We start from the raw sequence: 288358 nt of genomic DNA, 5'->3' as shown, positions 1-288358 counted from the left end.
CATCTTAGATGCTAAGTAGGGTTTTGATTTGGTTATCACCTCAACTATCCTCACCTACTTGCAATTGTCTATTTCCTTAAAAATTGTGACATCTCCACCACACTCAAGTTGAAAGGGTTATCTTTTCTTATCTTTTCAATGTAAAACCATTTTGTATGTACTATTGTAGATGCAACACCTACCATAGATTTCACATGATATATGTTGGCTTGAATTAACTAATTTGATATATGTTGTTGATTCAAATTTTCAAGAGATGTAATGTAGTTCAGTAGTATTTTGTTTGTGCTAGAAGGATTCATCATTTTAGCATAAATATGTAACTCTAAGTTATTCACCCCTAAAACCTTCTAAATTGGAAACAATTACATATTGTGATGGTAAGAGTAGGGGATAGAGTTGTAGCTTAAAACCTGCTAGCTGAAGACTTTAATCAACACGATGGGAAAAACTTGGGGGTTCATAAATCTGATGCTTTCTTTTGTTGTTAATTATTTTTCTCTTTAATGGAATATGTCAATGAGTTATGTATTATTAAGAAGGCTATAGTTTGGAATGATTTGGAATAAATGTGATTATAGGATTATAATTAATAGTGAGAACTATCCTCACCTTGTGAGAAAACTATGATATGCTTATATATTTGAGACTACATTGAAACATTGGTCTTGTGAATGATTTATCTAATAAAGCGATATTCTTAGTTCAATCAACCCTTTGTGTTGTTGTGAGGAAGCTGAAAGGAGTGGAGATTTAGTATATGAATCTTTATACTAACTTCCTGATTTCTAAACTCATAATCTTCTGAAGTAAACCAAGTACAAACATTTAACTATCTAGACTTGTAAGTTCTTTTCCATTCTTTTTTTTTTAAATATCCATTTATCTGATGCATAAAGTATGTAGCTACCTTCTGAAGGTTCCTTACTTTAGTTGTTTCTCCCTCTTTAGCATGTTGTATGTAGCAAGTAGAATCAGTCTGAATATAGAAAACATAAGCAGCTACAATTGAGAGTTGGTGTATTGTTGATGTAATTAGATGACTTGTAAGAGAAGGAGATGTTGTTTGCAGTCCTACAATTGAATTGTTATATCTATTGCATTTATAAATAGAAAATGAAAGCTTACCTTCAGTCAAAAACTAGTAGCTAGGTTAATGCATTAAAACTTATGAAGTATTTTTTTCTTTAATAAAAATTTGGTTGTATTTGTAACCACTATAGAATCAAGTTCATACTGAAACCTTTGTATTAGCCACAAGGAATGTAACCTACAGATTTAAAATACTTTGTTGTAGAATAAACCACTGAATTTAGGTGATAAATGAATAATGTCTGCCACCTTATGGAAGGGTGTTATGTGGCATTTGGGAGGGTGGAGATGGATGAATTATGTTCTTTCTTTTCTCAACCTATTAGGTTTTGAAGATAGGATTCATTACATTTTGTCTCTCTTTAGATACACTGACAAATTCAGTGCTTGGCCAAACCATTTATTTATTGCATTTAAGTATGTTGTTTTGACATGTAGCATATGTGTGTGACTATTCTTACTTTCATATTGCATATGTGTAGATATGTTTTAGTTAAAAGAAATGTACATGTGGGTAGATATTTTATAGTTCTTCTTTCACTACATATGGGTAGATGTGTAGTGTTCTTTTCTTTTCCCTGCCACATTCTGTGATTAGGCTACTAGGCACATGGTTGTATGTAATATGTTTCATGGCTGCACCAGATCCATCTTATTCTGGGAAGCTAGGATTCTTGTGCAATGGTCAAGGCATTCTTCATGTCAGAAAGGATCCTAGGGGAGTAAACACTTTATGGTTGGCGAGGTAAAAGCATTGTGCCACACTCCTGTCTCAAATAGCAGATGGATGACATTCGATGACTTTGGGGACTAGATACATTGAAGGATACATGTCAAGTTTCAGTAACCTTTCTCATGATTTTGTACCTTCATCTTGGGTGATGATGTATGGTGACATTCAATTGATGTAGTCTTTGATAATCAGATAATGTAATCATTAAGATGGTGATGTACTATTGTTCATGTTTATGATGGGCATGCAATTTATAGGCAAATGTAAATCAAACATGGTTTTTAGATTGTATTGTTTCAGTTCACAAATGAATTGTACTTATTATATTTAATTAATGGATAAAAAATGATTTTTTGACTTTTCAACTCTTGATATATTTGGTTTATTTTTTTCATTTTTTGTTCTTATGTGATGTGGAATATTTTGGCTAGGGCATGGTTCTTACTAAAGATCTTTGATAGTTTCTTTCTACACTGCTTGGTTGCCTTACAACTTCTCAATAGTTAAGTTCACTAAATTTACCTTCAACTTTGCATCCAAAATTCTAACTTACAACCCTCATAAATTAGGTCTAAAACCCTCCTTAAATAGTTGTTAGATGAAGCTTTTAGATCATGATCAATAATCTAGATTCATCCCTTTTGTCACTTAGTCCTTCTAAGTTTTTGATTGGTTGATCACCTCACATAGTGATTGATGATCCTTAATTACATGCTTAGTTGATCCCTTGATTATCTCCTTGATCATAAAAACATGCTTCCAGTTTGATAAAAATGGTTTACATCAATATTTGTTCTATTTCAAGAATTTATACAAAATAGTGTTACTCGACACTAATAACTAACACTAATAACTAATGCTCGGTGCATATTGATTCTTCATGTTGTCCCTCGGATTCAACTATACTTTGCTTCTACTATTTTTCTCATATTTTACTAGATTATTCACCCTTTGTATCACTCGGGTCATTTTTCCTTTTGAATAACTTGACAATCACTAGAGTACTCAACAACACTTGGATTGCTCACTAATAACTACTACTTCAAAACAACTGATTATTAACATACTTTACATAGCATTACTCAACACGTATAGAATAAATTGGTCACAGTGGTGACTGAATAACTCTATCTTGTAAATGACTAAGTTTTTTGCACTATATGATAATAATAGATTGCCTTTGGGGTCAACAAAATGATTCCTAATTTAACCCATTTACAATTCACTAATACAGGAATGGTTCCTATAATATTTGTTTGAGAATGATAAACTTCAAGAAATACATCCATAGAAACTACCTCTAGTGATCAGATTAAATATTACAAAGTATTTCCAAACATGAATTCACAATATAGAAGTGCAATTCAAACAACTCCATTATATAATATCTAGTCTTTAGAAGTGAAACCAAATGAACAATAATCTACAACAGTAAAAAAAATTTTGAAATGAAATCTAAACTTTCCAACTAACCAAACCTACTATACTAAAAAAACCACTACATTCATTATCCTCTAACTAGGAGTAGTGACGGTTTATAAGGAATATCCCTTATTTAAAATTCAAAAATCTACATATCTGGATATTCAAGATCAACAACTAAAAAGAAAATAGAATTAAAATACTTGTTATAAACAAAGAAGTAGAGAAAGGTGGATGGAAGAATGAAAGCAAGTGTTTGAAACAAGTATTAACATGTCCTACTGACTAATCATTTTGAACTGAAGAATGTACATTTTTTCTTTCACTTGATTGGAATGATTACTCTACTTTTGATAAATGCACATCAGTTAACTAAGACTCCAAATTCTATTGGACACGGTATTCACAAATCATTTCCCTTAAATCTTTGATCATTTTATAAATAATAAAACATAAAGCAAGCATAATAATGACACAAATTTATAAGATTATCAATAATACATTAGAAAAATATACATTATCATTTGAATGACAACATTAATCTATTAGTTGAAATTAAACTTAAAGTATCACTAATCTATGTAAAAGTGTATATTATCCCATTAATTATACATATTTATCACTAAAGAAGATTTTTATGGAGTAGTCAAAAAACAAATAAAAGATGCATTTTTCAACCTTCATGAGAAGGGATCCCAAAGGTTCTGGTCCTTGGTTGTTAGGGGTGGGGCGCATCTATTAGACCCCTCCTCATATGTACTTATTTAAATATGAATTTATTGTTAAATCCTTTATAGGAGATTTGAATGGATATATGAGCACGACAAGGTAACGTTATGAGAAATTGTCATGGTTATTGCTTGAAACCATGTAGAGAACATTATGATAATTTTGACTATCTTATGTATAATTATTTGATGACTATTGCAATAATATAATATAATACTTACCCTCTTATAAATCATTGGAATTAGGAAGACAAGGATTTTTAACTCATTAGAAGTTCCCTTAAGTAGCTTAATTTTAAATATTATAAGTACATTACAATGTGTTAAGGTTGTTAGGGTTGTACAAGAGGTTATGCTTTTGTATTGGGATGAGTTATTCAATTACTCAAAATTATGGTAACATTGCATGTGTTTTCTAAGATACATCTACATAACTAGGTGATATAAAGTTATGAACTTAGATGATTATGATCGTGGGTATGCATTAAGGTTTTATGATTTATGTGTCCTAATGGAAATTTAGACCAGTTGATAAATTCATATTTGATACTCTATGATTCGAGACATACTACATTGTTTGACTATTTAAACATTGATTTGTACTAACGATGCTATGAGGTATTTCACCTTATGATGATGATGTTTATTTATGGTACCTTGATGATTAGGTTATATGCATTCAAATAGTTTAGTTATCTCTATTGATGATGTTCTAGATATATGGGTCCATTATGATGATTATTTTAGTATTTTAATTCGAATTGATGAATATGTTATGGTATTTTGATTATGCAATCACTTATGTTTATCAGGTTCAAAAATGGAAAAGTTATTACAATGAGAATGTAGAATGTTTAGTCAATTTATTATGCAATTTGATTTATATATACATGTGATTTTATCGAGCTATTGATATTAAAATTGAGTGTGCAGGAAAGTTACCATGGAAATTATTAGAGAATCAGTGACCAACCATATATGCAAACTGTAAAGCCAAGGTTGAATCTAATGAAGAGATTCAAACATTGTTATTAAGTGAATTAATTCCAAATTGTAATCTGTATGTATGTATTAGGTGATTTCACTATGTCAATGTTGTGTAATGTGATTTTACAATGTCACTTGGCACTTCTCATGCATATGTGTAATGACATGTCTACTAAGGTTGGCAATGTAACCCTAAACCTAAAACCCCCTTAACTTAAGATATTTGTAAAGTCCCACCAATTAGCTTATTTGGATTCAAATTTTTCTAGTCACTTCTAGAGGCCAAAAATTGGTCCTAGGGGAAAATTCTAATGAAATCTAAGTACCTAAGTGTTAGGGGTATGGGTTAGGGACATTTATAACACTACTAGAACCACCCCCTAGTTGCCTTGGTGGCCCTTTTAATATATCATTTCCCACATTTTGCAAAAATTGAGTGAGTCTTGACTTTTTCCCCAAACCCACACTCCTTTCCAATCTTGCATTTATGATAGGAGACAAAGGAAAACCAAAGGACTTAGAGAAAGTTATGAATTTATTACTAGTTGGTGGGTGATTTTGGAGGCCTTTCTAGAGGTCCTTTATGGAGTTAGAGGGTGTTCACCCACTCTCAACTTTTAGGGACATTAGGGTTTTGGATTAAAGGAAGAAAAAGGGATTGGATTAAAGGAAGAAAAAGGGATTGGATTCTTGTCAAACATCGCTATACTATAACACTTATAAGGGTTGGTCTCCACCATTGGCATTGAATTTTCATTCTTGTTGCAAATAGATTAGTATGTAATTTTATTGACTTGCATATGTGCTCAATGTATTTTTTGTTGTTGTAATGTAAGGAGATGTGATTTTGGTTTTGATTTCTTGTTTATTGTGTTCATCTTTTGATTTTAGATGAGGGACTTTTGTGAAGGGTGTAATGGCATTGCTCACCCTTAGTCAAGGGAAGAAGTGGCCAAGTATGGGGGAAGGGGTTAGTTGGACTCCACAAAAGTGTAGAGTCCCTTCTCATGGAGAGAAGAGGGGGAAAATGCAAGGTGTATGATCCCTTGCATGTTAATGTTATTGACTTTACTTTTGGGGAGATAAGAAGGAGAAAGTATAGAAAATTTAATGTGAATTCTATCCTTGGAAATGACATGTTTATTGTATTTTTAACATTTAGAAATCTCCTACATGGTAGTCCACCTTCACCCCGTTGTTATGGGGTCAATGTGAATCCCATTATGCAAGCCTTGGATGGGTGTTCTTGTTGTGTTTTGGTTGTGAAAGTTGAATTGGTTGTCACCCATCGTTTACTAGTTCTCCTAGCTCAATGGGTGGTCTCCTTGAGACCTAGGGTGGGAGGTGAACTTTCCATGGTTAGTTATATGTGTATTTGCAGATTTTGGATAGGTCCTTATGATGGAGAAATCTTGGATTTGGAGCATTGAAGGTGTTCTTGGTTTATTGTGTTGGAGACTTCTCCTTTGTAATACTATCTATTGTATTTTGTAATCATGATAAAGATGGATTATAAATTGACAAAGATCTAATAAATACATCATATGATATAAATCTCATAATTTGATAATGGACAATGTGACAATGTTTTTTGGATTCAACTCAATTTTTGTATCTTATAATGCAAGGATTTTAGCATAGTAGTAAAGGGATGTGTTCCTTAAATTATCTCTTGTAACCTGAACCTCAATAATAATACAAAAGAGATTTGATTTTGTGAATTCATGGCATTGTAGGAAGAAAGCAAAGTGAAATGTATTTAAATTTCCCTAAGTTCTTGATTTGGCTTAATGTTTCATATTAGATATACCTCCTATAGTTGCATCTTAAATTTGTTTAATAAATATAATGGTAAGCAATGAATTTTTAAAAAAACAAGATTCAACACATGATTATTACCCATAATCACCCCCTCAACTATTGGAAATTCCTTATTATCAGTACTAAGGAAGTTTTGAAGGATACCCACAAAAAAAACCTCTTATCATTTGGAATACGTCACTACAAATTCTTCCTAAATGTATGGGGAAATTTTTAATTTCCCCATACCAATTTCATTGTGATAGTCAATATAATAACAATATATAATTTTCCACTTGGGCTTACACCCCCTTATAGGCAATATTATATTAAAAATCCTTTATCCTTTTTATAAATTAATTTTGGAGAAGGATGAGTGCACCCCACACCACCCATCCCCTCCCCCTTCATGAATTTCCATGCAAGACTAGTGGTGCTTTAAATGAACCAAAAATAAATAAAAATTCCTAACAACATCCTATACTATCCACCCTCCTAACTCCCACCTACCCATCCCCTCTAGCATATCCTTCTCTCGAATGTACTCCTTCCATGCATGGGAATCATGTTTTCACCCTGCCATGTGTCTACATCCTCCTTAAATGTTGACTAGGGCTCAGGAAAGTTGGGGGGACCATAAATAGACCCTCTTTAAATATCTTTTTTTCATGGTGTGAATCTTGAGGAAGGATCTAACCACCTAGGTCCTCCCTTTCTTTCATCTAATCACTCAGAATCTCTTTTATGTGCCAAAATGGTTGTATCTCTAGTTATGCACCTAATTTCTAGGTTCTGGGGCCTATTTTGGGATCCCAAAATAATCTTGAAGGTTCTAGGCCTTGGTTGGCAAGGATGTAGTGATCTCCTACTAAGCCAATTAGGGACACAATGCATCCCTTCTTGGGCCCTAATTTGGTTCCACTTCCTAGGTCCCATGTCTGGATTACTCGGGGATGTTAACTTTAGGTGGATTGGCCTACAAGAGAGTTAATTCTGAGCCCTTTATAAAACCATGAATTTTCTCCATTTTTCATCTTGTCTCTAACATGTACAAACATAAAATCTCTCAAGTTATTAAGCACACTTCAAGCATTCAAGGCATCCAAGAAATCTCTCCACTAAAGACAAAGGATTCATCCATTCAATCCATTGAAAGGGTTTATGCAAGATCTAGCAATTCCAACATTCAAGATCTCCCTTCATACATTCAAGATCCTTTTTTGTCGATTATACATTCATCCTTTTAAGATCTAAATTCATTCCTAAGGAAGATTTCAATCACATTCATTCATCAAGGTTTTGATTTACTTTAATTTCCTTTCCTAAGTTTTTGAAGTTGAGTCAAGGCTATTGCATTTACATAGTTGATTGCATTCTAAATCCAAGATTGTAGTCATATATTTACATTGCTTCATGTTATATTTATCACTACTACTTACTCTCATTCCATTTCTATTTCAATTCAAGGTTAATTCTTGGGTTTGACTAAGGAAAACCCACCACCCCCACCCGAACAACAACAACAACAAAAAAACCCTTTAATTTTTAAGTTGTGGATCTCAAAATGACAAGCATGTTGAATATTTTGATACCTTTTTTTGTCATTCTATAGAAGTGAAAAATTAGAATCAGGGTTGGTTACATTTGATCAAGTTTAGGGAGGTCACTCTCATGTAGATCAAGACTGTAGAGATCACTGCAATGAGGAAATTGACCCTACTTGGTTGCTGAATGATTTATGGGTTTTGTATATCTCGCATTTTTTGGTCTAGGTTAAGAGAATTGACAATTTTGGAGCTTGTTTGACTGGCCATTTATAGATTTGTATCTTGTAAGGTAGATCATTTTCCCCTTGTCCATTTCTATACACTTTATCATCTTACTATCTCTTTAAGTTTCAACTTCATATTCCATATCTACTTTCTTAAACCCTCTTAAGGTGGAGGTGAGAGAGAAGTAAATCCAAGTTATTCACTCATTTTACAATAGGCTATTCATTGACCTTCCCTTTTGTGTCAATCGAAACTAATTAAAGGGGTGGATCTTGGTCTTCACCCTTTATGCCCCAAAATTAAGGCAAAAACACATTGACAATTTTTTTCTTAAGTAATAACTAGGTTTAAACACATGCTAACATTATACTTACGTGGAGGTGACAACAAAGAAAATATGAGTTTAAGTCTCAAGGTCATTTAGCTTAGTTTGCTAGAGTTTTTGGGTTACAATTTAAACATCGGTTAGGGTAAGGGTAGTGAGGTGTAGTTCAAACACCCAAATGGGTTAACCCTCATTAGTAGTTTACTAGAGCATACTTGACTATATTAATTGGGTTACAATTTAAACATCGGTTAGGGTAAGGGTAGTGAGGTGTAGTTCAAACACCCAAATGGGTTAACCCTCATTAGTAGTTTACTAGAACATACTGGACTATATTAAATTTCATAACATTTGATGGAACCACAATCATGCATACATAAGGTTGTATTTTATGTCATAAACTTGTTGCAACATACTAGGTTAATCCACTAGATGCCTAGTTCTGCACTTAAGAGGTGACCTATCAATTTGTAAGAATTTGGTATAACTCTGATACCATGTAAGAATTTTCCTAAGGCAATAATTCAATGCCAAGATCAAGAAGCTCAGTAGATAGCACAAGAGGGGAAAATGATGTTCAAATGAGAATGGATATCAGATGATTGGATATCAGATAATTGGATGAATACAACATAGAAGTGCCTTGTATATAAAGGTAACTGATATGATTAGGAGTTAGTAAAGAGATAAGAATACCAACTAAGCACATGTCCACCAAGAGTGGATTATCCTCCATTGTGCATAAATGTACTTGCAACAATGAGAGGATAAGAATGCAAAGGTGTATCTTGTAAAGAGATGTAGTAGACAACATGCACTCAATTGGACTACAAACTACTATGTTGTCAACATGACAACTCATGTGAATATGCAAACTCCTAGGTGTCTACATGAAAACTAATATGCTAATGCATTAACCTAAGTAAACTTAAGTAAAGTGTAATTAGTAAATACTTAATTACACCAACACCCCCCCCTAAGTGCAACTTAGGAGAATGTACTTAAGCTCACAAAAACTAGATAATAATGCAAGATGGGTCCCAGATACTAGGCCATGTTAGGTACCCATGTACAATATGCAAGTGCAAATGATATGAAATGCAATCTCTCATAAATTAGAGAAAGAGGGAAAAACACATGGGGAGAACCCTCCCCCAAAAAGAGAGAAGATAAATAAAGTAAGATGCATGTATGGATGGAGTAATCAAGACCCCCTTATTATGACATACATCATGCATACACAATAGAGAATCCCTCCATAAGAAGGAAATAATCAGAAATGAAATCCCCCCCATAGTGAATGATGTCCTACAAGAATGATGAGTGCTTGAAGACAAAAGAGAATCCAATGCCTACAAAAAACATTTCTCCCTTTAGGAAGAAGATACACCATATACAAATTCAAGAAGGCTTCCCATTGTGGATAGGAGATGGAAGGGAAATCCATATGAAGTATGTTATCTCTGAAGTCTGAAGATGTGTCACCATGTCCTTGAATAATGAAGATTTCATGAACCAATCAAGATCAAGTTCAATAGAAGAAGGTGAAAGAAAAGGAACCAATGTCAATTTCTCCATATAGGAATGTGGATCAAACTCCAAAGACCAAGATGCCTCCTCAAAAGAAGAAGTAGGAAGAGAAACAAAGAAGCACCCCTCCGCCCCCCCAATGTAGAATCTATACCCATGAAATATGCTCCTGGATCAATTTAGAAGTTGCACCATGAAAACTAATGATATTTCTCCCTTGATGAATAAATGGTGGCATGGGTGTACAAAAGAATCCTCCCCAATCAATAGGAAGAACTCTCATTATCTAATTTGTCTTAGCAAACAACATAGGAATCTGCAACACATGAGTATGATCAACCATGCAATCTAACATCTCAAGTAAAGTTTGAGATTCATGTCAAACAATGTCCAAAGACTCAAATGTCTTCTCTAAAGTGAAAGAGACCTCCTGCAAATGTTGTAAGAAAGTATCCACAATCATGTCAAACTTGAAAGAAAGATCAAGTGGAGAATCATGAGGGTTAGAGTGTTCCCTCACAGCAATTGAAGAAGGGCTATCCTCAATAAAGAGAAGATGTATATCATCAATAGTGTCTCCCATATCCTCAATGTAGGACTCCACAAAAAAACCTGCAATGTCTTTCAAGAAGTCATCCCAAGGAATTGGGTTTGGAAGACAATGAATATCTTGCTGCAATGAATCATGTGAATCCATGACTATGTGAATACAAGTATCATCAAGAGCAACAATAGATGCAATATCAATAGGAGAATTAGTAGCTACAATTAGAGGTAAAATATCTTTTGGGAATGGAGGAACATGTGGATCTCCATACACCTCCCAAAGATAGACCCAAAATTATAAAAGTTAGTTGACTTCATGTCATCAAGTGAATCCATAACCTCCATATCCATATGTAGAAAGAGTGCATGACAAATTACTCTAATAGTGTCACCATTGTATGAAAGTCCTTTCACATATGGTAATGCATTATGCTCACAAAGATAACTGAGAACTAATTCACTCCATTTCTGTAAGGTCCCAACCAAGTAAGGACTAGAAGGATCATTAATTTGTCTACAATATAATTTGATTAGAAGTAAATATTAATTTTTTCATTAGAGAACATTATATGGCTTATGCAATAACATGATTAGGGAGGATCCTTATGTGACTTGCTATGAGTAGTATTATTTAAATAAGATTGACTTATCATTTGTAACTATTTAAATAAGATTGACTTATCATTTGTAACCATCTGAATATTAGGTGCAAATGTATATGTGATACTTTGTATAGTAGAATCTTGCTTATTTAATTAATGTGCAAATTTAGACTCAACTTATGATAAATTATAGATTTTATTCTTACAATTGACATTGATTACAAATAGAAATGGTTGAACCTCTTTACATATGACATGATAGTTTATGAGACTGGTAGCATTATACCTAATTCACACTATGATGAAATATCTAATTTATGTTAACACCTTGATTAGCTAACGTGAATTACCTTATGGGTAAATACCTTATATTGTTCATCTTACCTCATCATCATAATTAGATATTTTTTGTAATTGAAATTATGGCCAATTGAATTAAATAGATATTTTGTTGTGGTGAATACATTCTACATAAGGTGACTATGAAAATGGAAATCAATTTTGGGTTATGAGATTATTATTTTGAAGTAAATTATGTATCATTTAATTCAAAATAAAGAAGTATAGAAATGAATAGAATATAGATAACACAATGAATACTAGTGATACTCGTTATGTTATTGTAAGAGATGTTATGATTGGAATCCTATAACTAGTGGGAGTAAGTACTTATGCTTGATGAATTTGATTAATGTATGTGTAAGGTGTAAGGTGTTTTGATACATATGCTGTGAATTATTAATGTGGTTATTATTCTTGAAAAGTTTGTAATTAGAGAGTTAAAGTAGAAAGAATGATACTTATTTGTTAATGAATTTCATATGCAAATGATTTTGAAGAAATGATATTGGAATATGATATTGATCTAATGGGTTGATCTATGGTTAATTCAGGTATATGTATTAATGTTTATAGTCTTATATTTATATGTTTGAGTTACTGATGTTAAATTTGAATTTGTGCAGTGGATGATTATGAAGGCCTAATTGGATGATTATGAAGACCTTTGAGAAAACTATGCCAACTCTTGTACAACAATCAAAATCGACCTCTATGCAAACTTTTTGTAAAATCGGATATGAACTAAATTTGGACTTTGGAGGGGCTAAAATGGATCCTAGAGTGCATTCTAGGTTAAAATAACCTAACCCACTTATACTACCTAAGATTGGGGGTTAGTTTAGGGTCAAATCATGGTTAAAACTTACATTATGACACCTCAAAAGGGCCCCACTTCAAAGGTGACGAAAATGAATAGTGGGAGAGAATGGGTTATGACACATTGATAAGAAACCCATGTGCCTTCATTAAAGGGAGGGGGTTTTGGAAGAAGAGAAATGTAATGCCCCGCTCGAGAACCCAAGAGAAAAAAACCTAATATGTTACAATGTTTACTAAACTATTTTTTAAAAAAAGTTTAAACAACATCAAGATAACATTTATGCAGAAGAAATAAGATCATACACATCAAATACACATTAGCAATTACAGATACAATTTCAATTCCTCAAGGGTTCCTTTATGTTGAGTCACATTTAATACTTTTAAATTAAATTAGTTTAAGTTACAAGTACAATGTCTCATGAACATAAAGAAATAACATATTCGTAATCGCATAAGCAAATGCATAAGTATAAAGAATACAATGAAAGTACATCCATTACATAACATCCACTGCACATGCCGCAGGGTATGTGAGAATAGATACAATACATGAAAACATATATACATCATCTAAAAAGAAGTCTCTGAGATAAGAAATAATAATGATGAAGGTACATCTTCTGCAACGAACATCCAACAGTTGGCAATGTAAGGGGAACCCAAATGGTAAGAAGACACTGCCTCCCGACCGCGTGGTTACCTAGTCAGGCTTCCACTCCCACCGTGCAGGGAAGATAGTGAATGATCCTCATACAGCTTAATCAAACATAAAACATTCCTAGGAAAGGAATCCCTAATAGCCAAAACTACCTCAAAGGTAACACATGCTACTCAAGAAGATAAGATAATCCAAAAATAAGAACACTTGATCCAATACCGTTACCACATAACCAAACATCATACACGAACCAAGTATAAACCTAATACCAAGATCATAAGATAAAGTCAACAAAAGATAATCACCTCAAGTCAAAAACCACATATAAAGAGTACATAATCCATGAATCACTAATCATCATCAATGAAAGTAATAACCACAATAAACACATCCAACAATAAGTACACCACCAAAGGTACACATAATCTATAGAGGAGACTCAAGCTACATACTAGGGAGTGTCATCACATGGCTACTTGATTACCCTGGATTGATCTCTTAATAGACCTCGGACCCTCAAGCATTGAGTTACCCTAGACTGGTTACTCTGAACCCCAAACCCTCAACATGACACATGTGGAAACCAAAAAGCCCTCTCAAGAAGATGAGGCAATCATCCCATTTCCATCCTTAGTCTATACAAGCACTCAAGGCATGGGTGGATCAAATATCTCTAACTTATCTTTTTAGTGTGTTTCCCCCCAAACAATTTTTAATTACTAGATTATCACTTATTACATAACTTGCATTAGGCTACCCCGACACTGACCACTTTGGGTCCTAGACCCCTATTGCAAGCCACTCCCAAGTCACGTACCTAGACAACCTCTCCTAAGCACATAAAAACACAGTTGTGTCCCATACCACAACACCCATAATGATCAAACTTAGTTCCTTAACAGGCAACCTGAAAATAGGATGGTTCTCCCATCCAAGTACACATAAAAGGTCCACAAGGTAAATCTCATAAATATAATCTCAATATGAATCACAAAACACATCATGACATCCAGCCATATAAATAGTATAAAATAAATCTCACAAAAACCTCTGGTGTACTCTCTAGACTTGTCGACATCTAATCAACACCAAAATCCAAAGCATAGACAATACAAGAAAAACAATACAGTTCCATCAATATATTTCTGAATTAATAAAAGGTTCCAGTTTGCAATAAGATTCCAATTTTGTTACAATACAATTTTTCGAATAAATACGAACTATAGTTTTACCCTTACAATTAAACTCATTCTCGTTCTTATAATTAAAATCATAACATGACTTAAAAGTAATAGTAATTATTTATTAAAATAATAATAATTGATTATTAAAAGAGAATACTCCCAATTCCACGAATAATCAAATTTTACATAATATAATTAATATTATTTAATTGATAGTTATCATTAATCTGAATTATTCCAATTTTATTAAGCCAATATCATAATTTTAAAAATAACTCCAAATATATATGTATGTATGTATGTACACACACACACACACACACACACAACTTAAGTAAATTTCATTTATTTAAGCTAATTAATAAAATAAAAATAATCTTACTATTTTATTAAATATTTATTAAAACAATAAATATTAATAAATTCATTTAAATAATAACATTCATTAATCAAATTACTAAATAATAATAAAACTTGTTAATAAAATATTATTCAATATTAATTAAAATTAACATATTAAAATTCATTAATAAATAATAGCTAACTTTATGTAAAATTATTATTAAATATTAATAAATATTAATAAACTTTAATAATAATTAAAGAAAAACAAACTTTATAAAAGAAACAAACGTATCATTTTATAAAAAGGCCGCTGATATAATAAAGGTAAGTGGGTACTTTTTTTTAACAATATTTTCATATTTAAAAATTGACATATATTAAGTAATATTAATATTTATTAAATCTCATATATTAATACTAATTAATTAATACATATATTATTAATTGAAAACTATATTTAAACCTCATCATATTAAAACTTATAAATCAAAATGCAAGCGTTTTTCTTGAAAATTGCTGCATGAACTAATTAAGCCACACGTGAACAGTCACCAAGATTTAGAAAGAGGTAAGTGGGGTTTGTTTTGATATATATATATATATAATTTATTTTTAATTAAAGACATGCTGTTTTATAATTTTAAATTGTATTTATTACAAAAACTTTTTAAAAAAATTTTCTAATGTATGTTTTATTTTCATTTAAATATCAATAATAATATTTTAAATAATAATAATAATTTTTCTTTACTCTATTATGATTATTGTATGATTTTCTTCTTTTTCTATTCATAAATATTTTTGTATTATATTTATTTTGTTTTTATTTCTTATTCTCGTGTGTGTGTGTGTGTGTGTGTGTGTGTGTGTGTGTGTGTGTGTGTGTGTATATAATTTATTTTTGGTTCTTTCTATAGATATCAGTCTGGTAATTTTCCAACAAGCGTAGATTTCATTATTAATCTTTTCTTCATAAGGTTGTACAATAAATATGTACATGAATATATGTAGATACATATATAAATGATGCATCTAAGATGTAAATTAAATCTATGTAAAAATTTTCAATCAAACCCTAAACGACCTATGCTATGTTCTTCTTCTATATCTTTCTCCTCAAAACAATTAACACTCAAATTCCATTCATATAGATCTGGAGAAAATAATAACTAGAGTGACAAACATGATTCAAGCACCCAATCAAACATGGAGCAAACGGATCTTTTCCAACTGAAAATACATTCTTGAAATTTCAAAACCCTACCTCGTACTGATGCTAAACTCTGACAGCTAGATGAAAATTCCTAAGAAAAATCCTTCAAGCCACAAAAAAATTTCCTTCTTTTCCAAACCCTCCTTTAATTGCTCTCAAAAACCTATGTGTGCAATAATGAACTGAAACCCTCTAATATAGAATCTAATTACCTTTTAGGGTTTCTATCTCCACAAATTCTAAAATTATAATTATTTTATTTAATTAATTCTTTCATGCACAATTAATTTTCTTTTATTTAATTTATTAACTTTTTAAATCTCATGCGCACTTTAAAATATCTTTATTAAGTTCACATATATTATCTTTTAATTAATTTCTTATATTATAGTCTCATGTAGCCATCATGCAAACTTGAATCCTATCCATAATTTAATATCTTTCAACTTCTTAATTTATTTTCAAAACTTAATTGATAAAATATTTATCAACTTAAATAATAATAATATTTAGCATTTATTTAAAAATGAACTCTAAATATATTATTATTAAATTAAATAAATATTATCATGTTCTAAAATTTAAACTTATAACTTTTATCTTCGAATTCCATTCTTTTTATTTAATTAATTTTTCAATTAATTAAATATAATTAAATATTAAAATGTCATTATAATTTTCATTAAATTAAATCATTAATTTAATCTTTTAATTAGACTTAATGAATAGAAAATTCATCAAAGCCTCATAAAACAACATATGCACAATAGACTCATGGATTAAGAAGGGTAGACAATCTGTTACGAGTCCTCCTTGCAGGACAAGTATTATAGGCTATGGCTGGGATTGGACCTGATCATTATCTTCCCATTCTCACCATTTGAGTATTTTTAATAGGGCATGCTCATCCTGACAATTCAGGGAAGTCGATGCCCGGTACCTACATCCTACATAAAAGATGAGCATGTACATGTATATAATTATATATCTAAACTAAATAGGCAATGACAGGGAGTGGTTCATCATGTAGATCCCGACTAGTAGGTGACGACGACTCCCTCCGTTAACCACATCAAACATGTCAGACAGAAAGATAAAATAAACACATGCACCATACACATGCAAGTATGGGGTAAGTATAAAAATCACAAATCTAAGATCAAATGCTCAGTTATAATAATGCATCTCTATCAATACAACATAATCATCATTAAAGACATCTCATTAACATTGTTACGAAAGAAACCACATTTACTAACTGAAATCATCAAAATATCATTAACAACACATGAATGAAATCAACTAAGCAATAATAGCTGATACATTTGTAATCAAAGTCATGAAATAAAATCATAGTATTATAAATCCAATATCTCTAAAAGTAATCAATGCATATAATTGACCTAAAAGAATTTGACAATGAGAACTGGGGGCAGGCACTACAAGAAAGAAGATTTTTTGAAGGATTGACCATTCACCATTGTGGGAGATGAAAAGGGGAAGTTATAGATAGAATAGGAGAATGGAGAAGGGGAGAGATGATGGTAGAACCACTATGAGGAGAAGAAGAAGGTCAAGAGGGAACTTGAGAGAGAGATGAGTCTTTCTATCCCTTTCTTTGTAGTATTTCTCTTTGAGTCGGATTCATGTAAGTCTGAAATGTGTAACAAGCGTAGCTTTAAATATTGTTCTTGTATTAGGAACTCACTCATATGATAACATCTATGATCCTTAGATGTAGTGAGTTCTTGCTCGGGGTATGGATAGGGCACAAGAGGCCTCATGATGCCATTAATTGGTAGGGTGGAAAACGAGCATTGTTTGAATATTTGTAGTTTTCTTTGCAACTTATAAAAGTTAAGTCTTGTTATTTGATTCAAGCTTGTGTATATGACTCTATGCAAAAGAGAAGTTTGTGATCTTACATTTGTGATGTATGAAAGGTTTCCTATTTGAATACAAGAAAACAAAACAAAAAACAAAATAGTTATGTGTCTTATTAAGATTTATATTTGAAAGACTTTAAAATGGAAACCTAAATGTAATGCTCTTTCAAGTTGAGATAATTTAGTTAATCAAAGTTTTGTTTCCTTATAGTGCAGACTTGAAATTTGTAGTAGAAAATAGTGCTTTCCTTTAAAAGAATCTATGTTTTATTTTGGGTATGAAATTATGGGGATGACAATTTCTTATAGCTTTGTGTTGTCAAGGTAATTAAATCTTCCTCATCCATGATGTACTAATCAATGCAACCCCCTCCTAAATAGATTTTTGGCACTTTATACTAAGTGTGTGTACAATTGTCACTTGCCAAAATGAACCAAAGTGGACTTCTAATTAGATGGTTACAACAGCAAATATGAAGCTATATATGACTCAACAAGATAAGACACAAGACCTCTCAAGGACCTACTTAATTACAAGTGCCAAAATAGACCAAAAATGACCAAATGCTGAAAGTACTATGTCTACTCAAAATTACTCCAAACTCATATCATATCTAGAAAGTAGACAAAAAATTATGCACTTTCAAAAAAAAATAACACTCAAATATGTGTCCATATGAGCCCAAACGAAGCCTCTGAAGTTGTTAAAATCAAGTTGGAAAATTTTCATAAAAAAATAGGGATAGAGATCACAAACAACTTGCACCAATGTGTAGATCACAAAATTTTACCCCAAAACGAAAAAAAAAATTGCTTGAAAAAAGGAGTTTGTATTAGAGAGATATCATTGTTTGAAAATCACCTCTACAATTATTTTTCTTGAATTGCCACCATCAAACTTCCAAAAATTAAATGACTCTAAATTTCACCTCAGATGTCTGATTTTGATGAAACAAAAGTCTATTTGGGGTTTTTTGTCTTTTTGAATGTGATGCCAATATCTGATTTGTACCAGCAAGCTCCAATCTTGACCTGCAAAAAAATCTCTCCAATGGCTATGCAATGAAACTCCTATGACTCTAATACCATGTAAGAATTTTCCTAAGGCAATAATTCAATGCCAAGATCAAGAAACTTAGTAGATAGCACAAGAGAGACAAATGATGATCAAATGAGAATGGATATCAGATGATTGGATTTCAAATAATTGGATGAATACAACATAGAAGTGCCTTGTATATAAAGACAACTGATATGACTAGGAGTTAGCAAAGAGATAAGCATACCAACTCAGCACATATCCACCAAGCTTGGATTATCCTCCATTGTGCATAAATATACGTACAACAATGAGAGGATAAGAATGCAAAGGTGTATCTTGTAAAGAGATGATGTAGACAACATGTGCTTAATTGGAGTACAAACTACTATGTTGTCAACATGACAACCCATGTGAATATGCAAAATCCTAGGTTTCTACATGACAACTAATATGCTAATGCATTAACCTAAGTAAACTTAAGTAAAGTATAATTAGTAGATACTTAATTACACCAATAAATATATTAATATTGAACTCCAATTAATTTTTTTTTGTAAAAAAAAACCTATAATAATTCAAATAACATTTAGTATTATGCATTTAATCAAAGGTGACATTAAAATCAACTCCTGACCTCAATCCCCTAACAACTATTGATTTTTCTATACAAGACCCCCTTCTATAACCCTTCAACCTTAACATAATAATTTGATCTAGAAAAGAAACCATAATTAAATACATAATATTTCTATGAAACATTACTAAAATACTATCCTTAATCAAATAATATAATTTCCACAAATATTGTATCATAAAATAAAAATCTAAACAGATCTACTTAAATATTCACAATTTCTACCTATTTACACCTATAGATCTAATAGCTATCTATAATATACATACTATTAAATTTAATCTTTGTATAAATAAATTATTTACTAACTAATTCTATCTACAACAAACTTAGTTTTACATAGTAACAAAACAAAAAAAAAAGTAAACACTAACAAAAATTTAAACTTTAGTTAACTAACTTACTCCATAAACTTACTAAAATTTTCCCCTCATTAACTATCTAATAAACATGATGCTTAGTATCTAACATTAATAAATTAAGTTCTCATTAACAAGAGCTCTTTGCGAGCTAGAATCCTTGCCTTTTGGGGTTGATAGTGAGGGTTGTAGCTATCAACATGTGTTCAGAAAGGAAATCATCTAGGAATGTGTAAGTGGAAGCCTAGTGGTTGAAGATGACACTGATATAACATGATTTTAACATAGTTGTTGCAAGTGCACAAAGATGTCTTTCTTCTTGTGCCCCTTTAAAGTGCACTATTTGTGTTATTATGGATGACATAAAAAAAAATTAAAAAAATTGATTGGTATTATTATGGATGATATAAAAATGAATTATTAGGACTATTCATATTATAGTTAGACAAATGCATTTAGGAATATTGCAATTGTGAGTTTGTGAGTAGAGAATGTAGTTTGTACTCTAGTAAGAAGAAGAAAATGAAAAATGAAAAAGAAAAAATAAAATATTAAGTTGAATAATTTATTTGTAAAAGTTTAATAATAATTGAGAATTTTATATATATTTCAATTTTATTTTTTTAATTTACAATTATTTGCATAGGAAAAATATAATATTTTTTACATTATTTCTAAGTTTTAATATTTATAATTTAATTTTAAAATAATAATAAAATAATTTTTTTATTTCTATTAAATCTAAAATAATTAATTTGAAAATAAAAAATTAATAGAAATAATTCTTTAATTTTATAATTAAAATTATCTTTATTTAGTGAATTAAATTGTATTCATACTTATATTAATTTTCAATTTTAAAAAATATGCTAATAATATATTTCACATTAGTTTAAAGTCAATGTGCAAATAGAAACAGGCTACACATATTGATATAGTATAAAAGGAAACTAAATAAAAAATTAAATTTATAAGTTATTGAAGAAAATCATATATATATATGGAAGAAATGGTGTCACTTATCTTGTTTGTATAGTTCCCCAACCGATGGTCTAATCAAGTTAACATGCACCCAAGGAAAAATTTAGTGGATATTTAAGATGTGTTACTTTAATGATAAAATTATATTGTTATAAATGTAATCTTCGACATGTTTCCCGCCACATATGGTTAAACTTTTTCGACACATTGCCCCAAATGATTAAACTTATAGACACATGTTTAAGGCATTCTCACAAGCATTTACTACTATCTTATCACTAGCCAATTTTTAGCGATGGACCAATCAAAATTAAGAAATTTCAAAGTGATAAATGATTTAAAAAATATTGTCGCCAAAACCTTTAACTCCAAAAATAGATTTGTGGCATAGAAATTAATTTCACGAGACCGCCAAGACTAATAACTAACATATCCCAAATATAAAAGAAAACAAGAGCTTTGAAAGAGCTAGAGTCCCTTCCTTATGAGGAAAGAGAAGATTGTTTTTTTCTTTGTTAAAGTAGGCAAATCCAAATTCGAGAAGGAGCATTAGTTTTCCATTGGAAGCTTTATCTTATAACAGAGTTCCACTCTATTTATTATTTTCGGGGCTACTTTATGGACTTGGTTTTCATGATAAGGAAAATAGAGAAATCTTTATGGTATTGGCTAATCTCTAGAAAAAATGCAGTAAAGACAAAACAAAGTCAAACCATTTTTTTTTTCCAAATTCATGAAAATGTGGTGATTTTTTTCTAAATACTTGGTTGTTTACAACTACAAACTATAGATCATGAAGATCAAATACTGAAATTTTCAAAAAATTCTATAATGTTTTTGATTTTTTGAAATTTGGTCAACTATACAGTTTATAGGGAAGTTGAAAAAAGGAATGTTTTTTTTTTCTACTTTTTCATTTCATTTTTGAAGATCGTATTTTTCACTTAAAAAATTATACCTTACAATAAAATTATCATTTTTTAAAATTTGATATATAAATAGTTATAAAATAAATAAAAATGTTAAAAAGAGTAAATAAATAAAATTGAAATGATTTTTTTTTTTTTTATAATTTATTAGATTGCACTAAATATTAATGTGTACTTTATATAAGGTTAAATTTAAGATATTAAATTTATTAACGTATTTTATATACTAGATTAATTGTAAGTAAATACAAAAGACACTTGTTACTATAATAGTACAAATAAAAAATAAAATGAAAAATGACATAATAACTAGATCTTTATAGTTTTCAAGAGTACTTTATTTTATAAATCTTTCTAGATTTCTGTAAGAAATGATAATATTGAGCAAGGAACGAGAAACAATCCAAGTAAGTTAAGTGTGAATAATGTTACCATAAGATAAGCAAAATCCAAGAGCATACACCAAGATGGTTCAAAAATGGAGACAAGGATTTATAAGGGGAAAGCAAAGAAAACCCCTTGTGAGAATTATGAATGAAGGAAAATGCCTAGAGAAGAGAGAGAGAGAGTGTGTGTTGGAGCAAAAGTAGCTCAATACAATAACATCAAGTGCTAAGAGTGAAGAAGAAAGAAGGAGGAGCATCTCTTATATAGAGATGAGAAAGGAGTTGCATTTGTAACTCCCATTTCTATGAATGCCACATTCATAATAGGTGTGTGCAAAGTGTCACAATCCTCTTAAGGAGGATAAACTAAATAAAGAAATAAACAAGAGTTGTCCTTACATGTGGAATAAAGGACAAACAATGACATGTCCTCCACATGTGTACTAGAGGACAAACTACATTTAGGGACCCTTGGAATATCCCAATTAATATATCCAAGGAAAGATTAACCTTTCTAACACCCCCCCTTAATCTTTACTTGGGGAGTTTACATCAACGGATTGTAAGCCCAAATTTTTACAATGGAACTGAAATCTCTCTTTAGAAAGTGGTTTGGTTAAAATATCAGCCACTTGATCTTCTCCTTTACAATAAAGAAGAATAATTTGCTTGTCTTCAACTTGTTCTCGAATGAAGTGATGTTGAAGTGAAATGTGTTTGGTTCGTGCATGATAAACTGGATTCTTTGCCAAGGCAATAGCACTTTGATTGTCACAATGTATAGGTGTAGGTGATTGTTGAGGTAGACCCAAATCATCAAAAAGTCTTCTAATCCATAAGGCTTCCTTAGCTGCATTGGTACAACCTTTCTATTTAGCTTCAGTTGAGCAAAGGGAAATAGAGTTTTCTTTTTTGCTTTTCCAAGAAATTGCACCTGAACCAACAAAGAAACAATAACCACAAGTGGACTTCCCATCATTGGGATCTCCACCTAGATCGGAGTCAGTATAGCCATGTAAAATAAATTCAGAATTTGCATCATAAAATAATCCCACATTAATAGTTCCTTTAATGTACCTTAAGATGCGTTTAGCAACTTTAAAATGAGTTTGTTGAGGTTTAGACATAAATCGAGAAACTAAGCCAACACTATAAGCAATATCAGGTCTAGTAAGAGTTAAATAATTTAAACTTCCTACCAACTGTCAATACAAAGTTTCATCAACAAAAGGAGTATTCATATCATTCATTAATTTAGTTCCTAATTCACATGGAATTGAAACATGGTTAGAGTCATTCATCTTAATTTTTTCTAAAAGATCATAAGCATACTTGCTTTGAGAAAGAAAGATACCTTTAGGAGTTTGGAAAATTTGCATACCTAAGAAGTAATGTAAGATACCTAAATCAGTCATCTGAAATTTCTGTTTAAGTTGGAATTTGATATCAAAAATCAAAGCGTCTGAACTAGAAGTGAGTATTAGATCATCTACATAAATAATAACAATAATAATTTCATCGTTAGTATGTTTAATATACAAATTTGGATCATTCTGACTTCTAGCAAAACCTTGAGAAATAAAGAAAGAATTAATTTTAGAATACCATTCTCTAGGTGATTGTTTAAGACCATAAATAGATTTGTTCAATTTGCAAACCAGATTTTCATTACCTTTCTTAACAAATCCAAGAGGTTGAGCCATATAGATTTCTTCATGTAAATCACCATTTAAGAAGGCACTTTTAACATCCATTTGATGAATGGGCCAATTCATTTTAGATGCTAAAGAAAGAACTAATTTGATAGTAGGCATTTTAGCAACAGGAGCAAAAGTTTCATTATAGTCTAATCCTTCAATTTGTGAAAAACCTCTAGCAACTAGTCTAGCCTTAAATTTACTAATTTCATTATTAGTATTCAATTTATTTTTGTATAACCATTTACATGAAACTATATTCTTGCCATAAGGTAATTTGACTAAGTCACAAGTATGATTAGCAATTAAAGAATCATATTCCTCTTGCATGGCTTTCTGCCAATGAGGGTGAGAGTTAGCTTGATCAAAAGACTTAGGATCGTTAGAATTCATAATAGTAGTCATCAAAGAATAATTACAATAATTAATCCTTCTATGTTTAATTCCACCAGATCTAGAAATGTAATCATCACCTTCATTGATTAAGTTTTGAGCCCATTTAGGTTTACATTTAGTTGTAATGGAATTATCACTAGAGGAAGAATCATTAGCAATAAAGGCATCATTAGTATCTACTTGAATATCATGAGTTGTAGGAGCAAAAATAATAGGTGGTACTTGATTTGAAGGGTTAAGAGGAGGAGTAGGGTTAAGAGAAGGAGGTTGGTCCTCCACCAGCACAATTTTAGTGCCACTGAATTCTGCATCATGTGTAGTAGAGCAATCATGGACTCCATTTTCTGCACTACAAACATCTCTAGCAACTTGAACTTTGTTAGTAGTGGAATCATAAACACGATAACCTTTAGTGTTTTCATCATAACCAACAAACATATAAGGAGATGACTTAGCATCTAATTTATGCCTTTTCTGTTTAGGAGTATGAACATAAGAAATAGAACCAAAAATCCGTAAATGATGTAAATTAGGTTTCCTACCAGACCAAGCCTCTTCTGGAGTGATAACCTTGAGAGCTTTGGTAGGAGTCCGATTAAGAATATAACTTGCACAAAACATGGCTTCAGCCCAAAATTTATAATGCAGATTCTTAGCATGCAACATGCTTCTAGCCATTTCAACAATGGTCCGATGTTTTCTTTCTGCCACACCATTTTGTTGTGGTGTATAAGGAATAGTAAGCTCGTGTTTAATTCCACATGATTTCAAATAAGAATGAAAAACATTATTCACATATTCCTTTCCATTATCAGTTCTAAGAATTTTAAGTTTAAAACCAGATTGCCGTTCAACATATAACTGAAATTCAATAAATATATCAAGAACTTGATCCTTTCTATGCAAAAAATAGATCCAAGTTCATCTAGAAAAATCATCAACAAAGGTAAGTGCATACCGAGAACCTTGGATGGAGTTATTCTCCATGGGGCCCAAAAGATCACTATGGACAAGATGCAACTTATGAGTTGCCCACCATGATTTTCCACTTGGAAAGGGCTCCCTATGCATCTTACCACTCATACAACCTGTACAGGCAATCTTGGAAGGAATAATGTGAGGCAAGCCATCAACCATATTATGCTTTTGCATGAAAGTAATATAATCAGAATTTAAATGGTCAAGTCTTTCATGCCATATATTGAAATCAATAGAAGTATGTAGTGAATATCATGAAGTAGAAAATTCATGGAATTTAAACAAATTGTCATTATCCATTTTAGCATGAGCAATCACTTTTAGAGTTTTAGGATCTATGATATAACATGTATCTTTGTAGAATTCAACTTTATAGTCTTGACATAACTGTGAAACAGAAAGCAGATTAGTTTTCAAGTCAGGTACATATAATACATCATGCAATTTACCATTAGGAATAGTAACATCACCTAATCCTTCAACTTTACAAGTCTGATTATTAGCTAACTGAATAGGAATGTTAGCAATATCAGGTTGTAAAGAATCAAAAATTTCTTTATGAGAAGTTACATGTTGTGATGCACCACTGTCAACAATCCATTCTAAAGGTCTACAAAGATTAAAGCTACAAGTAAAAGCATGACGAGGATTAAAACCAGTAGAGTTACCTTTTTTATGATTTGAGTTTTGATTATTGTTACTATTATTAATAGGTTTTTTATCATTTTGCTTTTTAAAATAGTTATTGACAATATGACCATCTTTGCCACAATAAGAACAATGAGGTTTGGAATTGGAATGATTCTTTTGAGTATTAATATTACGAGTGTTATTATGATGATTGTTAGTATTGTTATATTTCGCATGAAATTTATTGTTGGAATTATTTGAATTAGTATTATATTGTTTGTTGTGATTATTATTATTATTAGAACGAAAATTATTATTTGAATTTCTAGACACAAATGCATGTTTAGTTGATTTAAGGGTACCAAACTGAATTAGCTTAGCTTCTTCCTGTCTTAATAAAGTTTGAAAAATAACATAAGTTAACTGAGAAGTTAAAGTAGGAATAGCAAGTTGTGCATGAATATTAGTTATAAACTGTTGAAATTGTCTAGGAAGACACTTTTTAAGAATAAGATGAATTAAACGAATGTCCTCTAATTGAACACCTAAGGTAATAAATTTGACTTTTGAGAGAGTCAAATTTTAACAGAAATTCATCCATACTTTTAAAATCTGCATACCTGAGATCTTCAAGTTGATCCTGCAATTTTATTTTGCGGTATTCATCTCCACTGTCATACTTGGTTTGCAAGATGGACCATGCATCATGAGCTTTAGAACAGTGAGCAATTAACACATATAAATCTGGAATAATGGAAATACCAATTAACCCTAAAGCTTCTTCATTTTTAGATTTCCAAGTATCTTTCTCGTCTTGGGTAGCTGTTGAACCAGGTTCAAGAGAAGGATCAGTGGCTATTTCGAAGAGGTGTTTAAAACAAAAAATAAATGAGATATGAGTTTTCCAAGAATGATAATTAGAATAATTAAGTTTTATTTCTAGAATTAAGGTTGACATGATTACAAAAAAAAATCCTTTTTTTAAAAAAAATTCCTTAATTTGAAAATCAAATTTAAAAAAATGGTCTTTTTATATATATTTTTAAAAAATTAGAGTAAAAAATTATAAAATGAAAAAATTTGTATTGATTTGGTTTTTTTTTTTTTTTTAAATGAACAATTCTTTTTTTTTTTTTTTTTTTTTTTTTTTGTACATAAACTTTTTTTTTTAAATAAATCTTTTTTTAAGGTTCCTAAAAAAAATTAAACAAGATTTTAAAGGAAATGTCGGTGAAAGAGTGGAGTTTTTTTTTTTTTAAAAGGCGGTTCAAAGAAGATAAGGATAAGGGCGGAGCGGATGGCGTGGCTGCGCAGGCGGCGGGTGACTTAGGGTTTAGGTTGGGTCGTGCAGACTGCTAACGGCCCGACGTCCGAAGTGATGGGTGGAAGGTGGCGGCGGGAGCGGTGGTCTGACTTTCCCGTGCGCGGCGGAATGGTTTGAAAGCAGTTGCAAAAAAAATGACTGAGTTTCCCGTGCACGGCAGTGGGCGCAGGGGCTGAGCGTAGGTGGCGTGCGATGGTGATGATCTTATGGTTAGCATTGCGCACGGCGGTGCTGATGCGGCAGTGCTGAGGGCGCGCGGGTCTGAGAAGGCACGCGGGTGGCGCGTCTGCCCACAAATATTTGAAATAAAAAGACTCGCGCTACGTGCGATAAGATATATAAATGAATTTAAGTTTTTGTGTTGCAAATGGATAAAAAATATTTCAAAAAAAAATTTAAACACACCAATATAGATTATAGTATGAAAAAAAAAAACAATATAGTAAAAAAAAAAAAAATTTAAAAGAGTAAGAAAATTATATACTTATTGAAAACTTAATTCAAGTAATACTTCTTGTTTTGGCGGCATGCCTTCCAAAACAAGAAAAAAAAATTGAGATTTTATAAGAAAACCCTTTGGCGGCAAGCCTTCCAAAGAGGGTTAGTAAAAAAATTAATATGAAACCTGCATACACAAGATATGTTAAAATGAGCTAAAACCACAACACAAACTTCTTCTCTCAATAACGTCTCCAAATTTTTGATGTCACTCTGATACATTTTGACTAAATTGTTTGCAAAATATTTTTTAGATTTGTTGTCAATCGATGATGTTGATTCTCATCATTGAGTTTAATTATTTTGGCAAATCCTCATCCGCTTATAACTTCACAAATCTATCGACCATGATATCCTAGTTTCTCAACTTGTCACATGATGTGCATCTATAGTCTAGCGATAAGAAAATGTGAAAATAGAAATAGGATCGAGAGAAAAAAGGGGCTAGAGGCTACAATACACCTTGGGATTTTGTTTCCAATGTGTGTAGACGTAATCTAAGAGTTGGATAAGGAGTATGAATATTGCAAAAATTGGAGGCCATAGAGTTCAATGATCAAAAGGATAAACATTTGAGAGTGGATTTGAAGGAAAGGCTTAGCCCTTTGTTTTTGTTTGGTGTGACAAATTGTGTTACTCAGATGCAAATGCCCCGTTTAGAATGAATAGATAGAAGTATAGTATGGATTGGTGTTGGGGCAGCCGAAGGAACAAATAAGGATTTTGGCAGTGCAATGATTTTGACAACTTAGGCACCTTCCCATTTTGTCTACTTGGGATAAAAATAGGTCATCTTGTGAAAGAACCTTAAAAAAGGATTTTTTAAAAATATTATAGGGACTGGCTAGAGATGGGCTCGGAATGTGCTAGGGTCTATGGTCTATACATTGATTGTGAGAGATGAACTTGATTCTACAAGTTTCAGGGAGATTTCTTGGAATTTGGCAAGGCAAGCAAGTGGGCACTTTGATAGTTGGTTGTCCCCAAATTTTATGTTACCTATGATATGTATGTGGAAATAGAACATTAGAACATTCTAGATATTGATTTTTCTCAAATTTTTGTATCAAAATAATAATTTTTACCCATGGCAAAAATAAGATTGGCCAATCATAAATTAGAAATTACTATGTTAAAATTAATTTATAAATAAATTGATTTATAAACATTAGAAATAGACTAAGAACTATTATAAAAATTAATTATGACCATCACTGAAAACATTAGTTCTCTGCCTATAGATAGGCAAGGACTAATAATACATGGTAAAAACTTTTTAATTAAATAATAGCATAACCATCCCTCATTCCAACCCATACCTATATCCTACTTTCCAAACCTATACCCCTAATACCTTGTTACCTAGGCATGCCCACCTAAAATAATGTGCAACAAGTGGGGTTACATTCTCAAGGTAATTCATGCCTAATAAAGCCCATGTTAGTGTTGATCCAAGTGAAAGTATAGATGAGGGAGAGTGGGGAAGGTTTTGGGAGGTTGTTGGGGTCCCAAGGGATACCACTTGCAAAGTGGTGAAGACATTAATTTTTTAAAAAGTTTTCAGACTTAAATTTGCCCATACCTACGTGAGCTTTAGGAGAATGATGAAGTGGGTGGGGTATGGGCCCCTCATGGGGTCTCATCTCAACTTGCTCATTTTTTTAATAATTTTTTTATGGGTTTTATTTTGAAGGGACTATTTTAAACCTAATATGATATTTCTACCAAAAGAATTTTAATATTATATATATATATATATATATATATATATATATATATATATATATATATATATATATATATATATATATATATATATATATATATATATATTGGAGAGCATCAATGAGAATATTTTTGTGGAAAGGTTTAAAATTTTCTCTATATAGATGCACATTTGGGTTTTCTTTTTTTGTCAATATGTTTTTTTTTCTTGCTAAAGGGGTTTAATAATATTGGTCTTTTACTTTTTCTTATAGATTGAGGGGGTGACTTAATGTAGTCTTTAAATTTTTCAATAGGGATTCTATTTCTATTCTTAAACCATTGGATCTTCTAGGTGAGATTATAGTGCATAAAAGTTGAATGTATGAATTTGAAGATTGAATCTTTAACAAGAACTTATAGGAAAACTTATTAAAACTAGATTTAAATTTCCTCATGAAATACTATGATGCCATAAATATAAATTCCTTATTACTTTCATTATTCAATATTGTGACATTGCTATCAGGATTTAACTGTGTGATTTTGAGTCAAACTCATTGACCCATGTTTCATGATTTGTGATTCAACATGAATCCATCTCTCATGAGAATTAATGGAACACTTAGCACTCATTAGATCTAGGTGATGCTCACAAGGGTGAAGCACTGAGACTTCTTGGGAGGTCACCCATCCCAGTACTACTCAAGCATAAGCACACTTAGGCTGGAGTACTGGGATGGGTGACCTCCCGAGAAGTCTCAATGCTTCACATATATGAGCATCACCTAGATCCAAGGAGTGCTAAGTGTTCCATTTATTCTCATGAGAGATGGATTCATGTTGAATCACTACTCATGAAATATGGATCAATGAGTTTGACTCAAAATCACAAAGTTAAATCCTAATAGCAATATCACAATTTGACTTGCTATGGAAATTATCCCCTTCTTATCAATTATTCAATATTTCAAGTGATAATTCATGGAATACTAACCTATGCTAACTATGTTATTTTAATGCATTTGAAGAAATGAATTAAATTGAGAACAACAAAAACATTGCCATATAATAAACATTATTTTCGTACTACCACTTTATTTCCATTATCAAATTTGAGATTCACATCATATGATCTATTTTATAGATCTACATCAAGATACAATTCATCTTCAGCATGGATATAAAATATAATAGAGGATGTCACAATGGAGAAGTCTTCAATCACAATGACTTAAGAACACCTTCAATACTCCAATTTCAAGATTTCTCCATCATAAGGACCTATCCAAAATCTGAAAATATATATATAACTAACCTTGGAGAGCTCACCTCCATCCTAGGACTCAAAGAGACCACCCACCGAGCTAGGAGAATTGATAACCAATAGGTGACATCCAATCCATATCACACAATATATAGCACAACAAAAAGACACCCATCCAAGGCTTGCACAATGGGATTCACCTCAAACCCGTAACAAAGGGGTGAAGGTGGACTACCATGTAAGAGATTGCAAAATGTAAAACATACAATAACCATGTCTTTCCAAGGCTAGAATTCACACAAACTTTCCATACTTTCTCTTCCTTATCTCCCCCAAATAAAAATCAATAAAATTGGCATGCAAGAGCCCATACACCCTACATTTCTTCCCTCTTCTATCCATGAGAAGAGACTCTGCACTTTCGTAGAGTCCAACTAACCCTTTCCCTCCATACTTGGCCACTTCTTCCCTATCCAATGGTGAGTAATGTCATTACACCCTTCACAAAACTCCCTCATTCCAATCAAAAGATGAACATAATAAGCATGAAATCAAAACCCAAAATCGCATTTCCTTACATCGCAACAACGCAAATACATTGATCACATATCCAAGAGAATGAAATAACATACTAATCTATTTGAAACAAGAACAAAAACTTCCATGGAAATGGTGGAGACCAACCTTCACAAGTGTTATGGTATAATGATGTTTGAGAAGAGTGTAATCCTTCCTTTTTCTTCCTTCAATCCAAAACCCTAATGTCTCTGTTAGTAACCAATATAAGCATGGTTTTAAAACTTGGAGTTTGTGTTTTTGAACCACTTTGAACCTTAGTTCAAAGTAGTTTGAAATGGTTCAATGGTTCAGATAATCCATTCTACAGGTTCAATACAATCAAAGTAAAACTTCAAGTTTAGAGTTTTTGAACCACTTCGAACTGAAGTTCAAAGTAGTTCAAAGTGGTTTGATAGTTCAAGGCAATTTGAAATGCAGAATGGCTAGCTCAGGAAAGTTCAGAATTTTGCCAGAATTCATAATTCAGTTTCACTCAGCCCAACAATTCAAAAGATGCAAAAGTGCATATATAGATGAAGACTTGGTTTGATGGATTCAACTACAAGACTTCCAAAGTGCAAAAACTATTATATGCAGTATCAGCCTTCATAGGAAGTTTCATGGATTCAGAATTCAGTTTGGGTGTTTGGTGTTACTATTGTCAGATTATAAACGTGGTGGTATTTAATTAAAGATGATCCATTCATAGAAAGGGAAAAGATGAAAGGCAATCGGACTTCATTTTGGGATTTAACTCTAAATATGAAGAGAAGCTTGCCTTTTGGATCAAGTTTAGCAAGTCGGATTTTTTGACAATCATATAGACCCTCAAATAGAGATCTATAACTTTTGACTCGTGCATTATTTTCAAAATCTCCTTGGTGAGAATTTGGAGAACTAGGATCTGGATAACATATCCAAAATTAAGAAAGATCCAACAATGGGATAAATAGTTATGCATCCCGCACCGAGACCCATTGTTTTTGACTGAGTTATTTCGAATCCGCCCAGAATCAAAAGTATTTTCATATTGGAATAATATAATAATGTGCCACTTGTCCAAGTCTCATTTAATATGTCAAATTATTCTTATAAATCATTTACATCAATGTTTTATAAGGTTATCAAAACATAAATGAGAGAAAAAAAGATGTGAACGGGAGCAACCACAAAGAGAGCCAATTTCAAGATTCAGTTAGGAAACTGAAAAGCCACAAGAAAGAACAGGTTAAATATGCCAACATCAAAGACAACAAGAGGGGAATTCTTCCTTCTTCCAGACTGTAGACTTTGGGCTCCAGGCAGGGAGGGGATTTTGTAAAATCTTTTCATTTTCTTGAGAGACAGTGAGAGGCAGAGCATGGGCAAATTTTCTTTCTTTTCAGAACTATGTGTCTCAGATCAAGATTAAATTTTGGTGTTTGATGTAATATTGTGGAGACAATTTCTATTTTATTTGAATAATGGTTAGATTGTAATGTGTGAAAGAGGCTTTGTAATCTTGACAGTCAAGGAAGGGAGGCTGGAGGTTAAACACATTGGTTATGATGTATTTTTCCTTCCACTGAATTCAAACTTTGAGTCATTTTCAGTTTTCTCTGAAGTTACAGTCTGATATCATTGTTTCTTTATTATGTCATCCTTCAAAGCTCTGATTTTAATTCCCTCAAGAAGATGAAAAATATAGTTTCATTTTCATTACACAATGCAGTTTTCAGCAAATGAACTTTGTGTCACCTGTTGTTCTTTGCTTTCTTTCTATGCAGTAGTATAGGTTTTCACATCTATGTTGTATTTATGGGTAGATGTTTGATATCCTTTTATGCTTTCTGGTAAAAGCATTCACATTTAATTCATTGAATATTTCATACGGGGAGTTGTACCCGACAAAATTCAGAGGAAGGTTATCAACCCAATGATAATCTATCCAACTGTTGGTGTCGATTAGTCCTTTCACTTGGGTATTCAGGGTCAGATTTGCATGTACTTTCTTGAAGGACAATCTGTTCACTAACAATCTCTAAAAGTAGAGAGTGGGTGAACACCCTCTAACTACTCAAAGGGCCTCTAAAAAGGTCTCCAAATTCTACCCACCCACCAACATTAAATTCAGAATTGACCTTTGAGTCTTTTGGCTTTCCCTTATCCCCTATCATAAATGTAAGATTGGAAAGGAGTGTGGATTTGGGTAAAGGTCAAGAGTTCACTCAATTCTCTCAACATGTGGTAAATGGGATATTACAAGGACCACCAAGGCCACCAGGGGGTTCGAATATTGTCATAAATGTTCCTAACCAATACCCCTAACACTTGGGTACTTTGATTTTGTTAAAATTGGTCCCTAGGACTACTTTTTCAGTCTCTAGAAGTGACTAGAAATTTTGAATTCTAATAACCTAATTGGTGGGACCTTATAAGTCTCTTGAAAAAAGGGGTTTAATTAGGTTCCTAATAACTTGGTTAGGTTTAGTATTACTTTTCCAACCTTAGTAGACATGGCATTTACACATACACATGACAAGTGTCAAGTGACACAATAAAATCACATACACAACATCTAGCATGCCACTAATTACATAAGAAATCACCTAATACATACATACAGATTACAATCACGAATCAAATCACTTAACAAAAATGTTCAAATATTTTCATTAGATTCAACCTTGGTTTCACATTTTGCACATATGGTTGGTTACTAATTCTTTAATAATTTCCATGGTAATTTTTCTTCACACTCAATTCAAACATCAGTAGCTCAATAAAAACACATGTATATATACAAATCAAATTGCACAATCAATTGACTAAACATTCTACATTCTCATTTTGATACACTTTTCCATTTATGCACCTGATAATCATAATTGATTGCATGATTAAAATAATATAACATATTCCTCAATTTGAATTAAAATATTGAAATAATCATCATAATATAGGTATATACCTAAATATCATAAATAGAGCATATTGAACTATCTAAATGCATATAGCCTTATCATTAAGGTACCATAAATAACATCATCATCATGAGGTGAAACCTCATAGCATCATTAGTACAAATCAATGTTCGATAATGTAGTAAGTCTTAAATCACAAAGTATCAAACCATAAATGTATCAACTAATCTCAATTTTCATAAGGACACCTAAACCATAAAAACCTTAATTCATATCCATCATCATAATCATCTAAGTCCATAACTTCCTACCACCTAGTTATGCAGATGTATCTTAGAGACTACACACAATGTTTACGATTTAAACCATAATTTTGAGTAGCCAAATAACCCATCCCAACATAGAAGTATATCCTCTTGTGCACTATACCCTAACAACCTTAACACATCATAATGTAATTATAATATTGAAAATTAAACTACTTAAGGGCATTTCTAGTGAGTTGATAATATTTGTCTTCAAGATTATAATGATTCACAAGAGGGTAAGTATTAAATTATATTATTGCAATAATCATCAAATCATTATATGTAAGATAGTAAGAATTATCATAATGTCCTCTACATGGTTTCAAGAAATAACAATGGCAATTTCTCATAATGTCACATTGTTGTGCTTATATATCCATTGAAATCCCCTATAAAGGATTTAACAAGAAATTCACATTTAAATAAGTGCATATGAGGAGGGGTCTTACAAATCTGTTAAACTAGATAATTCAATTTTACCCCCACACAATTTTGGTAAACCCAACTTTTTATACACTTTTCTTATTAGAGTTAGATTCTTTGCATTGGGTTTTTACCTTTGTTTTGGTAAACTAGACCTATGACATTTCCTTTCTTTAATTTTGGAGTTGGATTTCTTCTTGGTGTATCTAGATCTACTTGTTTGCATTAGTGGTATACAGATCTCTTTTTGTATTCGTTTTCATATAGCATTTCATATATTTGCATTTTGAAAATACAAAAAAAAATGAATCAAGTTTATTTTTAGATTGCATTTCTTTTCAATGGGGTTGTTATCATTATTTTGAAGTTTCATTCATGATATTCAAGATGTTCCATTTTATGCATATGATGAAAATTTATTTTTTCCTTGCATTGATTCACATTCCCCTCCTACGGGTTATTTGTTCAACAATGATGTTGATCAACCTTTAGTGATTCATCATGTTCCTAACCTTGATAGTAGTGCTATTTAGGATGAGGCCTTAGATGGGAATGTTTAATATTCTCTTCCTCGTGAGGTTTCTTTCAGTCATAATTATCTCTCCTGTAATGTTTGTTTTATTGCTTCTTTATATGATCTTACTATTTGGAATGAACCCTTAGATAAGAATATGGATTACTCCCTTCTTTATATGATTTTATTATTTCTCATATTGATTAAAATATTTTATATGCATTTCTTTTAATATCCCTTCCATACATGAGGCCTTTATGAGTTTTTTCTATTCTTCTACTACAAGTACTCACCTTAGCCATAGAAGACCACACCCTTGATCTTTCTTCTTGTTCCTTTCAAGACACATCTCAAATCAATTTAGGTCTTGTTGAAAATAATAATCACTATGACCTTATTTTCACTAGTTCAATCTTAGATTGTAAAGATCCTACTCATGTTGACACTATAAGTGGCCTCTCAACTATTCAAGATTGGAAACCCTTATATTTCACACCAACACCATACATTATTGACTTTGTATTTCATGAGTATGTACATATTTTATGTAGTGCAAGGTAGGTATATCCCCAAAGGAGATGACCTAGCCTGAGAAAATAACCACACAGCAGAAGAATAAATAATAACAAAAATATTTAGATCCAAAACAATGTCAATTCTCATAATAGAATCATAATATTTACACCTAACATGCTCAGTTATAAGGCCTTCTAGGTTATGGCCAAATACATCACCAATGATAATGAAAGTTCTGAAATACCTCACAAGATCCAAACACTAACTAGTCTAGACCTACAAGCTAGTAGAAAACTCCAAAAAGAATCTAAAATTGTTCTCTCAAGCCACTAAGAAACCTTCTGGTTTCTCAAGCCCACACTTAGCTACTACCTTTGCTAAACTTTGCTCCTCTCAGCTACTCAACATTGAACTGAATAATGACTCAAGACACCACAAGACCCTCTAATTATATTAAACCAAGCCATAGGTCAACTTAGAAAGTTACATTAAATAAATCCCTGAGCCACAAGTCATCTTGGCAACGAACATTTAATACATGAAATAACTAAATACTTAGGACAAGACCCAAGTTTACAATGCATAACTAACTTGTAAGATAAAATAAAAGTATATTCCCTTAGGCATAGGTCCATGTGCCATCCAACGATCCAATCCAAGAGTACATATGCCAACTCCCATAGATCGAAGCTCACAAAAATAATCTCCAAAGTCTATCGAGGAAATCAGAAACATGCTACCAATAGCCACCAAAATGGCTATAACTCTAAAAATATTACTCCAAACTTTATGTGCACTTAGGACAAGATTCCCCAATATGTCTTGAGCACATCCCCAACTGGGTAAACCATAGGTCTACAAATTGGAGCCCAATGTTGCTGCATACAGGATTTCTAACTACCTTGGGACGCTCTTGCATCAATATTGAATGTTTCTCTTTATATTTTTCTCTAATTAAACCTAAGATACGTTCTTTTATGTTTTATTATTATTTTTGATTCATTGTATATGTCATGTTCCCTATGATTTTCAATGTTGAATTGTATCTTTTTTATGATCATTTTACTTGATACAATCTACATCGCTATTATGTTGCTCCTAGCTATGTGACATTGTTGGCCTATCTTTAGGAGACTCATTGTCCTACTTTGTAAGTAACATAATAGGCATTTCCCTTGTGTCTTCACTTGGGGAAGAAAGGGACCTATTTTCTCTTTCTTTTTATATATATCATAGGATTCATCATCTCTCATTGTTGACTTATTTTCCTTTTATATAATAACATATTTTTTTGCATTAATTTGTTCTGATCACTTGCGTAGTAATAGCCCAAGTGCAATCTTATGTTTTCTTGAATATGTCTAGTGTCAACTGAAGCCACTTAGGGAGACATATAGTATCCTTCCTCTCTTGTTCAATGCATCCAATATCCTTGTTAGTTATCCAATGAGTCATCATATTTTAAAATCTTTCCTTAAATTTTTTGCCGATCCAGCTGCCAAAGTCCTTCTTCTGTCATTCCATGTATTTGTTATCATTTGAAGTGTTATACAAAGTTCTCAAACACTTCTCGTCATTGTCTCTTCATTTGAACCACTTTGAACCTCGATTCGAAGTAGTTCAAAGTAGTTCAATCAAAGGAATGTACACTAATGATTTTCTTGCTGGAAACGCATGCCAAAATAGCGAGGTGTTCTTTTGAATCACTTTGAATCACTTTGAACCTTGGTTCAAAGTAGTTCAAAGTTGTTCAATGATAAAGGCTTCTTGGTGAAAATGCATCATATTGTAAAAATGGGCCATCATTTCACAAGGCATTGATTGTTGTGTCAGAGAGTATTAATTAAAAATGGTGTTTTAATTCCCAATGCAAAGAATCATCATTATGATTAAAATTGGGAAAATCTTTCACTAAAAAGGGGATTGGATGTCATAATGAGGCTAATCATTATTGATACAGCCACAAAGGGAGCTATTAAATAAGATGGTTACGTCAGAAGGCCTTTGAACATGTGAACTTTATGTAAGTGATTTGTCATGAATGCCTCATAATGAGGTTGTACTTTCACACATAAGTACTCTTTCCTTCTTAAAATGAGCTTAGCTTTCCCTTTTTGTTTTTCATGTGAAGAATTAAGAAAATAAAGAAGAAGTTGTTAAGGAGGAAAGGAAGCAAAACTATTGTTTTTTCAGTAGATTACAGGTGAGAAACATAGAAATTCTTATTTTGTTCTGCAATCTCTATGTTTTCCAAGATAATTAGTTTGAAGCCTTGTTGTATTTGATTTGAAGATGAAATCTATGTTACATTTCTTTGGTAACATTTCAAGTTTAGAATGTAAAAGGCATGTCATATGTGATACCAACCTAGAGGGTGTTAAGTTGGAGAAATTGCAAGAAAATTTTCTTGAGCATGCTGATGAATCAAATGGGTGTATGGAAATTCTGACCAGTGGTCTAGTTGAAGCCACAACTTTTCCCCCAGCCCTTTTGAGTCCCGAATTACTTCAAATTTGTATTGATCATTACGATGTAAGGAGTAAAACTATTGTAAACAAGGATTGTGAACCAGTGTTATCAATTTCAAGGGAAACCATTGCCTTTGTACTGTGTCTACTAAAAAATACATTTGTCGCATTCTCTCCCATTTAAGCCCTAGCTGAATACCGAGAAACTCCAAACCAATACCGTAGTATTCTAGCTAGAAAATAGACTGAAACTAACTATGGTGGAGGTTCTAGGTTACCTAAGATAGTCACCAAGGACCATCTTAAGCCTCATATTCATGACCTGGTAGTGTTGTTGCATCGAGTCAAGGGTTCGGCTAGTGTTTTCCTCTTTCAAGAATGGATGTATCGTTATGTAGAAATCATTTTGAAAGGAGAACAATGGATGGAATGGGTTGAAATTATCGCTAATTCATTGAGGACACAACTAAAACATGCCAAAGAGTCTAGGGAAAGTTTCTACATGGCCTCATACTTGACATATTGCATTGCCTACATTAGTGATCTTTCTCCTCTCCCTCATGAAGTCTGGAATGAAGAAATAATGGTTTATCAATATTGCCCCTTGCTGCAAAAAGACAAAGTGCTGGAGAATTTTAGAAAGGTTCATGATGTATTTATTGAAAACATGCATGTATCTTTAAAGAAAGCAACCATGCCCAGATTGTCTTCTGAAGCTCAGAGATTGGTTCAACAATATAGAAGCTATTTCGTACAATTTCCCAAGTTCACCTATTTGAGAAAAGGTGGATTTGAAGATGAACCAATAAAGCTTCCATGATATGCATTGGATTATTTTGTTTTAGTTGCAGATAGTTATTCTCTTTTATTAAAGATAACATACCACAAGAGAATTGGGAGACGTTTTTCCCTATCAAACTAGGTTCCTTGGTTTGCAACAGTATGATTAATGCTTCTGTTATAGGAAGTAATTTTCTTGGGTTTAGTTTTGGTTCTTACCATAGCAGAAAAAATTTCGATAGCAAAGGCTCTGCAGTTCAAATTCTTGGTCTTAAAGGTCACCCATCAACAACTCCACAATTAGAAGATTTATGGTAGGACTGTAAAGATGAGGAAGAAGTATTTAGAAGGGATTATTCAAGATTGACATTGCAACAAAACAATTCCCTAAAACTGAAATTTCAAATAGAAGGGATAATTGAGGATGGCTTAGACATGATTGAACCAAGATGGGAAGAATCCAATGAATTGAAATCACTGGAAGTAGACTGGAATCAAGATGAGGAAGAGGATATAAATCTAAGGGCTAGATTTATCTCACTTACACAGATGATTGGCTAAATAAACAGAGCAAGAAAGTTGTCAATGAACCCTCTTCAAGGGTAGTTTCTTTTTCTAAACCATCGACATCTAACACCCAACTTTCGTCTCCTATTGCAGGTAGTGTATTGGCTCAAGGTAAGCAAAAGAGGACACCAATCCATATACAAAATACGACTACTAAAACTAGGTCTAAAGCTAAATTTGAGGCCCTTAAGTAGCATGAGGTTCAAAAAGAAAGGATGTCAATTTAGGGACAAGATTCAAATAATGGTCTCAACCTCTCGAATGGTGCCAATGGTGATGTACAGTTCATCAAAGCCCCCAAAGTAGATCAGCCAAGGTTCATGACTCCCACTAGAGATGCTTAGGAAATCTCTATAATCCCTACTATCATATCCTGGCTATCTAATACAATCAGTAAGAAAAAAGTTGGCAGCTGGTTTCAACACCTGTAAAGGATATTGGAACCAAGTATGTTGCTTGAGGTTCAAAAGTTAAGAAATTGAAAACGGATGCCTATCTAAATAAAGATCTAGTGACTAGAAAGATAATGGCTGAAGTAGCCACTTATAAGCAGAAGATAGAGTCTAGGGAGATTGATAGTGAGGGTTTCAAAGTAACTTCAGTTGAACTGGGAACCATTAATAGGAGCACGAACAATCACATTTTCAAGTTTTCTACCAACCATATGTTAACTTAGTCTAAAAAATATAGTAGGGAGAAGAAGAACTTAAAGGTTTAATGATGACTATGGCTACTTATATTGATTCTTTGATGAATCTTGGAGCTCTGCCAGTTGTTCAAGCCCCTTAATCCTTCGACTTGAACTCTGCAGATAGTTGCTATCAGATGCTATGAAAGATTGGGTGGATGTTATCATCAAGGAGGGTAATAAGTTTATTCTATAATTCACCACTGTATATGCTAAAGAAGAAATGCTTTTGGGAGAAATTAAAACTCTGATTCCAGGATGGGAAACTAAGTAGAGCCGATGCTAGGTAGTTGTATTCCAGGTAACTAAAGTTAAGAAATTTGGAGTACTGAAGTTTTTGAATGAAAATTCAATGAACAATGTAGATCCCTACATGTTATTCATCATGAAAAACAACATGAGTTGGAAAGAATCATTTTATAAGAAAGTAATCAAAGAAATGCAAGCCATCGAGAGAAAAATTGTTGGGATGCATGAGAAACTCCTTAAAGACATGAATATAGTAAACCCTACAGGGATTTTGTAGTTTGATGATGGGAACATGGATTCTGAAACATTGACTAAAAGTTTAAATGAAGCCATTGAGATGATCAGGGATAATGAATTGCCTATTGCTAATGATTTCACTATGCTGGTGAATATTGAATCCATGCTATGCCTTAACAAAAATCTCATGCCATGTCAAAGCTTGAAAAATCAAGGAGTTCATATGGCAAAAGGACACATGTAGGGCTAGGCTGTTGAGTCTGAAGAATCTGCATTCCCATGCAATGCAAGAGTTTAGGAACACCTTCAGAAGCTGGAAGTTGGTGCGACAGACCGTGGGTGAAGAAGAGAAAACCAGCGATGAGCCTTGAACAAGATAGTCATTTTTTAGTTACATTTTGACAGTTGTTACTATAACTATTTTCTTGTTCATAACTATTCCTCATTTAAACTGAAATAGCTAGGTTTTGATGGAGGCCTTTTGGATTTGTAATGAAACTATAAATATTGGGGCATTGAACTAATTAGGGGTTAGAAAATAGATAGCTAAAAATTCTAATAGATAGATACTTTAAAAAAATGATTGAAAGATAGCATATATATGTTTTTTCTTTTTGAATGATTGTGTGCATAAAGGAAGTTTTATATATATATATATCATCTTGGATTTGGCTTGGAAACTTGGCATTTGAGGTGTTTAAATCATTGTTACTTTGTGAGCTCTAATTTATTGATTCAAGATATCTGTTGTTGTTCCTACTATAAGTTCATTTTAATTAGGATTCTTGAGTGGTTGATATCAAGTTGTGGTATTATTCATTTCTTTGAATAGATGTTCTATGGAGGCAGAGTTTGATAAATCTCCTCTTTATTGTTTGAATGAATTCTTACCTCACTACCTAGGAGTATGTGAGAGAACCTTATGTGCTTTCTGGTAAAAGTGCGAAGATAATCTTTGAATTCATTGAAAATTCTATAAGAGAGCTACACTTTTAAAATACAGAGAGAAAACCAAATAATATAAAGTTTTCTCAACTATTGTAAACATTTTTGTGTTTTCCAATACCTTGGGCATAGAGTGATTTTATTAAATAATTGAAAAGACAATCTGTTCACCAACAATCCTTTATGATTTTTCATTTCCTTGTAATTTAATGTTGTCTCTTGCGTACATTTATTGCATTGCATAGAAATTGTCATCTTGGATTCAATCTTATGCTTGTAAGTAAATCTTTATGACTTTATTTCTCTCTTCTCTCAAGGATCTATTACCTCTATGTTGTTACTTTCATGAAAACTAAGTAGACATAATGTGGTACCATTTCATCCCTTTATTTCATTTCTCTATAGATTTGTATTGTTTAATGAAACATTCATGTCTATGGGTATGCATTTCTTTGTTACATGCATGAATGTGTATTTTTCCCTAGAAAATATATTTTCATACCTCGGATTTTAATACTTCGCATTTAATGATAATCTATAGTTTACTTCATTTGTGGTATGTTTCCTAGAATCTTATGTTATTTAGAATCAATTATCCTATGATATTTCTTTCTTTCATCTTCTATATGTGTAGCATTATTCTACAATACTTTTTGGATATGGGGTGTTTGTGTTTTGTGCATGGCTATTGGGTTTTTCTCTTGCGACTGATCCTTATATCTTCCAAGATTTTGTTATATAATCTACCATAGACTTCATTTTCTTGTCTCATGCTTGGGGGGAAAGATGCTTTGTTCATTATTTTTCTCTTATTTTCTAAGGATCTACTTTCCTTATGATGCAACACATACTAGATGTACCCCCAATGAAGGTGATCTAGCCACCAACAATGATCACATAGCAGAAATACAACACAAGATACAAAAATTTCCTCAGCCTATGCTAACTATTTTGATATGCATCAAGTACCTTGTTCGGCTAAGGCTTGGGTGAAAGTTTTAACACCTAAAATTAATATTTTCTTTTGGATTCTTTTGTAGGATAAGATCTTGACTTTAGACAATTTACAGAAGAAAGGTTTCATCATTATTAATAGCTGTGCTCTCTACAAGAATGATTGTGAATCGGCCAACCATATTACTTTACATTGCCCTTTTACCAAAATGCTATGGGATAAGGTGTGTAACTTGTTGAATATGGTTTGGGTCTTTCCAGCCACTATTCAAATGTTCTTTTCTAGTTGGAAATCCCCTTTCGAGAATTTTTTGATTTTAAGACTGTGGAATTTTATTCTTCACCATCTTTGTTGGGACATTTGGAAGGAGCGCAATTACAAGGTCTTTAGGGGTGTTGAATCCAGTGCAGATCAATTTTTTTGCAAAATAAAGGCTCTAATTATGGAGAATATCAAAGCTATAGTTTTTGGACAGCAACCTTTCAATGATTGGGAAGATAGGGTGATCCAAAATTGGAACCTTGGGGGCTTGTGTAAGGACAAGCAGGACCCTAATCTAAGGGAAAATGCTAGCTAGGATAGCCCACCGGTGGATTGGTTCAAGGTAAATTTTGATCAGGCCTCTAAAGGGAACTTGGGTATTGTTAGTTGTGGAGTTGTTATTAGGAACTCTCATGGTGAGAAAGTGGGATGTATGGCTATTCCTATTGGGTGTCAAATTAATCATGTGGCTGAAGCTTGTGTTGCACTTCATGGTCTTATTTATGCTAAGAGTCTGAATTTGAAGAAGGTTTTGGTGGAAGGAGACTCTCTCAATATCATTAATTGTCTTGACAATATTACTAAACTTTCATGGAATATTAGTAATATTATTCTCCAAGCTAGTAATATTATCAAATCTTTTGATATATGTATTGGAACCCATAAATTTAGGGAAGCTAACTATGTTGCTGATTGGGTTGCTAACGTGGCATGCTTAAGTGAGCAAAAAGTTATTTGGGATAATAATGATCCATTACCTACTGATGGTCACCAATTTATTGATTATGATAAATTGAGGTGTAGGCAAAAATGTTTTAATAATGATTTTGTCATAGATTTGTAATTATGTGTTGATCACAATCGGGTTATGGTGGGTGATGATTTTTCAAATGTCGAGCTTTATTTCACACGGATTATGGGTTGTCATTTCCAATATTTCCTTCGATTGTGGATTTCATTTTGGTGACAGTGTGTATAGGGTTTTATAGAGAAAGCTCTCTAATGACATTGCAGGGAAGAATATGAGAGGTCAAAGGAAGAGAGTGGAACCCACAAGCTGCAAGGAATGGATGAAGAAAGAGGAGGTCTGGGATATTCTTAGGCACGGTAATTTTACTAGATTTATGGAAAGGCTTAAAGGTAACAATCCTGCCATAACATAGCAATTCATCAAAACTTGGTGGGATGGCTCTATTTTTGTTGGAAACTAGAGAATGGAGGTGACTAAAGAGGTAATTGTGGAAGCCACAGGGTTGGATATGGATGGCATTAACTTCTATCATGACAAGAAGTTGTCAAGCAGGGCTATTGATGAATTTGTGCAGTCAAAAAAAGAGTGAAGCCGACTAGTGAAAATTGGTAACTCATATTACAACCTTGCCTCTATTTCTCAACCTTGGAGATTTGTTTTGTTTGTTATTATGGAATACCTTACTCTGGATGGCCGATTTACAAAGCTCTATGGTTATCATTTTATTTTAGTTAATCACTTTAGGCATGATGTTAGGATCAATTTCCCCTTTTACTTGAGGCAATCTTTGAGTTTCTCTATCCAAGCTATACAAAATGATCTGAATGGGGAACATGTGTGTCATGAGGGTCTTATGGTTCTCATAATGAATGTTTTGAAATCAAAAAAGGCTGATAAACCTACGGGCAGTTTGAAGGTGGTGGAGTATGAGATGGAGGGCAGTCTCCTAGAGAAAGGTTATGATTTGAAAATTGAAGATGATGCAGAGGGGGGTAATAAGAATTTGAAAGGGGGTATTAGGAGTAGTCTTCAGAAGAAGAAGAAGATTGTTGGAGGGAGTGACTCTGATTGCGAAAGTGATTTTGTTGAGGAAATGGTGAGAGATTATAAGAAGAAGAGGAGCAGAGGTAAGGGTAAGGGCATTAAGGGTAATAATGATGATATGGCTTTGTCTCCATCAGATGATGAACTTCTTGCCCACAGAATGGAGAGGAAGTGAAAATCTTTGAGATTGCAGGAGGAGAAGATCTAGAATACTATAAAGAATGTGGAGCTCGAAAGAGAGGACCATGGGGATTAGGAGAAAAATCCATATTTTGATAGGGCCAAGGGGGAGATTGGCTCTACCATTGGCATGTTAGGAAATCCTGGGTCCATTCTGAAGGAGATTGGCATTCTGAAACAACAAATGTAGTTAATTGGGATGGAGGTTGAGCAAGTATGCAAACTGGCTAGAGGGGAGTGCACTTTGGATCAACATATTGACTGGCTTTTTGAGGTAATTGGTAATATTGAAGGGGTTAAAAACCTTATGTGCAAGATTCCACAGATTGACGCTAACAACAAGGTGTTGGAGAAGGCCAATAGTGATAATCAGAAGAAGGTGACCAGACTGGAGACCAAGTTGAACAATATTGAAAAGATGATCAAGCAAATGGAAAATAATAATAGTAATTCCTTAAAAGCCATGGCTGATAAAATGAACTATCTCCTAAAAAAGCTTGAGCAAGAAAAAGGACAGGATTCCCCTTCTGTGGTTGACAACCTGGGTCCTAACAAATGAACTTGGGCTCATTCTAAGAAGAATGAGGATATGAACAAGATGGAAGAGGTGAAGGCCACTGCGAAGAATATGCATTTCTGGTAGACCAGGCTACTAACCTGATAAAGATTATATAGTTATTCGGGTGTTGGTATTTTGCTATCTTTTTTCTATTCTTTTCAACTTTGTTTCTGGTTGGCCTCATGTATCTATGTTTCTCTTTACTCCGTTAGGAAGTCTGTTTCATTTTGATATGTTCTTTAAACTCTGTTGCTATCTTTAGGATTTTCTTTCATGACTCTCATTATTTTGTAAAAGGTTTTGGGTCCTTTAAAACCTATTTTTACTTAATCAAAACTAATTACATACAATGTGCTAGGTTGTAAGGCCTTTCTAGTTATAGATAAGTAAAAAATAAGTAATAGTTCTACAAGATCTTGCAAAGTCTAATAAACCCTAAGTAGCCTAGATTTGTAACATAGTAGCAATCTAGTAGAAACCCCAAGAAAGATCTAAACTTTTCCTTACAAGGTACCAAGCAATCTTCTTATTTCCTAAGCTCACACTCATCTTCTATCTCTACTCTTAATTCACAATTCTAGATTCCTTCTTGAATATTTTCTCCTCAATGCATCCAATTCATATGCCTACAACATTACCTGAACCCTTATTTTATACTTGTACGACCACAAGTTGGCATGATACAAATAGAATCATCTAGAATGTAAATAAATTAAATATGCCAAATTAATCTTAGAAAAATCATTAAATGCACATATGATAAATAATGAAGACCCCAAATAGGTCCATACAGATCCCAAGATCGATACATGTCACAATCACATGTTATAGGCATTGAATGAACCAAGTCGATTGAACAAACCTCTTAAGAACATCATTTAGTGAACCAAGCCACTAACATCAGTAGAAGCCACCAAGAAAGCCAAGAATTGTCAAGAAAGCATGTACACTAAACTCCTACAAGCATCATTGAGCCCTTCAATCACCAAGATCCTCGAGAAAAACAACAACTAGGAACTACACCAATAGTGATTGAGCATCACCTTCTTTCAACCAAGTTCTCCAACTCCAAATTAAAACCCAATCCAACATGCAGGATTGGCAACTCTCGTAGGATGCTCCTACATTAGACACCCCAGGTGAAAAATGGTGTTCTTAGTAGCTATAAGAACATCTTTTGGGATTTAGCATTGAAACACCAAACAGGTTCTTCACATATATGTCCTCCAAGTCATCAACTTGTACATTCTTTCCTTTGTTCCACTTATGTAAATCTTTTTCAACAATAGGAAACTTCTTACCTTCGGCTTATGTGGAAATCATTTATTATGTGACATTGCTCTTTCTTTATGAAGAATTGTGTCTTATTATGATATTTCTATCAAGATTTAATTTTTAGTTTTTTAGTCAAACTCATTGACCCATGTTTCATGAGTAGTGATTCACACGAATCCATCTCTCATGAGAATAAAAGGAACACTTAGCACTTATTGGATCTAGGTGATTCTCACAAAGGTGAAGCACCAAGACTTCCCAGGAGGTCATCCATTCTAGTACTACTCCAACTTGAGCAAACTTAACTATGGAGTTTCCTATATGGTTAAACCCTTTCTTCTTGAAGTCTTGATGCTTCACCTCTGTGAGCATCACCTAGATCCAATGAGTATTAAGAGTTCCATTTATTCTCAGGAGAAATGGATTTGCGTGAATCACTACTCATGAAACATGGGTCAATGAGTTTGAGCCAAAAACTACACAGTTAAGTCTCGATATCATAATTTGACTTGTGGAAAATATCTCCTACTTACCAATTGTGTCTTAATTATGGAATTTCTCTTTCATAAGAGGTGTATGTCCTAATTCATCACCTCTTCTTTATCAATCAAAGCTATGTTCATTACATGCACTTTTTCTTTCTTGGAGATTGTCATTCTTTACCCAAGGATGCATATTCCACCTATGTTGGGGGGTTGAATAGGTACATTATTTTTCTTCTTCCCCTCTTATTGGAGATGTTATCTTGGTCAAGCAACCCTCTTAATAAGACATCTAGTCATTAATGTTTCTCCCTTTTGAGGATCCTATTTCCATAAGAAATATATCATTTTCATGATTGATTATGTTCTTAGAATGTAAGGGTTAAGTCCTTTTGCTAAAAATATAGTCTACATTGTTTCTTAAAGGATATCTCCCTATTTTGTGAAGTAAGTATTCTCTTTCTGTTCCTTCTCATATCTAGTATCTCAACATGATAAGGAGGGGGCATACATGCTCCCTTCTTGTACATAGTTTTTGCTCAAAATCATGGGGTAGAAAATACGAATTGCAAATAAGTCATATAGTACTTTAGCCTTAGATGTTTGTTATACTTTCTAAGTTATTCTCAAATATATGTATTGTTACTTCAGCTCTTTTTCACACACAAGCACATGTTAAATCTCATTTATGGGTAACATATCCAAACATACATGTTAAATCTTATATATTGGTAATGCACACAAACTTGCTAAATCTTATATCTAGATAACGCATTCAAGCACAACATGCCAAGTACCACACACAGGTAACACATTTTAATAGGATCATGCCATGGTGTGGCACCATTTAGGATACCAAAACCTATTTTGGTCAAATCTCATTTCTTTATCAAAACTCATTTTTTTCAGAAACTAAGAATACCCTATTATAGATCTTAGATTCAATATCATCATTATATAAATTTATGAGTATTTTGATTAGTTATAATTTCAAAATGTTATAAATCGATATTTAAACATTTCAAAAGATGGTCCCTCAAAAAAGGAAAAAAAAAAGTAAATCATATCAAAAAAAATTTAAAATTATATTTATCTGTAGAGGAGAGAATCCTCTTCACGAATATGTAATTTGTTTTCAAGAAGGTGTAGATTTGATATGGAAGTTTTGATGAGAGGAAAAATTTGTTGGATTTTGATAAGGTCAAGGTTGAGTACTTATAACAAAGAAAATATACATTAAAAAAAAAAAAACTTTTTTTTTCCCTAGCTATACATGTCATCTATAAGGTATTTTCAAATCAGAACAAAAAATGATGATTAGCATATACTTGTTTGAAGGGAATTGCACCCTATATTTTTTACAGTTTAAGAAGGGACTTCAAAAAAATTTAAAATGAATAAATTCTTACTCAAAAAATTTATAAAAATTATAGGCATAAAATTCATCCAATTCTTCATTTCATCAATTTATATCATCTTCAAATTCTAAACAAAAATACCATTTTTTTTGTCATTAATGATGAACTATCACATTCTGATGTCATGTTTCTTTATAAAAGGTGACATATGTTTGTACTTTTACCCTTCATTGATATATGAGTGGAACTCTAATGGGTTTACTAGTGTGTTACCACCATGTTAGATGATTCACTGTCATCTTTTCAAAAAAGCTCTTATGTTGATTCACAGCATGGTGGGAATTGTACTAGGTGGGGCAATCACTCTTCTCTCCTCTCTTTTTCTTTCATACTATTAGAGATAGATACTGAAGCTATGTTTTTACTGATATTGTTATTGCATTTCTTATGTCATCATTTATGCTCTTGAAACAAATTTCCAAATATGATATTACTGGGTGAGATATTTTTTCAATTAAGGTCACTTTCACTAATTGATTTGGGTTTGTTTTAGTACTAACCCCTTGTATTGTCATTTTCTTTTTGTCTTTTGTTTCTTTTTGTTTTTCTTTTGCACCCTTATGTATATGTCTGGATGTGGAGTTGTGACCCTTGGTCTTGGGGGCTTATTCCCTTTGACTAAGTGATGTTCTATCTCATTGTGATTCATCAAATTCTTCTCTTCTTAATTTGTCTAATTTACCGTGAGTATGGGTTGGGGTAGACTCTTGCTAAAGTGGGGGCTAAATATACCATCTAAAATTGGAAAAAGCTCAATTTAATGATGATTTAGTACTAATTTAATGTGATTTCATCATTCATTTTCATTCCTCCATTTTCTTCTCCTTTCTCCTAGGTGGAATTGGGGTAAGACATAATAGATCCTCTTTAAAGCTCTTATTTTCATGGTGTTAGGATTGAGGAAGGATCTAACCACCTAGGTCCTCTCTTTCTTTCATCCCATTACTCAAAATCTATTTACCACACCATAAGGACTATATCTTGAGTTTTGTACCTAATTTTTGGGATTGGGATCTTGTTTCAAGATCCCAAAGGAATCTCAAAGGTTCTGGGCCCTAGTTGGTAGGGATGTAGTGTGTCCTTGCCAACCAAGGATACAATGCACTCCTATCAAGCCAATCATAGATGCAATGTGTCCCTACTTGGACCCTATTTTGGGTCCTCTTCTCAATTCTCATGTCTGGATTGTTCTAGGGTGTTATCTTTAAGGTGGGTCAGCCTATGAGAGTTAATTTCGAACCCTTTATAAACCCATCCATTCCCTCCATTTTGCATCTCTTCTCTCACATGTGCATGCAACCTAGCTCTCAAGTAATCAAGCACACTTCAAGAATTCAAGGCAACTAAGTAATCTCTCTATTAAAGATCAAGGATTCATGCATTCAATCCATTTTAGGAGTTTATGTAGGATCTATCTCTTTCAACATTCAAAATCATTTGTTGTATCTTCTACATTCATCCTCTCAAGATCTGCATTCATCTACATTCAATCCTAAGGTGGATTTGAAGCACATTCATTCATCAAGGTTTTGATTTACTTTTATTTATTTTTCTAAGGTTTTTGAAGTTGATTCAAGGCTATTGCATTTTAATACTTGATTACATTCAAAATCCAAGAGCATAATCATAGATTTACATTGCTTCATACTAGATCTATCACTACTACTTGCTAGCATTACATTTCTATTTCTATTCAAGGTTGATTCCTAAATTGGGTTTTGACCAAGGAAAAATCTTCCCCCCCCCAAAAAAAAAAAAAAAAACAAACAAAAACCCTTTATTTTGAAGGTTTCATATCTCAAAAGGATGAACAGGTTGCAGATTTTGATCCCCTTTTTCATAATTTGGTGCAATTGCAAAATCAGGATCATGTATAATTGATCAAAGCCACAAAGGCCACCCTCCCAAAGATCAAGGTTGTAGAGGTCACCATTGTGAGAGAATCATCCCTACCAAATCATTATATAATTTTTTGGTTTAAATCTTTCATTTTTTTGATCTAGTTTGCAAGAATCAAGAATATTGGAGCTTGTTTGACAACTCATTTACAAGTTTGTATCTTGCAAGGTATCTCATTTTCCCCTCATCCATTTCTATACACTTTATCATCTTACTCTCTCTTTATATTTTAGCTTCATATTCCATATCTATTTTCTTAAAACCTCTCAAGGTGGAGGTGAGAGCGAAGTAAATCTAAGTTATTACTTCCTTTTGCATTAGGTTGTGCATTGACCTTCCCTATTGTGTCAATCAAATCTAATTAAATGGGTGGATCTTGGTCTTCCCCCTTATAAATGTGTTGCAGTGGTTGATTCCATTTTACCCCTACACACGCTCCTCAATAAATTCAAAGCTTCCTTGATTCTTATCTATATTTTCTTCACTCTTTTTGTCTACATACCTCTGGTGAATTGTATATGAATGCTACTAATACATGAGTTAATTTTCCCACTTGTGCTTTTGTTTGACGTGGTTTCTAAATCTCTTCTTTGACATTCAAGAATCCATATTTGTAGTGCCCTATCATTAGAGAAGTGTGGACATCATACCTAGATGTATTGAACCTCAACAATTTTTTTGAATTCTTGTCTAGTTTGTTTCTTGGCTTTGATTTTGGGAATCCCAAAGTACTGGAAACTCTCTCATCCTTCACAAACCCAATATCATGGTAAACATAAATTGACAAGCTTGAAATATTTTGATAGTGAATCACACAATAGTTCATTCTAATCAAGATTTCTCCAAATTCTTTTTACTGATCCTTCTTTGTGGGGGTTCTCCATTATGTTATATTGTTCTCATGTAGCATATGAAAAATTATTTAATTTTTATTTGAGAATATTTTCATTTAAAATTGTATTTATAGTTACTCCATTGAATTCTTTAGGTTTGTGAAATTGATTTATCAATGCCTGTAGCTTAGTTTAAAAAACAACTAAATAGTTGACATTCTAATATTGAGGAAACATAACTGACATGGATTCAAGTAGTTTCTCAGGATGGAATCTAGCTCTAATTTGTGAGAAAAATGATAGGAAATCTCTTTCATAGAAGCAATTACAAACTTAACAATCTTGCTAAACCCTTCCCTAATTACTCTTGCTAGTCACTTCTTGGGGCACTTTCCTTATTCCTCAAGATCAACCATGAAAAAGTAGTGCATTGGTGTCTCAACTCCCATGTACACTAGCACATAACTCCCCACTTTTATTAATCTGTAAAAAGTTATCAAGATCATCCAAATCTATGAGTGTTTGCCACTTAGAAGAAATTTCCTCAGATATTGTCATTTGAGATGAATAGAGATTATTAAGGGTCATGCATGTCATTTAATGTAGCTTAGCATAATATTTAATATCCATAGCACTTTTTTGGGATTTCTTCATAATATTCCTCATTTCCTCTAGCATGGGGACAAGATTTGCTAAAGTTGCAAGTGTCTCTATATTACTCAACCTCTGAAGTAGGTCGAGAAATTTTGGTTCATCTAAATTGTCATGATTTGTGTGCATTAGTTCAATAAAAAATGGATATTCTAAAAAAAAAACCCAATGCAATTGGTCCATCCAAAGAGATCCATTTCATATCTTTATCCTTAAAAGTTTGTTCTTGTTAGTTATTCCATCAACATAGTGTTAAACTTTCATAAATCATTGAGGACTTCAACAAAAGTGTGAGTAGAACTCTTTGATTAAATCTTTCATTTTTTCAATAGAGCATGCTTACTCACAATTTTAAAAGCTAGATTCATTTTGTGGGTCATGTAATGAATAATAGTAATGTAGAGAGCACAAAAAGTTTTCATCTTTGCACAAAGAACATTCATATGACCTTGTATTATTGAAGCTCAATCTGCTCCAACAGACAACCTTTTGGCAACCATCATGTCATCCATACCTCCATATTTGATTAAAGATATCTTTGACTATTTGAAATAAATTTTTGATTACCATACTATCATTCATTTTAGTAACAAATAGTAGATGATATTGGTGGGCATGATTATGCATAACATAAACATGCATGCATACTCATGAAGTGTTATCTACTTTCATAACTTCATCTTTAGATAATTCAATAAATTTTGACTCTCTTATTTTTTTCTTTACATCTTTTTCAACCTCAACAAGACAACTTGCCCATTCCCATCAACAATCTTCTGAGCAGTGATTGTTTGGATAGTTTAAAACTTCCAAAAAGTGTAATAAAGTACTCATTGATGGGTAGTCTATCATAGCACATCCTCTTCTCAAAATATATAAAACAACACTTCATTGAAGACTGATTCTGAGTTGGTCTACTTGCATTGATTTTCCAAAAAATATCTTCAACAGAACCTTTAACTTCAGCAGGATTCATCTGTAATTTCTTGTGAAAATAAATTCCTTTGGTATTCCAAACATGTTGACATTCTTCCCTTGTTTTCTATCTTATTACTATTTTTTCAACTCCATCTATGATTTTTTTCCGTAAACTTTGCCCATTTTATTTTATGTGGTGTAAATATTTAGTTACAACCTGTTTTTCTTGTTATGTTTCCAAGAGCAAATCTTACAACTGGATTCTATTGCAGGCCCACCTTCAATTGGATTCTCCACTAGTTCAATGAATGGATACATCAACACCCTATTAATTTGCAAATTCCTCAACAAATCCCACTCTCGATCCTTTTTCATTCTTTTTACCCAAGTTGATCATATCATATTGGCTAACTTGGGTTTCTACCAAAAAATATTGTTCAAGTAAATCATGATACTAGATATTAAGTTTGATGCCTTTTCTAATAGATGCAATGTAGGCTGTGAATCTTGTACTTGTGACAATGTACCTTCTTGACTTTCACCACAATCTTTACCAGCACCAAAGTACAAAGACAAGGTTCTACAATTTTCATGCCTCTCTTGGGATTCCTTACATTCAAGTCATACCTTTCTTCATGTTTGACATTTCAATGAAATAAAGGATGCAAGAAAATATCAATTTGTTGAAGAAGTAATAATAAACTATGTCATTCATTAGCCCTATGATCAATAAATATGAATGAACTCAACATTGAAAACAAAAAGACATATATTCATAATAATATTGTCACACTTCACAAAAATGATCACTTACCTTTAGGTTACTAGCAGACACCAATGCAATCAATGATAATGGTTGTTCCTGGCTTGAAACTCCAATATTGTTCTAAATTGACAACTTAGAACCAACCAAAATTCATAGAGATATATCTAATTTTTGAAAGTAACTGTACCAATCCTTATTTGGAAAATTTGGCAATAATTTTATATGGTATACAAATATTTGGAATCTTGCTTAACTATAACACATCTTAAAGAATTTTGTAGACAATTATAAGTCATCAATTTAATTGGCAATCATAATAGACTCAGCCAAAATTGGGTGAATTCAGGCATGCTTCTGCAAAATTCCAAGCGATATGGGTCATCCTTTCCAATAAATCTTTATATGGCTATTAGTGAATCATGGTCATCTATTAAGACTACCACACAAAGTGCAGGTATAGATATTGAATATATTGTGTGTATAATATAAATTCTATTGGTGAAATCTTAATAGAGATAAAACTAATTACATAAAATGATGGGTGATTGAGTTGTGCATTTGAATATTATTTATAAAGTTTGGGTAACATAGCCACCCCCAATCAGTACAATATATTTTCCATTTTTAGGGCCAACATAAAATAGTTACCAATAAATTTATTCATGGTACTAGACCTTCAATGTCATCTTTTGCAACACTTTCCTTTTGTGTGGTCAATAGTAAGACAATCTCTCACTAGGGAAATGATCACACTCGTCTTTCTCTTTCTTCCTCTCTCTTTCAAGCAATGTCTCTCTTATCCAATATTTGGATTTTATTGAAGACTTGCGTCACTTAGGAGTTTGGTGTTTCTTTGTATCCTTGGATTTGATAAGATTATTCTTATGCATTGATATACTTTATTGTGAGAATGAATTTCTCTCATACTCCTACTAAAGTTGGGGCTAAATTTGTCATCCTAAAAAGTTAGCTCTCGTATTTGGATGCTCTAGACTTGATTTTTTGTTGATTTTGAAGTATGAATGTCCATTATGCTTGATTGTAGCAGCCTGTATTTTTTTCCCCTGTTCATATTCATCATGCTTAACATCCTCATAAATTTTGATCCCAATTTCCTTAGGACAACAACTTGTCCCATGGGTTTTGGACCCAAATTTTGTCTAAGGGCTTGATGGTGAGGTTCACTTTCAAGATTTTGATTTGATTTGTGATTAGCCTGGATCAAAATTGCATCTTGAAATGGAGAGACTTTAGTATAAAAGAGCATTCTCTCCCCTCATTTGGTATAATGTAAGAACATGCAAGCATTTAGGAAAGTGCAAGCTATCAATCAAGAAAATCAAGATGTACAATTGAGGATCCAAACTCAAGATTTCAAGACAAGCATCCAATTCAAGATCTTTAAGTCTCCATTTCTTCAACATCCATGAAATCAATAGAAGTATTTTTTAATTGATTCAAGATTCTCTCCCATAATATCCATGTAGAGGAATTCTCAATCAAGCAAGAAGATTCATCCATCGATCCTTCTCTCCTCTTCATCACATATGGCTATCAAGCATATCTACATTCTAGATCTAAGAGTGACAATCATAGTTCTTACATTTGTAAAGGCAACCTTAATTCTATATCTCATTTCAAGTTCAATTATTTGGATTCCAAGCACATTCAAGTATCTTTATGGATTTGATATATTATTGTTGTTTAGTGTGGAGCCCGATCAATCCCCAAGTGGGAGATTGTTAGTTTATGATGACTGATCAAGGAAGTATTGTACATACTTCATAATTCTTTGGGGTTCAGGCCCTATTTTATCGAGAATTTTGGGTCGACATGTTGTAATTAATTATAACCCTAAAGTGGAAAAAATACTCATATAAAAGGGCTTAGGGTTAGGTATCTCTCATGATGTGTGATGCGAAAATTACTTCTTGTGGCAGTATTAAGTTATAAGGGATTACAAATTGTAATCAAGTTGTAATCACTGGATCGTAATAATATTGGACTTGTTTGGTGAACGCAACCCAAGGATCAGGTGAACCACATTAAATCTTGGTGTCTTGTGTTCTATTTTTTGTGATTTATTAGTTTTTGATATTGTTTATACTTGCATGTAATTGTTATTTCTATTTGTGGTTAATCCTAACAATTATTGCATCCATTTATGAGTATTTCATACACAAGGTGAATCAACAATTTATCATTTTACATTATTTTCTTTATTCAATTTCTATCATATTTAAAGGTTGATTCCTAAGAACATGTATGACCAAGGACAACCCTTTTCTCTACCTTTTTTCCATTTATATATATGTGGGCACAGGTTGCAAAGCTATGATTTTAGATTTGGACAGTAAATATGGAGTTATAAAATATGGGAAAGATTCATTAGAAATCACATGGTACATGTCACCATTTGCAACTTGTACCAAGAAAGTCAATTTGTTCCCAAAATGTTGACTTGTCCTTCCCAATTTTCAAGAAATTTTAAGAGCAAAAAGTTGTGAGTCCTTGTTTTCCAAATCTGCATACAATTAGTTTTGAGACTCCGAGAAATTTGGATTTAAAGTACAAATCCTTTCATCTTATTTTTAGGTGTACTTATTCTCTCTTCTTTTCCATTGTACTTACTTTGTTAGATCAAATTTTTCATTTCATTTCCAAATCATTACAACAATTTAAAAAATATAAAAAAATCCACATGAGATAAATCTTGCATTAGCACACTTTCTACTTTTGGTTATGCAAATCAGATTTTATTTGTGGGGGTTTGGTATGCCAATGTATTTATGAATTGGGATGTCATATGATTGTAGCATTGCTTCCCATTTCACATTATAAAAACATATATTGCAAACTACGATGATCAACATAACGTTCAATATGGTGTCCAACGACAAAATGACCACCTATTGAAAGTGTGAACCACTGCAACACGCCCTAATGATGTCTCAATTAATTGAAGTCATAGAACTAGAGATTTCATGTAACATAAGTATTTTTTATGTTCGTCTAGAGATACATATGTGCATACGGCACAATCTCATATCAAGTATTGCTAGATGGTAGCACTAGTGAGACACTGTTTAAAAGGTTGGAGCATCCTCACACACTACTCGCTCCACTCAAAAATATTCTCTTAATGTTTAAGAGAAGCAATAGAGTGTGTTATCTTAGAGAATCCCTTAGAAAAATTGTGATAATAACTAGATAATCACATTAAATTAATGACCTTTGTAATACTAGTGAATGTTATCCACTCAATATTTTCCCTTACGTTTAGTGGATATACTAACATGTCATTGCCAAATATAATGTGACTCAAATACTAGACCTTTGTATGAAGAAATGAATATTTAGCAATGTTAGCATACTAGTGGCTCCTCAAACACTAGTACCTATTGTAAATGGCCTTCATGTTCCTCATTTGCTTGAGAAGAAATGAATGACACAGAAAAAAATCAATGAAAATTTATTCAAAAATGTATGAAACATCATATTTATCAAACTCATGAACATTGTATGTGCATTCATCAACACAAAAGGTACCATTGTGAAATTATAGGCATATGAGAACCAATGATCCTCAGTTGATGGAAACCAAACTTTAGATCTATCTACAAGAACACATTTGCTCCCCTCATCTAGTCAAACAAGTCTTCTATCGTGGGAATGTGGGAATAGTTCTTGATTATTAATTTATTCAACTATTTATTGTTTATTCCTTCACAAAATGATAAGTTCACCCCACAGTGAGATTATAGGATTAATGTGGCCCTTCTCAAAGAGTTCCCTTAGGTTATCTTAAAATTCATTAAGATCATATGTAGTCATCTTGTAAGGTGTCAAAGATACTGGTTATACACAATACCAAATTTAAGTGAAAGTTGACCTCACAATGAGTAGCAATCTTTGTTTCTCTATAGAAAATAAACATGCAAAATCACAATGATTAAGGTGTTCATCTTAAGATGCATTTGTCACATCTTTTGACCTATCACTGATATTGATGATGCACATCTCACATCGCTTATAAATTCTTTGTTTAATCTACATAGAACAAATCATACATAAATAGATTGGTCTATGCATCCCTAATATTAGAGTTATTGCACTCTTCATCCAAGTACTAAATCATCTTGTGATGATAATTAATCCTAGTCTAGTGAGCCTCTAGCTAATCCATGCCAAAGGCAATATCATATGACCCCAAAGGCATAACCCAAAGATCTACAATTGTGGGGATATGACCAAAGACCCATAGAAAATCTTTAACCACTATATACACAAGCACCTTGGTCCTCAAGGCGAGCTCTATTTCTCGTCAGCTCTACTTATCACCTATCATCTTACCTAGATGGCACCAACATGCAATATTACATAATATCATGAGAAATAACTGAATTTAAGGTGCTATAATAAAACAAGACACTAATAGCTACTTTGATCACCCAAACATGCAGCCTCAATGATGATATAATGATTATCCTAACAATTCTTGATCATTGCAAAGACTTTGAGGGGAATTGCAATTTGTCTCAATTATCTACTCACGTGTACCCACATGGTGTCCTAACTAGAAACCCATAGGCACTACCTATCAAAATATCCAACACCTGGACAAACATAACATGGACCTCTCAAATGGGCTGGGCCTATACTAATTGAGTCCAAAACTAGGATGGACCAACCTAGTTGAAATCATTGTATCTAGATTGTTGAGAACAAGGAGGTTATTTTTACTACCACTAAGGTCTATGATCCCTAAAAGATCGATATGGATATCATAGTTAAGTACAGCTACCACGTGATCCCTACTAGGATTTAGTCTAATGTCCCTATTATTAAAATGCTCTCTAAGATCATTGCAATTATGATATTTCTCTGGTGACTCCTAGTTCTACCATGAACATATACAATAAGGACCTTCTTCACAACCACCCTAAGGTTTTTTTTTGAGCCGATCATACATACAGGGACTAAAATACTAGGGCAACCCCCACAAACTAGTTAATAATATCTTTGCCTAGATGTCACTAGCGTGCAATACTATATAATAGAAAGAGCAACAAATGAATTTAAGGCACTAAAATAAAACAACATGCTCACAAATACTTTGATCAACCATACATGGTAACCATCCTAATAGTTCTTGATCATTGCAAAGACTTTGTGGGGACTTTTCTTATGTGGCCAAATATATGCTCAGATGTACCTACATAGCGTCCTAATCTTAAACCTCGTGGGTATTACATTTCTAGAAGCCCAACGCCTCAACAAACATAGCATGAACATCTCATATGGGCCTATACTAGTTGAGTCCAAAACTAGGATGGACCAACTCAATTGAAACACGTGTAACCAAATTGTTGAGCATTAAGAGATTATTCCCATAACCACTAAGGTTTATGATCCCTACAAAATTCCTATTTCTATCATAGTTAGGTGTAGCTACCAAGTGATCCCTACTAGGATTTAGTCAAATGTCCCTATATAGTGAGATGGTTTCTAAGATCACTGCAATTATGATATTGATCTAGTGTCTCCTAGTCTTCCCATAAACCTCTATAATAAGGACGTCTCCACAACAACCCAAAGGTTCTATGAATCGACCATATACACAGGTCCTAAATACTAGGGTAACCCCTAAGAACTAGTTGACAATAAATTTCTTGTATGTATAATCTACTTACTAATGAAGCTCTAGAAATTGAGTCTCACAATGGGTCATAGAAAGATCCTATTGCAACAAGTCATGAAACTCATACATCTCTATTGAAGCCACTCTAATTGTATCAATCTTTAAGGCACTCCACAAAAGCACTCAAGAAAGGGTATCTAAAGTGATATGATGTTTTCATTTGTCCTATCACCACTAGGTAGAAGCATGCCCTCTACAAATGTATTGCGAATCAAGCTCTTAGACTAGTCTCGTATGGACACAAACTAAAAACAATGATCTAGTCTAAACAATCCAAGCTCAACTTCTAGACTGCTAGTAGAGCTAATGGTCAGAGGTTAAATATGTAATAACTCATGAATCAAATTGTTGTCTCTCGAAGGGTTATTAGTGTGTATACAATCTTTTGTGGTGGCTAAATGTGATGAGATCAAGGAATGTGGGCCAACTCATCAATCACCTCTATTGGTATCCCACTAGGATCCAACTACACCCACAAGAACTAGATACATGTTCTCCAACTATAGATGTGTCATTGTGGTGCACTCCTAATATCATGGTAGCAACCAATTTTGGATCCCCCTCATCAAGCATTGCAAGGCTTATAAGATTTATGGGCCACATTCATGTTGAGTATGATCTTAGAAACTCCAAAACTAGTAAGGCTCTAGTCACTCCTTGTAAGAAGCTCAAATTTCACCCCAAAGTTTCCAATGTTGCTAAAATTGAACTTTGATATAAATACTAAAAGATTTGTTCTCTGACTAAGTGTTTTATGATTGGTTGTTTCAAGAGCCCATCAAACCTTGACATAAGAAATGCTATATGAATATATGTATATTTGGCTTAACACAAAGATAGCCTACCAATTATATTAGATTGCAAATCTCTTCAAAACTAGACATTGTAACATATGTCTCACGTTAATACAAAGGCATTAAATTTTTTGTTTTCGACTTTAGTGCTATCTATCATCTTGGCATGTACCTCTCTATGGTGGTCACAATTTTTGGAAACATAAGCACATCATCCTTCAACTAGGTATGCATTTTTATATTACATTACGGTTTTGTGTTTAATGTTGGGTATTTCTTTGAGACGAGCGCACACTCCTCTATTATTACCATTACCCTTTAAACTTTACCTTCCCCCTTCTCCACACAATGCACACTTCTATTGGCTAAGTTTTGACTTAAAATGTATCATTCATGCATCTCTCACTTCGAATTCAGACTTTTTTATGCACCTCTTTAGAGTAGCATTCACCATCTCATTGGTAAACATCTTTCACATTTAAATATATTTTCCTCCATTTTCAAACATACATTGTACTAAGATTAAATTTTTGACTTTTCAAAAAGAGACATCTTTAATTGAGGAGTGCGCCCTCTAATTAGGCAACATTATAAATTTCAACACTACTATTTTTATTTGATCTTTCCCTCATTAGTTGTGCTGGAAAGCCTCTCCTTTCATTGGCCGAGCAGATAGATAAAATCATGACAAAGGTACTGGTATAGCCACAAAAGGATACATCTTAAGAATTTGACTAAAGGATGGCTCAATAAGAAAGCTTTGTCTATGTACAATACATATCTCTCAACCTCATTTTATATACAATGTATTTAAGATAAGCAATGACAAAAACTATAAGAATTCAATTTTATGGTATCTCGCAATACAAAACAGAACTTTTCTAATGTCCTTGCGTGAAATTATCTTTAGCCCCTCTCAAATTTTACTTTTATCTCTAGATAATTCAAAATAACATGCACCCATTTCCTTACAATGGTTGCACATCGACTTTTTATCTTGGCTGTAGTTTGTGCCTCTAATTTCTCTTTAGATGGACTACATTCAATTTGTCCAGACGTATGATCATTTTTCCCTTTTGTTCTTATTCATGTTTTGAACTAGCACAAGAAGATGACGTCCTTGCCCCTATAACATACTGTCAAAGGAATGTAAACACAAAATTTGATGCTCATGAATTAATAATTATTATAAACAAATACAAATACCAAGGATAATCTATCATTTTTTTTCCTTCTGCAATACAAATTACTTTAAGGTTGAACCAAAGGAAAATTCAATTAACAGCAAGATAACAATGCACTGCGAAAACATGAAAAGTACAAACTTCACGACAATTTTTGCAGGTTATTTTCCATTTGTTTTAAATGAACCTGGAATTATTTAGTAAGCCCTGTAGTAGCAATATGAAGACTATTAAGTGAACTCTGAGATCAGGAAGGATTTCACTCATTACAAACTCCATATAAAATTAATGGAACAAAAACATATTACTTAGGAATATAAAGATTGAAGGGAGTAAATGTTAGCAACTATAACAAAAAGGTGCCAACATCCAAAATAGAAACATAGTATTCTAACAGCAGAGCAACATAAACGGTAAAATTTATAATTACCAAGCAAACACAAACATCTAAATTCCTGCAAACCATTGGATAACATGACCTTGACTTGCCAGCTAACTTAATTACTTGGCACAAAATGAATTACAAGAAAATTATGTCCCGTTCTTTGCATGCCCATGTAAATTATGTTTATAAACGCTTTATATGTCATGTGCATGACTGACAATTGCTAATAACTTAAACTACATTTAAAACGAGCATTTCAAAAGGCAATCAGTATGACAAAAACTGAAGTGACAATAACTACTAACACCTTCCTCAATTCTAGTTATTGAAGAACCAAATTCTAGTCTTCTACTTAATTTCAAGAACTAACTTCATAAACCTAGCCATGACTCCTGGCACAGCTTGAAGAGTAGATGTTTCCACTCCCACATAATAATGATATCATATGACCAAATATTGGCCATTACTTCCGAATAGATGATAGAATCAACTTCAAAGTTTTCCCTATTCAGGCATCAATCTCTTGAAAGACGTCATTGATGATTGTAGCTGCAGAAGATATTCTGATTATCTGCATGGTGCTCTATCATATACTCGCATTTGGAAATAGGAAGAGACGCGTTTCGAAATACAAAGAGACCCACATTTGGAAAAATGAAGAGACTTTCAATTATGATATAAAGAGTCTCTCAATTCTAGATATATATCACTGCTTTGTGTGATGAGTATTATATTCAGTTAGAAGCATTGTACTCAAACCTCTATTACTTAATAAAAGAGATTTTTGGGTATGGCTGGGTATTTCCCCTCAAGTTGGAGGGTTTTCCCAAGATAAATCGCTGTATCTTTCTCTGTCTTAGTGTTCTTTATTGCTGTTTATCTTTATTTCTGGGCATAACATTAACATGGTTTCGAAGCAAGATGGATAGCAGCAAATAAGGGAGTTTCTTTTGTTCATTTTTGAACCCGGTTCGATAGATTCATACTCTTTGTGATGATTTTGTTGGGCTTGAACTTTGAAAGTATTTCTATCTTCCGCTCTTGTCATTCTATGTTTGCATTGATTCACCTTCTCTCCTGTTGTGTTCATGCATTCAAAGAATTATTTTTTCAGCGTCTGTGTGCTGCAGTGGCACAGAAAACATCTTTGATTAGCTGGCAGAATTTATTGTCATTTTAGTAAAAATGGAGTGTCGCCAGTTCATTTACTGGAGTCGTTGCTTCATTCTTGACTGCTGCGGATTCATTTATATCATTGGTTCTTCAATATGGTCGGTTCTTTGATTGTGTCCTTTCTAATAACTACTGTTGCCTAATTCTTATTATCAAGCTGTTGTAGATTGCTCTTCAGTTTTGGCCTTTTGTGTTATACAGTGATGTCTCATTATCATCATGTGGTTTCTCAGCACCACATTGTTGTTGAGATCATTTGATTGAAAAAAAGTTCAAGGGAGTTAGGCTTATGTTTCTGTCTTTGTTTTTCTGATATTCTCTTTTTCTAAGAATGCAAGTGCTGAGTGATAATCACAATTTTTGGCATGATCGAATTAGATGATCTGCGCATAATCATCGAGCTGTGTTATTTGCAATCAGTTTACTTCATTTGAGATGGTTAGATTGTTGTAATAAATTAGCAGGCTTATTGGTTGATTAAACTTGAAGACTTCAATAATAAGCAAGTGTTATATTTGTTTTAAAGATATCTGTTAACGTGAGTATCTTGGCATCTGACCTGTCATCAGTTTTTCTGTATTGTAACACTTGTGCCCCTTTGTGTTACCGGGAAAAAGTCTATTTAGACAATTTTTAAGCATCAATTGGAGAGCCCTGTGGGTGTTGATGTTTCTATGATTCTTTAGGCAGAATATCATGGGATTACTGTGCATCGATAGAATGTAGTGTTGAGATTTTTCTCTGTAGCGGGAAGAACTCTGCATTTGGAGATCATCTATGCTGTGGTGTGTATAGCATTATGATGATCATTCAAAGGTGTTCTTGCAAAGTCTCGTGGCCTGCATCTGTGTTACAATTGAGAGACTAGAAAATTAAAGAGAAGTACTTAAGATCGTGAATTCTTACGTGATTATTCTTTCATACATTAGAATAAGTGAATTATGTATGCTTCTAGCATTTGTATTTCTCTTCATGTTTAGTTGATTCTATGAACTATTACTAATCTCTCTAAATGTTTCCAAGATAAATCGATGAGCATACTGAGAAATTGTAGTCAAGGGGAGAAAGAATTTGATGCATTCTGTGAGAAAGTCATGCTGTCCCTGTTCAGGAGGAGCCTCGGCTGAGAGGGAGCCTCAGCATTCAGATGATTTTTTATGTCATTTAATGGGTTCTTCTCCATGAGGGAGAAGTTCAAGATGCAATCTCTTGTTAATGAGTTATGCTTTGTGACGGAGAAGTTCAAGCCGCAGTCCCTTGTTAATGAATTCTTCTCTGTGAGGGAGAAGTTCAAGGTGCAGTCCCTTGTTAATGAGCTCTTCTCTATGAGTGAGAAGTTTGAGGTGCAATACATTGTCAATGCATTATTTTCTGCAAGAGAAGTTTGAGGTGAAAGTCTTTGTTTTGCACTCTAGAGTAGCCATGGTGGATCCACCCTTTGGGAGTGGCCATGGTGGAAGTCATGTGTAAGACTGCATGACCTAGTCTTTTGGTTCTTCACCCTCTGCAACTAGCCATGGTGAATGTCATGCTGAAATGACTATATCATGTTGAGAAAATCTGTGATAAAGTTTTTTTGTTGACATACATGGGTGTAACCATTGTGTTAGTCATGATGACTTGAAATCTGCAAATGATATATCATTTGCTAAGAGGGAGTGTTGATGTTTGTAGCTGCATGAGATATCCTGATTATCTCTTCGGTACTCTTTCATATAACTGCATTTGGAAATATGAAGATACACATGTTTGAGAGTATGAAGAGACATGTTTCGAAATATGAAAAGACGCATTTGGAAAATGAAGACTTTTGGTTATGACATGAAGAGTTTCTCAATTCTAGATATATATCATTGCTTTGTGTGATGAGTATTGTTTTTAGTTAGAAGCATTGTACTTAGACCTCTATTGATTAAGAAAAGAGATATATATTTTTTGGTATGGCTGTGTTTTTCCCCTCTAGTTGGAGGATTTTCCCATGATAAATTGTTGTCTTTCTGTGTCTTAGTGTTCTTTATATATATATATATATAATTTATCAACATTGGCCAATATACAATTGATATTATTAATCAATAATAATATTAATATATAATTAATCAAATAATGTTACTATTATCAAACAAATAATATATCAGTTGAAAATAGTAACTGAATCATCAATAATATTAACGTGTATTAGCAAGCAACCAATGGTCACGTTGTTGAGACACATCTAGTCGATGAAAGGAGTATATTGAGGAATAGAGAATGCGGTGACAGGAACATGGAGTAAGAGGGATAAAATAATAAAGACATCAATCGGTATGAGGAAGGGAATAAAATATAGAGAAGGAAGGTAGTTTCTTGGAGATCTGTTGGGTGTGCTTAGCATTCTAGCTACAAATAAAGATTACCATATGTGCCTTATGAGATAAAAGGAAATTTGTTTGCAAAACACAGACTTCTAAAGGGACTACGAATTATCATCCTCTCTAAAACAACACTCAGAGGCACAACTTACATGGTTGGTGACAGACCCTGTGCTATTGGTAACTCAGCATAAAGTTGAATACCCCTGCACCTATATATACATATATAGATAGATAGATAGATAGCATTCAAACATTACCAATAAATCCTATATGGAAAAAGAAGGCAATGAGATGATCACAGTCAATGTTTGCGAAGGTATAGTCAATAAAACCAATATACACATCATCAGTTGACATTTGCTCTTCGGTCTGAGTACCGAGAGAACAACGATAAGTATCGGGGGCAGATGTCGGAAATAGGTAATCACAGTACTAAGACACACCTTGCAAAGTATTATAGACAGTGGAGAAGAGATGTGAATAAGAAGTAAATATCAAAATAGTCATTGGTTGTGATCAAAAGATCAATATACAAATGTTGACATTTGATAACTGCAGTCAGATAAACCTACGAGACAATTCTATTTTAGCTATACCTACATATTTATTACATATGAAATATAATATATGTACTCATTATATATGAGATACAGATTTATATATCTAAGTATTATTATGTTGGAGAAATTATTATAATAAGACTAAAGAAAAATATATAATGGCATGTGTGTGTGTGTGTTTATGTGTCATTATATTAATTAAAAAATATATCCATGTCTCATCCACATTATAAATAAGAGAGATTGCTGCCTTTGAAAAACACATACTAAAGTGACAATGCTAATACATTAGCAATGATCCTCATTCTTCAACATGGTATCAGAGGCAAACTGCAAATGCATAAGTGAATAATAGAACATTGAATATATTAAGGAGTAGATACAAAATATTAAATATGCATCACAGAGCCTAGACCAAAGGAATACTTCAGAGAGAGGAAAAAAAAATAAAAATAGCAATCACCCAAAAAATGAATATAAATTAGAAGAAAACGCTATAACTAGATCACCAAGAGTTCACCGTAAGAAAAAACAAAGGAAATACACAGTATCCAAGCCAGCAGAATACAAGCAATCAGCATTCAAGGGAATATATAAGATTAGAAATATTTATTGCAACATATATTGGCCTGATAATATCAAAGCATACATTGGGCATCCCATCAAGGACATGGGCCATACAAACTCATCGAGGAGGTCAATAAAATACAACTTGGCACATCAGACCAATCTTTAATCACAACAATGGATATATTATAATATTAGTAACAAAGGCCACCGCAGATCAAGGAAAGTATATTAGACATTTTCAAACAAACTAACAGGGGTCCAACCATAGTATCAAACCCACTAGACAAAACTAATGACATGAACTAGACACGTTAGTAAGGCAAATAAATATATTGGCATGCGCACACGAGCAAATCATTCCCTTCGAACGTGAGGTCAAGGTACTGACCGACAGCAAGGGTCGTGCACCAAACTCTAAAGGGGACAAATTATTATCGAAGAATAGAGATTAATGGCAAGTAAATTTTGTTGTCAGTAAAAACTATATTATAACCGATGGGATGAGTTAGTATCCGAAAGGTTGCATGACAGTCGAGTCACCCCTCCAGGAAGTATATGTACATCGTTCAAATGGATTTATGAATCATCATTGTAATTGGAGTTGCATATCTGCTTATATGAATAACGTATCTTGTTTTGTGTTACATTCTAATATCTTAATGTGATAAACATCTCTTTACCCTGTACGGGTAAACATTTGGCATCGTTGCCAATCGAACCTGGTACAAAAGAGGTGTTAAGAATATTAATGCCGAATTTGCTCAATAAAGATAGGAATAAAATAAAAGACAAGGATGATATATACATAGCACAGGAAGCATTAATTCTAATGCGACTAGCAGAGCGAAGGTAGAAGTTTCAACAGCTCGCCGACAGGCACCAAAGTGGTGAAGGAGCACAGACCAACAGGGTGCATTTACCTAGCAAACTGAGGAGTGCCAAGGACTTGCTTGAGGAAACACGATAGAGATTGAATTTGGTAGAAGAGACAAGGGAGGAATTTCTAAACTTGTATACGCCAAGGGTAGAGAATCCAAATGAAAGAGAAAGAACCCGCACAGCTCGAGATGCCAAAAGAACACGAGGGTGGGGTGAACTCTTCATTCCCGATACACCTGATGAATAAATTCAAGTCGAGAATCGAACAAATTTGCTTGTAGAAGATCTCTTCACTCCCACAAGGTAATGTGGTTGTCCAAAGTAGCGCAGTTGTGCATAACAACGCGAGTACTCAGAACAGCGTGGGTGCTCAGAATAGCGCAGGTGCGCAACAAGTAACACAAATATAGAAGTTAACAATGGTAGGACCAAAAGAAAAACTACCGAAATTTAATGGTGATGGAATAGTCAATCCAATTCGACATTGTAAAACATGTGAAACAATCTGGGCTGCGAATGGCGTAACAAACCAAGATGACTGGGTCTGACAGTTTCTAGCTACTCTGTGGGGTGTAGCGATCGATCAGTTTTCAAACACCAATCTGAAGAAGTTAACTAAATGGTCAAACATCAAGAAAGAATTTATAGCAGAGCTCCAACTACTTCGAGATGATAATGAGATAGTACCAAAAATCTACAGTACCAAACAAGGAAAGAATAAAATAGTCCGCGTATATGCAAAGAGGCTAAAGGAGCTAGTAGGAAAAATGGAAAGCCAACTAGCGGATGGGTTGAAGAAAAGATGGTTCGTCGAAGGGCTACGACCAACACTCCAGAAGAAGATGAAAATTGTTCCTCCAGCATCGTACATCGATGCATATAACTACACGATTGACTTGGAGAGCAAACAGAAAACGGGCAAAAAGAAGAAAGAGAGATCATTGGACTCAGAAGATTCATCCTCTAAAAGCAGCAACAACGAGGAATCAAGTAAAAAGGTTCAAGCACTACAGAAGGACATGCTACATATGATGAAAGAGTTCAAAAACATGAAAAAGAATCCTAGCCAAGCAAAAGAAAGGGAACTATGGTGTACGAATTGCAAGGAGGAGGGCCACACAAAGGGCTCCTATCCTAAGAACCAGTTTTGCGATATCTGCCAAATTGCGGGACATTCCAGCAAGGAATGCTCATTTAATATGAAAACGAAGGGACACCAACAAGTATTACTAACGCAGGAAGTGTCCACCTCGGGAGCGCAAATGAATACAAACAATAATGCGGCAACCTCAGGGTACCAAAACAACAACTGACGCGAAGGAGGCGGCAACAACAATAACAATGGTCATAGCTAGATACAATATGATCCAAACGAACGACCAATGATACAATGTCGTGCGTGCAACCTCTGGGGCCACTTTGCCAGAGACTGTACTACGAAGGGAACATTGCAGCTGTTGTGCAGATGGTGTGGTCCTGAAGACCATGAGGATTCAAAATGCCCTAAACCCAAGGTGAACCTATTAACAATAGAAACATGTGAGAAGGAAATATTAGCAATCACTCGCGTGCAAGTGAAGATCTGGAAGAGAAGAAATGAATGCAACAAGTGCGAGCAGAAATAGAAAAGAGATGGAGATTGAAATATCACAAACAAAGGATACTGTCAGCACCTCAATGAGGAACCAAGTAGAACAAAGTATCATACAATAGGTAATGCAAGCTGAGGTTCCCATAAAGCTGAACAACCTTCTTGCAATGCCTTAGTTACAGACTACAATCCTAAACAAGACACCATCCCCGAAGACGAGGGAAGAGCTAGGAAAAGACACAAGGTGGAAGCGAAACAACCACGGTAGACCCAATGCTACTTGTGCTCAACACAGGAAGACATCCTGCAACAGTGGAGATGGGTATTCTTGGAACTATCCTCACGAACACCATCGTAGATGGAGGGTTAAGAGTAAATGTATTGCCAGAAGAAACATGGAAGAAGTTGGGGCAACCTATGCTATGGCCACCTACATTCCAACTACTCACTGCCGATCAACACAAAATCAAACCCTTAGGAACTCTGATGGCACAACCTATAACAATTGGGACACAACCACTCTTACTCGACTTCGTGGTCATTTTGTTGAAAAGAAAAGGATACAACGCCATTCTTGGACAGGGCTAGCTAGTACACGTGAAAGTAAAATACAAGTGGAAAAAGAACACTTTGTCTATGGAAGGAGGTTGTAGAGTTGTAATTGACCTACATACACATATGATAGGAGAGGAGGCGGCATCTCAAATTCCAAAGGCGAAGGAGATGACAAAGGGAATAAACGAAGGGAACCCAACGAAGAAAGAATCCCAAGACTAGAAGGAGGGTCCAACAATTACGACTTGGATTCGATGAACGGTCTACTCCATTGCCAAATGGAGGAAAATGAGCTCTTTCTGAGCTGTTACATATTAGGGGTCGAGGAAGGAAATAAGGGAGAGGAAAATGAATTTCTAACAGAATACAAAGAAGTAAAAGGAGAGGTGCAGATAAATGAAACACTTGCACATACATTTAGTGAGGAGAAGCCTATTAAATATGAAGAACCCACGGTGAGGATGGTGAACCTAGGGGATGAGGCTAATCCGAAAAACATATTTGTGGGAGATGACTAGAATCTAGTTCTAAAAGTAGCAGCATTTAAGATATTTATGGAATATAATGATGTTTTTGTGAGGACGTACAAAGACTTGAAAGGGGTACCGCTAGAATTGTGCATTCACTACATCCCATTGATAGGAGCAGTACCCGTACGAAAGCAACCATACCGCATGAACAAAAAATATGCCGCACAGGTCACAAATGAGATTAACTGAATACTAGGAGCAAGGATTATTTTTTGGGTACAAACGAGTGAGTGGGTATCCCCAATTGTGATATCTCTGAAAAAGGATACCACTCAAATAAGGATGTGTAGATTTTCGACGCTTGAATGCTGTAACAATTAAGGATCCGTTTCCGATATCGTTTACTGACAGTATTTTTGAAGAAGTTGCAGGGCATGTAATCTATTCATTCATTGATGGATTTTTCGGATACAACCAGACATCCATTGCAGAAGAAGCTAGGCTCTAAACAATCTTAGTAGTAAAAGATGGGGTATACGCCTACAACAGAATGTCGTTCAGTCTGTGTAATGCCTCGGCAACATTTCAAAGAATTATCCTGCACATCTTCGACAAGATATCAGTCGGAAACTTCAAAACATTCCTGGACGATTGGTTAGTTTTCAGTGCAGAGGACAAGCATCTAACTGCACTCAGGGAATGCATGGAAAGATGTAGATGAGCACAACTAGCACTAAACCCCAAGAAGTGTAGATTTATGGTACCTCGAGGGAAACTATTGGGACACATCGTATGCGACGCAAGATTAAAAATATATCTTGACAAGTTTGTGTAATTCTGGAAATGCCACCTTCAACAGACGTGAGTGAAGTAAAATCATTCTTGGGACACATAGGGTACTATTAAAGGTTTATTAAGAACTTTTCCATAATATCTTACCTGCTCAACAAACTAATCTGCAAGGGAGAGCCATACAAATGAGAAACAGGGCAGGATGAAGCCTTTGATGGATTGAAAACACAATTAGCTACAACACCTATCCTAGCTTATCCGAACTAGGACAAGGAGTTCCATATACATATCGACACATCAAACTATGCAATCGGAGCAACGTTGGCACAGACAGGTGATCACGGATTGGACTATCCAGTGTACTTCGCAAGTAGACTATTGTCTAAGGCAGAAATGAATTATAGTAAAACAGAGTGGGAGGCTCTTGAATTGTGTACGTTGTGCAAAAGTTTAGACACTACTTACTGGCAACTCCATTCATGTTCTACGTGGATCATCAAGCCTTGCTATATCTCGTAAACAAACCAATCATCCAAGGATGGATAAGCATATGGCTACTTTTGTTACAGGAGTTTACATTTAAAATTGTGGTACGGCCCAGGAAAAGCCACGTAAGTGTGGATCATCTATCTAGGATCAAATCGGGAGAACCTCCAGAGGGAGTCAATGATGACTTTCCCAACACACAACTATTCCAAATTGCCATGCTACCATCCCAGTATGCGAGTATTAGGGAATATCTTTCAATAGTGCAATTTCCTAGGGAAATCCCGCCAAGTGAGAGGAGGAAATTGGTGCTAAGAAGTCGAACGTTCCAATTGATCAATGGGTTGCTATATAAGATGGGCCCCAACCAGATTTTACAATGATGTGTTCAGGAGGAAGAAGATGACAAAGAGGTGGAAGTGATTACAGCAACACCATTACTATTTCCACGACCTGCACTTTCGGCGACAACACATTTGGTTCTGGTGAGTATGCATAGTGCACACATCCTAGGATTTGGACAATTCAGGCAGCCACTGATGATGATCTCGGTCACAGTAGCGGCTCAGCCAGCTACAGAGACCCCGACCATTCCAAAGGCCATGGCCATAGTTGGGACAAAGTGACATCCATCACCAACGACAGACTTACCAGAGGAGGTGATGGAGTTACTGACATAGGAGATTCTTGAGAGCTCAAGAACACCACAGGTTAGACTGAAGGTAGTGGGATCAAGTGCAATGGTAACGATAGATGATGCATTATTGGCCACCAATGAGGATACTGCAGCGAGGACTTGAGTGAGTAGGACTTGAGTGGGTATTTGGATAGGAGATTCAGCATCATACCAGTAGTACCGACACTTGTCACTATCTCACCCATGAGAGAAGTACCTGAGGTGACAAATCTTCCAGCCCCAGCAAAGAGTCGTCTTACAATCGCAGTGGAGCCACCTCTGACAGGGAGTACCACAGAGAGGATGTTCGAAGCAGTAGAGGCAACGATGACCATGGAGCACACCACACCATTGGACCCCTTGACAACTATAGAGGAGGATATCGAGACGTACTTAGCTGATGTGTTTACTCAAGGTCGTCAAGTAGTAGTCTCAGCATAGAGACATGCTTTGGAGGTTGTGGTATGGGAGTTAGAGAAGGTCTTGGCATTTATGCGGGTTGGTTGTCCTAGCGGCCTTCTCAATATGTTTTGAGGTGAGAGGATGGTTGAGCATAAAGACCCCAAAGATGCAACAGGAGTGGAATACTCAAGAGCATGTGGTGGAGAGCAAAGTTGAGCATCTAACACGAGGGATAGTATAGGTATATCGGGAGGCGTATTATGCTCTGTGCAGGAGTGAGGTGGATCAAGTAGTAGCAGTAAGGGTTTGGGAGGAGACATCTACCAAACTAGCCACAATGGAAGCGAGTTTGGCCACCCAACAGGCAGCTTGGGAGAAAGAGTGAGCAACACTCATTGCTGAGAAGGTAGCAGTTGTATCTCAATTGGGGGATGTGAAGAAAGAGTCAAATGCAAAGGAAGTGGAGCTCCGAAATATAGCCAACATGATGAAGAGAGCACTAGAACTCCAAATGCAAGCCAAACTGAATTTGGATGCTCGGATACAGCAGATGCACGAGTTGCGGCACAGCTAAACGAGCTTAGGGCACAAAGAACGTCTACCACACCAGCTCTACCAGGGACGCATCCCTCTTCTTAGTTTGTTTTGAGTCTTAATGTAATTAGTAGTTAGTTGTCTCTATTTTGTCGTCCGGAGATGACTTTTCTTTTTTGGGGGGATGATGTTGTCGGTAAAAACTATATTATAGCTAACCGGATGAGTTAGTATCTAAAAGGTTGAGTGATTGTTGAGTCACCCCTTCGGGAAGTATATGTACTGATGCAGGAGCATCCTGGGTTTCTTTGTAATCCTGCATATTAGTTCATTCTGCCTAGTTCCCAATTGGGCCGACTTTGCTCACATTTAATTTTTGGTATAGTTAATTATATTTGATGAGGGCCGACTTGTGGTTTCTCTATGTTCTAGAATTATCCGTAAGCCATTTTGGCAAGTATAAGTAGGGTGTTTAGGTTTAGGGTTAGGGCAGATTTTTGGGAAGAGTTCAAAAGAAAAAGAGATATGTGGATTTAAAAAGCTGATTTGGAGATCTGGAAGTTGTACATTTGTAATTGGCCATAACCCAGAAGGCCTTACAGCTAGGCATGTATGCTGAATATTTGATGAATCAATAAATATATCCTTGTTCTCTCTTTCCTTGGTGTTGTTCCTCGTGTTTTCTTCCGTTGTGTTAACTCTTGCAGGGTGGCTTGGATAGCTGGGTGTGCCTTTGGCCCTAGTTATTCATCCTTTGCCTGTATCAGTTGGTATTAGAGCTCGAAGTCCATCCTTGTGGAGATTGGATCGTGTAAAACCTTGATTTGGATCTGGTTGTAGGGTGGCAGATCTGTGGATTTGACCTATAACTTGCAGAGGGTTATGATCTTGCAGGAACCTGATTTGTAAAGATAGTTCGTGGTAGAGGAAATAATGTTGATAACGCTATATTGGATCAGTTAAGACAAATTGCAGCCAGATTAGATGCTGTGGAGACAGCCCAGAGGAGAGGAGCACATCTTGAAGATGTAAGTGATGATGAAGCAGCAGCACCAAACCATGATCTAGAACCTGAAGATCGAGATGAGGAAAGATTGTTGTGATTATTGTCTAGGGCAAATTCAAAGCCTGTTGTAGAAGTTGTTCCTTATGATGGCAAATTGGATACAAATACTGTGCTGGATTGGATCTCTGATATGGAGAAGTTCTTTGAGTATGAAAAAACTCTTGATAACAGAAAGGTGAAGATTGCAGTCACTAGGCTGAAAGGTCATGCATCATTATGGTGGGAGCACTTGCAAACTGATAGACAAAGGAGAGGAAAGGAGAAGATAAGAACTTGGCCAAAGATGGTGAACAAGGTAAAGAACAAATTCCTTCCTGCTGATTACCAAGTTAGCTTATTGAGAAAGATGCAAAATTTGAAACAAAGGGACATGACTGTGAAAGAATATACCGAGGAATTCTATAGATTGGACATCAGATCTGGACATGTGGATGATGATGTTGAGAAGATTGTAAGGTACATTAATGGATTGAGATCTGGAATTCAAGATGAGATAAGTTTTGTGAAGTTGGAAAGTGTGGAAGAAGCATACCAATATGCCTTGAAGGCTGAGGAGATCTTGACAAAGAAGCATGAACAAAGACAAAGAGGTAGAGGTGGTAGATTCCAAAGAGGTAGAGGTAGATCTTATGGAGAAAGTAGTAGATTTGACAATTCTATGCAAGATAACGTCAAATCTGAATAGAAGAGTGATGATAAAGGCAAGACCGAATGGAAAGGTGGTAATTCTTACCAAGGAGGCACTAATTCTTACCGAGGAAGAGGTAATTCCTATTCTAGAAGTGGATTTCATGGTAATTGTTTTAGATGTGGCAAAGAAGAGCATAGATCTTTTGAATGTAGATCCTCTGAAAGTGGACAGAATAATAGAAATGCTGTGATTCAAGAAGACATTGAAAGTTCACCAAGTGGACTTGAGGTTGGAGAAAATCTGATGGTGAGAAGAACCTTATGTAATAAAAGTGATGAGGAACCTGTTTTAAGGAGAAGTCTTTTCAAGACAAGATGTAAGATGGCTGGAAAATGCTGCAAAGTGATCATTGACAGTGGGAGTTCTACAAATCTAGCATCAGAAGAGCTGGTTACCAAGTTGTAGTTAGAGAGGCCGAAACATTCCAAACCTTATCATGTTTCATCGATCAAAGATGAGCATAAGATATTGGTAAGTGAGCAATGCCTTGTGAAATTTAAAATTGGACATTATGTTGATGAAGTTTTGTGTGATATTATGCCCATGGATTGTTGTCATATTTTGTTAGGTAGACCTTGGCAATATGATAGACATGTTGTACATGATGGAAGATTGAATCAATATACTCTTTGGGTGAATGGGAAGAAACAAACATTGTTTCCTTTGATTGAAGTTCCAGATGAGGTTAATTGTACTACTGTAAAGATTTGTATGGTTAATGGGAAACAATTTGAAAAGGAAGTGAAGAAGAATCAAGTTTGTTTTGCCATAATTTCAAGAAATCCAAGTTTTGTCAATGAAGGCCAAGTGCAAGAAAATAATGCTAACCGAGTGCCAGATAGTGGTGACCGAGTGACAAATGGTAGTATTGACCAAGTTCCAGAAGAAATTGCAGAATTGCTCACTGAATATAAAGACATTATTGTTGATGATCTTCCTGATGGATTAACTCCAGTAAGAAGTATAAGTCATTGTATGGATTTGATTCCTGGAGCAAGTTTGCCAAACAAAGCACCATATAGATTGACACCTACAGAGAATGAAGAACTTAACAGACAAGTGCATGAGTTGTTGCAGAAAGGTTTGATCAGAGAAAGCTTGAGTCCATGTGCTGTACCTGCTGTATTAGCACCTAAAAAGAATGGAGAATGGAGAATGTGTACTGATTCCAGAGCCATTAACAAGATAACAGTGAAATATAGGTTTCCTATGCCAAGGATGGATGACATAATGGATTGTTTAAGTGGAGCAAAGTATTTTACCAAGATTGATTTGAAGAGTGGCTATCATCAAATCAGAATCAGAGAAGGTGATGAATGGAAGACTGCTTTCAAGACAAAAGATGGTTTGTATGAATGGTTGGTTATGCCTTTTGGTTTGACTAATGCACCTAGTACTTTCATGAGGTTAATGAATGAAGTTCTGAAAAGAATTTTGGGAAACTTTATTCTGATATTCAGTAAGACTAAGGTAGAACATCTTGAGCATATTAGACAAGTATTGCAGAGGTTGAAAGAGAAAAAGTTGCTGATTAATCTGAAAAAGTGTTCTTTTATGCAAGAGGAGATTGTGTATCTGGGATTTGTGATTTCAGTTGATAGTTTGAAGATGGATCCTGAGAAGGTTAAAGCAATTTTGGAATGGCCTACACCTGAGAATGTGAGTGAGGTAAGATCATTTCATGGTTTAGCTAGTTTTTATAGAAAGTTTATAAAGAATTTCAGTGCTATTTGCAATGCTATGACTGAGACAATGAGGGGAGATAAAAAAGAATTCAAGTGGACACATGGAGCTGATAAGAGTTTTGAGACTATGAAACAAAAGGTTGCAGAATTACCAGTATTGGCTTTGCCTGATTTCAACAAAGTATTTCAAGTTGAATGTGATGCAAGTGGTAATGCAATAGGAGCTGTATTAAGTCAAGAAGGTAAGCCTGTTGCTTTCTTTAGTGAAAAGTTGAATGACGCTAGAAGGAAATATTCTGTGTATGATCAAGAGTTTTATGCTATTGTTCAAGCATTGAAGAAGTGGAGACATTATTTGATGCCTAAGGAGTTTGTGTTATATACTGATCATAAAGCTTTACAATACTTGGGAAGTCAACATAAATTGAATCAAAGACATATGAAGTGGGTTGAACATTTGCAGAGTTTTACATTTGTGATTAAGCATAAGAGTGGAGTTACTAACAAAGTTGTTGATGCATTGAGTAGAAGACGTTCTTTGTTGACTGAAATGAAGGTTGAAGTTCTTGGTTTTGATGAGATGAAAGAGTTATACAATGCTAATCCTGATTTTTCTGAGGCATGGAGAGAGTGCAGAGCACCAAATCTGACAGATCACATAAGTAAGTATGATGAGTATTTCATTCAAGAAGGTATGTTGTTCAAAGGCATTCAGTTGTGTATTCCTAGAAGTTCTATGTGGTTGAATCTAATTAAGGAAAAGCATAGTGGTGAATTAGCTAGACATTTTGGAATTGATAAGACATTGGGTTTGCTGAAAGAAAAATATTATTGGCCACAGATGTATAAGGATGTTCAAAAATTTGTAAAGAGTTGTGCAGTTTGTCAAGTTGCAAAAGGAGTGAGTCAAAATACTGGTTTGTATACACCTATTATTGTTCCTGAGAAACCTTGGATTGACATTAGTATGGATTTTGTTCTTGGATTGCCTAAGACAATGAAAGGGTATGATTCCATATTTGTGGTAGTGGACAGATTTTCTAAGATGGTTCATTTTATACCATGTAAGAAGACATCAGATGCTGAGCATGTTGCTGAACTTTTTTTTAAAGAGATTGTGAGATTGCATGGATTACCAAGAAGTATTATTTCTGACAGAGACAGTAAGCTTGTTGGATATTTTTGGAAGACTTTGTGGAAGAAGATGGGTACTGAGTTGAAGTTTAGTTCTACATTCCATCCACAAACAGATGGACAGACAGAGGTTGTGAATAGAAGCTTGGGTAATTTGCTAAGATGTTTGGATGTTTGGTTGGGAATAAGCCAAGTAATTGGGAGATGGTATTGGCACAAGCTGAATTTGCATATAACAATTCTGTGAATAGGAGTACCAGGAAGACACCTTTTGAGACTGTTACTGGAATGCATCCTAGAGGCATATCAGATTTGAGAGATGTTGTTGGTGAAGAAAAGAGAAGCGTTGCAGGAGAAGAATTTGCTAATTTTATGGAGTCTTTGCATAAGGAAGTGAAGTTGAGATTGGAACAAAGTAATTAGAAGTATAAAGAGAATGTTGATCAGTCTAGAAGACACCATGATTTTCAGGTTGGTGATGAGGTGATGGTTCATCTAAAGAAAGGAAGATTCTTAGCTAGAACATACAGTAAACTGAAGATGAAGAAATTTGGACCTTGTAAGATCTTGAAGAAGTTTGATAGTGGTAATGCTTATGAAGTTGAGTTACCTAATGACATAGATATATCTCTTATATTCAATATTGCTGATTTGTATAAGTATCATGAGTCAGAGGATGAAATTGTTGTACCTGATGATTATCCTAAGAAGCAAATCGAAGAGGTTGAACAGATATTGGATCAAAGAGTTGGTAAGAGCACAGGAGGAAAAGATTACTATGAATATTTGGTGAAGTGGAAGAATAGAGCAGTTGAAGATGCTACATGGATTTCTCATTCTGAGTTGGATTCAACTCAGGGTGTGACACTTGCGTGATTCAGGAGAATCATTTTTTTCCCAACCCTGGTTGTCTGATGCAAGAGCATCCTAAGTTTCTTTGTAATCCTGCACATTAGTTCATTCTACCTGGTTCCCAATTGGGCCGACTTTGCTCACATTTAATTTTTGGTATAGTTAATTATATTTGATGAGGGCCGACTTGCGGCTTCTCTATGTTCTAGAATTATCCGTAAGCCATTTTGGCAAGTATAAGTAGGGTGTTTAGGTTTAGGGTTAGGGCAGATTTTTGGAGAGAGTTCAAAAGAAAAAGAGATATGTGGATTTAAAAAGCTGATTTGGATAGCTGGAAGTTGTACATTTGTAATTGGCCGTAACCCAAAAGGCCTTACAACTAGGCATGTATGTTGAATATTTGATGAATCAATAAATATATCCTTGTTCTCTCTTTCCTTGGTGTTGTTCCTCGTGTTTTCTTCCGTTGTGTTAACTCTTGCAGGGTGGCTTGGATAGCTGGGTGTGCCTTTGGCCCTTGTTATTCATTTTTTTGCCTACATCATGTACATTGTCCGAATGGATTTATGAATCATCATTGTAATTGGAGTTGCATGTCTTCTTATATGAATAACATATCTTGTTCTGTGTTACATTCTAATATCTTAATGCGATAAACATTTGTTTACCTTGTACGGTAAACATATGTTAAAAGTGGACAAAGGCCTGTGGAAGGTAGAGGTATTAGGTACCGAGTCAATAAAGGTAGGTGATAAAGGTAGAGATGTGCCTTTTAATTGGAATAAAAGTATACATGGAAATAAAGAATATCTATGGGAGAATCATAATATAATTTGTATTGGATATTCTATAGAAGGAAGATATAAGGAAAGAAATTAATCATGTATCTATGAGCTTGGATGTTGGAGCATTAACCTATCACTAGCGCTAAAGTGGATCAAGTATCGTCTGAATGGTATCATCATTTCACTACAAGATATAAGTATTTTCTGATTATTATATCTTGAGAACTACCTTTATTTACGTATGTAGTTAATCTCTTAATTGTATTTCTATACGTACTATAAGAGCTATTTGCCTTGATCTTTTCCTTTCTCTCCGGGGATGTTCTTGCAAGAAAATGAAGATTGATATCAGATTCAAAGGAAGTCTGACACTTCATCGGAGGCAACATTGGATGAGAAGCTCAAAAACTTGATATTCAAAGGGAGTCTGAAAATCCATGTGTGACTACATGATTTTGATGGGCCTACCCCATGTGTGCATCATGAGCAAGTGACACCTTCCAAATGATTATCACTTGTATTTGTAGAAGTTAATGAAAGGTGGCGAACTTTCAATAACTTAATCTTCTATTATGATGGACATTTTATGATGTCTAAGCATATCAAGAAAGATTATAACTTGCATGGTGGATTAAGTTTCTTAAATAGACCATGGCCTTCTATTTTAATGGGCATCTTATGATGTCTAAGAAGATCATGATAGATGATAACTTGCATGATGGGTTAAGTTCCTTAAACAAACCATGGCCTTCTGTTGTGATTGACATCTTATGATGTCTAAGCAAATCATGATAGATGATAACTTGCATGGTGGATTAATATCCTTAAACAGACCATGGCCCTATATTTTGATGGACATCTTACGATGTCTGTGACAAATCATGATAGATTATATCTTGCATGGTGGATTAAGTTCCTTGAGCAAAACATAAATGTTTCTATGGTAAATATTATTCAGGATACATTATCTATGGGCATTTTTTGAGTACTTGGTGAATATCATGTAACTTGATATTTTGAGCCCATTACTCTTGATATCATGAGATGATATCTAAAAGGTGGATATCTTCTTATCAAAGATATTCCTAAAATTTGTCATTCCTAATATTACATTGAGGTAATATCTATTCATATGTTTATCCCCCCTAGCTAAGAGGGGGTGTTGATGTTTTCTAGCTTCAATCAGATAAACCTATGAGACAATTCTACTATAACATATATATACATATTTGTTTTATATATATATATATATATGAGATATAAATTTATAGAAGTATTATTATGTTAGAGAAATTAATACAATAAGAATAAAGAAATATATATATATAAAGAGTATATGTTAATGAATAGACATGTCCCATGAAGGGACATGTCTGTTCATGTCTCATCCACAATATAAAAAACACATAACAAACTGGGAGTGCTAATACATTTGCAACGATCCTCATTCCTCAACAACAAATATAAGATCAATATAAGGGATACTCTTCAAAATGAAGAGAAGAAAGAATAAGACTAAGTGGGAAAAGTATTGACTCACAAATATTATATCTGACTTCTACTATGGGCCAATATAATGTCATGTGTATATATATAGTGATAATAATAAGATTAGGATTATATATTATATACCATACACACACACACACATATATATCCAAGAGGAAACCATTATTAAATGGTTGATGAATATATGTTCAAGCAAATATTTATATATTGAAAATATATTTAATCCTATTACTATTTTGCTAAGAAGGAAAGATTGAAATGCTACCAAGGAGGGGCTTGTATAAATCCAAGCGATGGATCTTTGTCCCAAGCTAAGTCGGGGATCAGTGACACTGAGCGCCTCGAGGGCATTGTACCAAGAAAGGCATAAAGGCGTGATCTATAAACTTTGATGGAGTTTAATTGCAATTTGGTGTCTAGGCAACTTGGATCATATCCACTCTGTACGTCTATGAGCTGAATTAGTTATCAGGTTGGATATGAGTGCTAACGAACATACAGATAACTCAAAACTATAAGATGAACAGCCAATCCTATCGAGGAACATTACAGTTAAATTAAGGTCCCAACAAGGAACATTACAAGTGGTAGAGAATGCAGTGGCAGAAACATGGGGTAAGAGGAATAAAATAATAATGGCATCGCTTAGTATGAGGGAGAGAATAAAAATAGACAGGAGGAAGATGGTTTCTTGGAGAGCTGTCAGGTATGCTTAGCATCATAGCTGCAAATAAAGATGACCATATCTTCCCTATGAGATAAAAGAAATTCTATCTGCAGAACATAGACTTTTAAGGGGACTGTGAATTATTGTCCTCTGTAAAACAGCCCAGAGAAAGAGAGCCTACAGGGCTGGTGACAGACCTTTATGCTATTGGTAATTCAACATATCAGCTTAATACCCGTGCAGAAATAGATATATATAGATAGCTTAGGAATGTTACCATTAAAGCCTATGTGGACAAAGAAGGCCATGTGATGATCATAATTGATGTTTGTGGACGTATGGTCAGCAATACGAATATACACATCATCGTTTGACATTTGGTCTTCGGTCTGAGTATGAGCAAACAACAATGAGTATTGGGGGGAGACGTAGGAGGAATAGTTAAAATATAGAAGGGAATCCAACTTTATATACATCATTTGTTCTGTATGAAGAAAACGGTTATCACAATATTGACACATCCTGCTGCAAAGTATTATAGACAGTGGAGAAAAGGTATGAATAAGAAGTGAATATCAAAATATAGTCATTGGTTCTGATCAAAAGATCAATATACAGATATAAGATAAATATAAGGGGTGCTCTTCAAAAGGAAGAGAAGATAGTATAAGACTGTAAGTGTGGAAAGTATTGACTTGAAAATATTATATCAAACTTCTATTATGGGCCAATATGATGTCACATATGTATATATATACTGATAATAATAAAATCAGGATTATATACCATATATAGATAGATAGATATTTACTTGAACATTTTAAGTATATTCATCAATTATTTAATAATAATGGTTTCCTCTCCAAAATATATATATATATATATATATATATATATATTCAAGTAACATTTATAGATTGAAAATATATTCAATCTTATAACTATGTGGCTAAGAAGGGGAGACTTAAATGTCATCAAGGAGGGGCTTGTATAAATCCAAGCAATGGATCTTTGTCCCAAGATAGGGTTTAGATCATCAACCTTGAGCGCCTTGAGGGCATCGTACCAAGAAAGGCTTAAGGGTGTGATCTGTAGACTTTGATGGAATCTATTGCAAGTTGGTGTCTAGGCAACTTGGATAACATCCACTCCTTCCATGTTTGAGTTGAATTAGTAATAAGGTTGGACATGAGTGTTAACTGTTAACGAAAATAAATATAACTTAAATCTATAAGATGAACAGCTAATTCTATCAGTGAGTATTGCAATCCAAACCCAAATAGAGAAATGTAGGTTAAATAAAGGTCGGTCCCAACAAGGGACATTACAAAAGATCACAAGCAAAAAAAATTCAAAAAATTGATCAACGGTTTTAAGTTTTAACCAGTTTGATTTTAAGTCAACATTGAATACTTCATTTTCTCTGATGATGTTATTAATGTGTGCACCCAATTAGAACTCTGTATCTGTAGTATTTGAACTTTATATGCTATCAGGTTTAGCTTTTCCCAGTTCAAAAAGATTGCCCAGTGACAAGGAATTCCTAATAACATTTCACTTATCGTATATCCAATATGAAATCATGAACACTTTAATCTTCCTTCAAGCAGTCTAAATGCAAACAATTAAAATGGTGCAATGGTCAAAAATATTCTAAACTGAAACAGTTGTAACCGTGTTTCATGGCTCACAACAAAACATTTTACTTGGTGTTGGATAATTTCTATTTTCCAAAATCAACAATCCTGTCTAAGGTAGCCAGAAATGAATACATGCCATCAGTAACCAGTCATAATGTTAAGGAAATGTACCTTTATTGCAAAACTTATCAAATACAAGTCTAGGCAAGTTCCTAACCATTTTCTGTTTTCTAAAAACCAGCCAACTAAACAAGAAGATGACAAAGACATATTCAATGCGGGCAAATGCATAAGACATTGAAATTATCCAAATGTGACCAAATCATATAAAGAATATACAGAAGTGGGTCTAATTGTGTAATTCAACACATTCTGATTATTATGAAAATGAAAGCTGCTGACAATGATCACACGCTAGAATCCAAAACTTGGCAGTATTAGTGAAAAATAACTTTTGTTATTAAACAGCTGGAAAGTACGCACATACGTAAGAACATTATGATGTTTGTAAGTTGTAGTGAAAAGCAAATCAGATGGGCCAACAGAAGTAAAAACATTAAAATCAAACAGAACTTGAGCAAGAGATTCCAGTGAACAACTTATGAAAAAGTTCCCAGAAAGGGATTCCTACCAGGATATTTATTTGAGATAGAAGCAAGTGAACATCCATCAAGTCAACTTACATTTACAATGTTACACTGCTTTTTTTTCTTCTATCAGTATGTGCACAAAGCTATTCTAAAACATGCACTGCTTTGAAATTCATTGCATGTGTCATGAACCTATTAGCGTTTGCCTCTTAAATTCTGTTGAACATTCTCCTCAACCCTTGTAAATGCATCTGTGAGTATATCAATGCTCCAGTCCTTGACATCATCCTATCAAAATATGGAATAATTAGGACAACTCGGAAATGAATAAAATAAGAAAGGATATATCAATTTTCGCACAAAACCAATGCTACTCTGAAAATTCAATCAGTTTTTCTCTCCTTTTTAAAGATTAATATTATATTAAACTAGAAAGCAAGGTAACCATCATTTGGCTGATACAATAAAAGCTCAACATGGAAAGAGATCAAAGATGTTGGCTGTAATCTCATTTTAAATATTTCTGATTCTTGCCCTAAAATAAGTATCCTTACTCAAAATGATAATGGCTTTGTAAAAATTATGAATATATTATAATATTCAGATCCATAAATCATGACATAATTCTGAAAATCAATTATATCTTGGATTCTTTGGAAAAGCTTTCAAATCTGCATCCCTATCTCACCATTGACAATAGCAAGGAATTTTACCGGTAATTTGCCAAGAGAGTGTTTTATCTTAGCCCAGAAATCAATGATGACAAACAGCAAAAATAAAGAGCCAAAACTAAAACAATAAACACCAGAAATATCCTAGGAAAACCCTTCTAGAATGAAGGGAAAAACTCAGCCACACAACAAAAATATCATTTTATTGATCATAAAAGTTCAAGTGTACAATGCCTATAACTTGATCTGATATATATAACTCAAGGAGAGACTCTTTACATCCCAAACAAAGGTCTCTCCAAATTCCCAAAACGTGACTCTTCATTATTACAATTACAACTCTACAAATTTCCATGACTCAATGCATGTTGAATGACACATCATTACATTTAATATTACAAATTAAATATAAATGTCCTTTTCAGCTTAAGGTAACAATAACAGTAATAACATCCATATTTCCAGAGATAAAGTTTTACATCCCAAAATTTTGACCTAATTAAATTTAAGTTATAGCCATTGAGATGATTAATCAAAAGCCATCATTTCCTCCGATCATGTGAAAAGGGATGTTATAGTTAACCATTTATTTCATGCGAACTTGATTGTTTAAAGTTATTATGTAAAATTGCTTAATGAAGATGGTAGTTAAACGTTGCTTGTCATATATTTGCTAATGGTAGTTAGTCATTGCTTGTCATATATTTGATGATGGTAGTTAGCAGTTGCTTGTTATGTTTACTAGATCATGGTAGTTAGTCATTGTTAAAATTATCTATGTTACATTTTGGTATTGATTTACAATGGGAAGAACTTGTTATTATTGTGGAAATGTTGCGCAGGTGGTTGCAGATGTAGACGAAGGGGAGAAAGTATTGCTAAACGGGATTTAAAGAATGGGGCACTACTTTAGTCCATTAGTCTGATCATCAAGTATGGCCTCTCACTACCTTGGCAAGAATCTAGCGACTTCATAACAAGGTACATACAGTGGACATGCATGAGCTACTCGGGCAACATATAAAACATTTATATATCTAATCTTAATCAAATTCGTGATCAAAACCACTACCTTTGTTGTTCTATGTTGGCATCTTCATTTTCTTCATCATCACATATATATATGCGCACATATTTATAAAGGTATGATGCCACCATGATATTAAATCTCCAAGCTTATATATATATATATATATATATATATATATAGAGAGAGAGAGAGAGAGAGGATATGAGGTTAAGATAAATCATAATCCTCCGAATTACGTACATATATAGATATACGTATTTTAATAGGTACAACATTGGACATAATAATAGTGTGATGACATCATTTCGAAAATTATATATATATATAGAGAGAGAGAGAGAGATAAGTATAGATAATTGTTTTATTAACTCCTTAAAGGAGCTCTTTGATATTTTTCAAATTTATAAATCTCTATGAAAGACGTAGAGTACATTTGACGCCCATTTCTTTTTAAATCGATGAACTCAAGAAACTGAGGATCTTGTTTTAAAACTGCCACCTTGGGCTGCAGCTCATGATATATTAAACTACTTTCATTGCCAAGGACAACATTCAACTTTTCTTTCCTCTCGGCTCTCTTTGATACATTAAAAAGATCAAGTTTCATTTATCTCACGAGATTTTGTGTATCAGATTTCTAGCATTAGTCTCTACAATTCAGACGGCTTGAGCCACGCGGTCAAGACTTCCTGAGTCTCACTAATCATCGATCAGGTTATGCTAATATCACTTACCTTCTTTCTTCTTATCAGAAATCGATGCCAATAATTATTATGATAGATTGAAACCTGTCATTGTTCCTCTATCAAATATGTTTCAATGTTACAAGTGAAGTATAGGTACTTGCCTCATGTCTAACGATCTTCTCTATTTTTTTTCTTCACAATCAAATGTCAACTATTTAGCATTAGATAAGAGTTGGAATGCACATAACGTGACTCTCATAATGAGCAGTTCTATACACATCTGTGCAACATCTTTTTGCAAATTCTAGATCACAAGAACGACTTAATGCTAGAGTTGTTTTATCTTTTGTTTTCAGCTCAGAGTCAGCAATGTACTGCTAATGTAGGAATTTCATGCTCAGCAGAATGATCGATCACCAAGGAGTCACCCTAGTCAGAAGGACCAATGAAAGAGGGTGAAGAGATGCAGGAGATCCCTACAAAAGGAAGAACAGAAATCAGAACTAACATACATGATAACATATATAATTAATCTCTAAGAACTTCCAAGTAAGCTCATGTTGTCCAATTCATGATGTTGTGCTTGCCTTATATAAATCACATGATGTCGGTGGTGTCAGTTAATCAGGCATGCCCGCCTATTACTGAGCGGACATTCTAAACATCGATATTACTCGGATGGATGGACTAATAGTGCCCCAAGCCTAACCCAGGGGTAGGGAGGGTCTTTCTTATTAAAAGATTGTGTAGGAAAATGATAAGGTCCATGGTTGGGAGGTTAAGCCTAAGCTAATGCTTCTCCTCTTATCCGAAAGTCGAGGCTTGCACAACATTATAAGACATCTCAATCAGATTATGTATGTTCCTCTTCAAACCTTTATCATGCATTCCTTTTTCTTGTAATTATTAAATATCATAGAATTGATTGTAATGATTTAGTTTCTTTTGTAACGCTATTGAAATCAGTTATCTAGTTGATCGTTATTTTAGTTATTTTCACATGAAATGGATATAAGATGTTCACTTCAATAATATGGTTATGAGTATTGCATTCCTAACTACTTTATTTCAAAATATAGTTCTTCTTTTCAAGGCTAGAAAATTTGTATGTTACATAAAGATCTCTATTACAGCTACCATCTTCAACACTCCCTCTTAGCCAAAAAGAGATCTTTAGCTGAACAATCAACAAGACTACAACCAAAATGTCAATGATAAAATCTCATCACATAGATCCTATAAGATTCATGAAAACCTGTACCAATTACTCATATTCGTGGAATCACTCAACATGAAATATTGTAACAATTACTCAATTTCATGGAATCACTCAACATGAAAGCCTGTAACAATTACTCATATTCATGGATCACTCAATGTGAAAGCCTGTAAAAATTACTCATATTCATGGAATCACTCAATGTGAAAGCCTATAACAATTATTCATATTCATGATATCACTCAACATGAAAACCTGTAACTATTAGAGTAAAGTGTTAATTTAATTTCATTTATTAAATTACCTTTACTCCCTTCTTAAGATTTCACTTTATGCACTTTGCATTTTCATTTAATAATTAATTAGTAATTATTAAATGTCATTTTACCTCTTAAAGTTTCCCTTTTAGGTTTTCCGATCTCCTTCTATAAGGATTGATCTTTTGTAATTATCTCTTACTCTTTCAATCTAATAATATAATTTGCATATTCTCAAAGCAAAACCCTTGCCTCGTCTTTGTCTTTCCTTCTCTGTGACAGGTTCTTGCATGCAGATGTTCTTCGGGTTTTGTAAGTTTGTATTGCTCAAATCCTTCATGGTATCAGAGCCTGATCTATTGTAGCTTGTTCTTATTTAGAGAAAACGAAGAACGAGGGTTTGACAAAACGGATGTGGCTTTTTTCAAGCATTTTCTATGAAAATAGGGGGCTCTCTATTTTTTGGAGCACTTTGAGGCCAAATAGACCTCAGGGTTGGATTTAGAAGGCATCAACACCCCCATTTTCATATAAGATTTGTCAATTTTGGACAATGTTGACTAGGGAGGCAAAAAAAACTGCATGCTAGGGTCGTACAGCCTCTGGCACGCACTCCAAGGCAGAGAAGTTAGCAAAAGTCGCAAAAAAATTAAAAAGTGATGTTTTTTACCACTGCAGTTAAACTAACCACAGCGAACACCATTGTGGTCTGTTAACCGCAACGAAACCCTAGCGGTCAATACACCACTACAACTCCATCACCACTGGCAACGCACTTCACTGCCCGCGCTACACCAGTGCGCCACCTAAACACCACCACCGCTCCACTAGCAGTTGGTTTCATTTTATTTTATTTTTAATTTCTAGCCTTCTGGAGGCCCTGGAACTTGAACATATAGAGGTATTTTTTCGATCTGAAAGAAACATCAGAAAGATGATTAAGAGATGGAGATGATGATGAAAGTATTTTTTGGATTTTTTCTAGTTTCGTACCTGTTTTTTCGTTTGAAGTCAAATGATGTTTTCTATTTTTTCGGGGGAGTAACTTGCTCGTTATAGCTTCAATTTTTGATCCAAAAGAAGCGTCAAAAAGAGCTTCTCGAGCACTTTCCAAAATCTCTTTCATTTCACCAATGTTTATACCAAGTATTTATGATACTCAATTGAAATTTTTTTGCTCTATTCTTGTATACGCCTTCCTTCTACAAGTTGGGGTTCCATTTTTTGCATTGTGGGGGGTGTTTTATCATTATTTTTTGTTACAATATCAATATGTTAGAAAACTTCAAAACACTTTTTTAAAACAATGGCCGAGACCTCTTTTTGTCTAGTACTTCTAAACCCACGCAACTATCACACATGGAAATCTCATATGCAACGGCTTCCCTGTTCAAAGGGTTTGTGGTCTTGTTTAGATACAGTGCAGACAATATTTCAAAGTCAGTATCAGACTTTGCAGCACAGAAATAAGATGGATGAAGTCATGTGTCTGATTTCTTTGAGTGTTTCGGACAGCTTATAGTTTCATCTTGATGAGTGTTCCACTTCTCAAGAAATGTGGGACAAGTTCAAGGACTTGTTTGGTACCATCAACGAGTTCAGAACACTTCAGATTGAGGCAAAGCTTACTTCTCTTGTATTAGATGTTTTTCCCTCTATTGAGGACTTTTTCATGAGGTTCAAACAGCAGAGAACTTTGTTACAGGAATGTGGGAAAGAGAAGACAGATAAGGAGTGCATCTATATCTGAATCTATCAAAGCTTCGAGGAAACTTTCAAATTTTCTCTTCTACCTTCCATTCCACCATGGATGCCTTGGGTCCCAGATTTAAATTGCCCACTTTTGAGGTCTTTTGTGACCGATTGACTAGATAGCAGTCCAAGCTTACACAATTGGATACTATCACAGGTTCAAAGACACTGGCATTGGTTGCTCAAACATCTACAGGGAAGTCGAGGCAAAAACGAAAGCCCAAGACAGATTCAACAAGTAGTAAGAGTTCCTCCAAGCCTACTCCTAAATCAAATGCTCGGAAACCCACTCCAAAGGGTAAATCTTCTAAGTCTGATGAGTCTTCCTCCAAGACTAAGAAGTACACAAGTGATCCTTGCAATTTTTGTAGCAAGGAAGGACATATAGTTTCTAGGTGTTGGAAATGTCTTGAGGCTTTAGAGGAGGCCATGCAACAACATAGTATTGCTTCTTCAAAGCCACCACCTCCTCCTTCAGGGAAAGGACATGCTCTTTCTGCACGAGCATTGTCTTCTACAGCTACTTGGATTCTCGATTCAGGTGCTTCCCACCATATGACACACTCACCTGATTGTGTAAAGTGCCTTGACAAATTTGATGTTTTATCCCTGTTTTTTGCCTTGGTAATTTTGTCAAACACTTTCCCTACAATCTGGGTTTGCTGATGTTTGCTTGTTTTGTTTTGGTTTTTGATGCCAATGATGTTTTGGTAAATACAAATGATTGCAAAGTAACTGCTTGAAATGCTAATGATATGCAACTTCTTTTTATTTCTTTTTAATGCAAATACATGAAATTCTGATATGAAAAGTACTTCTACAGCCAAGAGGTATTTTCACAAATACTCGGCATGCATCCCATGAATGAATATGCAATGAGGCATTTTATCGAACATTTGGCATACAAATTGAACAGCTAATTTTAACTAATTTCCTTAAATGACTGAATGTTTAGCACAAATACTTGGCAAGACAATAAATTCTTATCAAAATGAACCTCCTTTCACAATTGTAAAACAAGGAGAGAACCTGGAATAGTATTGAAGATGTTTACGGCTGAGTAGTCTCCCTTGAGTTTGGAAAGCCACCAACAGTACTAGCTGTCCCTAGATTTGCTTCTACACACTCTGTCTTCTAGTTTGAACTGTGCATTACTTCCTTTTACTGTTGTATCTCTACTGCTGAACTAAACTAGTACCGACCTGTACATTCTTGTTATCCACTATGAGGCTGGAAACTTCTGCTATGTACAGCTGCACCAAACTGAGTCACCCTTCACCTCTTCAACCTGTTATAATCATTTTTAGGAAGTGACGTTATATGCCCACGATAAAATCACATCAACCCAGCTACACTGCGATTTTGATGTAGCAATTTTTGTGATTATTTATGGGGCCAAAAATGCCTTCCCAAGCCTAGCTGTACAGCCTTAAACTCCTACAAAAAGACTTCAAATTGATGCCACCAATGAACATGGATTTCCTCCAAACTTTCGAACTACTCTTCCTTGATTCACTTCACCAAATTTGAACCCCTTTCCTGGTCCAAAAATTTTGAACTCAACTCTGCCCTTCACCTCACAAAAATGATGTCAAATCTTTGATGCCCAATCTGAGACAAACCCTACAAAAATTAACTCCGAATGAAGCTCAAATGAATTGGCTGAATACCAATTCCATTCCTCCAACTAGGGTTGATATCTCACAGCCGAAATTGGCACCTTAGAGTCTTCAAACCCTCAGGCAAACCCGCAAGCACTAAAGCTCTCAGCACAATAGATGATTATGCAACTCAAGATGTCTCAAATGCCCCCCCCCCAAAAGCTCCTTATAAAGAATTCATAAGTAACTTCAAGAAACTTCTAGAATAATCTATTACTTTATTCTTTTAAGTGACCTTTTGATATTTTATTACTTTAGTCACTTTAATATTAAATTAATTAAATATAAGATTACTTTTTAATATTTTATTTTTAATAACCTTATAAGTAATTAATCTAATATATTTTTCCCCTTTATTTCTTCCCTTTTTAGCCTCCGGGGAAAATTAAAGGCTAAAAAAAAAACCAAGTAGCTGGTGCCTGTCAAAAAGGGGACATTACAATTTGGTTACCTCAATTGCTCAAAGTGTTACTACACAGATAACAGTTGGTGACTCTACACAACTTTCAATCACAGGTTCAGGAACTATCTCTTTAGAGGGTGGTTCACTATAGGATGTTCTCTTGGTTCTAGCTATTTCTACGAACCTCGTGTATCTTTCAGATTTGTCATTTTGGCTTTGGCAAGACAATTGAGTTCTCGCCACATGATGTGGTTATTTGAGACCTCCATGATCCTGAGCAAATTGTTGCTACTAAGAGTTTTGATCTTCAGTCTCACTTAGATCAGTTTGATGGTTTTGAGATCTCTGATTCTACAAATGTTTCTCTTATTGCTCATGCAGACACAATGAGCAAGCTTTAGCATGACCGTTTTGGCTATGTCAACTACAGATATCTACAAAAAATGAGTACACAGGAGCTAGTGATTGGGCTACCTTAGATCTCTTGTACTAACGGTATTTGTTAAGGTTGTGCACTTGGCAAACATCACACAGATCCATTTCCGTCAGGTAGATCCACACATGCTAAGGCACCATTAGAGTTGATATACAATAATCTTATGTCATTCCCACTCCATCTTTTTCAAGTGCTCAATATGTGCTTACCTTTATAGATGACTTCTCTAGATGCACACGGGTGTACTTTTTGAAGTACAAGTCTGATGTCTTTGATTCATTTCAAATCTTTAAGACATTTGTGGAGAAGCAATCTGGTCTTTATTGATGTCAGTTTTATACCACTACATAACATATAGGAATTGCATACTTGATACGGAATATCAAACGCTCACCCCTCTCTTGAAAAGTAAATGCTCATGAAGAACATGAGAAAAACTCCAAAGTTCCTTACACCTATGGATACTAACTCAGTTACATTAATGTGATTTGGTGGTTAATCACGTAGGTGGGCTTATGTTGGTCTTTTAAAGATGTCAAACTTTTACTATGATGATGATGAAATCTAGATTTGCAATGTATTCTAGGGCCAAATGATGTTGATGGTGATGATAATGGAGGGTATGTCTACCAATGATGCTTCCCCTTTTCTTTCTTCTTGAATGAACTCCAACTAGTAAACTATTTGCTCCTTTACTTCTATGAATGGAAAGATTGGCAAATGGTCAGGGATCAAATTTGATGAAAGTTTACCAGCGGCTCTACCTCCATAAATGCAATGATTTAAGGGAAAAGGGGACTAGATTACCACGCAAGGCTTCCTAACAAGCCACTAGGATGCTAGTGGCTTAGTTTATAGATCCCCATCAAACATCCACTAATATCACCATACAACTATCCATCTATTATTACTCTTCCTTATAAAATTTCTTGAAATAAAATCTACTTTAACAACTTCAATGGAATTTAACTCTAACTATCGGAAGTAGAAACCATGCAATAACACCAAGTGTTCTTAATCACCATGCAAGTCACAACAATGATAAGAGAAGCAATTTTGGTATTATCTTAAGCGACAATTTTCATCAACTTTTTTAACTTTAACTATTAGAAGTAGAAACCATGCAATAACACCAAGTGTTCTTAATCACAATGCAAGACACAACAATGACAAGAGAAGCAATTTTGGTGTTATCTTAAGCAACAATTTTCTTCCTTGTCTTTCCTGGTATTCGTTCCCTTCGGGTTCTTGCTTGTACTAACATCTACCATCCTAAACACTTATTTCTGCCCCTTCGTTCTAAATGATATGGACTACACTTATCAATCTCCAAACTTCTTTCTATCGATGGAATCTAGCTTATTTCTGCCTCTCCAAATCCTACCTCTGCACTTATCAATCTCCAAACTTCAATCCTAGGGGTAGGACTATCACTTATTTTTGCTTTTTCATTACCTTGAGATGGACTACACTTATATCTCCCAACTTCAGCCTATCAATGGAAATGATGAAGTGGTGGATGAGTAGTGCAAAAAGAAGATAAGGGAAACAAACCAAGCAAGAACAAGGAATAAAATCTGCCTTTTAAACCAATTTTCACCTCTAAAAATGAATGAGAATCTTACCTTGAATCTGCCTTCTACCAATAATCAAGCCCTTTCAAATTCAGATTTGATCTTAGAAATCTCATTCTACCTCCAAAATGTGATGCCCTACCAAATGAATTGCTTGCAAAAATCTGCCCCTTTCTTCAAATTTTGGCCTCCTTGCCAAAATCGTCCAACTTGAGGTAAATCGCTGCCCTAGGGCAGAAAAATCTGCTCCAAATCAGAATTTCGACCTCCTAAAATTGTCCACAATTGCAAAAAATCAGATCTCAAATCACCTTGCCTCTTCACCAAATAAAATCGCCATAGCTGGAGGAAAAATTCGCTGCCTTTGGAGGAAAATTCAAACCCCAAAATCGCTGCCAATTGTGCAAAAATCAGACCTCCACACAAAATCACCTTAGGGCAAAAATTGCCCAAGGAAGAAAAAAATCACTGCCACGGAGAAAAAATCAGACATCCAAAAATCGCTGCCAAGGATAAATTTGCCCCTTTGGAAGAAAATCGCTCAAGCTCTAGCAAAGGAAGTGGAAAGATTGAGGAAATAAGAGGGGAGAAGCCCCTTCTTATATCCTCTAGTTGATCTCCAAAGTGAGCTGACCTGCCTGGAGGGAAACAAAAAACTTAAGTTAGACCCCCCAAAATGGCCCAATTTTAAATAAAACATGAAAAATAACTATGCCCTATAGCAAAATTGGCCTTTTTAATTGTCAGTTTGACCCAGAATTGCAAAATAGAAACAAGGCAAGCCTAGGAGATGTCAAAATTTTCCTTTAACAACATTTTGAGAATTAAAATATCATTAAAATTGAATCTAGCAAGCCAAAATCAATTTTCAATTCCAAATTACCAATTACTTTTTACATTTCTAAAATCTTCTGGGTAAAATTTCAACCAAATTAATGAGAATTTGCAACTTAATCCAATTTCAACTTTGGAATACAATTTCAAATTTTTAACAAAATAAATCCTTTTCCTGGCAATCCATATCCAAACTCTAAATTCAATTTCACTATCATAATTTCTTTTCACCGAAAAAATTTCAAGACTTTCCAAAATGACTAAATCTATATTTCATTTTGAAAATACCCAAGCTTATACAATTATATCAAATTTTCAAAATCCGTCCAAGTCCATAGTTTGCAAATTTGTGCTGCCAGATATTATTTTAATGATCGAAAAAATGTTGTTGTTGAATCCTGCTAGGCTTAAGGACAAAATTACATGTTTCGAAAAATCAAGTTTTGCACCAGGTGAAAACAAACTAAATCACCTCCTGGACCGAAGGCATCCAAGGTATAAAATTACCAATTCGAAAACCTCTGGACAACTCCAACTTTTACTAAGGAAAATGAAAAAATTCCAACATCTGCAAAAATTGCCAAGGCTTGCCCGAAAAAGGGGGTCCCTGAAAATTTTGGGGCGAAGGTGTGAAAACCTCTCAACGGTCTTTAAGTCAAGCGTATATGCACTGACAATGGGGGGGGGGGAATATGTGAATCAATCTTTTAGAGATTTTTGCACTGAGCATGGTTTACAGCATCAGTTCACAATTCCCCATACTCCTCAACAGAATGGGGTTGCAGACAGAAAGAACAGGACATTACAGGAGATGGCCAATTGTATGATACAGTCTCGAGCTATGAGTTCTTCATTTTGGGCTGACGCTATCAATTGTGCCAATCATATTCAAAATTGGATGCCTCACAAGACATTGCGACACTTGGACTCCTAAGGACGCTTGGACTCATGTCAAGCCCGATGTTTCTGCATTCCCTATTTGTTGCAGTGAGGCTTGGGCATTTATTCTAGATGCTCATCAGAAAGCCATGGAGAGGAAGAGTCAACCACTCATCTTTGTTGGCTACTGTGAGGATGTGAAGGAGTACAGGTTGTTTGATCCTAATTCCAGAGACGTCTTGTTTCTGCAAGATGTTCAATTTGATGAGCTTTATCCTCAGATAGAGCCTCCATCACCAGCTTCTTCCTGACTACCCAGTACTTCCTCTACTCCACAGGATTATGCATCCTCTAAGATCTTGATATTGCTCCCCCTTCACCACCTCCACCAATTGTTCAACGAGTGCCCAAGTGGGCCCATGCTACTGTTGATGTAGCAGGACCTATGGCAAGTGATCCTCCAAATTCTCATCACACTCATGCTCAGATTTCCAATACTGGACTCTTGAGTCATGCCATTTCAGATGATCCAAAGAGTTTTCATAGGCAACAGGACACTTAGAGTGGGATAGGCCTATGGATGAGGAGTACTCTTCTTTGATGAAGAACCACATATGGGATCTTTGTCCTCTTCTGAAACGAAGAAAGTTGGTTTGGTACCGGTGGCTTTACCATACCAAGTATATTGCAGATGATTCTATTGACAAGTACAAGGCATGTCTTGTTGCAAAGGGCTTTTCACAGGTTGAGAGTATTGATTAATCTGAGACCTTTGCTCCCATTGTCAAGATGAATTCTATTCACCTTGTACTCTCTCTTGCAGCTTCACAAGGATGGGTTGTTTTTCAAATGGACATAAAGAGTGCCTTTTTGCATGGAGACCTTCACGAGGAGATCTATATGGAGCAATCTCATGGTTTTGTCTTGATATTTTCTTTGTGGTTGGACTTGTCTCTTAATCCTCCCATGATCCACATGAGATTCATTGGCAAGCTTCCAAACCTTTCTTGAGGTACATTAGGGGTACTACATGTTATGGCATTCACTACACATCAAGGGATCCTCACACTGTAGATTACACAGACTCGGATTGGGCAAGCGATATTGATGATCACAAATCTACTTCTCGATTTGTCTTCTATCTTGGTTCTGGTGCTATCACATGGTTTTGCAAGAAGCCGCATGCTCACGCATTATCATCTACAAAGGCATAGTATAGGGCAGTTGTGCAAGCTAGTCAAGAGGTTGTGTAGCTTCAATAGTTGATGACAGAGTTTGGATTTCCTCCTAATAGTCCCACCTTTCTGTGGTGTGACAATCAAAGTGCTATACACATTTCCCGCAACCCAGTTGAGCATCAGCGGACCAAACACATTGAGCTTTACATGCACTTCATCAGGCATCTGATTCAGGATGGCTCTCTGAGCTTGGAGCACATTCCCACTACTGAGCAGGTTGCAAACATCTTCACTAAACCTTTTGCATCCCTGCGGTATCTTCAGCTGCATTTTATGCTTGGGGTGAAAGAAGTTGTCCTTTGGGGGTCTTAGCTATCTCTCTTTGGAGTAGGGTTTTTCCCACATTTTTTTCCCTATTTCTCTGTTTCATAGAGATTTGATTGGGTACCTCATCAACCCTTGTTACTAGGACCCAAGTTTGCTTTCAGCATTGTAGTTTCCTTGTTTTTTCAGCATTGTTTGTAGTTGCATTGTTACTTATCATAAGGGGGTGTTGAAGTAGAGCGTTAATTTAATTTCATTTATTAAATTACCTTTACTCTCTTCTTAAGATTTCACTTTATGCACTTTGCATTTCCATTTAATAATTAATTAGTAATTATTAAATGTTATTTTACCTCTTAGGGTTTCCCTTTTAGATTTTTCAATCTCCTTCTATAAGAATTGATCTTTTGTAATTATATCTTATTCTTTCAGTCTAATAATATAATTTGCATATTCTCAAAGCAAAACCCTTGCCTCTTCTTTGTCATTTCTTCTCTGTGACAAGTTTTTGCATGCAGGTATTCTTCAGGTTTTGTGGATTTGTATTGCTCAAATCCTTCAGTGACAATTACTCGTATTCATGGAATCACTCAACATGAAAATCTGGTAACAATTACTCATATTCATGGAATCACTTAACATGAAATGGTTTGTAAGACTGCAAGCTAAGCCTTTAATCATGGACTCTCTCGGCGTGAACTGTCATGGAATCTCTCAACATGACATCCAACTCCCATCACAAAATCTCTCAATTTGATGACATCATGATGTTCACTATCGCATAGTAAAAGAGTTATCATAGCTAATTCTTACAATCTTATTTTTTATTTCACATGAATAGATATAGACATAACAAAACAAGACTTAGTTCCATTCAAGTCTCAAATTCTACAAATATCACAAGCATTAAAAGCATACATAAAAATGATGGGATTCCATAAGCACTCCCTCTTAATTATGAAGCCTTGCCGCCTCCTGAAGCTGAAACATCCCCCTCATAAATATTACTTTTCTTGTCGCCTTTTGCAACGAAGAGAAAATAGTAAATCAATCAAGAATTATTTTGATTAATGCAATAAGATTGAGATATTGTCCTCCCTTTATCTCAAAGAAATGTCACCATGTCATTACTTTTCTTGTTGCATCCTACAACCTCAGAAAACACTATTCCTAATGTTATGATAAAACTAAAATATCACAGAATACTTATCTCTTAAAATCCAAAATCAATTGTCACAATACAAGACTTGTTAAATCATCACTGGTTATAACAACAAACAGGAACTCCAGAGGTCCTCTGTGAATAGAGACCAACTATTCCAGTTACTATAATTGTGTTCGCTAATTTTGATCCGCTTCAACTCTGCATGCATATTATAATTTTTTCCATTCTGCATTAGATCGACTTCCAAATCACAGCAAAGATGCTCTAGAATGATGACCACTAGATATGTAATTGTTGAAGTTAGACAAGACAATTCAAATGCAAAAATAAGTCAACCATCTCCAAATGTTTCAGACAAGACATAGACAAGAAACTCTAATACTTGCGCTTATGGCTCAAAGACTATCGAACCCAATTATGTCGCACAACAAAGTCATATTTTCTGTAGAAAAATTGCCATTATATCCCGTTCTTTCCTTGTCAGTGGCAAAAAATCAATGACCATTAAAAGATGATGGTTACTAAAAAGATTCAAAGCCATGACAACAAGGGAGAAGGGAGAGACTAATGAAATCGACGATGGAGAGGAATGAACCGACATCACACATAATTGACACTTAAAACGCAAGTAAATGCCAACCACGATCCCACATCATCACAAAAAACATACGCATGATGCCAAAGAGCCATAAGCAAATGTAATAAAGAATCTACATTAAGAAAGCTACTCTTGATCATAGCCAAAAATAAAATATAGTCAGATGGTAGCTACAAAAAAAATGGTTGGAGACAATGATGGTAAAATCAAATAATCAAATCAAACACGAGAACAATATAAGCACTAGACCAAAACTGAAACTAAGTTCTCCCAATTGACTCAATTCCTAGAACTTATTCTAGTGTAACCGCAAGAGAATTTGGAGTGATAAACGCTACATCCCCTGGTTGGAGATTCTCATTGGCAGCAAGGCGGAAGACAAGTTTGGACAACCAAGACTTCATGATAGCTTCTACTGATATTTAATCACTTCACAAAACAGTTAATACCCCTGAATTGGAGGCTCTTGCGGTTATTTCAGTCAAAACTAAACTTGGGCGAATAACCTTACTAAGGAAAAAAATACACACAGTGACCAAAAATGTGTATCCAAAAGCATCCACACAAATAAGTAATTTTAGCCAAGCACATAGATTAACAAAACTTGCACATTACAACTTGGTACAAACAGACTAGGAAGAAGCAAATACAACAATATCTAAATAGGCATCAACCGGTAACCCAAGAAGATCCAAAGACCATAAACAATAAGCTGAGATATAAATATAATATTTTGAAAAGAGAGACGAGGACACAAATAACCAGAGCAAACAAATAGCACGAACAAGAGAAACTCTTATAATATCTGAAATCTGACCAACATTGCTTATGATCCCTTCTTCATCATGGATTAACCTAGCTCTGATACCATGTTAAATCTAAGCCCAGAAATCAATGATGACAAACAGCAAAAATATAAAAGCCAAAACTATAACAACAAAACACCAGAAACATCCTGAGAAAACCCTTCTAGAATGAAGGGAACAACCCAGCCACAACAAAAATATCATTTTATTGATCATAAAAGTTCAAGTGTACAATGCCTATCACTTGATGTGATATATATAACTCAAGGAGAGACTTTTCACATCCCAATCGAAGGTCTCTCCAAATTTCCAAAACGTGACTATTATAATTACAATTATAAGTCTACAATTTTCCATGTCTCAACACATTTTGAATGACACGTCATTACATTTAATATGACAAATTAAATATAAGTGTCCTTTTCAGCTGAAGGTAACAATAATGGTAATAACATCCATATTTCCAGAGATCAAGATCTCTATCACAGCTACCATCTTCAACAGAGTGTTCAAGGGTTTCCATCCTTAAAACTTAGTACACCTTGGAGGGATTTTGTCCTCCTTGATCAAGATTTGTATTTTTGTCCAAACTTGATAAGAGCAATAACGGTTTTCCTCCTTAACCTCTCCTGAATTTGGGAGGGTTATCGTCCACCCTATTTGCAAATCAATTCCTCAAAGATTGATTGCTTGACGGATTGATTGCTTGAATCACCATGAGCTGCCTCATCATTTTCATAGCAAATAAACCATCTAGAATATGACTGTTGTGAAATTTATAAAACTGTAAATAGCGTCCACCCTATTTGCAAATCAATTCCTCAAAGATTGATTGCTTGACGGATTGATTGCTTGAATCACCATGAGCTGCCTCATCATTTTCATAGCAAATAAACCATCTAGAATATGACTGTTGTGAAATTTATAAAACTGTAAATAGCGCAGGCTAGTTACATTTTCACTGTTTTAAACACTATCAGTAAAAACTTGAAGCATGCTAGGATAATCATAGACATAATGCTAGTAAAAACTTCTGTTGGATTATATCCAGGTTTAGCCCTTATGAGGTATCATGCCAATGTCATCCCCCATCAAGTTTAAGAATACAGCACTTGTAGAAACCAGATTGCTAATTTTTCGGATCATAGCCCTTAAAAGTGTAATATGGGCAATGTAAATAAGAAGGCACAAATATCTCAGCGCTTCCTAAAATATTACAGATTTTAAAGAATTTAAATTAAATTAAATTAAGAGAGACAGATTGATTGATGTATTTCTGAGTGCTCAATTGATTTTTCCTTATTGATATTTTTTGCCGAATTGATGAGCAAATGCTTGAATGGTGCTTCAATTATCCTCTTCCCAAAAACTTATCTCCCATTTATATAGCTTGTTGATGATAGAGTCACAACCCTCCATATTACTGCCCTTTAAAAGAGTAAAAAGCTTCATCCTTAAGCATTGTCTTGAACACTTGATTTATTTTTAACTTAAAGGCCTTTAGGAATTGCTGCCAATGATACTCTTAATTTAATTTTACTTAAATGCTTTTATATTTTTAATATTTTAGGAACCGCCGGGACCTTTGTGCCTCCTTATTTACATTGCCCATATTACACCTTTAAAGGCTACGATCTGGAAAAAAGTTGCAATCTGGTTTCTATAAGTACTAAGATCTTAAACTTGATGGGGATGAAATTGGTATGATACCTCATAAGGCCTAATAATCCAACAAAAGGAAACTATCAAACCCACTGACATGACTAATGTCTATGAGTATCCTAGCATGCTTCAAGTTTTTACTGATAGTGTTTAAAACGGTGAAAATGCAACTAGCCTGCACTATTTACAGTTTTATAAATTTCACAGCAGTCATATTCTAGTTGGTTTATCTGCTATGAAAATGATGAGGCACCTTATGGTGATTCAAATTTGGAAGAACTCAGCAGACGTCAAAGAGGATCATCATGATTATAAGGACAATCGAGCAGACATTAAACATTTCAATAAATCAGGATTAATGACTTCTCGAGAATTGTGCCCAATTTTTCAAATACAAGTTTGACACTTTGCAATGTAATTATGCGAGGAGATTTAAAAAAATAAGCAATTATAGACAAAAATGAAGAAATCAATTATCTCCAATAAAATTTAAAATTATATTGATATTGTGCCCAATTTTTGAAACATGGGCAGTCTGATTTGCCTCAGCTTCCAGTTCAGAATTAATCGAGATTTTATCCCAATTTCTATTTCTTTGGCCAAATATAATTACCATCATTGGATATTGTTGGCCTAGCATGTAACTATCCAAGCAGTTTTCTTAAGAGTTGTAGCCCTAGAGCTCCCCACTTGAGTAGGTTATCCTTTGAGTTGAGGACCATGAGTTGCCTACTCCCAAAATGAATTCAGCAATCCACCTTTTAGCATTCTCTGAAAATAGGAAGTGAGAAACTTAAATATTGGATGAGGTTTGGTCATAATTTGTATAGAATGTTCAATGGAGTATCAACAATTACTGAAAAGCCATCATGGGATCTAATAATGTCCACAAAAGAAAGAACTGAACTAAGAGGCCTTGAACTAAAAGCTATCTTTGAATGCTAACTGTAGGGGAGTAATGGAAGTGCCATGTGACAATTTTCATTCTTCCTCCATCGTATGTTCAATGTCCATTCTTGCTTCTTTCAATCTTTCCTTCTTTGTACGAGGGTCAGGATACATGGTTTTTTTATGCGTACAACCTTGTTATTCCCAAAACTTCCTCTTCAATACATGTGATATCTATCAAGTTTACTACTTTCTCTTTTGGACTGTTTGTTTCCTCACGGCTGCTTGGACCACATCACTTGTGCAACATGCTTTTGCCCCCTTGCCTGCTCTAACAGTCACGTGCAAAGTGGTATTGTTCATTGCATCTACGGCATTGTATCATGGGCCACCCCTTCATGTCATACTAGATGTAGCTTCTTCCTGTGCTACTATTGCTATTGTTACCTCGTCGATTATTGCTGTATCTGCTAGGTGAGGCGTGTTTTTTGCTCAAGGCAATGTGTGTAGTGGGAGGAGTTACTTGTTCTCCAGCAAAGGGCACATGAGTGCCCCTTGCCTTTAGGTTGTATGTGCACTACTTAATGAAGTGTCCCAATACTTGGCAAATGTAGCATAATGACTTTTTTGGACAGTTCACCTTGGCATGCCCTTTACTTTTACTTTTTGTACACCATAGTTCTTTGCCCTCCTTTGTCGTTTTTTTCTTGCCTACATTTTTTCATCATCTGCATCATATCCTTTTGAAGTGCCTAGATGGTCCAAGACTCCCCCTCACTATTTCTATTCATACTATCATCATCGCTCGTTTTTCTCCTCTCTGGATGTCTTATTTTCGCTCTCAATATCCATTGTTGGGGTACAAGTCTCTGTGTAGGAAGATGGGAGTACCACCTTCATTTTGTTTAAAATACGAAGCAAGTCCTTCGATAAACCACGTTTTCTTTAAGCCATCTACTAGCTAGTTTTCTAATTTACCAATGAGATTCTTTGACCTAGGATGGTAGGCCCACATGGTCTCATTTTTCTCTTGCTTTGTATTGTAAATTTCTGCTACTACTTCATCATCATCCCAAAGTAATCTGAATTTTACCTAAAATGCTAGTTTCAAACTATCCCAAGTTCTCTTGCAGCCATCTAGCAAGTCTCTGTACCAATCAATTGCAATAATGCATAAGGTGGCAAGGAAGGCGATCAACCAGTAGTCTTGGTCATCTTGGCCATTAGCCTCCCATATGGTTACACATGTTTTAGAGGGGCAGATCAAGACTTCTGGTCCCTCCCCACTAAATTTGGGAAGATTCTTCTTCTCTAAAGTGTTTACCATTCTTCTCATATGGTCGGCATTGTGCACATTATTAGACCCACATGGGTCAGTACCTGCTCTGCATCCCTATGCTTCTCTTGCACTTTTGGCTATGCGGGTGTCTTCTATCCTTCCACCTTTTATGTTTGCACCTGGTTAGCTTCTCCATTATACCAGAGCTCTCTTCTCCCTAGAGTTTTTAGTTTTGTTCCCCTTTCTTCACTCCTCTAGAATAGCCAAATTTACGATGCCCCACAGGGTACTTGCAAATAAGTCTTCTACTTCTCCTTCAAGATTCATTTGATATTATCATCCTCCGAATATACAAATGTTTCAGTTGGTATGGAGTCACCCTCCAATTGTCATCCTCCGTCACCTCGTGTACCATGAAAATACCTAAAAGTGGTTCTTTTCATGCAATCTCTTCCCACTTCTCTCTTATGGGTTGTGCTTTTTCCTCAATATTCATACACCTCTACTAGCTACTATGTGGGGATCATAGAGGTTGCTCAACTATCTCTACAACCATTGTCGCCTCACTATTTTTGATCTGCAAAGACCGTCTTATGGCAGCTTCTTCCATCACCTCTTATACCATGAAAATACCTAAGAGTGGTACTTCTCATGCAATCTGTTCCCACTCCTCTCTTATAGGTTGTGTTTTTTCCTCAATATTTATACATCTCTGCTAGCTACTATGTGGGGATCATAGGCATTGCTGAACTATCTCTACAACCATTGTCGCCTCTCACTTTGTTCTTGATCTGCAAAGACCGTCTTATGGCAGCTTCTTCCTATGCTTCTATCTCTTCCTTGGTACATCGCCTTTTCTCCTACTTTGGCAGGGCATTAAAAATTTGAGTTCTCAAAGGTACAACGTTTACTTGTGCCATGGAGTTCACCATGGTGCAATATTTGTTGGCAACATTTCGCCTATCTTATTGCACGTTGTTCTACTTGAACCAAGTTTTGTGTCAACAACCTTGGGATACTTCCAAGAAGATCATAAACCGCTAGTCACAAGGAGACTTTGTCACATAGAGTTCCTTCAAGGACCGCTCTCAAGTGGACTTCCTTGTGCACATACTAATCGACCAACACTTCCCATATACACACTACGTCTTGCATTAATGGGTCTTCCCTTGTTACTTCCTCTTCTTCAATATCATTGTCAATTACAATTAACTAAGTGTTCAAAAATCCAACCCATTACTCTTCCATCGTGCCTTTTAACATTTTTTCTCCAAATTCAAATAGGCAACAGTGCCAAAATGTTTACTCCCTTTGGAGTGAGGCATTTATATGCATATAGTAAAAGAACTAATTATAGAATAGCTTGAAGGATACAAGTAAAATGGAAATCATATGCATAGCATTGGCATAAAATGACCAACTTTGTTTCTAGCAATGTCAATACAACTGTGACTCTCCCTTGGTGCCATTTGGCAATATATAGAAGTGCCTGATGTTGGTGGAGTACACTAACCATTCTCAACTACCTAGAACTACCCTGTTACATCCCAATTTTCGACTAAATTTAAAAATGTCCATATAACCGTTGATGCTTCACACGAAGTCAATCGACAAGTAAAATTTAGTTATGTGAAATGGTAAGATGGTTAATCGTTATAAATTTCATATGAGACAACATGTTATTAATTATTATGGTGCTATTATAATTTATATTGTTATCTTGAAATCTTAGAAAGTTGATTATTCATCTTGGGAAGTGAAATGGTGGTTAGCCATTATGAAGGTTATGAATAAAACTTGTTATGATAATTTTGATTTTGTTGAGGATTATGATATAATCACGGAAAATTTCCTTTCCTTGCAAGAGCACATTGAAGGGGAAAAGCATTGTCAAAAAGGAATTGGGCACAAGGGCACCACCTATCACTGGGCAAAACAGTATGAGTCTTGAACCACCATGACTAAGGGTAAAGGGCTAGGCAAGCAAGAGTGTATGTTGGACAACCATTAGCTAACCAGTTAAATCATATATCACTTAGTTATTAAAGAAATCACTAAGCATAAGCATAAATTGAAATATAATTTAAATTGTTACCTTTGATAGTTATGGAGTCTCCTGAGTATATTGACACCATGTTATTATGACGTCCATACTTGCATATACATGTATATGTCTATGTGCATTTATCAATATGATGATATAGAATAAATATATAATTAAAATACATGCACATGTGCGTAAACATGTACGTACATTTAGAGATGACACAATACCATAATAGTACCCTTATATTTTATATTAATATTTTATTTGATTCCAAAATCATGAGCATTGCCACCTTTTATCGACATTGGTTTTTAAAATTTGAACTTATAGTATTCTTGTAGCTACAAATCGAGCTCCTTGCAACCGTAGTGGGAGACTATATTTCCATTTCCCGCGGCTGAGAGAGCTCTCTCACGTGTTTTCTCTCTCTCCATTGCATACGATTCTCTTAAACCAAATTCTTCTTTGTTCTCGTCTGACATCAAAAGCATATCACCAAAACAAAAATGCAATACTGAGCCACCCGAGTGGAGCTATATCTTGCATAGTGGTTGCTACCACACCGGCACCTAGTCTTGTTTCTCTCTGTATCCAAGTCATGTATTTTCTCAAATTATTCGTATTATATGTAGTGCCTTACGATTCAAGAAAGCTCCCTTATAAAAATGCAGTGTTCGCATTGAGCATGATTAGCATCTGAGAAGCTTCAGCTTGCTCCTTATTCCCTTTTCATTTTATGACCAAGTTTCTTTTCATAGGCATCAGGTGCATGTCATAAGGATGAAATGCTATAATTCTAGGGAAAGGAATGCCCAACCGATGCAATCATATAATACTTTATGTAGTGTAAAATCTGTCTTGAAATATCCTCTATTTTTCTCTATTGCTTGATATGTACCAGTTGTGAATGTTTTCAGAATGGTTTCACAAACATTTCTGATTTAAAAGAATCTCATGATTATTAGCAGTCTCCTAGGATGCACCCAAGGCTGGTAGAGCCAAGTATAAATGGGTGAAGAGGAGAGGATTCCTACACAAGAAAAGAAAACTATTTTTCAATGTCTTAATTATATGAACATTTAAAGGATGAAATTGCTTAAGTCCAAGTCAGCTCATGGTAGTCCAATGTTTAGATCTTGAAGCTTAGTCGAGCACTGGGATTGATACTCTAGTACCGGGATGCTCAATGGCTAAACAAGGTGTTCCATGTAAATTATTGGGTAGGGAAGGCCTTTTCCAGATGAGATTGTGTGGGGATAATTAAGGGTCCACGGTTAGGAAGTTAAGCCCCTGACAATGCTTCTCCTCTCCACCAGATGCCAAGCCTTGCGCAAGATAGAGATACGATTTGCATTCAATATCTTCTGGTAACAGGTATTTTACTTTTAGGATATTTATAATTACAAGTTGAAGATATGTTAGATTAAAACAGTTATTTCCTTCAATGAAATTAGGTTTTCCTCAATGAAATTGATTAACAGTTAGATCAATCGATCTTCCGAATTGAACATGAAATATATTTGTATGCTTGAGATAGACCTACGTGATGAATGTTATAACTGTCCTTCTTTTATGTGATTAATGAAAAAGAATGTATCTTTTAACTATATGTTATTGCCATAAATAGCAATAGGAAAGAAAAGGGATAATACAGTGGTATTTGATGCCTTAAATGGTATTAATCATTATGATGCACTGGTATTTGATGCCCTAAATGGTATTTGACATTATGATACATTGATTTAACTATTTGGGTATATGTGGACTAATCTGGGTTTTGCAAATGCTGCCCTAGGCGGATTCCAGTTTTAGAATTTAGGGTATGTAGAACTTAAATTCATTATTTAAAATTATTTGATGATGCCTTCAATTGCTAGTTAAGATATTCATTTGAATTGTTTGCAACCGTTAATCTCTTTCACATGAACATAACTGCCATAACTGTTCTCTCATGAATGTGAAGTTGTAAATGTATTTCTACAATATGCTAGTTGTTAGCTAAGGCTTGGAAAAAGGGGATGTTTCATACCCCAAGTCTAATTAACATTATTTTGCCATTTTAATGAAACATAAACCAAAGTATTATTTTCGCTAACTATATGTGAAACATCAATTGCAAATGTGTTTTTTTTAATCATCAATGCCCATATATGTACAGATTTCTTAATCACACATTCACCCCTCTTATGTTTCAGGCAATTTGAATTTTGCACCCTTTTTGTTTGATGTGCATCCCACTGATGATCTTATGAATCTCCTGTGTGATACTCATGTCTCCTACCTTAGAAATAATCCATTTTATATATTTAATTTTTTGGGTGGTCATTGTGTCTTTGCGTGGTTGACTTTTTTGTGTTTCGTCTACTCTCTTTGTTTGTCTCCAACCTACATTCGACCTTCCTTGGCATCATGTTTTATATTTTTCTATTTTGCATGGTTTAGGCTCAGCACGCCTCTCTGCTTCCTCTAGGGAAAGCTTGTGTGGGTCGCATTCTTCCTACTCAAGTTGCACTTCAACCCGAGCTCATGCCTTTTTTGGCTTGGCTTATTGCTTTCCCTAGGCTTTTGGTTCTATGTTTGGTTTTTAGTCAGTCAGGTTGTTGTGTTTGGTTTTCATTTTCTAGTCTTCTACAGAATCGGGTGTCTATCTCTCTTGTGTGTGGTGTTCTCCACGCATGCTGCTCTTTGCTCCCCACCAACTCGTTCCCTCCTTGCCTGGTCTAAGTGAGGTCTAAGTTGTTTGCTTCTACTACTGTCCTTCTTGGCTGCAGACTTTCTACATCAGTTTTCTTGGCTATGGATGCTTGTTTATTTTGAACTTACAAAGGAGTCTTCCCCTAGCAACTCCCAGCCAACTTCAACCTCTACACCTCTTACTTACTAGTGCATGGTTGAGCGTTTGGTCAAGTTGGAGTTGGAGAATCAACTTCTGAATGATATTGTACACTCTCTTTCTCTAAGATGCTCGAAGGACTTAAAATTGGGTTGAAACCAATGTACAATAGGTTAAAAAGGTCTCTACCAAACTATCAAATGAATTCTCTAAGACTGTAGACCCTTCTCAACACCAACATGACACGAGTTTCAGAAATACAAGACATCAAAGAGAAACAATTTAAACCTGACAACAAGCAACATTTGCTAAAAACTTAAACCAAGCAATAGCTTAAGCCATGAACCTCCATCTGCAAGAGCACCAACTTTGCTTCTCTGTACAGTGTAGACGAGTTGGTGCAAGCTAAGATAGCAGAAGAGTGAGACAAGCGAGCATGCGAGCTCAAACTGCGGGTCTAAGGCCTTCCTCCTTTCTCTTTCAACCTACTCCTAGCTAGCTACTCTTTCCTTAGCAATCAACTAGTCACACTAGGCAGGTCTTGGATTGGTGACACCACCCTTTTCCTCTAATTTTTATCATTGGTTGACCATCTTCGGGTTCTTAGGCCAAGGAGGAAATTCTTCCCTCTTCCTACTAAGATTTTCCTTAACGAAAACCTCACCAAATCACAGGTATTTGAGTTGAAGCTCTCCTTAAGGCTTCTTGCAGAGGCTAGGACATAGTGAGAAATTGATTGTTATCAAGAACCTTAGGGTTGTTATTCGAGATTTCTTCCCTCGACTTGGGAATCGAGCTCAACTACCAGGGCCAAAAGACGATCACAAGGGCAACTGGAGATGAGAGATCATCGCGATTGCTCCTTGCATGTCGACTACTGGAATGGTAATGGTACTTTGTGGTACATGTTGGATTTTCATGGTGCTATGGGTTACGTTGACATACTTATGGTTACTAAGACTCACGAGAGCCCCATTTGTCCTCTCCCTAGTGTCAAAAGGTTTCATTGGGTTTCTACCTTCATGAACAAGGTCAGGAGCTCTGGTAGGATAAGGGGTTCTAGTGGTGTTGCCTATTTGGCTAGGGACTACATTTTGGGTGCAACTTTTGTAGTTTACTATAACAGTTCAGCCAAATTTATGTGGATTTGCATTGACCAGTTGGCCACACATTCCAAGGACATCTACATTGCAATTTGCTACTTTTTGCCTGCTTCCTTGTCCTATGCTATTCACAGTGTGCAACAAGGGAGCCCCTACAAAGTTTTACATGATTGCATTGCTCAATTCTCATTTGTGGGTAACACATCATTTGTCGAGGACTTTAATGCCTGGACCAGAGATCACCGGGCCCCCCTCCATGACCGGGTGACAGATTCAATTTGTACCTTTGAGTCAAATGTGTCCACCCTAGGCTTGCAATTTTCTACAGATGACTCTGGCAGGCTCTTCACTAGGTACGCTTATCATCTGATCTAATCGTGTGAGTCATCGAACCTAGTGATCCTGAATAGTCTCTCTTGCTTTCTTGGTTCCAATTTGATCACTTGTAGGCCTCACTATCAAGGTGCAAGCATTGTGGACTACCCCCACTCTTTTACCTCCTTCATTCCCTCCATTAGCTGCTTCATCATCACCCGCTTCCCTCTGGCTGACCACACTTGTCGAAGATTGTAGCTGCAATAGAGATCTTTATCTTTGATATTATAAAATAGAATATGTTTGTTATGATTGTTATGGCCATCTTCAATTGAAAGAGACATTTGTGACAATATTTAAAGATAATGTTATGCAAAAGGATGTGGCATACATCACGTGAAGAGGCATGTATATGGAAATATGAAGTGTTGAATGTTTGGAAATATAAAGGGTCTACTATCAAAAATTTGAAGAGACCTTCGTGTGTAATCTAAAGAGTCTCATTTCAATCTATTTATGGGATTGCTCATTTTATTGTAAGCAATCAAGTGAAAGCTTTGTACTCAAACATTTTATTAACAATAAAAAGAGATAATTTGCTGGTGTGGTTGGGTTTTTCCCTTCAAGTGGAAGAGTTTTCCGAGGATAAATGTATTGAGTTTTTTATGTATTATTTATGCTCTTTTTGCTGGTTATCTTTATTTCTCAACAAAAAATTATGCTCTTACCATTAGAACTTCTCCCTCTTCTCCCCTCCCTCCCCCGTCAGAGAAACCCCCCACCCGTACATCCATTCTCTTCAATGTTGGTGACCAAGACCCCTTCAACCTTCACCTTAGACAGCACCTCCCCCTATATCCCTTCACCACCACTAGGTGTGCCTTCGTGTTTGATCACCTTGTCACTGTTATTTGGGAGTTTGTCCTCCTTGCCTTCCCTCACCACACCACTTCTTTATCTTACCATCCCAAACGCAAGAGCACCTCTCCCATGAACCAATGGTACAAGAATTGCAAGTCCTTCCACAACTTTGTATGAACTCCCTCCTCCATCCATATACCTTCTTTCACCCAATTGAAACTCTCTAGCTGCCCCTTTCTCCACCACAAAAAGCATGTTTACTGCACAAGGCAAACAAATGTTTATCACATCAAGATCTTCGAATGTAACACAGAACAGAGACTTTATTCATATGAGCAATATGCAATTCCAACTACAACGATTATAATGATAATGATGATCCAACAGTCCATTCGGACGATGTACATATACTTTCTCGAAGGGGTGACTCAACCGTCACGCGCCCTTTCAGATACCAATTCTACCCGTCAGCTATAATACTTTTTACTAACAACAAAGCACATGTTCATCATGATGTGGTACAGATCCCTTAACACTTTGCTCTTGTAGGCTCACAAGGTTTTTTGGTGCACCATCTCCCTCTCTCCTCCACCTTAGAGCATAGCTCTTTGGTCCTGCACACTTCCACCCTCTACGACATCCCCAGCTAGCCTCCCCTTCCTTCTCACCCCCGCACCCCACTATCATCTCTTCACCTTCTCCAATATTAGCACCGTCAAATACATGAACTGTAGTAGGACAACGAGCAAGGAAGGGTTCCCAACAGAACTCTTCAAGCATGACATCACAATTTTGGACCCCTACCTCACTGAGCTCTTCAAAAAAGTGGTGTGTACTGCTCTCCCCCCTTATTAGTCGTGGCATATAATTCATCTGATCCACAAGGCTAGTTCGGCTTCAAATCCCAACTACAAGAACATTATGGTTGGGCACACTTTCTCTAAATTGTACACTAAAGTGTTGAACACTATTATTTCTCAGGAGTTAGATTGGCGTCACCTTCAAGCAAAGGAACAAGCTGGTTTCCAAACTGATTTTTAGACCATGGACCCTATTTGGCAATCTGGGCTATCATTGAGGAGGTTCAACGTCACTCTGGAAAGGTCTATTTCTGCTTTGTGGACTTTTGCAAAGCGATTGATTTTGTTTCCATGGAAGCTCTTTTTCAAGGGTCTACGGACATGGTCATTTCAGCGATTCTCCTAACAGTCATCATGAGACTTTATGAGAGTGTTGTTGGTCGCTTCACGACTCTACAAGGTTTTTCCAACTTTCTCCATAACACCATTGGGGTGAAGCAAGGTTGCCCTCTTTCCTACCTTGTTTGGTATCTACATTGACGAGCTAGAGGCTTTCCTTCGAGAGCACTCACTTCTAGATGATGGTTGTTCTTTACACCAAGCCTTGATCTCCATTTTACTCTTTGTGGATAACATAGTCCTCATGGCAACCTCCTTGGAAGTCCTGCAATGGCTCTTAGATAGTCTTGCTTTGTTTTGTGACTCACAACAACTGGTGTTTAATCTAGGTAATACTTAGGTGATGATCTTCAATAGTTTGAAGATATCTCATCTCCAATTCCTTTTACAAGGCATCAAGGTTGAGGTTTCTTCTTCTTACACATATTTGGGGTACAAGATTTCTTTCCCTCATTTCAATATGGAGCCTACCATGCAATCCTACATCAACAGGGGGTACAGTTCCCTTGCTCTCCTTGAAAAGTAGTGCTTCTAGCATCACTTCTAGGACACCACATCCAGGATGACTCTCATCAACACCTTGATCAAGCCAACTATGTTATAGGGTTTTTTGGTTTGGGACCCTCTCTCTTAGAGTCAGACTGGACATCGGTTGAGAGGGTCCTGACCCTTATTCTCAAGTGAATCATCAGATGCAAAGATGCAATCAGTCCACTCTTCACAATATCATCTTAACTGAGTTTGAGGCACATCCTTTCAAGCTTGGAGTCATCTTCGACTGGTGTAGTTCCTCCATCATTTTTGGTGCTTTGTGAACTCAGCTGAGGGGCATCATAAATTTTCTTACCTGGCCTATCACTCTTTGGAGGCAATTGCAATTGCGGGCATTGACACCATTAGTTGGGCCCATTTTTTGTTTGCTCAAGCCTCTACTCTTCTAAGTTTGTTGGGGATTGAGATTGACCACCTTCCTCCTTTCCAATACTCTTTGGACACCCTCACTCATCTCTTCCCTTCTCGACAAGAGTTGAATATGCATGTCAGGATGGGCATTTACAGGCTATTATCTATATGACATGGATTAACCCCCGACAAAGTCTCTATCCAAGTATGGCCTTTTATGCGGAGTCATTTATTAATATACAGGATGGGGTTGTTTTGGGCTCTTTGTACCTTTTCCAATGTTGGACACATGCCCTAGTTCGCATCTCTTTGGGCTCTTTTAGGGAAGTCTCACATCAGCTTTATATCCAAACGAACCAATAGATTGATAGAGAGGATTGGATCTGCCAACTTTGTGACATGGGGGTGATTGAGATAAAAACACACTTCTTAATTCGTTGCCCCATCTATTATGAGATCAAAGGGAGATTTTATTGTCTTTTTACAGGCAATGAGGCTTTCGAGCAACTCCTTGTAGCTTGAATTTCATTCGAGATAGTGCACACATCAGCTCATCACTTCCTTCTTCACATTAGTCTCTCTGGCTCAGGGTACGAAGTGGATGCTTGGTCCCCCTCTCTAGGCATACTGTCTATGAGATCTCACAGGTGTTACACGCAACAACCCTCCAACTCTAGTGGCAACCTAAGACGACCTTGGGCCTCTTCTTGTCCTAGGTTGTATCCTTCTATTATGCATTCCTTGCCGTCTGCACAGACCAGCTAGTTTGTTGTTGGCTTATGTTTCGGCTTCTTGTTTGGGTTTTGTTCTATTATTTTCCCCAAGCGCCATTTGGTGTTCTTATTGCTAGTTGTTATATTGTATGTTGGCAATCCCTTAGACCCTTTTTATGGTCTTTTGTTGGATATATATATATATATATATATATATATATATATATATATATATATATATATATATATATATCTTACCTCCCTTCCAAAATGTGTCATCTTTTCCATATGGCTCTTTGATAGGTATTTTTGCACCATTTTTTTCTTCTGTGGGTTCTACTTCTTAGACCTGTACATACTGGCTGCTTAGTTCTTTTACCTTCACATGCAAATTTGTAATTGCTTTGCATTAAAATTTTAACATAGAAATTGGGGGAATTGATTGGTCTAAAGAAACAAATGTCGCCCTTATTGAAATCATGTAAGTAATCTTGTAATTTTGTTTCTGACAAAGCCAATTGATACAACATCTAAATTGTTGCTATGGTGAATGACTGAATTGTTGCTATGGTGAATGAACTTATTAAAATCACTCCTCATTAGTCCACAAGCTCAACTAAATAATTTAAACAAACTTTTCTCTTCTTCCCTTGTGTCTTTTGATCTTCTTCACTTATTGATTTATATCTTTTGTCTTTCTTAAGCAATGCATCTTTTGGGAGAGCTTAACCTTTTATGAGGGGTCAAATGTTCTCATACATGTCCCTTCATTTGCTTTGACTTTTAATTAAGTTGATCGTTGTATTTTATTTTATTGAGTTATTTATATATTTTTAAATGTGTTTTTGTGTCATTTGTCTTGTAATTGTCAACTGTATATTATATTATATTAAAATTATAATATGATATGATTTTTAGGCAAGAGCCTACAACACAGCAATAAATTATAGCCTCTCATCTAGGAGATCTTGGGTTCGAGTTTACTTGAGCTTAAGACAATAATAATTAATCTCAACAAATAATAATAGATAATCTAGGCTCGACCCATTACCTATCAACACAACGGTAGCCTCTCATCTAGGAGATAGTGGGTTCAAGTGTACTCAAGCTTAACACGTAATAATAATTAATCTCAACAAATACTAATAAATAATCTAGGCCTCGGCCCATTACCTATGAAAAATATATATATTATATGATTTTTGTTTATTATTAAAAATTAATAATTTATTTAATCTATATTTTAAGATTATCAAATGTTCTATTATTTAATTCTTATTTATTACTAAATCCTACTTCAAACAGGGATGTTACAACAATGAGTGACTACATTAGGATATAATGAAGAGGATTAGAAGCAAGATACACAATGTGTCAAAGTTCTTGCCTAAAGCTTATACTGTTTGAAGAGGTGTAAAATTATAAAGTTTGAGAAGAAAATGAAACAATATACAAGTAAAGTGTATACAAAATGTTTACATAGCACAAGAGAAAGGGTGCCACACATTTCATCACTCAAAGGGGAAGATAAGTCATGGAATTGCTACATCGTTTCATCCCCAACTCAGTATGAAACATATGCTTGCTTGTTACGAAGAGGGATGAAAGCAAGAAAGAAATAAAGAAAGGAACCAACTGCGCTTTTAAGATATCGCTTGAATTCGGTGGAGTTAGCTGATGTATTACATGAATAAATAAACTAATTGTTAAAATACTTATATATTGTATGCTATAATTAAAATTGATTTTAAAAAAGATTAAAAAATGTAAGATAAGAGATATTTATTTTTCAATTTATGGTTACAAAACTAAGCATTTATGTTCATTAAAATTCTAATATTAATTTTGATATTAATATAAAATATAATTTAATTATCAAGTCATAAATTTTATATCATAAAACCTAATATAGTACTATTATATACTTTTATTTGGACATGTCGCAAGACAATTGAAAAGACTTTTATATTAAAATAAAATAAGGACAAAGAACATTGTCATTAATGCACAATAAATGTGCAACTTTTCATGTCTAAAACAAGATTTCTATTACATGTTTAAAAATCTCTATTTTTTTGTGGGAGAAAATTGATTTTTAAGCTTACCAAAATTACCAATCAAGTTGAAGAAAATAGGATTTATATAATCATGTAAAATCAAAAATTATTATAAACTATAGTAGTTGCATTAATTCTTTGATTTGATTGGTTAATTTGATTGTAAAATTGGACTAAGTGATTGCGATAGTATCCTGCCTTTGGCAAGAACTAATGAGGCCATGAGTGATTTATGTCCGGATAAAATGAAGAGAATTCACAATATTAAAGACGCTTCAAAAAAAATAGTGAAGGTAAGAGAAGGGGAATTCAGAATACTTGATCCAACAAATCGAGCAGATCAAAATGAGTTTACACTAGACTAAATAAATTTTATGCAAATAAAAAGTTTTTTCAATTTAAAAATGCCAAATTTCCAACAGTGTTGTTTTGGTTAAACCAAATACTCTTTCTAATCATCATCCTTTTGAAGTTAAAATTATTCAAAGAAAGAAAAGGGCTTAACAAACAAAGAGAATGGGAATTTCAAGTTGAACTCTCCCCATAAGAATAATAATTATTTTTATAATGCCAAAATGGTTAAAACCTAAGAATTATATTTAGACTCATATAATAAGTCTTCCTGTAACTTCTAATTGGAATGTGTACTCTTCTTGCTTGGCAAAAATAAATTAGACCTGCAGGAAAGGCAAGACAATCATTATAAAGAATATGTTGAAGTTGATGAAAGATCAACCCCACAGCTTCCAAAAATCACCTGCATGCAAACACCTGTCAATGAAAGAGAGAAGCAAAGGCTATGGAGGCTAGAATTCCCAGATCCACAAATGAGACATTCTTGATGAGCAAAAAGAGAAATTGTTATTATCAAAAGTGAACGAATAAATTACAAAGAAATCAATCCTTATAAAAGGAGATCAAAACTTTAACGAGAAAACTAACCTAGGTTGCATTATAATAATTAATTATTATATGCTCAAATTTTAGCTTAAGTAAACTAGAGATAATAAGTGACTTAATAATTAAATCAATATGATTTAATTAATAAGAAAAACTTTATTACTCTAACCCCCCTGCTTAAGATAAAATTAGGGAGTAGCTAAAAACCTAGAAACTACTACTGAAGGAAAATTTGGGTCCCGGTAACAAAGCTCGATGAGGTACCCAAGCACAACCAAATTTTTGAAAAGAGGAGAAATAGAGAACACCACATGGGAAAAAACCCTACTCCAAAAAGAGATGGAAATAATGTTAAAAAGCACTAGTGAAAGACTAAAGAAGCCTCCAAACTAGGAATGTCCCAAAAGATAGGAACAAAAAATGATCATGAAGAACATCACTAAAGCATTAAGCTGCAAATGCTAACAAACTGCTAATCTGAAGAACCTCCACTATATAGAACATGACCAGGTAGAGAAGACTAGGTCTGAAGAGCTAATCAATCGAAGATGGAAGGTATCTTCATTGCCTCCAAAAACAAGAATGAAAGAATGTCTATATGGTAAATGATCCATCTCATTGAAATGCATAGGTATCCAGCCACTGTGCAATCGTCTGATACATAAGATGAAATATTGAATACAACACTCACTCCATCGAACCAAAAAAGCAATAGAACCAACATAATCCCCCTATAATGCTAAGACGTAACAAATGAACATTGAAACTAAATGCGATATCTCCTGTAGAAAAAAGAACTAGGAACATCAAGAGTGCAAAAAAAGTACAGACACCTATAATGGCACACATCATGAGGCTAATGTCGTGGAAGAAACACTCAATTGACAAAGGAAGATGGCGAATATGGCCAACATGAAACCCCCCAAGGCACTTTATAATGTAGTGCGAGTACAACAAAACACAAAGATATGCAAGATCTTGAAATGCAATAGAGTGGCACTTTATCTCAGTGCGTTTGCAAAAATACTATAAAAGGATGTCAACAAAGATCAAAAGAGACATAAGGCTAATACAATAAATAGTCAACCCATAAAAAATATCTGAAGCAACTAAATCGATCTCTGGACCTAAAACAACCAAGATATCGACCAAAATGCAAAAAAACAAAAAAATAAATGGAAAGTGCCTAGAGCAGAATTTGGAAAATAGAATGTCTCAAGATATGTCTCCTGGAGTGCAAAATAGAACTCTTGACTGCGACAAAAAAAACAGCCATCAAAAAAGCACCAAACTGATAATGACCTGCACTACCGAAATGAGCTTGGAATCAACTTTCCAACGATATCTCGTTTGCGAAAAACGGAGTTCGAATGAGCAAGTTAAGACCAAAAAACTGCAGGTAGGTCAAAAAGCATTGGAAGGGCAAAAAAATACTACCTCAGGATCTATGCCCGCCAGTACCAGAAATTACCTCGAGATTCACGTCAAACCATATTAATTTACATACCAAATTGTCTCGATTTGCATGCAAAAATCTTGATTTTTGTACTAAAAAATCTCAATTTGTATGCAAGAAAACTCAATTTGTGTGCCAAAATTCTTGATTTATATGCTGAAAAATCTCAATTTTCATGCAAAAAAATCTCAATTTGCATGCCAAAAATTAGAAAATCGTCACCTCAAGAAACGTGCCATATCTAGGGGCAATATTTTGCCTCAAATTCCAACTGTGTCCATATTGGACAAATTTTATATGAAAATAGGGGTTTTTTTTCGCTCTAAGCTCAACGGTGAGGTCCATTTGAGCTCAAAGTGCACCAGAAAAAGGTGACCCCCCAGATTCAATACAAAAAAAACTTTGAAAAATGAAACCCTGTGGAAAAAAAAATACAAATCTAAAAGTCAAGCCAAACCTCTCATAAATAGAACAAGGGCATGAAGATATGGAGCTCTAATACCATGTTGAAGTTGATGAAAGATCAACCCCACAACTCCCACCTATCACATGCATACAAACACCTGTCACAGAAAGAGAGAAGCAAAAGCTATGGAGATTGGAATTCCTAGATCCATAAATGCGACATTCTTGATGAGCAAAAAGAGAAATTGTTAGTATCAAAAGTGAATGAATAAATTACAAAGAGATCAATCCTTGTAAAAGGAGATCAAAACCCTAACAAGAAAAACTAACCTAGGTTGCATGATAATAATTAATTATTATATGCCCAAAGTTTAGCTTAAGTAAACTAGAGATAATAAGTGACTTAATAATTAAATCAATATGATTTAATTAATAAGAAAAACTTTATTACTCTAACAAAATAGAACTAGAAAATTGGAACAACAATTGAGCATAGCTGATTTTTGAATCTTACAAGACAATCCTAGTAAAATAAAACCCAATGGCTTTCCAACAATAAATAACAGCAAAGGGAGCATTGTAATGTCTCTAAGATGCCCAGAAATCCCTTGACACCCCAGGACACACAGCAAAGTTATCCACAGCAGAAAGTAGATAGGTAATTTTTTTATTTATATTTTTGAAGGAAAAGAATCATTTCGAAGTGACTATACCTTACCTGAACCCAACTCCAATCCCCAAGGCCTCTAAAATAAGTCATAAGAGAGACTTTTTTTCTCATTCTTGTTCACAATTTCATACAAAATCAGCAGCTGCAATCTGAAGAGGAAAAATGAAGACTGAGACTTTGAGCTGCAAGGAGACTTAGGAGGAAGCAAGCCATGAGGAACTTCTTCACTCCTGCAAGAGGAAGAGGGCAGCAAGATTGAAGGTAGGTATTATTTCAAAACATTTTTTATCCATTGAATATTCACATTGTTCATTAACATAGGAGCATTAATTGTTTGGGGAATAAATCGGCAAACCAAAGGAGTACAATTTTCCCGAAAAATTATGTAAATCTCGGATTTAAAAAAGACATTGAAGAAAAGAAGTCCAAAACTACTTTTTCCTTCAATTGAAGGGCATTTCCATAGCATAGATATATTCAGAGAACATAAAATATACAGTTCCGCCTATTAGTTGCAGAAAATAGATTTTCATTGGCTATATTCATATCGCTGATTATATTGCACTATTGAACAAAACATACCACAATAGCATAAGAAAATAACAAGATCGAAATAGATGTGTGAGTTTGTAGTGTGGGTTTGTGCCAGTTTTGAGCATGGCTCACTATATATGTTTTCAAAATCAGGTAGATGTAATTTGAAGCAATTAGCCTCATATTTCCTTGACATTTATTTTAATTTTTTTAGTCAACCTACAAATTCTCTTTGGACTAGAACTTTGGGATTATCTTTCTATACTTTTTAAGAACGTGTTGCTAGTTATATGCTTATCTCAATCAGATAGATGTAACTTGAAGCAATCAGTCACATGTTTCTGTACTGGAACTCAATGCTTATCTCAAGCATTTACCTTTCTGAGAATAAAGATTGCCTCTATTGTTTGTGTGCTATTTTCTTTTTTAGGTGACATTCATTTGGTGGTGGTTAAGAGGTGTGCTTTTGGGAATCAGTTTTGACTATGTTTGAAATAAGGAAGAAAGTTTATAATGGACTTCATTCTTGGCATGCTTGAGATGCGGTGACAGGCAGAGAAGGAGCATGACTAAGCTTGGTGGGTGGAAGGAGATAGCATGTTTGCTATCATTCAGAGCATTTTTATAACACAATTTTGAAATACTCAGTGGTACAGAATCGTATGATCTTGTACAAACAGTTAAGAAATAGAAGTGTTTTTAAATGCAAAAAGAAACCATCCTCTACATGCAGCACAGTCAAAATGGCTAGTTGTTACATGCTACAAATGGATGGTTTTCTTGCAATGATTTCAACTTATCATTAAGTTAAACAAAGAGGTTTGGCTCAAAAGTTGGCTGCTATGTTGTCCAAGACCTCCTTTAATTTCAACTTTATACACCATAAGTTAGCTTGGACCATTTTACCATAAGGCATAAGTGAACAATGTAAACACAAGGAGGCATCTGGTGATGAATATAAGCATAATGCAAACTTTGAAAAGGTATTATATCAAAGTCATTTAAGGGCAAGTTACCAAGGACTACTATCATCTCCAATAAGGTTTTCCCTACATATTAAGGAAGCTTTGTGTGTTTAAAGAATTAAGAGCTAAACCAATAATGAAGGCACATGCTTCAATACTTGCTGATCACTTTGGTATACCAAGACCTTCAAAATGTGTTGCAAAGTGCATAAGATATGCTTTGTGCATTACAAGGGAGCCTAGTCATAGAAACTTGAGATTACCTATGTAATGTCCACTTTCATGGTTCTCTCGTACTGCAGTTGGTGTTGGCTTTGGGGGGATTTCTGATACAACAATGAGTTCAGATAGATTAATCAAGATGAACAACACTTTCTGGAGTGATTTTGAAAAACCGGTGCAAGACTTTTTATTTCTAGTAGTCGCCATTTTCAGCACTTTAGTAAGTTTAAGCATAACTTTCCACACCATTGCCCTATTGCAAATAGGGACCCCTCTTCTTGTTTCAGCTGTAGGTTTAGATGGTTTTAGGGTGCTTAAATAGCCGAAAATTTCAGGTCTTTAAGACTTGGTAGGAGGTGGAGCTTGAAGGCTAGTGAGGCTTGGAGATTGAGGAAGGAAGTAGGAAGCCAGTCATTGTTGTAGGGGAAGGTTTTGAGAGGTTTGAAAGACTAAGTCCAGAATGACAAACTTTTGTAAAATTCCCAAGAAAGGGTGGATTTCACCCACTTTTGGGAAATCAATCCCAAGCACCCTCTCATTTACGCCCCTCCAATCAAGCCTTCAAAGCATGATGCGATGAACAACTTTGAAATTTGAGAGGAGCAAAGTGGTAAGGGTGAATTCATGAGTTTTAAGACCTGAAAAATTTTGTGAAGTGACTGAGATTTCCCAAGAAAGGGTGGATTCCGCCCCTTGGGCAATAATTCCCATCCCAAGAAAAATTCTGCCCCCATATTTTAACAAGTCTTTGGTGTCAATCAAATTCATTCAAAACTGGGCAAAAATCTGAAGATGAAATGGCTAAACATGCTGGAGCTTTGATGAAAAAATTATAAGTGTTCAAAAAATTTCCAAGATTGTGGAGATTCCGCCCCTTATTGGGAAATAATTCCCAAACTTCACCAAATTCCACTGCACAATATGACAAGAACTCTTTAGTATCAACCCAATCCCTAGTAAATTTGGTAAAAACTAAACAAAGGATAGTTGAACTGACTAAGTTTTAGAAGGAAATTTCCCAACATAGGGAGGAACCTGCTGGTCTATGGGAAAAATTCCCACTTTCATCAGATTTCCGGCCAAGAGATGGTTGAGTTGACTAAGTTTTAGAAGGAAAGTTCCCAACAAAGGGAGGTACCCGCTGATCTATGGCCGATTTCTGCACCGCCCCTCCCCCCCTACAAAAAGGGCAAACTTCCAAACTACAACTTGTTTCCACTGCAAACAATGGAAGGGGCATGCAAATTTGATCTAAGTTTGATGGAGGAGGAGGGACGATTTTGAAGTTAGTGTCTGAAGGTATTTCCACAAGAGGACAGATTCCGCCCTCTCCTGTGACTATTTTCCCAGCTTCATGACATTTCTGCCCAGCACCTAGGGCAGTAGCAAACACACTAAGGGCAGGTTCGAAATTCAAATTTTTGTTAGGCAGAAAAAATGCTATTCCACCTTGGAACAAAGTCAGCCTGTACAGAGGTATATGAATATAATTTGGTTGAATTTTCACTGGATGAGAAAGGCCAAGGTCAACCTGTTTAGAGGTTCGTGTCCCTTCACCAGTGCAGCACCTATTTAAACAAACTCATTTCAAACCATTTTGCCACCAACTCACAGTGAGATTATCTCAGATATGCAGCACAACATCTTATACGGACAGCCAATTTGTTGCTAAGTTGGGCTGCAAGTTGTTTCAAGGTGCATGAGCGATTTGAACTAAAAGTACAGCAGAATTGTTCCAAAATCAGAGACAAATATGGCCAATGAACAAAATCTGGATAGGTTGTAAACTGAAAACAAATTTACTTACCAGATTTTATGTAATGACCCATACCAATAGGCCACTAAAAACCACTAATACTAAACTGTGGAATTTCGTCAAACACTTGGCATGCAAACTAAATACACTGCTAAAAGTAAAATGTTGAATAAAAGAAATTATTGTGCAACAAATCTACTGAAATAACTGATGTAAAATAGTGTCAATATATTCATTCAATGATGACCAAATGCATTTACATATGATATGTGATTTTCATCTCAAGCTATTACAACATGGCACATTACAACAAACCCTTACTGGCTGAATGCAACTGAGAATTTCTTACAACTACAAACTGAAATGAAAGAACCTAGATTGAGCAAATGTTGGAGACTGAATGCTGAAGATGAAATGATGAAATTGCAACTCCAAACTGCCCTCCAATTGGCTGACCATACGGCTTGCTCACCGTACGGCCGTACATGTACGAACTGGTGCGGTTCCTGGCAAAAATAAATGTTGGCCTGAAAGGTGCCGAAAATGATATGGAAATAATCGCCAAGCTCCAAGGAAAATTCTCCTAGAAAATAAAAATCAAACTCTCAGCCACTAGTGAGATATGAGCAAAAATGTATGTCCAGGCTGAAAATCGAACTCTGCTGAAAATGCCCAAATAAGCTCAACTTGAAGTAGCTGAATACCACTTCCAAAGTGCAACCCTTTAAAGGATATTTCACCTCCTTAGTTATGCAAATCCTTACGAGACTCCGTTCCCAAAGATCAAATGACAATCTGCAGACCAAGATGGCGCCACAAATGCTCAAAAAGAAAAAGTAGTGTAAACTCAAAACTTGGGATGTCCAAATGAGAGGCCAAGCACCCTATTTATTCACTTTCCTAAGAAGCCTCTAAGAACTTCTAGAAGTATCCATAAAATATTCTTATGAAATCCCTTTATAATGCACTTTTTATAAAAAGTAACTTTATAAAATAAAAAAGTGCAACTCAACTCAAAATTATAATATTTTGGCCCCGCATAAAAATATAATAAACCCTATCTCTCCAAGAGCAAATAAGACCATCCAATCCCCAAATAATCATCAAAATGACTCTCTCACCAAAAACATCTGCCTACGAGAGTCCATGATTTGGCAAATTCACTGAAAAATAACATGTCACTAAAAAGGGGACATGACATTTTACAAGATTCACATCAACTTTTGGACTGAAAAATTGACTTGTTTCCAGATTTCAAGATGATTTTTACCTCAGGGTTTGCAATAAAACAAAGGAATCTTTCTTGATCAACTATTTAATCTATTTTTGTTTTGTATACAGTAGTTTCTTTTCATGAGTTTCCCTTTTATTACAAGTGGTGCCTGTCCTTTCATTATTTAATTCAATCTCTTTCTTGTTCTAGCAAGGTGAAATGTTGGGGAGGCTTGAAAACAAGGAGAGGGTGGCAGGTTCAAGCTCGTGGTAATCATATGAGAAGGTGAATATTCAATATCATGATTGTCCAGGAGATTTCAAGTGGAGAGCAAAGCAAATTTAAAAGATCAAGACAAGCCCAATCACATGAAGACATCTTCAAATACAATCAAGTTCAAATCAGATCATGATACAAGCTCAAGGAATCAAAGTCAAGCCATGGAGAGATTTCGAAATAAAGGATGAGAAAGTCCAGAAGATGGAACCAATTTGGAAGCATGAACTATCACATTCAATCAAAGGGGATTGATTGTCTTAGAAGAGTTTATCAAAGTTAGAAAAGTTTAGTATGAAAGAGAAATTTTCTCTTCATCAAAAGATACCTTCTGACAATCCAACAAGAAATATTTGCAGTTTTAACATACCAATTCCACAACCCAAGGTTCAAAGCACATGTTCTTAATAGATCTACAAGATAATGATGATGAGGTGGCAGCTGTCGTCTTCTCCAATCAAAAAATTCCAGATTCAAGGAAAATCAATCAAACTATGTCGAGTGTCCTGTTTTCTTATTGGTTGGAAAAATTGTAGTTTTCTTATTGGCCCATGATTTGGTGCTCTCATGTAATTGGTTGTAATTTGCCAACCTTGATTAAGGTTTGTAGGGTTAAATCTTGGCCCTTGATCTTCAATTAATCTTGGCCATTTGTCGTAACTTGACATATAAAAGGTGAATGCCTTCTCCTTTATGAAATAGGAGAATAGAAGAGAAGCACTAGATTAAACAAGAGGAGATTAGAGTAGGCTAGCTAAGGGAGAGACTTGATCTACTTGTTGCTATAATGCTTGTGAAAGTGATTGATAATTCATTGTTGGTTTTTCATGGTGGATTACTTAATGTTACTTTAGAGTGATGCATTGTTTCCTCAATCTTTCACTTGGAGTAGATATCTTTTCATGTTTAAGTAGTTAGTTGAATGGAAGTTGTTGTGGATGTTTACTTGATTGACTTGACAAATCCAAGCGAATAACCTCTTGTTGATGGTAGGAGAGCCTTGTATGGTAAGTCATTGATTGAAAGCAGTTAACTTCAATTGATATTCAGTCTTTAGTTTGCATCTAGATGATGAGATTGAAGAGGGGATGTTGATACAAAAGCCATTTGACTATTCCTTAGAATCTCGCAGTAGCTAGGTTGAGTTGTTGATTAAGCTACATCTAGTAGAGTCCAAGTTCATCCATGATTTCTTGCATTAGTTAGGAGTAGAAGCAGCATTAATTAAGTTTAAGTTTAAGTTGGAAGTCAAAAAGTTATATTTTCATTGCACAAGTGAAGTCAAATCTTAAAGAGTGCAAGTGGTTGATATCCATTGAATGAATAGCATAAGTCCCCTAAGTGTTTACCAACAACTCACATTATTTCTCTAAGCGAATAACCACAATGAAGGAACCTTGACATTGTTGTGAGGTTTTCACACCATCACCGCAAAATCTTTGGGGACCCCCTTTTTATTCAGTTGCCTTAGCAAATTTGGAGTTGTCAAGAGGTTTTCGATTTGACATTTTTACACCTCGGACGCCTTCGGGCCAAGAAGGGATTTGGTTTGTTTTCACCCAGCACTAACTTGATTTTCCAGAACATGTAATTTTATCCTTAAGCCAAACAGAATTCAACACCAACATTTTTTCGATGGTTAAAACGATACCTGGCATGATAAAATTGCAAATTTTGAACTTAGATTAATTTTTTTGAAAATTTGATATAATTGTATAGCTCAAAATGAATTTGTTAGATTTAGTTGTTTTGGATAATCTTGAATTTTTTTGGTGAAAAATAAATTTTAATAGTGAAATTGAAATTGGAGTTTGAATTTCAAATACCAGGAAAATAATCTATTTTATTAAAAAAAAATTTGAAATTGGATTAAATTGCAAAATCTCATTAATTTGGTTGAAATTTTGCCTAGAGGATTTTTAAATGTTAAAGGAAATTGATAATTTGGAATTTAAAATCGATTTTGGCTTGAGAGATTTGATTTTAATGATATTTTAATTACCAAAGCATTGTTAAATGAAGATTTTGGCATCTCCTAGGCTTTCCTTGTTTCTATTTTGCAATTTCTGATCAAAACTGGCAATTAAAGGGCCAATTTCACTATAAGATAAGTAATTTTAATGTTGCATTTAAATCTGGGCCATTAATTAAGGGACTAACTTAATTTTGTTTTCCCTCCAGGCAAGTCAGCCCACTTGGAGAGGCAAAAAGGTTGGTATAAGAGGGGGCTTCCCCTCCTCTTATTTCCTCATTCTTTTTTCCTCCTCCTTGGATGTGCAATTTTCTTCTAAGGGAGGTGAATTTCAGACTTGGGCGATTTCTGGGACAGATTTTTTCCATTTCTTAGCGGCATTATTCTCCTCTTACTTGGGCAATTTCTGCCCTAGGATGATTTTTGGAGTAGATCCAATTTTTTCCAGCCTGGGTGATTTTTTTTAGGCCTGATTTTTGGTGATTTGGCAACAATTTTAGTCTAGTTTCTCCATCTTTGGCAACAATTTCTCCTTCCAGAATTTGGCGATTTTATTTGGTGAAAGGCTAATGTGATTTAAGGTCTAATTTAGTGGCATGGGTAGATTTTGCAAGGTTGGTGAATTCTGATTTTTTTTGCTAGGGCATCATATTTGCAAGCAGGATTGAATTTTCTGAGATCAGATCCAAATTTGAAAGGGCCCAATTATTGATAAAAGCAGATTTAAGGTAAAATTTTATTTATTTTTAGAGGTGAAGATTGGTTTTAAAGGCAGATTTTATTTCTTCTTCTTGCTTGGTTTGTTTCCCTTGTTTTCTTCTTGCACTCATCATCCACCACTTCATCATTTTCATTGATAGGCTGAAGTTTGGAGATATAAGTGTAGATTTCATGATAGGACAATTGGAGAGGCAGAAATAAGCTAGACCACCCTAATATTGAAGTTGGGAGTTATAAGTGTAGTTTATCCTAAAGTAACGAAGTGGCAAAAATAAGTGGTAGTCCCATCCTTAGGAAAAAAAGTTTGGAGATTGATAAGTGTAGAGATAGGACTTGGAGAGGTTGAAATAAGCTAGATTCCATCGATAGAAAGAAGGTTGGAGATTGATAAGTGTAGTCCATACTAGTTAGAATGAAAGGGTAGAAATAAGTGTTTAGGATGGTAGATGTTAATGCAAGCAAGAATCCAAAGGGAAAGAATGCCAAAAAAGACAAGGAAGACATGATGCCTAAGACCATCTTCTTCTCGAAAGTGAGGTGAATAAGTGATACCAATATCGGCATGGTGAACATCGTACAATTGAAGGAAGGACAATCCCCCATGGCGAAAAAGATCTACAAGAGCGGAATTGTACACACAGCGACTTTCCCTCCTACCTTGCCTTGTCTGGAATTGGTAATGGAATGCACATCCCAGTTTGATATTGTGACCATGTCCATCATTTTTTATGAAGGGCAAAGAGTGTTGGCTAACATTAGCGGACAAGTGGTCGAAGAAGTATTCAATATTCCCCAATATAAAGGCATGACAGTAGTGATGATGGATCAAGCGGCCAAGTTATTCCAGGGTAACCAAGAGGCTTATCTCATTCATCTAAAGCAGAATTGGTTGCACGAAGGCAAGAAGGAAGTTACCAATTCATCAAAGCTCACCAGGTCAGATTTCAAGCTGGAGTACGGTGACCTTATTGTGCTTCTTAGCCGAATCATAGGCATGGCTCAAGGTATGCAATTCAAGAACTAATGTATTATTTTATTGATGAAATTGAAAATGGAAAGAGAAGATTTGATTGGGCTAGAATTATAAGTGAAAATCTAGAGTTGCAACTTAGGACAGTGCAAAATCAAAAGCATTTCTATATGGGATCCTATCTTTTCTATCTGATTGCGAGACTATATAAAAATCTTGGACTTAAGACCTTAGGAGTGATTGGCAATGGGTCGGGGCAGTGTTTGGTGCATGAGTGTTATCCATAGCTTCATTTGCACAACACCAAAGACTATAAGATGTTTTATGACGCCTTTGCCATGAAGACGGTAAGGATATTACAAGAGACACCTGCTAGGAGGTTCTCATTGGAAGCGGATGCAAAAGTTAAGAAGTATGGGAGTTGGTTCATCCAATTTCAGCAATTCACATATATTCGAGTAGCAGGGAGTATAGTTTGTCCCAAGAGACTTCCAAGGTACCCACTCGACAAAATAGTTTTGATGGAGTTGGCTAGGCAACTTGAGCATTATGACAAGATGATGAAACTTAAAGGTGACATAGGGATTACCTTCTCATTTTGAATAGGCAATGATACTTGCCCTAATCCTGTCGCCTTTGCAGCTGCGAAGGAGTTAGAATGGTATCATCTAGGATGGTATAGAGCAAGACAAGGATTCGATCCAAATGGTCTTATCAAGGCATCTCACGAAAACACATTCAAGCATATTCCTACTATAGAAGAATTTTGGGCCAATGCACAGGATGACTTTCATGTGAGAAAACTAGCTTTCTCAAGGCTGTCGATGAGCATGATGAGGGCAATCAAATGGAGAGGCCTTGATATTCCCGATCAACTGGAAGATGATGAAAATATGTTAAGAGAAGCTTATGATACAGTGGATTGGGATGATCATCAAGATCCTTCCTTATAGGCAATTACAAGGACAGATGATCTACACACCGAGTCATGGTACAATGAGAAGTTAAAACAATTACAAAGTCAGAAGGCACGCCTTACTTATGAGAAGATGAAACTAGAGGAAGAAGGTCTAGCGGAGTCAGTCAGACAGAAAGGTGAACGCAGTAGCCAGCAACAAAGAATAGTTAAGAGCAAGAAGAGAAATTTGGAGGTTGAGAAAAATAAAGAACATCAACAACCTCCAACAAAGAGACAGAATGCAGCACCGTCAAGAGAGAGCATAATTGAGGCTAGAAGCCAAGGGGATAATACAAGTGGACAAGGGACTGCGGTAGAGGTGAGCTCTGATTCAAAATCAAGTGGTTACAACAACAGTACCAAGTACTCTCCTCTCTTGGAGAACCAACATGGAGATGATGTGAGAGTCACTAGTGAAGAAGAAGATAGGCCAATTGATATTGAGGAAGTAAGTTGGGCGTCCGAGGCCATTGGTGATGCTTTGCTAGTCAAATTGAATCCAGATTTGTGGAGATGCATTGCACCACTATGGTTAAGGCAAATGCTTATGCCAAGAGGCGAGGTGGTGACTGTCCAAATAGTTGAAGATATTCAAGGGATAGTGGAAAAGGAAGATAGCAAGAAACAAAAACAAATTGCAAAAACGGTGGCAAAGGTAATCAGAAGCAATGATGAGGATCACCGAAAAGTTTAGATTGCTATACCAAAGGTTAGCAAGGCAGTAGATGAGATTGTAGCCCAGGAGTATGAGATAGTTGAGCATAACTTGGGAGGAATCACGGATGACATGTAATGTGAGGAGATCCAGAAAGACATGGTTTCAATTAGAGAAAGGTTAAGGAAGGCAAATGAGACTATTGTAAAGTTGGAGGCCAAAAGCAAGTATTGGAGAGATTGCCAACCTATCCAACAGTTGCATCAGGCAGCCCTTTCACAAGACAACGGGAGCAACATAGAAGAGATATCAGCTTAGCTACACGAAATCAAAGATTGGATCAATATATAATTTGAGATGGGCGAAATTTCTTGCCTTCCCTTATCTCGACATTCCAGTCATTGGTGGCTATTAGAGACAAATTCAGAGCATTTGAAGGGGAGTGGAAGGATTTTCTTCCAGTCAAGGACTTAGCCATTCCTAGGCTACAGACATTTATCAAGCTACCAGAGAGATATTTGGAGAGAACCAAGTTGGTAGATGGAGGAGGAATGAGTACGATAGAGTCTTGGTTTGTTGCCTTGACTATCAGATTGAGGATACTTGAAGAGATATAGAATGAGATTGCACAGCACAGCCCAGGCGTTGACACTTCCATTTCAACCATGATGAGAGATATTGGGGCTGCACTTGATTTTGAAGATATCAAAGAGGAGAACGTCAATAAGACAGAATTTGGATCAAGATTGGATGAGTTAGGGAAGTTTACCATCAAGAAGAAACATTTGGGCACCCTTGCCTCCCTCAGTGCCTTTATCGAATATGCGAAAGATTATGAGAAGGATCATGAGAAGACACTGCGAGCAGCGAACAACATGATGAATTTGGTTGAGCTCAAGATGAAGCACACGCTTTGCCCTCCCATGAAGGAAGTCAACGAAAGGCTAGCCAAGTTCACTGCCTTGGCTAAAAAGATGAAAGAAAAGGGTAGAATTATATTAGAGGATCATTTGATGTAAGCCCAAGTGGCAAATTCTCCTTCTTCTTGGGTAGGATAGGTGTCTGATTCTGATTGACTACCATTTTGGTGTCTTCTCATTGGTTGCCACTTTTCCTTTTTTTCATTGGTCCATTGATGAGGCAGCATCTTCTCATTGGCCAATGGGGTGGAAACCCTAATTAGAGTTTCTGGGATCTAATGTGGATCGTTGATTTTACCTCTTAATCTCTACAGTTGGTTGTAATTTTGGCCTCTATATAAGGCAATTTGCTCTCATTTGTAAAGGGTTGAAGAAAATTGTTGCTTAAGATAATACCAAAATTGCTTCTCTTATCATTGTTGTGAGTTGCATGGTGATTAGGGACACTTGGTATTATTGCACGGTTTCTACTTCCAATAGTTAAAGTTAAAAAGGGTTGAAGAAAATTGTTGCTTAAGATAATACCAAAATTGCTTCTCTTATCATTGTTGTGACTAGCATGGTGATAAGAACACTTGGTGTTATTGCATGGTTTCTACTTCCAATATTTAGAATTAAATTTCATTGAAGTTGTTAAAGTAGATTTTATTTCAAGAAGTTGTTAAGTGTAAGAGTAGATGGATAATTTATGGTGATATTAGTGGATGTTTGAGAGGGATCCATAAATTAGGCCACTAGCATCCTAGCAGCTTGTTAGGAAGCCTTGTGTAGTAATCTAGTTTTTTTTCCCTTGAATCATTGCATCTATGGAGGTAGAGCCACTAGTAAGCTTTCATCAGATTTGATCCCTGTCCATTTTCTAATCTTTCCATTCATAGGAGTAGGGTAAAGCAGCGAGTAGTTGAGTAGTTGGAATTCATTCTTAGAAAGTTAGAAAAGGAGAAGCATCATTGGCAGACACACCCTCCATCATCATCACCATCAACATTATTTGGCGCTCGTATACTTTACAAAACCAAACATCATCACCATCATAGCAAGAGTCCAACATCCTTCAATGAACAACGTAAGGCCACCTGCGTGATTAACCAGCAAATCACATTAATATAACTAAGTTAGTATCCACAGGTGGAAGGAACATTGGAGTTTTTCTCGTGTCTTCATGAGTATTTACTTTTCAAGAGAGGGTTGAGTGTTTGATATTCCATACATCAACAAACATCATTTCATTATCTTACTTTACAAGCTTAGCATGAGAGATGACCTTATAACAAGCGAGGATTGAGTAGTTCATGTTTCATCTTGAAACATTGGGTATTTGATTACGCATGTTGTAGTGGAAAAAAACTCACATCAACAAAAATTGGCACTAGCAAGAGGGCTGAATTGCGATTCATCCTTGAAAGAATTTGAAAATCAAGGTTTTGGTGGTATGCAAACCCAACATCGCCATGCCAAACCCTCCATCATCATGCCAAAAGCAATTGGCACTAGAAGGGAGGCTGAAAAAAGTTCATTCGTGAAGATATCAACAAGAATGAGTTTTCAAGTTATATTTGAGATGCAAGAGATCTGCCTAAAATTTGAAAGACCAAAAAGATAAAAAATTAAAAATTAAAAATAAAGGTTATTTGATGGATAGGCAAGTGGTTGTTCTCCCAATATGGTTTGATTAGAACAAACGATTGCATCCATATGATTTGACTCGACTTGCGGCTTCAAGATAGTGTAGGACACATGGTACCATAGAGCATGAGAAAATGCATTCTTTGATATTTCTCTTGAGAGTGGACTTGGCATTAAGAGGAAGAATTTATTTTTTAGTAGTATATGAGCTTGTGGTACTTGTCCATTCACAGTCAGAGTTCCTTGAGTTTAATGAGGATATCAATAAGAAGCAAAGTAGATATGGGAGAAGTACTTGGTGTAGTGTGCATGGCCTTTCACATTCGGAATCTACTTGCCCATCTTGCCAAGACACCATTGACTCAATCAAGTTCCAAATGGATTGGTCTCAGGAGTATCAGCAAGAGGTGGGAAGGATTTTTGTCATCTTTCAAGTTGGACACCAAAGAACAAAGAAGGCACTATTACTCAATTTGTGAATCAAGGGATGAGGAAGGAAATGAGTTGCATCAAGGAAGCATGATTGTGTTGCTGACAAGAGTTGAGTCATTGCCAAAGGTATTTCAAGATAATTAAGTTACAAGTGGCAGGATCCATAATCATCTTCAACCTTTGGAAACTCGAATACTTGAGATTGAATTTGAGCAACTCGTAGCATTGTTTGGTGGTCTTCCTTCCAGTTTTGAGGATTCCAAGATTGATAAGATCCTATATGAATAATTGCAAGATGTTCCTGAAGAAATTTCTACACGCAACCCAATGGGAGGAGGATAAAGGACAATCTGGATGAGTGCTACAGTTAGATACTGCAGTGGAACAGATTGTGGAGGTATTTAAAGTATTAATCATCAAGGAATCTCTAATTTTTTAGGATGTACTTGAGGATAATCTCAGAGATGCAAGGTTCATGTTGTACAAGGGCAAGCCTCCTAAAGCACTAGTCCAAGGGCTTCACTTCAAGACTCATACTACTTAGACCACCCGTGAAATCAATGCTAATGCGAAAGGAAGAATGCACCACCAGTTGCAACCTCCTAAAGTTGTAGATGATCAACAAGGATTGAAACAAGATTGCCACTTGAATCACATCAGGGTGTCTCTTTCCCTGCTTTTAATGTTGACGATTTTGAAAGTTCTTGTTCTGATTATTGTGATCTAGGAACGAAAACTTGCATCTGGATCATTCATGGACCAAAAGAATTGCCTCAACTATTGATTTTACATGATAAACTTCCTGAATTTGACAATGAGGTTACAATTTTTTTTAGAGTACAAGGATGAATTTGCAAAACTAAGAAACACCACCCAAGCCCTACTATTCCTGAATATTTTGAGAAACCATGTCAAATCAAGTGCATATATCAATCTTGTCAATGTCATCCCTTTGGGATTCTTGTACATAGTTAGGGTAGGTTTGTCTTGAAGCACTTGGTTCAAGGGGGTTAGGCCCCGTTTGGTTGCAAGAATAGGATGTGAATAGGAAAATTTGACTACGAGAATTCGGAAATTCTGTGTTTGGATGCAAAAACCAAAAGTAGAATAGAAATACATTTATTCTAACTTTAGCCCAAAATGGGCATGGCAGACTTCCCACTAAATAGGTGGAATAGGAATAGCCTATTCCTATTCCACTATTTTCTAAACCAAATTTAATGTTTTGACAGGTCTGCCAACATGCTCGAATTTGTGGAGGGAAAAAATAGGGTTTGTAGAGCCAGAGCCAAAGCCGCTTTCTATTGTTGTAGAGCCGAAGCACCTTTTTCATTGATACATTTTCGTGAGGTCAATCGTCATTTTTCCTTCATTTATTTCTTGCAACAGGTTAGCCTTTCTATTATCTTCATTCTAATATGTTTTTGGAACAATTTCCTAACATCTTTGGCTACCGGCGGCAAGAAAAGTGTTAGCAGAGGTACGCAATTCACAGTTTAATCTGAAGCAAAAGTGGTTATTATGTGGTTTTTCGCCAGTGATAGTTCCGATTCTTCCCATCCTTGTATGCACATTTTTCTGTGTTCTTCCACATTCTGATATATAATTTGCGATTTCTCATATTCCTTCTTTTTTGCATTGGCTATGACTTGATTCCTTGTTACTTGATTGTAAAAGAGATATTAATTTCGTTGTTAGAAAAGATGAAACACTTAAAACAAAAGAAAACCACCATTTAAAAAGTAACAATAGAAATTTCTTTAAAATATGACTTGTATGTATGGGACACAACTGTCACTAAACTAGATCAAGCAGATTTTATAATACAAGGTAAACTTTGTAACCTTATCAATTATGGCAGACGTCTTATAAGATTGGGATGGGGCAACAATTTCAAAAAGATCTTCAAAAGAATCTATATTTGGTACTTGTTGAGATTTCCAAAAGTGTAGCTACTGTAAGAATGTTTAATCGGCTGCATCTTCATAATCTGGAGTCTGGACTGTTTCTGTTAATCTAAGGCATTGGGATCTCTATCTGGAAGAGATGATTGAATAAACTACCTTCAACAACACAGATCTTTCAGTATATAGCTCTTTAGAAGTTCTACAACAATAGTTCTTTAGAAGTTCTACAACAAAAATGGTAAGATCATGCCATCAAAATCCCAGTCAGGAAGCAGGCATGAGCTACTGAAGTAGAAAGAACTCGTGGTGCTCCTGGTATTTATATGTATAGCCTCAGTCTCATAAAGAGGTATGTTTTCTAGAATAGCACAGTAGGAAAAACAATATATATTGGTAGGATTTGAGTAATTTGAGGCAGTCAGTAGATGCCCTGTATCAACAGTGAAGATCGGAGTAAGTAATTGTATAATCAAGCCCATTTGAGAGTAGACAGGATAAAAAATGTAATGAAAGTCATCGTGAATGCTAAGCCATTGCAAACCTTCATGTCTTTCAACCATATCTGTTTCATTATGGCAGTGCAGAGTTCTTAGTAATGTACTCTCCTACATCCAGCTACCCTCATCTTCCATGTGGAGATTCCTGCAATGAAGGTTACAACTGCATCACTACAACGAGGCTTCCTTTGTCTATTACTTATAAAGCTATAGAGCTGGCAAAGTTGTTTGTTGTTTTATTTGTTTGCATTGGCACGTACTTAAAACTTTGAGTAAAATAATACATGAGCTTTTATCCTTCCTTCAAGTTCGGTTTGTAGAAGTTGAGGTGTTTGTACACTCATTAAGAATCCTGTAAAAATGACCAAGCCATTGTAAATAGAGCTTTGATACATTGAATTAGTAAGATCACGAGGTACAAAACTAAAACTGATATATCTAAGGCAGTTTCCTCCCACCTTCCTATGTGTATTCTCATCCACTGAAAACAGCCAAATCCTATTCTTTTCTCAGTAGATTTTTTCTCTTGAAATGTTATTTAATAGCAGAGAGATTCGTCGAGGAATACCAAGGCTAAGAGCAGCTAATAGTAGTGGAGAAGGATCTACTTCTTAAGTTTACAGAATAGATTCAAAGAAAATTAGGAATTTATCAAAGATTTCTTCAATGTTGGATGTTAATGAGTCCATCTATAATGGGTGTTGGTATTATGGTTCCTTCTTCAGTCCAAAGAAGAACGTTGATCTTGATGCAACTTTCAATATCAGCCTAGGTCATAGTGAGAATACTGGTGTTTATAATGGCATTCCTCAAGATGAAAAATGCCAGCAACCCATTGCAAGGAATAAAGAGATATTGAAAGATGAAAGTAGTAATGGTAGTAGTTCATGTTTTGAGTCAAGAGATTCTCATTCGGCTAACATCTCCGAGGAAGATGCAGAAAAGGAGGCTGAGTGTCTTGCAAGTATGTTTAGAAGTTTGGATGAAGATGGTGATGGAAGAGTCAGTTCAGTTGAGATAGTGAGATTTTTGGAGAGATTAAGTTTCGACATTGCAAAGGAGGAGATTGAATTAGCTGTGAGATCAGTGTCTGCATGTGATAATGACTTTCTTACTGCAAATGAGTTTAGGGAGTTTTATAGAATAGTATTTATAAATAGGGAAGAGGAAGCTGAAAATGTGAAGGTTAAAGCGAAGGCAATCTGCGAGGCATTTAATGTGTTTGATCAAAATGGAGATGGGTTTATTAGTGCAATGGAATTGGCTAATGTCCTCTCCAAATTGGGTTTTGTGAAGGGGAAAGATTTGAGTTGCTGTGAGCGCATGATTGAGAGTGTGGATTATAATGGAGATGGGTTTGTGGATATTTATGAGTTCAGGCATTTAATCACCAGAACTTCTTCTGCCTTGCTCCCATGTCTTCAATGTGTTGCTGCAGTCTAATGCCATGCCATTTTTTAAGGGCAAGAATGGAATATTTTGAAGAGTTAACAATTATCTAGAGATCTTAATTTAGTGATCAAGTGAGCTTCCTATTCGTGCACATTGCTTGAAATTTGTATGATCTCTTATATAGAGATATAAAAATTTAAGAATCTTCTTCGTTATTCAAGTTTTGTATGTTGTAGCTCCAAATATTATAAACATTAAACCTTATCATGACCATCAATATCGGGAAATCAATTTCAAAATTTAAGCATCCAAAACTTTTTGCTGGGTTTTTGCATTTAAAAAATATGGCAAATAAGGAACTGTAAGACATTTAAAGTGACAAAAGAGTTGAAAATTATATCAATATTTATTTCATTATTAAAAAAAATTAATTCTGAATAATCAGTTGGAAATAGGAAATGAATAGAGGATAAAGTTTAAAATTTTTATGTAAAATATTATTTGAGTTTTAAATGTAGGAAAATGAATACTTTAAATGTAGGAAAATGAATACTGGTCAATTTCTAAATCTTTTAAAGAGTATTGAGAAATCTAGATATCTAATAATCGTTTTTGGGAGTAGAACTAATAAGAGTTCTATATAAAAAGAAAATATAGACTGAGGTTTTATTTCTTGTACTTTTGTTCAGCATATGAATAAAGAAAAATACTTGGAATGCACTATATAGACCCAGGTGGAGCCCCAATCAACCTGGAAACTGAATGCTGCTCCATATATTCAGACATATCAATCTGGACCAACAAGTTTTCATCATCAAATGGTTGTTCTACAAGAGCCTTTATAAGCTCTGTTTTTCCAACTCCAGCAGGTTGTTGTGGTCTCCTTTAACTGCCTTTTATCTTACCACAACATCTGTAACTGCCTTTTCACTGCTTTGTCTTTCCCAAGAACTCTTTTATGCAAACTTTCAGCAAGGTCTAATAGCAACTCCTTATCATTGCAGCAGTAAAAAGTACTATCACTAAAATTTGACTTTAAGTTTTCCTCGTAACATACAAATCATAAAGCACCATCATTATATGTCCATCCTGAATTGATATACTAAGTCTAATTTCTGTTAATCATTATATTATATTAACACTTATAAGTCCACCATTATACATTGTAATCAGGATTTTCCATCGTTTCTTGACAAGCATTTCTGATTTTAGTTTGCTGTTTTCAAGAGCTATATTGGACATATTATAAGTTAGCCCATAAATTACAAGCATTTCTGATTTTAGTCTTCTGTCTTGGTATTATAGTTATGACAATTGATAGAGATATTGCATGACAGATTGTGATGTGCCATGATATTTTGAGTTTCAAAGAAATATTTTAGTTGATAATTGATTGAAACGTTTGTAATGTGTATTTAAGTCATTGATGGATCTTGCTAATGATCCAAGGATTCATGGACTCATTGCTAGGAAGAATAGAGTTATTCTTGTTGTAGTAGCAGCTCTTGTCACCCTTGCAATATCTATTGCAGCATCTACACAAGAAGCTAGAGGAGAGAGGCGTAAGTGCAGAAGAGATGGAATTCCATTTTATAAGCGTATCATCCATTCAACTGAGACCGATTGTCATGACCAACTTCGCATGAGTAGGACAGACTTCTTTCGCCTCGCTCAAATTCGTAGGAGAAATGGAAGCATTAAAGATACGATAAACATATCATTGGAAGAACAACTAGTGATGTTCCTCCATACCCTTGGCCACAAATTGAGGAATCGTAAGATTGACCATAAATTTGCTCACTCTGGAGAGACAATAAGCCGACACTTCCACAAGGTATTGTGAGCTATATTAGTGCTACATACTGATTACTTGATAGCTGCGACTCCTAACACTTCTGAAATTCTTGGGAAGGACCGTTTTGACCCCTACTTCAAGCTAACTCTCCTATTGGAACATATTTTTTCATTGACTTGAAATTGTATCTATGGAAATTTAATTATAAATTCGCTATTTGTAGGATTGTATTGGAGCAATTGATGGATCTCATATACCTATTACTGTCTATGTGGACATACAAGCCAAATATCGCGATAGGAAAGGCAACCTGTTGGGTGGATATTTTGCAACCAATAGTATTGGGTAAAAATTCAATCGCAAAATAGGATGACCAGCCACAGCGTATGAGACAGAGTCTCTCCTACCTTAAAGGGAAGGCTCCCCCTTCTCACTGTTCCTTGGATCAACTCAAGGTAAGCAAGAAATTGAGAGATTTATAAAGAGGGTGTTACTATTATCCTTCCTTCTTAACTTTCAAGAAAGGATCCACTTATTCATAAGGCGAATAATTGGCAAGGTGAATCTCTTATTACACTTCTATCACGAGCTGGAAACAGTGATACCGATAAATTTTAACTAACTCAAAGGTTAGCCAAAACGTACCAGTTTGGCTCTAAGTCCTGTTGTACTTCTATATGGTAAAAGTTTTACAATTAGGGCACAAAGACTCCTAAAATTAAGAACAATCTAACTATTTTGCGAATTAAGATGAAAATACAAGCCACAGACAAAGCTTCTAGCTATGGATTTTCACAATTGTTCCTAGTCAAAGCTCGGGCTTCAATTGTTTCTTAACTCTCTATGCTCTTTTATTGAACACACAATAATAACATGAATCAAGACAATAGGCACAAATTATAGTCAAAGCTTCTAATTTGTTCTATCACAATTGCTTCCAGTCAAAGTTTCGAATCCAATTGCCTCTTTTATTCACTTTTCTCCCAAATTCGTACTACACAATCAAAATTATGCTTGCACAAATGTGGCAAAGCTTTCTTGCATACAACAAAAGATATTTTTTACAATGAGGGGGCACTCCTTTATATAGGCAAAGAAGTTGAGAAAAAGGGGGAGGAAAAAGTGGGAGCAACTCAACCAACTTTGACCAAGTCTAACTACAAGAGAAAATATAGGGTTACATGCAACTCCACGTGCAACTCACATTACATCTTTTACATACACATGTAACTTGCATTACATGTAATTACACTTTTTCATGTAATGCATCTTCTCCAACTACAAACATGAAAGAAGAAGAAAGAAGATGGAAGAGAAAAGAACAATTCTAAAACGCCTTGTACTTGACGATGCAATCCTAGATGATAACAGGATTGGGAGTTCCTGTACCTTGTACTGTTGCATTCACGTTGATAACCATAGTGTTGCATCTTTTGATAACCTCTCACTCTCTTTGATGAATTGTCCATTATCATGTGGAAACTTGATGTAATCCATCTTTTCTCACTCAAGTTGTCGTGAATTCTCCTTTGTAGATCAGCACAAACTGGAGTCTTTGACACTTTGAAAACCTTCTTGACGATGTTCGGATGTACACTCGAAACAACTTTCCATCAGCACCTTTAACTCCCTTTTTTTTTTCTTGAAGTAAAGTGCTTGGCGCATAGGAATGCGTGTAAATGAAAATTGTTGATTTTCCAAAAGTGGCTTGGGCTTTCAAGATGTCATTGCACGAAAAATGGATTACATGTAAATGCAACATGTAACGGAAGGTGGAGGGTGAAATGAGATGCAAGTGTGAGTGAAAGATATGCGGATGAAGGCTAAGATGGAAAGCATGGAAAGATACGGAAACATGTATTTGCTCATGGAGGTGTGAATGCATATGGAAAGGAGAAAATGACATCTTTTTGACTTTTCAAAAAATGACTTTTAGTCAAAATTGGATCTTTTAGATGCAATTACACGTAAGACATTTTGTGTAATCGTGTCATGCAAATGGAAGCGAAAAATGAGATGGATGAAAATGGAAACAGAAAATGGGATTACATGCATGTGTGGATGGCGAATAAAGTGAAAGACATGTAATCGCATTTGTCAGATGAAATGTGAGATGTAATGACATGGAAACAGAATGTGAAAAAAATGAAATGATAATGTTTTCACATGTAGTGAAGGAAAAACAAGTTTTTGGGAAAAAAACTTGCAACTTCTCCAAAATGGAGAAAAACCGGCAACAAGCACACAAAACCAAAACAAAAGAAAAACATACCTTTGAAAACAACTCAAAACATGCCAAGATGCAATGCACTCCAAAGATGAAATTCGAATTTGGAACTTGGGGAAGAACCAAAAACATCAAAATGAAGGAGAAATTCATATTTAAAGGAAAAATGCACATTCTAAGGAAAAGATTCTTACAAATGGCATCCATTCAACGATTTCATGCATAAAATTAGCAAGGATAAGCATGAATTAAAATGTAAGAAAGAAGAGGTCCACTTACATGATGAATATGTGCCAAAAATGAAGGAAAATATGCTCTTTGTTTGAATTTTTCTTCAAAAAATGATGAGAACTTTTCAAATCTCCAAAATCCAAATGATGAAAGGCAGCAAACAAGGAGATTATTTAGCAAAATGCCAAAACATGCCCTAGATTAGCTCCTCCTTACAACGTTTTAAAGATTGCATGTTCTTGAGCCGTTTTTGCCAAAACAAGCAAAAAACGTGATCTTCAAAGTAAAACGTTTTGATGATTTAACACCAAAATAATGATCCTCAACCAATGCAATCACCTAATGAGGCAAAAACGACTTGATCTCATACAAAAACATGATCAAACTTGGCAGATTTATGGAGTTTTATGCAAAAAAGTGCCCTAGTTTGGGAATTTCAAACACGTTTTTGGATGCAATAACTTGATTTTTGATAAGGGCAAAATGATCACCTCTCTAAAACATGATGAATGCAACTGATTTCATTCAAATCCATGGAGAAAATCAAAAGTTATGATCAAAATAGGAGATTTTTCGAGCAAGAACATGTTTTCTTCACATAATAGGACATTTTTATATTCATTACATATTTTAAAATATGTTGGAAGGCAAAAGAGGACCTTTTTGAGTCCAATGCATGTTTTAAAATATGTCTTGAGATATAATCTCACTTTTTGAAGCCCATTACATATTTTAAAATGTGCAAGTCTCCAAAATCTCACTTTTTGGAGTCACTTACATATTTTATAAACATATCTCACATTTTTCACGCACAAGCATGAAAACTCAACTTTTCATGTCATTGCATCAAAAAAGTCCACTTTTACAAGCATTTGATGTAATGGCATGAAAAAGGTCTTCAAAATGAGTTTTTATATGCATTAGCATGAAAAGTTTCCACTTTTCATAGTTTTTTACATGCACATGCACATAAAATGTCCACTTTTAGGCTTTTAAGTTATGCATTTCACTTATTTTTATAAAAATGTCAACAATATGGATCAAAAATAACATTTATACATTATATTAATCAATATAATACATAAACATCATATTAAAGTGACATTTATATAAGTATTTGATTTTAAAATCAAAAATTTAAAAAGTAACTATATAGTTTTATAGTCACTTTAAGTGAAAAATTAAAAAGTAACTCAACTTAAAATTATAACATAAAGTGCACTATAGTCACTTTAAGTTATAAATTTTAATGAAAAGTAAGTTCAAAACATAACAAAAAGTGAGTAAAATGTTATATTTTCAAAAAGTGAATGTCAAAATGAAAATATAAGATCATTTTTTTAATTCGTGTTGTTGCACCTAAAATGTCCACTTTTGAGGCACTAAAATGACCATATCTCTTGACTGACAACTCCGATTGACCTCTAGGTTAGACCGAATCGAATGGGAAATCAAAAGGCATAACATGAGCAAATTCAAAGGACCAAAAACAAGCAAACACAAACTCAAAAGCAAAAAACGGACTGTGAAGGCTTCAAAAATCAAGCAAAGGCTCGACAGAAAGCAAAACGAAAACAACTTGACTAAGGCCTTCAGTAAAACAACTTGATATTCGAATTGAAATGGATCAATCGATCAACATTAAGCAATCGAATATCAAATTCAAGCTTAGAGAAACACGAAACTAACTTGAAAAAGTTTCATGCTGTTACCAACATTTTGTGGTGACAAAATGCAGGACAACACAACCTATTGCAAAATGTTATGTGTGTGTGTTCCTTTGATTATAAGTTCCAATACATTCTTGCTGGATGGGAAGCGTCTCCCGCAGATAGTTGTGTTCTTGCTTCTGCTCTCTCGAGATCGGATCAACTGGTAGTGCTCCCCAATATGTGGAATCATCTTGTATTTAACTATATAGTGAAGTTTATAAGAAATGTGTCAAGGTTATAACATTATACTTTATGTGTGTTTGTGTAGGAAAATACTTTTTGGTTGATGCAGGATATCCAAACACACCAAGATTTCTTGCCCCTTATCGGAGCATAGCCTACCACCTTAAGGAGTTTTGTAGAGCAAATCCAATAAACACTCTGGAGGAGTTATTTAATCACCGACACTCCTCACTTAGGAATACACTAGAGCGTACATTTGGCATTTCGAAGAAATGCTTTCCTATCTTGAGGCATGCAATATCTTATGCAATCATGACACAGACAAAGATTGTTTTGGCATGTTGCATATTGCATAATTTCATTACGATAGAAGACGACATTCCATCTGAAGTTAAAATTGAAGAGGATGATGATCGTGAGGGGGTAAATGTACCAATACTTGAAACATATGGGATGACTCAGCGGGATAGAGATGATTGGGGGAAGTTTCGAGATGAAATAGTAAGGAGGATGTGGGAACACTATAGACAAGGCAATTAGTTGTACTTGAGACATATTATACATTTTGTACTTGGATGGTATTTGAATAACTTTTATGAATGATAAATGATGCTTATGGGAATACATTTGAATGAATGGAAGAAAATCTAGCGGCTAGAATCTTCTTTATGTTTATGTTTGTGTCCCTACATAATAATCTAGATTTTGAATATCTCGAATGAATATCTTAGTTGTGAGTTCTGGAAGTTTTTAGCACATTCTATATTAGATCCTATGAAAGGTCCTACTATATGGTTCCATTTGAATAGTCATCCCCGACTTAATAGTATGTAGTTCAATTTGCTGCTTTTCTTGCTCCATTCTAATGCTGCATTAGAATTCTTATAGAACTTTGTACTTTCATCTATTTTCTGAATTTGGTCAGAAAATTCTTGTTCTCGAGATTTCAATACTTCCAATTTATTAAGCAGCACTGTTAGACTTGCCTCCAATTCATCTTTCAGTTTAATCATTCATTTTTAGGGCTTCCTCCCATATCAAGATGTTGTTTGATTCATTTTGGTTTAAAAAATCATTGATAGTTTTAAACTCTATCTCGCATGTTGCAATGCCAATGTGCTTTTCTTGAAAATATGAGATAACTATGTTTGCAGTGTCTCTGTCATCAACTATATATCTGCACATAAATAAAAATGGTATATATTGCACCTTGTGTTCAAGTAGGTTGGATTATTGAACCAGAAAGGCACATGGACATTCTTATATGGCACCTTGTGTTCAGGTAGGTTGGATTATTGAACCAGTTTTATATTGATTCAATACACAAGAGTAAAGGTATATCTTATTGCCGATGGTCTGAGAACCTTGTTAGAGTGCATGTAGCTCTTTAAACTTCTAACCCCAAGGAACCTTGTTAGAGTGGACTGTAGTAATGATAACGTTGTGGGGCTTTTCAAGATGCTGAATTTTAACCCCAAGGGAGCTATTCTTAGTACTAATAATCTCTTCAATAAGAGTAGCTATGAAAGATGTGGGTGTATATGGAAAACATTAAGAAGGATTTTGTCAAATCATGCCAGATCAAAAAATGTTGGATTATTCAGATTGATAGCCAGACTGGTGAAGAACATGTTTTTCAGATCCAAAGAAACCGCTAGATGAATAAAAGTTGGGTTTTTCTTTCTGGTAATTTTAATGTAGATTTCTGAATTCTGTCTCCATCTATGTCAAGAACATGGAATAACTCTACAATCTGATGTTGAAATAAGCTGTTTTTGAATTAGATTGTGTATTTTTTGTCGTGACCATTCAATTGTATTGATATTAAAAGACAAGTAGAAATATAAAATATACAAATGACTTGAATAGATTTATTGAATAGTATCATATAGAATATGATAATGAATTATAAATCTGCGGGTGTCTTTTTCTGTTCTGGTGGTTCAATAGAATGAGATTTTTATTATTATTAAAGATGATGTTTACATTGACGAATTATGCTTGAAAAGTATGTGCTGTTAAAGATCTAACAGTTTTTTTTTTAGCTTATATATTTGTTTGATCAGTAGCTTTCAAAAGACAAAGAAGGCGTAAAATGCAGTTTTATTTGTTGTACACTGAGATTTGATCGTGTTGAAATTTTCATTATGTTATATGATTTTGTTATCTATGAAGTTTCTAGTTTCTTTTTATCTGATTTTGTTATCTATGAAGTTTCTAGTTTCTTTTTATCTGTTTTCTGGCATGATAGATTGTGATGTGGCATCATAAAAACATACTGCTTATGAGCAATCTTCAGCCAAATTATGCTAGCGGGAGTTCTACAAAATGCTTTGTGAGAATCCCACCTATTCCCAAGCAAGTAGCTAGTGATCTGATTTTTAAGTTTACATAGTAAGTGAGCTGATTTTTTAGCAATTTTTTTCAATTAAATATGAATCTATTGTTAATCCTACTATTTCAATGGGTTGTATCCCTTCTATTGTTAATCCTAATTATCAAACAGCATCCATCTTAATTGTGTTCCTGTCTGCTAGAATCTTGTTAATCTGTGTCTCGCCGAGCCTCCAAGAGGCAAGCGTAATCCTCCTTTTGCACTCTCTTCAACACGAAGATACCACTATTCCTACAGTAGATTCTCTATCTCTTTCCTGTAATTTTTATATGTGCAGAGACTCAGCTACAGCACATCATCAAGCTAGTTGCAAATTTTTTAATTAGAAAATGTGGGAAATTCTGATCTCTAATCATTTTCTAAATTTTATACTCACACTAAGATCTGTCAAATGATCTCTAATCATTTTCTAAATTTGATACTCCACAGCAATGCTTTTGTGTTGTCCGCAGACATCTTTGACACTTCCAATATTGTTAACTTCTCCATTGTCATCATCTTCATTAGGAGTAGCTGGTTCAGGGCTTGAATGTGTTAAAAAAATATTTAATTACCATTCTATACAAATCTAACAAATCAAATGGATTTTTATTAACATGTATCAGAACATTCTGGTAACATTTCAACCATTCTGATTCAACATTGTCCATTTGTGATGATAAGACGGAAGTAAAGGGATATCCCTGAAACTGAAATATCTCCATCAACATGGTAGCTAACTGTGTTATTGCATCCTCGCGGCTTCCTCCAAATTCTAACTGAGGATTATCTGCTCTCTTCCTTGTCCATTTCCATTGGCACAGGTTCTTGCTTGATGGAATCTGCATCAGTTGCTTCTCCTTGAGTTTGTGACCTAGGAAATTATATCTTGAAATGGTACAATATTTTAGTTGTGAGTATCTTGTATGGGTCAGGACTTATGTTAGTTTTCAGGTTTCTTATGCAAGGGGACTCATTCATTCTTTATGGCTATATGTTTCTTTATTTTGTGCATACATGTTGTATTTGCATTTATTATGTTGCCTGCATGAGTGATGACCTTTCGTTTTGTTCAATAGCATGGCTGACGATATGCAAACCAACAATGTACTTTCATCTTCAAATAGGGTACTATGGTCAAGAGAGATGGAACGAAAGTTCCTTGACTTGCTACAAGAGCAAGTCCAACTTGGTCGAAAAGGTGAAGGTGGATTCAAAAAATAAGCTTGGACTGCCATTGAGTGGCACTTCAATAAAGATTTGAAGCAAAATTTGAGCAAAGATAATTTGAAGAATAAACTAAAAACGTGGAAGGCAGGATTTAGAATCATGAAAGATTTAAGAAACACTAGCGGGTTTTCTTGGAATGAAGCCACACAATCTGTGGATGTTGAAGATAGTGTTTGGAATGACCTTTTGAAGGTAAAATGCTATTTGAAGTTCATTTGAGTTTGAGTTAAATTTTATCTTGTAAAGTTAGTATTGAAAGTGAAATAACCATTTCTTTCATGTTGCCAACATTTTAAAGGAATTCAAAATTGCAAAAGTCTATAAAAGGCAACCATTCCAATACTACAATGAGTTAGCCTTTATTGTGGAAAATGACATGGCAGAAGGTACTACATCTGCCACACCACAAGAAACGGAAGAAGGGCACATGATGGATGAGACCATCGATCTAGATGATGATGGGGATTTCCGTTTACTAGTTGATGATAATTTGGATGATAATTTTTCTCAATCTCACCAATTAACTGCTACTACTAGACAAAGAATATCACCATCCTCGTCAAAGAAGGGAAAGAGGAAGAAGGCGAGCATGGCTGGTTCCATGGATGGCATTTCTGAAGCCTTGAATAAGATTCATGAGGTCATGTCAAAGCCTTACATTATCAAAGTGGATCAAGAAGATTCTGATTCAGTTGCAAAGAAAATGTATGATGCCCTCAAAGCCATTCCTGTGCTTACTGAAGAAATAATGATAAGGGCATATAATGCATTTTTAGTTGAAACAGTAAGAGTAAAAGGAATTCTGAGAATGACTGTCCCGGAGAGAATCAAATACACATTACTTAAGTATGGAGGACTCTAGAGTCTAGAAACAACATAATATATGCATGATTTTTGTTAAAACTATTTCAATTAGATACTGTAATAACCAATTTTTTAAATGGTTGATTATATTCCAGTCACCTTTAAATATGGCTGCTTGATAGCATGCCTCACGACATTTTTATATTACAATCACCTTTAATTATGCCTGCTTGACAGCATGCCTTATGATATTTTTATATAATTTTAATTATCTTTAAATACATCTTCCTTTCTTACTCCATGATTATATACATTATGAATCAGCTTCGAATATGGTTTCCTTCAAAATATGGTTGATTTAACTATTTTGTATGTTTGCTATGTTATATGAACATGTTGCCTTATGTCATTGGTGGTATTACAAGTTGAACAAGTGGTTGTAGCTCCTACTATGGCTGTAGCAGCTGCTACTATGGCTGTCTTCAAAGGGCAGTTTTTTTATGTTTTATATTGAGAGGTCCATTCACAAGCTGTTTCAAAATAAATTTTAGCAATTTTAGTTCGTCCCAAAATAATAGCTGTTACTTGCCTTCAGTTTTACATTGTTTGGTTGCTTGTAAATTTGAATATATTAGTTTCTTTCTACACATTGAGACCTTCAAATCTACTATTCTTTTTTATTAGTCACCAAGAATAGCAGTTGATGTGGTATTTTATTTGTCACGATTGCTTATTATCTTTGGTCTTGTTTGTTCTTAGTTTTACTATCTTTTGTGTGATTGAGAGTGTGTACATTGAATTCAGTTCATTGATAGCAGCCATTCACAAGATAAATGGTGGCTGATCTGTTGATATCAATGTGAGAATGAATTAGCTCAGTTGATGGGATCAGTTGGAACCATCAGCTACTGGAGTTGTATAGGCAAGAATAATAGTCCTCTAGTCCATATCTTAAATATAAACAAGTAGTTCAAAAGAAACATAGGCCACCATAAAATCAACAATTTGATACATCTTCAAGGTCTAGATGACAACCTCATGAATTAATCTTCTCGCTTTGAAATCAAGCTTTAGTGTTTGCAATCAATTAAAAAAACCTCAGCAGACTTTAGTGGACAATCTTGATCTTCAACTGCTGTCATGATTTCCCTTATGATTTCAATTGAATGTTTAATTTTCTGATTGATTGCATTATTGATTGGTTTCCTAAAGCCTACCTAAGCCTTCTTGAGTTGCATGATTCAATCATTTGCCTTCTACTCAATGGTAAATGGTACTCTTTCTTCATTAGTTGCCTTCTCCATTTGATACAACTCTATTGCTTGAATTTTATGGCAGTGTGATTGTTGTGTTTTTCGTAAGAGAATTCTCCTCTATGCTCATGATGGTCTCTGATCCTAGTCTTTGCCCTGTATGACAGTATTTTGATCTCCAAGATAGTATCTACTCTCTTGGTCCCACAATGCTTACATGTATTTTATGATTGTCATTCTAAACTCATCATAACCTTGTCTTTTTGCTTTTTGCTTTACTTTACATGATAATGATACATCTATTTGAAGGTGAACTATGATGCACAAGTTGGGTACACACAGGCTTGAAACAATCCAATTGATAGATGTGGAAGAGCTAAATTTATAGCTTAATTAATATGAGATTATAAGACCCATTTTAGCAAGTATCATAATATAAACAAACCATCTCTTCATGATAGTGTTTTCTAATTGCTTTCATCATAAACAATATATAATAGTGCGAAGCTCACTCATTCATTATAGGTATCTCTAGGCATCCACAACTCTTGAATAACTGCTATGCATTTTTACTAGATTTGAGTATTATCGATATAGATTCCATGAAGTAAAGAGAAAATATGATTTACAAACATTGATTTATGCTAATATATTTGATGTTTTGTAGGGTGTATTTTCATATAACAAATTTACTTTTGATGTTGTAGGATTGATGGCTTTAATGAATGTGCCAAAATGTCGCTGTGGTGCCCGCACATGTTTGTTAAAGACCTCTAATACACCAAAAAATCCTGGGCGTAAATTTTGGTATTGATTGAATAGAAAAAAGGTGGTTATTATAATTAATATTCTTTAAAATTAGCGTAATGAATAATTAATTATTACACTAAGAACTAATAAAGATTTTCTATTGTAGGGACAAAATGGGTGTGGATTCTATGGTTGGGTCAGTGATGCACAAACAAGAAGTGCGGTGCGTGATGAAGGAACAAGTACAATGCGTGATGGAGGAATAAAGTGCAAACGTTGCAAGGCTCAGAAGGCTGAAATTTACTTTTTATGATGTTTTCTTTGCCTTGTAATTGCATTTATTTGCTAGGACCATATGCAAAAAAGTCCATAAGTAGAACTTGTATAGGATTTTTCTAAAATGACAAAAAAGACTAATATCAGATTTGAGATCTTTTATCAACTTTTATAAAATTATCTTTACAAATAAATTGTGTGTCTAGTTTTTAATTAAAATCATGTTGAAAGATCATTTAAGTATGACTTATTTGTATTTTTTTTAAATATTTAAGTTTTGATTTTAATATTTTAATTTAAACCAAGTATAAATGTCACATCAATGCTATCAAAACTATACATTTTAAAATAATAAACCAAAATATTTAAAAATCAATTATAAGTAGTTATATAATACATTGAATAAAATTTTAAAATAATTTTATTTAAAATTTAAATATTTTCAAAGGTTGTGTTATACATTAACTATAAAGCCAATTTTGTAAAAAAATAGGATACTTGCTTTTAAATAATTAATAAAGAAGTTTAGTTCTTAAAAACATTTTTTGTTATATTTAAAATATAACTAGACCTCAAAAAAATTAAATTATTGCAATTTTTTAAAAAAATTATTCCAATTCCTATTTTAATTGTTGCAACCAAACACAAAATATACATCTTCCGACTCCTCTTCCAGGACAACTAAACAGGTTCAAATGGTATTCCAAAGGTTATTTTAAGAATGCACGAATTCCAAAAGAGAGTTTCTTCCAGCATTGACGAATGTCGCATTCAACAATTCCTATAACCAAATAGACCCTTACAGTAGGTTTCTTTCCGATTTGCTTTAGCTTAATTGTCTTAGGAGCAAGGAAGTTACTCTGCCTTGGCTCCTATTGTAGTAGTAGAAGTTTTTAGCTTAGTTTGCTTTAGAGAGCCAATTGTGGATTTGTCTTGGGTCATTTGGTATAAGTGGTCGTTTGCTTTAGTTGTTTGGTCTGCTTTAGTTCAGCTGTTTGCTTGGTTAGTTTAGTTAGACGGATCCAAATTTGCGAGAAAAGCAAGGTGTCAAGAAGCACACTTTGTTGTTCTCCTAGTAGATCTGTTTGGTATATTTCTTGGATATCTCTTTGTGGGGTTCTCATGAATTGGAGAGTGGATTCCTAATAGCTTTATCTTTCGAAAAGGATTTTTCCTAAATTTGAATTGAATTGTGATTATGTTTTGAGTATCTGGAACTTTTGGTTACAAAATTTTTCTCACACTTAATTACTCTGAGTTCTTTGGAAGTTTTTGAGGTGAAGTTGGAATTGGTGAAAATCATACACCTACTTTAGAAAAGCAATGTCGAAAGGAAAAGAAAAGTAAATGAATGGAGAAGTGAAAAGGGAGGAAAATGAAGCAATTTGGCTCTGGGTGTGTGATATCTTTGTCAGTGCTACTAAATAAAAATCATTCTAGGTAGAGCAATGTTTGTGGTTGAACACAGCGATAACCTCATCGGAGTTATGGATGTTTGACTGGTAGCGAGGCTCTATCTAGGATGCTTTTGGAGTAAGGATATCAATATAGCTAAGCCCGATTGATCTAACAAGCTTTCTAGGTTCTTAGCAAGCGTGGAATGAGTGACTCGCACATACGTGGGTGATCGGGGATGAAGGCTCTTAGTTCAACCATGGTTTCTTCCATTTTGAGTGCATTTCCTAGTTGTTTGATAGGAGAAACTAGAGTCAATCAAAAATTCTTGGTTCCAAACAAGTTTTGACCTCGAATGTCTGGGAAATTTTCTTCTTTTTTCAGGGGGGGGCTAGATGTTGTTTAGTGTCCACCCCATTGCAAATGGGAACCCCTCTTTTTGTTTCAGTAGTAGGCTTACATAGTTCTAGGTCCTTAAATAGCAGCGAATTTCAAATCTTTAAGCCTTAGTAGGAGGTGGAGCTTTTAGCCTAGTGAGGCTCGAAGATTGAGTAAGGAAGTAGGAATGCAGTCATAATTGTGGGAAATTTTTGAGAAATTTGAAAGACTAAGTTTAAAATGACAAACTTTTGTAAAATTCCCAAGAAATGTGGATTCTGCCCTCTTTCGGGAATGACAAACTTTTGGGAAGAAGATTGGACACAATCCCAATCTTAATGAGTGAATTCACTTATGGATTCACCGTTGAAATTAATAGTTGATTGGAGAGTTTTGGATGGAGAAAGACGAACAAGTCCAAGAGTTTTAGCAACTCAATCAAGTTATTAGTCATCCAAGAAGAAACATGCAAAGGAAGTGTGTCGTGAGCTATAGTTTAACGTTATCAACTTGAATCGTGGCTAGGAAATTTGTGTCAATTTGTAAGTTGATCATTTTGGAGGCTCGTGAATGACTCTTCCTTAGTATTGACACTAACAAAGCACACCATCGTAGAGGGTTGACTTAAGAAAGGCGTGTGGTTATGTCATGTGTAAGCTAGCTAGAAAATTGGTGCAATTTATGTGATGACCTTCTAACCGTAACACAGGACTGAGCATGTTTCTCCTACATGCTCCTAGGCATCATTCATTGGATTATTCTGTGAGAATTAGAGGAGCCCATCACTAGACAGCTTCGATCCATGAAATTCTTATGATGAAAGTGGATATCAAATGTTTCTACTCTCATTCCGCGATTCCTTAAAAACTGTTATATCTCTTGTAGGTCTACAACTGTGAAGAGCTTTGTCAGGTATAGATCCTCTATGATGAATTGTTTGGGTTGACAACATTGCATAATTATATAGGTGCACGCATGATTTCTTGGTGATTGTTTGGATAAAGACTATCTTGGCTTCTAATAATTTGTAATCACATTGCCAAATTGATTTAGTGTTGATTACATATTATGCTGCGAATGCAATGTGTAGTCTGTAAAACAAATGTTTATTTCAAATGCATTATAAATTGCAGGTTTAACATTGAATCCTAATTCAGCCCTCGATAGTTTCATAAAATCTGAGAACTCGATTAATATTAGTTCAAACTTTCAAAATAGGCTCTTGGCAGTACTGTACAAACATCTGAGAAAAATTACAATCAAATCTAATCAAGAATACTACAATGGTATCAGAGCCTTGGGCATGCCAACCTATGGATTTGAATGCAATATTATTAGAACAACTTCAAAACTTATTGGGGCTTCTTCTAGTTCAGAACAAGTTTCATAAATGGCAATTGATCGAGATAGAGAAGTAAGGGAAACCTTAAGGGGAATTCAGAAAGGGCAAGAACAGGTAGCTAATGTAATGCAAAAGCTTACAGTAGCCATTCAATGATTGAATACAAATCCTAGGTAGCCTCAAAGCGATCACAGTAAGGCAGTAGTGCAGATGGATCCCCTTAGGGTGTAAGAGCACCTACACGTACATCTGATAGGCCATTAATGCCTATTTTTGCTAAGAGTACTGACGAAGTAAATAAAGCTGAAGCAGCAGTAGCTATTCTTGATAGTGTTATAAAAATGCATGATGAATGGGGTTTATATCCGGATCATGTCAAAGTTTGTACAATACATGTGGCAGCAAAGAGAAATGACCAGAACAAGGCAAGAAAGAAAATGAGAACTCAAAACAAGAATTTAAAACATGTTATGAATTAATTGTCCCTGCTCAAACATAAGACATCAGCCTGTTCTTGGGTACGTAAGTTATTAAAATTATGTTTTATTATTTATTTGATCCTCAATAATGTACTTTATTGTAATTTTAGATGATAGAAACTTGCTTATTTCGTAAACACTATAAACTTATTTATTGAGCATCTTTGCTCATCATTAATGCATAAGATAATTTACCAAATACTAGCATAATATTGTATCAGAGCCATAGTAGAATTTTCAGAAAAAAATTCAAATAAAAATTTGCAATGCTTTTTTGAAATTTTTCTAATTTTCGAAATTGGCTTGAGAAGGGTTTTTGAGTTTCAGAAAAATCATGGAAAGGAAATGTTGTGTGGTTTTCACACCATCGCCCCATTGTAAATGGGGAACCCCTCTTGTTGCTTTAGCTAGTAGGAGTAGTTGTCTTAGGCGGTTTTGGTTAGCAACATTTTTTTTGCTAGTCTCCAAGTCCAGGGTAAGTTTGAGTAATTTTGACTCGTTGGGAAGCAAGTTTTAATCTTGGGTTTGTGCAGGCATTTTGACGCCACTTGGGGGAATTTTTGTGGCTTAAGTCCAAGAGGAAAGTGAAATTTTTGGTTCAGGGGAGATGGGTTTATATGTTGGAAAAGGGGACAATGTTTGTGCAAAATCTCCCCCAAGGTAGAAATTTTGCATCTTTTGAAATCTCCCCCTTGGTGGAAATTCCGCATCTTCCGAAATCTCCCCCACATCATTTCTCCCAAAGAATCTCAAGCTCGGACCTTTCATTTTATGGCAATTCAAGAACTGTAAAATTAGAAAGGTAGATGAGGGGAAGAAATTGACAATTTTCCAAAAGATTTTCCTTTCGGTGGAAATTTTGCAGCACCAGTGGAAATTTTGGATCTTCCGAAATTTCCCCACATTGAGTCTCCCAAATTTGAATCCCCTTAGAAAATGGAAAATTGGTTAGTGGTATGGAGGCAACATCACGACAAAGAATGGGAAGCAAGTTTTAATCTTGGGTTTGTGCAGGCATTTTGACGCCACTTGGGGGAATTTTTGTGGCTTAAGTCCAAGAGGAAAGTGAAATTTTTGGTTCAGGGGAGATGGGTTTATATGTTGGAAAAGGGGACAATGTTTGTGCAAAATCTCCCCCAAGGTAGAAATTGGCATCTTTTGAAATCTCCCCCTTGGTGGAAATTCCGCATCTTCCGAAATCTCCCCCACATCATTTCTCCCAAAGAATCTCAAGCTCGGACCTTTCATTTTATGGCAATTCAAGAACTGTAAAATTAGAAAGGTAGATGAGGGGAAGAAATTGACAATTTTCCAAAAGATTTTCCTTTCGGTGGAAATTTTGCAGCACCAGTGGAAATTTTGGATCTTCCGAAATTTCCCCACATTGAGTCTCCCAAATTTGAATCCCCTTAGAAAATGGAAAATTGGTTAGTGGTATGGAGGCAACATCACGACAAAGAATGGGATAGAGAATTGCCAAGAAACGTTTGAATGAAGAAGCCCTAAGAACACTAAGTCTTGATGGAAATTTCTGATCTTTTGAAATCTCCCCATTGGTGGAAATTTTGCATCTTCCAAAATCTCCCCCTTGGTGGAAATTTTAAATCTTTTGAAATCTCCCCTTTGCTGGAAATTTCGCATCTTCTGAAATTTGCCCATTGGTGGAAATTTTGCATCTTCTGAAATCTCCCTCATCCCTTCCCATTTACTACCAAGCACTAAAATTGTTCAACTGGAAATATTTTGCCTCCTACAAGTGAAAATTTGAGATTGATGATGTTAAGATAACCCTAGCCCCAAGGGCGGTGATTTTATTTTTGCAATTAAAATTTAAAAAATCAGGGCGTTATTATTACAAAGTAATTGATAAAATACTTGCTTGTTATTTATAGAGACCGAGAGGTCATCATATACAAAAGAATGGAACGATGTTTCCTTAGGAAACAATCGTAAAAAATAGAAACATTCTATTCTACCTAAACGAAAGTTAAAAAAGCTACAACTAACTAAAACTAACTAAATATTTACAATAGATTACCATTAACTAATAATATATGATTATCTATTATCGTAATACCCTCCCTTAATGGTTAATATATCTACAACACCAAGCTGTCCTCTGAATTTGACAAATTTATTAGGACCAAGAGGCTTGGTGAAAATGTCTGCAGTCTGATCTGTGGTAGGAACAAACTGCAAATCTATTGTCTCGTCTTCAACCAGCTGTCATATGCAATGACAATGAACATCCACATACTTAATTAGTTCATGGAAGATTGGATTTCAGGCTAACTTGACAACACCTTCGTTATCAACAAACAGAGTAGTCGGTCCTACTGGTGACATATGCATATCCCCAAGCATCTGACGAAGCCAAATAGCTTCACATCTTGCCTTAACAGTCCCTTTGTATTCGGCCTCTGTAGAAGAGAGAGAAACTGCCTGCTACTTCTTACTGGTCCATGTGACTACACCGGATCCCAAACTGAACACATATCCAGAAGTACAACAGAGCCTGCCCAATCTGAATCTGTGAACCTACTGAGTCTAGGAGTAGAACTTTGAGAGTACAGAAATCCAAAATCTTAAGCGTTCTTCCCATAATGAAGCACATGCTTTGCAGCTATCCAATATCAGCCTTAGGAGCTGTCATAAAGTATGATATATAGCTAACTACGAAGCTGATATCAGGCCTAGTAGCAGAGAGGTAGATGAGGCTGCCTACTAGTTGCCTGTATGTAGTATCATCGACGAAATGAGAATTAGAATTGACTAGTAACTTGAGACCTTTCTCCATGGGTTTAGATGCACGCTTGCAATCCTGCATACGGAATTTGTCTAACAGAGCCCTAAGCATATTTGAACTGAGAAATGAATATACCAGAAGAATGTTGCCAAACCTCTACACCTAGGCAATAATGCATGAGCCTAAGGCCAATCATATCAAAAGACTGGCATAAATTATGTTTGATTCCCTGAATCGAAGATGTTGAACTACCAGTGATGATCAAATCATCCACATAAATAATCAGATAGATGATGTCACTATTAGTATTCTTGATATAGAAATTTGAGTCTGAAGAACTCCTCTTGAAGCCTTGATCACTGAGGTACTTATCAATTTTTATGTACGCTTTAAGCCATAAAGAGTGTTTACCAATCTGAGAACCTGATGGTCTTTACCAACAACCTTGAAACTAGGAGGCTGTGTTATGTAGACTTCTTCATGGAGATCAAAATTCAAGAAAGCCCTCTTGACATTCATCTAATGGACCTTCTAGCCAAACTGTGCTACCATGGCTAAGACTAATCTAATTGTGCTCATCTTTGCTGTAGGAGAAAAGGTCTCCTCATAATCAATGCCCTGACACTGAGAAAAACCCTCCGCAACTAAATGAGCTTTGTACTTATCTAAAGTACCATCAGATTTGTATTTGATTTTGTGAACCCATTTACAACGAATGGGTTTCTTCCCTAGTGGAAGATCAAGAAGGACCCGAGTGTTATTCTTCAACAGGCACTAGTGTTCAGATGTCATGGCTTATTCCCACTCTGGAATTCCTTTAGCCTAGGAATATTTTTGAAGTTCAAACACACTATGAATGTTGGCCATGAGAGAAAAGTTAACAAACTCTGTAGGTTTGCTCTTAATCCGAGCAGTTCTCCCATCAATGAGCTCATTATCACGAAGATTAGCAAGTGTCTTAGCCCACCACTTAGGCCAAAGATAAGAATGACCAACATTAGTTTCAAGAGATGCTTGGTAATTAGGATCCTCATCAAAAGAATCTGAATCAAACTCAAGTGAAGCATCTACAAATCGAAGTGATCCTGCAGGAGAAGCTGGAGGTGTCTCTACAGGGATCATTGTTATAACTGGAGCTGCAGGAGATAATAGAGCCCTCCCATCAGGTGGACCTAATGGAAGCCTATCTTCCAAATCATGAGCCTTCAGAGGCTGGTTTGCGAGATCAGGAACTGGAGAAACAGGCATGAAAGGTCATCGTTGCTTATCAAAGACTACATCACGATTGTAGATGAGATGAGATGTCTCAACATCGATCGGGGAGTAGGCTTTGTGAAGACTACTGTATCAAACAAGCATGAGTTTCTAACTCTTGGCATCCAACTTGGTGCGTGACGCATTAGGGATCCAAACAAAAGTGAGGGAGCCAAAAACCTTCAGGTGATTGATTTTGGGCTTGCAACCTGACCATGCCTCTTCTGGAGTTTTACCTTTGACTGCCACTATGGGTGACCGGTTCAAAAGATAAACTGCAGTGTTGACTGCTTCTACCCGGAACTTCTTCGAAACATGTCTGTGTTTGAGTATGGATCAAGCCATCTCGATGATTGTTTTGTTTTATCGTTCAACTACACTATTTTGTTGTGGTGTGTAGTGTGTGGTTAACTGACATTTGATGCCATGAGTATCCAAGAAGCTAGAGAAATCATTAGAACAAAATTTCCCCCCATTGTCTGATCTAAGAGTAATAATAGATTTCACACTCTTTTTCAACTAAAGGTTTAAACTTCTTAAATACAAGAAATGCATCTAATTTCTTTTTAAGGAAATGCATCCACATTTTTCTATTGAAATCATCAACAAACAACAGAAAATACCTAAACCCAAGAACAAAAGAAGTGGCCATAGGGCCGCAGATATCGGCATGAACAAGTTGAAGTATCTGAGAAGCTCTTCATGAATTGCCACTTGTAAAAGGTGTACGGTGTTGCTTCCCAGCCTAGAATGCATTACAAACTCCAAGTTGTTAAGTCTAAATCTCTACCAATCCAAGGAAAAGCTCATCCTGAGCAAGCTAAGAGAGATAATGCACATTTAAGTGCCCATATCGTTGATGCCAAAGTGTGCTCATAGAAGACTGCCGAGCAGCCATAGCTAAGTCCTAAGAATCACCAGAATCAATAAGTCGGAAAAGACCATGATCCTCAAGACCCACTGCAACAATAGACTAAGTAGCCCTATCAGTGTTGGTACACTGATGTGAACTGAAGATGACAACCAACTGTGGAGAATGTCGCAACAATTGACTGACTAAGATTAGATTTAGTTTCATCCCTAGAATGTAGTACACATCAAGGAATATGAGATTCCTCCCAGTAGACTGAATTTGAATGTTGCCTTTTGCCGACAACAATGTACTCTTCTCCATCACCAAAAATAACTAAATCGGAATAAAGCTGGTAGTCATTAAACTAGTCTCTGCGGTGAGTGAAGTGACGAGAGAAACCTGAATCAATATACCAGAAAGACGACTTGACAACATCTGTAGGTTTTTTAGCCATGAAGGTGTAAAAGGCAGATTCCATCTCCTCAACGTGCTCTGCACTATTCGCTTTGGGCTGCGATCCTGATTGCTTAGATTGTGCAACTAAGTGTTTCTGACATTCAACCTTCATGTGCCCAAACTTGTGGCAATAGTTGCATTAAATGTTCTTCTTCTGGGAGCCATTTGATGCTGGAGCAGAAGACTTTTGCCAAGACGACTACTGAAATTTGCCTTTATCCTTCTGAAAGGATTTAGCAACAAAGCCTTGCTCTGTGGAGGTGGAGCTACTACCGAACTGTTGTTTCCACCCATCTTGTTGAAGCAAAAGTGTATAGAGATCAGTGAACTTCAGATCAACACCAAAAGATGTGATGTTGAGAGTCTCGATACAATGCTCATAGGACTTTGGTAAACTCCAAAGAGTGATAACCACAATGTCCTCTTCCACATCTTGTGACCAATGGCAAGCAACTAATCACAGATTTTGTTACATCCCAACTTTTGAACTAATTTAAAATGCTCATATAGCCGTTGTGGTTCACATAAAGTCAGTTAATAGTTAAATTTGTTATAATCCTGTGAAATGGTAAGATGGTTAGTCGTTATAATTTTATGTGAAGATAACATGCTAGTTGATTATTTATCATGAATTCATGGAATTGAAAAGATAGTTACCCGTTATGATTATTTATGATTAAATAACTTGTTATGGTACTATGATTTAACTGCAGAAAATTTCATTATAGGAAGCACGTCGAAGGGGTGGAAGCATTGTTATAAAAGAATTGGGCATAGGAGCATCACCATCACTGGGCAAATGGGTATGAATCGTGAATCACCATGGTTGAGGACTTAAAGACTTAAACTTTAGGATACAACTAAAGGACCGCATGAGCTATTAAATAAACAATTTAAAACATAAAATAAATTAATTAAAATATAATACATACCTCAAAAGATTTTGAATGATCTTTCACAATATTATTTTAAAATATACCTATGTACGTACACAAATATAAATATAAAGTGACATCATACTATTATTTTCTTATAATATAATGATACCACCTCACAAATATATCTACGTGTACGTAGATAGATATAAACCATAATATTTTTCGATTTGCAAAATTCAAATCTTCTTCCAACCTTTTATTCTTTTTATTGTTTAAAATCGATTGAACACTTGGCATTTTTAATTGGCGTTCAAAGAGCCAAGATATTCTTTATGTTATGGAAGCCAAGGAGTCACGTTACCTTTTATTTAAGAAGTCGAGAGTGAGAGGGAAAGATATCTATTCTTTCAAGCACCCAACTTCTATGTTTTTCAAGCAACCTACTGTTATATTTTTTCAAGTATCCGACTTCCTTGTTTATCACCCAATTTTCCTTGTTTATTTCCGACTCCTTTCATACACCCGACCACGATTTCCTAGCAACCGATATCTGTATAGTATACTACATAGTAATGAGTGCAGTAATTTCCTTCCACAATTTCCTGTTATACTAATGATCTACAAAAAATCGTGAACAATAATCATACTAAGAACTGCGTTCAAGTTCTCCAAGCTCAAAAATTAGGGTTTTGAAGAAAACCCTAGTCAGCAGCCACGAATGGTCCTAGTTATAGAAAAATGGAGTTTGGAAGCAAAAAAATGTCAATTTTTGGTAGAAAGCAGATAATCTTTGGTTGTTTCTGGCTTTGGAGAATAAAAATGACACCAAAGATGGTGTCTGAAGTGTGCTTAATGGATCAAACGGCAGCCAAAAATTGGACAGACAGCTCTGCTTGTACACAAGCTATCAAGCTTAATTTGTTTGTAACACCAATGGACATGGATAGGCAGGCTCGACAGGCTCGAGTTGTCTACAACACCAATAGACATGGGCAGGCAGGCTCGATTTGTCTGCATGTAATGTCCCCCATCTTTTAGACCCTTAATGGAGTTCTTAGCTTTTCGTTCTCTAAAGGCTAAGTGGAGAAATAAGGAGAAATAAATTAAATTAAAGTCAATAAATAAATAAATCTAAAGGCAACTTTATATTTAATTAATTTAATTTTCTAGAAGCACAACTAATTATTATAATTGATGCCCTAATTGATACAGTGGTATGTGATGCCCTAAATGATTTAGTGGTATTTGATGGTAATAGTCATTTGATTTTGATATAGTGGTATTTGATGGTAATCGTCAATTGATCCTAAGTGATATTTGTGGACTAATCTAGGTGATGGCAGAAGCATCCCTGTATTGTTTTTCGGTTCGAATTCTATGGTATATAGATTTTAATTTCCATAGTAAATCATTGATGGTGTTCTCAGATCTTAGTTATGAGTCTTTCGTTTACGTATTTGTAATCGTTGATCTCATTCACATGAACATAACTGATATAATTGTCTTCCTGTGAAAATGAAGTAATAATTGTATTTCTTTGATATGTTAGTTATTAGTTAACACCCTGGAAAAGTGGATGTTACAAATTTCCTGAATCTTATTCAAGTGTGCCTAGAGCAAGGTTCGCTCATCCATGATAATAGAAAACAAAGTGTTCTTCAAAAAGAAAGCTCTGCTTTTGTCAGAAGTCTCATGAAGACCTTTGAGATGTGTCTAGATCTCGACACTTGCCTTGCCGTATGGAATCTGAGAGAGTTAATCATCAGCCACGGATAATTTGAGAAGCATCACCACCTCTCGATTATTCAGATCCCATGTATCCTAATCAGTACCAAGACTAGTCAGACGCTTCATAACACCCAAAACAAGTTGATCAATATTTTGATATTCAAAGATTGCGATGATCCGCTACTTCCAAGTGCCATAATTTCGACCATTGAATTTTGAGTTATACTTGAGCAAAATGTTTGTTAAAGATGCCATAGCACGTTTTTTAAAGAAAAAATGTGAAAATCTATGAAAGCACGTTCTTTGAGGCAAAAAAACCGAAGACCCAAAAAAATTGCAGAGTGACCCAGAAGAGAGCTCGAAAAACCCAGAAGGAATATGTTGTCGATTTTTGGATCAACTAGTTGAAAAATCAAGGCACCAGAAAAAATAGACAACCCAATTGAGCTCTCGAAAAACCTACCAAGAATCTACAACCAAAAATATTTTCCAAGCTCAAAAATTAGGGTTTCAAAGAAAACCCTAGTCAGCAAACATGAATGGTCCTAGTTACAGAAAATGGAGTTTGGAAGCAAAAAAATGTCAATTTTTGGTAGAAAGCAGATGATCTTTGGTCGTTTCTAGCTTTAAAGAATAAAAATGACACCAAAGATGGTGGCTGAAGTGTGCTTAATGGATCAAATGGCAGCCAAAAATCAGACAGACAACTCTGCTTGGACGTGAGCTATCAAGCTTAATTTGTTTGTAACACCAATGAACATGGGCAAGCAAGCTCGACAGGCTCGAGTTGTCTGCAACACCAATAGACATGGGCAGGCAGGCTCAATTTGTCTGCATGTAATGTCCCCCATCTTTTAGACCCTTAATGTAGTTCTTAGCTTTTTGTTCTCCGAAGGCTAAGTGGGAGAAATAAGGAAAAATAAATTAAATTAAAGTCAATAAATAAATAAATCTAAAGGAAACTTTATATTTAATTAATTTAATTTTCTAAAAGCACAACTAATTATTGTATTGGTAAGGGGGAAGCTTCTAGAAAGTGCATTTTCTAGAAGCACAACTAATTATTGTATTGGGGAGGGGGAAGCTTCTAGAGAGTGCTATTAAATAATATTTTATTTCCTTTTAGAAGGGTGAAAAAAAAGAATAAATAGAGGCGATAGCTTCATTGTTAGGCATCCAATTATAGTCAATTGCATTTGATATAAACTTGGGAGAAGAAACTAAGGGTTTCTGATTTCAGTTAGCCATTGGAGAGTGTCAATTCTTCAGTGTTGCAACCATTTGAGGTGGTGAAATATCCACTGAATTTGGCATTCAGGAGAGCTTCATTCTGGAGATTTATTTGTGCTTAAATTGGAGAATATATTTATTGTTGGCTGCTATAGTGACGTGAACAGTGCCATGAATAGTACCCTCGCTACAGTACTTGGCTTGACTATGATTGCAATTTCATCTCTTTCATTGGGCTATTTGTATATCAGGTTCTAGAATCAATTTGCATCATTTAAATTGGTATTTGGCATTGTAAAGGTGGTTGTCATAAGTAGTTGTAGATGCACATTTTATATCAGATTTATAATGTCATTTCTGCTCAGTTTTTTTGGGGGTTGCAAAGCCAAGAGCCTTGGAATATTATGTTAAGCATTGAATTAGAAAATATCTCATTAAAGAAGTGATAAGTTGCAAGTCTATATATTTGATGTAATGTGCATATTTATATCTTCCATGATTGACATAATAGTATGCATGCCAAGTGTTTGACAAAATACCAATTGGCTGTAAGTGCACATTTTTCATTTAGAATTCATTTATATGCATTTGAAAAGCCAAAAGAGAATTGCACATGCATTTAGTTCTTTTCTTAGATATAGTAGTAATCAATCACAGGCTTGTAGATTCTCTTTGATATCATTTCAAACAAGCATAATCAGTCTGAAACTTAAAAATACCAAGTATAGAGATCATATTGGAAGTGTTTGACAATATTCCTTGACCTACAAACCAACAAGTTGAGGTTCGAATTGACAAGGGATATTACATTGGTATCAGAGCTTGCTTGAAAAGCGTTTGACGAAATGTCAAACAATTGAATTTGAGAAGGATTTGGTGTTTCACGAAGTTATAACCGGTTGGGGTTAATACATTGGTATCGAAGCTTGTTTGCAAAGTGTTCAACGAAATGTCAAACAATTGAATTTGAGAAGGATTCGGTGTTTCACAAAGTTATAACCGGTCGGGGTTAATACACTGGTATCAAAGTGGTTTCCTGCCATCTTGTCGAGTATGAAAATATTAATTATTGTCAGATTTGTTGTTGCATTTGGAGTGACTAGCACTCTAGCATTTTCTAGCCATGGACAGACATAGGAGGACTGACAGTTCTAGAAGTCGATGGAGTAATGAGGAAGTTAGTGTGAAGATGAATGCTTTGCAGGAGAGTATGAAGAAACTTAAGCTTCATCAACAGAGATTAACAGAGAGCTTGTTGGATCCAAAGACAATTGAAAGGGCAGCAAGGTATATGGTTTCCGCCTTTAGAAGGCCAACATTGAGGTTGCAAGGAAGGAAGCTTGGGTTTTCCCCGATAGGAGTCCCTGATACAGATGTACTTATATTTAATACGACACCTGCTACTCCTAACTGTAGTGTTGACAATGGACTTATTTCACAGGGACATGTGGTTGTGTCAATGGCAGTAGAGGATAGCGGCACTGAGCTTCAACAGGTTGAGTCTCCCAAAGTTTTGCTACAATTAGTGTAGAGGTAGTTGATCCAGTTGTTACCACTGATACTTTCGGCTCTCTTGAGGGCAAGAATATAATTGGAGATTTGTATGTGAGATCTCATGGTGTTGTTATAGTGCAAGAGGCAGTTGCTTCCTCGGATGGGACCGAGAGTCAGGAGTCCACAGTTGAGGCTTTGTCAAGAGATGTTGATGCAGATAGTATGGACACATCTAATGATCCATTTGATGATGCTACAAGATGTATGGGATATGACACCCCTTGTCAGATATTAGGTGATGACTCTGAGGAGGTTTTGGATGAGTCCCAGGATCGATGTTTACAGGTTCTTACTATTAAGGTGCAAGCTGAGACATGCAAGGAGATTGATACTACAAGGGCTTCCATTTCTTCGGATGAGGAGTTGTTTAAGGTACATAGTAGTTGTATCTCGGATGCAGAGTGGTGCAAGAACGATAGCACACATATGAGTGATCTTGTGGTGGAGAGTTCTAATTCAGTTTCCTATCTCAGTGCAGTTAGTGAGACAGAGAGCTTGCATAGGAGTGAGGGATTACTGAGGTATCATGTGACTTGTTAGCTGAAGGTGAGTGATAGTAACATTTCTTTAGCTCTTGAGCATTATGATGCTATCCGTCGAATGTTAGCAACATCTGGTTGGGGTGCTCCTATGTTTGATGAGCATGGTGATAGTACTCTTTCTCTAAAAGAGGTTCATGCGCTTCGAGAGCTTGTTAGGATTTTGAAGCATAGTTACTCTCAGTTAGTTGTTGATAGGGATTACCTTCTAGAGTGAGATTGCACCTACTATGAGATGTTGTTAGGGAAAGAGGAGGAGCTGGCTGAGCTCACTTGGGAGCTTGAGGTGACTATGGACTCTCTTCAGTATACTTAGTTGGCTCTTCAAGAGTCACAGTCACAGTTGGATAATGTTATCGTGGAGTTAGAACGGGTACAGTCAACACCAACCCTAGACCCTGTTCAATTACATATTGTGGTTGGTGGTGAGTTTGCTTCTATGGTTGAGGATGAGGGATGTGATGATGTGGCGAACACATTCATCCAAGATATGAGTGTAGTATGTACAAAGCAGGTGAGAGCATCAGTGGAGACGAGATCTCATGGTGATTTGCTTCCTTCTACTAAAAGTGAATCTATTTCTTCTTTTCATACACCTGCCAACATTGGATAGTTGGCATTGTCACATTTTCAAAGAGATCAATTGTGGATTGCGGAGGAGTAGATTGATGCTTCCACATATAATTTCTATTGTATTGAGTCATTCGTGGAGTGTTTTCTTGAGAGCTCGGATTTGCGGGAGGTTTCATACAGTATATCTAAGGGTACTCTCATTTGGGGCTCTCGTACTATACGATGATTAGCTCTCGTGCTATACGATGATTAGTGAGGAAGATTGTAGAGACCTTGGCTACAATGCTTCCCAATAGGGATTTTGTGGTTGGGTTTGCTGAGAGGGTTGCCTAAGATCCTGCTCGACCAATAGTTTGAAGTCAAAGAGTGGAGCCATCTTCTGATTCTCAGTTTGATAATGATGAGCCCTTGACAAGGATTGGGAGTTTTTATTGGTATTACACTGTGAGGAGTGCTCATCACTTTTCTTTTGACCCACAAGTAGAGGACTTGGTTTTCAGCATTATGGATGGTGACAAAAGGTTTGATATTCATTATACCCGCAGAGGATGTACTTCTCCGCCAAGGGATGAAGATTTTGAGATATAGGGTATTGTGAAACAGTTGGATGACCTAGTGAATGAGATGAATCAAAATCACAAACGGATGACTCAACTAATTTCAAATCTGAGATTTAAGCAGAGCATGATATTGCTTTTTCGAAAAGCGATATGTGATGATACAGTTGTGGCTTAAGATTTGCGGGACATTCCTTATGAGACACAGCATGAGTTGGGCACAATTAAGGTGGAATGTGATGAAAATTCATGTCAGGTTAAGTCAAAGGATGCAATTTTTGGCATGAGTTCCCTAGATCATGTATTAACCCCAACCGGTTATAACTTCGTGAAACACCAAATCCTTCTCAAATTCAATTGTTTGACATTTCGTCAAACACTTTGCAAGCAAGCTTTGATACCAATGTAATATCCCTTGTCAATTCGAACCTCAACTTGTTGATTTGTAGGTCAAGAAATCTTGTCAAACACTTCCAATACGATCTCTATGCTGCTTGTTTATGAGTTTCAAATTGATTATGCTTGCTTGAAATGATATCAAAGAGAATCTACAAGTCTGTGATTGATTACTACTGTATCTAAGAAAAAAACTGAATGCATATGCAATTCTCTTTTGGCTTTTCAAACACATATAGATGAATTCTAAATGAAAAATGTGCACTTGCAGTCAATTGGTATTTTGTCAAACAGTTGGCATGCATACTATCATGTCAATCATGGAAGATATAAATATGCACATTACATCAAATATATAGACCTGCAACTTATCACTCCTTTAGTGAGATATTTTCTAATTCAATGCTTAACATAATATTCCAAGGCTCTTGGCTTTGCAACCCCAAAAAAACTGAGCAGAAATGACATTATAAATCTAATATAAAATGTGCATCTACAGCTACTTATGACAGCCACCTTTACAATGCCAAATGACCAATTCAAGAAGAAAGTCCATGGAGTTTTGAGAAAGTTCATCTTGAGATACAAAGTAATTCAAATCCCTTTTTTTGGGTAATGTACTAATATTTTATTAATGTATCCTGATTTAGACTATATATTGTATTTAATAAATTAATTAATTAAAAGAGATGCAATTAAGAGAGAATCGTAGGGGCGCCCTATTGTAGAAATAGTTAAGGGAGAACCATTGTGAAGGCACCCTACTGATATACAATCAAGGGAGAACTGCTAGGGCACCTTGTTGCAAATACCTTTCCTATGGAGTCTACAATTAAAAAAGAATCATGAGGGCACCCTATCACATAAATAGTTAGGGGAGAACTGCTAAAGCGCCATGTTACTTTGTGATTAAGGGCAAATGGCTAATGCACCCTATTGTAGTACTACTTAAGGGAAAGACATCCTATGGTACCCTAATGCAAGCTTTCCTATGGAGTCTACAAAAGGGAGTACAACTATGGTAGTACTAGTTAAGGGAAAAATACTAAGGAAATCTGTTGGAGAAAGATACAAGACAAAAATAGAAACAAGCGTACCACTAAGTAGACCACCTCGTGTAGATGCCTAATGCCTGCCACCGGGGCCAAGGGGGGCAAAGATCCACTCTTAGGCTTAGTCTGTGATCGACTTGAACTAGTCTATCACGTATCTATTTATTTTTCTTTCTTTAAAGATTATATATATGTACATATTGATGTTCACTTTGTGGTTGCAAGCTTCACAAATCAACAACATAGCAAATTTGTTTAAATAGGATAAGTATATAATGTGTGTCTACTTGGTGTCTTCATGCATTAATGTGTTTGCCTCATCGTGACTTCATGAATTTTATAATTTGGGCATGCTTCTTGTATTCATATGTTTACCTTTGTATGCTTTGCATTTCCTCATGTCACATTGTATATACTACCCCCTCATGAAAAACTCTGTATAAATTATAATTGCTTGAGGACAAGCAATCTCAGGAGCTTGGACTGTTAGGACCCCCCCTAAATGAGTCCCAACAATTATATACGATTAGAAAAGTTTATACTAATACATTAAAATATAATTAAATGATATAATATTTAATATAGATATATATAAGATAATAATTATTGAATACTCCTTAAGATTATATACAAATACCTAATATCTTGATAGCTAGACATTTTACCAATTGTAATAAATATTATAAATATAAGATAATAATAATATTTAATAACAATATCATTATCTATATCAATTGAATATAATAGTAAATATATTTAAGATGGTAAATTCATGGCATATCCATTTCAAATAAATATTTTAATAATATAAGAATATAAATAGATCAATTATAATCTAATGATCATTCTCTATAAACTCTCTTACATTAAATTGAACTACCAATCTACTTAACTAAAATTATATCATGTTAAAACTAACATCCATAGTGATATTAATCGATGATGAAGTCACCCTAAGACCAAGCATATTATGATTTAATAATAACAATTAATCTTATTAAAGCCAACTCCCCCTTTTGGTCAGGTCCTAACGGTTCATTAAGAACATCCGCCACATACATAATTGGCTGAAAAATCATTAAGGATATATTGGAGGAAGCCTATTAATCATACAAGGCAATGACAACTAACAAGCATCGGGTTTGGAAGCACAAAAAATAAACTAGTTTGTAGGGTAACGGTCATAGTAAATAGTGGAAAGGACCGCATACAACAAGCCACGTTACCCAAACACATACAGAGAAGAAAATTAAATAGCCACCACAAGGAACAAATTAAGCACAGCCAAAGTGAGAAAGGAAGTAGATAAAAACATATACATTCAGAGCATGAGAAATATAAAGGTAAAGTGGAGCAAACTACATAGAAAGAATCGACATTCTAAGGAGGGTTAATATTACAGGAAAGAGTGAATAAAGGAGCCTTAAACCCATTAAGGCATTGAAGCGGGAGCACCTCATAGGTAAGTGAATATAAAGACATCGAAGAGAGTGGATAAAGTATAAAATGATAAGATTGGAAAGACATTGAAACATATAAAGTGAGGGGAATATCCTAAAAAGGGAGCAGCAAACATAGATAGTAGAAGCCACCCATTATTGAGAAAGATATTACGTAAGATAGAGAGGGATCCAAATAAGACTATTTAAGTGAATATTAAAGTGGTAGAATAGAGTGAGAGGAACTAATAAAGGGTAAAAAACAAAGTATATCAATTGGAGTTTTCATATTATCAAAGAGACTCATAATATTAGAAAGCACTTTACTTTGTATATGAGATAATTATCTCTCACGTATAGATATATTATTTAAGAACTTGAATATCTTTGAAGTGGACATAATCTTTCTGTAAAATATAGTTGAAGTCACTCATAATATAATCATTTCCAAATTGCCAAATTAATAATTTGAACTATACGTGTATATTCAAAAAAAAGGGTCATTACATTGGACTAGTCACAAACCTAAGATCACTCATCTACAAATTTTTGGCTCTTTAGCCTATGTATGGATTCCAGATGCCCGATGCTCCAAGTTGGATTCCAAGAGTCAAAAGCTTATGTTCACTTTTACAATGACAACCATAAGGCTTATCAATTGATGTAGACACTGATCGTCTTGTCTTCAGTAGGGATGTTGCCTTTGATAAAGCACGTAGACCTTTTCACCCATCCTCATCTATGCAAAATCCTGAGGATTGGCCTTTGAAGGCTTTTGATTTGGGCGTTTGTCTTCCGATAGGTCTACCTGATGGGAAGGATGATGTAGATTCTAAGTTTGAGGATGCTCAACCTGAGTTTCCTCCAAATGATGGTAATCTTCCACTCGTTGAACCAGTAACCAGTCCTAACTCTTACATCCGATGTTGGTTCTTCTACTCTCCAACCTAAATGGTGGACTAAGACTATTGGTGATCTTGATTGTGATGAGCTCATTGAGGGTATATTATCTAGAAACAAGAGCAAACAATAGCATATAGTTAATTTTCCTCTAATGACCAACCTTCGTAGAGTTTTTGAGCCTCAAACATATTCAAAGGCTAAAGGGATCCCTAAGTGGGAAAAAGCTATGAATGTTGAATATCAAAATCTTCAGAAGAATCACACTTGGGTCCTCTCTGATCTTCCTCCAAGGAAGACGCCCATTAGCTGCAAATAGGTGTATAAGGTGAAATACAAAGCTGACAGAATCCTAATTTTATTAGTAATTCTAATATACTATTTTATAGTTTAAGTATTTTAACCGACAGAATCATATCTAGCATTTTAAGTACCACATGTATAGTATATGCATACAACCCTCCACCCCCCTTATCCCCTTGTCGTTGTCCCCCCATCATTCCAAAATTGACAGCCCTCTATACCCCTACCCGGAAACTTGTCCCCCCTTTTGGACATCCACCATGTCCCCCGGGTGCTGCAACTATGCTTCAAGCAATCCTTTATGCCTGAAATGAGTTGTTATATGGCAACAAATCATTAGTCTTTTCGATAAAGGAGCCACACATAACTTCATAAGTGCACGCACACTAACAAAAAGGTGGTTACCAGTGGAGCAGTTCCTAGATTTGATGTTAAGGTTGTTGGTGGTGATCTTCTAAATTGTTTTGGGAAGATTGAGCAACTTAGAATCCAATTTGGTGATTAAACATTAGTGGCTGATTTTTATGTAATTGAGTTGGATGGATTGGATGCTATCTTGGGCTTACAGTATCTTGAAACTATTGGCAGGTGCATGACTGATCATTCTCAAAAACAATTGGAGTTCATGACAGATGATCAAAAGGTTATTCTTAAGGCTATGACAAAAGGTGGTCTTTGGATTGAATTAGCTCATCGGATGAAGGCTATTATGAGGCACGATGATATTAAATGGGTACTGAACCCACTTCTAATATGAAGGAACATCATCAAATAGGCATATAGGTTGCGCACAATAGGACATCCCTACAATTACCACACCTGATTGTGGATTTGAGCATGTGATAGAGCTAGAGGAGGTGCTAAGCCTATTATTACCACTCTTTGTTGCCATCCAAGACATTTCAAGGAGGAGATTAAGAAAACACTTAAGGAGTTACTTGCCATGGGACACGTAAAACCTAGCTCTAGTACGTTTGCTTGTTTAGTTGTCTTGGTTAAGAAGAAAGATGGAACTCTATAGAGTGTCTTATCCCACACATTGATGAGTTGCATGGAATTATTTACTTCTTGAGGATAGATAGATCTTCGTTTAGGTTACCATCAGATTTGTATTTGTGAGGATGTGATAAGACAGCATTTAGATGCCACCGAACACTCTAAGTTCCTAGTGATGCCCTTCAACCTTACCAATGCACCTGCTACATTTCAACCATGTATGACCTACATCTTTAATAAGCAGTTTGAGTAAGTTTGTTTTGGTGTTCTTCAATAATGACTTGATATTCAATAAAACTTGGGAAGAGCACTTACAGCATTTCGATGTGGTACTAAGTATCATGGAGGAGTAGTCCTTATTGCCTACAGGGTCCAAATGTGAGTTTGGTTTGACAGAGATTATGTATCTTGGACATGTGATAGGGACTGATGGGGTTAAGGTACATCAACAAAAAATACAAGCAATTTTGGATTGGCCACCACCGAGAACTGTTTCTAATTTGATAGGATTCCTTAGGCTTTATTCTTACTACATGAGTATTGATAAGGGATTTTCTCAACTTGTATCTTCGCTCACAAACCTTACTTAGAAGGGAGCACTCTAGTGGTCAAATAAGGCAGAGGTGATATTTGACAGGCTTAAGAAGGTTATAACTACTTTCCCATTGTTAGCACTTCCAGATTTCTCTCAGAAATTTGTGTTGGAATGTGATGCTTCAGGTGAGAGAGTGTAGTGCTTATGTAGAAGAGGCATAGCATATGAGGGCAAGAAGCTGAAGGAGTTCATGCATTGGGAAAATTTAGAGAGTAACTAGTAGGTGGAAGGTTTGTAGTGAGGATAGACCAGAACAACTTGTGTTATTTCCTGGAGCAGGAGGAGTTCAATGAGCAACATCAAAAGTGGGTTAGTAAGATACAGGCTTACGATTTTGACATCGAGTATGTCAGAGACAAGAAGAATGTCATGGCTAATGTACTTTCTATGAGACCACATACTGCTACATGTCGCTCTATAACTGAGAATTCAACTAATTCGAACCTCGGCTTTTACTCGAGTATTCTAAAAATACTTTTGCTTGTGAGCTTATGGATGGGTAGATTCTAGATGACAAGAATAGAGTTATATTAATGATGTGATCTATTATTAAAAAAAGATTTATGTAGTGCCTATACCAAAACTTTAAGGACAAGATTATTAAGGTTGTTCATGATACACCATTAGCATGTCATTCAGGTTATTTTAAGACCTACAAGCAGATTAGAAAAAGGTTCTATTGGAGAGACATCAAGGATGACGTCCTCAAGCACATTAGGGAGTGTTTGACTCATCTACAGAACAAGAATCCTGCTGGTTTGTTACGGCCATTACCTATTACTGAGTAGAAATGGGAAAGTGTGTCCATGGATCTCATCACAAGTTTGCTGAGAGTACAGGGTAACGATAGCATTTTTTTTGTGGTTGCCTGGGTGAATAAATATGCCCATTTTTATGCTATTACAGCTGATTGAACAGCCTCTCGAGTAGCAGAGTTATTTTTCAGAGAGGTATTTAGATTGGTAGGGACAGGGACAGTATGTTTTTCAGTCTTTTCTAGCATGAAATATTCAGATTGGCAGGCACAGACTCTCAGTACCAGCTACCATTCTCAGACAAATGGATAGACAGAGGTGGTGAATAAATGGTTAGAAGGTTATCTCTGTAAATATGTTGTAGGGAAGGAAAGAGCATTGGTCGACTGGTTATATTCGGATGAATATTGTTATAATTCAACATCCCATATGACTATTGGCTTGTCTCCCTTCAGAGCTCTTTATAGCTATGAAACATTGTCTTAGTTCCACTTAGCTTTGGAGGACAGCAGGGCTCCACAAACAGGAGATTGGTTCCATGATCAGCAAGATAACCTCCAAGTTCTCAGAGATAACATTCAACATGCATGGAATCAGAAAAATAAATCTCACTCATTGCCACCAGACCAAAAGATCTTTTGAGGTTGGGGATCTAGTGTTTTTATGCCTCCAACCCTATGGGCAAATCTCATTGAAGAAGAGTGGCTCAAAAAAGCTTAGACCCAAATTTTATGGATCCTACAGGATAGTGAAGAGAGTTGGAGAAGTGGCGTATGAACTAGAGTTGCCATATGATAGCCAAATTCATAACGTCTTCCACGTTTCTTGCCTCAAAAAAGCTATTGAACAGCATATCATACCTTCATCAACGAATATTTAGTGCATTGGAAGGATTTACCTGTTGAGGATGCAACTTGGGTGTTTACCGTACAGGGTAGAGTAGTATGTAAAATGTATAGTAGCCGACGGGTAGAGTAGTATCCGAATGGGCGCATGACACTTGAGTCACCCCTTCGGAAAGGTATATGTACATGTCTGAGATGGACTTTGGAATCATCGTTGTAATCATTGTGATCATTGTAGTCATTGTATTCGGATTGTAATTAGTAAATGCTTATATGAATAAAGTTTTTGTTCTACGTTATATCGTGTTATACATGTGTTAAGCTCTTACCCTGTACGGTAAACATTTGGCGCCGTTGCCAGACGGACCTGCAACGAAGGAATGATATGAAGATTAATGTCGAATTTGCTTAATAAGGATAGGAACAAGGTGAAAGATAAGGATGAACTACATACAGCACAAGAAGTTTTAATTCTAGCACAGCAAGCAGAGTGCAGGCAGAGGCTTCAGCAGATTGCCGAGGGGCACCAAAGGGTTGAAGGGGCACAGACGAAGGGAGTGCACTCACCCAGTAGGCTAAAGAGTGTCGAGGAATTGCTGGAGGAGACTCGACAATGCTTAAATTTCGTGGAGGAAACAAGGGAAGAGTTCCTTAACCTGTATACGCCGAGGGGAGAGTGTCCAAACGGAAGGGAAGCAACTCGCACGGCACGGAATGCCAAGGGAGCACGAGCATGGAGTAATCTCTTTGTTCCTGATACACCGGACAAACGGATACAGGTGGAGAATAGAACATCACTTGAAGACCTTTCACCAGACAACGCAGTTGTTGGAAACAAGACTGTCGTACAAAACAGCACGGGAGTTCAGAACAGCGCAGGAGTGCAAAACGTGGGAGTTCAGAATAGCTCAAGAGTTCAGAATAGCTCGGGAGTGCAGAATAGCGCGGGTACACAAGTACCTCCAAATCAAAGGAAAGTAACGATGGCAGGTCGTAAAGAAATGTTGCGCAAGTTTCACGGTGATGGTTCAGCAGACCCTATCCGACATTATAAAATGTGTGAAACCATATGGACAGCGAATGGTGTGATGGATGAGGATGACTGGGTGAGACAATTCCCAAACCTTGTGAGGTGTGGCGATAGATTGGTTTTCCGACACCAGTGCTCAGAAACTCAATACATGGGAGAATGTTAAAAAAGAATTTATAGCAGAATTCAAATTGCTCCGAGATGATAATGAAATAGTGGCAGAGATATATAGTACTAAACAAGGAAAGAACGAAATAGTCCGGACCTATGCCAGACGATTGAAAGAACTGATTGGAAAGATGGAGAGCCAACCAGCGGACGGTTTGAAAAATGGTGGTTTGTGGAGGGGCTACAGTCGGCTCTTAAAAAGAAGATGAAGATTGTACCACCGTCGTCGTACACCGACGCGTATACTTGTGCCATGGATCTGGAAAGTGAACAAAAGACAAGTAACAAAAAAAAACATAAATCCTTTGATTCGGATGATTCACCCTCAGAGAGTAGCAGTAGCAATGAGGAGTTGAACAAGAAGGTGAAAGCATTACAGAAAGACATGCTTCAGATGATAAAAGAATTCAAGAATTTGAAAAAGAATCCGAACACACTGAAGGGAGAACTGTGGTGCACATATTGCAAGGAGGATGGCCATACGAAGGGTTCATGCCCGAAGAAGCAATTTTGTGACATATGCCAGGTAGCGGGACATTCCTTGAAGGAGTGCCCATTTAACTTGAAAGCAAAAGGACACCAGCATGTGTTACTAATGCAGGAAGCATCCAATAACAGCAATAACACGAGCAATGATGCAACTTCGGGTGGATATCATAATAATAATAGACGCAGAAGGGGTGGAAACAATAACAACGGAGGCCGAAGTAGAATACAGTACGATGCGAGTGGATGGCCGATGATACAATGTCGGGCATGCAATCTTTGGGGTCACTTCACGAGGGACTGCCCTACGAAGGAGACGCCACAGCTACTATGCAGATGGTGTGGTCCAAGGGACCATGAAGATTCAAAATGTCCAAAGCAAGGCGTAAATTTATTAAGTATTGAAACGTGTGATAAGAAGGTACTGGCGATCACACGGGAACAAGCGAGGAAAGCAAAATATCTGAATGCTAAAGAAGAGAAGGACAGGTTACAAAAAGCCCGAACTGAGATAAAAAAAGCAAATGAAAGCAGAGAAGTCACAGGTAAAGGACACTGTCGAAACATCAAAAAGAAACTTGGCGGAGCAAAACATGGTGAAACAGATAATGCAAACAGAAGTGCCAATTAAACTAAATGACCTTCTCCTCGCGATGCCACAGTTGCGTATGGCTATTATAAATATGACGTCGTCCCCGAGGGTGACGGAGGAAGCAAAGGATAGTAAGAAAACGGCGGCGGCAACAGACCCGATGTTATTGGCACTTACGACAAGTAGACACCCGACAGTGGTGGAGATGGGCATTCTGGGTACTGTGCTGACGAATACAATAGTAGATGGAGGATCGGGGGTGAACGTACTGCCGAAGGATATTTGGAAAAAGCTTGGACAACCAACACTATGGCGGCCTACTTTTCAGTTACTCGCAGCAGATCAACATGGAATAAAGCCGTTGGGAACTTTGATGGCACAGTCGGTAACAATTGGGATACAACCCTTTTTACTAGATTTTGTGGTCATTCCATTGAAGAGAAGAGGGTACGACGCCATCCTAGGACAGGGGTGGCTAGTGCAAGCTAAGGTAAAACATGATTGGAAACAGAACACCCTGTCCATGGAGAAAGGAGGCAGGAGATTTATAATTGATTTGCATACGCAAATGGTAGGAGAAGTGGCGTCGTCGGACTCTGAAGGAGACGACGAAGGCAAGAGTGACAATGAAGGGAAAAATAAGATGGAACCAAATGAAGAAGGGGTGCTGAGATTAGGAGGGTCAACTGATGACGACCTAGATTCCATGAATGGACTGCTACATTGGCAAATGGAAGATTATGAGGTTTTTCCAAGTTGCAACGTCTTGAACGTTGAGGAAGAAAAAATAGGCGATGAGTTTCCAAAGGAGTACACTGAACTAAAGGAGGGAGAAGCGCAAGTGGATGAAACACCTGCCCATACGTTCAATAAAGATAAACCGATAAAGTATGAAGAGTCGACGGTAAAAACAATGAACTTGGGTGATGAGGAAAATCCGAAGAACATTTTTGTAGGAGATGACTGGAACCCAGTATTGAAGGCAACAACATTCAGGATATTCATGGAGTACAAAGATGTTTTTGCTTGGACATATAAGGACTTAAAAGGAGTACCAACAGAGCTCTGTGTCCATCGGATGCCATTAATCGAAGGTGCGGTACCTGTGCGGAAGCGACCGTACCAAATGAATAAGAACTATGCAGCGCGGGTCACGGAGGAAATTGACAGGATTCTGGAAGCAGGAATCATTTTTAAAGTACAGACAAGTGAGTGGGTATCGCCGATCATGATATCTCTAAAAAAGGACACAACACAGATAAGAATATGTGTGGACTTCTGATGTTTGAACGTCGTAACAATTAAAGACCCGTTTCCAATACCCTTTACAGATAGCATTTTGGAGGAAGTGGCGGGGCATGAAATTTATTCATTCACGGACGGATTCTCAGGGTATAATCAGATATCCATCGCCGAGGAGGATAAGTTAAAAACAACATTCATTGTGGAGGATGGAGTATATGCATACAACAGGATGTTTGGATTGTGCAATGCCCCGACGACGTTCCAAAGGATTATCTTGTACATATTTGATAAAATGTCAGTTGGAAATTTTAAGGCGTTCCTAGATGATTGGTCAATTTTTAGCATGGAGGACAAACACATAATGGCGTTAGGAGAATGTATGGAGAGGTGCAAACGAGCAAGATTGGCGTTGAATCCAAAGAAGTGTAGATTTATGGTGCCATAGGGAAAGCTGCTTGGACACATAGTTTGTAAAGAAGGATTGAAGACAGATCCAGACAAGGTCCGCGTGATCTTGGAGATGCCACCCTTGACAGATGTGTCAGAAGTGAAGTCATTTTTAGGGCACATCGGGTATTATCAGAGATTTATTAAAAATTGCAAAAATTTCTTATCCGCTGGACAAACTCGCCTGCAAAGGTGAATCCTACAGATGGGAGGCTGAACAGAATGAAGCTTTTGAGGGATTGAAGACAAGGTTAGCTACAGCTTCGATTTTGGCCTATCCGAATTGGGATAAAGAATTTCATGTCCATGTAGATGCATCAAATTATGCCATCAGAGCAACACTGGCACAGACTGGTGACCACGGGTTGGACCATCCAGTGTACTTTGCAAGTAGATTGTTGTCGAAGGTAGACAAAAATTATAGTACCACGGAGCGAGAGGCGTTGGGGATGGTATATGCAGTACAGAAGTTTAGACATTACTTGTTGGCCACTCCCTTTGTATTCTACGTAGATCACCAGGCACTGCTATACTTGGTGAATAAGCCGATTATTCAAGGAAGAATAAGTCGATGGTTGTTATTATTACAGGAATTTACATTTAAGATTGTGGTACGGCCAGGGAAGAGTCATGTGAGTGCAGATCACCTGTCGAGAATAAAATCGGGGGAGCCACTTGAGGGGGTTAATGATGATTTTCCAAATGCACAACTATTTCATGTCAGGTACTACCACCTTGGTACACACAAATTGGAGAATATCTATCGACGGGGCAGTTTCCGAGTGACATGCCACCAAACGAAAGACGAAAATTGGTGCTAAGAAGCCAGACATTTCAGTTAATCAATGGTCTATTGTATAAAATGGGACCGGATCAAATTCTAAGGCGGTGTGTCCTCGAGGAGGAAATTTCGAAAGTACTGAAGGAAGCACACAAAGGCCCAGCAAGAGGACACATAGGGCCAGATACTACTGCGAGGAAGATACTTCTGGCAGGGCTATGGTGGCCGACTGTTGTAGTCGGTAAATAATTGTAAATGAGTCGACGGATAGGATAGTATGTATTACTTTTTATGTAGCCGACTTCAGGGTATAATATAGTGACGAATTTTTGGAGTTTGGCAAATTTGACATTTTGCCAGTGTTATCTTTGGCAATTTCTGAGCCCTTCCATGGTTTCTTGGTCGCCAAGCTTTGTTGGGTTTACCTGGTTGCCTAGCATTGTAATCGCCAAGGCAAATGTTACGTTTGAGTTTTTCCCTGGCGGTATTCGCCTTTCACACAGCCGACCAAGTAACGCTTATCGTGGAATGTTCGTCGAGTTTCAAGTTTCCATTTCATGCAGTATGGGAGAATTCACCATCCCAGTTCATTTTACCGTGGAGGAGTCGGCTCGTTTCACATTATGGGAAGTGGAGGAGTCGGCTCGTTTCGCCAACACACTTTCATTTTTCCGTGGAGTCGTCGGCTCGTTTGGCATGGTAAATTGGTAATTGTATTGATTTGTAATATGTATAAATCCGAATTCGCCCAAGCAATGAGACATTCACTAAATACCACTGGCACTCCATCAAATTTCTGGCAGTGCAGGACACATCACGGGCACGACTCAAACTCCAGAGATAGCTTCCACAAGTGGTGGTACACTAGTATGTGCAGTTGTGCTGTAAAATACTCTCCTTGAGCTTATGTAGTTTAATTTAATCAGAAGCTTATCTACAGTTTCCTTTCTTATCTCATTTTCATTAGAAATTTTTCGAAAAGTGGACGCAATGCTGAAAGTTGCTAGCGACGTTAATGGTTTTTAAAACTTGCATGCATGGATATTGACCACCTAAGGTCAATATCCTATTTCCTTTGCCTTGGAATGTCAATTCACCAACTGTCAAAAATCAGATTTGAAATTTAACTTTTTTTCTTTAAGTTTCAATTCCTAGTCTGAAAGTAATACTGCTTATTCTCAGGGAAGTAAAGTTTAAACGGATTGTCAGTGGATTGAGATGTCAGGGGAGGGTGAGTCTATAACTAATATTGCTCAGTCTCAAGGAAGTGACAAGGGTAAGACCCCCAAGGGTAGTGAAGGGATTAATCTTACATCAAAATGCCGAAACTTAGAGATACTACCATAAAGGCTTTCTTTGGAATTGACAATGTTTCTGGTCCACCAACTTGTGCAAGTACAAGTGCAGAAGGAAATCACAATACCTCACCACCACTAGAAGACCAGGTTGTTATTCAATCAAATCAAAATGCATCAAACGAGGATAACAATGTTCGAACAACAGAAGATAATATTGATGTTGGTAGGAAGAAAAGAAAAAGGAATGTAAAAATGAGGCGGGAGTGAGAAATGAAAAGGACTTTCCAAGTTGATTGGGTAGCAAAGTACTAGTTTATTGAACCAGTCACAAACAATGATGAACCACCAACAGAATGCAAGTGTATGATTTGTACCTAGAAAACTAAAAGAGAGAAAAAGTTGCAGTTAAAGCTCGACACTATAGAAAAACATATTGGTAAGGTTTATGAAAAACAAATCATAGATGGAAAAGAAGTAGCGGCAGTGAGATGGAAATCAAAGGAAGAATGCCTTCATGTTAAGTATGCCATAGAATATGAAGAGCATTTCAAGAAAATAGCGGTAATTGGTAGTGGCAGTAGTGGCAATCCAATCAAGGATGGGCTTCAACATGCAGCCAATGATGCAAACTTGGCAAAGACCATTCAGATGAGTGTTATTTTTCATATCCTATCTAGAGGGCATCCTATGAGAGACTTTTCAGAATATAGTAATTTATTATCTTTTTTGAGAGTTCCTCACTATCCTATGTCACATTGGTCAATATACACTAGATGGGAAATGGCAAGCTATCTTGCTGAGGTGGAAAAAAAAAATGTACAGGAGAGTAAAAGAATCCAAGTTCATTTCATTATCCTTAGATGAAGTCACTGCGGTAGATAACACTGCTTTGCTCTGTATGCATGTATATACTGTAAAAGATCATGTCCATCAAGCTAATCTACTTTGTGTTCGTAAAATGAGGGCCAATTCAACTACAGAAAAATTATATTTAGAAGTTAAGAAAGCTTTGAATGAAATTGCTGGTATGGATGACTTGACAATTGCAAAGAAGTTAGTGTGTGTCGGAGCTGATGGAGCTACAGTAATGCAAGGGCAAAGGACTAGTCTTTGTGCAAGATTACAAACTAATATTGCACCTTACATGCTTGGCATACACTGCATGGCCCATCGAATGAATTTCGTATATAAGATTGTAAGTACTTTTCCTACAGTGTCAAAAGTTGAAGATCTAATCCGTGAGCTCCACTCGTACTTTTGCATAAGTCCTAAACGCTTTGCAGAATTTAAGATTTTGTCTATGGGAGTAACAGTAGGAAATAAGATTCTCAAGGATGTTGAGACCAGATGGATATCTTTGCATGGACCAGCAGAACGAGTTCTAGCAGAATATCAATCCTTGATTGGAGTTCTATATGAGCAACGCCTTATAGTGGACAGAGCTCCTGATTTGTTAAATAAGTGATATAGAGAACCTATTAACTTTAGCCAATCTTCTCCCCATGCTGGATTTAATGAACAAACTTGTTAAGAAAGCCCAAGACAGAACTATGTATATTCATGAGTATTCTGATTTACGTAAAATGACATGCATGGCTCTGGATTCTTTGTATTCAGATCTCTCAGGTCATAGCCCACTTTTTTCAAGATGGGAGATAATTACAGATTTGAATCATGCTGAGAATTTTTTACAATTCAATGGGAAAAATGAGCTATGTGTGTTTGTGAAAGGATTTGAAATACCAATGCACGAATCTAAAACAACCAAGAGAGGCAGAGTATTACCAGTTAGAAAGGATGATTTTGACAAGATTGTTAAATCTGTTAGTGAAAATGTGAAGTCTATTTCCTACCAACTTTCAAGTGAGATTCGTGAAAGATTCCCTCGAGAAGAAATTCTTGAAGCCATGAGTTGTGTGTTTCCTCAATTTTGGAAACAATTCGGACATAATCCAACTGATGCAAAGTTGTTTCATAATAAACTTGACGAATTGATAACACAATTTTCAAAGCATACAGATTGCAATGGACAACTAATACAAAGAATCTTAGATTCAAATAATCTTAAAAAACAATGTAAACTTTTTGCATTGTGTATGAAACAGCAGATGGAAAACTTTGAGAATCCATTCGATCCTGGTGCAATAACAAGGCTCTGGAAAAGGATAAGTTAGAGTGAAGTATTATGTACTTCAATATTAGAATATTTCAAACTTGTTGATTTATGTCAAAAAATGATATTAGGATCGGTGGAAGATGAGAGAGTTTTTAGTGCATTGGGGTTTTTGAAATCAAATGTCAGAAACAAACTAGGCAAAAATTTGGAAACTTGTTTGAGGTTGTTTGTAACTCAATACAATATTAGAGATTTTCCTTATGATAGGTCATTGGCCATTTGGAATTCCACACGTGAAAGACAAGGCCTTTGCAACACTTTAAAAGATGGTGGTTCTACTTCTACTGCTGACTCCAACATAAATGATGAATTTAGGTCTCAAAGTCAGAATGAAGATGAAGATTTTACAGATTTTGAATACCCGATTCAGAATGAAGAGGAACCTATTAGTACTAGTCTGTTTTAGGATCTGGAGTCCATATGGGATATAGAAGCATCACATTTGAGACTGAGTCAATGAACATTGAAGTGAATCGTGATTTAGCAATATTACATTCAGTTCTAAGGATTTTATAGGTATACTCTACTTCAGTTCTTCCATATTCAGTCATATTGCAATTACAATTTACAAAAATTGAGTTCAAGATTTTTGTTACTCTATTATTGACATAATGTTATTTTTGTACCTTTCTCTTGATTTGAGTTCAAGATTTTTGTTAGTTGTTACTGTATTCATATTGTTGAACTTGACACAATGTTATGAACTTGACACAGATCTAATTTGTTGCCTTACAACAAATATTATCAGCAATTCTTATTAGAATTCATCATTCAAAACATCCTTCCTCCTACTGTAGCAACCTTATCAAATCCATCAAAGCTTTTACTTAATCCATTGAACTAATAGCAGTGGTGAACAGATATACAACCTAAATGGATTGCATTCAATTGCATAAGCCTTTACTCATACAATATCAAGATAACTAAGTAACTAAAAGGAGACAAAATTCAGATAGAACTGATATGGGGACAGCTCATAATTTGTATTCATTTTCTTTAAAAATTGTATACACTTGCAATAAACTCAGGATGACCTTCGGAAGAAACACAGAGATCATTTTGTATTAATGTATTCTCAGGAATTAACAAAGAAAATACATCATAAACTTGCTCCAAACATTGGACTGAAAACAGACTAAGTATATCACCTAGAAAACATTAGAAATAGGACCTAGAAAACATTAGAAATAGGACCTTTTCTCTAGCCCTGGAATCTCACTTATATAGTGTGAGATGCAACAGGCTTCAGGCTAAGAGAAATTGACAGGTAGGATTTACAAGAGATATTTACATACACCTATCACAAAATGACAAAATGTGAGTAACAAAAAGACTTATACATCAAACATTCCTTTGTGGGTCCCTTTCTGTTATTCCACCTGAACAGACAAAAGTGTTACCATCTAATTTTTTGATTACTCTAATCCCTCGGAGTAAGTGGCCATCAAGTTTGAAAGTGATGAGTCATCTCTGATTACTTGCAAACTTACTTTAATCCGAGGATTTTCCTTGTCTTCATCATTAACAGTGAGGGTAACTTTTACTTTTGCACCTTCCTCCTCCTCATCATCTTCTGCTTCATCATCCTATAGTGACTACTCTTCTGACATAAATTTATCTTTCCATTCATTATAGGCAGTATCATCAGGCCAATCAAAATTGAGGACATCTCTTTGTACTGTTATCAGAGAATTTCCAATTGCTTCTATATCAACCAATTATTTTCTGATGGAGTTATAAAATATTTGCACTTCAACCAACTCCTCATTTGTCATAGCCCATAACAAGTGTCCAGTTTCATTTATAACTTCATTTATCCTTTCACAAAAAATCTCATCCAACAAACTCTTCCATTCCTCTTTTTCCTTCACTTTATCAATAGTCTTTAATGCACAAGGGAATAAATAAAACTTTTCTGCAATATACTTGGAAAAACAAATAATTAATCTTTTTTGAAACGAATTTTACTTATCATCAAATCCTTGCAATTTATTCAACAAGTCAAAGATTTTTTCTATTTGATGACAGGGCAGCTAGATGACAGATATACACATAGCAGTGATATCTTCATTTCTCTCTGTCCACTTCTGCACAAGGGGTCTAAACACAGCTTCATCTCTTTTTAATTCATCCCTAATAATTGCAATCCCTGATAATAAATCAAAAAATGATGGCCATTCTATCCTGTCCACTAAATACAAAACACCCTGCCTCAATTTTTCTTGATACTGAACATTTAGTTCTGCATGTAGTGCATATAATTTGTTCTTCTCCTCTTCAAACTCCTCTATAGTGTAGAACTGAGGCCTTTCCAAGGTGTCTGGTATTTCCCTAATTGGAGTTGATTTGAAGGGTTCAACAAGTGGCCTTGGGGGGTATGCAATTCTCGGCCTTGTGGACTTCCCTTTTAGCTTGTCCTCAAGCTCAATTCTCCTTTTTACCTCCTTATTATAGGCCTCAAGAATTGTTTCATAATTATTCTGCAGTTCAAGCATACCCTGTTCCTCCTTCTTAGCAGTGGCCAAAAGAAATTGGGATGAATCCACATTCCAATGTGTTGCCTGCACATGTGAGGTATCAGCAACTCTTCTCACAATTATGCTTCCCATCAATCCAAACTCATCTAGTTGTGATGATGTGGCTCTAGATACTCTTCTCAATGACCGACTAACCAATGCAACTTGATCTTCAATAAATACAGTGCCTTGGAAGTCTTTTTTATTTTGGTCTTGCAAGCTCAATTTATTTGAAACAAAACTGAAAACTAAGGCATCAGCAATATCCCAATTTGGTAACAATAAAATGTTAGATGCCTTCACCATTTGCCTTCCCTCCTCAGGGCTTATATTTTGGAATTCTTTTATCATTTTTTCTTTTGTTTGGTTCTGGATGGAAGCTTCATCCATTTCTGGATGCTTTGTTTTCAACCTTTTACATTTTTCCTCAAAAATATTCATGTTTGCCCTCCATGCAAACTACTGAAAAGCCCTAGATTTCACAAAAATGTCATCAGCCAAAAATTGATGACTTGCCTGTTTTAACACAGGGTCCAATTCCCTACCTCTATAGTCAACTATTGTAAGGTCCAAACTTGGTAGAGGTGGTTCTGGAGGGTTACCTTCATCCAATTCTGCTTGAGTAATAAAAATACCTCCCTGTGATCCCATCTGTTCACTTTGCTCACCAGTGAGCTGTTCTTCTCCAATCCTTAAAGGGGATTGAGTGGGTGAATATTCCTCAGCTTGAGGCCTTCCCTGCTTCATTACCTTCTGTCTCTTGGGAATAGGCTCATCAGGTCTCTCCTCTTGGGCTGTACTGGTGGATCCCATTATTTGCTTGCCCTTATCACTAGGAGCTCTTTTATTCTGAATCACAGTGTAACCTGGTCTCTTTTGTACAATTATTTGACCAACTCCTACATTAGAGTAAAAGCCAACCTTCTTATGACTTCATTGGCCTTATCTGGGAACGAATCAATAAAAAATTGTTTCTTCTCATTCATAGCCTCCATTATTCCAGGGAAGGTATTCATGAGCTTATTTATTTTATCAGCCTCTGTGTTAGCATTATCTAGAGCACTATATTTCTAATCAAAACAATGAATGAACTCTAAGACCCGGGAATAGACTCTCCACTTTTCCTTTTTGGTTTCCTATTCTTGCAATGATAACTCATTCCTTATAATGTCCTTTGGATAATATGAGTCATGTTTGATACTTCCCAATTTAATCCTATGTCTCAGAGTCCGATTATAAAACCCCTCAGTATCACAAAAACGGGGATGGGAAACAGCCATTTTGTATTGATCCAAAATTTTATGCAAAAAGAGCCAACCCCCTTTAGTAATCACAAACTAATGGGCCACTGTGCAGGTAGGGAAAATTGACCCTAGTTGCCTTTTCAACAGAAACATCTCTTCTACTCCTCCTAGTTGACACAAAATTTCAGCAATCCCAACCTTTAAAGGTACTTGGTAGGGCAAGACATGAGGGCTCCCCTTAAAACCATAAATTCTGAAAATAGTAGAAACAGAGTAAGGGATGATATCTCCCCAATTATGTGAAACTTTCAAATTATGGGGGCTATCCATAGGCCTGATGAGACTCATTAGTGCCTGGGGGATCCTGGGATTGTCATTCAATATGAGGCATCTCAACTTGGAAGCAAAATCTCTATCAAATCTAACAAAACTAGCATTATCAGCATCCCAGGTGATATCTGCACTCCACAACTGCACTGGCAGTGCTTCCCCATTCTCTTCTCTGTTCAAATCCATCTCTTTACCAAAATAGGTCACCCCTTTGAACAAGAACATGTGCATCAATAAAGAATAGTGTCCAAAGGTTTTCTCTACCTTCCCTTTTGCAATTCCAACTAAAACAGTATGAATTTCTTCAGCCAAATAGGAAGCAAAATCAAAAATAACATCCACACCAAAGGAAGCAATTTGAACCATCATATACATAAGGCTAATGGGCATGGAATCTTGCTCATCTTCACTAAAAACACGACACAGGGTTCTGTATATCTCTACAGCCCGGGAAGTGAAAAGACTCTTCTTAAAAGGTTCTCTAGAGGCTGCAGTAATTACTAGCAAAGTTCCTATTGTGCCAATATGTGCCCTTAGTGCACCTCCCCTAATCACATCCTTCTTCGCCTTGTATTCACTTTCTAGTTCTAGTAAATTAATTGGCACATGGTAATCTGACAATGGCTCTAGGTGAAAAACTCTCTAATTTCTTTAGGACTAATTGAGATCAGAGGCACACCATCAGTTCTTCTCACCACCCTAATAGCTTGGTCATAATTCTTGGCAATTGCTTCAAGCAAATCATAATCCATGAAAACACTTGGTACTACTAGCTTTCCCTAATCAAAATTCCAGACGTTAGCATGCGGGGCAAACAAATTTCTCTTTGAAAACCATTTTTTAAACAAGACAAGACCAGTTTGAGTAGTTGTTGCATCCCTAACCCAATTCCCTTTGTCATATAGGCCATTAGCAATTTTAAGCCTAGGGTTTAAGGAAATTAATTTTTTAACTTGGGCAGGTTCGATGGTGGATTCTGGGAGTAATTCTAGCAAGTTGTCATGAACATTCCTATCCATATAATTTACTTGCCCAAAAAATGCTTTCTTAGGAGGCATCTTGAATGTAATATTAAGAATTGGAATGCTATGGAGGTTGTAATATGGGTACTTACTTGATTTGCCAAACTCGTTCTTCTCTAAACCTCTGCAATCGCCTTCGAACAGATGAAAAATTGCTTCACGTCTTTGCCAGATTCAACACGATATTATCAACAGGTTCTTGTGCTCAGAAAACATGAAATCTTTGTTTGCGTGAGATTTGAAATGGCAAAATTTTCTGTATTATACTCTAATTTTCTCACATGCAAAGCTTTCATTCACCATAAATGCATAGAATAGAAAAACAGAGTGGCACCATACTTCTTTTTTAAATTTGCGCCGTTGATCCTTGAAAAATCCGACGATCCAGGAATGAAAACTGGGCTGACTCATTTTTCTTCTTAACACGCTGGCAGTCAACCCAATAAAATGTTTTCATCTATACTTTTCCTTCAAATGTTGGCGATTCAGTTTGGGCCCACTAATGACTGGGGACATGTGTCATCAAATAGCTACCTCACTATGCATAACCTTCGAGCATCTTGCCATAACGAGATAGCGATAACCGTTGATTTTGCTTTGATCATGTGGCAGCCATTTGATACAACTCTTAAGAGAATAATGGTGGGTCCCTTGTTCGCTAGCTCGCTATACATAATCTCCGCACATCTTTTCATAGCGAGTTAGCGAGTATCCTTGATCTATGCTTGATCTAACGATCAGAATCCTTCACATATTTTATGCATGGGGAGTGGGTCCAGGTTACCGCTGGCGCTGAGCTGGCTTAACATGTAATCACACATATTATTTTAAAAACTTCCACTGACATCACACTTCCTCCGCTTCGCCATGTCTTTCATTTTTCAAGCAAGTCGCTACCTTGCTACCGGCGAAAGTCAAATACCTTCTGGTAGCGACATAGCGAGCTCTGGCAGATTCATTATGATCCATGATGATGCATAGCACTCGCATAAACCATACACATCCACACTGTCCAATACATTTTCCGATGAGAAAAGAGATGTACGCAAAGAAAAGTACTATGCCTGGGTCCACATAATGTTTTTAAATGTTTCTTTTAAATTAACGCTTGCAAATCTATTGTTTTTTTAAATTTTTCTTTGATTACTTATGAATATGAGTAATTTTTGTATATAGTTTATTAATTTTATATAAATTAAAATAAAGTGTTATGATTGGTTTTAAGATTTAGTAAATAATTTAAATAATATTAATTTATGTTTGTATCATATTCAAATTTATACAAGTATTAAATACGTCATTTATGTTTAAAAATTAGTAGTAAAATTTTAATTATTTTTATGATAGAAGTTGTATTTGAAAATTGATCTTTATATATTTATATTCAAATCATTAAAAATTAATCAACTCAATTTTGTATACGTGGTATTTACCATAATTTATGTAATTTTTAAAGTTGTTTTAGTTTCTTTGGTACAAATTATTTAATAATGAATATTAAACTACTTTGTTGATATATCTATTTAAGTTTTTATTATATTTTAAATTTATTTATAACAAAATATTTAGTGAACATTAAAATCAAGAAATTAATAAAGTGGAAAAGTATTAATAAACTTTAATTACTTTGAATTAATAAACTATATTTAATTTCTATTAATACATTAGTTAAATAAATTGTGAAATAATTAGCATTAAAGTGATATTGTAGTGATAAATATTGATTAATGTGGTTTATATTATTTTACAAAATTTAAAATAATTTAAAATAATATATAACAATAATACAAAGATAATTTATATATAAAAATTAATCAACAAATCACCAATAATAATACTAATAATAATATTATTAGATAATTTAAATAATTGATATTTATTTACATAATTAAATAAATACAACTTAAAAAATATATATTGATTTAGATCATACATACTTGAAACTGTTAACATTAGATTCATGTTAATCAAAAATTAAATTGATTAATATAATAATAATTAAAATAGTATACAATTTTTTAATTAATATATGTATTATATTTTAAAAAGAAATAAATTTAATTTAATTTTTATAAATATATTAAATATTTACATTAGTCAATTAATTTTAACATTTTAATTATGAAATTTTCTTAAATACTCCATTTAAGTCTTCAATTTAAAATTATCTAACAATGATATAAATATAATAAAACTATTTAAACACAACCTATAAAAAAAATCTATTTGAATGTATCTACTAAAAATAAATTAAAATAATAATACAGTATTTTTATTTATATAAAATTAATAAAGTACAAAAAATTACGAGGATCAAGGTCGTGCAAATTTTCGGCTAGTTAGCCAGTACCCATCTTTTGAAATTTCCATTACATCAAAACCTTCCGACTAGTCGCTACCTCGCTACCAGTGAAAACATCAACTTCCCGGCTAGCGAGATAGCGACTTCCGACGAATTCATAATTCTAGTGACGGAGAACAAAAACACATTGATTGAAAATTTGTCAATTAATACTGGTGTCAAAGAAGGTGGTCACGCATATTTATGAACTTGCATGGGAATTTCCGCGATCACATTAGTTCTAAAAAAGGTTGCCACTTCCTTTAAAATCCAGGCACTCGCTATGTCGCTACCGGCAGGTCACATAGATTTTTCGATAGCGACTTAGCGAGTCGTTGGAGAAACTTCAATTCTGGTGACACCATTTGCGAATTCCTCCTCGTGCATCCTTTCTGACACTGACAATCTCGGGAGATAGCACGTGACCATAATGCTTTCATATTGAGACAGTTTTTTCGGCTCCGGACTTCACTTTTCAGCACCAGGACATAGTTCTCCAATGGTCGCTACATCGCTATAGGAAACAACCTCGCAAGTTTTTATAGTGAGTACACAACATCCGTTGATTTTAACAAGATCCAACAGTGGGATAAGATTTTTCAAAAGGACCCAGCAATGACCTTGACATAGGCAGGAAAAGAATATTTAGTTGCTATTAAAACTTTCGCGCCAAAATAAGATTTAAAAGGCAAGACCCAGGGTTTTACACAGATTTTAAAAGACATCAAAAATACAAGACCAAAACCTAAAACCCTAGGACCTAACAAAAGAACTCACATCTGATTTTTTCACCATGATTCTAAAAAAAATTAATATGTAAAAATCAGACCAACACAATGACAACATTATAACCCCTCATTTGTTTAAGAGCACTTCTAACAATATTATATGGGTCGACCTCGCATATTTTTTTTTAACCTTGAATACAATGAAATGATTTGCCCAAAAACTTAAAATTTTACTTATTATTATTTTTTGTTCGCCAATGTATAAATTTTTTGTGGTTTTAAAATATCACAATTCGCCCAGATTTTACACATTATTTCAGAGACTATGAATGTTTTGCCAATGAAGATTATTATTTTTTCTTTGTAAACTATTTTTTTTGCCACAAAAAATAAATTTTTTTGTAGGTGTTTTACACCTTTCGCCAAGTTTTTACACCTTTTCTAAAGGAGGGGTTTCTTAAAGTATACCCTAGCCAACTTGTGCCCGACAGGTTCCTTCGGGAACTTTCCAAAAAACCCTTCGGTAAGTATTTATACCCCCTTCGAGAAGCATTGTAATCATCTCATCAAGCATAATGTAATGTTCTGGCATATGCGAATAATATATGGAATTCTGCTATTCTTATCTATTGTTTGTGCGTTGATTTCTTTACCCAATACGATAAACATTTGGTGTCGTTGCCCGATGGACCTGGTATGACGATGACAAACGCATGACGACTAAATGCCAAATCAGTTGAACAAGAATAAGAATAAGCTGAAGGAAAAGGACGAACTACACACAGCGCAGGAAAAATTAATTTTGGCACAACAGACTGAACGCAGACGAAGATTTCAGCAAGTTACTGATGGACGCAGAAGCACGGAAAAGTTATTGGAAGAGACTCGACAACGGCTTGATTTGGTGGAAGAAGCCAACAAGGAGTTTCTGAACCTACATACGCCACGGGAAGAGAATCCAAACGGAAGGGGATCAACTCACACGGCTCAAAGTGTCGAGGAAGCACGAGTGTGGAGTGAACTCTTCGTCCGAGATATACTTCTGAAACGGATAGCTTCAATTGACGAAAACCCTTCTTCACCAAACAGCGCGGGTGTCGAGAACAGTGCGAGTGTTGGGAACAACGCAGGTGTGCAGAACAGCGCAGAAGTGCAAAACAACGCAGGTACACAACAAAACCCACAACATCCAGTAATAATGGCAGGGCCAAAAAAAAAGTTGCCTAAATTTGATGGTGAAGGAACCACCGATCTGATTCGACATTATCAAACATGTGAAACGATCTGGAGGGCGAATGGCATAACAAATACAAACGAATGGGTCCGACAGTTTCTGGCCACCCTGCGGGGGGTTGCGATTGATTGGTTTACTGATACAAATCCACAAAAGTTAAAACAGTTGGGATAACATTAAGGAGTTTATCGCAGAATTTTAAATATTGCCCGACGATAATGAGATTGTAGCGGAGATATTCAATACTAAGCAAGGGAAGAATGAAATAGTTCGAGTCTTCGCCAGGAGGTTGAAGGACCTAATCAATAAGATGGCGAATAAGCCAGCTGATGGGCTACAAAAGAGATGGTTCATTGAAGGCCTTCACCCAAAGCTGCGAAAGAAGATGAAGATCGTGCCACCATCGACATACACTGAAGCATACAATCGGGCAATGAACCTTGAAAGTGAGCAGAAGACAAAGAAGAAGAAGAAGAGTAGCTTGTCTAATTTAGATGACGAGGAACCTTCAGGAGAAGATAGCAGCGATGATGAAGGCAGCAACAAGAAGGTCCGCGCTCTTCAAAAGAACATGATTCGAATGATGAAAGAGTTCAAGAACATGCACAAGGAGACCAAGGGCAATGAGTTATGGTGCACGGAGTGCAAGAAAGAAGGCCATACGAAGGGATCCTACCCGAAAGATCAATTTTGTGAGATTTGCCAAATCATGGGACATTCGATAAAGGAATGCCCTTTCAACCTGAAATCAAGAGCAACACAGCAAGTGTTCCTCACGCAGGAGGCGTCCACGTCAGGAGGAAACGGGAACACCAGTACGGAAGGAGCCACATCGAGAGGATACAGAAATAATCAACGCGGCCAAAGAAACAACAATAACAATAATGGCGGGAGCAGTTGAATCCAGTATGATGCGAATGATCGACCGATAGTTCAATGCCATGCATGCAATCTGTGGGGTCACTTCGCCCAAGAGTGCACAACGGCGAACACACTAAAGTTGTTATGCCGATGGTGTGGACCTGGTGATCATGACGATGCTAAGTGCCCAAAGTCTAGATTAAACTTGATTACCGTCGGGACGGACGAGGATGAGGTTCTAGCAATCACTTGGAAGCAAGTAAAAGTGTATCCCGACCCGATGGAGGAAAAGAAGAGACTGGAGGAAGCACGGGCAGAGATCCACAAAGCAACGCAGGGAGAAATAGCACACCTGAAGGACACGCCTGGTACCTCCGTACGAAACTGCGCAGAACAGAAGATCATACGACAAATATTGCAAGCCAAGGTACCCGTCAAGATAAATGATCTATTACTCACTATGCCTCAACTCCGTACGGTACTCACAAATATAGTTTTGATTGCTAAGCAACTAGCAGAACAAGAAAAGGAGAAACAAGGGGGCGCAAGTGCGGAAGACATGATGCTATTAGCTCTTTCATCTGGCAATATCCGACAGTTGTCGAAATGGGCATTCTCGGGACTGTGCTGATGGACGTGATCGTGGATAGAGGGTCCGGTGTTAATGTGCTACCAGAGGACACCTGGAAAAGATAGGGGCAACCGACATTGTGGCCACCCACATTCCAACTGCTAACGGCTGATCAACATGGAATCAAGCCATTGGGAGTCCTGACAGTGCAACCAGTGACGATTGGAACACAGCTGTTCCTGTTGGACTTTGTCGTGATCCCACTGAAGCGGAAAGGGTACGATGCTATTCTGGACCAAGGGCCCTTGGTTGATACAAGCCAAGGCAAAGCACGATTGGAAGAAAAATACTTTATCACTTGAAAGCAAAGGGCGGAAGTACGTCATCAATCTACACACTCAAATGGTCAGGGAAGAGGCTCTATCATCAGATTCCGAAGAAGAGAATGAAAGGAGGCAGAATATGGAACCAGATCAGGAGGGAGTCCTACAATTGGAAGGAGATGACGATTTGGATTAAGTAAACGGTCTTTACAATTGACAGATAGAGGACTATGAACTATTTCAAAATTGCAACGTACTGACGATAGAGGAAGGACACAACGCTAATGAATTTCCAAGGGAATTCGCCGAGGTAAAGGAAGGAGATGCGCCACTAGATGTGACACCCGCACATAAGTTCACTGACAAGGAACCTATCAAATATAACAAGGCCACGCTGCAGACCATGAATTTGGGAGACGAAGCCGAACCACGGAGCATACTGGTGGGAGACAACTAGGACCCAGTACTGAAGGCAGCGGCATTCAAGATATTTTTGGAGTATAAGGATGTGTTTGCATGAACATTCAAGGACCTGAAAGGAGTACCCCCGGAGTTGTGTGTAGACCGCATCCCCTTGATTGAAGGAACAGTAACTATACGGAAGCGGCCCTATAGGATGAACAAGAACTATGCGGCATGGGTTATGGAGGAAATCAATCAGATGCTAGAGGTCGGCATTATTTTCAAGGTGCAGACTAGTGAGTGGGTGTCGCCCATAGTAATCTTGCTGAAGGACACCACTCAGATCCGGATATTTGTCAATTTCAGATGCCTGAATGCAGTCACCATCAAGGATTGTAATGTCCCCTCTTAGGCTGTCATTAACTTCCAGGTACTAACTTGAATTGTTCATTCCTTTTTCTTTTTAATTCTTGATTCCGCTATAAGATTGTGTACTGCTACTTCAGGGCCAATGATATATCAATGCCACTGGGTGTCTGATGTAGGCGATTGAATATAATTTAGATGATTAGTTCTTGGGAGATAAATTTATAGTTAACGACCCTTATGATTCCTTATATATAATACAGAATGACCTCTTATGGTTGCCCCTTGCAATTATATTTCTATACTGGATGTGAATAATAATATACTATTAAAGATTGAATATATCAACCAAGATTTGATGTTCAATACTGATCCGGATGGGATAGATATAAGAAATGTTTCATCTCCAAAAATTCATCTTTCACTTATGTATGTAAAAGTAATGATACACTTGTCAGCATAGCTCAGATCTTAGTTCCCTTATATAGGCTTCCTTACTATTATCCATGTATCCACTCAGTCATACCTGTTCAAAAAAGAGTCACAGCTTGTGGTGAATCAATTCTTTAATTTAATATTCTTACAATATCTTACTGTAGTTGCCTCTGTATTTTGGTAAATTATCTTTGTAAACATCTGCTGTCCCTGTCTGAGTATTCCCTTATGAGAATACTGTTTGGCAGATTCATTTGTTTGAACTGATTCGTTATGGTGGATTATTCTCTATATATTTATCTGGCAGATGTCTAGTTTTTCCTTGAACTGATCATACCCTTGTCATCAGATTCTGAATTGAATTTATATAGATCACTGTCTGACTTGGAACTGATTTTCTTTAACTTCTCTTCGTCAATCTATTTTGTCTTATCCCTGTACGTAGATAATTTCTGTGTATGATGTAGGTGATATATGGTTCTGAACGGTATTGTTCCTTGCCAATTTCTGTTTTGGAACATATAGCAAGTTATTACCATTTCAGAGACCAACCACAGATTGTATTTTTGTCTTCAGTGAAATCTGAGTGTATATTAAATGGTGTTCTCTTATATATTTATTCATAGCACGGTTGCTTTTGTCTTTCATCAGGTATAAATTTCACAGTTTTCCTATGCTGCTGGAAATGTTCCCAACATACTGAGAAACCCTTCATACGTCATATTCATGTACGCATTTATTCATTATGTATTTGACGGCACGTGATAGCGACTGAGTAACAAGGTTCCTCTTCTCCATATTTTATTTCTGCTAAGAAAGGGCTCGCATCATATTCTTGATCAGAACTTTGATGACGTGTTTAGATAGTTGAGTTGTTGCTTTATATTCAACCGCTCCACTTCATGCTGGGAAGACTATTTCATTTGCACTCTTCTGACCTAAGTCACAGGGTTCGGCGAACTTCAATGATGAAGTTCGAAATCCGTCGCATATTTAGGGGTTCAAAAAAGTTCGATAAAATTCGTAACAAATTCGTGTTAAAACCACTGTATTTGGTCTACTTTAAATTTTCTCACTGTCGGCTGCTTTGTCTGGCATGTGAACGGGAAAGAGCGAGGGTTTTAGCCGACGCACAGACAGGAAAGAGGGTGTTTTCACAGATTTCCTCCCGAACCCGCCATTGACTGTACTCTGCGATTACTCTTCCGTCTTATTTGGACTTAAACGAATATTTTTTCCCAGGTTTTGGATCTTCAGCAGCGATGAACAATCCCCCATCGTCATTTCTGAACTTTTTATTTCATTTGATGTTTCCTATCGGCTAATAATTTTGTTTATATTGCTATTATAATGTAGTTTATATTGTTATTATTATCATTATGTATGTGTTTTTTATTTCTTTATCAATAGTAATATATATATATATATATTTATATTAGAAAAACATTAATATTTAATATATATTTTTGGTTATGTATTTTTTAAGTAAAATATTAATATTTTTCTTTTATCAATAGCAAAATATTTTTTTTAAATCTTTTTATTAGGAAAACATTAATGTTTCATGTATATTTTGTTTATGTATTTTATTAGATATTAATATTTTGTATGTTCAGCTATTATTATTCATAAATTTACTATAATTACTATAACTATAATTATATATATATATATATGGGGCGAATTTTATGTCGAATTTTTCCGAATTTTTTTGACCTCACGAACTTCATTCGAACTTCATGGTTGTCGCATTCGAATTCGAACTCGAACCTTGTGACTTAGCTTCTGACAGTATTTGTGCTGCTTCCTAACTGCTTATTTTTCCTTTAATTGCTAATACGGACATGTGTATGATTTGGCATTGCCTAACTCATACGTTGTTTCCGTTACACATATGCCATCATTGATATTCATGCTGACTTATCCAGGCCATTCGCTACTTTGATTTGGAGGTGAGTTTGAATAAACGGTACTTCTCATACGTGAGTTTGAATAAATGCTGCTTCCCTTACAGGTTTTCTTCCATTCATGTATATGTTCTTATATCTTCTCTCAACCGCTCAAATCCATTCCTTTTAATCATTCCACTTCATATGTTTCATACCCTTCTTATGCTTTTCTTTCCCCATTTTATATTTTCCAACTTCAACCATCGTGTCCTTTGGTAGTAATATTTATATGTTTGTTATATTAAATTATATTAGATTATTTAATCTTTTTATTATTATCATCATCATGAGATAATAATATTATGGTCCATGATTATATAATATTATGTTGTACTATTTATATAATATTAATTAGTATATCAAATAGTTAATTGAATAATAATTCATATTATAATTTATTCATTTTATTTTTATTTTTATTTTACTAATATATATAATATTATTTATTAAATTCAACCTTATAAATGTGGTATTATTATTTATTTAACTTTTATCGAGTGCAATTATAATTATATTTATTTATTTATTTATTCCTTATATTAATTCTATTATTAAAATTGGTCTTGGAAATGGGGACATTACAAGGATCCATTTCCAATTCCATTCACGAACAACATCTTGGAGGAGGTAGCGGGACACAAGATCTAGTCATTCATGGATGGCTTTTCCAAATACAATCAGATTTCAATCGCAGAGGAGGACAAGCTGAAAACGACATTTGTCGTAGAAGATGGAGTATACACATATAACCGGATGCCGTTCGGCTTGTGCAATGCGCCTGCGACATTCCAGTGGATTATACTGCACATCATCGATAAGATGTCCGTAGGAAACTTCAAGGCATTTCTAGATGATTGGTTAGTATTCAATGCGAAGGACAAACATCTCACAACACTGGGCGAATGTATGGAGAGATGCCAACGCGCGCGCCTAGCCCTGAACCCAAAGAAGTGCAGGTTTATGGTTCCGCAAGGAAGGTTGCTCAGACACAGTGTGTAAGAAAGGATTGAAGACGGATCCAGATAAGGTGCGAGTCATATTAGAGATACAATCGTCCACCAATGTAACAGAGGTAAAATCTTTTCTCGGACATATAGGCTACTACAAACGGTCCATAAAAAATTTTGCCAAGGTTGCATACCCATTGAACAGGCTAACGTGCAAAGGAGAATCGTTCTGATGGGAAAAGGAACAAGATGAAGCATTTGAAGGACTCAAAGTATGACTGGCTACGGCACCGATTTTGGCATATCCGGATTGGAATAAGGAGTTTCATGTTCATGTCAACGCATCAAACTATGCGATCAGCACAACCCTCACACAGACAGGAAGCCACAGGTTGGATCACTTGATCTACTTTGCTAGTCACCTGCTATCAAAAGCCGAATAGAATTACAGTACAACCCAACGGGAAGCGTTGGGCATGGTCTATGCCGTACAGAAATTCCATCATTACTTGTTGGCCACTCCATTCGTGTTCTATGTCGACCATCAGGCCCTGCTGTATATGATCAATAAACCAGTCATCCAAGGAAGAATCAGCCGCTGGTTACTTTTGTTACAGGAGTTTACCTTCAAGATTACTGTACGGTCGGGGAAGAAACATGTCAGCACAGACCACCTGTCGAGAATCAAAACAAGGGAACCGGCGGATGGAGTGAATGACTTTCCCGATGCGCAATTGTTTCAAATCACAGTACTGCCGAAATGGTATAGAAGCATTGGAGAGTACCTTTCGACAGGCCAGTTCCCGAGTGAAATGCAACCAAATGAAAGGCGTAAGTTAATAATCAGGAGCGGTACCTTCCAGTTGATCAACGGATTACTCTACAAAATGGGGCCGGATCACATTCTACGACGATGTGTGTTAGAGGAAGAAATACCACGGGTATTAAAGGAAGCACATGAGAGTCCAGTAGGAGGACACATGGGACCTGATACCACGGTGCGGAAGATATTGCTCGCAGGACTATGGTGGCCAACAGTGTACAACAACGCACGGGAATGGGTCGTCGAGTGTGACACTTGCCAACGGGCTGGGAAGCCGCTCAAGAGAGACTTCATGCCACTGTACCCGTCCCGTGCTTAGGAACTTTTTGAAAGATGGGGGCTGGATTTCATCGAACCTCTGAAGGAGAGCAGAACCAGAAGGTGCTGATACATCGTCGTAGCAACAAAGTACCTGACCAAATGGGTGGAGGCTGGTGCATTACCAGATAACTCGAGAGTAAGCATAGCAAAATTTATTTACGAGCAAATTATTACCAATTACGGTATTCCGTTGCAATTAACAAGTGATAGAGGTGGACATTTTGTAAACCATGTTATCCGACTGCTCACCACGAAGTTCAAGATTTATCATTCATTATCAAGCCCATACTACCCATGAGCGAACGGACAGGTCGAGGCTACCAACAAAATCCTGGTGTCCATTATCTACAGATCTTGTGCTGTCGAAGGGGAGGATTGGGAAGAAAAATTACCCTCTGCTCTTTGGGCTTACCGTATGATGTACAAGGTGACGACAGGGCACACATCGTTTCAATTGATGTTCGGCCAAGAGGCAATAGTACCAGCAGAATTCATGATTCCGAGCCTAAGGATAGCCCTGGAAAACAAGTTGGGCGACATGGAAAGCCTAAGAGAGCGGCTATATAAATTGAATAAGCTCGAGGAAAAACGATTGTTGGCGCAGTGGGCGACAGAGGTAACACAGAACAAGCGTAAGGCATGGCACGATAAACACCTCAAACTAAACAGGTTCCAACCAGGTCAATGGGTGTTGAAGTATGATGGGAGGAACGAAGTTAAACCAGACAAATTCAAAGTCAGATGAGTCAGGCCATACCAAATCTGGGAGGTAGGGGACAATGGAGCAATAAAACTATGGATTATGGATGGACAAGAAGTGCCCCACGCAGTGAACGGCTCAAAGTTGAGGATATACCATGGCCGGAAGACTCCCTCGTCGCAGAATGAAGTCTGGACAACTTCTTCGTTGTTGCAGAATGGCGACATTCGGATCGAAAACTAAGTCTGTTGCATATTCTACATTTTAAAAATTTTTTTAAAAAGGTGGAAAAGTTACCATACGGCCTTTTTAGACTGATGCACCGTACAATTTACCATACGGCATATGGATATTGGAAGATATTATTTGTGACTTACAAGTCACTGTACAGATTTTGCAGGGAGGGATGTCTTTGTTGTACAGATTTCGAAGTTATCTGGAAGATGCAGCCTGGCACCGTACGGCAAATTGTGGTCTCCTGAAGGACACTGTACGGATGTGAAGGACAGATTCATATAGTTGGTCGTATGGATTTTGGAGAAGACATATTGAATCCCAATTTGGCATACGGATTTCTTCTCTAGCACTTGGCGTACGACTTCCATTCCCAACACTTGATGTACGGCTTGGGATACGAATTTTCCATTCTGGCTTATGAACTTTGCATATTTTGGCGTAAAGGTTTTTGTAGGGCACTACTCAGGGATCTGTCGTACAGATTTGGGCTGGAAGCTATTTATGTTTCTAATGTATGGATTGTGAGATTTTAGTTATATGTTTGGAAACGTATGGATTTTGAAGGATTAGAAGGGATATTGCTACAGTACAGGTTTTACATGAGGCAAGGATATTGAAGAATCTGAAGGCGTCAAGGCTTTTGGGGATACTAAAGACTAAAATCCATAGGGAATAGGAGTCATTTGAGCCATACGGATTCAGTTGTTGGTCAGGAAAACACCACTGTATTGTGTTTTCAATGTCTTAATTCTTCTTGTTGATATCGTACGATTTCTAGAAAGCTTTCAAAAAGATTAAAATTGTATGGTCCCTGTACGGATGATTCTGAAGGACAATTCTACATCAGCACTGTACAGAATTGGAGAATATTATTATTGGACGTTACCGTACGGATCCATACGCCTGCAAGAAGCAAAGTATAATAACTGACCTAACGATATATGGAGTCTGCAGGCAAACGAAAGTGGAAAAAGCAACTAGAACAATTTGAAGTTGGGGAGGGCATGAACATGTCTAGTGCAGGAAATCAGAATGAAGGCACCAGCAGCAAGCAGAAGCGTAAGCCCCTGACACCTGCAACAGCTGAAATTACACCACAAACTATACAATTCAAGTGGTTGAGTGGAATGGACTGCAGAAGATGGTGGCAAGGAACCCCTAATACGCATCCAGTAAAAGCCAGCATCAGAAGAGCACAGGTGGAATGGGCTATTCGGATGCCTGTTTTTTGCATTCGAGATTATTAAGGGTTCCTACGCGCCATGATTGAGACCTATGGCAGAGCTTCTTGGAGGAGCACATTTGAGTATTTGGACAGGGACTTGGTGGTCTCATTCAAGGCAGCTGATTTTACACAAGTCTTTGGCATTCTAGGGCCGCAGGGCAAAAAGGTTCAACCGAAGAAAATTTCTAAGGAGGTAAAGCTATTTTTGATTACACTAGTATGTGGAGATATGACTAAAGCAAAGCAGGTGGCATTGGGTGAGACATCGAAGGGAAGGGGTTTAAAGAAAACCGACATTCAGGAAGGACCATGGCGATGCCTGATGGATTTGGTCAAGAGCAAGCTTACGGGATCATCTAGGGCATCCGATATCTCATTTCCACAGGTGTATGATGAATGGAATAATGAACGGAAAGGTGCACGATTGGGCGTCTGTGCTGGCCAAGCATATGCATGAGTTTATGACTCTCCAGCATAAGACATTCTATATGCCTCACTACGCCATTGGTCTCTTCCTTGATGCGGCAGCACAGATGATTCCAAAAGATGAGTTGGAGGTAAAACCGGGACCACTTGCTCTCGGGGAACCCCCTATCATGCGGTGGAAGCACTTGGATGCAACCACTGGACAGAAAGGCATTGTAGGACAAAAGAGACCTCAGGTGGACACAGGAGGTGATACGGACAGCGGCCGTCAAGAGACATCTTATGAGGAAAATAGTGTGGGGGACAAAGAAGGGGAAGAAGATGATGAAGAGGTCCAGATTGTCACAGCTACCCCCTTGTTATTTCCGCGCACTTCACTACCCACTACTCCCTGTTTGGTGCCAGCAGGTTTGCACATAGCTCACATTCCAAGGTTTGGATAGACAAGGCGGCCAGTACTGATGATCGGTGCACCCCAACAGGCAGTTACAGTAGCAGCACCATGGCAGCACGGGGTAAGGCCTTCTCCTGTTCGGCCGAGCGTTGGGTTTGTCGTAGGGTTTGCATGGGCAACAGCACCTGTCAGCCGAGAGACTTTGCCAACTCCTGCTGAAGCACTTTTGGTAGCAGCACCTGTGGCACTTGTCGTATCTCAGCCAGCAGCAGGTGTCGCCGTAGCACAGCCAGCAGCAAATGTTGCCATAGCGCAACCAGTAGAAGTTCCCAAAGCACAGCCAGCAGTGGAAGTCACCATAGTACAGCCAGCAAGAGTTCAGGAACCTTCAATAGAGAACATACCAAACGGAGGAGACCAAGCGGCCATGGAGATAGCCAATCTCCTAGCACCAGAGCTAGCAAAGAGACAGAGTACTTCGGGTGTACACTTGGATGTCCTAGGGTCTGATGCAGTGGTGACAGTGGATGAAGCACTTTTGACATGACCAGAGCGTGATAGAGAGAGTCACATTCAAGAGGTTAGTGCTTTCTTGAGCACGCGGTTCCACCATGCTCCGACTCCTCCGATGGCTTATGTACAGACTCCTACGCGAGATGATATTCCCGTAGACACTCAACCATAGGTAACAGAACCAGTTCCGGATATTGGACTGTCGCACAGTACTGTTGAGTGTATGGCGAACGTTGTGGAGATGGCTATGGGTATGCAGGGACATTCATTAGCACGGGAGACAAGAATGAAGGAGTCATTTCTTGCCGACTTCATAACTTTAGCATCACGGGCTCGTCACGTGTTGGATTCCATGGAGACTCGGGCATTGGATTCGATTGTGAAGGAGCTAGAGGGAGTCATCTCGTTTATGCGACTTGGATGCCCAGTTGCCTTCACAATCTATTTTGAGGAGCAAGGTTGGCCGGATGTAGACTCATGAGATGCTTCAGGACTAGGCCACCACAGCGGATTTTGCAATGGATAGCCGGGTTGAGGTTTTGCTCCAGGAGATAGTGAAGTTGCACAGGCAAGTGTACTACACTCTTCGGAAGGCTCAGGCAAATCAAGTAGCAGTTGAGAAAGCTCGAGAGGAGTCAGCTGCCAAGTTGGCTTCAGAGAGAGCAGCTTGGGAATCTAAGAGGGCGACTTGGCAATCCAAGAGAGATGCCCTATTAGCAGAAAAGGAGCAGTTGGCAGCAGAGAAGGTGCAGGCGTTAGCAGAAAAGGAGAAAGAGATGGGAGAAGTTGGAGCGATGATGCAGTCCACATTGGAGCTTCAGATGGAAGCGGAGGCTGAGTTGAAGGTTCTGAAGGAGCAGGTGTACAAGCTTTGGGCAGAGTTGAGCGATCTGAGAGCACGGACCCGTCCTCCTACCTAGTATCTTGGTTTCTGATTTGAGGTCACTACTTGCACAATTTTGTTGTATTGTCGTCAGGGACGACTGTTTTTTTGGGGGTATGATATAGTCAGTAAATAATTGTAAATGAACCGAGAGGTAGGATAGTATGTATTACTTTTTATGTAGCCGACTTGTGCCCGACGAGTTCCTTCGGGAACTTTTCGAAAGACCCTTTGGTGAGTATTTATACCCCCTTCGGGAAGCATTGTAATCATCTGATCAAGCATAATGTAATGTTTTGGCATATGCGAATAATATATGGAGTTCTACTATTCTTATCTATTGTCTATGCGTTGATTTCTTTACCCAGTATGGTAAACAACTGTATACAACGACGCCAGGGAGTGGGTCGTTGCATGTGATACATACCAACAGGCCGAAAAACCATTGAAGAGAGATTTTATGCCTCTGAATCCCTTGCATGCACAAGAACTTTTTGAGAGATGGGGACTGGATTTCATTGGACCACTGAAGGTGAGTAAAACAAGCTGCCGATATATTGTGGTAGCAACGGAGTACTTGACTAAATGGGTGGAGGCACGGGCATTACCAGACAATTCGGCAATAAGCACAGCAAAAATTTTATATGAGCAAATTATTACAAGATTCGGGATCCCCCTCCAGTTGACAAGTGATCGGGAAGGACACTTTGTCAACAATGTTATCAGAGTACTCACTACGGAGTTCAAGATTTACCATTCATTGTCGAGCCCATACTATCCAAGGGCTAATGGACAAACCGAAGCAATGAACAAAATCTTGGTTGGAGTAATTTATAAATCCTGTGCAGTTGAGGGAGAGGACTGGGAAGAAAAGTTACCATCCGCCCTATGGGTGTATCGTACTTCATACAAAGTAACTATAGGACATACCCTGTTCCAGCTAATGTACGGACAGGAGGCAGTGGTACCGATAGAGTTCATGGTACCGAGTTTAAGGATAGCACTGGAGAACAAATTGGGCGACATGGAGAGCTTAAGGGAGTGACTGTACAATCTAAACAAACTTGATGAGCGATGACTGCAGGCGCAGTGGGCCATCGAAGTAACACAGAACAGGAGGAAGGCATGGCACAACAAGCATTTAAAATTAAACAACTTTCAACCCGGTCAGTTAGTACTGAAGTTTAATGCGCGAAATGAAATCAGGCCTGGAAAGTTCAAAGTTAAATGGATCGGACCGTACAAGCTACAGGAAGTTGGATATAATGGCACGATTAAACTATGGACACTAGACGGGAAAGAAATACCAGATGCAGTAAATGGATCGAAGTTAAAGATCTACCATGAAAGAAATAATCCCCCGTCGACGACCAATTGAGGAAGAAAAATGACTGGGAATAATATATATATGTAGATAGTGTATAATAAAATATTGAAGTCAGGATAATTTTAAAGTGCCAAAGTAATAAACTAGAATTTTAGAAGTATGAAGTAATAAAATAATGAAATATGACGCAGGAGGCAAATGTATTAAGATAACGAGAATTTTAATATATTAAAAGTACTTAGGAGCAAAATTTTAAAATATTAAAAGCACTTGGGAACAAAAGTGTGTTGTACGGCCTTCCGTACAGCCTTAAAGAAAGTAATAAGGAAGAAAAAAAGTGTATATTCATTATTTGAAGGAACTAAAGACCGTACGGACGATGGCAAAGAAGAGAAGTGAAGGCCGTACGGCCATGTAAGAGAAAGAATAGAAGGGAAGCAGATCCTAAAGCCCGTACAGCCAAAAACAGCACACGTCTAGGATTGTACAGAGATACTGTACGGATAGCATGAAAACATGTACGGGAAACATTGCAAAACAATTGGGGCTATATAAAGACCGTACAACTAAGGAGCAATCAGGCTACAGAGAACATACAAGCCGTACGTCCAGACGAAAAGTATAGAGGGAATAAAAGTGCAACCGTACGGTCAAGAGGGAAACATAGGAGAAACAAATTAAGCCATACGAACAAGAGGAGAATACAAGAAGGTCCGTACGTGAAAACTCAGGAGGGGCAAGTAAAGCCGTGCAGTGGAAACAGAGTGCAAAGGAAGGAAAGGCCATACGGTTTCAAAGCAAACAATACATAGATTGCAGTCTTAATGCCGTACAAAATTGTGACCATATGAAGAAAGCAAATAGAATGAGAAGCCGTATGACGTATGGATGGAAAAAGATAACTCGCCAAGAAAAGAGCAAACTATAGAAGTATTAATCCGTACGGTGATCATACAGAGCTGCGAAAAATCCACAGATGATTGCATAGAGTTGAACAAAAGTCCGTATGGTGATAGGTCGTACGGTGTACAGTAGGGACAAAGTTGTCCATGTGGCGTGTGAGTTATAAGTAATGAAATTACATTAACCGTACAACTAAAAGACAGGGAGGATTTAAAGTTGTTGGAAAATAAGGAAACCCTTTAGCACAATTTTCTTACAAATTGAAGAAGTCGTACGGCTAGCCTGAAGAAAACTGTGTAGCCATACCATAGAAGCCGTATAGTACGGAAGTCAAGAACGGAGAGGGAATTGTGAAAGAAGTTGTATATGGAAAATAACTGCCTTAACGGTTTGAGATTGACTCACAAAAAAACAAAAGTTTGACAGTTATGCAGTCAGCTCGAAAGAGAGCTTGGAAGAGGAAGCTAGACAAAGACACTACCATGAACAAGAACGCGAAGACACTACCTTCTGGAATTCGTGTAGCAGGAGGGACCTATGCAGGGACCAATGTAGGTGCCAGTAAGAAGAAAGCTAAGCAACCGAAGCAGCCGGGAGACATTCCTACAATATAGAGTATCACATTCGAAGGGTTAAATGGTGCAGAATGCCGAAAGTAGTGGCAGGAAACTTCCGACAACCATTTGGTGAAGGCTAGTATCAGGAAAGCTTAGAGTGGAATGGGTAGTGCAAATGCCAGTATTTTGCATCAAAGACTACGAATGGTTTTTGCACATTATGATTGAAACATATGACAGGTTCTCTCGAACCAGTGCATTTAAGTATCTTGATCACAATTTAGTAGTATCATTCAGACCGGCTGATTTTACACGGGTATTTGGCATACCTGGTCATGGTCAAGGCGAGAGAAAAATAGATAGCAAGCCAAAAAAGATGAGCCGTGAAGTAAAGTTGAAGTTGATACAACTTGTATGCGGAGACCTGTCGTAGGCGAAACAGGAGGCTCTTTCAAACACATCCAAAGGTAGAGGGTTAAAGAAATCTAATATTCAGGAGGGTCATTGGCATTGTTTGATGGATATAGTGAAAAGCCGCCTCACAGGTTCGAGCCGCGCTTCGGATATCTCTTTTCCCCAGGTAGCCATGATGAACGGAATTTTGCACGGCAGGGTTTATGATTGGGCAACATTATTGGCCGAACGGATGTCGGAGTTTCTCACTTTGCAGCATAAAACGTTCTATATGCCACATTATGCTATTGGTCTGTTCTTGGAGGTGACGACGCGGATGATCCTAAATGATGCACTGGAGGCAAAACCAGGACCACTCGCGCCTAGCGAACCACCTATTATACAGTGGAGGCATTTGGATACTCTTGGCACTAAAACTATAGGACAGAAGCGAACAAGGTCGGATGGTGGAAACACAAATAGTGGCCAAGAGGAGACATCTTCAAAGAAGAGTGGATCTAAGGGGGAAGAAGAAGACGACAAAGAGGTTGAGGTGATCACGGCTACACCTTTGAGATTTCCACGGCCTATGCTTTCAGCCACAACACACCTAATTTTTGTAGGCATACATGGTATCCCAAGGTTTGGACAGCTTAGGCAGCCAGTGGTGATGACACCAATCTTAGCTATGACACAGCCCATCGTAGAGACACAAGTTGTAGCAGAGTCACATCCGACACCGACAGAGATGGCAGCTCTGGAGGTACCAATGGAGCCGGCTCGTGAGACTCTACCAAATACAGGAGATGAGATTCTGGTATCTGATACAAAGATAGACACAGAGACAGGGGTGATGGAGGTAGCAACAAGCAAGGAGTTGGGGGAATCAGGTGTCTGACTAGATGTAGTAGGTTCTGATGCGGTGGTCACAGTAGATACGGCCCTGTTGACATCGCCAAAGCAAGACAAAGAGAGTCGATCCCAAAGGCTGAGTGCTTTTCTGAGTACAAAGTTCCACTGAACCCCCACAGCTCGAGTGACGTACTTGCCAACACCCACACAGGAAGCGGTTTCGAAGTACCCATTACTAGAGGTTGGGCAGGCACAAAGCCAGGGAGTACCGCATAATGCCATTGAGCGTATGGCGAAGGCTGTGGAGAGGGCTATGGGTGCACAATAGGAACACCTGGTAGCGCAAGAGATAGTGATGACAAAAGCAATTTTTCTTGATGATGTCACAGCTTTTGCATCTCAAGCTCGCCAAGTGTTAGCTTCGGCTAAGACTCAAGCGTTGGAGTCAGTGGTGAAGGAGTTCGAGGGAGTCATATCCTTCATGAGGTTGGGATGTCCAGCTACGTTTAAAGTTTGTTTTGAGGAGAGAGGATGGCCAGATGTGGGGACCACGAAGATGCAGCAAGACTGGTCCACGATGAGAGACCCTGAGACGGAGAGTCGGGTAGAGGCTTTGATTCATGAGATAGCAAAGTTATATAGGGAGGCGTACTACACTCTTCAGAGGAGTCAAGCGGATCAGGTAGCAGTTGAGAGAGCTCGAGAGGAGTCAGCTGCCAGGTTAGCTTCAGAGAGGGCAGCCTGGGAATCTGAGAGGGCGGCCTAGCAATCCGAGAGGACAGCCCTGTTAGCAGAAAAAGAAAGGATGGCAGCAGAGGAGGAGTTGGGGGAAGTCAGAGAGATGGTGCAGTCAACCCTAGAGCTTCAAATGGAACCAAAAGTAGAGCTGAAGATCAGGAAAGAACAAGTCTACAAGCTACGGATGAAGCTGAACGAGTTGAGGACGCGGATGCATCCCTCTATCTAGTACTTATGCATTGATGTATTTTGTCTTGAAATTTTGTTGTATTGTCATCCGGAGACGACTTTTCTTTTTGGGGGGGATGATGTTGTTGGTAAAATGTATAGTGTAGCCAACGGGTAGAGTAGTATCCAAACAGGCGCATGACGCTTGAGTCACCCTTTCGGAAAGGTATATGTACACATCCGAGATGGACTTTGGAATCGTCGTTGTAATCATTGTGATCATTGTAGTCATTGTATTTGGATTGTAATCAGTAAATGCTTATATGAATAAAGTATATGTTCTGCGTTATATCATGTTACACATTTGTTAAGCTTTTACCCTGTACGGTAAACATTGGGAAAATGAAAATATTCTATAACATCAAGCTTTATGATTACGTGAGGGCAAGCTATCACGAAAAGGGAGCACTGTCATGTCCCATTCTCGTGCATAATCCTTGTGGGAACACAATTGGTCTACTCCCCATCCTTTCAGAGCTCTTTACAGCTATGAAACATTGTCTTTGTTCGAATTAGCTTTGGAGGACAGCAGGGCTCCACGAACAAAAGATTGGTTACATGATCAGCAGGATAACCTTAAAGTTCTCAAAGATAACAACATTCAACATGCATGGAATCAGCAAAATAAATCTCACTCATTGCTACCAGAGCAAAAGATCTTTGCTCGCTGGAAACACTTCATATTCAGAATGATGTATATATGCTATCTCCTCCTGTAAACTTAAGACGACATGTCAAGAGTGATTGTCATGCCTGCTGGTATAAGCCTTTGACCACAAAATACCTCTTTTATATCTGCGTATCTGCATGTAAAGAGTCAATAGTTTGCATTGTAAAGTATGCATTGGTTGCCAACACACTTATCTTTGTGTGTATTAGATACTGTAATAAACTTTTCATACAAATCTTGATTTGTATATTGCTTGTTGAGTATAGATGACTGAGTGAGGGCTCATCAAATAAACATCTGATTTTTAACTTTACTGCTCTTTAATGCCTCCAACCCTACAGGCAAATCTCATTGAGGAAGAGTGGCTCAGAAAAGCTTAGACCCAGATTTTATGGATTCTACAGGATAGTGAAGAGAGTTGGAGAAGTGATGTATGAACTAGAGTCGCCAAATGATAGCCAGATTCATAATGTCTTGCACGTTTCTTGCCTCAAAAAGGCTATTGGACAGCATACCGTGCCTTCATCGATGAATATTTAGTGTGTTGGAAGGATTTACCTATTGAGGATGCAACTTGGGAAAATGAAAATATTCTGTGACATCCAGCTTTATGATCGCTTGAGGGCAAGCTGTCACGAGAAGGGAGGACTGTCATATCCCATTCTTGTGGAAACACAATTAGTCTACTCCCCATCCCGGTAGTCTGATTTTTGACATAAGGGATGCTCACAATGGCATTTGGCGTCTTGGTGCAAAATTAAACATTTAATATTTTGTCATTGAGCTTACCCATATTTCCAAGCTATGTCACAGGGTTCGGCGAACTTCAAAGATGAAGTTCGAAATTCATCAGATATTCAAGGGTTAAAAAAAGTTCGATTAAATTTGCTAACAAATTCGTATTTAAACATATGTATTTTTTTTTTTTAACTTTTTGTTGGCCACTTTGTCTGGCACGGACAGCAAAGAGCATTTAAGCCGACACGAGGGTTTAAGCCGATGCTCGAACAGGAAAGAGGTTCACAGCAATCTGCCCAGGAACAGGAAAGAGCTTCTCTATATTCACCAACAGAACGACGTCAACTTTGATGGCTCACGTACCGCTTCCGTTTAATTTGCAGTCATCTACCTTTGTAGTCAGCCTTCATTGGGCTTCCACGAATTATTTATGCAGGTTCTCGACAGTTAACAAGCCCCGATGGATATTTTTAAAACAACTATTTCACTTTTAGGCATCAGTGGTTTATTATTATGTTTATAATATGATTTATGATATTATTATAATGGATGTAATTTTTATTTCTTTATAAGTAGCAAAATATTTGTATTTTTTTTAATTATTAAAAACTCATTAATTTTTAATTTTTATTTTTTTATTTTTTTTATTAATAAAAAAATATTAATACTTTATATGTTTATCTATTATTATAATTTTATTTATTATAATTACTTATATATATAAATATAGATTTTAGTTATGTTTTATATCAGTAAAATATTAATATTTGGTATGTTCATCTATTATTATTAATTTATTTATTATAATTACTTATATATTTTATTTATTTAAAAATTATCTAGGGCGAATTTTATGTTGAATTTTTTTCAATTTTTTGGACCTTGCCGAACTTCATGATCGTTGAATTTGAACTCGAACTCAAACCTTGTGACTTAGTTTCCAAGTGATGTTATATTTGTATATTGAAGGATATACTTTATAACCTTCTACTGTTGTAGTTGAAAATTTCTAATTTGAGTGCCACCTATTATTCATGATTATGGAACCCTTCCTTTGTGTAATGCTCAAGTGCATGTGCATGGGACCTCATATGGCCAGGGAAGATATCAGGTTGGGATATGTTGAAAAATGTTTCTTTGTCATCTCTGTGACTGCAATTTCTTGAAGATGCTTTGGGAAGAAGATTAGATGCAACCGAAATCTTAAAGAGTGAATTATCTTCTGGATTCACTGTTCAAAAAAACAGTTGTTTGGAGAGTTTTGTGATGGAGAAAGAGGACCGGTTCCAAGTGTTTTAGCAACTGAATCAAGTCATCAGTCGTCCAGGAAGAGAACTGTGAAGAAAGTATGTCGTAGGCTATAGTTTGGTGTTGTTGAGTTGAATTACGGTTGGGGTATTTGTGTCAGCTTGCAAGTTGGTTATTTTGGAGGCTCAGGAACGACTCTTCCTGAGTATTGTCGCTGACAAAACACACCATAGTGTAGGGTAGGATTCTGAAAGGTGCATGGTCATGCTGTGTTTGAGCTAGCTGAAGAAAGTGGTGTTATTTATGTGATGAACTTCTTATCACAACACTGGATTGAGTGTGTTTCTCCTGCATGCTCTAGCGCATCATTCATTGGATTATTCTTGACAATTAGAGGAGCTTGTCAACACTAGACGACTTCAGTCAGTGAAATCCTTAGGGCAGAACTGGATATCAGGTGCTGCTACTTTTATTTTGCATTCCTCAATACTTGTTACATTTCTTGTAGGTCTACAACTGTGAAGAGCTTTGTCGGGTATATTTCCTCTATGATGAATTGTTTAGGTCAACAACATTTCATGATTATATGGGTGCCCGCATAATTTCTTGGTGATTATTTGGGTAAAGGCCATTTAGGCTTTTAATATTTTGTCATCACATTGCCAGATTGATTTAGCATTCGTTACTTATTATGTTGAGAATGCAATGTATAATCTGTAAAACAAATCTCTATTTCAAATGCATAATAAGTTGCAGGTTTAACATTGAGTCCTAGTTCAGCCCTCAATAGCTTCAAAAAATCTAGGAACTCAAGACAAATCAGTTCAAACCTTCAAAATAGGCTTTTGGCAGTATTGTACAAACTTCTGAGGAAGAATTACAGTCAAACCCAATCAGGGATATTACAAAGAAATGGCTAAACATGCTGGAGCCTTGATGAAAAATGATCAAGTGTTTGAAAAATTCCCCAAGATTGTGGGGATTCCACCTATAATTTCCAGACTTCACCAAATTCCAAATCACAATATGATGAGAATTCTTTAGTATCAACCCAATTCATGGCAAATTTGGCAAAAACTAAACAAGGAATGGTTGAATTGACTAAGTTTGGGAGGAAAACGCTGGTCTATAAGAAAAAAAATCCCAACTTCAACAGATTTCTGCATCAAGAGATACTTTTTCTTCAAAGTTAGAAAGGTTTTGTGTCAAGAGATATTTTCTCTTCATCAAGAGATACCTTCTAACAATTGAGCAAGAAATATTTGTATTCTTAACATACAAATTCCACAAGCCAAGGTTCAAAGCACAAGTTCTTAAATAGATCTACAAGATAAGGATGATGAAGTGGCAGCTGGTTCTCTTCCTCAATCAAAATTTCCAGATTCAAGCAAAAGCAATCAAATTATGCCAACTGTCCTATTTTTCTCTTTGGTAGGAAAAATGGTTGTAATTTTCTTACTAGTGCATGATTTGGTGCCCTCATGTAATTGGTTGTAAATTTGAAAACCCTAATTAGAGTTTGTAGGGTTAAATCTTGGCCCTTGATCTTCAATCACTCTTGGCCCTTCGTTGTTATTGGACATCTATAAAAGATCAAGGCCTTCTCATTTGTTAAAAAAGGAGATTAGAAGAGAAGCACTAGATTAGAGGAGAGGAGATTAGAGTAGGCTAGCTAAGGCAGAGACTTGATCAAATGCTGCTATAATGCTTGTAAAAGTGATTGATAATTCATTGTTGGTTTTTCATGGTGAATTACTTTATGTTGCTTTGGAGAGCTGCATGGTCTCCTCATACTTTCACTTGGAGTAGATTTTCTTTTCATGTTGAAGTATTGAGTTGGGATGATTACTTGATTGACTCAAAAAATCCGAGCCACTAGCCTCTTGTTGATGGTAGGAATGCCTTGTGTGGTTAGTCAATGATTGAAAGCACTTAACTTCAATTGATATTCAATCTTTAGTTTGCATCGATTTGATGGGATTGAAGAGGGGATATTGATGCAAAAACCATTTGACAATTACTTAGAAGCTTGCAATATAGATGGGTGGAGTTGCCGATTAAGCTACATCTAGTAGAGTCCAAGTTCATCCACGATTTCTTGCATTCATAGTTAGGAGTAAAAGTAGCATAAATTAAGTTAAGTTGGAAGTCAACAATTACATTTTAATTGCACATTGTGAAGTCAAATTTTAAGGAGTCCAAGCAATTGATATCCATTGAATGAAGAGCATAAGTCCCCTCAATGATTACCAGCAAATCCCATTCTTTCATGTAATTGGTTGTAAATTTTGCAACCCTAATTAGAGTTTGTAGGGTTAAATCCTAGCCATTGATCTTCAATAAATCTTGGCCCTTTGTTGTTATTGAACATCTATAAAAGATCAAAGCCTTCTCATTTGTAAAAAAGGAGATTAGAAGACAAGCACTAGAGGAGAGGAGAGGAGATTAGAGTAGGCTAGGTAAGGGGGAGACTTGATCAAATTGTTGCTATAATGTTTGTCAAAGTGATTGATAATTCATTGCTGTCTTTCATGGTGAATTACTTAATGTTGGTTTGGAGAATTGTATGGTTTTCTCATACTTTCACTTTAAGTAGATGTTTTTTTCATGTTGAAGTAGTTAGTCAGGATGATTACTTGATTGACTCAACAAATCCGGGCCATTAGCCTCTGTTAAGTAACATGGATTGGTTCTGCAAATGTAATTATATTGGCATTGTTATAGATATGTTCCAAATGCAGATTTGGATCTCATATAAATATGAGAAGAGACAAGAGACATGTCTACAAGGTTTAAACATCATTAGTTAGTATATTAATAATATAAATAACCATATTAATAATATAAATAACCGTATGTATAATATATACATTATTATATGTATAATATAATATATGTAATATATATTATATATTATATATATAATAATATATGTATATAAAAGAATATTTATCTAATGATGATTTACCATCAATAATGAAATTCATGATCATATCAATCTAACTGTAACTACAAACTTAACACTCCCTCTTAGTTAGGAAGGATTGATATAGAAAATATTATTTCTTGAGTATATGAAGAGATATCATCTCAGTATGATTCCTAGAATGGCATATTTAAGGATATCAACATAAATATATCAACACACGCACATATATAATAACATATATTACATATGGAATTGGCTTTGATTCACAATGAGGCTAAATTTCTCAACACTTCTTCTTTAGCAAAGAGGGAATTGAAGCCAATTCTATAACTTTAATATAAGTTTAAACACCACCTTAAGTGTGATCTATAATAAATTTATGTTATGGTGTCCAGCAAGATCCAGCCTGAAGAACCATAACAATTTAATTTCATGGTGTCCAGCAAAATTCGGCCCAAAGAACCATGATAACACTCGCTCCAACACATTTTGGTGTTAGGAGATAGATCTACTATTGATAAGATCGTCACCTTTCAATAGTTATAATCTGTTCATTATCATAACTTTCGGCACTCCGGACAACTTAATGTAGTCTGTAATGATAGCAGGTCCAGCTATTGATAAGATCGTCACTTTTCAATAGCTCCCCTCTAAATATATACATCAATAAAAAATCATCACCTTTCATGACATAATCACAATGGCATCATGTAGTAACTCACATGATATCCACTATGAACCAAGTCAGAGGGTGGACCCACCATAGTTGCTACTAGAGGGTGGAACAAGGGTTTTCACCTTAGACTTCTCTCTCATTGAGGAGAGCGCATTACAAAGAATTTCTCTTAGAACTTCTCCTCATAGAGAAGATATCATCCACAAAGGATTGCATCTCAAAATCTCTCCCTCTAAACATTGATCCTGGGAAATCAAGTCCTCTAGTTACTTCCTCAAAAACTCTATTCACCCAAGGATGCCTATTGAACTCACTCTGAATCTGATATCAATTTTCTGATTTTCTGGTGATAAGTCATCACTTCCTCATGATATACGTTGGAGTAGGCCCATCAACATCATGAAGTCACCCATATGTATTTCTAGACTCCCTCTAATTATCAATCTTCTAAGCTCTTCCATTGCCTTAATGGAACTGTCATACTCCCTCTTAATGTAGGAGGATCTCATAATTTCAATCATCAAAAATGTTTGCTTCAAGAGCCTCAATTAATCCATCTTGATCATCAAGGTCTTTGGAGCTACTATCATTAGATTGAGTCTCCAGAATATTTGGTAAAGTATCAACCTTCTTTTCCTGCAAGAACATCCTCAAACATAAAGGAAAAGATAAAGGCAAATAACTCTTACAATATGGATAGAATATTTATCTAATGATGATTTACCATCTAATGAAACTCGTAATCATATCAATTTGACTGTAACTACAAACTTAACATGAGTACCTTGTGTGGAAAGTCGATGATTGAAAGCACTTAACTTCAATTGATATTCAATATTTAGTTTGCATCCATTTGATGGGATTGCAGAGGGGATATTGATGTGAAAACCATTTGACAATTACTTAGAAGCTTGCAATAGATGGGTGGAGTTGTTGATTAAGCTACATCTAGTAATCCAAGTTCATCCACGATTTCTTGCATTCATAGTTAGGAGTAAAAGTAGAAAAAATAAGTTAAGTTTAACTTGGAAGTCAAAAGTTATTTTTTCATTGCACATTGTGAAGTCAAATTTTGAGAAGTGCAAGCAGTTGGTATCCACTGAATGAATAGTGTAAGTCCCTAAGTGATTACCAGCAAATCACATTCTTTCCCCGAGCAAGTATCCACAATTGAAGGAAACTTGAAGTCATTTCATGATCTTACCTTGCAAGCTTAGCATGTGAGATGCCCTTATATCAAGAGAGGGTTGAGTAGTTGATGTTCCATCTCGAAACATTGGGTATTTGGTTTTGCATGTTGCAGTGGACTTAAACTCGCATCAATATGTCGAGTCAATCAAGGTTGAGTGAGAGTTAGGTCAAGCAAGTCAAGGATGTGGAGTTAGAGTCTAGAGATTTGTGATGAAATGAATTAGAATCCTTGGAATATCCTTGTTCCAATATCAAATTTAACTTGGAAAATCAAGAAACATTGACGGAGGCATATTGATTCCTGAAATTTGATTGAATCTCAATTTTTTTTACAATCTCCCAAAATATAAAATCTCCATTATAATTTCTATGGATCCAAAACCACTCTCAAACATCCTAACAGTATTTGTATAAAATATAACTAAGTCACTTATACTTAAATGCTATATTTTGTACAAAATTTACTTCCCTTGCGCATATTGGCACACCCACGATATTGGGTGCACACCGAGCATTGACCCACAAATGCATCTATACTAACCAAACCCAATTCGAGGCCTATGGGTATGTACCCTACAACTTAAGTTCGAGGGAGTAATTTCATAAAATGTGGCTGTTGCCACTGATCTTTGACTTAGCTTGACTATGCACTTGAGCTCACACTTCGCTCCAAGATACAAGTTTAAACTCTTTCCTTTCCCACTACAAGAACCCCGCTCCCAAATTCTTGGCCAACATCACTTAAAGAAATAAGCTTGATCACATTACATAGAACAGCATTATATTCAAGTGCTCATAAAATAGGACAACTTTGAGCATGACAAAGTCATTTCCCTAATTTATTTTTATAATGTCCCCTTTCAGAAATAGGCTTTAATAATAAGTAATAATAATAAAATTAAAATATAATATTAAACAAATTAATTAATTAACTAATTACAAGTTAATCAAGTTTAATGAAAGGTCAAAAATGTGCATTGAAGAGATGTGAATCTCTCAACATTGGATATAAAAAGGAGGAGAGTTCAATTTAAAGGAGATAATAAGGAAGAAAAAGGGAAGCACATGAATTAAAGAAGGATCAATCTAAGAAGAAAGAAATGTGAAGAAATAAAGGAAGTGACTCTTTCAAAGGGCAGCAATAGTGAAGGGTTGCAAATCTTCCAAAAGGTGGTAATTATGAATGGTTGTGACACTCTCAAAAGATGGTAATTATGCAAGGTTGTGTCCATTTCAAATTAGAATGGTATTTATGTAAAGAAAGTTGGAGACAAGGAAGGGAAGTTGAAAAGGGAGGAGCAACAATAAAAGAACATTGTTCAGATGTTAAGTGCATACTATAAAGATGATTAAAACCAGGCATTGAGGAAATAAAATAGAACTCCATTTGACAGAGGAGATGGATCTAAAAGATACATCTGATGTGAGAAATCAGAAATCAGGTGTATATACAGCTGTTGACATTGCATCCGCGAATCAGTATGGAACTTATGTATTTTCTACATTTGATCTGCCTGTGGAACAATACATGATAATGCACTCAATGTGCCCACATGCCATTATGGATAATGATGCATTTGACCTGCCTGTATTCAATCAATTCCATTATATGCATTACTAGTTATTAAGTGCAAGAGAGTTAATATTTAAACTGTGTGTTCACATATGAGTGTGTTTATTCTTTAATCAATCACATGAATTGGAGGAAATAAAGTAGGTGGTGTAGTTTATAGCTCCCTGAACTAAGGACACTACCCCAAGAGGATGGAATTGGTCATAGTTTGTGATAACCCCTCATCCATAAGTTAAGGATGATAATAGGAATTTTGTATATGGAAACTATATTTTATTAATATCATGAATCCATTTTTTTGTGTTAATTAATTATTCTAATAAAATAATCATGTTTGAATCTAATTAATATTTCTTAAGGCAATTTTAGTTGTTACTAAATTAATAATTTAAGACAAGGTATTGTGGCAAAACTTAAATATTATTATTAGACAAATATGATTTAAAAGAAGTAATCATAATAAGGCAATTCATCTTTATTATTATATTTGAATTGTTGCAAACTTGAAATATTATTATTAGACAAATAATATTAAAGATCGAATTATAATAGTTATTTGAACCTAAATTCTAATTAAGAAGAGAGGGAAATCAAGGGACGCGGCTGTTCATACACACCTAGGCCGTGTATAAACTAACTCTCGAGAGAGGAAGGAAGGCATGAATCGAAAGAGAAGAAAACGACAAAGACAGTATCTACACCAAGCACTTGGAGGAAGCAGCAATCCGAGCAAAGAAAACGATTACAAGGCGGAGATTTCATCTAGCCATATCACCGAAGACTCAAACCCTATTATATCCGGCAGCTTCAGGAAGAAAGAATTGTTTGGAGGACGCACGACACCATAGGAAGATCACCCGCATTGTGAAGGAAGAAACCATTCACAGTTCAAACGAACATATCAAACGAAATATCCTTTGTCGTAAATACCAAAGACAAATCCCTATCCAATTGCAACAAGCATAGCATGAAGGATATGTTCGGAAACAAGTACCAACTATGAGTACGAAAAATATCATGCCAAGCATCAAGAACCAGCAAACCCAACGGGATCAACTCCACACCTGCCCAACATCAATAGGACAATACAATTGGAGCAAGTGATCAATCATAATCAAGCACACTACATCAGAGACGACGGGCAAAGCCTGAAAGTTTACTTCTGGGTCGACATCTATTCTACCCCCCCACAACGTCCAGCTGAGAGTAGTCATCATCAAACTATATTGCAGAAGAATTAGAGAACTGGTTGTCGGAACAGAATACCTCACATTAATAGAGTCCAATCTGAGTTATACGAACAAGGATCATACTAACTTTAAAGATCAGAAATTTGATCTGAGATAAGAGTTAGAATTGAGGCAGAGATCGTTTATCTCTGAAGGTTAGTATACTGAAATATACAGTGATATGCATATGAAATGATGGATACACCATCAAGGTTATCCATAAGGCCTAGATTGCAAGAGCTTTTAGGAAGGATGGATGAATCAGGAATGATTATCCATAGATCTTAAAGAGGGGTCAAATTGTGAGAGGATGATACTTAGTGGAGAGTTATCTTAAAAATAGTTGGAACCTCCCTCAGGAACTAAGCACCCACCTTTAAGAAGGGAAATAGTTGGGATTAGAAACGTAAATTATTCTTTAATCGATAAGTAACGCTATTTTTTTTTTTCCACAAAGATACTAACTTCCTTGCAGGTGCAGATTATAGAAGCAGGTAAACCAACTAGTAAACCAAGGGACATTACAGTGGTATCAGAGCATAATCTTGCCATCCTATGGGTTAAGGCCTATGCACACTTACGAAAGGAGAACAAAAACCACAATGAACAACCTTGCAAACAAAGTCAGATCATATATGGAGCAAACCAATCAAACTAATCAAACTATTCTGAACCAAATGGAAAAATCCAACCAAGCCCTTCTTAATGCCTTTAAAAACATGGGGAATTCCATCAATAACCTCAAAAATAACTCATCCCGTGCAAGAAATATAAATTCAAATGAACCAAGCAGTAATGAATCTTCATCGTCTAAATTCCAAGACCCCCCTTCCTACCAAGAGAAGAAATACCTAGAGAAGAAGAAAGAATGGATGAAGCCAATAATAGTACAATAGATAATGCAAGAGCTTATGCAAGCCTTGAACTTGAAATTAGGGAACTTATAACCTTTGCGGATGTTTGTGAGGGTCAAAAACACGAAGTCCCTAGAAGAACAAAAAGATATTTCAATAAAGACCTAAAACACAAGGTGAACAGAGTGCTACTGCCCAATTTTGATGGATCAAAAAAGATGACAGCCCACACTTGGCTCCAAAAACTAAATTCTTACTTCACACTTACCCCAATGACTGAAGAAGATGCTCTTCAATTTTCCATTCTTTACTTAGAAGGGATTGCTCATGAATGGTGGCACAATGGACTTCTTTCCTTAGGCCATCAACATATAACCTCATACCAAGAATTCTCTCAGAAACTTATTAAACAATTTGATCAAATTGCGCCTGAATGGTATTTTAAAGAACTGGCCCATTTACGACAGCATGGAACAATCGAAGAATTTGCAAATGAGTTTCAAAAACTCTCAATCATGGTTCCTAACTTATCCCAACGAAGGCTTACTTACCTTTTCATTGAAGGTCTAAAAGATTCCATTAAAAATATAGTGAACCCTTTAGAACCTCAAACAGTAGAAGAAGCCGTTCAAAAAGCTCAGAAGGTAGAGTCAAACGTATCAAAAGAAAGATCCAAGTCTCACAAGTATGAGGGACCAAAGAAAGAAAATAAAGGAAAGACATGCTACTTTTGTAAAGAGCCATGGAACCCAGGGCATTGATGTCAAGGAAGCAATTGGGAAGAGAGAGGATTTAGCAAAAAAAGAGTTGTGCTTCAATTGTAAAGAACCTTGGGCAAGAGACCACCGATGCAAGAAGGGACAACTACGTAGAATCGAAGAAACAAGTCCCAATGAAAAGGCAAACAAAAGAATAAAAACGAATGAGACAAAGGTTGGGACACTAGCAGTGGTAACCCAAGAAAGTGGGAAGAGACCTTTTTGTGTCAAAGGAACATTAAAGGGGCAAAGGGTGATTGCCCTAATAGATTCTGGAGCATCCCACAATTTCATTAGCAAAGATCTTGTAACAAAAAGAAGACTGAAAACCCAAGAATTCAAAGGCTTTAAAGTAATAATGGGCAATGGTACCCTTGATCAATGCACGGAGATCATTCCACAATTAGAGATTACTCTAAATAATCACACTATAAAGGCAGATTTCTTTGTTGTAAAACAACAAAATGACATCATTCTTGGAATGCCTTGGATTGACTCCTTAGGCTGTTTTACTATTGATAACCCTAACTTGGAAGTATGCTTCAAACATGAAGGGAAAGATATAATATTAAAGGGATTACCCGACGGTTCTCCCAGAATAGTATCTTGCAATAGGATTGAACGTATCCTTAGACATAACCAAGGAGAATGGATAGCCGAATGTTTGGTTCTCGATAAATCACCTAATAATGAACATAAAATACATGTTGATATATGCCCCATCCTAAGAAAACACCAAAGATTTTTTTAAGAAATCCCTCCAAGTTTACCACCAAAAAGGGGGTTTGAGCATTCCATTGAATTAGAAGAAGGAGCTAAACTGGTTATAACCACCCCTTATAGGCATCCCCACAAATACAAAGAAGAAATTGAAAAGACTATCAAAGAATTATTGGAAATGGGACACATCCAACCTAGCTACAGCCCATTTGCCTCTTCAGTAGTTCTCGTCAAGAAGAAAGATGGGACGATGAGGATGTGCATCAATGAAAGAGCTCTAAATAAGAAAACAATCAAAAATAGATATCCAATTCCAAGGATAGATGAATTAATGGATGAACTACATGGTGCATGTTACTTCTCGAAAATTGATCTAAGATCAGGGTATCATTAGATCAGAATGAGAAAGGAAGATGTTCCCAAAACAGCATTCAGATGCCATTATGGACATTTTGAATTCTTAGTGCTTCCCTTTGGTCTTACAAACGCCCCAGCCACCTTTCAATCATGCATGAATCACCTTTTAGACAGAAATTAAGGAAATTTCTCCTTATATTTTTTTATGATATTCTCATTTACAGCAAGACATGGGAAGAACATTTGCAGCACATTAAAGAAGTCTTAAATATCTTACAAGCAAAGTCACTTTATGCCAAATTCTCCAAATGTGAGTTTGGATTAGAAGAGATACTTTACTTAGGACATAAGATCAATGTGGAGGGAGTAAGTGTTGATGAAGAGAAAATCAAAGTTATTAAAAAATGGCCAAGACCCAAAACCCTTACCCAACTTAGAGGATTTATTGGGCTATGCAGTTATTATAGACGGTTTGTGAAAGGTTTTTCTAAGATTATCGCCCCCCTTACAGATTTAACCAAAAAGGGTGATTTTGCATGGAATGAAAGAGCACAAGCAGCATTTGATGAACTAAAAGTAATTATGAGTTCTTGCCCAGTTTTAGCCGTACCAAACTTTACCATACCTTTTGAGCTACAATGTGATGCATCAGGAGATAGAATTGGAGCAGTCCTCATGCAAAGGCAACATCCCATAGCATTTGAGTCATAAACTCTCGGAATTAGAAAAACAATACTCTATATATGATAAAGAGATGTTAGCTATCATGCATGCTTTAGCCAAATTTCGGCAATACCTAGTCTACGGTAAGTTTGTGGTGAAGATAGACCATAACAGCTTGCGTTTCTTCCTCAGTCAGAAAGATCTTAATGACCGACAACACAAATGGGTAAGGCGGCTACAAGCATATGATTTTGACATAGAGTACGTTAAGGGGGTGAATAATGGAGTCACCGATGCTTTATCCAAACACGCTCTCCTCAATATGGTCATTTGTATTTCAGAAAATTGGAAGGAGGATATTATCACTGAATATGCAAAGGACCCTGAAGCCAGTGAAATATTAGAAGGGAAAGCTCCAAATGAAGATTTCAAAATACACAATGATATTATATTCTGCAAAGGAAGAGTGTTTCTAACCCCTCAATCAAGGATGAAGGAAACCATCTTAATGGAATATCATAATAACCTAATGTCGGGTCACCAAGGTTATTTCAAAACATATAAGCAAATAAGAGAAAAAATTTCATGGAAGGGTTTAGAGAAAGATGTCTAGAGGCATGTACAGGAATGTATGACCTGTCAACAGAATAAGCTTGAAAAAACTCTTCCAGCAGGGCTTCTACAACCCTTACCTATTCCCCATCAGAAATGGGAAAGCATTTCTATGGATTTCATAACAAGTTGCCAAAAATACAGGGGAAGAACAGTATTCATGTAGTAGTGGACAGACTCACCAAATATGCTCATTTCTTTCCAATCACCACAGAATCAACAGCACATCAGATAGCTGAATTGTTTTTCAAAGAAATATTCAGACTCCATGGACTCCCACAAAATATAATCAGCAATAGAGATAGCAAATTCATCAGTCAATTTTGGCAAGAGCTCTTCAAACTAGTAGGAACAAGTCTAACTCCCAGCACGAGTTATCATCCACAAATAGATGGACAAACCGAGATAGTGAATAAGTGGCTAGAAGGCTATCTAAGGAACTATCTAACAGGGCAACAAAAGACTTGGATTAAATGGTTCCATTTAGGCAAATTCTGCTATAATACAACCCATCACATGTCCATTGGGATGACTCCCTTCAAAGCTTTGTACGAGTATGAGGCACCTACATTTACAAACTTGCTTCCACTAGATAGTCGCATACCCAGCGCACAAAAGTTTATTCAACAAAGTATTGACATTCTAAAAACTCTGAAGGAGAACTTACAACAAGCCCAAAACCAGCAAAAAATCTATGCCGACCGGAAGCGCACTAAAAAAACTTTTGAGGAAGGGGATTGGTATTTCTAAAATTACAACCATATAAACAAACCTCAATTAAAAAGAACAAAGCAAAAAAACTAAAACCCCAGTTTTGTGGACCCTATAAAGTATTGAAGAGAATTGGAGAGGTGGCATACGAACTGCAACGTTCGGAGGGAAGTAAGATCCACAATGTGTTCCATGTGTCCCAGCTCAAAAGAGTATTAGGAAGGAAAACAAAGCCATGTGCGGAATTACCCCCATTAGATGATGAGGGCCAGCTGGTCTTAGATCCTGAAGTCATCTTGGATACCCGAAAAAGGAAATTAAGGAACAGAATAATTACAGAATACTTAATCCAATGGAGGAATCTACCTAAGGAGGACGCCACCTGGGAAAGAGAGGAGACTATCAAATTGCTTGAGGACCAGCAAAATCAAGCAAGGGAGACTGCGATAAGCCCTCATCCATAAGTTAAGGATGATAATTAGAATTTTGTATATGGAAACTGTATTTTATTAATATCATGAATCCATTTTTTTGTGTTAATTAATTATTCTAATAAAATAATCATGTTTGACTCTAATTAATATTTCTTAAGGCAATTTTAGTTGTTATTAAATTAATAATTTAAGACAAGGTTATTATTGTGGCAAAACTTAAATATTTTTATTAGACAAATATGATTTAAAAGAAGTAATCATAATAAGGCGATTCATCTTTATTATTATATTTGAATTGTTGCAAACTTGAAATATTATTATTAGACAAATAATATTAAAGATCGAATTATAATAGTTATATGAACCTAAATTCTAATTAAGAAGAGAGGGAAATCAAGGGACGTGGTTGTTCATATACACTTGGGCCGCATATAAACTAACTCTCTCGAGAGGAAGGCATGAATCGAAAGAGAAGAAAATGACAGAGACAGTATCTACGCCAAGCACTTGGAGGAAGAAGCAATCCAAGCAAAGAAAACGATTACGAGGCAGAGATCTCATCTAGCCATATCACCGAAGACTCAAACCTTATTATATCCGGTAGCTTCAAGAAGAAAGAATTGTTTGGAGAAGGACGCACGACACCATAGGAAGATCACCTGCGTTGTGAAGGAAGAAACCATTCACAGTTCAAACGAACCTATCGAGCGAAATATCCTCTGCCATAAATACCAAAGACAAATCCCTACCCGATTGCAACAAGCATAGCATGAAGGATATGTTCGGAAACAAGTACCAACTATGAGTACGGAAAATATCACGCCAGGCATCAAGAACCAACAAACCCAACGGGATCAACTCCACACCTGCCCAGCATCAATAGGACGATACAATTGGAGCAAGGGATCAATCATAATCAAGCACACTACATCAGAGACGACGGTCAAAGCCTGAAAGTTTACTTCTAGGTCGACATCTATTCTGCCCCCCCCACAACATCCAGCTGAGAGTAGTCATCATCAAACTATATTGCAGAAGAATTAGAGAACTGGCTGTGGGAACAAAATACCTCTCACATTAATAGAGTCCAGTCTGAGTTATATGAACAAGGATCATACTAACTTTAAAGATTAGAAATTCGATCTGAGATAAGAGTCAGAATTGAGGCAAAGATCGTTTATCTCTGAAGGTCAGTATACTAAAATATACAGTCATATGCATATGAAAGGATGGATACACCATCAAGGTTATCCATTAGGCCTAGATTGCGAGAGCTTCTAGGAAGGATGGATGAATCAGGAATGATTATCCATAGATCTTAAAGAGGGGTCAAATTGTGAGAGGATGATACTTAGTGGAGAGTTAGCTTAATAAATAGCTGGAACCTCCCTCGGGAACTAAGCACCGGATCACAACCCACCTTTGAGAAGGGAAATAGTTGGGATTAGAAACGTAAATTATTCTTTAATTGATAAGTAACGCTATTTTTTTTTCCACAAAGATACTAACTTCCTCGCAGGTGCACATTATAGAAGCTGGTAAACCAACCAGTAAACCAAGGGACATTGCATAGTTGGACATTCCCACCTCTTGCGAGCAGAGAGGCGATTTGGTTGGCCCCAAAGGGGAATTGATCATCGTAGGACATTCCTGTGGGATACCCCAAGTAGGGAACTAGTTATAGTTAAACGGTCCTACTAGTTTCTCATAAATGAGTGTGACATGCTCTCAGGCTTAGTTAGGCTGAGCAATTTACTGGCGCCTTGGTGCCCTCCCAAGGTTCCTACCAAACTAACTTATTATTGGTTATGAGATATAAACTCCAATTTGGGATATCGCAAAGGAACTCCATTAATAAGATTAGTTATATCATATGATTGAGCTAATGTTCCGAACCCTAATTTTAAGGCAAAAACTAGGGAATTGGAAAAAGGGGAACATTACAATTTCCTCAATCCCATGGGAAATAGGAAATAAGGAACATCCCCGACTCCATACACAATAGGGACATGGCAATATACAGACCGTAGTGGCTATGCATCCTATGTATCAATATACTGACCTTAGTGGCTATGTATCAAATGTAAATCCTCTTGTAGTTTTGGCCTTAGGGTACCTCCAACTTGATAATCATCTTGTTTGACTCATCTTTTTGTTTTGCGGAGCCTGCTAAACTGGCTTTCAAGGGCAACCTAGATTCTGAGGTTGTCACATGTTCTTGTATTTTTTCCTGCTATTTAATTAAATATCTACACTTTTCTCAAACATTTTTTTATCAGCAAAAAGCTTCTACAATTTCTTACGTGGAATCCACCATGTTCTCAAATTATTTTTCAAAACCTATAAAAATAAATTTAAAAGCAATGCCATACCAGGTGTAAAGTGTCCCCTGTCCTGATGCGAGCGTTAGGACGTGCAATTCTGGACTCAAAAGGTGTCCTGGGCCTAACTTCTTGTATCTCGTCCCATTCTTCACGAGAAAGCATTCTTACAGTGCCCTGCTCAGGGGGAGCCTTTCTTGCTTTCCGCTCTATTCGTTCTTGCTCTTTTGAATCATCATACTGCAAACAATGCTATCGACTAAGGTTTTCCTTTTCCCTTTCCAGGATTGCGTGCAATAACAAGATAATCAGAAGAAACTAACCATCATGAGAAGCTTCATAATTACTGCAATGGCGACTGCAGACAAAATCATGGGAGCTGTTGCAGTGTCTAGATAAGCTTTCGACCCAGGTACTCTCACCAAGACTGCCTGTTCACTGCGTTTCTTCTTCGTCTTCTTCATTTGCATTAATTTCTTCTTCAGAATTTGGCTGGGTGAGCTTGCACTTGCATCAGTGTGTATGTAACCCTGCAAATGCCATTGGAATCTATTGCAAAAGCGAGAGCCCAGCATCTCAATTTACCTGTATTCTAAAAAGACGGCTTCGAAGGCAAGATTTTTTGGAATGAGATTCTGGTATCCGTAAGAAACTTTGTAATACAAGGACATCAAAGGAAAGAGATCATATCAATTTCCAGAAATGATCAAAATTGGCTCACTGCGAGTGCATTCAATTTTAGTAGGGAACTAATAGGGTAAATGGATCTAGATTACAAAATGTAACTAAGCTCCAAACGTTAACATCACACATGGAAAAAAAATCCTACAACAGTTTAACAAAAAAGCACAGAGCTAAGTATGTTGCCGCAGTTGGAATCGTCTGGACAGGTCGAAACGAGCGATTTTGAGGATGATGTGACGAATTTCAGAGTTTGTGGTTCCAGAAGGCAAATTAGTAAGGACGCGGCTCGCGGTACGGGAAAAGTACAGAAAAACGCTTGACACATACAACGTTTTTTATGGCATGGTCATCTCATGGAAGTCCATCCGAGGGACCCATCTATGTGTCTTTGGGTGTCGTCTTAGGACGGTTCATTGAATTGATAGTTGATTTGTGTGTCTGTTCCTTATTAATTATGTAGTCGTACAAATGCGAAATAATGGAGTTACGGTGGAATTTTCGCTATGGACTGTTTTCGTATGAATTCATCTTGAAAAAGCAACCTCATTCGATGTGATTTCATGGGCCTATTAATGTTGCATCAAGTAAGATAATTGTTTATATACCTTCGATTAGCTATTGTTGTTACTTCATCGTAGAGTTAAACATTTGAAATGAGTTAACCATTGTTGTTACTACGTCGTAAGACAGAATCGATAAAACAAGTTTTTCTTCTTTCGACATATCCTTTTTTGCGCACGATTGTCACATGTTATGGTTTAATGTTCCTTTGATGCAGAGATAGAATTACTATTTCTCCTTCAACGTATCGTAGGCCTCGATCAATAAATTTAATATTTGTGTAATATTCCCGCTACAAAACAAATAATAAATTAATCTTTGTAACGAGTCGATTGATTTATTTTATCTTGAACCCATTTTTATGTTGTTTTCGTAGTTTGTGTCGCCGCCGGCTATCTTTGTACACCCTCAGAAAGATTTTTTCGACAAGTATTTAAGCATGACTTGTAGGAAGTCTGTAAGTATGCTTTGGATTATTTTCTCTGTACTACGAATTCCTGTTAGAGTTCGAGATTGTTCGCCATTTCAGAAGTGAAAGATCTTCCCTATTTGGCTCGTGCGGTTTCAGTGAGATTCAACCCTCACCCTATTTAGTTGACGTATGTGTTTCTTCATTTGGATTTGGCAAATCGGAGCATTATCTTCTGGTTCTCATAATTCGCATTCGAGTCTCTCTTGTTGTGTAGATTTAATCAATATTATGTGTTTGTGCAACATTGTGTTTCCATCGCCAACTGTGTGATTCTGCACTGCTCGCTCCTCACCCATCCATCCCTCCATATTGTCTTTCACTTCCTTGTATGACACTGGCCTTCAAATTCTTCACTTGAGCCATCGTACGGCCTTCTTTAATAATCGTACAGTTTCATTTAAGCCTCTGTATGACTTTCCCCTGTGCAACCCCCCCCCCCCCCCCCCCGCCACATACAGACTCCTGTGCAACGTCATCCATCCACTGTACCTTCTTCCTTGCACCACCTACAGTATACCGTATGGCTCCTTCTATCCTGATCATCACCACCATACGACCAACTAGTCTGCACCATATGGCCCCCCAATTACCACCGTACGGACTCTCAGTTATCACCATACAAACTCCCAATTACCTTCATACGGCCACTATTTTCCACTGTACTGCCAACCTTCTGAGTGTTTGTATGGCCATACCATTGTTTGCTACCAAACACCACCGTACGGCTCTATTTTCTCCCTCCTAATTCAAGTTCGTACATCCTCCAAGCCTATCCATTGGTTCATTTCCATACGGCATATCCTGGGGTTTTTAGTAACTTGTTTAGTTTGGAGCTAGAAGGGACATTATAGTGGTATCAAAGCACTTCGATCCTGCCAGCCTGTGGACAGTGAATAAGAGTTTATAGTCGAAAAAGAAGAAAGACACATTCTGTTGATCGAATGGCAAATGAACGGGAACCAACTGCTATCGAACTTGTGGCTCTTCTGAGGGAACTTGCCAAGAATCAGGCACATATCACTGGTACATAGTGACTCATGGAAGAAACTCTCAAGAAGTTGGTAGAGAACAAAATGGTCACAGCACGGACTCGGTGACGAGTAAATCAAACCCTCAGCCAGCATGCTCTCGGCCTTCCATGCCGACTTTTCCACCATAGACAAAGGCACAACAGGAAGGGAGACAACCAACCTTTGAAGAGATGAGAGAAGAGTGGAAGAACGCAAACCTTGAAGAAGATATATCATACAAAGATTACGCAGATCTAAGAATGAGATATTCAGGAGGCGGAAACAGAGGATACTCTAACCATGATCTAAGGAGAAAGTTGAGTAAGGTGAATGTGTCTCCATTTGACAAATGGGGTTCTATATCAACGCAAGCGTGGGTGATGAAAGCCGATACCTACTTCCAACTAAATCTTATGCCAGAAGAAGAAGCAATCAAATTTGTCATGTTACGGAGTTGCGCACAAATGGTGGCACCATGACACCATCACATTAGGGCATGATCAAATAAAGACATGCAAAATTCACAAAGAGATTGATAGAAGAATTTGATGGGAAAGATCTCGAGCTCAATTTCAAAAATTTGGCGCAACTAAGGCAAACTGGATTGGTAGATCAGTTCGTTGCGGAGTTTCAAAAACTTTCTATTTTGGTCACAGACATTTTCGAAAGAAGGCAGGTCATGCTCTTCATGGACAAACTGACAGAACCATTGAAAGGTTGGGTGAAGGGATTCAATCTGTCTAACTTGGTGGAAGCAATCAGTAAGGCACAAAGTATGGCATCATCGTCAGCATCATCCTCATCCTCCCGAAGTCACATCCAAAACCGACAACGTTTCCGAGGGACAAACCTCTGCCCAAGAAGTCGTTGGATGAAGCTACCTAATAGGAACTCCAAAGGAAGAAATTGTGTTTCAATTGCAAGAGACCTTGGGAGCCTGGCCACTGATGGCTCGGAAAAGGGAAGATCCACTACATTGAGGTCATATCCGATGATGAGGACAAACATGAACAGGAAGAAATGTCGGCTGAGGATAACCAACCCTACCATGACACCAACATCAATCTGAACCATACAGGGAGAATTTCCTCTTTGGTACAACGCGGAGGAGCCATTGCATTGGTTGGCAGCCCGAGGTGCACAATTTTTTGTGTACGGGGTACCCTGCAGGGACAAAGGGTTAAGGTGATGTTGGATAGCGACTCGACTCTAAATTTCATCAAATCATCCTTGGTAAGACAAAGAAGTCTCCCTATGGAGGCACATGCAAGCTTTCAGGTCAAGACAGCCGAAGGGACTTTCCTGCCCTACACGCACCTTGTTCCTCAACTGAGCATCACGATGGCGAATCATTGGGTAACTGAGGACTTCTTCATAGTGGACCTGGCAGACATGAAAGTTATTTTTAGCATACAGTGGATGGAGACCCTTGATGAATACACCCAAAGTTTCAAAAGAATGGACTTCACTTTTGCAGTTGATGGAAAGAAGGTCATCCTCCGAGGAATGGTGAATGAAGGTCCGAAGGAAGTTTCTGCGCATCGGATGGAGGCAATCTTTCGGCATGACGACGTTGTGTGGGCCGCACATTGTTCCATCTCGGCGAAACCTATTAAAGGGCAAAGAACACCTCACAAGATGATGAGCTCCAAGATATTTTAAGTAGACATGAAAAGATTTTCATGGATATTCCTCCTGGCATACCACCGCACCGAGGGTTTGAACACACTATCGAGTTGGAATCAGGGGCAAAGCCGGTCATAACCACACCTTACCACCACCCCAAGAAATTCAAAGATGAGATCGAAAGGACGATTCAGGAATTGCTAGAGAAAGGATGGATCCGTCCTAGTTCCAACCCATTCGCATCATCTGTATTGTTGGTCAAAAAGAAGGATAGGACGATGCGCATGTGTGTGGACTATCGTGCATTGAATAAGAAAACAATAAAGAATAGGTATCCCATTCCAAAGATAGATGAGCTACTGGATGAACTACATGGAGTGGTCTATTTTTCAAAAATAGATCTTCGTTCCGAATACCATCAGATCTGAATGAGAGAAGAAGATGTAGAGAAAATGGCTTTCTGCTACCACTATGGACATTATGAGTTCCTAGTCATGCCATTCAGATTGACCAACACACCTGCTACATTTCAATCATGCATGAACCTCATCTTCAACAAACATTTGCATAAGTATCTATTGGTATTCTTTGATGATCTTCTTATTTATAGTAGGACATGGGAGGAGCATCTGAATGAAGTTTTGAGTATCATGGAGGAATAGTCCTTGTTCGCCAAGCAGTCCAAATGTGAGTTTGGTATGACAGAGATATTGTATTTGGGGCATGTTGTCAATAAATACAGGGTTCAAGGGCATCAGGAAAAGATTTAAGCTATCCTTAACTGGCCTCCCCCAAAATCACTCACAGACTTGCGAGGATTCTTCGGACTGTGCAGTTACTACAAAAGGTTTGTTAAAAGATTCTCTCAACTCAGTGCACCTTTAACGGATTTGACGAAGAAGGGGTCATTCTAGTGGAACAAAGAGGCACAACTCACCTTTGATAAGTTGAAAAAGGCCATGAGCACTTGTCTTGTACTTGCACTGCCTGATTTCACCTGACCGTTCATTTTGGAGTGTGACATGTTCGAGGAAGTCATTGGAGTAGTTTTGATGCAGGATAGACACCCCATCTCTTATGAGAGCAGGAAGCTTACACCAGCAGAATGCCTGTATTCCATCTACAACAAAGAAATGTTGGCCATCGTACATGCACTAACTAAGTTCTGACAGTATCTGGTAGGTGCCAAGTTTGTCGTTCGTACGGATCACAACAGTCTGATATATTTCTTGGAGCAACGAGACTTGAACAAACGACAACAAAAATGGGTAAGCAAAGTTCAGTCTTTTGATTTCAACATTGAATATGTAAAAGGGAAGAACAATGTTGTTGCAGATGCCTTGTCCAGAAAACCCACCATCTGCCCACTAGACCAAATTTCAGCTGACTGTAAGGCACAACTATTAGTGGAATATTCCAAGAATACATTTGCCTATGAAATAATGGATGGCCACACCCATGATGATCGGTACAAAGTGGTGGATGATATCATCTACTATAAAGACCGGATATACCTAGTGCTAGAATCCAAACTGAAGTAGAAGATCTTGAAGGAAGTACATGACTCACCTCTGGTTGGACACCTCGGTTTCCTTAAAACTTATAGAATTCTTTGGGAGAGGATTTCATGGAAGGGACTAAAAGGGGACATGTTGCAACATGTAAGAGAATGTACAGTCTACCAACAGAACAAGTCCGAACACACTCTACCTATCAGGCTGCTATAGGCTTTACCAATTCCCGAACATAAGTGGGAAAGTATATCAATGGACTTCATAACAGGTCTTCCCAAGGTCAATGAAAAGGATTGTATCTTTGTGGTGGTTGATAGGTTGACAAAGTATGCACATTTCTTTGTCATCCCCTCGAACCTTCAAGCTGCTCAAGTTGCCGATTTATTTTTTAGAGAAGTCTTTTGCCTGCAAGGGTTACCCTAAAACATCATCAATGATTGGGATGGACAATTCGTTAGTATCTTTTGGATAGAATTGTTTTAGATGGCAAGGACAGAATTATCACCAAGCACGTGTTACCACCTGCAGACTGACGATCAAACTGAGATTGTGAACAAATGGCTCGAAGGCTACCTTCGAAACTACGTTTCGGCATAATAACAAGCATGGGTAAAATGGATCCATCTAGGGGAATATTGCTGCAGTACCACATATCACATGTTTATCGGGATGGTGTCATTCAAAGCTTTGTACAAGTACGAACCCCTCTCCTTCATCGACATAGTTTTGGGTGACAATCACACTCCAAGGGCGAGGGACTAGCTTTAGGAGGGTCAGGACATACAAAGGGTTTTGAAAGAAAATCTACAATAGGCACAAAATCAATAAAAGATGTACGTCGATAGACACTGGATAGAGAGGAGTTTTGAAGTGGAGGATCTAGTCTATCTCTGGCTCCAGCCATACGTGTCTTCATTAAAGGGAATAGGGAAGGAGAAATTGAAGCCACAATTTTATAGTCCTTATCATGTAGTCTATCGCATTGGTGAGGTAGCGTACAAACTAGAACTTCCAAAGGGGAGTCGCATTCATAATGTCTTCCATGTTTCATGTCTAAAGAAAGCCATAGGGTAAAACGTCACAGTTGTGACTAACCTTCCGCCACTCAATGAAGAAGGAAAACTCATTCAATAACCTACCAAGATCCTTGAAGTACGTGAAAAGACCCTACAAAACCGTACTATGAAGGAATACTTGGTACGCTGGTGACACCTACCACTGGACAATGCAACATGGGAAGGCGAGCACATCTTGCAGCACCTGGCATTGCACTTGCTTGAGGACAAGAAAATTTTGGGACGGGAGGACTGTAATGTTCTCGTTATAAAACAAATAATAAATTAATCTCTGTAATGGGTCGATTGATTTATTTTATCTCAGACCCATTTTTATTTTGTTTTCATAGTTTGTGTCATCGTTGGCTATCTTTGTACACCCTCATAAAGGTTTTTCTGATGGGTATTTAAGCACAACTTGTAGGAAGTTTGTAGGTATGCTTTGGATTATATTTCTCTATACTACGAATTCCTGTTGGAGTTCGAGATTGTTTGTCATTTCCAAAATGAAAGATTTTCCCTATTTGGCTCATGTGGTTTCGGTGGGATTCAACCCTCACCCTATTTCGTTGGTGTCTATGTTTCTTCATTTGGATTTGGCAAATCGGAGCATTATCTTCTAGTTCTCATTATTCACATTCGAATCTCTCTTATTGTGTAGATTTAATCAATATTCTATGTTTGTGCAACATGTTTCCATCGCCAATTGTGTGATTTTGCCCTGCTCGCTCCTCACCCATCCATCCCTCTGTACTATCTTTCACTTCCTTGTATGGCACTGGCCTTCAAATTCTCCACTTGATCCATCGTACGACCTTCTTTAATAACCGTACGGTTACATTTAAGCCTCCATATGGCTTTCCCTTGTTGTGCAACCCCCCCCCGTGTACAGACTCCTGTGCAACATCATCCATCCACCATACCTTCTTCCTTGCACCACCTATAGTATACTATACGACTCCTTCTGTGCTGATCATCACCATCATATGACCAACTAGTCTACACCGTACGACTCCTCAATTACCACCGTACAGACTCCCAGTTATCGTCGTACGAACTCCCAATTGCCTTCATATGGCCACTATTTTCCATCGTATGGCTAGCCTTCTGAGTGTTTGTGCGGCCATACCATTGTTTGCTACCAAACACCACCGTACAGCTCTATTTTCTCCCTCCCAATTCAAGTTTGTACATCCTCCAAGCTTGTCCATTGGTTCATTTTCGTACGACATATCCTAGGGATTTTAGTAACTTGTTTAGTTTGGAGCTAGAAGGGACATTACAATTTGTTCCTTTGACGTATCATATCGAATGCTCATGGGTCACATTGTTTATTGTTAAAAGGAGCTTGCGAACACACGAGCTACAGGTTTGGCACTATCGTAGCCATAAACAATTGAACGTTAAATAAAGTTGCAAAAGTGCGAACAATATTATTTCACACTTGACAAATAAATAAGTAATGATCATAATAGCACCTATGAATGACTATTATCACCTTCGCGACTCTAACAATTTAATTTTAGAACATCTTGTGAAGAATACATAACAATAGTGTTCCACACAATCTAGGGCTTCCATAATATTAATTTAAATGATCTTGCGTTCCAACGAACAATAGGTTTTCACACATTTGCGGCCTTCTATATATATAATTTTAAGGATCTAGCGCAACAATGATGAGAAGAGTTTTGCACATTCACAAGCTTCCATTATGGAAAATTTAAATGATCTCATGTTCCTACTAACAATATAGTTTGGCACCTTCGCAGCCTCCAACAATAAATTTTTTAATGATCCTGCATTGTTGATGCCTTCCATAATTTAAATTTAAACAATCGTCCATTCTGTTAGCCTGAATTTTCATCCAGCCAATTTTTTTGTGAAATCTTATGAAAATCAGGATGAATTTGTGTTTCAATTTGCTTAGGGTTTCTAAAAATTTGTTTTCCCTCATGAAAAAATCCTAAGGCAATAGTTGTGCCTTGTTCTTTGTTGAAATGCTTGTAATTGTCATGCAATTACCAAGTAGGGACATGTGAAATTATGCTTATACTTCAATATCCCTAAGCCTTTTGACCTATTGTCGCATTATATTTCATGCCTCTTTTATCTTTTAAGTTGTGATGTTGCAAAAGTCCTTTAATCGCAACACCACTCTTTTCTTATCACTAACCATGTTGAAGGATGCAAGGATGTGAAATAGCCTTCAACAGTTTATCGCAGCATCACAATGATTATTGCTATCTTTCAAGTTATGGGTGTGAAAGAGTGATACAACGGAGAGCACATGAATGCAGGTCAACGCTAGCTTAAATAAATTCAAGTTACGATGGTGCAAAAGGCAGAAATGGTAGTCAAAGTTTGAATCATCACTTCATCATAGGTAGTTAGATAAACCTTGAAGTCTGAGTCGCAAAGATGCGAAAGGTAGTAGCAGTTAACTTTTAAGGTGGAATGTCCCTTTTCTGATTTTTCATGATATTTCCAACCTCTAATCAGATCTTTAAAATCAAACAACTGCTATCACAAAGATCCACCAAATTCCTTAAGAAACCCCAAATCGGGTATGTTGAAAATAGTGCTAAAAGCTTCACAACTTCACAAATTATTAATGAATCTGAAAATGGAAATTTTTACGGAACTTTCAGCAGCATAACAGCCTACAAATTGATATTTCCAGATCCGTATAGCCTTTACACAACAGCTCAAAAATGTAGGACCAAAACTATGCTCATCGGGCTCCCGAAATAGCACAAAATATGCTCGAAAACACCACAAGAACACTAATAATCTATCTCAGAAGTTTAATCACGTCCCAATATATATATTCAGCTCTATTTTAACAGCTTAAAGTATAAAATACAGCAGCAACCAAAACTGATATGAAATACTCAACCGGAAACACCAAACTCTTACAAAAATACACCCGGAAACTCACAAATCTGCACTGTTCAGCACAAAGGCAAACTCTGTATGAGCATGCCCATGGAATGGCTTCAAACTCCCGTCCTTAGCCTTCCTGGAAACCTGAAAACTCCCGTTCTTGGGTCTCCCTGGAAACCTGCAAACTCCTGTTCTTGGGTCTCCTTCTCCACAGGTTTGGCAGCCTCTGAAGAATAACAAAGAATGAGTGAAAATCAAGTCTGGAATCCCCCCAAAATGCCTCCAAACCTCTTTAAAAAGGGCATAACTGTAACTCACGTCCAAGAGAGGTTAATGAAACATATTTTAATAATAATTATCATTTATTAGTCCAACGATTTCCAAAGATTAACTCCCTTTTTCCGAAACTTCACTTTCTTGGGCCTGCCTGTCTTAGCAAAGATTATTATTTTTTAATTATTTGAAAAGGGGACATGACAAGTCCTCCCCTCCCAAACATTGCTTGTCCTCAAGCAATGGCTGAACAATAAACCAATCAATCCTCCTGGATCCCAAATGTAGTCATGAACTATACTACTACCAATTAACACAGACTCCTGCAAGATCCTCTGCAATATGACCAAGAGGAATCCATAATCAAACTGGCAATTATAGCTCAACCAAACTCCAAAATCACCATTACCACAGTCAAAAACCCATGAGACACAAACTCTTAGAATATCAAAACCCAAGTAAAGTGGACTACCAACATAGTAAATACCATCAATGCATTCCACTGGCCTATATGGAATGTACAATCCAACTCTGCAACAATGGTGAATGCTCTCAAATGAAACTATACCAAGTATGGAGAATCCACACACTATACAACTCCTGCAGTCAACACAACTCTGTAGATCATTGGCCACTGTCTCATAACCATAACTCCCATGCACCCCTGATGGTGAAAAGCCATCACAAGATAAACAACACGAAATGGAACCCAAACCAAATTTTCCTGCCATCAACTCCTCAGCATAAGGATCAATTGTTAACTGATGTACATACCTTGCAATATAATGTTGATTAAAAAAACCAACCTCAGTCAACAACTCACCATGAACAAGTGATACAACCCACTGTGACTGATCACTAGCTAAGTCAGGAGATGTCATAGCCAAAGGAGTAGAATCAATAACAACACTTGCTGAAGCATCACTCCAAAACTCCTGCTCTAAGTCATGTATTATCAAGCTATCAACTACAAAACCTGTCGCCATGTCATGCCCATCACAACTCTCATCTCGAGGCATCAAACTATTCCATAATTGATGATAAGCACTAGGAACCAAAGTACATCTCTGTATCATAATCTCATCAACATGGTCATCAAAGGTAAATTGATGAGCGTACCTCACAGTGTAATGCCGATAGAATGCGCCAATCTCAGTCAGTGGCTCAGACTGTAATCCAGATGAAACTAACTGCAATTGATCATCAACCATGTTGGAACTGACTACTACCTCCAAAGATATCACCAAGGGAGTAGTATTACTATCAGGAACCATGCCAACTGTCGACTCACCAACATCACACATGACCTTTGATACATCTCTAGTCTCTGTGCCTTCAGTACTAGAGGCCACCACCCTGTCAGGCATACAATAATCTGCTACAATACCCAACTCAACTAAACCTGACTCTAGTGGGAATGAACCTGATATGCCAATGTTAGTATCAAGGATGGATGCATCCCCATCTCCATTGTCTCTGACAATCTCAGTCATGGACATCCTCGAATCACCAAACACCATAGCTTGTGACTGTATAGAATCAGATAAAGACTGTAGTCGCTCTAACTCCATGGTCACCTTAGCCAAATGAAACTGTGACTCCTTGAAAGCCAACTGTGTACTCTCAAGAATCTCAAAAGTCACCTCAAGCTGCTCAGTAAGCTCACTCACCTCATCTTCCTTGGCCAACAATGCATCATATGTTGTACTACCCCACTCCATAAGATAATCTCTATCAGCTACCAACTGCATATAATTCTGTCTCAAAATCTGAATAGCCTCCCATAAAGAGTGGATCTCTGTCAAGGAAAGATAACTTCCTTCCTACTCATCACTAGTAGGAGAACCCCATCCATAAACTGCTAATACTTGACGAGCAGCATCAAAATGTTGGCAAGTGATAGCAATGTCTCGGTCACTAACTCTCAACTGATTAGACACATGATGGCATTGGCTTGACTGTCTCCTACAAACCTCCTTTGATGCACTGTCTAAAGGAGTATCCTCAAAGTTACTAGTCTCTAGAGTATTACCATCCATGTCCTGTGAATCAACTCTAAAGCTCATATCAACATACAGAGTATCAAAATTTGTAGCACTGCTGTCCAACTCCTCTGTACCCAAAGAAACTAAGTCTTCAAAATTGCCCACTACATCCTCCTGGATGTCATCGATGCCAATATGATCCTGGGACTCATCTGTACACACTGCCAAATATGAAAGATCATCAACACATTCCAGCAAGTATGGTCGACTGGATATATGAACAAAGCCCAACACCGGTGTATAAAAACTAATACCAACATCAGACAAGGTACTGGCACAAGAAAAGACAACACCGTGTAATCTGCTAATCAAATCCATGATAGCACCCAAACAAACACTGCGACCGAAAAGTGTTAAAGATCTCCAGTCAACTGAATCCCAAACACCAATATAACAATCTTGTGTCCCTATCCGTAAACTAGAATCAACTGGTAACTCAAGCAAACTCCTCACCTGAGTAATATGACCAATACCAACTAACTCCACATACCTGTCATGATAAGGTAATGAAGTCACAATACTATCTTCACTCACCTTCAGCTGGCGGGATAAATCATGTGAAGTACTACCTGCCTCAACCTCATGTGATGAAGCATCTAACTGCGCCTGGTACTCTTTCTCAGCAAATTCATGAATGCTCAATGTCTGCTCATCTCTACTAGGTATCTCACCATCCTGCATAACAACATCCTCATAATCATCATCTGAACCCACTACACTGTAGTCACTGCCTGTTGTAACTATACCATCCTAAATACCTGTGGCATCACCCTTTGACAACCTGTAAACAATTGTCTCAATTTGAGTATCAAGTTGACTGTTACTATCAATCTGTGTAATATCCTTTCCCACCACCTCCTGTGGCAAAGTAGAATCTGAGACCACTACCTGGCTATCAGCTAGTTTCTCAAACTCCTCATGCAAGTTCTTGGGAATTGTGTCATCTGTCCTGTGAGAAAATCTGCCAAATAGAAATCCAGTCAACTTATCCACCTTAGCTGTGTCAGATAACATGTCATTTATACGGTGGTGCTCAACCAACTGTTTAGACATGTCATGGCTTATTTTCATAAGTTTATCTCGAATGTCTAAATAACCATCCTTTCTACTATTTTGACTCTGGCTATCAATTGTCCAAGATCGTTCCCTCTGAGACTCTGTACTATACCTGTCCATTCTGGATAAAGTAGAGTGTAACCCCAATAGGATATAACTTCTTCAAGCACCAAGAACTAACATGCAAATGATTAGAAGTAGCATGCAACCATAGATTTGGACATGCAACTGATTAGAAGCAACATGCAACCACCAAATTATGACATGCAAGATCTGGGTAGTTGTCAAAACTGACATGCAAACTTCTACAACCGCCAAATTCACCAAGAACTAATAGGCAAATGATTAGAAGTAGCATGAAACCATAGATTTGGACATGCAACTGATTAGAAGCAACATGCAACCACCAAATTATGACATGCAAGATCTGGGTAGTTGTCAAAACTGACATGGAAGATCTGGGTACTTGTCAAAACTGAAATGCAAACTTCTACAACCACCAAATTCACCAAGAACTAACATGAAAATGATTAGAAGTAGCATGCAACCATAAATTTTTACATGCAGCTGATTAGAAGCAACATGCAATCATAAATTATGACATGCAAGATTTGGGTAGTTCTCAAAACTGAAATGCAATATCTGGGTAGTTGTCAAAACTGACCTGCAACTTCTACAAACCCTCAGGCTGGCAAGATCATGGCTCTGATACCACTGGAATGTCCCTTTTCTGATTTTTCATGATATTTCCAACCTCTAATCAGATCTTTAAAATCAAACAACTGCTATCACAAAGATCCACCAAATTCCTTAAGAAACCCCAAATCGGGTATGTTGAAAATAGTGCTAAAAGCTTCACAACTTCACAAATTATTAATGAATCTGAAAATGGAAATTTTTACGGAACTTTCAGCAGCATAACAGCCTACAAATTGATATTTCCAGATCCGTATAGCCTTTACACAACAGCTCAAAAATGTAGGACCAAAACTATGCTCATCGGGCTCCCGAAATAGCACAAAATATGCTCGAAAACACCACAAGAACACTAATAATCTATCTCAGAAGTTTAATCACGTCCCAATATATATATTCAACTCTATTTTAACAGCTTAAAGTATAAAATACAGCAGCAACCAAAACTGATATGAAATACTCAACCGGAAACACCAAACTCTTACAAAAATACACCCGGAAACTCACAAATCTGCACTGTTCAGCACAAAGGCAAACTCTGTATGAGCATGCCCATGGAATGGCTTCAAACTCCCGTCCTTAGCCTTCCTGGAAACCTGAAAACTCCCGTTCTTGGGTCTCCCTGGAAACCTGCAAACTCCCGTTCTTGGGTCTCCTTCTCCACAGGTTTGGCAGCCTCTGAAGAATAACAAAGAATGAGTGAAAATCAAGTCTGGAATCCCCCCAAAATGCCTCCAAACCTCTTTAAAAAGGGCATAACTGTAACTCACGTCCAAGAGAGGTTAATGAAACATATTTTAATAATAATTATCATTTATTAGTCCAACGGTTTCCAAAGATTAACTCCCTTTTTCCGAAACTTCACTTTCTTGGGCCTGCCTGTCTTAGCAAAGATTATTATTTTTTAATTATTTGAAAAGGGGACATGACATAAGGTTATTGCATTCTCGCAGGTGGTTAAGAATAACCTGGGGTTAAGGTGGTGATGCGGTAAAAGCTTGCAATTACACCTTTGCAGGGTTAAGTCTTGTCAAGTTGCAAAACAGTGATATGTGAGAAAATAGTCAAGTTAAAAGGCTATCGCATGGTCGCACAGTTGAGCCATGAAGAAAGATTGTAAGCTGTGAAACTACGAAAAGCATTTAACAGTCATAAGAAATAGTCATCACACTGTCACACGGGTTTGAAATAAAGTGAAAGCTTTAATTACAAAGGTGCAGAAAGAAATCATGTAGTTAAGATTGAAACCTTCACATATTGCAAAAGTTTATGATTGACTCAAGGTTACAGTGGCGAAGTGGCGAAAGCTTGAAATCACACTTTCACAAGGTTTAGTTTTGGTTAAGATTTTGTGGTTGTGAAGCTATGAAGCAAGCTGATAATTAAACTCAGAATGATTATCGCAACTTTGCAAGTGGAAACACAGTTTAAATGCTTTAAGTTGTGAAGTGGCAAAGAATTGTCTATTGCATCATCACATGGTTTCATAGACAATTAAAATTTTGAGTTGCAACATTGCAAAATGAAGTAACTATTAAGGAAAAGAGTTCAGCGCAACATCACACCATTAAAGAAAACATCATGTCTGATAGTTGCGGAGAAGCAACAAGGTGATTGTCTAAAGCATCACAGTATCGCAAGTAAAAAGAGTATGAAGTCCTAAACTATGATGAAGACACAAATTAGTAAACAAAGCAGTCATTGCCAAATCGCAACAATCAAAAAATTAAAGTGGTAAATAGCTGCAAAACAACGATAAAGCATGAAAAGAAGTGAACGCAGTTTCGCAAGCCCATGTCATCAATAAAGAAATGAAGTTGTAAAGTAGCGATTAAAGGGAATCGCATTGTTGCAAGATTAAACTAATTGATATGAAAAAGGTAGCAAAGTTAGGAAACAACCAAGATAGCCATGTTCGCATAATCATAGTCGGGGATAAGTAAATAAAGAAAATTGTTGTGAAGAAGCGACAAAGAGGTCATTGCACCATGGCAATGCTCATTTTTAAATGCATAAAAAAAAATCAATGGCCATGTCTGAGCTGGAAGGAAAAGTATGAGCTGGAAACATGGATAATTGAAAAAAATGGAAACACCACCAACTTTTCAAGGATTTCAAGCATGCAGGTTTTAAAGCCATTTAATGTCATGCTCCCTTTTGCAAAGATAGATAAATTCTAAGAAGCACAGAGATTTTCATTACCAGATGCATGATTGTTTGAGTTTTCAGAGTAGAGATAGAGTTGTAAAGTGAATGCAAGTAGACTTCTAGCATCCAATATTCAAAATACTTAAGATTATTTCACAAAAATGGCACAGAAAGAAGGAGAATTGATAACATAAGCCATAATTGAAGAATCTTCTTCAAAAGGATAAAAACCCTAGCCTATTTGTGGATGAATGGATGCAGATTTTACCAAGTTCCTCAAATGCACAAGTTGCAAATGACCATGCCTTCAAGGATCCTTACATATTTTGCAGAGATGCAAAGGTGCCAGATAGAAATGGTAGTGAATTATTTTGGTATTTCTACAAGAATAGGACATAGAAAGTCCCAATTTGCAACCCTTGGACCAAGAATTTGTACAATGATTTTGTTATTTCTACCCTTATTCTAATGTTATTTCTTTCTATAATGATTTTGTACACCCTGTGTTAAAGATGATAGGAATTGTTAATGAAAGAATACAACATATTGTGAGGAAGATAGTTAAGCCAAATTTATGTTTTGATGAGGGAAAATAAGTAGGACATAATTGGGGTAGTGTTTTTCTTTTTGAAGATTATATTGTTACAAGGGTTTTTGGATGCTCTTAGCCCCCCCTCCCCCGGCTCCACCCCCCCCCCCCCATCTTCTTCCAAAATTTGTGCCAGGGAGGTTAGGAATTGTAGAAATATTCTGGCAATTGATTACATTAAATAGGAAATACTTAGGAAAAACTATCAAGAGGGGCACTTTCCTATGTAGGTGTCCAAAAGTAGGAGATTTTCATATAGGAAAATATGCAAATGAAGAAATTGATGCTTTCCTTAGGGATTACAAATTTCCAATAGCCCCTGCTAGAATTTATGACCCCAACAATGTAGTTAGAAATGATTTGAAGAGCATAAGGAATTATACCTTGCCTCCAACAAAATGCCTATGGGAGGAAGATATCATTGCTAACATATTGGATGAGAATGTATGTAGGGAACAAATCATAAATTTTAGGGATGTAGTAGCTTTTGAGCAAGAGATGAGGAAGGAAGATCCATCTTTCAAGGGATTTTATCCTGAGATGGAGTACTAGGCTAGATTGTACAAGTGCATTGAGGATTTTGATGAAATTTCAGCCCAAGTACCTGAGGAGATTAGGAAAAGAGTAGATCCCAAGTCTTCTAATGAGGACATATTGGTTAAAGTCAGTGATGATGAAGAAAACCAACCTGAGAGTTTAGAGTGGACAGAGCAGAGGAATAAGAAATAGAAAATGGATGAGATTTCACAAAAGGCTCAATAGAAAGCCTTACAAATTCTTCCAAGGGCTAGCCAATATTTTGATACCGTGAGAAGAAATTTCCTGATAAATCAAGCCACTGAAGATGATAAGAAGGCCAAGTAACTTGAACTCCGAGCTCAAATGCTTAATGACATGATCATAGAGGTAAATGAATTCATGAGTGATGATAATTTCATCAAAACTGAGGAATTCAAGGGTTTTCTAACTAAAACAGAATGAGTTATCCCTGCAAATGAAGCTAGGTGACTTAGATGAAGTAGTTGTTGAGATGGTTTAGAAACTACAAGAGTATGACCCTACTAGTGAAACCCTCTCTATGGAAGAAGCTAGAAAACTAGTGCAAAGGAGTGATATGATTGTCTTCCCAGGATGGGACATCAACTCTTCATTCTTATTGGATCAAATGAAAAGATATGAAAGAACCATATATTTTAAAGATGAGAATCAAATGGGAGAATTGAGAGGCTCTAGATATAATATTGATGCCCAAACTATGGTAATATGGAGCTTGGCTCCAGAAAACTAAAACCCTACTCTTATGGAAATTAAAGAGTCCCCAAGGGGGAATGTTATATTTTGGAATGTGCATTCTACTTCTAGTAGCTAGATATATGGATTGCAGAATTTAGTAGCAATGATGGGTATGAACAGGATATATGTACTAGAAGAACAACTAAAAGGAGCCTATGAACAATATATTAAAACCAAGAGGCATTATGAAGAGGAAATGAAGAAGACATTTGTCTTAGAACAAAGAAACCTTCAATTGGAGAATGAAATAGTTGTTTTAAAGAACACTACTATATCAATTGTATAAATTGAAGACAAGGGCATCCAAACATAGGGCCAAGCATCTAAGATTGAAGGTACATTAGGCCAAGCCATGGCAATAGATGAGGAAGATTTGGAATCTAGCAAGGAAATTGAAATTAGAACTATCAAGAACTTGTTGGCTCACAAGGTAAATGCATTAAGACTAGTCTCTTAGAATGTACACAACAATTATCTTGTCTTGTAGGGGGCTGAATATAAGTGTTATGGTTGCTCTGTTATCTCTCCTTTTCACTTCTTGGGGTCCTTACACTCCATTTTTTGATAGTCTTGTACCTGTGTTGGCATAAAAGAATGATTTGCCAAAGGTAATGATTATAAATACTAAGAAGATGATAAATAAATTAAAGGATTTGAATGGTTTCTTTGCTAGCAAGTTGCAGTTAATTTAGAACAAAATGAAAGAAATTACCATAGGAACACCCAGTTTTGTGCCCACCATTTTGGACAATAATGGAGGAGTTAAGGATTGGATGGAATGGTCATCTTCTTTTGACAATATTTTGAACCGTCCCAGATTCTTGACATATTGCAATAATGAGGTAAGTGTAGTAGTAGTAGATGATTTAATAGATATGCTATATAAGTTAGAAGTAGAAATGTCAAAGATAACTACAAAGGTTAAGGCTATAACAAATGCCAAATGGAACAAATGCCTCGAGGAATTAAATACAGTTAGGGATGCCACATGGCCTGATGTGGACACCGACATTGCTATTTGGGAAGTGATAGCAGATATAAAAGCCATAACATTTGGTGAAAGTGATTAGGACAACTCAAAGATGTAGTTAGAGGCAAAAGAGACACAAGAGTAAAGAAAAGGCAAGGAAAGTGACAAACAGTTAGAGAACAAACATAAATATGTTGAAGACGCCTATAGAAAATGACACCTGCCAATTTTGCAACTGCATCCTAGTTTTGATCAAAGTAAAAAGAATGTTTGTAATGTAACAACATAGAAATATCTTTGTATTTTATTTCCAATAGAGTTTTCACATGTGTCTACCCATCTGAAGCTTGTTGCAATCCTTTTATATAAAAGGATTTCCAAGATGTGGAGTAAGGGTTCCAATTTTTATTACTATGATACCACAAGGTTGGTTCTAGTTTTATTATTGTGATACTGCCATCTTCAACATTTTTCTCTATTATGAACAACATTATAATTTATTTTAGGCATTTTAGATAATGTAGTCATCTGTTATGTATTTTCTAAGTTTTTGCATACATCTAATGTATTGGTTTCAAGGAAATGAGTACAAAGCTTTGTTGAAAGTTCCAATATGAACCTTGTCTCCTCTTTATAGATTTGTAATTTTCTATGATATATGTACAAAATGCACATTCTCTAGTTGCAGCTTGTCTTTGAAGTTGTATGACATTGTATATTTTGTTGTTGGATCAAGGACTCGAGTAAATTGCTTGATATGCATTGACAGAATTGTAGGGATCATGGGAGGATTTGATAAGTATGAGTTTCATTTTGAAGATAGATGTATGCTTGCAAGGTGAATGGATAGATATGATATCTAGGTATATGAGTATATCCTGGGTATCTTTATGTATGTTCTGACTTATTTAATGCCCAATAGATAAGAGACTGATCAGCTTGGAGATTGCATGTTTATTGTTGTTGCATATGTGGGTTATGTTGATAATCAATCTTATAATCAATATCTTTTTCTTTCTTGTCGAAGAGCTAAAAAGAGTTGCCCTCACTTAGCTTATCAAGTTAATGAGTCATGTTATTAGCTATTTCATGTCCATGCTTGTTTGCATAAGCAATAGAAGATTCAAGGTTTTATCTGCTTTGTATAGATTCAAATTGTATGCTTTTGGAACTGGTACCATATGAAAGAATCTATAGGTTCACTCGCCTATGTCTTGCAGAGCTTGAAGGAGTATAGCCTTATAGTTGGCTCTAGTGTCTGAATAGGTATGTTGAACATGAAAATTAGCTGCCCCTAGATGTATTTGTTCCTATCATTGGGTTATTGAAAAGATGTTAATTTAGGACCAACACATTCCACCAAACAAAAGACTTTTTCATCTTCATGACCATCCATATTTGTGTATTACATGATCTTGTGTAGCAGCACACAATGCAATTTTGTGTCTTTGCGGCCTTCCATAGTTGTGATGGCCCAATTTTTCACCCAACAATTTTTTTGTGAAACCCTTTGAAAATCAAGAAAAAATTATTTTTCAACTACGTAGGGTTTTTGAAAATCTGTTATTCCTCATAAAAACCCCAGGGCAATAGTCATGCTTTGTCTTTTTGAATTTTTTTCAAAATTGACATGCAAAAATATTAATAAGGATATATGAAAAATCTTGCTTATACTTTGATATCACTAAATCTTTTTTATCTTTTTTCCATGTTATGTTTCATGTCTCTAAAGGTCCTTTTAAGTTGCGATGTTGCAAAAAAATTTCAATCGCAACATCACTCCTTTGTGATCACTAACTGTTTCGAAGGATGCGAAATTGTAATGCCCACCCGTAGGTTGATTTATATTATATATGTTGAACTCTATTAGGCCCATTTCATACATGTGTTAGTTTTAGAGATATATGGTATGATGTTATTTCATTACTTGAAAATAACATTTATGATTACATAGTTGATTATATTACATGTGTTGTATAATGATTATGATTACTTACATGTTAATGTTGCTTTAATGATTCTTAGTTAGTAGATATGATTGTTTTCATAATGATATCAGATGATGTCTTTAATGATGATTGTTTTACATTCATAGTCATGCATTGTTATATTTGAGCATCTGATGAGTTGACTCGTGATTCATTATGGTACTTACCCCATACTTGCATGTGTATGGTGTGCGTGTCTATTTTACTTTTATGTCTGACATTTTTGATATGGTTAAGGGAGGGAATCATAGTCACCTGCTAGTCGGGATCTACATGATGTACCACTCCCTACCATTGTCTATCTAGTTTAGTTATATATATGTGTGTGTGTGGGTGCGCGCACACACACGCACACACACACGTTCATCTTTCATGCAGATTGCAGGAACCGGGCATCGACTTCCTTGAATTGTCAGGATAAGTGTGCCTATCACAATAACTCAATGGTAAGAATGGAAAGATAATGATCAGATCCAATCCCAGCCATAGCCTAAACACTTGTCCTACAAGGAGGACTCGTGTTTGACTCTCTACCCCTTTTTAAACCCCAAGTTTGTCTTTGTGCGTGTTGTTTGAGTTTGGATTTTGAATATTTTTGCTTATGTAGATTTGACTCTGTTATTTATTTTGTAAAAGGTTTAATTGTGATATTTATATCAATCACATAATATTATAATTATTAAATATTATTTAAATAAAAAGAAGAATTATAATATTAGGATATTTAATTAATTGGAAAATTAAATTAATTAATTAAATTTTTTTTTAAAGACTTGATTTAAAAAGTCTAAATATAAAAGTTGGAAAAAGAGATAAATTAAAATATTAATGACTAAATATTGATTTATTATGAATATTTAATCAATGATAATAAAATTAGAGTTGCACATAATTAATGGGCTTTAATTATTATTAATGATTAAACTAATTATATGCAATTTAATTGCACATTAATTAATAAAATTAAAATAAGATTTTTGAGTGGGGAATAAATTATTTAATTTAAAAGAAAGGATATTTATTTAGTTTATTATAAAAAGATAAATCTATTTTGTGAAAAGAAAGTAAATAAATAAAAAAAATGTATTTATTTAATATTAAAAGAAAGGGGAAAAAAGTAGAAATTATGTTTTTTTTTTAAAAGTGATATATATATATATATATATATATATATATATATATATATATATATATATAAAAGAAAATAAAACAAATTATTATTTTATTTTAGTTGAGTTACTTTCTTTTGTAAGTTTACTTATTTTAGAAACCTTAGTCTATTAGTTTTATTTATTTATTTAGTATTTATTAAGAGGTCATTTTGGTCTTTTTTGGGGAGAAGATTTTTGGAGAACAATAAGATAATTTAGAACATAGATTTTAAGAGACAAGTTACAAGTTATGCATTTAGATTTTGATGTAAAGGATTTTTTTTCAAAGCTTGGGAGTAAAGTCTACAATTGAGTTTTCTTCTTCTTAACAAATCAACTTGGTGTTTGAAGGTAGGGGTTTTAAAATCTTTTTTTAATTTATGTTGGAAAGATTGTCTTCTCCATATTTTCCTAATTATAAATAAATTTGTTTGTGGTTACTTGTGTGTCAGTTTGAGGATTTGAAACATGTGATTTTGCTATCACTTTTAATTAATATATTTAATCAAAAATATAAAGATGCTCTTAGACACCCATTTGGATTTTATTTAACATATATAAAAATCATATATGATTTTTTTATATAGACATGGTCAAATATTGACTATCATGCTAAAACAAGGCCCATTTGAGCTTGATTTTTCAATTAGAGACACATAAACAATTACCTATAAATTTTACAAAATAAATATTTAGGAAAATTCCTTTTTTGTGATTGTAATATGTCTATTATGAATAATTTTCTTGATTTTCATGAAGATCCAACAGTTCAAACAAAAGTTATGTTCCTTCTTTTAAACTTGTAACCTCAAATCTGAATAGTGCTGCTAGGAAGATTCATATTTTACACCTTTCAAATAAACTTTTCTTTAGGATTGGTAATAAAAAAGAATATGTGAAATTAAATTATCTTTCCATCGATATAGGTTGTAGATCTTTACCATTCTATATGAGTTTATAACATCTAAAATACTAGCTAATTTACATAGAGAAAATGCATAAAAACTCAATGTTATGAACTTTGAAAATGTTTAATCTTTATTTTAAATATTATTCATTTAACATATAAAATATTTAATTCTAAACTTATTTGATAATTAACAAACTAAATTTATCTAAAGTTTTATAACCTTTATATAATCAAACAAAACTTCTGAAACTAGTCTAATCTAAATCATTCGATAGAACTTTGTATTATTTGGTGTGTCTAATTGAGGTTTTGTGGTAATTTTTTTGTGATGTGTTTAGAAATTTTAATGTAGTGTTTTATTTTTTGATGGCTTTTATGTGAAATATTTAGTTGGCCAAATTAGGATGTGCACCTGAGGCATATTTTAATATTTCTTTTATGATGGTTATTGGACTAAATGTCAAGATGTACTTTATGATTCAAAATTGAGGGCTTATGTTTATGAGATTTATTTGGTGGGTAAATGTGATGACTTGAGTTTTGTGAACCAAAAAATATTTTTGGGTTCCCTATTAAGGAACCAAGTTATATCATTATGGGTGTTGTGGTTTGGGAGACAATTATGGTTTATGTGCTTAGGGGAAGTTGTCTAGGTACATGTCTTTGAGAGTAGCTTGTAATAGAGCTCTAGGACCCAAAGTAGTCAGCACCAAGGTAACCTATTGTAAGTTGTGTAATAAGTGATAACATAGTAATTAAAATATCTTGCCTAACCTTTTTTCCTTGAGATACATTAAAAAGATAAGTTAGAGATGTGCCTTAATCATGCCTTGAGTGTTTGTATAAGCTAAGGATGGATATGGAATGATACCTAGTAAGAGGTATGACTAAATTTTTCTCATCTTCATGAGAAGTTATCCCGGTTCCTCATGTGTCATGTTGAGGGTCTAGGGTCTAGAGTGACTAGTTTAGGGTAACTCAACACTTGAGTGTCTGGGGTCTAATGCTAGACTAGTCCAAGGTAACTCAAGTAGTTTGGCCATGTGATGGAACTCCCTAGTCTGTAGTGTAAGTCTTCTCCATATATTTTGTATTTGCCTCTAGTGGTGTAGTTATTGGTGTTCTTCTTATTGTTGGATTTATTTATTGTTGGTGTTTACTTTCATTGATGATGATTGGTGATTCATGGTGATTGTGCCTTTGACATGTGTCTTTTGATTTGAGGTGCATATCTTTTTGTGGAATTTATCTCATGATTTTGGTACTAGATATACTTTCTATATGTATGTTGACTTGGTATGTGGTGTTGGTATTGGATGAATATTCTTTCAACTTTGGTTATCTTTTCTTCTTGAGTAGTTTGTGTTACCCTTGAGGTATAATTGGCTATTAGGATTCATTGCCTAGGAATGTTTTATGGTTTGATTAGTTTTATGTGGATCATTCATTATCTTCCCCGCGTGCTGGGAGTGGAAGCCTAACTAGGTAACCACGTGGTCGTGAGGTAGTGACTTCCTACCATTTGGGTCCCCCTCATATTTATAGATGTTGGAAGTTCAATGATGTAGTTATACTTTTATAATTCTTATCCCTATCTTGGAGACTTCTATTCAATTGATATAATTATATGTTATAACATATCTTGTATTTTGATATACTTGTATCTATTCTTGCATAACCTATGACATGTGCAATGGATGCTATCCATTAGATGTATTTCATTGTATCAGTTGTGTTCATGATTTTTCTTATGAGATTAATATGTTATATTTTTATGATAATGGACATTGTGCTTAAGACTTAAACAATCAATAAAAAAATCTTAAATGTGACTCGATGTGAAGGAACCCTTGAGGAATGAAATCTACATTGTATTTGCATGTGTAAATGTTATGTTTGTGTATATTGCTTTCGCATTATTACTTTGATGTTGTATAAAATTTAGAAAAAAAATAGCCCAGTAAACTTTGTAACATATTAGGCTTATTTCTTTTTGGGTTCCTAAGTGGGGTGTTACATAAATAGTCATGATAACAGGTTAGTGCGGCTTTGCAGCTGTTAAGGTTAAATGTCAAGTTTAAGTTGGGAAGAGACAATAAGTTGTTAATCACAAGGTCACAGATAGTGTCAACCTTAAGGGATTCTAAGTTACGAAGAAGTGATTAAGAACCATGCAGTTAGAATTTGAATCATCGCATGATCACAAGCAGTCAGATAAGCTCCAATTTCTAGTTGCAAGGCTGTGAAAATTAACATCAAAAGTTAAATTCAAAGTTATCACTCCATCGCAAGTGGTTAAGAGTAACCCAGAGCTAAGGTAGCGAAGCAGTGAAAGCTTTTAATTGTGACTTCGTAGGGTTAAGTGTTGAGTTAGAATTTCAAGTCATGATCTTGCGATGAAAGGAAACAATTACCCTCAAATGGTCATTGCGACATTGTAGGAGTATGAATTACAGTGAAAGCTTAAGTTGCAAAGGTGTGGAAAGTAAACATGACAATTAAGGTCTAAGAAGTCATAGCATCACAAGGAGTTAAGGCTAACTTGAGGTCAGAGTAGTGAAGTAGAAAAATGCTCAAGATTGCATCTTCGCGGGCTCAAAGTTGTGGTTAAGATTTGAGGTTGTGAGATTGCCAACAAAGAAAATGTTAAGACAATGATTGCAATAGTACATGATTAAGAAAAGCTTTGTGTCTGGCGGTTGTGAAGAGGCGACAAAGTTAATATTTGAGTCATTGCAACATCACAAGTGAAAGAGATGCTAAGCCCTAAATCATTGCGAAGTCACATACAAATCATTCTAAAGGATTTCACACCTTCACAATGTTAAGATGCAATTAGTTTCTAAAGAAGCAATGTTGCGATAAACTATCTTGTAGTTGTTTCGTAGGATAATAGCAATTAACAAAGAAGGGATCAAAACATCACAACCCTCATTTTTAAAGCATAAAATTGTTTTAAACTAAAATGACTATGTTTGAGTTGGAAAAAGAAGGGTGAGCCAGATGTATGAATAAGTGAAAAAGTGAAGACACCGCGAGTGTGTTTTTCAAGAATGATATGATTTAGGATTTAAAGCATGCTATTAAAGGTTAAATGCCATTAATGCCACAATCCCTTTGCAAAAATAGATGAATTTAGACCAAGAAGAATAGTGATTTCAGTACTAGTTGCATAAGTGTTTGAGATTTTAGAGAAGAGTTTGAGTTCGAGAGTGATTTTGAGTGAATTTCCAACATACAACAATTAGAATTGTTGAGATAATTTTTTAGAAATGACATAGAAAGAAGGTGAATTTATTGTACAGGCCCAAATTGAAGAATCCACCTTGGAAAAAAAGAGCCCTAGTACATTTGTGGAGGAATGGATGCACATTCTACTTGGCTCAATCAACACACAATCTGCAAATGACGATGCTTTTAGAGATCACTATGCATTTTGCAGAGATGCAGAGGTTCATGATAGGAATGAAAATGATTTTTTCTAGTTCTTCTACGAAAATAGAGTGGAGAAGATCCTAGTTTCAAATCCTTGAACCAGAAATTTGTGAAAGCTGATAATGCCAGAGGTCTTTGTGGATGTTGATCTAGTAAAGGCACCGATCAAATCTTACAATCCAGTCAACAAGTCCTTCCATAGGAAAGATAGAAGCATTGTCTTGGCATTGGATAAGGAAACATTTATAGAAGCATTTGATTTGGGAGGTCCTATGTCATTACCCTTTGACATAGAGAAGCTTACTGAGAATTTCAAAAACCATAAGAATTTTTATATGGGCAGAGAATGACAAGGCACATCCTTATGTCTAGGAAGGACAAGGGGGAAATTCCAAAGCCAAAGGAGTTGGATACCCTTATACCCCTAAAATTGCTTCAAAGGTACATGTAGAATATTGTTTTTGGCCTAAATAAAGCCCTAGGTTTAGATGGAACCATGAATGGTCTAGGCCAACTTTACATCATGGCATTGAATATACATGAGTCAAACATAAATGTGGGATATGATTTTGTTGAATACGTCATCCCCAAGATCCACAATGAAATTGTTGCTACACAAGGGGGGACAATTGGAGAACTTCAGATTTCATCATTACTCTATGCTCATTCATTTGATCCTATTAAAAAATGTGCAAATCTTTGATCCAAGCTTCTTCGAGTGCACAGAGGAATGGGGAGAGAGAGTACCTATGCAAAGGTGTACAAGGGTATGACAAAGGTTCTATCCATATTCTAATGTTATTTCTTTTTATAATGACTTTGTACACCTTGTGTTAAAAATGATAAGAATTGTTACTGAAAGAATACCACATAATGTGAAGAGGATAGTTAAGCCAAATTTATGTTTTGACATGGGAAAACAAATAGGGATAATTGTGGTAGCATTTTTCTTTTTTAAGATTATACTGTTATTAGGGTTTTTGGATGCTCCTAGCCCTCCATCTTCTTCCAAAGTTTGTGCCAGAGAGGTTAGGAATCATAGAGATCTTCGTAACTAATTTCGTTAAATAGGGTATACTTAAGGGAAAACTATCAAGAAGGGCACTTTACTATGTATGTGTACAAAAGTAGGAGACTTTGAGACAGGAAAAAATGCAATTGAAGAAACTGATGCTTTCCATAAAGAATACAAATTGCCAATGGCCCCTACTAGAATCTATGACCCATGTAATGTAGTCAGGAATGCCTTGAAGAAGATGAGAAATTATACCTTACCTCCAAAAAAATTCCTATTAGAGGAGGATATCATTGCTGATAGATTAGATGAGAATGTATGTAGAGAGAGAATGATTAAATTCTAGGATGTTGTTAGTTTTGAACAAGAAATGAGGAAAATTGATCCATCTTTTAAAGGGTTTTATCATGAGATGGAGTACTGGGCCAGATTGGATAAATGTGTTGAAAATTTTGATGAAAATTCAGCTCAAGTACTAGATGATATAAGGAGGGTTGATTTTGATTACTCTGATGAAGATATTGTCCTAGAGGTAAGTGATGGTGAAGAGGAACAACCTGAGAGTTTAGAGTGGGCCCAACAGAGAAATAAGAGGCAGCAAATGGTTGAGATTCCACCAAAGGCAACACAAAAATCCTTACAAATTCTTCTAAGGGACAACCAATATTTTGATATTATGAGAAGAAATGTCATGATAAATCAAGCCATCGAAAATGAGAAGAAGGCCAAGAAACTTGAACTCCAAGATCAAATGCTTGATTACAAGATCATAGAGGCAAATGAATTCATGAGTGATGACAATCTCATCAAAAAAAAGGAATTCAAGGGTTTTCTATTTAAACTAAAATAGAATGTGTTATCCTTGCAAATGAAGCTAGGAGACTTAGATGATGTAGTTGCTGAGATGGTTTAGAAACTATAAGAGTAGGATCTTGTTAGTGAAACCCTCTCTATGGAAGAAGCCAAAAAACTAGTGTAGAGGAGTGGTATGATTGTCTTCCCAAGATGGGACATCAGCTCTTCATTCTTATTGGATCAAATGAGAAGATAAGAAAGAACCATATCTTTTGAAGATGAGAATAAGATGGGAGAATTGAGAGTCTCTAGGTATAATATTAATGCCCAAACTATGGCAATATGGAGCTAAGCTCCAAAAAACCAGAAGCCTACTCTTATGCAAATTAAAGAGTCCCCAAGGGGGGATGTTATATTCTAGAATGTGCATTCTACTTCTAGTAGCTAGATATATGGATTGTAGAATTTAGTAGCAATGATGGGCAAGCACATGATAGATGTACTTGAGGCACAACTAGAAGGAGCCTATGAGAGGTACATAAAAACTAGGAGGCATAATGAATGGGAAATGAAGAAGACATATGTCTTAGAATGAAGAAACCTTTAGTAGGAGAATGAAATGGTGACTTTTAAAAGCACTACCAGGTCCGCTATAGAGGTTAAAGATCAGGGCATACAAGTAGAAGACTGAATACCTAAGACATAGGATGTGATAGGCCAGGCTATGGCAGTTGATGAAGAAGATTTGGAGTCTAAAAAGGAGATTGAGATTATAACTATTAAGAACTTGTTGACTCACAAGATAAATGTATTAAAAGTAGTTTCACAAAATGTGTATAGTAATTATCTTGTTTTACAAGGAGCTAAATACAAGTGTTCAGAGGCAATTTATCTATTGTCTCATCTTTCTACCACATGGGGCCCTTATACCCAACCCTTTGATAATCTTATACCTGTGTTGGAAAAAAAAAGACTTGCCAAAGGTAATGATTATCAGTGGTAGGAAAATGATAAATAAGGTGAAAGAATTGAGTGGTTTCTTTGCTGGCAAGTTGCAACTAATTCAAAATAAGATGAAAGCAATTGTCACAAGAACACCCAATTTTGAGCCCACCATTCTAGATAATGATGGAGGAGTTCAAGATTGGATGGAATGGTCATTATCATTTGACAATACTTTGAACCATCCTAGATTCTTGGAATATTGCAACGATGAGGCAAGTGTGGCGGTAGTGTATGATCTGATAGACATGTTATACAAGTTAGAAGCAAAAATTTCAAAGATAACTACAGAGATTAAGGTTATAACAGATGCCAAGTGGAACAAATGCCTTGAAGAATTAAATGTCATTAGGGATACCACTTGGCCTAATGTAGACACAGATATAGCCATCTGGGAGGTCATAGCAGACATAAAGGCCCTACCATCTGGGACAATGATTAGGTAGTGCAAACATGCAGTTAAAGGTAGAATAGACAAAAGGACAAAGAAAAGGCAAGAAAAATGACAGACACTTAGAATACAAATAGAAATATGTTGAAGATGCCTAAAGAAAGTGTCATCTTTCAATTTTGCAATTGCATCCCAAATTTTAATCAAGTACAAAGAATGTTTGTAATGCAATTATATAGAAATATCTTTGTATTTGCATTCCAATCAATTTTTGACATGTGTCCTCCCATATGTAGCTTGTTGCAATCCTTTGTATAAAATGATTTCCAAGATGTGGAGTGAGGGTCTAAAGTCCATAGAATTTTTAGTATTATGTTGATTACAATCGGTCCAAGTTTTTGTACCAATTGTGTGATGTATTCAATTTTTCAAATATAAGAATATAGTGAATCTTGAATGACAATTTTGTCATGTCTTGAGTTATATTTTGAGTTTCATACCAGTAATGTATTTTTTTCAATAAGAATTAATACAAAAGAGAGTTCTGCATATCTCTGTCTATGAGTCTTTCTCCATTTTTATGTATATGTTATTTTGGGATTGAGATGAACAAAGTTCTTTTTAGTTTAATACAACTTGGATGAGTTGTATATCTTTTCATTGATTGCTTTTAATTCAAAGAGGTAAGTAAATGCTTTCATGAATTGATAAGGTTTCTAGGTATATGGGAGGGATATCATAAGAATAAAATTTAGGGTTAACTACTGATAAATATAATTGCAAGTCAATTAAATAGATCTAGGGTTACTAGTTTAACTTTGTATAACAATGAATAAGGCAATTGATCATTAATTCAAATGCAAATTGATATGGTCATATTGTTGCACAATACACATATAAATCAAAATCAATGTTTACTTTCTATAATGAAGAATCAAATTACTAGTCATAACCTCTCGCTTCTTTGCAACTTAAAACCCTTTAAGCCAAAACCAAGTTGTGATCATGTGATATTTAATGAATTGCTCCTTTGCAACCCAAAAATGAAGGTCAACATTAACACCTAGGATGTTGTGATGATTGTTAGCTTGACTACTTCACACCTTCGCATCCTCCAAAACAACTAATGATCATATTGGAGTGATGAAGTTACAAAGACAACTTCACAAGATCGTGACTTAAAACATGTTAGAGGCAAGACCTAAAATATGAAAAATAGAGATGTTGTATCGCTATAATTCATGGAAATATCATGTTTTTGGTGATAAAAAGGAGGAGATATCAAAAATGCATAATAGTTTCATCCATACTTTCATTATGTAATTTGATACATGTATACGATATGCATTGAATATTTTTGAGCAACTTCAGTTTTATTGAAAACACATTACAGTTTCATCCATAATTGGATATTGTTATAGGGCAATTAGGTTAGGGTTAGTATCTTGATGAGTGTTTTTTGTCATTATGAGTGTTATTGAAATTACATTACAACTTATGCATATTTTGATATTGTTAACAAGTCATAATATCGAAAACGCATAATGGTTTCATCCATATTTTCATTATGTAATCTGATACATTTATACACAAAATAGTTTTACCTAAACCCTACCTTGACTTCTTTGTATATTTATTTGATGCCCCAGCTCACTTGAACCATCAAATAAGCATTAGAATCTGCCATTTGACATTTCATTTAACCATTAATGAGATTTATTTTGCACAGTTGTGTTAGAAACCTCAATCGATAGAAATCTTGTTTCTTCATATGATTATTAGTAGTGGGGAGAGATGATTATTTTAAAAATATGTGCCTTTTTCATTGGTGTCAAAGGGGGACATAATTCATGTTAAAATAGTATCGAGTGAGTTATTTGATGGAGAGAAGATTATGTAATGAGAGATTTCCCTTAGCTTGAGAGATTTACTATAGAGACTAATAGCTCGATTTTCACCTAGCGAAAATTTCTAAAATACCTTGTGAAAATTAGGAGGAGAATATGTCTTTTTGCTCAGGGTTTCTAAAAATTTGTCATTCCTTATGAAAAAACCCTAGAAAATAGTCATGTCTTGTGATTCTGATGACGTGACTATCCTCCCTACAAACTATGTAGTTGACCAATTTTTTAAAAATAAAAAACATCATGGATTTTTTTTAGAATTAAAAAATTTGATCTTCATGATCTACATAGTTTATAGTAGAAAACAACAAAAAAAAATAGCAAAAAATTACTACATTTTCATGAATTTGGAAAAAAAAGTTTGGCTTTGTTTTGTTTTTAGTGCATTTTGTCTAGAGATTAACATGTTGAAATAGGGATATATCAAAAACCTTGATCATTCATTTAATTTTCTATATCCCTAAGTCCTTTGATTATTTTCATATTATAAGTCTCACCTCTAACATGTTTTAAGTTATGATCTTGCAAAATTGTCTTGGTCGCTCCATCACTCCATTATGATCACCAACAATTTTAGAAGTTGTGAAACAATTAGGATAAAGCTCATCACAACATTGCAGCTATTGAGGTTAACCTTCAAGTTTGGGTTGTGAAGGAGTGATTCACTAAATATCACATGATCGTGACTTAGTTCTGGCTTAAAATATTTTACGTTGTGATGTTACAGGAGATAACCATGGTGGTCAAGTTTGAAAGCCATTGCAGCTTTGTAAGAAGTTAAGAGTAACCTGAGATTATAGTTGCGAAGTAGAAAAAGCCTATGATCGCAACTTCATAGGGTTAAATGGAAAATTAAAACTTATAGTTTCAAAGTTGTGAAAGATATGCAACAACAGTTAAATTTAGGGTTATCGCTTCATCACATATAGTTAAATTTAATCCATGGTTAAGGATGCGAAGCAGTGATATATGTTCATCACACTATCACAAGGTTTGACTATGAGTTAAAATCTTAAGCTATGAGGTTGTGAAAATAATCAAAACAACTAAGAGCTAAAGGCTATCACATTTTCACAAGACTTAAGTTGCAGTTAAGATTTTTAGTTTCAAAGTTGCGAAATGAAGTGACAGTCAATCAAAATAGTGATTGCAACATCGCATGGTTAAGAAGAGCTTTGTCTCTTTTGGTTGTGAATAGTCAACAAGGTTAATATCTAAGCCATCACAATATCATAGGTAAACAAGATGTTAAGTCTTGGACTGCGGTTAGTAAATTGAAGTGGTGATTAGCTACGAGGTAGCGATAAAGCATAGATTGAAGAGATCACAGTTTCACAAGCCTAAGTAGTCAACAGGGAAATAAGGTTGCAAAGTAGCGAACAAGAGCAAGCACAACATCACAAGCCTTAAAGTGTGGTTAGGAAATTAAGGTGCAACAGAGCAAAATGGTCCGTTAACTGTGTCGCGGTTTCAAGACAGTTAGTGTGTGGTTAGTGAAAATTGCTCTAAAAGTTTGAAAATGCCTATTTGTGTGGTCGCAACTGTTAACATGAGGTCAAAGAAATAATTAGGTGGAAAGGTTTGAAAGTGAGTTAATTTTTTATTCACCTGTTAGTGGCAAATTGGTTTTATGTAAACAAAATTTCCCTTAGCTAGAGATATTTATTATAAAGACTTTGAAAGATAATATCTTTGTTTGATTGGTTAGTGCTTATGATTTGATCTTTGTGAATTATTATTTTTTGACATCTTGTGTTTCCATTTGAGGGAGATATTATTTTAATAATGTGAAAAAATGTGTTTCAGAGATTGTCGCCACATATTTTAAAGGATTTTTCATTGATGTCAACATATTTCTTCATTTCCTCTAGTGTTCTTGAAAAGTTTAGTGAGAAGAAAGTATTAGCAAAATTATTGTGCTAAAGATCAAAGCGTGTGAAGTTATAAGATGTTTCTTAGATGTCTACAGTGGGTACATGCCAATTTATAGGGGTTTGGATGATAATTTGCATTGGTTATGAATGATTAGCCAGTGCCAAGTACTGGTGTATCATGTTCTAAACCACTCCTGTCAATGATGATTAATTATAACTTTTTTAATTTGATCTTTTATTATAAGTATTACATTCTAAAATATAGATGTTAAATTTTTAATTTTATAATATGTATAAATTATTTTTCTCCTTTTTAATTGGATGAATCAATAGAAGTCTTATAACACTGATTTGTATGTTTTGACATTTCATAAATTATAGTAGAAATGATTTGAATGATATATTTTACCCCTAATAAATTAATGTATTATAATATTGATAGTTGATAAATTTATTTAGTAATTTCATTTATCTACTACTAAAATCAAATTTATTAAATAGTTATTTTGGTTTTCTTTATTTAATTTTAAATATTATACTATAAAATTTAAAAAATAAAATTTGATAAAACTAAACTGAATCTCACCTAAAAAATACATTAAATATATTTATAAAAATATATAAACAATAGTTATGACTGAATCTCAATGTCTTGAAGGATGTGCATTGCATTGTTGTAACATTGGAGGCAATGAGTTAGTTATTTCTTTATTAGCCATCTCAGTCATAACTTGGGGCCAATTTTTGGTCTAGAGTTTGCTCTCATCAGGTCAAAGATAAACACCAATATTAGCCATAATATCTACTAATTTGTTCCCTTCTCTGTAGATGTGATTACATTTTCATTCTTCAAAAGTGTCACATAGATTTCTAGCATCTTGAATTATAACAACATTGTTCCAATCCCCACAACCCTCATTATTAAGAGCATTCACAATAGTCATGCAGTCACCTTCTATTTCCAATTTAGTCCATCCATGTTGTTCTGCAATCTGGAAACCTCTAAGTAATGCTCTCGCTTCAGCATGGTATGTTGATTTCCATCCATAAGTTTCCACATATACAACCATGATATGCCCTTCTGCATTGTGAAACACTCCTCCTCCTCCTGCTCTTCCAGGATTTCCTTTTGAAGTGCCATCAAAATTCAATTTTATCCAATTCTTTTGTGGTTGCTACCATTTCACATCTTCCCTCCTCATTTGAAATCCTTTATTATAAACAACCATTTATTTCCAAATTATGCTCTGCTGCACAAAAGTGAAAAAGACATAATTCATGTTAAAATAGTATTGTGTTATTTGATAGAGAGAAGAAATCACATGTAACAAGAAATATTTGCATATATTATAAGAAATCACATGTAATGATAAACATGACTTATTAAATGAGTTTACACTAAAATGAGTTATAGGAGATTCATGTTGCCCACAACAAAGAGTACAAAGAATAATTATATCATACTCTTGAAGCCATTATCCTATTAAGTAAATTGTAGAATTTTATATTAGAAAAAAAAAATAGTGGTTTTGGATTACTTTAGCAACATTTTACATTTTACAATCTGCATTTTAGAGCATCCTCCAAATAAAGGTAACCATTATAAAACTTCACAAAAAAATTTATTGTTATGAAAGAATTGATCAATTGTACATTATATAGTTAAATGGTGCATCTATGTTTTTGGACTTCAAAGTTAATTTAATCAACTCTAAGTATCTAGCAATTACTTGTGCTTGGTAGAATGGTCAGATTCAATTGCACTCATTGTTCTATACAAAGTATTTTTTTCCATAATATGAATCAAATCATAATTGACCTATATAAAACGTAATTGACTCTCCATTTTAAAAATTTTCTTTGCAAAATGATTACAACTTTAATACAAATTAATAAAATAAAAATAACAAGAAAGGAAAATAAATAGGTTGGATCATTAGTTTTCCTATTGGTTTTCCTATGATATTTTCTATTATGTTTGTCTTAATTCAATAAAGAAAGAATGATGTGTATACAAAACTGACATTCTATAATAAAATGAAGTAAAAAAAATTCTCTATTAGGTTACTATTATTATTTATAAATTTATAAATTTATTGGTTTATATTTTTCATTCAATCTCTACATTAAAGTTTATTAATAAATTGTGTATCTTTTGTAAGTGTAAAATATGTATACTTCCCATAACTTAATTAATGACTATTTTTTATTTATTTGATGATAGTAAATGTGCAATTGATTTCAAACATGTTATATTAAATTTATCTTAGTTCAATTGTATACTATAATTTATTAATATTCAATTATTTCAACATTTTTTTTGTCTACATCACTCATGTACTCGTAGATGAGTCATGATTCTTAACTCCTGGGGTAAAACTGTAGTAGCTAGTAACATGATGTGATGAGAAAAATAAGTGATAAATAATCTCCTCTAGATCTACCATGTCAGGTCATCCATTTGATTCACTAGCATAGATATCATTGGCAATTTGGTTAGTTATCCATTTTCCCTAATAATACAAGCCATTTGCAAGGTATGAAAAACCTCTTAATTATATTGTTTTCCATGATAGAAGATAGCATTGACAAGCTTTGGTTAATGCAAGGTAAACGTGAACATAATTTTGCACGTGAAAGACCAATCCAAGGATTTAATTTCATTCATGGGCACCTATTTAATGCTCAACATTATGGCAATAAGCATTTCATTATTTTGTTTCATTGTTCTTCCTAATCATTTTTTAAATTGTCTTATTCAGCAGTAACAATTGATATGAACTATTAGTCAATGCTTCTCTTCTTCTACAAGGTTCATGTACACATCTTTTTTCAATCATTCATTTGAATTCAACTAAAAAATAATATTATCTTTGATATACAAGAAATAATTTCAAGATTACAAGATCTTTGTCTAGTCTTAATTGATCCAAAGTAGATTATAATAATTCAAAGGAGCCAAAATATATGAAAATCATTATAAAAAAATGTACTAAATTATAATATATAAAGATAGATGTGTAAATACTTATATTTTTGTATACTTATTATAAAATTATTTTAAGTCTTTCTTCTATTTACCTATCGGCTTCTCCTTGCACCTTTTAGTGGTGCAAGTGCTAGTTTTTATTTATGAAGAGAAGTTAAATCAATGTTCAAATAATTAAATCTAACTTTAGAGAAGTAAATCAAAAAAATTATACTTAAATTAAATTATATCTAATTAAATAAATAAGTAGATTAATTTAATAGTAAACCATATTAAACCCTAATCCTTGTATAGGTTTTATTTTAATAGTAAAATCAATTGTTTGTTGCTTTGAAATGTGAAAATGAAGATGGGTAGGAGTTCTTTTAATCGGTTAAAAAATGACTATTAATTATTAATACTTGTAAAATCTTGAAATTATTGAACACATTTCTTAATCAATATTCATATTTATTAAATTATTCAAGTTTCATATCTATATTGTAATCCTCAATTCTTGAAAATTTTTCCCATTAAACAAAAAAACTATCTTACATTAATTAATGATCATTCTACATTTTTAGAAAAAATCATGATATTTTCAATTTTTTTAAAATTGGTCAACTGTACAATTTGTAGGGAGGACAATCATGTCCATTTTGCACCAACCTCCCTCTATAGCATCTTCATCACACCAGCCTCTTGTTGGAGTTCTTTCTTGTAAAGAACATATCAGGTGGATTTAAACCTGATACCAGGAAACAAAGACAGGGACAAGCCTAAGGATGAGCTAAATCCCATGTTCAACAAGGCTAAATCTTAGTTCTGGCCCAATTAACAAAGTCATTAGGACTCACTTCACTTTAGGCTCTGCTAAGACAAGGCGGGAAAACCTAAGGAATTTATCTTATTAACTTGATACTCTTCTATGCAAGACTATCCCCTATAGCAGAAATGATCAATATCCTTCTATAGTTTGTTGACAAACTTCTTGATTACAGTAGCTAATTATAACCAAAGAAAGTAATAGCAAATAAGCCATGACCGACAATTCTAGTTCTTCAAAATGTAAAAAGGGAAATTGATGTTCATTTAAAGTTTTGATCTCAGCATAACCTGGGTATACAACAATAGAGAACATGTAACCTCCAAGCTGATCAGTCCCTTATCCATTGGACATCAACTAAACCTTCACATACAAATGGATACTTGAAGTATACTCATATATTTAGACATTTGATCTATCTGTTTGACTTACAAATAGACATCAATCTTCATGAAAACTCTCATACTTATGGTAATATCCTCCTGGTGTAACCCACAATCCTGTCAGTATAAGAAAGCATTTACATGGATCTTTGTTCCACTAGCAAGTTTATCCAGACATACAACCTTTCAGGAGTGCAATTGAGTTTAAGCTCTTTGTTCTCAAACACAAAAGATTGCAATTAACAAAAGAAGGAGATGAGAATTAGAATGAAACTAAGGAAAATGGAACTCTTGCATTAATTTCCTTGAAACCAATACATCATCTACATATCAAAACTCAAAAAATACACAAAGAATGACTATGTACTATAAAATGCCTCAAAAGAAATACAATACTGATGTTCATATTAGAGGAACACTGGGAAAATTGGTATCACAACTATTAGGAAATTCTCCAACTCTAGAGCCAGATTGGTCTCACAATCCTCAAAAAATTTCCAAAAAATTGGAACCCTTACAATAAGTAGAAAAGGAAGATATATAGGAGAGAAAATATTTCTGGGTCTTTTACTTGAATTTGACATGTGTCCCACTAAAAGAGTCTTCAATTTGGAGTTGTTGAAACTGAACTTCCTCATCTACCTGCACTTTGAAAACCATAAATGATGCCAAAATATATGATATATCCCCACTTAAAATATGCAAATATCTCATGAAGGAATATCAAGAAATCATCATAATCTGCACTGAGGCTCCAAAAATTTGATCTTTACTTGTCATATCTGCTTTGTCGTGAGGATCAACTTGTGTTAATGTTGCCAAAAACATAACTGCTTCTAACTGCATCAAGAAGCATTCAATTCATCCTACAATTGCTGGAGAAGTCAAATCAGATGAAAATATCTCTATATCTGATTGCAATTTCATCTGTAACATTAAATTTGCACAATTCACTGTGAAGCCCCAAAATCAAAAAACCTCCTGTAGCTGTTATCGGCTGACTCCTACACAAAATTTGACTGCAAAAATGGAAGAATCACTCTCTTCCAGTTTCGACGGTATATTACACTATACATTTCGAACAAAAATTGCCCCCTGGAGACCCTTCTGAAAATCTGGCCTCCATGACTGAATAGAGCATATTTAAAATTGAAACATCTAAAAAAGCTCATATAGTCAAACTATTCAAATATTTCAATTTTAAAATCTTAGCGTTATTTGAAATTTGATTTTTAAATCATTTTCTTCTTTCTCTCCTCCCCTTTTGCCACATGGCAGGTCCCTATTGACTCGGACCCATCTTGAAATATTTTTAATTAATAAATTAATATTAATTAATTCCTGCTCGTAGCACCAAAAATCTCAAAAATTTTGTTTACGTCCATGCGGGATGCTTGCTTTAGTGTATCATCGAAAGCATTAATATTTCAACCTCCGATCTCACAGATTGAGCATAAGATCGGGCACCTTCAAACTTGCCTTTCCCAACTTCACGCATCATTGCCATGTGGCCTCTATGTTCTTCGAAGCTTGGGTCAAAATAACTGCAGTCTTCGTGCCCATCCTTTCAATTTGGGTTGAAGCTAGTTTGACCATCCTTGACACGTGGCAAGTTTTGGTCGGTCGACCTGATCCACATCATTCGCCATGTCAGCACCACCTCATTTCTAGCTGGCCTCGCCACCTAGACACTTGCTATGTCACTATACTAACTTCCTTGCAACTCTTCTATAATGAGTTAATGACAACCATTGATTCTGCTTGATCTAACGGTCAGAATCCCTTATATGTTATATACATGGGGGTGGGTCCAAGATACTGTTGTCGCTGAGTTGGCCTAACATGCTGGCACACATATATATATTTTAATTTCCAATGACATCACTTTTCCCTGACTCTTCCATGTTTGTCATTTTCAGGCATGTCACTACCTCGCTACCGGCAAAAATCACAAACATCCCGGTAGCAACATAGCGAGCTCTGACGGAGTCAAAACTTTTGGCCTATAAAAGCTGAGTAGGATGCCAGCGTGTCATCTAATCTGCACAACTCACCTAAACTTGCATGTTTCTACCACATCACTGCTAGTTGGGACTCGCACCACGTGTCACATGCCCGCACTCCCGCTTTGTTTAACTAGTGAGCATCATCTTCTTGCAAAATTATGCTAGCCGTTGGATCTAGACACGTGGCAACATCTCAAGCCTCCCTATTTTGTGTGCCACATCATCATCGCCAACTCGCCTTGGTAGTTATTGTGCATCTTCCCTATAGTGAGATAGCGACATCCACATGATTAGGACATGTGGCGCAATCTCCTTCCATCTCCATTTTACATGCCATGTCATTACAATAGGGACCCATCACTGTTCGATTGCCACTTGTCAATTTTTGGTTCGCTACTTCTAGCTATCAGCAATCGGGTCCCACAACACAGCCACTGCCCTTAGAATCTGGGCACTCGCTATGTCACCACCGGCAAGTCACATGGAATTTTTGATAGTGACTTAGTGAGTGGCCGGAGAAACTTGAACTTTGGTGACACTATCTACGAAATCCTCCACGTGCATTCTTCGTAATACTGACAAGCTTGGGACATAGCACGTGACCTTAATGCACCCTTTTTCGGTGCCAGAATAAGATTTAAAAGGTAAGACCTAGGGTTTACTAAAAATGAAAAGATGATCCCAACCCTACCGAAACAAATTTGAAAATTCCACCATATAATGCAAAAATTTTCCATGCTCAAAAGGAGCCATCACATCCCTCTGTAATGTCTTCAACACTTGCATTGTGAAAAAATAATTGACGTCGATGATTTGTAGATGCAGATGTCAGGCCTTCTTGCTAATTATATATATTAATTTGTGAGAAATTTTATATTGACAATAAAAAAAATGATATGTTATGAAGCTTGAACAAATGTAGTGTGTATTTCCCACAACCAAATGCCAATGCATGCTCACCAATATTTAGTGAAGTAGATGTAAGGTGACCCTTGACTTCAGGTACATGCAAGGAGTCCTTCTTAGTCCTCCCTCTCTTGCGTCCCTCAATGAGAAACACACATGACTATGAAGAATAATCATAATTTAGATTGTCACATTGAGAGACATGCTGTTGTTTCCACTTTTGGGGAACTGGTAGCAAGGTTGGATTGAACCATGGATGCATTCGTACTCGACTAGTTGCAGATGGATCAATGTTCAGAGTAAGACTAAATGGAAGAACACCGGACATGGCAAGATCATTCCAAAATCAGTTCACACATTTATGGAATATTTTCGCTTGTTTGTCAAACTATCGTGTTATATGTGTGGTAGTGTTTAACAATGCTATGGATTATTTCCAATAATCAAATGACTGAATAGGGTCATTTTTCATTTCAGGGGGACTTTTCTTCATAACCAATTGTGGTGGTGGGTTGTATGTTTGTAAGTTGGTGGAATAATCATATGTGCGTAAATTTCCTGCATTTCAATAGTTATGTTAGAGGCATTCAATCAATGCATGAATCATAAGTGCAAGCCAAATTATACAAAAGAGTAAATTATGAGAACATGTATACTTTCTAGTAATCATAGTTGAAACCTTCAATGCATGCTTGCCTGTGGTACCCTGGTGGGCCCAAGGAAAATCACACATGTACAATTGATCACTGAAGGGTCCAACAACATAATAATTGATTGTAGTTTGGATCTTCACAAAATAGTATCCTGGTCTAGTTTCATTAGCAATGCAATCATCACTAGGAATTTCCTATGACTTATCTATACTATTCTACAAACTTTACGGCTTGTAGTTCCTGATGAAACCAAATTCCTGTAACTTTTTCTTTTTCTTGTAGAATGGTTCCATACTATAAACTAGGGTGAAGTATAGATGATCCATTTGAAGCGTACATTTATTTTGATGGTTGTAAAGGTACTGTTGGAGTAATTAGATATTTTCTCATTAACTCTAGTCTACTTAAGCTAACTTTAGGTATCTAATAATTAATATCTTTTATTAATTATTATGATACAACCTAGATTAAATTCTCTTCTTGTATTTAATAATTATCTTGTAATTATTAAATACCTAAGTTAAATACTCTTCTTGTATTTAATAATTATCTTGTAATTATTAAATACCCTAAAGAGTTTTACGTTACCTTTTTGGGTTTTGATCTCCTTTATAAGGATGATCTCTCATTGTATTTTTAACACACATCTTTTCTTTATTTAAGAATACAATTTTCATATTTTTAGACCAAACCCTTGCCTCTTCTTGTCTTTTTCTTCTCTATGACATTTTTTCTACATGCAGGTATTCGAGGGCTTCGTGGATTTGATTTGCATATTTTCTCAAATCCTTCATGGTATCAGAGCTATATCTATTATAGCTTGTTTAGTATTTGGAGAAAAAGGAAAAGAGGGTTTGAAATAATAGATTTGACCTTTTTTGGGCTTTTTTCTTTGGTTTTTGGAGGTGTGATAGTGGTGATTCAGAAAAAATAATTACAGAGTTGATTTTCAAATAGCGATATCTCCCTCACACGGAATCCTTTTTTTGAGAAATTTTTTTTTTGGTTTGTTTGTTTTGGGGTAGGATTTTATGATCTACACATTGGTGCAAGTTGTTTGTGTTCTCTTTTTTTGAATTTTTCTGAAAATTGTAAATCCCAATTTTTGCAACTTCAAAGGCTTCATTTAGGCTCATATGGACACATATTTTGATGCTATTTTTAAAAAAAGTGCATGATTTATTGTTTACTTTCTAGATCTGGAATTAGTTTGGAGTAATATTGAGTGGAAATAATACTTTCATCATTTGGTCATTTTTCGGCCTACAAAAAACAACATATCAGAAAACATAAAAAACCCCTTCTAAAATAATGGCTGAGGCCTCTTCTTGTCTAGAACTTTTGACCCATCATAATTATCACACATGGAAGACCTTGATGACATGACTTCTTTGGTCAAAAGGGTTGTGGTCTTGTTTAGATGTAGTGCAACTAGTTTTATAGAGACCTTTTGAGGTCATGCATTACAGGAACAAGATGGATGAGGCAATAGGATTGATTGCTTTACACATCTTAGACAGTCTACAGTTTCATCTGGATGGGTGCAATACTCCTCTAGCTATGTGGACTAAGCTTGAAGGCTTGTTTGGGATAGTGAATGAGTTCAGGGCACTTCAGATTGAGGCAGAGCTTACCTCTCTTATACTAGATTCTTTTCCTTCTATTGAGGACTTCTAGATGAAGTTCAATCAACTGAGATCTTTATTAAAAGGTTGTGGAAAAATGAAGACTGACACTGAGTGTATCTACTTGATTCTTTCTAAGCTTCATGGAAACTTTCAGATTTTTTCTTCTACCTTCTATTCCACCAAAGATGCTTTAGGTAATAGATTTACCATGCCATCCTTTGAGGTTTTCTATGATTGGTTAACTTGAGAGCAAGCTAAGCTCTCTCAGTTAGATTCTCTCACAAGCTCACAGAGTCATGCATTGGTAGCTCGGTCTTATTCAGGGACAAAGGAGAAGACTCAAAAATCTAATACTATAGAGTTTTAGATTGATTCCAGCACTCATAGTTCATCAGGGCCACCTCCTCCTAAAGGGGGTAAATCAAAACTAGAAAGATCAAAGTGTTCTTATTGTAAAAAGCCTAATCATGATGAGTCACATTACTATGAGAAGAAGTTAGATGGCTATGCCAAACAAGTTTAAGATTTGATAGTTCTTCTTCAGAAGAGCAACATTAACATTCCTTCTACTTCTCAAAGACCTTCTTCATCATCATCATTTTAGTTAGATGGTAAAGTTATGGGAAAGGGTCATGCACTATGTGCAACTACTATCCCTCATTCTTCTAGTTGGTTACTAGATTCAATGCTTCACACCATATTGCATCTTCTCAAGATTTGTTCTCTTCTTTTGAGGCTTCTCCTACTCCACACATTTTGATGGGGAATAACATTGTTATGAATTTATGCAGGAAAGGTTCTATTGACATTGATGATGGTACATTTCATAATGTACTTTGTGTTCCATCCTTGTCCTCTAATCTTCTCTCTATTTATCAGATTACACATAGTGGGATAGGGAAGACAATTAAGTTTGCATAGGATTCAATGCACATTAGAGATAGTAAGACAGGAAATATTATTGCTATAGGGACTAGTGATCATGCTTCCCAACTATATTCCTTCTCACATTTTGGTCCACCATCTCCACTATCAGAGACTTACTCTCTTTTTTCACAAGAGTCTACTAAGATGAAGTCGGATTGCTTCAACTTATGTGTTGTTCCTGAGACTAGTGTTGTGACTTCTACACCTCCACCTCTTGTTCATATTCCATCTCTTACATAGGATTACTCTTCAGCATTACCTACTATTGCAGGTCCAGTCATCAAGCCATCTACTATAGTTGTTTAGGATATATCAGAGGACACACATCTCCTCTCTGATGACAGATTCAACACACCTATTATTCCACCTCCATTGGAGATTCCATTTTAGGATTCTCATGCTTTCTCCTTTGAGCATCAACTAGGACTTCCAGCTACACCTTACATATATGGGTTTTATCATCCTTGTCCACTACCTTTGTTTCCTTTAGATTGGAGTCACATTGGTATGTTCATCGGCACAAGAATTTTTCCATTCTAGGGGTGCTATGGAGTCTCAAGCTTCTATCATGGAGGCTTTTGTCGTACTTATGATCTTAAGAGATTCTCTTGAGATGTTTCATTTGTGCATCCTTTTTCCATCTCTTTTTGGAGTAGAGTTTTTCCCATTGGGTTTTCTCTATTTCTCTATTTCATAGAGATTTGGTTATGCTTGGGTACCTCATCATGCCTTGTTTTTTGGGACCCAAATCTACTTTTAGTAGTAGTTTCTAGGTTTTTAGCTGCTCCTTAAGTTTATCTTAAGGGTGGGTGTTAGAGTAATTAGATATTTTCTAATTAACTCTAGTCTACTTAAGCTAAACTTTAGGTATCTAATGATTAATATCATTTATTAATTATTATGATACAACCTAGATTAAATTCTCTTCCTGTATTTAATAATTATCTTGTAATTATTAAATATCCTAAAGAGTTTTATGTTACCTTTTTGGGTTTTGATCTCCTTTATAAGGATGATCTCTCATTATATTTTTAACACATATCTTTTCTTTATCTAAGAATACAAGTTTCATATTTTTAGACTAAACCCTTGTCTCTTCTTGTCTTTTTCTTCTCTGTGACATGTTTTCTACATGTAGGTATTCGAGAGCTTTGTGGATTTGATTTGCATATTTGCTCAAATCCTTCAGGTACCACATCTTTAACACACAATGAGAATATTTGATGGCAGCGTTTGTGTCCTAGTTTGCATGTGGGAAGATTTTGAATAGTTTGGCCCACCTTTCTATGTGTGTAACAAGGGACAATATTTCATGTAAAGTCAATGTAGCAAAGAGAAGATAAATTTCAATCTAACAATAGTTCAAAATAAGAGAATAGAGTGTCTTATGTATATGGCCATCCCCTTCACACCATGTCTGCCAGAAGTATACTAAGAGTTCATGCTCATTAGAGAATTCAATGAAAAAATTATTCAATAGCCTATAAGTGGTATCCTTGTTCTCCCCCATTGTATTCATAATCATCCCGAGCCATTCAAATATTGATTTCACTCCATCTTTTGATGCATACTTCAACATGTTCTTCAACCATGCCCAAAAAATGTGGCAAATGAACAGAATGACACAACATTTGAAAGCGACCTTGGTGGAGATGAAGATGAAATTCATTGTCTTTGCTGGGGGAAAAATTTGAAGATATAAATGTTAACAAAGTTCAAACATAAAGTCAAAGATATATATTGTTGCATCCCTTACTTAATTGCCTCTATTTCAACACTCACATCATCAGTCAGGAAGGAATTGACTCTCCAGTCATTTCTAGCTTGCTTTCCTTATCTATAGATGGCACAGAGCCAACATTTGATGTCCTCAATCTTATTGTGAGATGAGACAACCCATGCAACTAGAACCCCTGACTGATGTTCGTCAAAGATGACAAGAGAATATAGTTGGTACTATAATCGACTAAGAAGTTAAAAATGACTTGTGACATGTTATTGCCAATTAAGAAGAAGAACATAGTGTTAGTGGTAAAAAATAATTGTACATGTCTCACCCCATATTTGTTTGTTCCAAAAGTCAAATCCATGGATATTATAGAATTATTAGAGTGTCCAACCATCATATGAACCATACACAGGGTTTGGAAACCTATAATGAAAGGTGTGCCATCTTTCTATGGCTTCTACCAATAAAAGAAATTAGAACAATCCTCTTCTATCCATTTAATAATACTAATTGCATCATTGACATGATTTTTTGTTTAACCAAACTTAACTCTCCTACAAGCATTCATGACATCTTTCTGAGCTAGGCAAGTATCCCTCTACAATATAGCCCCAAAATATGGATCGCTTAGATGTCTGTCCATTACATCGTCCACACTCACATCTATCCATTACATCATCCACACTCACATCTATTTCTAAAAGGCCCTCTATGTAAGCCTTGCATTCAACAAATAGGTTCAAGGCCAAATGAGCTCGTGGCTCATTTCTTGCATCATATATCCCATGACAATCTAAACCTTCATCATCTACATGTAGCATATTAGTGTAGCTGATAATAGTGACATCCAATCTACCAAACATAATCATTACATTGAAGTGGCATTGACACCCCCTTTTCTTAATAAAATGACAATGACATTTATGTGCCGATGATTTGGTCCTATTATCATCTGGCCCAAAAGAACACCAATAGCTACACATAAAAAATAGTCAATCAAATTTTAAATCATAAAGGTTATGGTATAGTTTCATAAAAAACACAAACTATTGATTGCACCTCTAATTACCTAGAATACACTTTCACTTTGCTTTCCTTGTAGTTTGCATGGTTGTTGTCCCTATGACTCACATGGATGAAGCCACGTTCCATATCATCCCACTTTGATTCCCCTACGATAAATGTGTCAATCCTATGTAGTGGAATAGCTACAAGCAACTCTTTTTTTGTATCTTTGTTAGACTAAAATGGATTCCATTGAATTTCATCCATTGAAAAAGGCTTGATTCCATCACCTCCATCTTGCACTTCAAGTTTGACAAGCAGGTGCCATTTACAATCTCCCCATCGCAGAATATTGCAATTGCAAAAGAGAACTATACACTTAGATATTTAGAACTTCATGATCGCCGCCTTCCTGCCAAGATTGGCTACAACCAAGTCTGCTGATTGCAACATTTTTTTACCTATTTTCATGGTAACAATCATTTTATAAGAAATCTCTGAAACTCATATGTTAATCTATTATATGCATCTCGTGTCAACCCTCGATAGGTTTTGTCATCATAACCATTGATGTACTTTTCTCATATACCACTATAGCTTTAAACATTATGTAGTTTTGTGTGTCAAAGGAGCTACATTGAATGAGTCAAATATTGAATGAATATCTTTCTATAGTTTTAGAATTGTGGTACATTTTTGTGCTTGTTTAAGATCATTGCATTTTCAGAACTGTGGTGTATTTTTGTGCTTGTGTAGGATTGTAGGACTGTTTGAAGCAAACCCCCATACATATTACTCTCTCCCATTCACTATATTATCCATATTCTTCTTCTAAATAAGATTTTTTTGTGTGTTTCTCTCCCCCATTGACATCAATAACAAAGGTATCATTAAGACAATCTAAGAATCTAAAGTTCTCTCATTATTTCAATAATCTCCAAAGCAATTTGTAAAAATGCCAAGTTCCTATAGACACTGTTATATAAACAATTGCTCAAAATTTCTCAATAACTCTGCCCAAAGTGACTTCTTCCCCATAGGAGAATCACCAAGCATTCAATCTAAATGTATAAAAATGATCTAATTATAATGGATTGATCCAACCTCGCATTAATTATTCTTAAGTAGGTTGGGGAATTACCTCAAGCATGATTCTAAGGTACTTAAAAGTATCCTTAGCCAAAGGTTTTGTAAAGATATATTCTATTCATTTCTTTTTTTCTAATAAACTCCAATTTTATTTCCTTTATTGCTACATTTTTCTCTCAAATTGTGATACTTTAGAGCAATGTTCTTTTTGTTTGAATGTAGTACTAGATTCTTTGGCATGCTAACTATTCTTGTGTTATCACAATGCACAATAATAGGTTCTAGAAATTCAATATCTATATCCTTCAACATTTATTCATCCAAATGATTTGATTATAGTTGTTCGTTGCTACTACATGCTCTTCTTTTGATGTAGATTGTGAAAATCAATCTTATTTCTTTCTTAGCCATGAAACTAATCTTTCTCCCAAAAAGAAAACACCACCATTGGTACTCTTTTTCTCATCCACATTTCTTACCCAATCCACATCAATGTATGCACGTAAAGTGAAATAATGTGATTTTTCATACCACGGTCCATAATCTAATTTACCCTTCGAATATTTAAATATCATCTTTACTACTACTAGGAAAGTTTCATTAAGATCTTCCTGGAATCTTTCCACAATACCAACAACATTTACTATATTTGGTCTTGGATATGTTAGATATAGTAGTCCCCCTATCATTGATCTATACTTTGTTTATAATACACTAGGAGATTCATTTTTTCTTAACAATTTGGATCATGTTACTATAGGTGTACCAACTAGCTTACAATTTTCCAATCGAAATCGTGTCAATATATCTTTGAGATATATTGTTTGTGATATAAAAATTCCATTATTATCCTAAGCTATTTCCAATCCCAAAACATATTTCATCTCACCAATCATACAGCTCAAACTCATTCTTCATTTCTTTTGAACATTTCTCACTAGATTCATCATTTCCTCCAAAGAAAATATCATCAAAATATACTTTAATAATGATTAATCCATCTAAATTTGTTCTTAAGTATATTTTATTAGTTGTATTATTTTTCTTGAATCTTAAACTTTGTAAGTGTTTGTCCAATCTTTCATACCAAGCACTAGGTTCTTGATTCAATCCATATAATGTCTTTCTCAATCTACAAACCATATATTTGTCTTCAGTTAATTGAAAGCCATCAGTTTGTTCAATGTAAACCTCTTCCTTGAGCTCTCCATTAAAAAATAATGACTTGATATCCATTTGATAGACCTTGAAATTCTTGTAAAATGTATATGTTAAAATCATTCTTATTTCTTCAAGCCTTGCAATAGAGGAATTTTTTCTTTAGAATTAACTCCTTCATGTTGTGAGTAACCTTTACATACTAAGCTTATTTTATTATTTACGACTTCTCCTTTTTCATTCATCTTGTTCTAGAATACCCACTTAGCATCAATAATATTCTTCTCTTTAAGTCTAGGGACCAACTCTTGTGTCTCATTCTTCTCTATATGTGCAAGTTCCTCTTTCATATATTTTATCTAATGCTCATCTTTACATGATTCATTTTCACTTTTATGTTTAACTTGTGATACTAAAAGAAATTCATCTCTTACATAAATTCTTGTCAAAGCTCCTATGTTTGCACCACTAGTTATCTATTCCTCAGGGTGATTCCTTGGAACATACCTTGGTGTTCTTTGTTCTACTATTCCTTTCTCTTCTTTGAATTCCAATCTAGGTTCCTCTCTTGGTCATTCAAACTAAAAATCATTGTCATTTTCATATAATAATTCATGTTTCCCATTCTGATTGTTGGGCCTTTTCCTAGGACTTGCCTCATCATTAGAATTATAATCAAGTATCCTTTCTTGTATTCTAAACATCTCAAAAGCTTTCACATTTGCACTTTCAACTATTGCTATCAATATTTGACTAAAGTATCTATATGCCTTTATTTCCAATGAATATCCAAGAAATATTATTTCAACACTTCTAGGATCAAACTTTCCTAGATCATCCTCTTTCTTGATGTAACATTTTCTTCCAAAAATTATAAAGTATTTCATAGTAGGTGTATGCCAAAGTGAAGTTTATATGGTGTATTACTAGTTCCTTATCTCTCCAATTGGTATGTTATATTTCCTTTAAGCATCATAGTTGTAGCTTCTTCATTGACTGATATGTTCCTTCTTTCTATTATCCCATTTTGTTGTGGTGTCTTAAGATCTTAAAGTTATCTTTTAATCCCATTGTCTTCACAAAAGATATTGAATTGATTTGATATGAATTATCCTTCTCTATTTGATTTTAAATATTTTGTCTTTAATCTTGATTTATTGTCTAATTCAATCTTGAATGACTTGAATTTCTCAAAAGAATCATATTTTTCTCTAAGAAATTCTACCCATGTCATCCTTGTGAAATCATCAATAAAAAGAATAAAGTAACTTTCATCATAAAATGATCTTGTTCTTGTAATACCACATAAATTTGTATGCTAAATCTCTAATTTTTTTGTTTAGTGAATGTTAGAGTAATATTTTGTTTTCTTACTACTTAAATCATTTTGATTTAATTAGTTAAGTTATTACTCTTTAGTGCTTAAGCTTTTTCTTAGGTGCATTAATAATTAATCCTTTTATTAATTATTAATGTGCAACCTAGCTTTCTCAGGCCTCAGGGTTTCATTCACCTTTAAGGTTGAACTTTTGTAATTTTTTTTCATTATCTTGGAATACATTTTGCTCTCATTCCGTTGAGATTTTCAAGCTACGCTTTTTTCCTTCTTTGGTTTCCCTTCAGCAATAGGTTATTTGCATGTAGGTATTCTTGGAAAATTGTGAAGTTGATTTTCTCAACTTCTACATGGTATCAGAGCATCCCTAGTGCTACCTGGTTTGGAGATCTTGAAGTCATGATTTGAATATGGAAAACCCATATTTTTGTGGTCTTTTCTCTTCAATCTGGAGGAGGCACCTTTTTTTGGTGCACTTTAGGCAAAAACAAACGTCACCATCATGCTTAGAAGGCTTGGTATAGTCGAAATTCATATAAAATTTGTCAATTTCGGCCACAGTAGCCTCTGAATTTTTTTTTTGGCCTCCTAGGGGCCATACATATTCAAAAAATTAAAAAAAAATTTCACAAAAAATGCTTTAAAAACATTTTCATGCAAGCACCACCCAATGACCACTAGTGTTACACACCATCAGTGGGCCACTCATGCCTGGCCAGAGCCATGCCTCCATTGATGTGCCACTGTGGATTGGCCCATGCCCAACTACTGTCGGTGCACTGCTCACCTGTCGCCACCGCCAGAGATGCATAGCCCGATGACCATTGCAACTAGGTGACATCACCTTTTGAGTGGATGATGCCATTTTCCTAATAGGTGATGTCACTTTTGGTCACCAAAAAAAATTTTGGTAGATATTTTTTTGCAAGTGTTGATGTCATCTTTCTGGCGATCAGATTTTTTTTTCCGGTGACTGATTTTTTTTGGTAGACAGCCATTTGATGGCCTTACGATTGTCAAATTTTTTCTAGTATCTATAATTTTCTAGAGAGCTCATTCTTTGGAGGAGTAGGTCATTTTTTGGCCATAACTTGAGCATACAAAGGTCTTTTTTCGATCCAAAAGAAGCGCTAAAATTTGGTTCTAAGCTAGAGACGATGATGTTGGTTTCATTTTATGATGCAACCATTTTGAGCTCCTATTTTTGGTGTTGAAGTAGAGGCTTCCGTTTTCTTCCTCTCTACATTTAGCATCCAAGTTTTCTTCTCAGTTTTTGTGCTTTCCATAGTTGTTTGTTTGGTTTACGAGGGATATATTTATAGTTTGTGTGTGGGGGTGCATTTTCGTTTCTATAATTTAATTAAAAAATGACCCTTCTACTTCTGTCTACTTTCTCTCAATGGTAGAATCTTTTGTCACCTGCCTTACACCTCACAACTACCATACTTGGAAAGGATAGATGACCAGATTGCTTATGACAAAGGGGTTATGGTCATGCCTCAATGTGGCTCTGCTAGTTCTACAGAGGTCTTATGAGGTTCTTATGTAGTGCAATAAGATGGATGAGGTAATGGGACTCATTGTAATGAATATTTTAGATGGGTTACTATTTCACTTGGATGGTTTGACTACACCTAGGGCTATGTGGGACAAGTTTTCCACCTTGTTTGGCACAATGAATTAGTTTAGGGTTCTATAGATAGATGTAAAGTTCACCTCCTTGGTTCCTGAATCATTTACCAACATTGAGAACTTCTTGATGAAGTTCAAGTCTCTTCAATCTATTTTATAGGTTTCTAGAAACACAAAGTCAGATGATGAGTGTATCTTTCTGATACTCTTAAAACTTCGAGGTCCTTATTAGATTTTCACTTCTACCTTCTACTACACTATGGATGCACTAGGTGCATGACATGTTATGCCCTCTTTTGAGACATTTTGTGATAGCTTAACTTGTGAGCAGTCCAAGCTCACTTAGATGGGTTTAGTTACAAGTTTACAATCATAGGCATTGCTTGCCAAGTCACCTCAGGATACATAGAAGCTGAAGCTAAAGCATATATTAGATTCCTCTTCTCAACACTCTACTGATCCATCATCTTCTTCTAAGAAGGAGAAAAATAAGATTGAGATTCCTACCTATTCCTATTGTTGGAAGGAACCTCATGATGAGTCACATTGTTTTCAGAAGAGATTTGATGGCTATGAGAAACATATTGCAAATTTACAAGCTCTTCTTCAGAAGAACACTGTTTCCTCTCCATCCCCTTCTACCTCATAGGGGTCTGCCTTTCAGTCTTCTTTCATCTCTTTGACATCTACACCAGATTTTGGATAGGGTCATGCATTATGGGCATCCATTGTATCCCCTTCCTAGGTCTCGTAGATATTAGATTCAGGCGCTTCTTGCCATTTGGCATCTTCTCAAGGGTCCCTCTCCACTATTGAGGCTTCCACTATTCCTCATATTCTGATGGGGAATAACACTGCCCTAATAGTTTGCAGGAAAGGTTTAGTTGCCATTTAGGATGGCACATTCAATGATGTATTATATCCTCCATCTTTGTCTACAAACCTTCTCTTGATTTATCAGATTACATGTAGTGGATCAGGGAAGACAGTTGAGTTCATTGCAAATTCAGTCTCCATTTGAGATATTGTAATAGGAGGCCTTATTGCTATAGGGACAGTTGATCATACCACCTGTCTCTACACCTTCTCATACTTTAGTCCACCATCTTCATTATTAGAGCACAACTCTTCTCTTTCGTAAGAGCATCATGTAGTGCAGTCAGGACACTTGAACCTCTGTATTATTCCTAAGATCACTATTTTGATTACCATACCACATCTAGTTGAGGTCTTTTCTCTTCAATAGGATTCTTCTTTAGCTCTACCTAACCCTCCAATTCCATTCATTATACCTCTAGGTGCACTGGTTGAGGATTCTATAGAGGACATTCATCTCCTCTTTCATGATAGTGGAAGCACACCTGCATTGGGGATTCCCTTTTAGGATCCTCATGTTTTCTCCTTTGAGCATCACTTAAGCCTTCCAATTTCACCTCTCATTTAGGGGTTTCCTTGTTTTGTGCCCTTATTTCTTCTGCATTGGAGTTCCATTAGTTTGATCATTTCTACAAGGGCTTCATCATTCTAAGGGGGGCTTTGGTGTCTCTTCTCTCTCTCTCATGGGGGGCTAGTTATACTTATGGTTTTGAGAGAGTCTCTTGAGCCATTTCTTTTTGTTTTTTTTTTCATCTCTTTTTGGAGAGGAGTTTTTCCCTTTGGGTTTTCTCCTTTGTCTTTGATTTACAAAGATTCCTTGTTTTTGGGTACCTGATCAGGCCTTGTTGTTGGGACCAATTTCCTACTTTCATAACTGTACTAGGTTAGCTTATCCCCTTCTCTTAGCTTAAGGGGGGGTGTTAGAGTAATATTTTGTTTTCTTACTACTTAAATTATTTTTATTTAATTAGTTAAGTTATTACTCTTTAATGCTTAAGCTTTCTCTTAGGTGCATTAATAATTAATCCTTTTATTAATTATTAATGTGCAACCTAGCTTTCTTAGGCTTTAGGGTTTTGTTCACCTTTAAGTTTGAACTTTTGTAATTTTTTTTCATTATCTTTGTATACATTTTTCTCTCACTCCATTGCGATTTCCAAGCTGTGCTTTTTTCCTTCTCTAGTTTCCCTTCAACAATAGGTTATTTGCATGCAGGTGTTCTTAGGAAACTGTGAAGTTGGTTTTCTCAACTTCTATAGTGAATAGTTTGTTTGGAAAATATTTATTCTTCTATTTATCCATCACACATTACTTGTAAATCATGTTAGAGGGTTTCACAATCTTATGTAGATCTCTTGTTGCATTTGTAGTACTAACTTTACAATGTTATCAAGTTTTTATAACAAAATCTCTCATGCCACAACCAACTATCATCTATTTTATTAACCAAACAATTCATTTCAGTAGGATTCAATTAAAAAAATTACCTTTAGTTATTGTACCTATTCCAACCAATTTACCATTCTTATCCTTGATTATGCATGTCTTCTCGGTGAATTGGAAATGGTATCCCTTATCAACAAGTTATACTTTAATCCATCAACAAAGTAGACATCTTCAATGTTAGTCTTCCCATCAATTTTAATAGATCCATTTCCTTTAATGGGACATGGTGCATTGTTACCAACTTTGAACACCCCTCCATCATAACTATTAAAATTTAGAAAATTCATTCATATCTCTATTCATATGATGTGAGCATCAACAATTTGTGATTCAATCTAACTTTTTCTTTTCTACATGTGATACTAATGTTTATTCTTCTTTTATAGGACTTTCTTCTTTGATAGAAACAAATCTAATTTGATCATCTTCATCATCAATTTCTAGAAAGTCTATGGATTTGAAAACAAATTCATCATCTTCATCAACAAGGAATCAATCTTTTGTAATCTTTGACGTATATGGATTCCTAGGCTTTGCCTTTCTTTCTCCCTTGAAAAATTAATATGAAAAATGACCAAATTCTTTACAAGTCAAACAATCAAAAGCTTTCTTATCTCTAAGTTCTATTTTTATAAGTAATGTAATACCTTTATCTATCTTCGTTTATTATTATTTCTTAGCTTCACATTCTCTAGCATAGTCTCCACTTGTGCTTGCACTTCTAGTTCACATACTTTTATTCTTATATATATCAGTTCTGAAAGAAGTTAATGTTATGTTCAGATTCTAATTTTACATCAGTCTTTGTTAAAATTCTTGTAATTTCCCAAACAATATTTCCTTGTGAAAATTAGGTGTGATTGTCATCTCCTCTACAATTATTACCTTGTTCTCATAAGAAGGTGCAAATGAATTCATAATTTCCCATACTATTTAATCTTCTATAATAGTTCCATCATAGCTTTTGATTATTGCAATAATCTCTATTATCCTTTGAAAACATGACTTAATGATTCATCTCCTACATTTTAACACTATCTAGCATATCCTTCCAATTTTGTAGTTTAGGTTTCTTTCAAGGTATTTTTAAGTGGCTAATATTCGTAAATTGGCTAATTTTAGAATTTTTTGGCAAGTAATTTGGCTAATAATTAAAATTTTAATACAACTTGAATTGCCACATATTTATAAAATTTAGTTCTAAAATATTCAAAATCGCTCAATAATTTATTTTTCTAAAAAAAATTAAACTCAAAGATTCGCCACAATATTCGATATGTGATTAGATTTGATTCACTAAATATTATATATTTTTGGATAAATTAAAACTAATTCACTAATAATTATCATAATTATTAGTTACTTTAGGGATATATCACTAAGATGTAGTTTTCTCTATTGATTTAAAATATTATGTAAGGATCCTCATAATATTCCATGAGGTAAAAAATAGTACAATTTTGATTTATAATAATATTCCATTGTGATTAATGAACTTTCTATCATTATTGAGATTTTCCAATATTTTCTATATAAATATTATGATTTCAAAATAATTGCCAATATAAATAATATTAAATATATAAAAAATTGAGAGATTCGCTAATTGAGATAATTTTGATTTTCAAAATAATGAAATAATTGCCAATATTTTATATATTTTTCTATAGGGGGTTTTCTTAAAGTTTACCTTGGTTTCTTTACATATCGATTACCTTCCTAAAGAGCTTCTAATAAATCCAAATATCATGAACAAGTTGAAAATTATTTACCTCAACAAATTTTGATTCAGGAGGAGAAAAAATCAATGCCTCTCTAGCATAGATGTTAAACATGACTTGTTCTATTTGTTGTGCATTGCATGAACCCAAATTATTTTCTTATACTATTTTCTTCTTGTCCCTTATGATCATCTAGTAATCAATTCTCATGCATAACAAGTGTGTCCTTATTTTCTCCTTCCTATTGTCATAGTTATCTCCATCAAATTTTAAATTTTCTTTCCTGAATGCCATGGATCTCCTTAAGCTATTTACCATTCATCAACAAGTACTTGGTGCTCTAATACCAATTGTTAGAAAGTAAAGTCCACCAACACAACTAAGGGAGGTGTGGGAGGGGGTTGAATTAGTTGTGTGATAATTATAACTAAAAATAGTCTTATCAAATCCACTTCTAATAAAAATATGTGCAACAAAGACAAGATAAGAAATACGTATAACAAAAAAATAATTACTAGGGAAACCCTTGATCAGAGGGGAAATCATGGTCCAAATGATGTCTACAAGATGATGTACTAGTATACAAGTTAATTTTAAGAGTAATGAGCCCATTAAGAGTCAACTACATGTGATCAACACCTATGAGTCCTTGTTAGGAGACTTCAAATCCTTGCTAGAAGATTCTAACCTTGTTAAAAGATGATAAAAAGTCAATTGAACCCATTATTCAAATTGCTTTAGAAATGTTCCACAAAACATGTCTCTGGGATAACATATTTCAATAATGAACTAACCAAACAAAAAATTCTTTTCTAATACAATTCCTTTGAATTTCTCAGATAATTCTCATCATCATCATCTACTCTACTCTTATCAAATTTGTTGTTGGAATTTTTAGAATAACTAAGAGAGGGGTGAATCAGTTATCCAAGGTCCAAATGAACAAATAAAACTTTTCAGTACTTCAATTTATACTTATGCATGCATTGATCATTCAATATCTTAAACATTTTGCATATTGTTGTCCTAGGTCAAAAAAACTTACAAAAATGTAAACATGAGATACCACAAAATCAATCACACATTTTGACACAAGGATTTTATATGGAAATCCAATTTGGAAAAATCTACTAGTAATATGCTACCAATTTTCACTCTTATCAAGTGAGCCTTGTGAGGAGCCAACCCTATTAAAGGTTACAATGCACACTATTAAATGTGACCTTGATTAAGGGATTTCAATCACCCTTTTAGGATTAAGTCTTATTAGAGGACTTTAGAATATTCCATTAGAATTTCACCCTTTTAATGGATTTTCTTATGACTTAAAGGATTTACTTATGACTGTTTGGTCAACCTTAATCCAAAGGATTTATGAAGACCGATATAGTTGTTAGAAAGTAATAGTAGGACTTGATCTAATAATAAAACAACTCACTTGCATATTATATATCTCACATTCAATCCTCCATTTTGCTTGGAATTCATCCTCTCACTAGTACATTTGGGTTCATTTTTTGACCTTTATTGGTCGAATTTTCGACCCAGTTTTCGACCAAATTTTGACCAATTTCGATCAACCCATTGGTCAATATTTTTTTGGTCAAAATTTTGACCAACTCACTGGTTGGTCAAAATTTTGACCAACCTATTGGTCAAAAACCTTCCAAAGCCATTGCCTAAGTTCAATCAGGAATTGGTCAAAATTTTGACCAACAAAGGTAGAAAAAAATTTAGGCGTTAGTGGAAATTTCGACCAATAAAGGTAGAAAAAAATTTAGGCATCGGTGGAAATTTCGACCAATGAAAGTGGAAATTTCAACCAACAAAAGTAGAAAAAAATTTAGGCATTAGTGGAAATTTTGAACAACAAAGGTAGAAAAAAATTTAGGAGTTGGTGGAAATTTTGACCAATGAAGGTGGAAATTTCCACCAACAGCTAGGTGAATTTTTTTTTCAGTCATTCTATAAAATAGTTCACATGCCTTGCCTATGATATGACATTTTGCAAACATCCTACACTCTCTCATCCGACTGATGATGGATTATGCAGAGTGATCTGAAACCATGATTCTAAAAAACACACACAATCAAATCCAAATGAACTTGCACTACAAATGGATTGTGGAAATCTGATATTGTTAATTTTGCATGCATGTCTACTAGGACAACTATATGTTTAAGTTGTGATTGTCCTGGTAGACATGCATGCAATTTTACCAATATCAGATTTCCACAATCCATTTGTAGTGCAAGTTCATTTTGGATTTGATTGTGTTTTTTAGCATCATGGTTTCAGATCACTCTGCGTAATCCATCATCAACCGGATGAGAGAGAGTGCAAGATGCATGCAAAATGTCATATCATATGCAAGGCATGTGAACTGTTTTATAGAATGCCTAAAAAACATCGATAGTAACTAATATGAAGAATATATAATTAATTATATGATTGAGACAAATCATGTACATTGTATGAAGGTAGTCCATGGCTAACAAGGCCCACCAAAAGATAAAACATATGATAAAAAGAATTATTTTCATGTTTTGAACATATGGGGTACACATAACTTGACTTATTATTGCACAATTCAACTAAGTTCAGTTAATTTCCATAAGGATTGTCCCCATTTAATGGTGAAAATTTTGCCACATTTCAAGCCTTTTGATTATATAAATAAATGGATAGCATGAAAAGTTTAAGTAATGTCAAGCCATTTATTTACTTGATATATAATGTGAATAGAACTATTATGTTGCTCAACAAAAACCACCAAATAAAATTATCATCATGTACCCAAAAAGGGATGGATGGAATGTTGGAACCGACCTCCAACTAACTACTATTGAACCATTCCTCTATATTATAAGTTATAGTGGTGCTCTAGATTTGCTCTATTCCATCATACACTTACATATCATACACTTTACCATAGTCCATACCAACAAGGTTAGAGAGATTAGTTTCATTTGACTAGTATGTGGAAGACCTTGATGTTGAGAAGTTGTGTGATTCACGTTGAGTGGAAGGTGTTTTGGCCCCTTGGAAGGAAGCTTCATCTCTTTTACCGACTTCTTTATTTTTACTTGGAGAAGCATATTGCTTTGAATTGTCCCCATGGCTCCTTGTAGATGATGCCAAGAGTGTCCTTGTTGTTTTCTTCTGCCATAAAATAATGTTCACAAAGTGTTAGAATTGTCTCTAGATGAAAAGAAACTATAAAGGCTCAATTCAAAACCACTAGGTTTGATCAATTCAATGTTCAAAAACTATAATTACCTGGTCCAAAAATTGATTTGTTCAGGAGATCCATAAAAATTGGAAATCTAGAACCGAAGAAAGAATTCATTAAAATTTGTATAGGAATTGAAAAGCCAAGGATAAATTGGACAAATTTTCTTGGCACAAAAAATCTGGATCAAGTTAAATTTGATTTAAAACTAAAACTAACCAGATTTGGTAACTATGTAAGAAAGTCCACCATCTAACACTTTAGCATGCAAAGTCAATCAAAATCAAAGACAACATGAATACAACATTAGATGCCTACAAACAAAGAATATCTTCCTTGATAATGACATCCACATCCCATAATATGATTTAATTTCCCATCCCGTAGGCTTTGACTCAATCCTTGATTAGGCAACTACCATAACACATTAATACAAACTTCAGTCGAATGTTCAAAAATCATTTCCCATAGCTTTCTACAACTATCAATATTTCCTTCCTATCAAACAAAAGCTAGAAAATATACATGATTACCTAAGTCAATAAGCCAGTTTGAGACAACGAACCTCCAACTAAAGTCTGGCTTGCTGGATTTTCAAGATCAGCAAAGTTGAAACCAGATCCCATACCTCCAATTGGTTGACGTGAACCTTGATGTGGTAAATACCCCCCAATGGGACCACTAGCACTTCCACCTCCTGCACCAAATCATCTGTTACACTTCACTCTTGCATTCTTGTCTCCTGATGATGGATCTTGTAGTGTGATCCAAAACATTGATCCTAAAAATACCATACACAATCAAATTGAAAAACAAAAAAATTACTTTTCAAATAGATTAATGTTGATGTAGCTACAAGATTATGCTTACCACAAATTCATTTGATCCAAAACATTGATGTTAAACCACACATTCATTTGATCCAAAACATTGATGCTAAACCACAAATTCATTTGATCCAAAATGATGATGCTAAAAATATTTACACAATTGAATTTAAAAATCAAATTACAGTGTCATTCAAACTTACCATATCCGAAGGGATAAGCAACAACATTCACTGCACCTTTCAAAAAACCTATGAACAAAAAGGATGAAATCACTAAAGAAAAACATTTTTTTCTGGAATGAAAATCTGAGACTTGAAGAAAGCATTTAAGCATTATAACACTTAATAAGATCTAGCTTGGATTAGTCACCTGAACCATAAGCAACATTTCACAAAGAGTTCCACTGCCTCTGCATAAAAATTCATAAGGGGGCATAGGGATTCTTGTTGCTAAAGAAAAGATAAAAGGGTGTACATATGTCATGTAAAGTTAATATGTTGCAATTGCATCAGATATTGAATAAGAAGCCATTGTCTGCACAAAATAAGCATCAAAAGAACATATCATGACACTTAGAAATGGAGAACAATATAACTAGTACATTGACAAATAATTTAAATAGGCTGGAACATACATCAGATTTAATACAAGCGAACTAGGAAAACTTGTCCTAAGACAATTAACTGAATTGTTAAGCACTGACATAATACTTGCATATTTCTGATTCGTTATCTACAACTTAAAACAATAATACATCTACTAAACATACTACAAATCACTCAACAAATTTGAATGTGGTAGAAGAGTGATTAACAACACAGTGAATCAAGTCTATAGGTGGCACTTGCTAGTTTGAGAAGAGATTCAAAAGGAGGCCTAGTTGAGGATGCATTTCAACAACAAGCAAGAGTGAAGAGATGATGCAGACATCACTCTAATGCAAAGACTGGCAACGAATAACATGCAAACATATGCTTATTTTATAAACTTCAACGAAATCTATTTTCTCTTGATCCAAAACAAACTTGCACTACAAATGGATTGTGGAAATCTAATATTGTTAATTTTGCAAGGCATGTGAACTATTTTATAGAATGCCTCAAAGAAATGTGGTCTCTTTGCAAGCCATGATTGACACCATTGAATTGATCTAGCCACATCAATTAACAACAATATTTTAATAAATAGAAAACATTGAATTATGAAAGAAAATGAGCATTCTATCCAATCAAATTGCAATCTTAGTGTATTCACCATTCAATTTAAATATCAATGGATTGTAATGTCCCCTTTTGGATTGTGGAAATCTAATAGCAGAGGTTTCAATGGATTCTAATGTCCCCTTTTTAGTGTGTAGCAATTAATCAGGTTAGCATATCACTAGGTCTTCGTAGACTAACAAGATGGATAGAGGATAAACAAATTGGAGGTATCAGTTATTACCTTGAAATATTTTGAGTTGTCAAGTTTATAGAATTTAAACCTACGTAATATGCTTTAAAAAAGTGTAGTACGAGAAAGAAGTGTTTGAAGAGAGAAAGAGGAGCTATGAATTGGGAAAATTTTTCAGGGAGAGAGGGAGGGAGGGAGAGAGAGGAAATCCCTTTAGGCATATTGATTCTAGGTCAAGTCACCTAGGATTTAGTGTCCCTAGTTACACTTCTCAAGCAACCAAATCAGACTACACTATTGAAAAGGTTTTTAAGCTGGTAAAAATAAATTTATTGTTTCTATGATAAGCTCTCTAAGTGACCTATGTGGCTGCCACCTTGTGGTTTAGACCTTGCAATCAACTGTTTTTAGAACTATCTCCAACATAGTGTAGAGAGTTATTTTCTGGCTATGCCTAAATCAGATATGTAAATCATTTTGCTAAATTAGGTTGCTTATTCTTCCATCAAATTTTATAGTTACAACTCTGTGGTAAAATCTCGATATTATTGATGCATAAGGCTATTTCATGATTTTTTAGTTATTAATGGCATTTCCTTAATATTTGATAAATTGAGTTTTGAAGCTGTATAAAGTGTGGGACATCGCATGGAAAAACAAGGCAATATAAAATATACATTTACTCACCCTAAAGAAAGAAGAACTGACAAAGGACAGCAAAAGCCTCAACAAAAGCATTGATGATTGATTTACCTGAAGTCCCATGGCATTAATAGGGGCAGAAGGATTGTCAAAAGCATTGTGTGCCTCAAAAAGTTCCATGACTATTGCATTCCAATAATCCAAACAAACTTATAACCAAAGAAGAATAACCAGAATAAAAGAGCTTACAATAAAAAGCTTGTAACTGTAACAAAGTATAAGTAGACAAAGCAACCCAAAATCCCAAAACCCACCTTGAAAAATTCAGTGTCATCCACATATGAAATACCAATAAGATATTCAAGACCCATTAGAAGTGCAGTCTAGTTTTCAGGAGTACTTTCAAGTATGCGTATGTGTGACTGCAATAAGCATTTGAACCTTTGATTAGATTAAACATAGTACACTAGTTATAACATATGAATTACACCTTACAAACATTTGAGCACTTGTCACACTATTAGAAGGGACCTTGACAAATTAAATCTTTTGCTCACACAAATTAAATAAAATCACACAAACTATTTAGGTCAAACCAGACAAGCATTCATAAAATGGCAAAAACAACTTATAAATGAAGCAAAGTAATAAGGTGAGTGTTTATCACAAAGGAATGTGCCAACATTAGTAATTTAATATTTATTATATACTTAATAAGAATTGAGAAACATCAAGAATACAAATGGAAAGCCTAGAAGACAAGCAACATGTAAACAAAATAGTTCAAAAGCCATTACTAAGTATTTTACCTTGTAAAAAGAAGTGAAGAAAAGAGCCAGATTCTGAATGAATGCCTGTAAAGCATGGAATGTTAAAGGTAGTATAATTAATACTATGGCACACTGAATCTGACAGTTCAAATTTAGTTCTTAAATAATGCATATGGTTATTGTACCATGGAGCACCATTAAAAATTGCCATGCTATACAACATAGCAACATTAATTATCATTAATGAAACATACATGTTCTTCAGTTGATCCATTTGCATAGGCCTTTGGGATTTTCATTCCAGGTGGAAGAATAGCCTAACATAATGAATATTAGAATATATTTTTAGATATGTACAAAGTAAAAGATGTGTAAAGAAAAAACCAAAAAAATAGTTTTTTTGGAAAAGAGGGGTAAAAATTTATTAAGACAGAAAGGAATACAACAAGGAGAGCTCAACAAGGAGCTCAATCCTGAGCAACAAGATCATCAAATTCTTGCACCATCTCAAAGGATAGTTGCCTCCTATCCCTAATATTCCAACTCGGATCATGACTAGAAGCCCATTTGGCTAAACAATTAGCAGCTCTGTTCCATTCACGAGGAATATACGTGAAACTGATGAACTGAAAAGAGGTAGAGAAGAGAATAATCTGCTTAACAACAGTGGCCAGCTGCCAACTAACATCCTCAAGCTCCTGCAAAGAAAGCATGTTCACCACCACTTGGGAATCAGACTCACAGATAATCTTACTCCATCCTCGCAAGCAACACTCTTCCATAGCATATAAAATAGCCTGAGCTTCCATGAGATTGTTAGTATAATCACCCTTATGAATTGAGAAGAAAAATTTAACATCCCCAGAACTACAACGAGCCACTCCCCCAATACCAGTAGGGCCAGGATTCCCATGGGAAGAACCATCAGTGTTAATTTTTAGAACTCCATAGGGAGGAGGAGTCCAATGCCCACCGCAGTTAACCCGACCCTTCCTCTGATGGTGAAGCTGCCTGGACACAGAAGGAAACCTATGAGCTGCAGCCCCATCCTGAAGATGAAAATTGAGACGATTACAGATAGCAAGATCAACTGGATCCATACCCCCATCAAGCTCACACTTCACATGAATAGTTTCCTGAAGAGAATGTGATATTTTCCACCAAAGATGCAAAACACCAAGTCGAACATCTTGGAATATGCGACGATTCCTCTCCAACTAGATATGCCAAAGCATGAAAGATGGGCCAGCAATCCAAGCAGCATGGAGAGAAGAAGACTTGGAGGGAGCACTACCTAAGCGGGCCTAGAACTCAGGCAAAGAGGAAGCATGCCGACAAGAGCAACCCCAAGCGCTCCACCAAAGGTGCCATATCTGAGTAGAATAGGAGCAATGGAAGAACAGATGGGAGACATACTCCTCTCCATTACCACACAAAACACAATAAGAGGGGCCCTGAAATCCACGTTTACAAAGATTATCCTAGGTAAGACAATAGTTGTGAGCCACTAGCCACATGAAAAAATTGCACTTGGACCAAGAAACTTTATTCCAAACTTGCTTCCACCAAGGGACCTCAGCATCCCCAAATAATTGTCTAGTTATCTCCTGATACCTAGCAAAGACATGATATTTACCAGACAAGGTACCACCCCAAGCCAAAACATCTGGACCAAGCAAAGAGGAACACTCTCTAGAGGCCAAAATTTGAGAAAGCTCTTGATGACCCATGTCTGTACCTCCAGGAGGCCAATCAGAAGAATGCTTCCATCTGTAACCAACAACAGGTGCCAATTGATAAGGAGTCTTGTAATGAGCCACTTTATCCCATCCAGTGGAAAGAAAAGAGTCACAAAGAGGCTGAAGATGAGGGTACATGGATAAAATGGAAGGGAATCCATCCCAAGCATCATACCAAAACAAAGCCTGAGAACCGCCTTTACATATCCAGAACAAACCCCTCTTCGCCAACATCGCACCTATCTTCAAAGTATGCTAAACCATTGAGCCACGACCTTCAAGAGGAAGTGCAAAAACAGAGCAAGGATCAGCACCATGAAAATATTTATGAGTGATAATACGAGCCCAAAGTTGATGTTGTCCAGAGCACCATCGCCAATAAATTTTAGCAGCCAAAGCTTGACTACTCAAGAGAGCAGATCGAAGACCAAGACCACCCTCCTTTTTAGGCCTACAAACAGTTGCCCAATTAACCAAGCTCCATTTAGTACTACGCAAATTACCACTCCAAAGGAATTGTCGGGAAAGAGCATCAAACTCCTTGAGAAAGTAAATAGGTGCAGCCTGAACCATGCTTCTATAAGTAGGAAGAGCTTGGATAACAACTTGAAGAAGAGTAACCCGGGCAGCAGTAGAAAGCCATCTATGAGTCCAATGATTTACCTTATCCTGAAGCTTGGTAATCAAATTTTGCCAAAAGAGACATGGCTGCCTGGAAACAACAATAGGAATGCCAAGATAAGTCAAAGGAGGTGACACAATCTGAAACCATAGGATACCAACAATCTTGTGCTGAATAGAATCAGGAGTGTTAAAAAAGTAAATGAAAGATTTGTGCTCATTAACTTTCTAGCTTGAAGCTGCCAAATAAACATCCAAAGC

The 288358-nt window shown here is 35.7% G+C and overlaps 2 protein-coding genes across 4 annotated transcripts; one reads left to right on the top strand and one right to left on the bottom strand.

Annotated features, from left to right (window-relative positions):
• Positions 1 to 83532: 83532 nt before the first annotated feature.
• LOC149553563 (uncharacterized) lies at positions 83533 to 224427 on the bottom strand. Of its 3 annotated transcripts, none has more exons than XR_016353122.1 (4): positions 223562 to 224427; positions 223290 to 223478; positions 118498 to 118679; positions 83533 to 83973 (listed from the first exon to the last, which is right to left on the bottom strand). XR_016353122.1 is itself a non-coding variant. In XM_089788967.1 (3 exons), the coding sequence occupies exons 1-3, from the start codon at positions 223811 to 223813 to the stop codon at positions 83881 to 83883; spliced, it is 534 nt and encodes a 177-aa protein (XP_089645093.1). In that variant the 5' UTR covers positions 223814 to 224344; the 3' UTR covers positions 83533 to 83880. The 3 variants fall into 3 exon arrangements, 1 of the variants encoding a protein (XP_089645093.1); XR_016353121.1 differs by lacking the exon at positions 118498 to 118679 and adding an exon at positions 134117 to 134217 and having other exon boundaries at positions 223562 to 224309; XM_089788967.1 differs by lacking the exon at positions 118498 to 118679 and having other exon boundaries at positions 223562 to 224344.
• LOC149553564 (putative calcium-binding protein CML44) lies at positions 134736 to 135515 on the top strand. Its single transcript, XM_089789923.1, has one exon. It carries the CDS (start codon positions 134739 to 134741, stop codon positions 135513 to 135515), a length of 777 nt encoding a protein of 258 aa, XP_089646049.1. The 5' UTR covers positions 134736 to 134738.
• Positions 224428 to 288358: the final 63931 nt, after the last annotated feature.

Source organism: Cupressus sempervirens, chromosome 6, assembly GCF_028749045.1.
Source record: "Cupressus sempervirens isolate cs-2001-9-10 chromosome 6, ASM2874904v1, whole genome shotgun sequence".
In the NCBI taxonomy this organism is placed as follows: Eukaryota; Viridiplantae; Streptophyta; class Pinopsida; order Cupressales; family Cupressaceae; genus Cupressus; species Cupressus sempervirens.
This window is presented reverse-complemented; position numbering and strand designations above follow the sequence as displayed.

Bases quoted from the DNA above. Each gene is read 5' to 3' on its own strand.
- LOC149553564 (XM_089789923.1), top strand. From the start codon at position 134,739: ATGTTGGATGTTAATGAGTCCATCTATAATGGGTGTTGGTATTATGGT.
- LOC149553563 (XM_089788967.1), bottom strand. From the start codon at position 223,813: ATGCTGGGCTCTCGCTTTTGCAATAGATTCCAATGGCATTTGCAGGGT. The intron at 223,479-223,561 runs GTTAGTTTCTTC...CATTGTTTGCAG, and splicing joins TTATGAAGCTTCTCATGATG to TATGATGATTCAAAAGAGCA. The intron at 83,974-223,289 runs GTATGGCATTGC...ATATTTTGATAG, and splicing joins CAGGGGACACTTTACACCTG to GATGATGTCAAGGACTGGAG.